The following is a 279,541-nucleotide window of genomic DNA, read 5'->3' on the forward strand; positions in this document are numbered from 1 at the left end:
TAAGAGGTGAAATCTTTGAAACAGAACCGTCCGTCTTTATGAGAAGGTGCGAACGGATACTGTGGGCCTTTTTACACATGTTCTAATGCTTACTTATAACATTTATAGTTCTTATTATACTTAATAACAATGTTTATTAATAAAATATTACTTCTTAAAAATCTATATAAAATAAAAATAAAAATGATACTTATATGTCATAAATTACATATAAGTATCATTTTTATTTTTATTTTATATAGATTTTTAAGAAGTAATATTTTAGTAAGTAAGTAAGTCATTTATTCGCATTACAGACAGATATGCACATAACAATAAAGCCCCAGTGACAGTAGCAGGCTGCTATTAATAAACATATAATTATTAATAAACATTGTTATTAAGTAGTATTTATTTATTTATTTAAACTTTATTACAATTGTACAATAGGCGGGCTTAATGCTATAAGCATTCTCTACCAGCCAACCCTAGGGAGTGCAGAGATACTCGAAGGTGGATTAGTAAATTAAATAAAAATGTATTAAATAGATATACATATTATAAATAATGAAATATAACATACATACACATAATATATTATAAACAAACTACACATATATAAGATGATAATGAGCCTTATTACAGTACTGTGAGATATGATTTAAAAGATATTCATTAACTCTTTTTTTTAATATATTTAGAAGGAAGTGTGCGGATGTTTTCTGGCAGTGAGTTCCAGAGACGTGAGGCTTGTAAAAGAAAAGAGTCGGTCATGAAACTCCTTTTATGGAGTGGCGTAGTCAGAACGAGGGAATTTTTAGAGCGCAGGTTACGGTCATGGGCATCCCTTAGATACTGAAATTTACATTTCAAGTATTCAGTATATATATTTAGTGTTGTTATTTTTAAATATATAAATTGTATACAATGCTCTGGAGATGGGCGCTAATAGCATAATAACAGCAACACAGTATTTTATAAACTAATATAGTTGTTTACGTTTAACATGTTATTGTTATAACTTTGTATTGGTTTCAATAAATTATTTAATTCTTTAAAAAAAATTATGGTAGCTGGTAAACGGTTACCGTAGCCTATGGACTGGAACTGGACCGTTATGTAACGAAATAATGTGGGGAAGGACCCCCAGGTAGCAACAGTCGAGTGGTGTGTTCCCTGCAGGCATCTACCTGGACGTGGCGGAGATCGTGCCGCGGGTGCGGGCGGGGTGCGTGTGGGCGGAGCCCGGGGGGCGCAGCGCCCGGCCGCCGGCGGCGTCCTACGAGGCGCGCGCGCTGCTCGAGGGGCAGGCGCTCGCGAGGCGCCTCCACGCGGAGGACATGGGCGTCATACTCGGTCAGTTAAGTCTCTTACATTTACTTCCAACACCCATTATCTTGTCGAGGATTTTTCTTATACTACTGTGTTGGCAAACAAGCATACAGCTAGTCTGATGGTAAATGGTTACTGTAGCCTATGGACGCCTGAAACACTACGGGTGTCACGTGCGCGTTGCCGACCCTTAAGAAACCTAATGTAACCTTCTTAAAAAACCCCATGCTGTAGTCTCGTGAGAAAACCTCGGCAGGTTCATTCAACAATCTAAGTGTACGCGGTAGGAAGCTGCTCTGAAATCGCACGGATGATAATATAACGGTAATAATAATACGTATAATAAGTAAAAATCACGGGATCTTACCACGTTTTATATTTATTTGCTGAGTTCCCGATATTTCGGTAATGTTTCAACCACCATGATCACGGGTAAAATGAAGAGCAGCGGGTAGATGGAAAATGAAATCTTTTTATGGGCAGACACCACCACTTTCCACCTTCACACGTCTTCATTTGTTGCTACTACTGGAACTCGCTCGATATTGTAACTGTACTCACATACTGTGAGTACAGATTGCCGAGATGAATATCTATTATATTATATTAATTTTTACTAATTATACGTATAAATAATGACCGCGTCAAGTTTAAAACAGTATGTAATAATAATAATCTGAAAACATGAAAAAGTTTATATAATACCGATAGTCGTCTCATCCACAGGTAACATACCTAATCGCCTACATTATAGTCTGAAACAAATAATTTTACGAAAAACATTCTACAGCACCCTTCTAAACCCGTTTTAAATATAAATGTGATAGACTGTAGTTATAAGTAAGTGATGTACTTATATACATTTTTGATTGTATGTACGTAACATAATATACATAGAAAACACCCTGAGCGATATAAACAATTATACCGACGGTGTCGGTGGTCTAGCGGTTAAGCTTCACTTCTGATGGGCACTGCTTCAATTCCACGCACGGTGCAAACACGGTTAAATACCTACAAAAAAAATCTATTTATGTCAGTTGTCTAGTACCCATATCACAAGCTCTGCTTACCGTGGTACTAGATGGCACTGTGTTAATTGTCCAGAGTTATTATTTATTTATTTATACTCATGAATTTATAATTTTTTTATCCACTAGATTCGTCTTCGCGCTTGGTAGCGACCGGCGGCGCTTCGGTCAACAAGGAGCTACTGCAAATATTTGCTGATGTCTTCAATACGCCGGTATATGTGCAGGTGACGTGGTTTTATCAAAATCTCTACCGTACTTATATGTGGGATGTGGGATGGATGAAAGTATGAAGTATTGAAAGATAACTCAGCGTAACTCCTAGTCTCCTACTCAACATGGCCCATGCCGCGGCAAGTTCTGGGGACGGCAAATTGGAACTTAGCAAACGAATCCACCTTTAACAACTTGATCTGAGGGCTGAAGTAAATTATTTTTCGCAGAGTGCAACTATTGTGTATAAATAACAAATTATATGTATGAGTAATAAAAACAATATACTAATTTAATTAATTATTTAATACTAATTCGACATATTTCAATCAGTGTTTTGTTCTCTGAACAATGTTCCACGCTGAGCTTCGACCTGTTTGTATTGCTACAGATCACACATAATAACACAATTTTATAAATCTTATGTCGTATTATGTATTGTCTATTCTTATGAACATGTTGTGTGTGATTAGTAACAAACAAATATACGACATATTCTATGTTAATATGTATAAATGTGTAGTAGCATACTTTCTACAAGTGCTATTTAGTCCTTGCAACTTCGCGACAACAACGCGACCCTCACGCCATTGCTACCGGTAGCAGCGCGTGTACGCGACACGTGTAACTTTGTATATAAGGCACACATCTCAGTAAAAACACTTATTCTGTCTCTCGTCTCTATCTTTTGAAGCTCCCAGGTTGTCTACGAAGTAGGTCCTAGACCTGAACCCTAAAGGGACGTGTATTCACCCCCTGAAAACAATATTTGTAAAAATGTTGGCCGGAGGGAGAGGTAGTGTTAGAGGGGCGGATTTAGTCCGCCTCGAAAAAAATTAAGATCCGGTCCTGCTCCTACTTCAAGTTCTTTTATTATTTATTTATTACCTATAGTTTCTTTCGTTTTTTTTTTTTTATTTTATTTCCAAACATTAGCACATTCACACTCGAGGACATAGCTTAAAATCAGTGTTTTGCTCCTTGAGTGATTCTCGCGCATTTCCACGTTTTTCAATCGTGCTAACTTTAGCGGATTTTTAATATTATTTTTTTTAATTTATGTATATTTGCATGTATTATTTATACCTATATTAGTTGTGATATAAGAAGAAGAGTAGGTGGTGGAAAGGTCATTTACACCACCTATAAGAGATTGTGGTGGCCTGTAAGAGATTGCTTAGCGATAAGGCCACTTTTTGTACTCATCATTGTGTATACTTATTTTTATATTAATTAATGTAACTGGGGCAAAAAAGTGTATAAATAAAAATTAATACTCCAAAATGGCGGACTTTTGGATACAAAACATAATAGAGCTATTGTTATATATTTAAATATATTTTGTGTATTTTCAGAATGAGCATGCGAACGCAGCTTTGCTAGGAGCAGCGATACGCGCCGCCGATGTTTGGAGTGCGGAGGCTGGTGTCAAGTTATCAGGTAAAGATAAAGACTGAAACTACTACAAAAGCAATTTAGGCTGAAAAAATTTTACTTGTATTATATTTATGTAGTAGTATTAACCCAGAATAATAAACACAGCGCCATATTGTCCTAAACTAAGGTGAGCGTATACTATGTTTACTAACCGACTAATAGAAGTATTTAAATTGGTGCCTTTTTTTATTTTAAGTTAAAATTTAGAAAATTAAAGAATTTTTCTAAAATAAAAGTAGCCTAAGTTACTCCTTATTACATCAACTACCTGCCAATAAAAGTCCCGTCAAAATCGGTCCAGCCATTTCAGAGATTAGCCGGAACAAACAGACCGACAGACAGACAGACAAAAATTGTAAAAAAAAATATTTTGTTGTATGTACCATATTTATATTCACATGCATGTAGTAAATAACCGTTACTTTAATATTAATATCAAAAAGACACTCTAATTTTATTTATATGTATAGATTAAATCCTAGAATAACATACTTGAATATAAATTGTATCCAGTGAGAACTGAACCCGCAACCAATAGAAGTAAAGCGGTGTACTGAATGGTTATACTATATGAAAAAATGTACAGTTTCGGGTAGAACAAAAGTTGTCTGTTACCAACTTTTATATAACTTTTACTTACTGTTTAATATACCGTTCCGTCCCAACCCTGTATAAATTAATTACAAATAATGTGATGTATTATTTTGCACGTTGTGTTTATTGTGAAAGTTTAGGTATAAGAATGGCGAAACAAAACTATATATAGAAAATTATTTATTTTTATCTTAGAACAATTACAACGGATGGTATAGTAAGGTACATAAGCAAAACAATATGCAACTAGATAAAATTCATTTTTAAACACATGTGAAATAAATATAAAAAAAGTAATTTATTCTAACAACTCTAAAGAGTTCTGTAACAGTTATTTTACATTTACATGAGTTACAGCTGAAAGCTAACTCACGTCTGAAGGATACGACTTTATTCTGATCGCACCGCTAGGGGTTCTAACCTCGGCTCAGGCCGTCATCATATCAATCCCTGTTTGAATTGGACGGGGGATCGATCGGAAGGGTAGTCCACTGGTGCTGTGTAAATTATTATTCTGTTCTATTAATATTGTGATTCTAATAACGTTTGTAGGTGCGGATCCCTCAGTATCACCGGTGGCAACGCCGTACCCTGACCATGACCAGATATACAAGCCGATGATGCCTCGCTACAGGCAGATGATTGCCACCTTCTCCAAACTGGAATGATACCTAAATCAGGGTCTTTATTATGTAACCTCCTTTAATAATTCTTATTTGAAACAGGTTTCGATTATGTAACACATTTGCATAGAAATTCATTTGAAACAGATGACAATCTACAAGGCTTTACTTTTTTATGTAATGGAACGGGAAACAAGCTGATTGGCCACCTGATGGTAAACATTAACCGTCGCCTATATACATGAATAGCACTGCAGACATCACGTTATCATGTGAAACTATCTGTGATAACACTAACACGTTATCATTCCATAAGACTGTCAAGCCTCTTATTATATTTGTCTGTATTATATAATGTTATTAACAATTCTCATTTGTAATGATGCTAAGTCGTACGGTTAGAAATTGCAACTGTTAAATGGTAAAGATTAGAGTACCGAATGCAGCCATGGCGCTTGTGCGCATTTTAACTAAAATTATTAAATTTTAAGTTAAATTTATAATATCTGTATTTTAAATACATATATTATTGATTTAATATGCGTGAAGCAAAAACGTTACATAACTGTGGTCCATTTTTAAATAGTTAATACACATTTACTGTTTCAAATTAGAATTGATAGCAACTGTGTTACGTAATCAAGTAGAAGTTTCTATCGCTAGTTCGCTTTAAAGCATTTCTGCGTTGCATTTTAATGCTTCTTTGATATAGATAGCAATATTTAATTCTTAAATGTATATCTTGTACACGTTACCAATATTTAGTGCATATTTGTTATAGAATAACGCAAATATGTTCCAAGACACTAATATACGCATTATGCAGGTCAAAATAACACTGGACAATTCACACAGCGCCATCTAGTCCCAAGATAAGCGTTGTGATACGGGTATTAGACAACTGATATAAATATTTAAAAACTTTTTTGTAAATACATACATAATATAGACAAACAAACAGACTTATGAATACAAATGTTTGCACCGTGCGAGGATTCGAACCCGCGACCATCGGAACTAAATCGGTATTTATTACTATCTCCACCATCCAGTCCGTTAGCTACCTTCAACTTCAAACTAAGCCCTAATGGTATATTTTTATAATCCGTTTTTTATCATATATTTGAATATTTCCACTTTCGCTTTATATAAAGTGAATATTAAAACAGTGGAAAGATTCAAGATGCAGGCTAGCATATTAGGATTTTTTAATAATAGTAGAATGGTGCACTCGTCTGCGTACGTCTGTATAAAGGTATACACTGGCGGGGCACTAGTGGAGGATGATAAGATAAGCATGAGGTCAGGTCAGTGCACATCGCGGCTAATCAGCAGGAATTTATCACGATGGTGTCCAATAGAAACCTGACATGGTACATCAATGGGGTTATTATCATTATTAGATTGATTTTTCTGATGGAGGAGTTAGGAGTCTCCGAAACTGGCGTGTATGAGACGAGCTATGAATGAAGCAAGAGTTGAATGAAAGGAAAAAAGTCAATGGCACTCGGTACTGTCTACCTACCTCGCAAGGGGTATAGCGTGAAGAAATAACAAAGGAAGGAAGTCAATGACACTAACGGTTCTGTCTACCCCACAAGCGATTTAGCATGAAGCTATTAGATCTTCCAATACTATTTAATTATGCAAGCAAAGGCTTATAAAGACTTATGTAATTTATAACTTAATTGATTCATTTCATTAAGAATTTATTATTATTCTACTTCACAAATTGTGATCAGGTTTAAATTCAAATTCAAATTCCAAAATCAAAGTCAATAATAATTTATTCGCATGCGCGTTGCTGGCCTTTGAGAAACCATAATATACCCTTCTTGAAAAACTATACATGCTGTAGTCTCGCAAGAAAATTATAACTGATCTCTGAAAAAAATGTAAGTCACATGTATCAGCCAAAAAATATGAACATTTTAATACTTGATTTTTTCTCTATGAACGAAGTTTAGATATTAAATATTTTTTATGTGATTGTAGATTCCATTATTTTGTGATTAACACGATTATTGTCTATATTATTCCATTACTCTGTGATTAGTAATTTTAGATGGCAACAAGAGGTAGGTAAAATATACCATTATGAATGTACCCGCGGTTTTACCAACTTGTAATATGTAAACTATACATATGTTGTTCCTATGTATAAGCTATATTACTGTAAAGTTTCATCAATATCCATTCAGTAGTTTTTGCGTGAAAGAGTAACATCCATCCATCCATCCATCCATACTCACAAACTTTTATGTTTATAATTTAGTAAGATTGTTAAAACCTTGAATGTTGATATTTATTATTGTTAATCTTTTTTAAGAGTTAAGTACAGGTACAATCCGTCCGCTTTTTGTGAGAGATAGATGTAGACTATACCTATCAATACATACAGGGTTATTGTAAAGGATATATGAAGCCAATAAATATTGTAAAAAAAATAATATAAAAATTGAAAATATTTTTAAATATCTTTAACGTTTATTTGTGTGTCATACAGACTCCGCAGTATGTAATCTTCCACAAATCCTTATTTCTCGGCATATAAGCTTACTCTTCTTTTTGCGTATATAAACAAAATCCGGTCAGTAGTTTCTGCATCAAAGAGTGACAAACATCCATCCATACTCACAAACTTCCCGATTTATAATATTACAAACAAACCGCACGTTTATTTGACGCATTTAGTATAAAAACTTCTAATTTTAATTTCATATGGAAATATGAAATTAAAAGTGGTTCATTATTTTGAGTATTTATTAATATTTTACCTTATCGTTAGTAAACCTTGTATATAAACTTTTTACATCACTCGAGTATTCATTCATCACTTGATAAAATTAGGGGAATTTCATTTTTAGCTCGCATAATCATAATCTATCAAAATGTATGGTCAGGTGATAATGTATGTATAATTTTATCTCTAAGTTGTTTCGTGAGCTTCGTTAATTGTATGACATCAGTCAATGTAAACAAATCTATAATTAAAAAATCTGTTTTTATACTTTACATATTAAGTGGACAGATTTCTTTTATAAAATAAAAGTCATGAAAAAACTTAACTAAACATGTCTTCATACTATAATAATATTATTAAGAGAAAATAATCGTTTGTTTGCTTGCATTAGACTTAAAAACTATTGGACCGATTTGAAAAATTCTTTACGCTACTCGTATTTATAGTTTTTTATAATATATGCATAGTAAATATTACAACTATAAATTACAGTAGCTCAATTAAGTGTTACTAACAACTTCCATTTGAAACAAATTAAATCTACAATTTCAATATTATGATAATAAAATAAAATAACAATATAACGGACAATTTGCAACTTTCAAATGGTTCATAGAAAATCGCAAACTCGCTGTAATTGAGTATGAGATGAATTAATTATAGATTTGTCATTTAATATATAAATATAAACTTGATATGAAATTGAGGTAGAAATATTACTAATTTAGATAAGCAAACTGAGATTATTAATGTTTACTTGTTGTTGAGCTAAAAACTTATATCCATATAATTATGGAAAAACGTCGAACGTTATATGTACCTTTATTTTTACAATAAGAAAACTATCGCTTCGCGAAAAAGAAATATAATGAAAAACAATTAAATTTTATAAAATGTCTTTACAAATTGACAAATAATAACATATAATACTAAATAAGTTTCTCTAAAAGACATTCTACTTAATTATAATCAGGATATTGATTGAATTCTATACTTATAATTTCTTTTGCCCTGACTGACTATCAACACGCTGCAAAAATAGCTTAGAAATCTGAAAGTTGGAACATATATATTATTTAACGTTAGCTCATGAAGGATTTTAAAAATGTCTATTTGGCAATATTACTGTGCTTATTGAAAAAAGATAAACCTGGTTTAGCACAGGCAATAAAACATTGACCAAAGTATATCTCATTACAAAACGAAGTTTATCTTTGAACTGTTATTTGTATATGGTCTAATGATAGACTTGTGTGCGTAGTCGTATATATAACGACAGATCGTTGGAGACACTATTGAGATTGTAATTAGTCAATAAGGAAATATAAAATAATATTTATTGCTATATTTTTCAATTTAATAACATTGTATCGTACCATTACTGACTCAAGCCCAAAAAGGATCTGACTTATGCTATTTCATATGCGGCAAATACTAAGACGCATAACTAAAGCAATCTTTTATCTCACTTTAAATAATTTTTCACAAGTTTAGAAAGTGACGAAATGTTTTTAGTTAATTCTTATCCATGTTTATGTTGCTTTAGTTATTGTCGGACATTTTGTATATTATTTTTAATATACGCATAATTTATAATTCTTAAAAATTATAAACCTCGCTCAATTTTATTTTAATTATATATTTTTTTATATACATACGCAATGTATGCCGTGCAGTTAATTTATTATTGTGCAATATTTTGTATGCTACTTTACATTCCAACATAGAGGCCTTATATTTTTACATTTAATGATAACTAATTAGAGCTTTTTTATTTACATTTTACACGTTTTTAATAAATGTTAATCGAAAATATTTTGTTTTACTTACAAACTACCTATCCTAAACATTGTTGGTGTTGCCGACGGAATATAAGAAGTAACCAGTTAGACTATGGTTTTATTTTCTAATCTAAAGCTCAGGACAAAATTGACATCGGATATGACTCTATTACTTTGTCTAAAAAACTTCATATTAGCTCAGGGAGAGTGGAATAAGGGTATTTTATTAGACCGATATGAATAATTATATTTTGATATTGATTACATTTGTGTAGAATAGATTTTGTGAATTTACAGCATTTTAAAGCATCTTTACATAATATAAAATGATTCTGCTGTCTGATCGCGTAGATCTTTTAAAATATGCTACGAATTTTAATGCAGTTTTTAGTAATATGTAGAGATTCAAGAGGAAGGTTTATATTATACATGTATACTCGTGCGAAGCTGGGGCGGGTACCTAGTTTATTATTATTTATAGAAGGCATAGCTACCTTAGTGCTATGAATAAACAATGAAAAACGAATTAATAGTTCTACATTTATTCTGTCAAAATCATGTAAAAACATGTATGTAGTGATTATCTTGTGATTTACTTCTTGCGTCCACCGCGCTCCTTCACTTGCAGTTGTATGACGGCGCCGGGCGGCACGTTGTAATACGCCAGCGTGTTTGTGTCTTTGAAGAACAGGCCCTGAGAAAGCATTATTTTAGTTATCCCTATTAGATTTTCTTACTAAAACATATGTTTGTCCTTTTTATTAAATAACTACCTTACTAGGCTTGCTGAATGTACCTAAAGGTTAGCAGGGAAATAATACCGTACGGTATTAAACTAGACTATAATAGAAGAGTTATTGTTCAATAAAGAATAAAACTACATCAATTTCAATCCCTAACATTCGTTTAATAGTGAAAAGAAAACGGACATACTCACTTTTTTTATGAGTTTTAAATGTAGTACATAGAAGAATATTTGTTATTCATTCACCCAAAAACTTATTGAATAGATTTTAATGAAATTTTACAATGATGTAGCTTATATATCAACCGTGCACGCACCGCGCATGCGTGTTTGTGTGTGTGTGTGTAACAGTTTTTATATAAGTATTATTCTTTGTGCACGCTATGTGTGCGTGGGCGCGTGTGGGTACCTCGTAGTGCAGCTTTTGCTTGGCGATGGGCATGTTGGTGGAGCGCTGCAGCATGCTCTTGAGGTCGGCGACGGCGGTGGCCAGCGACACGGTCAGCGGCAGCAGGCGCCCGTCCAGCCGCCACTCCGCGCGCTCCGGGGCCGACGGCAGCGACACCTGCAGCCATCAGTACACAGGTTCAGTGACACGACAATACAATACAATGATTTGCTTTCAGGTTCCGGTGGTCAAGCGGTTTAGCACACAGCTTTACTTCCGATGGTCCCGAGTTGTCATGAGTATGATTGATTTGTATCGGTTTGGGTGTTTGTAGTATGAACTTCAAAGAAAATTAAGTTTTCAAAAATATTTGTATCAGTTGTCTTGTACCCCATAATACAAGCTCTACTTGTCCTGTTATTCCGTGTAACGCAAGAAATATGTCTATATTATGTACGTATATCAGTTGTCTAGTACCCATAACACTAGCTCTCCTTGACTTGAGACTAGATAGCGCTGTGTGAATTATTCTCTAATTATTGTATAGGTGACAGTTGCCACTTTCCGTCAGGTGGGTCATCTACTTGTTTGCTATTCTAGATATATAATAAATATAACGTATAAAGAAGTTTGCGGTAGAGCACAGCTGGGCACGGACCTGTATGTGTGCGGGCGCGGGGTGCCTCGCGAGCCAGGACCCCTCGGGCTCCAGCGCGTCCTCTGTGCGCAGCCGCTTGGTGGGCGGAGCCTCCTCCTCCTCCGCCGGCGGTGCAGGAGGGAACCCGTATGCCCTGCATTAAAAAATACATAAATTAGTAATTTATAATACATATTTGAGTCGTCCGGTGAAGCTGTAAACGCCAGCTGCGGGCTAGAGTAGTTCTAAAAAAAAAACCATATTGGACGGCCTCGGTGGTCTAGCGGTCTAGCACATCGCTTTACGGCCGATATCGCGGGTTCGAGTCCTCGTACGGTACAAACATTTGTAATAATGAGTGTGATTGTTTGTATCAGTCTGGGTTTCTTTTAAGTATATATATTATGTATGTATTTACAAAAAGAAACATCTATCTATTCTTCTATTTCTATTCTATTCTACGGTATATACAGCAAATATACCGTATCAGCTAGGACTAATATATATAAAGCATTATTATTAGTAGTCTGATCTGAGTCTGATCTGAGAGTAGTCTGATTAGGAGTCTGACCCCACAAACATTGTTTTACAAATTAAATTAAAATCTATTAAAAAATAGGGGTGGTTATAGAAGGGAGAAAAGTATGGGGGTTAAAAAATTACATTGTTGCTTTAAAAAAATATATAATTTTTTTTTAAATGTTAAATTATGTATGAAATATTCTCAAGTAGTTTTTTTTCGTGACCGAAAAAACCTAGTAGGCCTCGTGTATATACGCTTACTATGTTTTATTTAACAAAAAGTGGCGTGTTTACGTACGCGGGCGTGGGGATGAGCGGCGGGCGGGGCGCCATCGGCGGCAGCACCATCAGCGGCGGCAGCGGCTGCAGCAGCACGGGCGCGGGCGGCGCGGGGTGCGCGGGGTGTGCGGGGTGCGCGGGGTGGGCGGGGTGCGCGGGCGGGGCGGGGGGCGCGGGCGGGGCGGGCGGCGCCAGGCCCGGGGGCGCGGGCGGCGCGGGCGGCCGGCCCCGGGCCGGGCCGGACACGGGCTTCGGACCGATCTTTTCTTTCTCCTCGTCCGGCAGCAGACCTTTCACCTGCAAACGTCAATAAAATTGCATATATTTATTTGAATATCGAATATATTTCTCAAGACAAAGATAGAGTTATTATATAGACTTTATATTAGACTCGCGACTGAAATGTAGTCGACTGAGATCCTCCCAGATGTTGGTGTCAAGGAAAGTACCTCACTATCGTAATTGTCGATTATTCATCATATGAGGAACATAACCTTGAAGAACATAGACGATGGAATATTATCAAAAACATTAGATATTCGTATGAAAGTTGCAACTTTCATTTCTTCATGTTCATCAGGGTTATGTTCCTCGTATGATGAATAAGCCTGGCCTTATATTTAGACAGAACACATCTTACCGGATTTAAATCTAAAATGAGTACCTTCTGTATCTGTTTCTATTTTATCCTTGAGCGTGATTTGTTGCCTCATATGAAAATTTCTTCATATGATGATTAAGACAGGCTATATCTTTAGACAGAAAACATTTTACCAGATTTCACTCTAAGATTAATGGTTGTACTTGGGTATTTAATCTTTGAGCGTGCTGCCTTATATCATTAAACCTCGCTTTACTTTTAGACAAAATACATTTCATCGGATTATACTCTAGAAAAACTTGTGTATTTGTTATATTTGATCCTTGAGCGTGATCTGCTGCCTCGTGAGCTTGATGTGCGGCTTCATTTAAAAATTAGCCAGATTTTATCTTTAGATAGAACACATATTACTGGAATTAACTCAAGATTAATACCTTGTGTATCTGTTGTATTTGATCCTCGAGCGTGATGTGCGCGCGCGCCGCCCTGGTGGCCGCCTCCACGCTGGACGTGTGTCCGTCCCACGTGACGCGGTCATCGCGCCGTTTCTCCTCCTCGCCGATCTTCTTACCGATCGTCGTTTCCTCGTCGCCCACACCGAAGATATCGGTACGGCGCTCCGCAAGCTGTAGTATGAATAAATAATATGTATATGTACAAACATTACCGTTTCTTCAGTCAAAAACATTAATAAATTTATTTAATTTACACTCTTTATTGCACAAAAATTAGAAAATAATGAAAATATTAAATATACAAAAGGCGTTTTATCGCTTTTTCTTTCAGACTACCTTTGGGTGAATAAAGAAAGTAAAGATAAGAAAATATGTGCATTTTTATCACTTGTCCATTTATTAATTTTGTATTTTATTTAATGATGATAATAAAAGAACATGTCGGTTTCGAAGGACCAGTATTCTGTGTATCGTCCAATGTAACTGAGATATAAAAAGTATTCTTAAATTACTTATACTTTATTACATCCAAAAAATGTAATTATACTATCATTATATTTATTTAATAATTAGTGGTGATAATATTTTAAAATAAGTAAATAAATAAATTTAAATATATTTTAAAATATGTTACCTGTTTAAGAGAGGCTTCAATGGCGGCACCAGGTGCTAGAGCTTCATCCCTGTCGGTGCGCTCGGCGGCAGCTCTGTCGCGCTGTTCTAACCAGCGAGGATCCAGTAAACCGATACGGACGTGATCTGCCACTTTGTTCGCGGGAATTTTCTCTCCAGTGATGGGCGATACGAGCCATTCTTCGCTTGCGGGCGTCGGTTGAGGCCTAGCACGTTTCGGATCGTACTTCTTAACAACGACGCGGTCAGGACGAGGCGGCAACGGCGCTTCTTCGCCAACTTGCTTCGCAGGCGGCTCTGGAAGACCTTCATCCTCTGAAGATGAGCTGTCCTCTTCCATGTCTTGGACGCGGTTATCGTCCGGCCGCTGTTGTTGTTGTGTTCGATCCTCCATTTCGGCCAACTCATCATCTGACTCCGATTCGGATTCAGATTCCAGCTGCATCTCGGTGTCATCATCATCCTGACCGTGGCTGATATCCTCCCCGCGTTCCTGAGCCAGCACCCGAGCGCCGACTTCGAGTGGAGTGGTCGGTGGAGGGAAATCACCAGGTTCACCCGCTGGGTAATCAACTGTTTCGACAACCACAAAATCGTGCCAATCAATGGAAGCATAAGCGAGACGCTCTTTCTCAATTCTCGCTTCGTCCGCGACCTTACGTCGTGCTTGGTACGAGTGCCACGCGGCGCGACTGCGTGCCTGTTCCAACACACCACTTCTGACCTCGGCAGACAACTTGAATACGAGTTCTTTTGGCGGCAGTAAAACCTTCGTGTATTGCTCTAAAAGCCGCGTGAAATACTGGAAGAGGGAGTGCTGTGGGCGAAGAAAATCAAACTGATGGTTTCTTTCCTCCTTCTTCATCAAGTCTGTGAGGAACTGTCTGCCATTTCTCGCTACGAATTGCGCCGTCAACTTAACAATATCCAATTCAAGTGCAGAAATAGACGGGGGGTCGGCAATGAACTCGAAATCTGGCGGTGGATCGCGAGGTGGTGGAGGTTCAGCTGGAACAGCTGCCTTAAGGAGTTCCTGCTGGCGAGCAGCGGTGGCTGGCGCGAGACCAGGCCGTTGCAGAACAGGGACAATCGAAACTGCTGACACATCATTTCCTGTACGATAAAAAAAAAAAATGAAGTCATGCAGATCAATAAATGATTTAGGATGAAAGACAAAGGATATTTATTCAAATTTACATATCCTATAGACACAGACAATTGTGAAAAGTCAAATATTGACTGTCTGTTCAGAATGTAGCTTAAGCTGAGAAGAACTGACAATAAACTGCTCTCTTCAAGTGGGGTTTGTAAAGATATTGCCTAAATTTAGAGCTAATACATTTACCAGCATATTGAAATCAAAACAATCAGCAGTCATAATCCGAACAGACTAGTCTAAGCAGCACCATTCACAAATGTATTTTTTTATGGATGATATGGGTGACAAGATTCAAGTGTTTATGGTCAAATTGTAATTAAGATCAATAAAGAAATATATTAGATAAAGTACAATAAAAAATTAACCATACCTTTTCCTTCCCGGATCTCTTTGACTTTATGTTGATAATAAGCATGGTACGGATCACCCGAGTTCAGAAAGTTGAATTTAGGATTGCCGAGTTCATTCTGCCTAATACGTGCTTCAAATTCGGGACCGTTGCGAGCCACAAAACTTGCAGTTTTGTCAACAATGTCTGAGGAATGTAGTTAAAGAAACTATGTCATTTCACATTGTGTTCATAATTCTATGTAGTCATTTTTATATTAATTGAGGAACACAAAAATTAAAATCAAGAATACAATAATAAAATAAGAATTTATAAACTAATACAAAACAATGGGAATATTATGAGATTAACCTATATGTTAAATATATCAAATTGCCATGAGGCACTCTATACTGCGGCATATAATATAGTCAATAAATAAACATAGGAAAATCAAATTAATGAACAATTGTGCAAATAATAAAAATAAAAGTATTGTATAATAATAATACGAAAAATCAACATTTATAAAACACAAATTATTGAAAAGTGCAGAATAAAGGCTTCTTTATCTTTACAATATATTCATATTATATTATTCAGCTGAAACATACCTATTGTACACACTATGAGAAATATTTATTAAATTTAAGAGGTTATAGACACTAAATCCTACGATTAATGTATCAGTGTTAATAGACTGACGGTGTTCATATTTAAAATAAAACATTCAAATTATTCTGAAACTAATGCTACAAATGTTTGAATGCTTTTCGATTAAATACTTTTCATAGATGTATGCAAAATAGCTATAATAACAGAAACTTAAAAACAAAGGTATAAAAACAAGCATACCACAGAATATATATCAAATTAGTGTAAATTAATCAATATTAATACCGGTTAAAGGTATATTTTACGTGAAAAGGATACTCCTGACTTCTGGGGGTGGGTAAATAATGCCAATAACAGGTGGTGGAGGCGCTTGAGGTTCTTCAGGTGGACCTTCTTGTGGTTGCCCCGGAGGGCCCATTACATCTATCGAAGGCATTTTGGCCCTTTACTATATGTTTCAGGAAATTAGAAAGGCATTGACGATACAGAAAAGTATATACTATTTAAAATTACAATTACACGATGAAATTAAAATATCAATTCAATTCACTAAATCACAAATAAAATAGGCATAGGCCTACATTACACAGATAATACAAATCACAGATAAGACAGACATTTTCTCTATTATGGGTTCAACTTTTTTTTGTTGCCAAATATTCTCTGTAGAATCTGTATACAGATTGTAAATCGGGATGTCAAATTCTAAAAAATATTTTCTCTTCAAATTTCAATGTAATGCATAGAATTTGAACATAAATAACATCCAAAGCCGTGAAACAAAAAAAGATATCTTTGAGTAAATAATCACTACGTTGACAAAATAGATACGTTTTACTTAATAAAACAAAAAAATTAAAGGGCTTAAGCTAAACGTTAATTTTTATTTTCGATACAATGTTTCAATATGTATAAACAAACTTGGCACTATCTCCTTCATACATGAGCGGAGTATTGTTAGACCAATACAGCAAACTAGTCAGTGTTACAACTGACCGCATTCCGTAGTCGTAATACATGGTAATTATGATTGTTATCAAGTAAGTTATAAACCATAGAAGTAACGCCAAGACCATTAGCCAAACTGTAGTTTTCACGCGACCAGCATCTGGCGTCTCTCGCCGAAGTAGTCCCAATTCTTCAGAATGATTTGATCCAGTCTTAAATGCCATGCAATTAAAGGAATATTAAAGAATTATATAAATTGAAATAGAAAATTAAAATTGGCTTTAAGTTATCAAAAAATTATCAAAGTATTATTTATGTACAGGGCAAGGAGCATTTGTAGCAGCAAGAGCCCCACTGCGGGGTTACCTAACCTTCAGGCGAGTACCGCTGAAAACAATCACGGTTAATTCCTATTGTTTTTATATAATCAGAACACCAGGATGAGAATGAATAATAATAGTAATAATAACTACCGACGAAAATATACACAACGCCATCTAGTCCCAAGCAGAGTTAGTGTTATGGCTACTAAACAATTGACTACTTTTAATATTTTTTAATACATATATAATGTACATAAAAAAAACATCCAGCCCGATACTAATAATCATACTAATATATACAAATGTTTGCATAGTGCAAGGTATCGAACCCGCGACCATTGGAAGCAAGGCAGACTGCTAAACCGTTTGACAATCGAACCGAATCGGCTTTAGCTGTCACTTCACCAAACACTTCATATTTTACACGACACATTCATTGATCGAGTGCGCGCGATTTAGCGCGGGAAATTGGTATGTATATCTAAAAAATATATAAGTACCTATTATATCAGTAACATTTGTTCTGCTTACCTTTGGACTAAATGGCGCTGTGAATCGTTCAAATTATAATTATTAATAGCATCAATAATCGAGACCTAATCTAGAAAATATTGTGAAAATTGTAGACTTACATAAAACCCTTGTGCTGTTTCCTTCAGAACCGCAGCGTCTGTCATTATTAATTTATTAAATAATACTTATTATGAGAAGCGAATTAATATATTTATTTTTGACCGATTGAAACATTAATACTCATTTGTTGAAAGATTAACACTTTAAAATTTCTTAAAATAGTCGCAATTGAGTATCCATTACCGAAACATTTATGTTAATTGTAATGTCACAGTTACAGATTACTAAAAATAATGTAGAGATAAAAGAAAGATTCTAAGCTTTTTGAACCTGATTAGTTTATGGTCGAACCTCGCGGTTTTTAGAAGAATATTTATTATAGCTCAGGACAATTCACACAACGCCATCTAGTCCTAAGATAAACAGAACTTGTGTTATGGTTACTAGACAACTGACGTAAATACATAAAAGTTTATTTTTGTAAATACATACATGACATACAATGACAAAGAAAACACCCAGACCGATACAATTATAATCATGAATATAAATATTTGTACCGTGAGAGGAATCGAAACTGCCGTCCAATTATAACGGGGATCGAAATTACGACGGCCTGAGCCGAGGTTAGAACTCCTATGCTGTGGTACTCTCAGACTAAAGTCGTATCCGTCAAGCGGGAGATGGCCTTCAGCCGCTCCATAAATCCTTCCGCGGGATTGGAGCGTCATCTACACTCACCGCTCGATAGGGGGTGCGGAGAAGCCTCAGCTGGCCTTTATAGCTTAAAGGCCAGCTGAGGCAAACACTATTAGAGTAGTCCGAAACTAAAATCAGTGCAAATATTGGAACAATAAGGTGGAAGTAAAAACGCCTCGGCAAGAAGCGATTCAGGTATCTCCCCACCACTGCTCTAATATTTCGCTAGATTTTAGCGTAAATTTAGTCGTTTACCCCTTTCTCTGGTATTAATTTAGTTTATTATCGGCAGGTATATATTGTTGACCAAATTGTGACCACATTAAAGAATTAATTATATATTGTAATTATTGTTCATAGAGTACAACATATATAGCTATTATTTTGATCAGGTATAGGTAAATATCAATAAAACCCTTAAGGTATGGTCTAAATTTTATTATTTAAATAATTATACTTAATAAAAAAATGAGTAACAAAGATTATTATATTTAGACATAATTTTTGTTTAACGATGTCTACATAGACAAAACATTTTAAATAATTTAATAATATAAAATTGTTATGATAATTAGGTTAGGTTAAATATTTTAAACGGACTTAAAATATAACCCTTTTTATAAAATAATAATTAATTACTCTAGCAATATTAATAACAAAAATTAAACAACAGAAACTTAAACTTAGATAGGTACGTATTTAAAACTAAATACAAAATTTAGCATAGACAACTTTGTATTCAATTTATATTTTTTTATATAAAACTTTATATTCTGATTATTATTATTATACAATTTTTTTATATTCATCTCTAACATTTTAGAGATTGATTAAAAAATAATACATTATAATAATAATCAGTATGATATTTTTTTAATCTGAAAGAGAGCAAAACAAATTTTCTTTGAGGTTACTCAAAGCTGACCACCCGCTTACTAAAGCAGGTGAAGTATTCCGTCTAGTTTCTACTTAATTTAGTTAATCAGATATATTTTATTTATCTATAAAGATTTTGGCTATATAATATGCCAATACCCTAAAATTAAAAAAAAAGTTATAATAATAAAATCGAAATTAAAATAAACATAGAACCAGCCTATTGTACTTTGTTTAATTTATTATAGTTTTGGCATGCATTATGAACATATATAATTTATGAAGTTTATTTTTAAAATATTTTTATTAGGTACAAGTTACAACAATTTAAATAGGTCATTTCATGAAATTATTAGTCCAAGAGCTCGTAAACCCTATGAGTGACAGACATTTTAAGAGTAGCAGTGGTGGGGACCAGTATCGCTCCTAGATTTCTGTGTGTAGTGAAATTAGGGTGATTACACATGAACCGGCTCAGCTGATTTTACCTATCCTACAATTGCCCTAATTTTAGTGTCGTGTGGAAGCCAGTTCCACAGGCTATAGATTATAGTTATATGCATCACAGATATCGTTACCCACAGGTTTACGCGCTCTCAGTTTATGTACACCTAAGAATATATCCTACATAGTTTGTAACAGTATCGCACGCTTTATACTAAAATTACAACTCAAAAATTTTGGAAATGGACTCTAATTATATTATCTTAAAGTCGTTTTTCAAAAATTTGTTTTTTACATTGAATGCCATTTAGTTTTGAGTGAATGAAATTTATTCTTAAATATTATATAAACAATTAACTGAACAATTATAAAATTTGGAAATTAGACTTTAATAGTTTTAAATTAAAGTTGATTTTCATCACCTGCATTTAATACAGTTTAGTATTGAGCGTGCGATATTTATTCATTGTTCTTATATAAATATAGCAACATTTAGGTTTTGTGTGAAGAAACAGTTAGGAGGCGTTCAGTTGACTCCGTTGATGGCGAGGTCTTCCCGCTGGTCGTACGCGGACCGCGGTGGGATTTTTTCCCGCTCCTCGTTTCCCGCCAAAAATATGGCCAGGTGTTCCTAAAAAAACATTTTAAAACAAATTAAATCAAAACTCAATTATTCATTAAAAATACGGTTATTCACCATTTTAAATAGAATAAAATCAAAACTCATTTATTCCTTAAAAATATGGTTATAAACATTGGAAATCAAATCATTGATTCATTAAAAATAGGGTTATCGAACATTTTAAATGAAATCAAATTAAAGTTCATTTATTTCATTAAATTTGTGGGACATTTTAATCGTTTATGAACATTACAATCATTTTTTTATTTATAATATCCATTTTATTTGGATTTATAAATTCTTAGGCTGTTAGGACTGTTTTATATTGTTATAGTATGTTTATAACTTTGAATTCATTTTCAACCAAAATATGGTTTCAAGGTATGTTGTAGAAATTTTGTTTTCTGTTTTGTTAAAAATTTACGATGGAAAAAACATCTATTAAAAAAAACCTGGCCGCGATAGGTGTACGTACCAGGTAAGTCTTGGAGGTGGCCTGCAGGTGTTGGAGGAGCGCCCGCAGCCTGGTGCGCCAGCCGCGGACCTCCGCCAGCGCGGTCTCCACCGGCACACTCTGTTTGTACCACAAATGTTTATTTATTTCATAACTAGCTGTGCCCGCGTCAAACTTATAGCCCATATGTTATTCTGATATATAAGCTATATTACTGTAAAGTTTCATCGAAATCCGTTCAGTAGTATTTGCGTGAAAGTGTTAACATCCAACCATACTCAGAAACTTTCGCGTTTATAATATTGTAATAAGATAAGATATGTAGGTACATTTTAAAATAGCAAATAACTTGCCCGATTAATATTTACTAATATTATAAATACGAAAGTAATTTTGTCTGTCTGTCTGTCTGTCTGTCTGTCTGTCGCGCTTTGTTAGTATCACACACAGCATACCCTCATCAGTTGTTTGATGACCACAATGTGTATTTGATACATAATTTTGTTTGATATATGATAGCGTAGCGGCTTTTGTATTGATTGCCGCATGCATCCTTATGTAAAGTGCGAATACTGTAACTACCATATAGTAATTTTTGTAGCTGTGACGTGGTCGTGTGGAATGAGTAGTCATGCTCACTAAAATGTCCAGACATGTGGCGGCGTGGTGGGCCAGGTCAATGGGCTCCTTAAAATATGGTCGAGCGCAGTGATGGCTGGCTCATCCGTCATACTCGTGAAAAGAGTGCTGATTGTTTTGACTTGTATGCTCTTATCACTACGACTTATTTAATCTTATTGCATATTTATATTTGACCCAAAAAATTAGTGCTTGTTGGTAGTTTGTATTCACACGTTTCGACTTGTAAATGTAAACTTACAAGGATTATTTATTTAAAAGAGCAACACACAAGTTTCTTGTGATGAGACAGCTTTCCGAACGAGTGGTAGATAAAAAACAAATTGTTATGAATATTCAAAAGTGCTTAAATTAAGTTTATTTGAATAAATGATTTTCTATTCTATTCTATTCTAATTTGTAGGTACATTTAAAAATAGCAAATGACTTGCCTGGCTAATCGTTACTGATATAATAAACCGAAACTAACTTTGTCTCGCTTTCACGCCAAAACCACTGAGGGTTCGGCGAAGATGTAAAGGCCAGCTGCGGCCTGCATTAGAGTAGTCCGAAAAAAAACTTATATTATTTCGCAATATTAACATTTCAATTTATATTTAATATTTCACTAAAAATCAGTTCGCATTTAGTCATCAAGAACGCCACGCGTATTCATTTATCATTAATCAGTTTTAATAATAATAATAATAATCTCAGGACAATTCACACAGCGCCGTCTAGACCCAAGTTAAGCTATGGGTACTAGATAACTGATAGAAATACATAGATTTTTTTTTTGTATATACATACATATTATACATAGAAAACAACCAGACCGATACAAACAATCATACTCATGAATACAAATGTTTGTGCTGTGCGAGGAATCGAACCCGCGACCATCGGATGTAAAGCGGTGTGCTAGACCGCTATACCACCGAGGTCGTCTTAATAATTAATAGTATCATTTTTATTAATCTGAATCTTTTATAGTATCGGTACAGTAGTAACAGTACAGGTTGTCAATTCAATTCAAAATATTTTTAGTCACGTAGGTCTATTACAGACTTATAATATGTCAAATCTACCGTCAGTTCGGAATGATTTTGATATGAGAAGAACTGACAAGAAACTCTGCTCGTATTCTTTGTCCGATTATTTTAATATTCACAGCTATCTGGTCAGCCATTTTTCTTTTTAATATATGAACTGTGGTTACCTTGAGTAGAGCGTCGGCTGTTGCGGACAAGTGTTTGGTGATGACCGACAGTCCCTGACGTACGTTTCTGTTACAACAACACAAATACAAGTTAGATTGAGTGGTAGAATAAAAAATATGACTATTCAAAATTGTTTGTATTCAGTTTATTTGAATAAAGAACCTGCCGTGATCAGTCTGAATATAAAATCGATTCCATTTGTAGTACTGGTATTCAGTTTGTTTGAATAAAGAATATTTCTATTTCTAATTAATTTGATGTTCAAAATAACCTGTCGTGATAGTTCTGAATATAAAATCGATTTCATTTGTAGTACTGGTATTCAGTTTATTTGAATAAAGAATATTTCCATTTCTAATTAGTTCGTTATTCAAAATAACCTGTCGTGATAAGTCTGAATATAAAATAGTCTCTTTTGTCCAGTACTACAAATTCAGTTTATTTGAGTAAAGAGTATTTCTATTTCCATTTCTAATTGATTCGATGTTGAAAGTAACCTGTTGTGATCAGTCTGAATATAAAATAGTATCTTTTGTAGTACTGGTATTCAGTTTATTTGAGTAAAGAATATTCCTACTTCTAATTGGTTCGATGTTCAAAAGTTATGTTCGAAAGGTTATGTCGAGATCAGTCCGAATAAAAAATCGATTCCATCTGTAGTACTGGTGGCAATCGATTTTTACATGTTCTTTTGAAATTGTAATATATTATTACGAACCTGGGCAAATCAGTGTGAGTATAGTTGACGAGGTGAACCATTTTCCTAGCGGTTTCGCGCGCGAGCAGCACCATCAGCTCCTCGACAGTGGCTGGCCGCGCCTGGTTCTCCGGCTCCGGTTGGCTCAACGATGCGTACAGTTCTTTAGCCTTCTTCCACGCCAGTGCTGGATCCGTTGCAATCTTAAAATAAAAATATGAAATATTTAGTTCTTAAATATATATATTTCTTAGTATTTTAATTACCCTTAGTGGTACTTATTCCACAAATTAAGTGTTCACAAGAGGAAATTCCTGTGAGAAACAATAGAATCTATCTATCCACACTTACAAACTGCCGCGTACATTTTACGCTGTACCTGCGATTTCACCCGCGTAATATTTATAACCTATAAGTTGTTTTAATGTATAAGCTATATTACTGTAAAGTTTCATCAAAATCCGTTGAGCATACTCACAAACTTTCGCGTCTATAATATTAATAATAAGATAGTAAGGTACTTTAAGAAATAACTCACCAATTCAGCAACGTACACAAGCACGTGGATCTGCTCCTTGATGGCTTTGGCTTCGGCCAGCGCCTGCCTGGTGAGGCGGCGCTGCAGCTTCCTCCGTAGGCGGGCGCCGTGCTGCACGGCCTGCGCGGCCCTCGCGCGCCCCGACTCCCCCTCCGGGCCCTCCCCGTCCACCGAGGGGGCGCTCACTACGATCACCACTACAGTAAGACCGCAACACTAGCTAAGTGTGTCACTTGGATTATCATTACATAGTATAAAAAAAGTCGCTGTCGCTGTCTGTTCCTATGTATGTTTATATCTCTAAAACAACGCAACGGATTTAGAATTTTTTTAATAGATAGGGTTATTCTAGAGGAAGATTTATATATATATAATATATGTACACCCGGGCGCAGCTGGGGCGAGTAGCTAGTCATAAATAAATAAATCTATAATACAATAACATAAATCTATACATTTATGTAAGTGTATATATATACAGATTTAAATTAAATTAAGTACACAGATAGTCTAGACCCTGAAAAAGGAGAGCTACTTTTTAATGCGAAAAAGGGTGGTAAGGGGTTGAAAGGTTGCATGGAAATATTGTCATTTTTATTGTTAGAAGTTTGAAACGTATTGTTTAAGCTGTTGATTAAATATAAATAAATTCATTAAGGCGGACGATGTCGCGGGGACATCTAAACTTTATATATAAAAATTACGGGAAACGTTTGTTCACGATGGACTACTAAACTGATTGCCAATTTTATTTGCATATTGTGTACAATTTGATCCAAGTCGAAAGATAGGATAGCTTACATCTCAATTTATAGTCGCAATATTATTCTATTCAAAAACCTTAGGCGAATCAACGCGTGGCTGTGTCTGCTAGTTTTAATAAAAGTCTGTCTTATATTTCTGGAATTAAATACCTATAAAACATTTATAAATATGAGCAAATTCATTATCGGTGTTCCAAAATGTTTTCGCCGTTTTATCGAGTGACCAAGGTTCTTTGATCTTTTATATTTCCTGTTAGTGCAACTTAAAATAGACTGGTGATACAAATGAGTCATTTATATTGTGGAAAATAATTTGCTTCCTAATGTAGGTACCAGTATAAAGTCCGTAAGAGCTCGGTGGTCGAGCTGCATCGTGATAATACACCTAATTTGTCGTGTCTGGTCGTGATAAGCAGTTTAGAATCCTCTGTTATCGTGAACCCTATTAGAATGATTGACAAATGTGCATCCGCTTGCAATTAAATATGAACTTTATGTTCTCCTCCCAACGCATAATTTACTCTGACTTTATGGCTGCTCCGATAAAATTTATTAGACGTCTAAGCGGGCGCTAGAAATAGGTTCATGTTTCGAGATAAAGTCTTGTAACCTAACTTAAACTAGTTTCGTGTCTCGGCTTCACGCGTTGTCTTCATTTAAGACAACGCATCGCAAATATTGACGCTAGAAATCTCTCTCTAGAAATTATTAGGCAATTACAAATCATTTGGGGCTGATATTTAGGTATTAAATTTTTCATATCTTTCACATCATATACATTGTTCTCGTTACACCATTGATTAACTTTTGTCACAGATACTGACAGTAGATTTGACACATCATAAGAGTCTGTAATAGACCTATGTACATGAATAAAGATATTTTGAATTTTGAATTTTAGAGAAAATATCTCAAAATAGCCGAAACAATAAATCGCACGAATAGATCCGGCTCGAAGGACCAAAATATAACGAATCGATGTCTAAATGATGAAAACACGTAGATTTGGATAGCATAATTACGACGAAAAGTATTCGTATTTAGATGGGGACATAGGGCGATCGATGTGAACATCGCCCGCCCCGGTACTGCCTCGTCTTTCCTTAGTATTCACGGGGACTATATAATTTTTATTCGTCATTACTTCACGTCATAAATATTAATGCATAATATTACAAATGGGTAAGTATATATGTCTATTCGTTTTCAATACACCACTGAACAGATCTTTTTTAACTTAAATATATACTGTATTAGAAGCATATAGGTACCTAGTCAATATATCTAAAAAGAATCTGATGAATTCGCGGATAAAAACTGGGCTATAAATGATAAAAAGAATTGTTCAATTCCGGCAGAATAAAAAAACTAAGACATATTTTTATTATATATATATATATATATTTAGACCTATATATATATACATTGTCACGCAAATTTTTTATATATATAAATTATATATGTCAAATCAAATCAAATCCTCAATTAGTCGCTTATGAACGTAACTTTTTTTGTTAGTATTTTTTGCCTACAATTCAATTCAATTGAGAAGAACTGGCAATAAACTCAACTGAATTTCTTTTTTTTCTAAAGCCACTTTATTTATACATATACCTACGAGTAATAGGATATAGGTATCGCAAGTACATAGGTGGCTACCTATACATTTTGTTTGTGCGCTTCAAGTCACAGGTCAAGATGTCGGGGTGTCAAATCCTGTATCATTATCAAATTGAGTCATTGACTGTGATAAGCGAGACACGACGCTCCAATTACAAATCAAAACATGGATTTCCTACAACGGGAGTGCTTAACGCCCAGTGGTCTAGCGGTTTAACACACAGCTTTACTTCCGATGGTCGCGGGTTCAAACATTTGTATTGATGAGTTTGGAATCTTGAGCACTATTTTTAACGCAGTCGTCTTCCCGTCTCTGGCCATATGCCATACCATAATAATAAAAATAAGATGCAGTATTAATAATAATCTCAGGACAATTTACACAGCGCCATCTAGACCCAAGTTACGTTAGCTAAAGCTTGTGTTATGGGTACCAGATAACGGATACAAATACATAGATTTTTTTAGTAAATACATACATATTATACATAGAAAACACCCAGACCGGTACAAACAATAATAATCATGAATACAAATGTTTGCACCGTGCGAGGAATTGAACAGCGACCATGGGAAGTAAAACGGTGAGTTAAACCTCTAAGTTGAACTGTCCAGGTTATTATTTACGAGGCATTAGAATTTATTTTGGTATGTTTTGCTATGTAATTCTAGAAGTTATGTTGAGAATTATCGATCGATAACAGTGATTTGAATATTTCAATTATAAGTTAGATAAGATACAATGTACATTATCACTGTATTTAGATATTTAAAAATAGAGATTGCTACTGTTAATGTGAATAAGTATTAATACATGGCGTTTTTTATCGCATCCGTCAGACAGGAGTTGGTCTTCAGCCGCTCCATAAGTCCTTCCACAGGTTTGGAGTGCCATCTGCACTCGCCCCCTATCGTCCGGTGAAGCTGTAACGGCCAGCTGCGGCCAACAGCTTTAGAGTAGTCCTAAAGCCTCTTGAGCAGCGCGTTTCTTAGAATGATATCGGTAACTCCAGTATGTTTTTCTCATGATTTTGAGAAAAACATATTACGCCGAACCCAAATAAATGGGATAAGCGAGCAGATGATAATGAATGTGTACTGGTAAGTAGTCTATTGTAGTTTGGATGATAATAGAGAACAGTTCTCAAGCATTTAGCTAACTGCCGCTCACTGCTGGTACTAATTCGCAGATTAAATATATCTACTGTAAATACTTTTACAAAGTTTTATCCTTATATATTTTTCTTCTATATATCACACATACTTATAATTCATCAATTTAACTGATTCTTCATTTTAGATATTTAAATTCATTACCAATGCTATTTCTTTGTTTCTTTTTTTCAAGCTCCACTGAAAATCAGCGCTGTATTTACACGCTGCGGCACCAACTGAGTGGAAGCCTTTTCAGCATAGCGAAATATTAATTTTTAAGTTTTCTTTTTTGCTGTATAACTCTTTTTTATGCTGAATATTTATTATTATTATTATTATTACTGAGAAGCTGCACTAATATTAGATATGCGAATTTGTCTGTCTATCTGTCTAGTATCTTGTTCAAGAATAGATAATTATATACATATTTTGATACAACCTCCCTATATTCATGAATATATAGTCTATTAATTTTCTGTTCATGCGTTTTAAATAAACACTCACATTATTTCTGAGTAACCTATAAATATGGGTAATTAATGTTAATTTCCGACAGTGCTATAACCCTATTTAAAATTTGTAAATAGCTGGCAACGTATGTAATGTACAGTTTTTAAAAATTTAGCACTATCGGTATGACCATAGTTTGAGATAAATCCAGTAAAAAGTACTTACCATCAGACGCATCCTGATTGTCGGGTGGTAGATATTTGTCGACGTACTTGTCCGCGGTGGTAAGTGCGCGGTCGAGGGCGGTCGCCGTCACAGCAGTAACCCTGGAGTCCAGCACAGCTGTGCCTAGCTGCTTCACGGAGTCTGCGCGACGGAGCACGAAACGCCGGGTCTCGGAATATATCTAGCCAGGAAGACAAAACGTTATTGTAATGACAAACAACTACTCTAATGCTGTTGGCCGCAGCTGGCTTTTACAGCTTCACCGAACGATGTAGCAGACTTTACAGCGTGTGCAGATGAATAGAATAGAATAGAATAGAAAATCATTTATTTAAATAAACTTACACTGAAGCACTTTTGAATAGTCATTACATTTTTTTTTAATCTACCGCTCGTTCGGAAAGCTGTCTCATCACAAGAAGAACTAGCAAGGAAGACAAAACGTTAGTGTGTGTACAAACCACCAATTAGCACTAATTCAATTAAATACTCAAAAAGAAAAAATATTGACTACATAACCAACTGGTTAAACAATTAATAAGAGGAAATCAGTCATAATGATTGTTGGACCGCAGCGTTGTATGACGGATGAGCCAGCCATCACTGCGCTCGACCATATTTTAGGGAGCCCAATCACGCCGCGCCGACAAGTCTGGACATTTTGTAGCATGACTTAGACCACGTCAAAGCTACTCACAATTGCCATCTGATAGTTATAGTATTCACGCATAAGAATGCATGCGGATGGCGCTCATTTCTAAAATCAATCAATTAAATCAAGAAAGCAATGAGAAAATAAAATTATAACGTTGTATGCTAATAAACTAATTATTTACTTGATATATGGAGCGGCTGACTTATGGAAGGCCAACTCCCGTATGACGGATACGAATTTAGTCTGAGGGCTCCGCTAGGGGTTCGAACCTCGGCTCAGGCCATCGTAATTTCGATCCCGTTTGAATTGGACGGGGGATCGATCGGAGTTGAGGATAATAAAATGAGCATGAAGTCATGTCTGGTAGCCCATCTTGGCAAATGGCAATTTACCGCTAGGTTTCCAGGTGGAACCGCGTAGATATCAACTTCATATGGTACTCTGCTAGTAATCATTAATAATCGTTTTCCACCCGGACTAAGATGTTATGCCACCATGCTTAAAAAAATCACGCATCCCTCGTGAATGACTGGACCGACTCCGCTAATTCTTTTTTTGTTGGATTTATTACTGTCGGGAGAAGATTCATTTGGAAGAAAAAATTAAGATAGTTGCGCGGAACATTTATATCTAAATATATATAATTCAAAGGACTGACTGACAAGTGATCTATCAATGCACAGCCTAAACCGCTGAACGGATCGGGCTGAAATTTGGCATGCAGGTAGATGTTATGACGTAGGCTTCCGCTAAGAAATGATTTTGATTAATTCTACCCCCAAGGGGATAAAATAGGCGATGAATGTTTGTATGAAACTTTGTCAATTTTAAACCGATCGGGCTGAGACTTTGCATGCATAAAGCTACTATAAATAACGCGATAATATAAATTAACGTGAGCGAAGCCGCGGGCAAAAGCTAGTTTGTATATATATACATATATAAAATGTTTGTCCAATTTAAACAGCGTAGCACGTACATTTGTATTCAATAGTATGATTGTTTGTATCGGTCTAGGCGATTTATATGTATATTAAGTATGTAGAAAATAAATGTTTTTATATCAGATATCTAGTACTTAACACAAGCTCTGCTTAACTTGGACCTAGATGGTGGTGTGTGAATTGTAAAAAATTATGAAGATGTAGTTTAATTTCCTTTTTTTGCCGAGTTGATTATTTTTATATTATCTTGTTAGAAGTCTTAGACTACGTTATTTATTGCGTTGATATCTGATTATTGTTGATCTACATTGAACTAGTACAGAGCTATTCTAGAACAATCATGTAGTTGAGACTAAAGATTATCAGAACACGAAAATATGATTGACCTGTGAACTTACGATAGCTAATAACATGTAATAATTAGCCGCAACCACATATTAACGAAGTGTAGAGTCGAGATTAGTTTTTTAAAGCTCAGATGCGACCCCTTTATCGTTTTTTCAACCGACATTAAAAAAGTGGAGCTAAATCGACAGTATTTGTATATGTGTAAATCTTTTTTATGCATGAAGCGAATATGATAATTTATTTTTATATACATTTTGTTATAAAAACTGGACTTTTATTACGATGAAATGTTTGAGATTCTCATATTTAGACTCCGATAGTTTTAATTAGTAGTTTGTGTACTAACTAAAACTAATTTATTGGAGTTTAAATATGAGATACACAACAAATTGAGTAACTAAATAAGACTAAATCAGCCGTAGATAATAGAGCAGACCAATTCATACAAGCAGCACTTGTATAAATGAATAGAGTACATCAGCCATAGAGAATAGAGCAAGTCCCTCCAAGCAGCCGTTGTATGAGTAAAAGTACGCTTAATAAATACCTTACCTAATTAGGAACTATCTACCTATCTAATTATTAATATCTACCTACCTATTTATTAATTAGATTATATAAGAGACCATTTGCTCAAACTACCTATTAGTTACCTAAAATAATATAGTTTGTTAATACCAATTATAATTAATAGTAGATATCTAATATTATAGTGATACTTGTAGATACGGAAAGTTTTATTGTGCAATTATTCATTATTATTTTAGAATAGGTCATTATCATGAAATATATATATATAGGAATATCAGTCTAAATTATAATAATAATAGATGTTATTATTGTAAACGCAATGAATTTCCAATTACAACATTTTTTAAGAAATATAGTTTACACTTTAGTATAATTATATTATCTGTGGTATAACTAACTAATTTAGCTCATATCGTAAATATCAGAAAAACAGAAGAAGGGAAGAGAAAATGACAGAAATAATACTTACTAGTCCAGTAAAATTTTAAATTAAACATGTTGTGACCAGTTTTTTTTATAAAAATAAGTCCGTCATGTATTTGCGGATATTTTGATAATATTCAGAAATAAATTTTGATTTAAGTTGACGGGATGGGGGTGGTTTCTTACCGTTATCGAGTTATTTTGAAAGAATCGCGTTTTTCCACCGTTTTTTAATTTTTTCATCCCTTTCTCGTTAGCATAAATCAAAATTTCTTTCTAAATATTATTATTCACGTATTTGTGGACTTATTTCTGTATATTGCGCCAAAACTGGTCACATTATGTTTAATTAAAATTTTACTGGGCTATACGGTTAGGCCATTTATACATTGCGTCACACGTTTGTCACCTGTGTGACAAAGTGTGACATTGCAGCTGTACAATGCAACAGCAATGGGCGGGAGATTGGTACTGTTATGTAATATTACCTTATCTGTGGTACTTTTAAGTAATTGTACATACTGTCAACAAGAGTTTGTTAAAAAAATATTTCCTTTTGTAATAAATATATTGTAGTGTTTTTATTTTTAGTATTCGTCATACTTGAGAACGGTTGCTGCTTGTACTGGTCTGCTCCGATAACTATGACTGATTTATTTTGTCACTCAAGTAACTATTCATTATGAAATTGATTAAATAAAATATGAAACCAAATTCTTAATAATATAATTTATCATTCATCATCATTTATTTAAGAGGCCTTTCACATTTTTTGGCCTAAAAGCAGTGTCTTTGGGGTTCTGGTTCTAAGAAATTAAGAGTCGGATATACATTTTGATTCCTGAATTATATAGATAGATATCTAATCTTAAAAACAACATCTTTGAAATGTTAATTTTCTCTTTGTTAGTCTTCCTAATTTCTAAAATAGTTTATTCAAAAACGCTAAATGACAGAAGTTTGGGGTCGTCGTTCATTAATAAACAAACATAAATTGATATGATATCTTTACTAAAACTTGATAATTACTTTATAAATTGAGACAGCATCGTCCTTTTTTTCATTTTCAACTTAAATATCTAAAAAATTGATCATAATTAAACCCGAAATTTCAACAAAACTTTGCCATAATCATTTCTAATTTTCTCATAAATACAACGAAATTTTTGCATAAAAAAAACATAATAATAAAGTTAATATACTTGTAAATTAGAAATATGAAAAAAAAATATAAGTTTCTAAAAAAAAAATAAACAATAATAATAATTTAAAGTTGTATAAATTCCGTTGCGCCAAAAGTAAATTCTCAGTGGCGCGCTAGCGCTCGTCGAGGTAGGACCTATGCCATTTTTTACAACACCGCTAAGATAAGACATTCGTCAGTGAACATTAGTATAGAGCGACTAAACCATTTTGATAATTTAAGTAATATTTAATTAATTTTGCTAATATATACTTATTTCTACGAATATTAATTTAAAGTTGTTGTTAAATATATATATATAATATTTATTTTAGCATGCCAAGACAAAAGTACAGTTATGCTACAAATAAAACCTACCTACCCTGCTGGACTATGAAAAGCACAAGAGCATGGTATTTCGTCACACTAATGGCAATTAATTGTTAAAATTAAAAAAGAGAACATTTTAGTATTTTTAAAAATAACGCTTATCTGAGAGAAAAATGTAAGAAAATGTAAACCAATTTTACTCTATGTTTATTTTGTAGTTTTTTTCTAAATTAAAATAGGGTTATTGTTTCAAATTCAAAAATTCAAAATTCTTTATTTAGATAACACCATTTTAAAATTACATTATACAGTTGTTGAAGACTCCTTTTAAGCATAAAGATGCCTGTGCCAGGAGGCTCCGCTCTTCCATACCTTATATCACCACTTTTGTAAAATGTTTCTTGTTTATTATACTATAAATAATTAGTTATATAATTCAATTTTAAAGTACATACATTATAGGAAACATTGTATTCAATCTATCTTAAAAATTCTCTCTAATAAATAGGAATATATATACATATGTGTGTGTGTGTGTGTGTGTGTGTGCGTGTGTGTGTGTGTGTGTGTGTGTGTGTGTGTGTGTGTGTGTGTGTGTGTGTGTGTATGTGGGTGTGTGCGTGTGTTTGTGTGTGAATGTAATCTTGCACAACAGTTTTAGCATTGATAACAATGATGCAGCAGTAATTCAGTTTTATTATAATTTAATGTTTTTATCCAATCTATTAGTATATTTTTACATTCACGATAATTTTTAGGGTATATAGCTATCTTTTCATTTATTGTATTATACAAGAGTGCAGTTTGCTTTTCACATTGTATACTCGCGAATTTGGTTTTCGTTTTTGGCACTGATACAACTTTAAGTTTCCTTCTTTTATTTTCTAAAGCTGGGTCGTATGTAATTTGTTTATGCTTTTTTAAAACTGTTTTTAATATGTACAGTTTTCTCACAGACAAAAGATCCGTGATCCGGTATAAGTCATCAGTAGGAAATCGTCGGTTTTTCAAGTACATTACCTTGAGCAGAGCTCTTTGAGCTCTTTCTATTTCTAGGAAACGTGACTTGAACGCACCGCCCCATACAGGAATACAATATATAATTATGGATTGTACCAATGCCATATATATTTTATTTAAAAGATTGGGTGAGCTGTGTGGGGATGTCTGATTACTTGGTACAATATGCCTCAATGTTTTGAACATCCAAATAAACTTCCTAATCCTTGTGGAGACTTGTTCTATTTGGGGATACCAAGATAAACGCTGGTCAACTATAACACCTAAGTATTTTATATTACTCACTTTGTTTATAGTAGGGCAACTACACTTTATTCGCGGCGACTTAGATGCAGTGTTGGAAATAGCAGAACCATCTAATATCATAGAGTAAGAATTACAATTATGGATTTTAATATTGAAATCTTGTTCTGGCTGCGAGTTATTATAAATACCAAAACAAACGTAATTTGTTTTGCTAGTATTTAGGGTAAGAAGATTGTACTTTAACCACTTAGCAACTTTAGCCATACCAAGCTCAGTGTTCCTTTTTACAATACTCCAGGTAGGACCAGTGAAGACAATGACAGTATCATCGGCATAAGATAAAATTTTGGCATTATTTAAATTCATGTTGCAGAGATCATTAATATAAATAAGAAATAAAGTAGGTCCTAAGACACTTCCTTGCGGGACTCCACATGATACGTTTACATCTCCGCTGTTATGTTGCTCCAGTTTTACCCTTTGTTTTCTGTTATATAGGTAATCTTTGAATATAGAGAGTTGTAAACCTCTAACACCAATCCTTTCCAGTTTCTTCACAAGGACTGGTAGAGAGACAGTGTCAAAGGCTTTTTTCAAGTCCATGAAAACAGAGAGACATTTTCTCCCTTTATCAAGGTTATCTGTCACTAATGAACATAAAGACCCCACAGCATCCTCGGTCGATATTCCCTGCCTAAAACCAAACTGGAAAGTGGATATTATATTGTACTTTTCTAAATAATTTTGAAGTCTAGAGTTTAAAAGTTTTTCTAATATTTTTGCTAACACTGATATAACCGAAATAGGCCTATAGTTACTAATTTCGTCTCTCCGCCCTCCCTTATATATAGGAGTAACTATAGATTGTTTTAATGCAGATGGGAAGATACCTGTTCTAAAACAGAGGTTTGCTAAATGCGATATGATTGGAGTGATTTCCTTATTAATAAATTTTAAATAACTAGTTGAGATATTGTCCCATCCCGGAGCACTGTCTGACTTAAGATTAACAATGATACGATTTACTTCTTCAGGATCTGTGTCAATAATAACAAAGGATTGAGATTGGGTTGGTAGCTCGTTGAGAAATTTATCCAAATCGTTTTTTGTTATATCAGCCAGAACGTTCTCAGCCAGTTCTTTACCAATGTTAGCAAAATAGTTGTTTATGTAATTAGCAGATTCGTTTTTTGTTGACTTTATCTGCATTAGTTCATGATTAATTCTATTTGTTTTAGATGTGTAGGTTAATGATTTTATGTTTTTCCATAGCAGTTTATTATTTTTAACAGACTCCGATATTAAATTTCTTTCATATTTTCTTTTCAGTTTTTTAATGAGGTTATTACAATAATTTCTGTAACGCGTATATGTAATTTTTTTAATTAAATTATATGGGTCTTCTTTGGATTGTTTTTGTAGCCTATTACGGTTTCTAATGCATCTTAGTATGCCTGTGGTGATCCACGGCTTTATATTTCTTTTACTTTTAGGAATTTTTATAATGCTAGAATTTTCTTTAATTGATTCCATTAGTATTTTAATTAAATGGTTTGTTATATCATTAGGGTTATCTTTAAAAAGCAAGTCAGATAGATTTTTCTCTTGAATATATTTAAGAGCATTTTCAAAATTAACTTTGGTTCGGGTTTTGGATGTACATTGATGTGTTTTTACTTTGGATAGTGATAGAAAAGTTGTAAAGTGGTCAGTGGTGGTGGTTTGAAGAATAGCAATAAAAGCAGAAAACTTTTTATTTTTAATTTTTAACATAGTGTGATCTAGACAGTTCTGTCCACGTGTGGGTAAGGTATGTCCAGGTAAAATACCATAAGCAGATAACATATTTAAATAGTACGTCCTATTTTTGTATTCGTATGTGTTTTCTGTGTCTTTATATTTGATATTAATATTTATGTCACCAGTAATTATAATATTGTCCTGTGATTTCAGGGTGTCTAGGTGAGTACATAGCGAGTTAATAAAGTTTTCCGCATTATTCGTAGATGGGGACCGATACATGCATATAAGGGTATTATTTAGTACGTCCACCTGAATGCCCGTTGCCTCCGTTAATTTAACCTCCACTACATTACATTTTAAATTTTCTTTTATATAAACAACGACACCGTCACTCTGATTTAATTGATATGAGGTCGTGTAAGAGTTGTAGTTGTTTAGTTTCGGGATAGGTTTGTTATTATTAAGGTGACATTCGGTTAAAACTATAACATCAGGTTCAAAATTAAGGGTTGATAAGTTTATCAAAAAATCATTGAAATTACAGTATATGCTTCTAATATTTTGAGAAATTACTGTAAAGTCTGTTTTGTTCGTTTCATAAAGTTTGGAGAGGTCTGTACAGTCACATGTAATAGCTTTGGCAATATCCAAACTATCTATATGGTTTTGAGATTCTAATAAATTAGACATTAATTTGTAATACTAGTATAGAATACACAGTATGTCATATGATAGGTGGGGTTGTATTTATTATAATATGTATATATTTGGCCTAGTACAGCATTAATATGGCGTGTATACACTACAATATGTATGTTTATGTAAAAATTCATTATAGTGAAACGTTGTAAAAATTTGTTATTTAATTTAGATTTTGTCTTGTATACAATTATTGTTGTATAATTATTTATTTTTAATACATATGTGTAAATAAGTTTATAGTTATTTTGTACAATATGAGTATTTTCGTGATTATCAATTGTTGTGATCAATTGTAGAAACTTATGAAATAGTTGTGATATTAATTTTTGGTTTTGTGTACAAATTGTTTTGTATGTTATTGTATATGTATAATGTATAATTGTAAGTGTGTATGTGTAAATAAGTTTATTTTTATATTGTTTATAAAAATACCATTATTATTTTTACGTACATTTGTCTTGTGTTATATAGTGTATATCATCTAGTATGCAATGTGGATTGTAAATAAATTACCAAATTATATATAAATTATATTCCTTAATGTTTAGAGATATTTTATCCAATTTTATTTTATTTTACACAATACAGATATTTCTAAATTGCAGCTATTCTGTTATTATACTCGTTGGACTTTCATTACTGTACAGTTATGTCAAATAATTATACGTGTTTGGGTGAAAAGTCAACAACATTATAAATGTTTTTATTTAGAGACTAGCTTTTAGCTCGCGGCTTCGCCCGCGTGAATATGGGATATATAGGTTATCGCGCGTTTAAAGATCCATGTACAGTATTGGGACGTTATATATAAACCTTCCTCTTGAGTCTATCTATTCTGTCTATTAAATAACAACGAATCAAAATCTGCGTAGTTTTTTAAGATCAAAACATACATAGATCTATTACATGTGTAGATGATATTTTAACCGGAAATTGAAGCCGTTAAAATGGTATTGGCAGATCAGTTGGAATCATCGGTATTCTTGGTATATAAGCTGGTTGCCCAGCTAACGTACCGGTTATAATGGTCTACAATTAAATTGTCTTTCAATTCTTTAGTAAGCAATATATCCAATGGGACGCCATTGCATATGTTCGGCGGGCTTAAATTTCATGACTGGATCATGCTTTTGAGAAATTCCTTCCTCAAGTTTGAGCATTTAGTGTGGGAAATCACTATCTGTGCTTCCATAAAAATGAGCTCTCAAATTTGTCAGTAGTTTTAAACTTTCAATTAAAGTCCATAAGGGAGACGATGTTAATGACACAGAGAGTCTTTCAGAAATCTCCAGCAAAAGTATAAAAGTAATCCCGCCAATGAGAGCAGAGGTGTTTCTAAGGTCTTTTAAGGTTCTGTCCAAAATCTCTATAGCTCATGGTGATTTCATTACATATAATCAATGAGGCGTCTTATAATAATTTATAAAAAGGTTTGACATTAACAATTAATTATTTATCAAGAATCAAGAATCGGCCAACCAAGAACGAGAAGCTGCAATATCAGCCAATATCATGCGGCGACGTCAATGATGCAGGAACAGCAATGATAGCAGTTGAAGCTTTTGTTTTACAACTTAGAATGGCAAACAAGCTGACGGCTCTCCTGATGGAAAGGGGTAACCGTCGCCTATATACATGAGCAGTACCTGCCATGTTCATATCAGCACATTGTTTCCCTCATGCGTTGCCATTCCTGAAAACTCGGGTGTTATTTCCATGTACCTTGTAAATTCACTACCATATATATACACAGGTAGTCTATATAGATAGATATACATATACACAGATAGTATACCCTGAGAAAGGTCATAGACTACTTTATAGTGCGAAAAAAAGTATTGTAAGGGATTAAGCGGAGATGAAAGGTTGTATAAAAGTATCGTCATTGTTTAATTTAAACGAAGAAACTTTTTTAGGTTATAATCTGAATATATTTCCTTTATTTGGTCAATTTCATTATACCACGCTGACGAAGTCGCGGACACACCTAATATACATAATATACATATAAGGATGGGACCTTTAAATCAAAACAAAGCCTTGAAAACACAACTATTATATATAAATAAAATAATTATTTGCTAAGTATAATATTTAGAACAAGTGAATATGGCAATAATGTATCCGACTCTTACAATAAATTATATTGTATCTGTTGTGGGTAGTATACTTATTACTATGTCGACGGTAGTACAATAGTTATACCATTAAAGCAGTTGCCATCTTGACCTCTCGTTTACTTTACACAACATGGTGACAGCGGTGTATTAATTTAATAATAAATAGTATATTACCGGTTAGATTCGCTGTGTATAGTGAATTTTGAAAGTTATTTATAAAGCAAGTATAGTAAACATAAAAAAATGGAGCATGCGAGGCCTCCGTCAGAATTGTGTCTGGATGGCAGCCCCGTCAGCAGGGCTGACGCGTGGCAACGATGGAAAACGCAGTTTAAGTTGTTTTTAAAAGCATCGGGGGTGCATAAGGAGGAGCCGGGTGTGCAAGCTAGTCTGCTCATCAATTTAATCGGTGCTGATGGTTTCGACATTTATGAAACGTTCACTTTCGAGAGCGACGAAGAACGAGATGACATCAACATAGTGCTAAAAAAAGTTTGATATATATTTCGGAGTAAAAATTAATATAACGTTGGCGAGATATAACTTTTTTAGTCGTAACCAAGAACAGGGCGAGACTATTAGTCAATACGTAGTGGCGTTAAGACTACTGAGTAAAAACTGTGCTTTCGCATCGTTGGAGGAGGAATTGATTCGCGATCGCATAGTATGTGGAATTAGAAGCGGGGTTGTGCGGGACCGCCTATTAAGAGCGGAAGACCTGACCCTAGACAAAGCGATCAAGATCTGTGAAGCGGACGAGGTATCCGCCGACAGCAGTCGGTGCCTGGAGGCGCGCGGCGCCTGCGTGGCCGCGGTGGCGGTGCGCGGGGCCGGCGGCGCGGGCGGCGGGGCCGGCCGGCGGCCGCGCGGCGGTGGCTACGGTCGCGGGCGCTCGCGGGGCCGAGTGGCGCCCGCGCATATGCAAGTGCAGTGTCGCGGATGTGGTCGGAAATGCACGCCCGGGGCGTGCCCGGCGCAAAGTGTACAGTGTTTCATGTGTCATAACTACGGTCATTTCGCGAGAATGTGTGAGTCAGTAAGTGTAAAAAAAATGTATGACATCGACATGTGTGATGAAGCCGCGAACGGTGAGGAGCAGGATGACTGTGAGTTGTTTTTTATTTCTATGCTAACCGATGTGTCGGTGGCTAAGAACACGACGACTACGGCATCTCGTGACGAATGGTACGAACTTTTAAAATGTGACGGTGGTACCGAGAAATTCAAACTAGATTCGGGAGCCGATATAAATGTGTTATCATATGAACGATTTAAATCCTTAGGGTTTGTTGATTCGATCTTGGAAAATAGAAATAACATAAAATTACAATCTTATAGTGGAAATATTATACCTATAAGAGGAGTATGTAAATTAAGATGGTATCATAAAAGTTACAAATATGACTTGTTTTTTGCTATTGCTAACATACTTTGTGAAAGTGTGCTGGGCCGTCAGACGTGTATAAATCTGGGATTAATTAAGCGTTGTGATAGTGTTCGCATAAGCGATTATAATGATTTATTTGAAGGTTTGGGCTGTTTACCGGGTGAATACCATATCGTAGTGAATAGTTGTGTCCAGCCAGTGGTGAGCGCGCCGCGTAAGGTACCTCTAGCGTTGCAGGATAAATTAAGGACTGAATTAGACAGAATGACAGGACTGGGGGTTATAAGAAAGGTCAGTCACCCCACACCTTGGGTAAATTCAGTAGTGATAGTGGCGAAAAAAAATGGCGATTTGAGAATTTGTTTAGATCCGCGGCCTTTAAATTGTGCTATTCAGAGGGCTCACTTTCAGTTACCAACGGTTACGGAAATAGCTACGAAATTACAAGGTGCAATTTACTTCTCAGTTCTTGATGCCAATTCTGGTTTTTGGGCGATAAAACTAGATGAACCGAGCGCTGATTTATGTACTTTTAGTTCGCCTTTCGGACGTTATCAATATACTAGATTACCGTATGGTTTAAACTGTGCGCCAGAGGTGTTCCATGCAACGGTAAAACAGCTGTTAGAAGGCTTAGACGGTGTGGATTCTTTTGTCGATGACATTATCTGTTGGGGGCGGACAAAACAAGAGCATGATGATAGGTTACAAGCATTATTAGAGAGAGCACGTAAAATAAATTTAAAATTTAATAAAAATAAGTGTAAAATATGTGTACAGGAAGTCACATACTTAGGACATATTTTTAATAAAGACGGAATGAAACCGGACTGCTCCAAGGTCACAGCGATCAAAGAGATGCCCGTCCCTACTGACAAAAAATCGTTAGAAAGATTTTTAGGAGCAGTAAACTATTTGTCCAAATTTATACCAAATTATTCGGATAGAACATTTCCATTGACCGGTCTGCTGAAGAAAGATATTGAATGGATGTGGGGGAGTAGCCATCAGCGCGCGGTTGATGAATTGAAACATTTAATTAGCGTCGCGCCCGTGCTGGCGCTGTACGACGTGCGCGCACCCGTCGTGGTGTCGGTGGACGCGAGCGCGGTGGCGCTGGGCGCCGTGTTGTTACAGGCGGGCCGCCCCGTCGAGTATGCCTCGCGCACACTTACAGACACCCAGTCCCGGTATGCGCAGATCGAAAAAGAATCGCTAGCAATCGTGTTCGCTTGTGAGAAGTACCACCAGTATATTTATGGTAAGAAAAATGTAATTATCGAAACTGACCACAAACCATTAGAAAATATATTTAAAAAACCATTGCAATCGGTCCCAGCACGCTTGCAACGTATGTTGCTACGACTTCAGGGTTACGATTTGAATGTTACTTATAAGCCGGGTAAATATATGTATCTTGCTGACACACTGTCGCGCGCGCCTCTGTCGATTCCTTATGATGATTCAGTTAGTAGAGGTAATTCATATCAAATTAACCTATTAATGAGTCAAGTCAAAATGTCACAAAATAAATTGCAACTCGTGAGGGACGAGACTGAAAAGTGTGAAGTTTTAAGTCAGCTAATGAAATACATAAATGCGGGATGGCCGTCTAATAAATATGACGTAATAGAAAATTTAAAATTCTACTGGTCTATTAAAGAAGATCTATTTATAGTTGATGGTGTAATTTTTAAAAGTAACTTAGTGATAATTCCGGATTCATTAAAAACAGAAATGTTAAAAATAATTCATGACGGCCATCTTGGAATTGATCGATGTAAGAGGCGAGCACGAGAGGTATTGTTTTGGCCGGGAATAACAAAAGATATTGAACTTTATGTGAAGAGATGTGCAGTGTGCCAGGAATATTCAAACGCGCCGGCCCGGGAACCAATGTTGCCCGTTGAGATTCCTGTATTACCTTGGAATAAAGTAGGTGCAGATCTTTTCGAATTGTCAAAAAAATATTACATAATAGTTGTAGATTATTATTACATGGTGACAGCGGTGTATTAATTTAATAATAAATAGTATATTACCGGTTAGATTCGCTGTGTATAGTGAATTTTGAAAGTTATTTATAAAGCAAGTATAGTAAACATAAAAAAATGGAGCATGCGAGGCCTCCGTCAGAATTGTGTCTGGATGGCAGCCCCGTCAGCAGGGCTGACGCGTGGCAACGATGGAAAACGCAGTTTAAGTTGTTTTTAAAAGCATCGGGGGTGCATAAGGAGGAGCCGGGTGTGCAAGCTAGTCTGCTCATCAATTTAATCGGTGCTGATGGTTTCGACATTTATGAAACGTTCACTTTCGAGAGCGACGAAGAACGAGATGACATCAACATAGTGCTAAAAAAAGTTTGATATATATTTCGGAGTAAAAATTAATATAACGTTGGCGAGATATAACTTTTTTAGTCGTAACCAAGAACAGGGCGAGACTATTAGTCAATACGTAGTGGCGTTAAGACTACTGAGTAAAAACTGTGCTTTCGCATCGTTGGAGGAGGAATTGATTCGCGATCGCATAGTATGTGGAATTAGAAGCGGGGTCGTGCGGGACCGCCTATTAAGAGCGGAAGACCTGACCCTAGACAAAGCGATCAAGATCTGTGAAGCGGACGAGGTATCCGCCGACAGCAGTCGGTGCCTGGAGGCGCGCGGCGCCTGCGTGGCCGCGGTGGCGGTGCGCGGGGCCGGCGGCGCGGGCGGCGGGGCCGGCCGGCGGCCGCGCGGCGGTGGCTACGGTCGCGGGCGCTCGCGGGGCCGAGTGGCGCCCGCGCATATGCAAGTGCAGTGTCGCGGATGTGGTCGGAAATGCACGCCCGGGGCGTGCCCGGCGCAAAGTGTACAGTGTTTTATGTGTCATAACTACGGTCATTTCGCGAGAATGTGTGAGTCAGTAAGTGTAAAAAAAATGTATGACATCGACATGTGTGATGAAGCCGCGAACGGTGAGGAGCAGGATGACTGTGAGTTGTTTTTTATTTCTATGCTAACCGATGTGTCGGTGGCTAAGAACACGACGACTACGGCATCTCGTGACGAATGGTACGAACTTTTAAAATGTGACGGTGGTACCGAGAAATTCAAACTAGATTCGGGAGCCGATATAAATGTGTTATCATATGAACGATTTAAATCCTTAGGGTTTGTTGATTCGATCTTGGAAAATAGAAATAACATAAAATTACAATCTTATAGTGGAAATATTATACCTATAAGAGGAGTATGTAAATTAAGATGGTATCATAAAAGTTACAAATATGACTTGTTTTACAGGTATTATTTAAATAGTTTGTGTTATTATAAGTATTACATTTAAGCAAATGCCTACGATTACGGCGATATATTCCCATTCTATTTTTTATTAAATAGGAACGCGGAGTATATGATTCAGATAATATTTGACCACGCATTCTACGGTTTTTATCAATTATTATTACATTATCTCCTGACTTTAATTTAGGCAATATTTTACTGTGAGTGTCATAATATTGTTTACTTTTTATTTGTTTTTCTATCAAAACATCATGTTGTACTGGACTTATTACTTTTGGCTTTAATACATCAGGATGCACAGGCAACCTACATTTAAGTCTACGTCCCATCAGCATTTGTGCAGGAGAACTCAAACTGTCACGCGGCGTATTACGGTAACTTAACAAATTTAGATAAAAATCTGATCCACTAGTAATCGATTTCTTTAAAATATGCTTTACTGTTTGTACAGCGCGTTCGCTTTTACCATTTGCTTGTGCATAATTTGGCGAAGTCGTGATTTGGTCAAATCCCCATTCTGAGGCAAATTTTTTAAATTCTCTACTAGTGAACTGTGTACCATTGTCACTAACTAACACTTCTGGTATGCCATGTCTAGCAAAAATCTCTTTCATAGCCTGTATAACGGACAAAGATGAAATATTATTTAATTTTGAGACTTCAATAAAATTGGAATAATAATCTACAACTATTATGTAATATTTTTTGACAATTCGAAAAGATCTGCACCTACTTTATTCCAAGGTAATACAGGAATCTCAACAGGCAACATTGGTTCCCGGGCCGGCGCGTTTGAATATTCCTGGCACACTGCACATCTCTTCACATAAAGTTCAATATCTTTTGTTATTCCCGGCCAAAACAATACCTCTCGTGCTCGCCTCTTACATCGATCAATTCCAAGATGGCCGTCATGAATTATTTTTAACATTTCTGTTTTTAATGAATCCGGAATTATCACTAAGTTACTTTTAAAAATTACACCATCAACTATAAATAGATCTTCTTTAATAGACCAGTAGAATTTTAAATTTTCTATTACGTCATATTTATTAGACGGCCATCCCGCATTTATGTATTTCATTAGCTGACTTAAAACTTCACACTTTTCAGTCTCGTCCCTCACGAGTTGCAATTTATTTTGTGACATTTTGACTTGACTCATTAATAGGTTAATTTGATATGAATTACCTCTACTAACTGAATCATCATAAGGAATCGACAGAGGCGCGCGCGACAGTGTGTCAGCGAGGTACATATATTTACCCGGCTTATAAGTAACATTCAAATCGTAACCCTGAAGTCGTAGCAACATACGTTGCAAGCGTGCTGGGACCGATTGCAATGGTTTTTTAAATATATTTTCTAATGGTTTGTGGTCAGTTTCGAGAATTACATTTTTCTTACCATAAATATACTGGTGGTACTTCTCACAAGCGAACACAATTGCGAGCAATTCTTTTTCGATCTGCGCATACCGAGACTGGGTGTCTGTAAGTGTGCGCGAGGCATACTCGACGGGGCGGCCCGCCTGTAACAACACGGCGCCCAGCGCCACCGCGCTCGCGTCCACCGACACCACGACGGGTGCGCGCACGTCGTACAGCGCCAGCACGGGCGCGACGCTAATTAAATGTTTCAATTCATCAACCGCGCGCTGATGGCTACTCCCCCACATCCATTCAATATCTTTCTTCAGCAGACCGGTCAATGGAAATGTTCTATCCGAATAATTTGGTATAAATTTGGACAAATAGTTTACTGCTCCTAAAAATCTTTCTAACGATTTTTTGTCAGTAGGGACGGGCATCTCTTTGATCGCTGTGACCTTGGAGCAGTCCGGTTTCATTCCGTCTTTATTAAAAATATGTCCTAAGTATGTGACTTCCTGTACACATATTTTACACTTATTTTTATTAAATTTTAAATTTATTTTACGTGCTCTCTCTAATAATGCTTGTAACCTATCATCATGCTCTTGTTTTGTCCGCCCCCAACAGATAATGTCATCGACAAAAGAATCCACACCGTCTAAGCCTTCTAACAGCTGTTTTACCGTTGCATGGAACACCTCTGGCGCACAGTTTAAACCATACGGTAATCTAGTATATTGATAACGTCCGAAAGGCGAACTAAAAGTACATAAATCAGCGCTCGGTTCATCTAGTTTTATCGCCCAAAAACCAGAATTGGCATCAAGAACTGAGAAGTAAATTGCACCTTGTAATTTCGTAGCTATTTCCGTAACCGTTGGTAACTGAAAGTGAGCCCTCTGAATAGCACAATTTAAAGGCCGCGGATCTAAACAAATTCTCAAATCGCCATTTTTTTCGCCACTATCACTACTGAATTTACCCAAGGTGTGGGGTGACTGACCTTTCTTATAACCCCCAGTCCTGTCATTCTGTCTAATTCAGTCCTTAATTTATCCTGCAACGCTAGAGGTACCTTACGCGGCGCGCTCACCACTGGCTGGACACAACTATTCACTACGATATGGTATTCACCCGGTAAACAGCCCAAACCTTCAAATAAATCATTATAATCGCTTATGCGAACACTATCACAACGCTTAATTAATCCCAGATTTATACACGTCTGACGGCCCAGCACACTTTCACAAAGTATGTTAGCAATAGCAAAAAACAAGTCATATTTGTAACTTTTATGATACCATCTTAATTTACATACTCCTCTTATAGGTATAATATTTCCACTATAAGATTGTAATTTTATGTTATTTCTATTTTCCAAGATCGAATCAACAAACCTAAGGATTTAAATCGTTCATATGATAACACATTTATATCGGCTCCCGAATCTAGTTTGAATTTCTCGGTACCACCGTCACATTTTAAAAGTTCGTACCATTCGTCACGAGATGCCGTAGTCGTCGTGTTCTTAGCCACCGACACATCGGTTAGCATAGAAATAAAAAACAACTCACAGTCATCCTGCTCCTCACCGTTCGCGGCTTCATCACACATGTCGATGTCATACATTTTTTACACTTACTGACTCACACATTCTCGCGAAATGACCGTAGTTATGACACATGAAACACTGTACACTTTGCGCCGGGCACGCCCCGGGCGTGCATTTCCGACCACATCCGCGACACTGCACTTGCATATGCGCGGGCGCCACTCGGCCCGCGAGCGCCCGCGACCGTAGCCACCGCCGCGCGGCCGCCGGCCGGCCCCGCCGCCCGCGCCGCCGGCCCCGCGCACCGCCACCGCGGCCACGCAGGCGCCGCGCGCCTCCAGGCACCGACTGCTGTCGGCGGATACCTCGTCCGCTTCACAGATCTTGATCGCTTTGTCTAGGGTCAGGTCTTCCGCTCTTAATAGGCGGTCCCGCACGACCCCGCTTCTAATTCCACATACTATGCGATCGCGAATCAATTCCTCCTCCAACGATGCGAAAGCACAGTTTTTACTCAGTAGTCTTAACGCCACTACGTATTGACTAATAGTCTCGCCCTGTTCTTGGTTACGACTAAAAAAGTTATATCTCGCCAACGTTATATTAATTTTTACTCCGAAATATATATCAAACTTTTTTAGCACTATGTTGATGTCATCTCGTTCTTCGTCGCTCTCGAAAGTGAACGTTTCATAAATGTCGAAACCATCAGCACCGATTAAATTGATGAGCAGACTAGCTTGCACACCCGGCTCCTCCTTATGCACCCCCGATGCTTTTAAAAACAACTTAAACTGCGTTTTCCATCGTTGCCACGCGTCAGCCCTGCTGACGGGGCTGCCATCCAGACACAATTCTGACGGAGGCCTCGCATGCTCCATTTTTTTATGTTTACTATACTTGCTTTATAAATAACTTTCAAAATTCACTATACACAGCGAATCTAACCGGTAATATACTATTTATTATTAAATTAATACACCGCTGTCACCATGTTGTTATGTTGTGGGTAGTATACTTATTACTATGTCGACGGTAGTACAATAGTTATACAATTAAAGCAGTTGCCATCTTGACCTCTCGTTTACTTTACACAACATGGTGACAGCGGTGTGTTAATTTAATAATAAATAGTATATTACCGTTTATATTCGCTGTGTATAGTGAATTTTGAAAGTTATTTATAAAGCAAGTATAGTAAACATAAAAAAATGGAGCATGCGAGGCCTCCGTCAGAATTGTGTCTGGATGGCAGCCCCGTCAGCAGGGCTGACGCGTGGCAACGATGGAAAACGCAGTTTAAGTTGTTTTTAAAAGCATCGGGGGTGCATAAGGAGGAGCCGGGTGTGCAAGCTAGTCTGCTCATCAATTTAATCGGTGCTGATGGTTTCGACATTTATGAAACGTTCACTTTCGAGAGCGACGAAGAACGAGATGACATCAACATAGTGCTAAAAAAGTTTGATATATATTTCGGAGTAAAAATTAATATAACGTTGGCGAGATATAACTTTTTTAGTCGTAACCAAGAACAGGGCGAGACTATTAGTCAATATGTAGTGGCGTTAAGGCTACTGAGTAAAAACTGTGCTTTCGCATCGTTGGAGGAGGAATTGATTCGCGATCGCATAGTATGTGGAATTCGAAGCGGGGTCGTGCGGGATCGCCTATTGAGAGCGGAAGACCTGACCCTAGACAAAGCGATCAAGATCTGTGAAGCGGACGAGGTATCCGCCGACAGCAGTCGGTGCCTGGAGGCGCGCGACGCCTGCGTGGCCGCGGTGGCGGTGCGCGGGGCCGGCGGCGCGGGCGGCGGGGCCGGCCGGCGGCCGCGCGGCGGTGGCTACGGTCGCGGGCGCTCGCGGGGCCGAGTGGCGCCCGCGCATATGCAAGTGCAGTGTCGCGGATGTGGTCGGAAATGCATGCCCGGGGCGTGCCCGGCGCAAAGTGTACAGTGTTTTATGTGTCATAACTACGGTCATTTCGCGAGAATGTGTGAGTCAGTAAGTGTAAAAAATGTATGACATTGACATGTATGATGAAGCCGCGAACGGTGAGGAGCAGGATGACTGTGAGTTGTTTTTATTTCTATGCTAACCGATGTGTCCGTGGCTAAGAACACGACGACTACGGCATCTCGTGACGAATGGTACGAACTTTTAAATGTGACGGTGGTACCGAGAAATTCAAACTAGATTCGGGAGCCGATATAAATGTGTTATCATATGAGCGATTTAAATCCTTAGGGTTTGTTGATTCGATCTTGGAAAATAGAAATAACATAAAATTACAATCTTATAGTGGAAATATTATACCTATAAGAGGAGTATGTAAATTAAGATGGTATCATAAAAGTTACAAATATGACTTGTTTTTTTGCTATTGCTAACATACTTTGTGAAAGTGTGCTGGGCCGTCAGACGTGCATAAATCTGGGATTAATTATGCGTTGTGATAGTGTTCGCATAAACGATTATAATGATTTATTTGAAGGTTTGGGCTGTTTACCGGGTGAATACCATATCGTAGTAAATAGTTGTGTCCAGCCGGTGGTGAGCGCGCCGCGTAAGGTACCTCTAGCGTTGCGGGATAAATTAAGGACTGAATTAGACAGAATGACAGGACTGGGGGTTATAAGAAAGGTCAGTCACCCCACACCTTGGGTAAATTCAGTAGTGATAGTGGCGAAAAAAATGGCGATTTGAGAATTTGTTTAGATCCGCGGCCTTTAAATTGTGCTATTCAGAGGGCTCACTTTCAGTTACCAACGGTTACGGAAATAGCTACGAAATTACAAGGTGCAATTTACTTCTCAGTTCTTGATGCCAATTCTGGTTTTTGGGCGATAAAACTAGATGAACCAAGCGCTGATTTATGTACTTTTAGTTCGCCTTTCGGGCGTTATCAATATACTAGATTACCGTATGGTTTAAACTGCGCGCCAGAGGTGTTCCATGCAACGGTAAAACAGCTGTTAGAAGGCTTAGACGGTGTGGATTCTTTTGTCGATGACATTATCTGTTGGGGGCGGACAGAACAAGAGCATGATGATAGGTTACAAGCATTATTAGAGAGAGCACGTAAAATAAATTTAAAATTTAATAAAAATAAGTGTAAAATATGTGTACAGGAAGTCACATACTTAGGACATATTTTTAATAAAGACGGAATGAAACCGGACTGCTCCAAGGTCACAGCGATCAAAGAGATGCCCGTCCCTACTGACAAAAAATCGTTAGAAAGATTTTTAGGGGCAGTAAACTATTTGTCCAAATTTATACCAAATTATTCGGATAGAACATTTCCATTGACCGGTCTGCTGAAGAAAGATATTGAATGGATGTGGGGAGTAGCCATCAGCGCGCGGTTGATGAATTGAAACATTTAATTAGCGTCGCGCCCGTGCTGGCGCTGTACGACGTGCGCGCACCCGTCGTGGTGTCGGTGGACGCGAGCGCGGTGGCGCTGGGCGCCGTGTTGTTACAGGCGGGCCGCCCCGTCAGTATGCCTCGCGCACACTTACAGACACCCAGTCCCGGTATGCGCAGATCGAAAAAGAATTGCTAGCAATCGTGTTCGCTTGTGAGAAGTACCACCAGTATATTTATGGTAAGAAAAAATGTAATTATCGAAACTGACCACAAACCATTAGAAAATATATTTAAAAAACCATTGCAATCGGTCCCAGCACGCTTGCAACGTATGTTGCTACGACTTCAGGGTTACGATTTGAATGTTACTTATAAGCCGGGTAAATATATGTATCTTGCTGACACACTGTCGCGCGCGCCTCTGTCGATTCCTTATGATGATGCAGTTAGTAGAGGTAATTCATACCAAATTAACCTATTAATGAGTCAAGTCAAAATGTCACAAAATAAATTGCAACTCGTGAGGGACGAGACTGAAAAGTGTGAAGTTTTAAGTCAGCTAATGAAATACATAAATGCGGGATGGCCGTCTAATAAATATGACGTAATAGAAAATTTAAAATTCTACTGGTCTATTAAAGAAGATCTATTTATAGTTGATGGTGTAATTTTTAAAAGTAACTTAGTGATAATTCCGGATTCATTAAAAACAGAAATGTTAAAAATAATTCATGACGGCCATCTTGGAATTGATCGATGTAAGAGGCGAGCACGAGAGGTATTGTTTTGGCCGGGAATAACAAAAGATATTGAACTTTATGTGAAGAGATGTGCAGTGTGCCAGGAATATTCAAACGCGCCGGCCCGGGAACCAATGTTGCCCGTTGAGATTCCTGTATTACCTTGGAATAAAGTAGGTGCAGATCTTTTCGAATTGTCAAAAAAATATTACATAATAGTTGTAGATTATTATTCCAATTTTATTGAAGTCTCAAAATTAAATAATATTTCATCTTTGTCCGTTATACAGGCTATGAAAGAGATTTTTGCTAGACATGGCATACCAGAAGTGTTAGTTAGTGACAATGGTACACAGTTCACTAGTAGAGAATTTAAAAAATTTGCCTCAGAATGGGGATTTGACCAAATCACGACTTCGCCAAATTATGCACAAGCAAATGGCAAAAGCGAACGCGCTGTACAAACAGTAAAGCATATTTTAAAGAAATCGATTACTAGTGGATCAGATTTTTATCTAAATTTGTTAAGTTACCGTAATACGCCGCGTGACAGTTTGAGTTCTCCTGCACAAATGCTGATGGGACGTAGACTTAAATGTAGGTTGCCTGTGCATCCTGATGTATTAAAGCCAAAAGTGATAAGTCCTGTACAACATGATGTTTTGATAGAAAAACAAATAAAAAGTAAACAATATTATGATACTCACAGTAAAATATTGCCTAAATTAAAGTCAGGAGATAATGTAATAATAATTGATAAAAACCGTAGAATGCGTGGTCAAATATTATCTGAATCATATACTCCGCGTTCCTATTTAATAAAAAATAGAATGGGAATATATCGCCGTAATCGTAGGCATTTGCTTAAATGTAATACTTATAATGACACAAACTATTTAAATAATACCTGTAAAAAGAATAAGCGACACAAAATAGGACTCTCAGATCAAAGTCTAGATACTGCTGACCATTTGATGGATATATATAAATCTCCTTGTAGTATAAAGAATAATAGCAGTGAGTCTACTCCTACTGAAAGTCCTGTTGTCGAATCCCACTCACCGATGATAACTACTAGAAATAAAAATATTTTCTCAAAAATTTTTGATTTTCAGTGAGATTAAATTAGTTTGTGTTTATTTTATAATAAGTTGGTTTGTTTTTTTTTACTGTATTAAAATCTAGTTTTATAAATATTTGTTGCATTAATTAGTTTAAGTTATGTTACACTTTTTAAGTTATGTAATGTTAAAAAAAACTGTTTTTTTTTATTTTTAATTTATTTTGTATTATGGGGGAAGATGTTGTGGGTAGTATACTTATTACTATGTCGACGGTAGTACAATAGTTATACCATTAAAGCAGTTGCCATCTTGACCTCTCGTTTACTTTACACAACAGTATCTATTACTAAATAAACTGAATTAATATGTAAGAAGAATTAATTAGTAAATTTATGTTATAGTAATTTCATCTTCCTGTCCTTATCCCAATTATTTGTTACTCATATTACTTAAGGTTTTGGCTTTTAGTTGTACAATCGGCCAGCATCCTGACATCAACCCTCTAGGAATAATATAATAAAAAAATATGGTCATTATTAGCACTTTGATAATTAAGATAAATAACGTTATTTAAAAAAATCCAATAAGTAGTCTCAGTTAAGTAGAAACATATCACATTATTAATTAAAATATTACAAGGATCAAAATGGTTCATACTAAATCCACACCGATTGAGCTACACGGTTATTTGCGTCTGTGTGCGTGTATTACTGTATGTGTGCGTAAATCCATGCGATTAAACCTAAAGTTGAGCGGCATCATTTTGTAAAAGGCCTCTTAAAAGAACAACACGTAAGTTACTTGCATGTTCTTCTTGTGATGTTTGTTCATGACGAATTAGTGATGTAATAAAAGAAAAATTAAAAGTGCTACAATATAAGTAAATAAGATAAAAATGTACAATTTATGTATTATAGAATATAAATAATCTTTATTCAAATATTAAGTTTATTTCAATAAAGATTATTTCTATTCTATCTTAATAATATTATAAACGCGAAAGTTTGTAAGTATGTATGTTTGTTACTCTTTCAAAAACTACTGAAACAATTTTGATGAAACTTTACAGTAATATAGCTTATGTATCAGAATAACATATAGGCTATATTTTTTATTGAAATTTAATGCGCGTGAAACAGCTTGTAATACATAAATTGTAACAGTTATAGCTAAAACAACCGTTACCACTTCAAAGCACTCACCGTTTCTGGTGGCAGGTATATAGATGGTACCCTTTTCTCAACCACATCCAAGGATTTGCAGAGGAACCTGTCGAACTGGTGGATAGGCCCCTCGAACAGCATCACCGCCGGTAGAGCCAACTGCGCACCGGTTGCCAGTGACTTCTCGCCCAGGTTAAGATACCAGCGGAAAAGGCGATTCGATTCCTGTGCAGACATTTTCACTTTCAAATTTTAATGTTTCATGCAAATATATAGTAAAAACTCTAAAGTATGGAAATTTAATCTATATTAAAAGTTTATAAATGTATTTGTTGTTTATGCGACGGCCGTGGTGTAGCGATTTAGCACACCGCTTTATTTCCGAAGGTCGCGGATTTGATTCCTCGCACGGTACAAATATATGTATTCATGAGTATAATTGTTTGTAGTCTATAGATCTGATTATTTTCTATATATAATGTTTTCTATATTTCAGGAATAGATACAATGATTTATAAGGATGGTTTTATAAGTATAACATTCAGAAAAGCCTAAAAATTCAATATTAGTATATACATTGCATCCGTGCAAAGCTGGGGCATGTCGCTAGCAGCTTATAAAGCAAGCCGCTTGATTTTTTTCGGACTACTCTAATGCTGTTGGCCGCAGCTGGCCTTCAGATTCACCGGACGATAGGAGGCAAGTGCAGATGGCACTGCAAACTCGCGGGAGGCCTTATGGAGCGGCTGTAGGCCAACTCCCCCTAACGGATACGAGTTCAGATGATGACCGTGTGACCGTGTTACCCTCATGTATATCTGATGGCATTGCTAGAGGTTTGAACCTCGGCTCAGGCCGTTGTAATTTCTCCGTTTGAATTGGACTGGTGATCGACCGAAAGCGTAGTCGCTTGGTGGCTGAAATAGATGATGTCATTATGCAAGCAGACTCATTGTTCACCGAACATCATAAGTGTGCATGAAAATACTGATAAGCTGATAGGAAATCCTGTTGTATCTCTGCAATATACCACGATAACACTTTTACTATTTAGGGCTCCGTATCAAAACCATTTATGGTAACATTGTTCGTCCATTTTTTTTTCTTATCGTCCATTTAACACACTGTTACATTTCAAAAGCTAATGATAGTATCGATTTGATATCTATATATATAAATAAAATTGGAGTGTCTGTTTCTAATATTGAAATACCCGTTTTACTACATGCATATGAACATAAATACGGTACATACACCACAATAACATTTTTTACAATTTTTGTCTGTCTGTTTGTTCCGGCTAATCTCTGAAATGGCAGGACCTATTTTGACGGGACTTAATAAGGAGTAACTTAGGCTACTTTTATTTTAGAAAATAAAGTTAAATTCCACGCGGACAAAGTTGCGGGTTCAACTAGTTATAAATAGAATTAAAAAAGGTCGAAGTTCAAAATTCTTTAATAGTGGGTACAGTTGGCTAAAATAGGATTTTATGAGAAAGGAGTTTGTTTTTAAATAAAAATCTATATATCTCTATACCTACATGGAGGTCTATAACAGACTCTTATATTATGTAAGGTTCGATTCCTCACACGGTACAAACATTCATGAGTATGATTGTTTGTATCGGTCTTGGTGTTTTCTATGTATAATATGTATGTATCAACGAAAAAAAAATACATGTATTTGTATCGGTTATCTAGAATCCATAACACAAGCTTTAGCTACCTTAACTTGGGTCTAGACGGCGCTGTGTGAATTGTCCTGAGATTATTACTTTTCTTCTCGACTTTCACCGGTATTTTTGCTATATACAGCCAAATACATAACAATGTTATATTTTTACGTGTATATACTATGAAAATCGACCTGATCTGATTGAAGAAATTTTCTGATTATGCAGCATATTAGAATTACAGTCTTCTGTAGTTGACAGTATATACTAGGTGGTAGGTTCAGAATATTTATTAATTGATCTTTTTTGATAAGACACCTGTAGTTGTGAGGATGATTAGGACTATTGTTACTTTTTGTAAGTGCCAGAGTCGATTATCATTCTTTTTTTTAAATTTCACAAAACCCATATACATCCTGACAATAGAAAACACTACAAAAAAGAATTAGCTGAAATCCATTCAGTCGTTCACGAGTCTTGTCGTGACCAATAGAAACAAGAACTCGTTTTTATATATATAGATAAGCAGCTATAATCTACCTATAGTAATTATCTTGATAAGCCATTCTAGATTACCGCTGTATCGTTTATTTTATCTATAATTATATGAAGAATGACTATATATATGTTTGCAACTTGAACCATGTCCTTGTATGTTATCTTCATTTGATTCATGTACGGGGTTAGTTGTATGGACATTTTAATCATTGATTATGTGATATGTATTAAAATTGATTAACCTTCACCGAGGTAGATAATCAGAATACTAAAATCGACACGGAGCAAAGAATGTTTAAGTAGATGCCGTAGTTCCGGAGTAAAAATAATTCACACAGCGCTGTCTAGGCTCAAGCTTAGCGTGAGGTTGTATTTGTTGTAGAAGGAGTAATGTTGTGACAGTTTGTGCAATTATGCTTAGATTGGTAAGTTAGAGAATAAAGGAAGACGTTCTGAAGTTGGCTGTTTAATTTAGAATCCTATATAATCTTAAAATGTAACACATCATCTTACAGTATTATTCTAGAGTCTAGTATGATACAAACTTTGCTTAGCTTAATATTGTATTTAATTATATCTATCAAAAGTCTAACAGCTAGACTTTTCGTAAATACATCCATAATATACATAGAAACCACCCATACTCAAGAATATTTTTTTTGTATCGTACGGGGAAAAGAACCTGCTATCGAATCATCGAAAGTAAAGCGGAGTGCTAAACTGTTAGCAGACCATCGACGTCCTCAAGTTCCGGACCATAGAATTTTCTTTAGCATCATCAAAAACTTTAATTTTCTTTAATTCCGCCACTATTGCCATAAATATACAGTGAGGATACCTGACCACCGGAAGCATTAAACCTCCTCTATTGGTGATCAAATTCCGGCTGTTAGTGATCTATTGTAACACGTGTTGACTTGACCGAGACATCATCAGGCAATAAAGCGAGAGTATAAATTGAAAGCCTAGTGTTGATTCTTCAGACACCAACCAAAAATCGTAAATTCTAGCCTAATAGCCAGGGCTGGCTAACCCACCTGACTATCGTCATCTTATCAACCTGCATTAAAACATTATTATCAGATGGGTCGTCACCTTGTTTGTATACTCAAATAGGCCAAGTGAACCGTCAATTTGTTTTCTATAGTTACACTAGCTGACTCGGGAGGGAAGGGGGTTGTCAGTAATGTGGATTGATAACTCAATTGCTAGCAATGTACCATGTCAGGTCAACCTCCACGCGGTTCCCCCTGGAAACCATCGTGTTAAATTCCTGGTGAATTTGTCACGATGGGCCAACTGACCTGACCTCATGCACTTCTTATCATCCTCCACTGGTGCCCAGCCAGTGTAACCGTTAGCGCAGGCGGGTGGACCATGTCATTATCATATAGAAAAAGAAACTAGCTGATTCGGCAAACGTTGTTTTGCCATATAACTTAATATCGCAATTAAAAATAGGGGTTGGTGGTTGAAGGTTGAAAATTTAAGGCTGTGTGTATATGTTAATGCCATATAATAAAATTTTAAAAATATAAAAATTTGCCGAAAAAATGATTAACACTTAGGGGTATAAAAATTAGTTATAAACCTATTCTCAGACCTACTGAATATACATATAAAATTTAATCAAAATGGGTCAAGCCGTTTCCGAGGAGTGTTTATACTCCTGTAAGAAACCTGTGACACGGGAATTTTATATATTAGATAAAAAAAACTATTCTTCGACGATATTTACTTACCTTTATCTTGTGGTACAGCCTCTCGGTGACTACGATGCTGGAGCCGACTATGGGAATTGCGGCCACCCTCGACACCGCCTCCAGTTTTAGCGATCTCTGTTTGGTCACTGTTGAACAAACAAACACAAATAGTTGATTATTTTGCAATAACTGCAGCTGTTTTTTTCTCAGATTAGTCTTCTACTTTCGATTCTATGGCAATTGTACTTTTCTCAGAGTATAATTGAGATTGAGTATAATTGTAGCACTCCCTATGGTTGATTGGTAGAAAATACCGCATGGTGTTAAGTCCGTCAAATATACTGTTACTTTTTGTATTGTGTGCATTAAATATATATATTTTTTTTTTTATCGTATCAGATCTTATATTGCAGAAGTCCATTGGATTAACTAAGTCCCCTCCGATTGATCCCCCGCCCAATTCAAACGGGGATCGATATTACGACGGCCTGAGCCGAGGTTCGAACCCCTAATGGTGCCCTTAGCCTAAAGTCGTTTCCGTCAGGCAGGAGCTGACCTTCAGCCGCTCCATAAGTCCTTCCGCAGGTTTGGAGTGCCATCTGCACTCGCCCCTAACGTTCGGTGAAGCTGTAAAGGCCAGCTGCGGCCAACAGCATTAGAGTAGTCCAAAAAAAAAACTTATTTAACGAGATTATATGGTTTATAATATTTTGTTTACATTTTAGCGGAATTAAACAAAATATAAAAAATATAAATATTTAAATAGAAACATATCCTTCAAATTTAATTTCTATGATTAAAAAAAGGGATTACTTAGTGTATCGCTTGTTGAGAAGTAAATCTCATATTGGTATTTCTAGATAGGATATAAAACTGGTTGGTGGTTCTCTAAAAATAAATTAATTTTGTTTATAAATTCAATAATATTATGATGATAAAAGAAGAATGCGCTTTGTTAATACTAGTAGTAATTTTAATAGTAGTAGTAGTAGAAAATTAGAACAGTCAACAGCATTAGAAGTTATTCTAATTAGATATATAATATCCACGATGCCTCTACGTTTCTCAAGAGGTATAAAGTGGTGGTTTTTAAGGATTTTTTTAGGATCACTATAATGCTGTTGGCCGCAGCTGGCCTTTACAGCTTCACCGGACGATAGGGGGCGAGTGCAGTGGTACTCCAAACCAAGGAAGGACTTATGGAGCGGCTGAAGGCCAACTCCCGCCTGACGGATACAAGTTCAGATGACGACCGCATACTTCATGTATATTTGTATATAGACGATATTTGTCAGTTAGGTACCACATAAGGTGTGTCGTCAGTTTGTCTGTCATTCCATTTTCATAAAAAGAAACAAAGAGTTAATTCATTTGAACAAAAAAATGGACCATCAAAAATAATTTATCTATAAAATAATTATACTTTTTGGTCTGTTAATAATTCATCTTGATTGGAACATCCCATTCATAATAACGAAATATTCTTCTATCAACCTTCTATTACTATTGCATAATTGTAAGCAATTATTTTATATTATATACTATGAAATTTATAGCCTATATCTTATTCTTATGTATAAGCTATATTACTGTAAAGTTCCATCAAAATCCGTTCCGTAGTTTTTACGTGTGAGAGTAACAAACATCCTTCCATCCATCTATACTCACAAACTTTCGCGATTATAATATTAATAATTAATTAATGAGATAAGATTTTGAAATTTACAAATATATATTATACATTGGACCCCGGAACTAGGCGAAACAGTGTCGCGGGAGTCCACAAAAGAATTGCCAGATGTAATTAACTATTACCCCGAAAATATCGAAATAAAAAAACCATTACAGATAAGTAAGTAATAGTAGATTTGACATATCATAAGAGTCTGATTGTATATAAATTTTGAAGATTTCATCCATATAAACAAACCCATTAGTTTTAGAACAAAATTATTTTTGCATGATACTCCAAGAACTCTGTTTGAGGTGAATTGATTTATATTATATTTGTTATGGTACATAAATTATATATGTACAAAATGCCTTTTCTTAAGATATTTTATTAATAGTAACGAAAGCCAATCGGCGACGAACAATCTTTTTTTATTAAAAAGACTGTTCGCTTTATTAGCGGCCAGTCATATTTTTTGACAGCATTAGTGCATTTCTCGATCCGAAAATGAAGCCAATAGCTGATTATATGTCTATGTAGCCTATCAGTCGAGTAAACTATAAGTATATTGAAGGTAAATTAAAATCTACTAACACAACGACCAGGTGTCAACCCTTGAAACGTAGTATTAATTTATTCAGTGTTATTAATCTTGTAGTATTCTTTTTCAACTACCTACATATCTATTAATGAAGAAAGTAGTAGTAGTACATATTCATATAAAGTTAAATAATTGTTTTTGATGTCACATGTAAATTGTATTCGAAATTCAAATTGTACATCCGAAATGGACAAAAAAGTTTTTATATTTTCTAGACTATATAACATAATTGTTATATTTATTTTTAAAACATCCAGAAATTATAAATTTTATAGACTTCTATATATAGAATCTAGAAACTCACCCTTTTGCGGTGGGCCCTGGCTTTGACTAACAGCTTGTAAATAGGCTTCAGCTTTCTTCGCAATAGAACCTTGTGCTCTTTTGTTAACTCCAAATGTACCATTAAAAGATTTTTTGACAACATCACCATTTCCCGCCATATTACCCGTCACAGTTATTTTGGCGCGATATTCAAACGTCATTCAAGTTTTTTAAAAAATAATTTATGATTTTTTTTATTGTGCAATAATTGCGTTTGAATAAGATGTTTACTCTAAATTTCCACGGGAACGACTGATTGTCGCTCGCGTTTTACTTTATTTATTGGTAAAGGTTATCTGCTGGTTTTAAACAGTAAGACGATTTACTCATATCTCAGTAATGAGACAATATTCAAGTACAAATTGGAGAATTAGGTCATCGATCAATTTAGACATGAGACATATTTAGGTACCTATATAGGTAGATATTTACATACATTAAACAATCGCAGCTCGATTGGCGAATACTAACGCATTATAATGGCAACACTGTTATCAATATATGTACCAAAAGCCAAGATCTGCGTCCAAATAAAAAAGTTATAGTTCAAATCATTGAGCAAATAATCACTACGTTTCACTCATCATCTGCTTCTTCCTTATCTCATTTATTTGGAGTGGGCGTAATATGTTTTTCTCTTAATTTGATCCCTGTTCGCAGTCACCTCGTTATTTACTTCCTTTCTTACTACATCATCTTTCTTGCAGTCCATCCATCTCTTCAAAATAATCACTATGTTTAACTAATTATACAATTTGAAACTGTCCCCATTTAAAATATAATTATATATTATGGAAATAATAAACGGTATTTTTTTTATTTATGTATATTGTGAAATTGAATAACAAAACTAAATTTTCAACATACCTACCTAGTACACAAATAAAATCAAATAAACTCATTCAAATTAAGAACTCAGTAAAGACCGTTAACAAGTCCTTACCGGACTAAAAAGAAGATAAAGAGAGAGATAAAACCATCGCTTCTAATTATCATTCTATTCTTGTCCCTGGCGGGTCTAGGTAGCGATCTTTTAAAAGCGGCGAGCACAATAGATCTATGCAGGTCGCAGTGCTATAGATTTCAGCACCTGACAATCTAAATATATATAACTCAAAGGTGACTGGCTGACATAGTGATCTATCAATGCACAGCCCAAACCACTGGACGGATCGGGCTGAAATTTTGGCATGCAGGTAGATGTTATGACGTAGGCACCCGCTAAGAAAGGATTTTGATTAATTCTACCTCAAGGGGATAAAATACGGGATGAAACTTTGTCAATTTTAAACAGATCGGGCTGAGACTTTGCATGCATAAAGCTACTATGACGTAGGCATCCCCTAACAAAGGATTTTGATAAATTCCACCCCTAAGGGGATAAATTAACGCGAGCGAAGCCGAGGGCAAAACCTAGTAGAATAATAAGACGTAGAATGAAATGAGGTTCTACTAATAATATGATTTTACATTTTTGCCTTCAATAATTACGGCTAGATTATATTATTTTACTAAGGAGTTTTGGCGCGATATCTGCCTCTCAGTTTCATCATCATCATCATTCGTTATTTGATGATAAAGCTGAGGCTATTGGGACTATTCTAGTGACTAAGTATAACGTGATCCAACTGTCACATCTTTTAATACTGGCAGATAATAAATTTATAGTTTTTATTTTTTGTTTCTTTATTTGATTTTGTAATTATGATTGCAAATTGTCGATCACAAGAGGTGTTAAAATAATGTTTTTAGGATTAATTTTTACATTCAAATAAAGTTTTATTTATGCAGTCCACTTTTAATTCCTTATACAGACTAAATATCGTTGAACAGGACCGTCTTTCACCTATTAGAGACCCTGGGCTCATTAGGATAATGACGCTCCTATGACCATAGTAATAAAGCACTATTTCGTTAGAATAGACAAAGTCATTTTACCCTACATTCAGAACAATACAGGTAAAAATAATTAAAAAAAAATGGTCATGTGATGAGAGGTTCGAGTTCTTGCTAGACATTTATAAAAAGATTAACAAAAACAAACAAATTGACCATAGTCCGTAAGCATATGTTAAGACTGATTTTCAGGCGAGAGTAAAGTAGCTATCGGTTACCGTTTGGTAATGGAGTAGAGACTAGACTAGATTAGGGGGCCCCAATCCATCGCGGGGCTCTAAGCACGTGTCCAGTGGGAAAGAAGGGCCTTTCATTGAAAGGCATAATTTGATTTTAAAAAGTTGCAATTCAAGTAAAAAAAAGAAGGTTATAGGTTTTAAAATACGCATTTCATGAAATATCCATCTCCAAATCAACAAAGGTTTATTTTTTTTATAAGGATATATATAAAAGAAATAAACCCTAATTTAAAAATGACGGCTATAGTATTAAGTGTTAAAAAGAAGCAATTAGATCTGCTACTTTCATTTGAAATCGATTAAAACATGTCGTTCTGACCTCAATTGATTTGTAACTCAGATGGGTGTTATGTACGAGAGTATTATTGTAATTATTATACAATAGATATGTCTACAGCTACATCCGGTAACCTACAGAGCGAAGAGCGTAACACGTAATCTATCTGTTTTCTTAACAAATGATACCGCGTCCATAGAGTAATTTTTAATGGATGATAATGAATTTGTGCACCCGTGCGCTTACGGTTTACGCTAACAGGGTACCAGTGGAAGAATATGAGTATGGGTTCAGCTCAGTTAGCCTATCGTGACAAATTCACCAGGAACTTATCGTGGTAGTGTGCAGATGACCGCGTGGAGGTCAATATGACATGGTTAATAATAGTAGCCTTATTTATGGCTAGCAATATACCATGTCAGGTCGATCTCCCTGGAAACCATCGTGGGCAATTTCTAGTAAATTCACCATGATGCGATGGGCAAACTGGCATGAATTTATGCTCATTCTCGTCCTTCACTGGTGCCCCGCCAAAGTATACCGTTGCGCAGGCGTGTATACTATTCCATTCCAACAAAAAGAATATTCCAATAATCCCTACGGAGGAAGGGTATCATATTTCTATCTAGATGCCTATTTCTATCTAAATTCTATTTCTATCTAGATCCTAATTATATCTAGATTCTATTTCTATCTAGATCCTATTTATATCTAATTTCTATCTAGATGCATATTTCTATATGGATGCCTATTTCTATCTAAATTCTATTTCTATCTAGATCCTATTTATATCTAATTTCTATTTCTATCTAGATGCATATTTCTATCTGGATGCCTATTTCTATCTAAATCCTATTTCGACCTGACGCCAAGGTCGCCTAATGGATATATGGAATGTACCATAATGCATAAAAATTATAAATTTGATCATTATGAAGGTTCTATTGTCATAGACTATACTTGTGGGTGTGTCAAATACATGGTAGTGGTTAAACCGTAAACCATTAGAGCAGGCAGGTGCACCATTCCGTTATCATCCATAAGAGATATTATTTCTTCTTGTTGAAAAAATAAACCCGCCACGTGATATTAGAACGTAAGCCAATTAAAATACATAAAAAAAATAGTGGCATATTTGAATTTGGAACTCCTCAAAGGGGTCGTATACTAATATAATAGCCAGTATGTTATTTAAAATCCATATGGATCGGAACCACGCTCTGCTATCAAACTTGTTATGGCTAATGGCAACACAAACCAATAAGAAAAAAAATACATAAAAAAATGGTAGCATATTTGAACTTGGAACTCCTGAAAGGGGTCGTATTCTAATATATATAATAGATACGTGGATATTACAACAATAATGTCGCGCGAACATTTTTTTACACTTGTTTTATCTACATTGCTTATCAGTAAAGAGAACCCTTGAACTTACCATTCATTCGACGAGTAAACATTCAATGATATTATAAATCTACAATCTTCATGATTTTGTTTAGTTACTTTTAAATATGAGGGCGGCCTGGCCTAGTGGTTTACTATCTTGACTTAGAGCCCAAAGGTCGTGAGATCGAAACTGGCCGGCACGAAAAAATCGATTGTCAATATATATTTTTAACTAAGAGATTTGTCGTATTTCAAATTAAGCCGTTTTCCAGAGAAAACGGCTTAACCGATTTGGATGCGATTTTCACTAATATATTGTGGTAAGCTTGACTTTCAATACTTTGGTATTTAAAAAATCAATTATGCACTATACTTCTTAATTAAATTTGTTTGTTATTATAAATATTTTCACTAATAAACGATTTTCGACTTGTTTAAACCAGGTTACAGTCAATAGGAACAAAATATTTTTTTTATGAACTGTGATACCATTTCCTACAAAATAATCCCAAAAAGATTACCTTAAAAATAGAATCAGATATATTCTTCATTCAAATAAACTTTTGTAAGCATTTTTTAATAGTTATATTTTGTTTATTCTACCACTCAGACTGCAACTGCAACAATGACGTTTTATTGTATGTACTTTACGCTAAATTACACTTTATTATTATGCAGGTAAATGTAATTATGGAAAGACGGTTGTTAAGAAGAAATAATAAAATAATAAATAATGTGTTAATATGTATAAAAAAAACGTATAAAAAACAATGACAATCGAATACGATATTTTTACATATAAACTAGCCGACCCGTCAACTTACAGTAAGGACGTCTGTATGCTACTTGATATTTATCAATGTATTTCGCCTAATTTAGATAATACCTTTTTAAAATATAGTCTATATGTATAAGTTTTAAAAATGCGTCGTGTACACGTGTGTTTAATTTAAGTATTAATACGTATATTCTGTCGTTGTATATTGCAAATGAAGTCTAGAATGTACTTAAATTTTATCTATCTCTTCTTTTTGGAACCCTTACAGATTGTTACACAGATTCAATTTTTATCTCTTATGAAAAGTGTTAATTGCTCTGTGCACTTTACGGTTAATAGTTTCCAAATTTCGAAAAAATTGTATTCGAAATTTAAAAACTCTATTCGTATTGAGGAAGAAAACCTCTCAAAGTATATTTGAATGTTTAATTTACAAAAAAATCGATTATTTAAGTAACACGCAAGTTTCTTATTCATTGTTCTTATTATGAGACAAATTTCTGAATGAGCGGTAGATTAAAAGAAGGATAACTATGAATATTTTATCTAAATTCTTTTTTGAATAAAGGATTTTCTATTCTATCTCTATTCAAAACGACAAATTAATCAAATATTTTTATTTAATTAAATTTGAATAAATATATATATTCTAAATATATTTAGCTTAGGTATAGTGCGATATATAATGTTTATCATAATAGAAAAAAATCTTAAATGCCTTTAATTAATTACGTCTTTACTTAATTATAAATACTCGTAACTTTATTATTCTACGTTTATCAAGAAAGTCATTAACCTTGTATTAGCAGCTAACTTACGAGTTAACTCATGGCAAGTGAACCTTACAACCGACTTGAAAGAAGAAGGTTCTCGATTCCATTGTATTCTTTCCTGTTTTTTTATATAGTTTTTGATTACTCTTTTTGCAATCAACAAAGTAATTTCTATTCTACTTCTTTTTTATACTATAATGGTGGCAAACAAGCGTACGGCACGTATGATGGGGTCGCTATTATTTTGTTTTTTTTATTAAGTATTTTTACAGCCCTGGAAATTTCCTTTCAGCCTAGCTATTATTTTGTATCGAGTCTGATGTCTATGAGATCTGATACAGACAGCACAAGAAAAATAGATATGTATGTACATTGCATCTATGACTTCACTTCACGAGTTGTGTTGAAAACTATTCTATCTATATTTTTTGTAGTTTTTTTTTAGTCATAGATTGGGTTAAATGTGTCATAATGGTGTATAGCTTTAAGATTGTCTCTCACATTTAGTTCTCACTGACATGCCACACCTATTTACAATTATAACAATCTAAATAACTATTATGTATATGCATTCCTAATCTAAATTTATTATAAAACACCGCACAAAAAAATGGATTGCAATTAGATTTAACCTTGCAAATTACCAAATTAGGTAGTAATAGTTTTGTTTTATACATATATCACACAAGTCTGATATAAATACATACATATTGTTTTGTAAATACATACATAGAATACACTTTCATTAAAAAATGTATCTATCGTGTAAGAAGAGCATTTATTTATTAAATATTTTTTACGCTTTGTTTTGTTTTTAATAATAATATTATTGTTTTGTATTAAAAGTAATTATTGTTGTTTAATACAGTATTGTTTTACATAATATTGTTGTTTTGTGTTAAATATAATTATTGTTGTTGAATATAGTATTGGTTTAAACATTCACTTTTACTTTAATCTTATCAATGCACCGCCTTATAATAATATGTACTAAATATTATCACACCAATTGTTTATTTCGTAGCTCGAAGATAATAACAATCAAGCAACAGTTATCTCTTTCTCATTTATTTGCCTCTGTCTTGTGTTAGGGGGCTTGTGGTCTAGCGGTTTACTATCGCTATTCAGAACCCAATGGTAGTGGGTTCAAATCTGGTCGATATAAAAATACGTTTTATGTTCATTTATACTTTTGACTAACTCGGTAATGGTGGGGGGAAGAAGATTATTAGGAATGAGAACTGATTACTCCATGATAGCAATGTACTACGACAGGTTGACCTCCACACGGTTCCCCCTGGGAATCATCACGATAAATTCCTGGTGAATTTGTCATTATGAAATATCTGACCTGACCATTGAACCTCCACTGGTGTCCCGTCAGGGTAAACCGTTAGCGCACGCGGACGCACCGTTCCATTATCATCCATTAAAAAAAACCACGGTGATGGTAACACTCAAACCAAAATGAACCGTAAATCAGCTTAATAAAAAAAATGTTGAACGTTCTCGCAAGCAACATATTTAAAAGAACTGTATAAGAAAAACTAAATCATCAGAAGGTAAAATGGACAGTGTTTTATTTAAAAAATTGAGATATCTGCAATAATTGCGAACATATGCAATCAAGAGGGGTCTATAGTTTATTAGTTAGTGACTTAGTCTATTACTTAGTTATTAGTTATATACTTTATGGCTTAAAGAAAAAACGTAATACAAGACAACCCTCATTTTTAAAGCCAAATAGAATCGAAATTAGGCAGACTGAGTATCAAATTTATCAAGATGCAATCTAGGGACAATAAATAAATTTATGTACCCATTGTAGGCATACTTTAAGGATTATATTTAATTCAGGGTAAAGGTGAAATATTATCCAAACATATTAGATAAATATCTATGCCATAGACCTCCGGAATAGTGGTGCTTGAGAATAGACAGTAAATAAATGGAGTGGTTTTTTCCGGGATGATTATGCATATATAATGGTGCACTCGTGTGCGCTAAAAGTATATTGACGGGGAATAAGTGAAGGATGATAGGATTAAGTCATGTCAGTTAAGCAATCCTAATTTACCAGAAATTGGCTGATGGTTTCCAGAGGCCGACCTGATATAGTATATTGCTGGCAATGAGGCTACTATCCTCATATTAACAATCCCCTACCACCCTACGCAATGAGTGGTAACGCGAGCATCATGTGGTGTCATGTATATAACCTACGGTTACCACCTACCATCAGGTGGACCATCCCCTTGTTTGCCATTACATAAAAAAGCCAATTCAAATTGTGCGAATTAAAACATGAGTTTAAGTTGTAAAGCATTTTAACTACCTACCTTCACTATATGTATTAAACGCTTCTAAAATCGTATTCAACGAACAGGAAACTTCTCAGTTATTTGGTCATGCCACGTCTACTTATCATTAATATTAATAAAAACCCATTAAATTATTAATTTTCATATTAATTACAATTGTAATTACATAAAATACACTGACCATATTTCGCCATTTGAATACAGAACGAAAACAAAATGGATGTTACTTTGAAAAACACAATTGTCGTTGCACGGGTATTAATTTACTTTAAATAATTAATTAATTAAAATTATTATATTATAAGAAATGTACTTACTAGTTAATCTCTTGCACGTCTCACGGTTGATAACTCTACGCCGCGCTCAAAGTAACTGAGGCCGGAACACGCGCAGTCGTCGATGTACAGCGTGTAACGAACGTTCAAAACGTACCACGATGTCAATACCCCCTAGTAAATAATAAACAAAATTAATAGCTTGTCTTCAAGTTATGCGAGTACTAGTTAACAATATTAGGTACCTACGAGCATATATGGATGAATGTATGTTCTATAAATGTAGAAATATTTAATACTTATTTTAATCAGGGTTAATTATTACGATGACATTACATTATCTGGAGTTTTCGATTGGACGTATTTATTAATTTCGTTAACAACTCATTAACAATTTAATAAAGGGGGCGGTTCTTAATTTATCTATGTTTAAATTTAATTATTTAGAAAAACAAGTAATTGATAGGTTTTTATTATATAAAGCCATAATTTATACTTATATTAATATTAACCACAGCACCATCTCCCAAGCTAAGCCTAAATACCCTGTGTTATAAGTACTAGACAACTGTTATAAATACTAACCGATATAAACAATCATACTCATGAATACAAATGCACCGTGCCAGTCGAACCCAGAACCATCGGAAGTAAAGGTGTGTGCAAACCACTGGACCACCAAGGCCGTCACTTATGTACACAAAAGATTCCACTGTGGGATAATGAAATAAGGTAAATAAATAATTGAGTAGTAAATAAAGATAGATATAGTAAATAATTGAAATAAGGTAATGCAACGCTTGAGTTCAAGTTAAAAGGAATCACGGAGGTTACATAATAATAATAATCTCAGGACAGTTCACACAGGCTCATCTAGGCCCAAGTTAAGCTGGACACTTGAGTAAAATCAGGTGTGCATCGACTCCAAAATTGACCCTAGGGTGGAGGATTGTTAGGGCAATCCGAAGCTCGCCGGGGAGGTTTTAGGGTCTGGAGGTGGCGTGCAGAGACTGGTCCCTGCACGCCTAGATGGAGGTCCCTTCGATGGGAACCATGCCGGTGGTCTTGGTGAATGCTTTGCGTATCCCATGGCCACGGCGATTATGTCGAGGAGGAACAGTCGTCAGGTTTTTAGCAGGTAGGAGTCCGGCAGTATCCATTCTTCCCTAAGGGAATGGTTCTCCATGATGGATTTTCCTGACGTGAAAAAAAAAAAAAAAAAAAAAAAAAAAAAAAAAAAAAAAAAAAAAAAAAGGATAAGCTAGATGCTTGCGTTATGGATACTAGATAACTGATACAAATACATATTTATAGATATATATTTTTTCGTAAACACATATATATTATACATAGAAAATACCCAGACTGATACAAACTATTTGTGCCGTGCGAGGATTGAACCCGCGACCATCGTAAGTAAGGCGGTGTGTTTAACCGCTAGACCACCGAGGACGTCAAACATTTATGTCGTAAAAGGTAAACTTCCTTGTCTTTACTCACAAAAAAACTCTATACTAACGAAATTCTATACAAAACAAACTAAATGAATGAATGAAACTCTTATTGTTCCTCTATATATACATACAATTATGTATAAATAGATAAAAAAAAACAATAAACAAGACAAAGAGGTAACAATGGGCGGCCCTATCGCTAAAAACCGATCTCTTCCAGGCAACCTTAGGATGGAGAGAAGTGATTAGATTTGCGTCTGGTAGAGGTGTAACGATGGTAACAATATTGGAAGAATAAAGTGAATTCTATACAAATATGTACATAAAATTTATGTGTTTGTAATTTCAAATTAACAGTTGTGGGAAGGGGATTGTTAGTAATATGAACTAATGACCCCATTACTAGCAATGCACCATGTCAGGTTGACCTCCACGCGGTTCCCCCTGGAAACCATCGTGAAAAATTCCTTTTTCTGTTTGTCTGATCTCTGACAACTTGACAGATTTTGACGTGACATTTACTCGCAGATAGCTAATGTTATAAGGAGTAAGTTGGTTTACTTTTATTTTAGAAATTAATTTTATTTTAATATAAATATTACACGCGGATGAAGTCGTGGGTAAGAACTAGTGTGAAAATAAATTATGGACTTTACTTACGTACAAAATCGATCACGTGACCGCGCAGTCGGTAATGCAGTCTGTAGGCTTTAATAAAATATTTTTAGCCTACCCTCACTTCTGGGCGAAGTTTCTTCAGTTTCATGAACTGGCTTATACCTTGGTTTAACTTGTAATTTGTCAGTTAAATATTTTATCTGTGTTAATTATAAACGCGAAAGTTTGTAAGTATGAATGTTTGTCACTTTTTTACGGAAAAACTGCTGAACAGATTTTGATGAAAATTTACAGTAATATGGTTTATACATCAGAATAGTATATAGGCTATAAATTTCACGAGGGTGAAATCGCGGGCAGAGCTAATAGATAATATTTAACTGACAAGTGAAAAGCTGCAAAAAACTGATTATTCGACAGTTTTCTTTATTTATTTATGGTACAACTAGCTAACCAGTGAAATTTCGTATGCTTCTCACTTAAATGACATTTATCATTGTATTTCGCCCAATAGATTTATATGATAATTTTTAAATCTTAGCCTACGTGTTATATTAATGTATACGCTATTGTAAAGTTTCATCAAAATTCGTTCAGTAGTTTTAGTGTCAAATAGTAACAAACATCTAAATGGATAGATATCTATTCTCGCAAATTTTCGCTTTTTTTATATTAATAAGATATATATATTAATAAGTTATCATAATTACATAGTATAAAACACTCGCTGTCGCTGTCTGTCCCTATGTATGCTTAAATCTTTAAAACAACGCAACGGATTTTGAAGCGGTTTTTTTAATAGATAGAATGATTCAAGAGGAAGGTTTATATATATAATACATGTACACTCGTGCGAAGCCGGGGCGAGTAGTTAGTCATTACATAGCACAAACATTTATATTTATGAGTATGATTGTTTGTATTGATCTGGTTGTTTTCTATGTATAATATGTATGTGTTTACGAAAAATATATCTATGTATTTGTATCAGTTATCTATGTAGTACCCATTACACAAGCTTATCTAGCTTAACTTGTGTCTAGGTGGCGCTGTATGAATTGTCCTCATATTATTATTATTATTGCATTAGGGTTTTTTGCTTATATAAATTACATTTACTGAAAAGTCTACTTGTGAAAAGTATATCTTTATCCTGGCAAGTGACAAACAGCTGTAAGAAAAATTTTTACATATAGATATATTCTGCGAATGTTGACTCATGAATTACGCATCTCAAAATAATGAGACGCAATTATTTGTAACAGTGGTGTATTTGTTATCTATTTAAAGTAGATTTTGAATGCATATCATTAATAATCACAATACTTTATTGATAGTAAAATACCGCCAACTTATCTATCTGGTAGACATTAGCAGATACATAAATATCTGCTTCAAAGTGTTTGTGACCCGAATCCGGACAATAATTTATTTATTTCAGGCTATTAGGCCCATATTATAAATACTTTACTGACTAACATACATATGAATTAATATTATATCTTACGGACTAACATGTATATATATATATGTTAGTCCGTAAGTAAGTAATAAAACTTTATGGCAGCAGAAATATATACATATATATTTCTGCTGCCAAGAAGTTTTATTTATAAAATTTGAACAATGTTTTATTTTTTCAGATACTAATTCCTATACCAATATAAAATTAAACTACGAAACTCTCTTTATAGAATCTACTAGCTTTCTACAAATCACACTAGATCATCAAACTCAATGGGGTGCTCACATTGAGAGCCTTCCAGCGAAATTAAGTTCAACAGATTAAGACTCATCACAAGAAGAACGAGCTCTTTTAAATAAACATAGTTCAGTATTACATATTTAAGATTTTGTGTGAATACAATGGTTGTAATGGATCGGTGCACTGTATGAATATTTAAATGATGAAAACACGTAGTTTATAACAATATAATATATGAATGTGTAGTTGCGAACTATCAAAAGGACAATGATTGAATAATACAATCTATTGTATTATTCAATTAATGTCCTTTTGATAGTATATATTATATTATAGTACCATATTTAATATACTTTATTCTAGTAAAGTATATTAAATAACATGACATATATAAAAGAACTTTTCAAAATAATAAATTTAAAATTAATATAAATATCGAAAGAGTTTGTGGCGGTCGGTGGCCAACAATGGTACCTATATCATTTATCGCCCCATCGTCCACACTTTCCATGCTTTATTACTAAGCAACCACTTGTAATCCGAGCGGCTACAGATCTAGCAACATCTAACGCCTACTGTGAAATAAAATAGCCCGAGTTAGGAAGGAACCATTTTCATTTATTTATTTAAGCTTTGTATTCCATAATTTTACAGTATAATTCAAAATAGATCAATTATGGACATTGTTGGTCACAACAAGCGGAGGAGATGAAGAACCAGTTCAATTTTATACAATGTGTGTGTGAGTCAGTGAGGAGCTAGTAATTGTATAAAAGTCCCGGCATGGCCCGGGTGTACATATATTATACATATAAACCTTCCTCTTAAATTACTCTATCTATTTAAAAAAACCGCTTCAAAATCCGTTGCGTACTTTTAAAGATTTAAGCATACATAGGGACGAACAGACAGCGACAGCGACTTTGTTTTATACTAGGTAATGATAAAATTGTAGATATATATAAAATATAATGTATAATAATAATAATAAGCAAACACTAAATATTCACCCTAGTAAAACATATCTCTTACAAAAAGTGACAATACTGAATACCTATCGCATAATTAGGAAATTCCTGACTTCCTCAATAATATCTTCACACAGCGCAACCTCTCCCATTCTACCCACAGTTGGCTACGGCCAGTGAGTATTACCTTCATTTAAACTGATAAAAAAAGAGACAAGAAAAGATAAAAATAATAATAGCATCTAATTCACGTAATCATTAATAAATTTAAACTATACATTATTGCATGTGCAATTTTGTACATCTGTGGCCCACTATATTTTCGCGGGAAAATAAAAAGACTACAAAAATGACTTCTTCAGCAGACAGATTCATTTTCTTGTGCTGCTAATTTCTAATTGTTTTATACTATTGATTATACCTTTATATGTCTGTAATTTACTTCTAATATAATAAACTACCTATCCTTACCAGTGTTATAAATGTGAAATTAGGGATGTTTGTTACACTTTTACGCAAAAACTACTAAACCGATCGTCATGAAATTTTGTACACATATTCTTGGAGGTATTAGAATGAACATAGGATTTTTATTTAAAATCAAACATTCTTTTATAAAAAACAAATAAATTAAATATCAACATTTTGTCACTTCAGCCCCATCTAGCCAGTAATTAAGTTATTTAATGGATTCAATGCGAGCGAAGTCGCGGGTAAAAGCTAATATACATAAAACTGTATATAGATACAAGTACAAATGCCTAATATTTGGTATACAATTATTTATTTATTCCATGCAACAGTACAGAGCAATAAATAGTTTTATATACGAGCATGTCCGTGACTTTTTCCTTTTAAATCATTAGCTACGTATACGATATGTAATCAATAATTAATATTATTAGTCTTATCGATAATACTAAAATAATAATCAACATACCACTGCCAATAAATATATATATACATATAATCTATCTAGATATATATATCTTTATAATCTTATCTGCTTTGATGTGGAAGTAATGAAAAAAAACCAGTCAGTACTGTAATGGAGTATTTACGTCTAGTACTAGTGGAAGCTAAAAAAGTTTATTCAACGTATTAGTATTATTATACAATTGTGATATATAGTGGTTTTGTGTTATTGTAGTAATTTGTGTGTGTGAATAATATTTAATTGCAATTACAAGGTAAACAATTCACTCAAGGTAAACAATCAAACCAAATCTAAAATCATTTTTTCATGTAGGACTTTTTGCCACTTAAGAACGTCATATTTCTTCCCTACACTACTTACCTTACCTTCCAATTCAGTACAAAGATTCAAGAAACTCAACTGAATTTCTTTTTTTTTTTCAAAAACGATTTATTTACATTTTTGTGGGGTGTTAGGGTGTCTATGTCTACATAGATTCAGATCATATCATACTAAATAGTATGATACGATATGATGAGTAAATAGGCTTTGCTCAGTAGATAAATATGATTTAACAGATGTTTTAAATTTATTTAAAGGTAATTCCAGTATGTCCTTTGGTATCTTCTTGTAAATTTTTATACCCATTCCTATAAAAGATCCATTGCCTTTTTCTAAACGATACTTAGGAACAGCAAGTTTGTCTGTAAGTCTAGTATTAATGTGATGAATATGGCTGTTTTTTAAAAATAAGTAAGATTTTTGCATGCATATAGTACTAGCTGTGCCCATGACTCCGTCCGCGTATAATACTGACCCTAGATAGCAAAAATAATTTAATCATATGACCCAAAAATCTGAAGAAATTTTTTTTTATCGTTCTATCTTCAAAAATGACTATATTACTTTTATTTTTCCTTCTTAAGGGTAATTTTTTTACATACTTTAAATGTCATATTTATTTATATTTTATTAACAACCTTAAAAATAAGTTTCAAACCTCTAGCTTTAAAAAATACAACATTTGATTTCTCTTTTTAACCCCTTACAACCTTTTTTCTATCTGAGTAGCAAATTTCATTTAAATCGGTTCAGCAGTCTTGGCGAGAAAGCGCTACAAACAGACGGACAGACAGAGTTACTTTCACATTTGTAATATTAAGGATTTGAGTATATTGAAATATTGAAAAGCAACGGTGAGAATAACAAATACCGAAATGTGTGCATATAACCATAATATTGATCGATAAAACCAAAACAAACAACCACAAGGCACAAAAGGTTCGTTAGAGATACTGGTGTAGGGACATTTTTATTTGGCTGAAAGGAAATTTCCAGGGCCGTAAAAATACTTAACACATTTACTGCTTACCGCTCGGATCCGAGTGGTGCAGGGCCATAGTGCCGGTGCCTCCCACTCGGATCCGATTGAGCGACAGATGTTTTTTTTTTTTATTAAAATTATAATAATAACCATATACATTCATTCATATTTTTAAATATTCGTATATACTTAATCTAAATTCGCCTCAAAATAAATTGGTTCCCTGGTATGATTTTCCATTATTTTGTCGGCAGCGAATGTGTTAATAAAAAATAGACCCTTTTATCGTTATACTAGCTTTTGCCCGCGGCTTCGCTCGCGTTAATTTGTCCCTTTAGGGGTGGAATTTATCAAAATCCTTTCTTAGCGGATAGCCTACGTCATAGCATCTACCTGCATGCCAAATTCAGCCCGATCCGTCCAGTGGTTTGGGCTGTGCGTTGATAGATCACTATGTCAGTTACCTTTGAGTTATATATATTTAGATTATTAATATATTTAATATAAAAACATGTATATAAACATTGTCTAATTATATATCACAAGCTGTGATTACTCTAGGACTACACACTATTATTACATTACTACTGAAAATTAGCGCTACGCGTGACAAGTTACGGCAAACAACAATCTATTTGTATTTGTTTCAATATATGAAATTTAAAAACTCCATGCACTGTCCTTTCCCTCCGATCGATTCCTTGTCCAATTCAAAAGAGGACCGAAATTACGACTAGAACCGAGGTCCGAACCCTAGCGGTTCTCTCAGAATAAAACCGTATCCGTCAGGCGGAAGTTGGCCTTCAGCAGCTCCATAAGTCCTGCGGGTTTGGAATGCCATCTGCACTCGGCCCCTATCGACTGGTAAAACTGTAAAGGCCAGCTACGAACAACAGAATTAGAATAATCCGAAAAAAAAAATTCGTACACTCTGACACATGATTAAACTTATTAAATCTAATTTAATGCACTGTATTAAAATTGTTATCAAAATATTTATAATATCATGATTAAAAACATTAATAATCTATTTATTATTATTAGACTTTTTTCAATACATAAGTTATTTAGTAGCAGATATTGTAAAAGTATACGGAAAATAATATAATAGTTCATAGAAGAATGATGACAAATTATGCTTAATATTTCATTTATAGTTACACTAGCTGTTCCCGCAGCGAAATGTATACAAGCTTTTACCCGCGGCTTCGCTCGCATAACTTCATTACTGGCTGCTAGATAGCGCTGAAGTAGTGTAGATTTTTTTATAAAAAATATTTGTTTTTTTAAATAAAATTAAGTTTTTAAAAAAAAAGTAGTGTAGTTTTTTTTTATAAAAAATATTTCTTTTTTGATATTCTTCAATATTTCTTCTATATCTATTTGATATATATGAATTAATATAGATATATAACCTTAGTTAAGTCCCTTTTATATTTGTTTTTTTTTTTGCACAATAAAGTTATTATTATTATTATTATTATTATTCTTTCTATCTCTATTTGACATTCTTCCATATTTCTTCTATTCAGAGATCTTGCGTCTTCCCTCATCCAAATACGATAGCAATATTTTCAATATACAATTTTGCCGTAAATATTTATGTTCCGGTCTACTCGGCTTACTCTGTTATTACAGTATACCTAGATATAGTTGTTTGCGATACTCAGAAAACTCATTATTTTCCAATGTTTTCCACATTTATTCGAATTCTTATACAGTCTTGGATTGTTTATCCCAATGAACTAAAGATGGGTCCATTCCATCGGTGGTCTAGCGGTCTAGCACACCGCTTTACGACCGATGGTCGCGGGTTCGATTCCTCGCACGGCACAAACATTTGTATTCATGAGTATGATTGTTTGTACCGATACAAACAATCATACTCATGGGTATTTTCTATGTATAATATGTATGTATTTACAAAAAAAAAATATCTATGTATATATGTATCAGTTATCTAGAACCCATAACACAAGTTTTAGCTAGCTTAACTTGGGTCTAGATGGCGCTGTGTGAATTGTCCTGAGATTATTATTATTATTATTATTCCTATAATGAAAATCAAGTTTTTTAGTTATTGTAGAACATTTTCTCTAATAATTAAACTCGGTGACATACAGCCTTGTAATTTCATGTCATTATGGTAAAGCCTGTAATTCTCGTTCCAGAGGACTAAGATATCGTACTTCACATGTCTCACCATGCAAACCTAACACTGCGAAACAGCTTACTTTGTAAGCTGTATGTTTTGCCAATAAAATAAGTGAGAGAAAGATACCCAAACAAACGACTGTATACCGAACCTTTAGACCATCATCATCTGCTTCTTCCTTATTCCATTTATTTGTGGTCGGCGTAATATGTTTTTCTCTTCCATTCATCCCTGTTCGCAGTCATCGCGTTATTTACTTCCTTTCTTACCATATCATCTTTCACACAGTCCATCCTTCTCTTTTTCGGCCTTCCTTAAGGGCAGACCTTATACCGTTATATCGAATAATCAAAATGCTTACAGATCATGCAAGATGGAGACACATATTCGACTTGCAGCAACAATGCTGTTCCTGTTGGTAGCAGAAACTATATATGCAGAATCTGAGTGTGAGTACTATCACAAACATGTTCAACTTTTGAATTAGGGTTGCTAGCCTTAAAAATTTTTGCTTTGTACAAAGAAGTAAAAAATCTGGTTAATTGACAATATTGCTCATCAGCCTTGACGTCGTCATATTTTCATGCGCAAGGCGGACAGGAGGAGAGGATTTTGAATGAACACATGGGTAATTGTGTATTATTATATTTATATTACGACTAGTAGACGCCGCAAATGTTGCCATATGAATTAAAGTCGCTAATAAAAAATAGGGATTTATTGTAGAAGGATGATAACTAATAAATCACTCATAATTACGTGCGCTGACTTTCCGCACGCTGCTGATCGCGTGTGAAAGAACGTTTCGTGTAAAGACAGATATTGACTAGAATATTTGTATATACAATTATCGAAATAGACTTTTTACAAAGTTATCTGCAGGTGTCGGATGATACAATTTTGGTATGATACTATAAGCGGTGGTACGGCAAGGCAAGCGGTTGTAGGTTGAGTAAAACTGTAGGGCACGAAGGCTTAACAGCTATTTCCTTAAAAATGGTATCACGTTAGACATTGATTCCATTTCATTGCCATTTTGAAGTTCATGGTACGTCAAAATTTTTGCGGTCGTAGTGGGGGGAAGGCAATTGTTAGCAATGTGAACTATTGACGATTGCTAGCAAAACACCGCTGGTATCAGGAGGTCAACTCTATTTAGGTTGAGCTCCTGGAAACCTACGTGATAAAATCCTAGCGAATTCACCACTATGTGCTAACTTAGCATCCTCCACTGGTGCTCCGCCAGCGTAGACAGTTAACACAGGTATACCATTTCATTATCATCTATTAAAAAAAATATATGCCCGTAGTGCAGGTCATACATTCTGTTGGGTGCGTGTAAGCGATAGACGGCTACCACTATCTGGTAGATCACTAACTTTGCATTTACAGTTATATCAAAAATACATAATTTCTGTATAAACTATATGCCATTTTTTGTTTCAGTTCGATGTTCTTTCATGACAGAGATACCTAGACCAGATAGACCTTACCTGCCTGATGAAGATTTTACTGGTTTGTATACATTAGCCATTAGATCGTTGAGCTCGATGGTCTAGCGGTTTAACACGATGCCTCCAATTGTATCGGTCGTTGAGTGTTTTCTATGTACATTATGTATTTATTTACAAAAAAAAACTAAGTATTTATATCAGTTGTCTAATACTCATAACACAAGCTCTGCTTATCGTGGGACTAGTGGCGCTGTGTTAATTGTCCAGGATTATTTATTTCAACCTGATTATACTGAATACGAGCACGTTCAACAAATAATACGGTAATGTGACTGTTGAAACACAGCAAAAGATAGCAGTAGACCGAACGCCCTGTCTCACTTGCACCATTTACTTGCATATGATCTCCACTAGCGCAATACGTTTCCAATGCGTCGGGTAGGATTATAGAAAGCACAAAACTGTATGGCGACTAAAGAAACAGAGTATAATAATTCTCTGAATAATATATATAAAATTCAGCTGTATTAAAATAACGTAAGTTTATTCATAAAATAATATAGTTTAGGGGGGTCCGGCAGGGGGTTGTAACGATACTAAGTGTCTGGCAATGAGCAGCGCAAGTTATAATACTGGTACGAACAATATATGAAAAAATGGAGTTTCTTAAAATAACGAATTTGATATGAAAATTTTTACACCTTTGTTACCTGCCAAAGGAACCACGATCCAGGTTTCATGTTTGGGGATCGTTCTTACCTGTGTCGGGGACATATATACAAGAACTTTTACTTTTATCTACTAATAAGACATATGTCTGGCCGTCGTGGGCTCTTGCTCTATTACTGGCATTGACAATAAAAATACAATTACAAAGTCGTAGTTGCCTATAATTAAGATTGCGCTTTGTATATTAAATACATTGTAGTGTGTAATATATAATGTTATTGTGTTGTTGTAAATCTTGTTAGTGACCAAATAAATAAAAAAATAGTCCCAAGCTAAGCAGAGCTTGTATTATATGTAGGTACTATACACATAATATTATTTAGATACTTTTTTTGTAAATACAAACATAATATACATACATAGAAAACACCTCTTTTTATACTACTATGCTGGCAAACAAGCATACGGCCCATCTGATGGTAAATGGTTACCGTAGCCTATGGTCGCCTGAAACAACAGGCGTGTCACGTGCGCGTTGCCGAACTTAAGAAACCTTAATATACATATAAAACCCCATGCTGTAGGTTCGTGAGAAGTTCATTCCACAATCTAAGTGTACGCGGGTGGAAGCTCCTCTGAAACCGCACTGTCCGAGACTCCGCACTGTCCGAGACTGAGACACTTAGGTTCCAGCGTGTGGGAATAAATTCCCTGTCGATGGCGAGCTGTGCGATGGTAAAAGGTGGCCGTAGGCATCATGTCGAACAATTCCTCAGAACATACTCCGTTGTATAATCGGTAGAACACACAAAAGTGAAGCAAAGTCTCGCCTCAAACTATGTAAGTGGCTCGATACCACTAGGAATAGGGGTTATCGACAATTCTCATAGCACGTCTCTGAACCGAGCTGGTATCCAGCTGCTCCTGCCCAAAGATAAGAGCAGTACTCCATGTGCGGCCGAACTTGACACTTATATAATAGGAGTCTTTGGATCGCAGTGAAGTACCGCTTCACTCTATTGAGAATACCGAGCTTTTTGGACGCCAGCTTGACCTTTTCTTCGAGGTGACTACGGAACTCAACTGTGCTAGAGATACCGAGAATCCCAATACTCTTAGAGATGATAATGGACGTGTTCTGCAATTGCGGAGCCACAGCAAAAGGGATTTTCTTCCTAAATACATTTGTATTTAGGAAGAATCGATTTCTCGTAACATTCATGAGCATAATTATTTAATTATGCTCATGAATGTTACGAGAAATCGATGACTACCATACGAGGAATCAAATCCGTGACCACCGGAAGTAAAGTGATGTACTAAACCACTAGATCACCGAACCGTTATTACATATTATAAAATTAAATGTATCAATAGGTATACCATGGAGCGAACGACCAATATTGCCAGCTCGACCTGAACGCGAAGATGTATGCGCTGAAAACTACCCAGACCCACTATCATTACACTCACTACAGATAATATACATGGACGAGGAAATTGAAGAGGATGTTGTTATAGCCAGACTCAATTACTTCGGTAAGTGGTTAGTTTATTATTTATAATGGATGGATCCAGTTTTTCATTTCGGACTACTCTAATACTGTTGGCCGCAGCTAGTCTTTACAGCTTCACCGGATCATATGGCAAGCCAAACCCGCGAATGACTTATAGAGCGGCTGAAGGCTAACTTCCGCCTGACGGATACGACTTTAGTTAGAGGGCGCCGTTAGGGGGTTAAATAAAAAAGGATCACGAGATAGGCTCTAAAGAACCACAACAGATAATGTAAATAATTAAGCTGTTTCATTTGAATTGTACATTTTTTTACTAATAATTGAACTACAGTAGATTTGGTATATTCGGTGGTTGGGACAGACCACGCGACACCGGGTGAACAATGGAAATCTATTCTCCTAATAACGCCAATTCTTAAAAATAAAACTCTATTTTTAAAGCCAATTCTAAAACAGTGTATGTATTTAAAAATCGTCCTATGACTCCATTATATTAGGTAAACAATTCAATCATATGTTTTTAGGAAGTACTCAACCAGAATTCGAAGTACCATTCATGCTTGGATCTTTTAATTTGCTTCAACCCGTATTTAGACGAGGAGATAACAATGAATGGTTAATTGTTATTACGCAAAGGTATGTACCCACTTTTGTTATATTTTAAAACTAGACTATAATAAGATAATTTTATAAAAAAATACCAAACCGGACAAATATTGTCACTCGAGGGTTTTTTTACTTTTGCCATATAAATTAATGGCGTTATTAAAAAATAGGGTGGAAGAAGAAGAAGGATGAAAATTTAGGATTACACGTATTTTTTAGTGGAGAGTTATAAAATTTTTTTTTTTGTGGGGGCCACCGTCTGAACGTCTGAACAATCGATTGCTTTTACTTACCAGAAGTAAACTTTAAAATGTTGTGATGGTCGTTACCACAGTCTCGTTTATTTCCGTGAGTCCTACTAAGGCGGAACACGATCAATCTGATGTTCTTTACTTAGTTATTACATGATATAAAATGAAATCGTTTCCACTGTCCATTCGATTAGATCTTTTAAACTACGCAACGGATTTTAATGCACTTTTTAGCAATAGATAGAGTGATCCGGGTCGGGTAGTTAGTAACTTATAAGAGACCTTTTAAACGACTAGTAGTAATCTGACGGCTTCGGTGGTTCAGCGTTTTGCATACCGCTTTACTTCCGATATCATGACATACGCCAGTCCCGTATTCGCCCACATACCCAACTATTTAATTAACAGACTACAGATTATACAATAGAATAGGTTTCTGCGTCGAGCCACTGGTGCGCCGTGGTTCGTTCGTAACGTAGATCTCCACCGCGACCTTAATCTGTCCTCCATCAAGCAGTTTATTAAGGAAGCGTCTCGACGCTACTTCGACTCTGCCCAATCCCATCCTAACCTGCTTATAGTCAGTGCGGTCGACTACGCACCGAGGAGTAATATCCGACATACTCGACTACGTCGCCCGAGGCACGTTCTCATTGACCCCGACGACCCCATAACGGCAGGAAACCTCCCCACGGGCCCACTCGTTCTACCCCGACTACACTTTTACACACACACACGACACCGTCCTCGCCGGCGAAGACGACGACCTCAAACACACAATATCGCGCATTCAACCGGGCGCTCCACACCGACGCCCCCGGGCGCCGCTCCGATCGATCCCCCGTCTAATTCAAACGGGGATCGATATTACGACGGCCTGACCCGAGGTTCGGACCCCTAGTGGTGCCCTCAGACTAAAGACGTATCCGTCAGGCAGGAGTTGGCCTTCAGCCGCTCCATAAGTCCTTCCGCGGGTTTGAAGTGCCATCTGCACTCGCCCCCTAACGTCCGGTGAAGCTGTAAAGGCCAGCTGAGACCAACAGCATTTAAGTTCGTATAAAAAAAAAGTCGCAGGTATGAAATTTGTATTTATGATTACAATTGTTTGTAGTGCTCTGGGTGTTTTCTATGCATATTATGTATTTATTTAAAAAATGTATTTATATCAATTAGCTAGTACCCACAACACAAGTTCCATTTAGCTTGGGACTGGCTGGCGCTGTGTGAATTGTCCTGGGTTATTATTATTAATTATTATAGACAGGATTATGAAAGTCCTGGGATGCAGAGCTACATGTTCAACATTAGAGTACCAGAGGAGACCCCGCTCAATGCCCAAGTCCTACTGCAAATAGTGAATATAGATGACAATGATCCAATGATAAGTTTGTTGGGCGCTTGCCAAGTAGAGGTAAGCAGACTTTTCTTACTATGGAGTTTATTATTATTTGGTAGTATTCTATCAAATATGCGTTTTATGCGAAATAGAAATAGGAATAATTTTCATTCAAATAAACTTAATATAAGCACTTCCGAAGAGACATATTTTTATTTTATTCTATAATACCACTCATTCGAAACGCAGACTCGTCACAAGAAGAATGAGCAAGAAACTTGTGTGTTGCTCTTTTAAATAAATGATGTTTTAAGTAGATCTATTATTTTAACAATAACAACAAATTAGGCATGCGACAATCAACATAGAAATCACTGAGTTTCTTAACAGTTCTTCTTAGCTGGAAAGCAATCTAAACTGACGGTAGATTTGATATATCATAAGAGTATGTAATAGATCTACATGAATGAAGATATTTTGATTTGATGGAGTAATTAGTTCACTTTACTAAACCCCTTTCCCCTTCATATTTCCCTTTCATTTTTATACTACAGGTTATCCCATAAGTCTTTCAAAATATCTTTATTTATTCATGTAGGTCTATTACAGACTCTTATGATATGTCAAATCTACCGTCAGTTCGGAATGATTTCGAGATAGATGAGAAGAACTGACAAGAAACTCAACTCGTATTTTTTTTAATGTTGTACATATTTACAATAACACTGGTTCATTTAAATTCAAATTTGGGAGAATAGAGTGACCACCAGCATATGCTATATAAAGAAAATTAAAAAAAATCAAAAAATCTAATCAGTATTCGCAACCTGAACAGACCAGTCCCCACAAGCAGCACCCGTTCACGAGTATGACAGATGAGCCAGCCATCATTGTACTCAACCATATTAGAGGAAGCACATCGACCCGGCCCACCACGCCGCCACAAGTTTGAACTTTATAGCGAGCATGACTGTTTCAAGTTACTCCATATACGTCATTTATATTATTTACAACATAAACTGTACCAATCACAGTTTTCACCCATTACAATATTTAAATTAACATCTTTCGACCAGAGACCTATGAAGTCTTTTGAACTTAAATTTCAAAGTACTTATGGGACAACCTGTATATTATATCTGTTTATCATGTGTCAATCGAAATATTTGTACGCAGGAATTGGGAGACCCTGACCGTCTAACTGATTGTACATACGAGGTGTGGGATGCAGATGGATATATCAGTACAAGTGCCATGCAGTTCAGAATCGACAGCAACCGGGACGATGACGAAATATTTCGCATCGAATCAGTTATACGACAAAATGTATTCTATATGGACATGACCCTTGGACTTCAGAGATCGCTCGATTTCCTGCAGAACGCTTTGCATATCTTCAGCATTACAGCTTCGGTGAGTATTTTTTTTATAATGTGCTTCTACTTGACGTACCCTGTGGTCTAGCGGGTTCGATTCCTCGCACGGTGTAAACATGAGTAAGATTTTGGTCGGTCGGTCTGGCTGTCTCCTATATATATTATGTATTTGTTATATTTACAAAAATGTGTAAGTATTTATATCAATTGTCTAGTACCCACAATCTCAAGCTTTCTAAGCTTCAGATTAGGCGGCGCTGTGTGAATTGTCCTGAGATATTATTATTTGATTGATTTTATATACTTTCGTAATTATACCTATTTAGAGTATTATTATGTTGTTCAGGACTCGCGCCCCAACAATCATACGGTGACAATAATGGTACAAGTGATTAATGTGGAACACCGGGTCCCGAGATGGACGGAGATCTTCACGGTGCAGCAGTTCGACGAGAAGAGCCATCAGAACTTTACTGTGCAAGCGGTCGACGGAGATCCTGGCATTGATAAACCTATTTGCTACGCGTTGAGAACTCAGCCCGGCGAAGGTTATACCCGCAATATTTTTATTTCTTTTTACTTTAGATATAACTAGACAATCGCCCCGGCTTTGCACGGGCCCAAATAAATAGGACAATTTCGTTATACATGTTTCGATAACTTTAACCGTTCACGCAGAGCACGCAGCTGGTTCCGCTCTATCCTTGTATCTTTCATTTCCTCTTTCAATCCCTTACAACCCTTTTTTCTTTATTTATATTTTAACAGCAACTTAAAAAATAAGTTTCAGGCTTCTTCCTTTTAAAGCGTACCTACTTCGGTACAATCTTTCAATTCCCCTTTCAACGCCTAATGACTCTTTTTCGCATTAAAAAGTAGCATATGTCCTTTCTTAGTCTCTAGACTATGTGTACAAAATTTAAATCGGTTCAAGAGTTTTGGCGTTAAAGCGAGATAGACAAACAGACAGTGTTACTTTCGCATTTATAATATAGGTAATTTATGAATTTAAATTTCAGGCAGAGTACCAATTATTATGAAATTTTGCCTTTTACAGATGAGTACTTTGAAATTAAAACTATTGAAGGCGGCGAGGACGGCGGCATTTTGTTTGTACATCCCATCGACAGAGATGAACTACAGAGAGAGATTTTTAATTTGACAATAATAGCATATAAATGTGACAATGAGTCTTTAGCTACAGAGCAAGCGGTTACGATAATAATAAATGATATAAATGATCAACGGCCTGAACCGACGCCAAAGGTATATCGTATTGAAATACCGGAAGAGACGCCATTAACGCTGGCATTTGATGAACCAATAACATTTCATGACAGGGATTTGGTAAGTAAGATGCTTGTACTCTAACTATATGTGCTTGATTACTTCATACACATGTAATAATAATAACCATAACGCAATCTAGTCCAAATTCTGTGGAAATCAATGCACTGCTAGCTTGTGTTACGGGTAAAAGATCTGTGTTAGAAATACTTAAATATTTTTTTATTGTAAACACAACAATAGAAAATACCCAGAATGATGCTATGTTTACATCGTGCGAGGTATCGAATCCAGATCCATCGGAAGTAAGGCGGTGTGCTAAACCCCTAGACTTCCGAGTATACTTATACAAAAATTATACTTATTCAATATGATAAAATTTACAATATGATACCAAAGGATATACTGGAATTACCCTTAAAGAAATTCAAAACATCTGTTAAATCATATTTACTGAGCAAAGCCTATTACCACATATAACATAATATTACATATACTACTAACTAAACGATGACTTGAATGACAAGCGTGCATGGCAATAGTCGTTCAGGCACGGTATTTTCAATTAATGTTAGACATGCCATAGACACCTATATAAGTAAACATTGTCAGTGCCAGTTCTTCTCAATTGAATCCGTATACTGAACTGGATGGTAGGGAAAAAAATATTGTACAAAATAATTGACGTTCATAAGCGGCTAAAATATCCTACATGAATAAATGATTTTTTAAATTGAATTTGAATTTGTTAGGAGTTTACATTTTTATGAGTTATGTTTGCAGGGTGATAATGCACGGTACAGCGTAGAATTAGTAGACGGTTGGCCATCAAGGGCTGCATCAGCTTTTTACATAGCTCCCCAAGAAGGTTATCAGCTCCAGACGTTTATAATGGGCACCGTGAACCACAGCATGTTGGACTATGAAGAAGATGATTTTCAAAATATAGTGTTGTATGTAAGTTTCCAACAGAACTAATCTGATTGCTATATTATTAGCTATACTTTAAGGTTTTTACCATCATGTTGTCGTTGCTCGTGGAGCACTAAATTTCACTGCCATATCTTCCTTCATCCTACGCGCAGGTTACAAAGCTTGATCAATGCAATAAAATCTAGATTGCTGAATCAAATCCGGCTCGAAGGACCATTGAACAACTTGTTACTGTGAGGGCAAAAACTGCTATTGAGGGTTTCAATTGAAACTTTTTCAATAGGGATGATTGGGTTTGTTTATTTAAAATTCTACATCCAGGTCATTATAACCGAAAACATCTTAACAGCGCTATTTACATTTTCTTATAGCGCTATCTAGTTTATACGAATGAAACTAAAATTACTTGTAGAAATATCTTTAACAAATGTCAAAATAAGGTGAGACAGAGCTCCCACGAGGAGAGGAGAGATAATGTCACATGTTACAGCTTTTGATATAACTAATTTCAGGTGATAGCAACAGATTTGGGCAACGGCGAAACAGGCAATGCTACTGTATATATTGATTTGATCAATTGGAACGATGAACTGCCTATATTTAATGAAACCATTGAAGAAGTTACTTTTGACGAGACGGAAGGAGAAGGTTTCTACGTGGGCACTGTGAGGGCTTTTGACAGAGACATCGATGACCGGGTCGTGTATGTTGAAATTTAAATACAAATCACCGTCATCTTCCCATCCACATCTGGGACACATCTCACACTTTAATATGAATAAAGATTCTAAATACAACCTGCATTTATTTTGACGACCTCGGTGGTCTAGCTGCTTAACACAACGCTTTACTTCCGATGGGCGCGAGTTCGATTCCTCGCCGACAAACATTTATATTCACGAGTATGATTGTTTGTATCCGTCTGGGTGTTTTCTATGTATAATATGTATGTATTTTTAAGATAAAAAATATGGGAACATTTTCTTCTCATGCGTGGCGTTAAGATATGAGTACCTTTCAGAATTATAGCTTTAACAATAGACCATTTTCTGTGTGCTCTATTCCATTTTATTCTATTCTATTCAATCTCTGTTACAGTCATAGTCTAATGGGAAATGCAGTAAACTTTTTAAAAATAGATGAATTTACTGGGGAAATTCACGTCTCAGTCAACGACTCCTTTAATTACCACACGCAGAACGAGCTGTTTATTCAAGTAAGCAACACAAAAACATAGCAAATGTATTTGATCTCATTTTACCAAGTTAGATACTTAAAAGTAATCAGAATTTGAATCCACATACACAATGATTTTGGTGCTATCCAAATTTTATTACGAAGTTTCTCTTTATATAGGAAATTAAAAAAATATACTTATAGTTAATGAGTATATTTTTTTTTAGGCGTAACTTCGAAAGTACGAGTATGTTATTAAAACTATTTAAAACTCTCTATTTAATAGTTTATTTGTAGTATTTGTGATTATTGGTCTTTGGTCGAGTTTTTAGTCGATGATTATAATGTACTCTGTGCAATGTACAAAATAATAGTAGGTATTGTGAAATAGCGTTAACGACCAACATTTTCTGGTGCGAATTCGCTTTTCTTTTTTTTTATACCACGGTAATGGCAGCGAGCATACGGCCCATGTGATGGTAAATGGTTACCGTAGCTTACGGACACCTGAAATACCAGTTGTGTAGCCGACCCTTAAGTAAGCCTAATACATCCTTCTTGAAAACCCCCATGCAGTATTTAGTCTCTAGAAGAAACTTGCGCAGGTAGTCATTCCACAAACTAAGTGTACGAGGGAAGGAATTCCTCGAAAACGACACTGTCCGAGACCACTTAGGTTCCAGCGTGTGGGAATGAATTGCCTGTCGATGGCGAGCGATGGGATGGTAAAACGTAGCCGTGGGCAAGTTATGCAAGTCTCACCTTAACCTAAGTGGTTGGATATCGTCTGAGAGTATAAATTGAAGTTTAACACCCTCAGCGCCATACCCTAAGTGACGGTTCTTAAAAAAAACTATATATTTTTTTGTTCGAAGTGTTTAAAACTACATTATAGTTGTATATTGTTATTCACCCCTCCCCGTTTCGCTCCTTTTTCTTAGATTTTTATGGGCTTTCATTTTTGTGAAACAAATGTATAGAAAGTGTGTTCCTTAAAGGATACACGACGCGTTTACTAAGTAGAAAGATGTATATACTTTTGAATACACAGTGTTCCGGACACTGTGTGACAAAAAGACACATATGGCGCTGAGGGTGTTAATTATATTAATGAAAGACACGTAGTTGTGTAAAGCCCTTTTGATCGTCCTCATGCATTACTATTCCTGAACACTATGGTGCGTACGTACTATGTAATTTTACCACCATATCATTCAGCTTACAAAACCTGCTTGCCGGTAAAAATAGGTGAAAAAACAGCGGCACCCCTATCCACTGTCAATATAGATTTCTATAACATCAGACTACACGCATACATCAATGAGGTCCACCATCATCTCGACACCGCCAAGCCGACCATTTTCTTTCTTATGGGGACACAGATGTCCGGCTAATACTTCATACCGACTATATGCCGGGTATACGCTTGAGCACCTTATGCGTCATGCCGTATGGCTATATTTTTGTGAGGGATGATAATACACTGGTTCCTTCGCCTGCGCTAACGGTATACGCTGGCGGAGCACCAGTGGAGGACGATAAGGTGAACATGAGATCAGGTCAGTAAGCCCATCGTGGCAAATTCAAAGGTTTTAAGGGGAACCGCGTGGAGGTCAACCTGACATGGTATATTGCTAGCAATGGGGTTATTAATCCATAATACTAACAATTCCTTTCCCCCGTATGGGTATATTTGTATGTCTAGGAGGATATCCTAGGTCTAGATCAAAAAGACCCGTCAGTCTTACAGAATGCGAAGCTTTATAAAGAGTGTACGTGTAAATTGTAATATTTTTAGGTACGTGCAGATGATACTCTTGGTGAACCATACAATATGGCTACTTCGCAGTTTGTAATACAGCTAATAGACATCAACAACACCCCACCCACTCTACGCCTGGTGAGATTTATTTTATTTTATAAACACACATAATAATCTTAATCTTAATAATGTTATAAACGCGAAAGTTTGTAAGTAAGGATATTTGTTACAGTTTCACGCAAATTTACTGAACGGATGTTGAAGAAACTACAGGAATATAGCTAATGAATCAGAATAACAGATAGGCTATATTTTTAATTGAAATTTATATACTGAATTTTAACGCGAGTGAAACCGCGAGCACAGCTAGTTTTATATACTAACTTATTCGCGTAATTACATCTGCATCATGCTTACTTGAAATTGACTTTGTTTTATACTAAAGAATGTGTTATATAAAGTATGTGTAAGCTATTTTACTGTAAAGTTTAGGTAAAGTTAGAGTATCCCTAATTTTATACCAGTGTAGATGAAGTTGTACCAATTTCTTTTTAAAACAATACAGTTCCGAGTTATCATTCATATCCAGTTAAGTCAGAAGACTAGGGTGGTGGTTACCATTGCATTTAAAAAAATGGCAGAGGATACCCTTTTTTAGATATTCAAATTCAAATTCTAAAAACATTTATTCATGAAGGACATTTTAGCCGCTTATGAACGTCAGATATTTTTATGTCACAATGACATGCAATCTAAGATGGTAAACGGTAACTGTCGCTTATGTACATGAACAGCACTACTGACATCATATTATCATTTGACACCAGTGATACGCTGATACTTGGCCATTTCAGATGTCTCAGACATCATCCCTCTTATCCAGTAATTTCATTGTCTAATCGTACCTTACAACCGAAACAGAACCGTGGGACACAATAATACAATAGAAAATCCTATATTCAAATAAACTTAATTTAAGCACTTATGAATAGTCATCACAATTTTTTTAATCTACCGCTCATTCGGAAAGCTGTCTCGTCATAAGAAGAATGAGCAAGAAACTTGTGTCTTGCTCTTTTAAATAATCATTGTAACTTGAAATTTTAAGTCGAAACGTGTGAATACAAATCAAATAATCATAGTATACTAGTATACATCTGTTAATAATCGTAAACAGTCAATGAATGTCATGCGAGGTTAACACTAAATCTTAAGTTAGGTTTAGTTTTTGTAAATTCTTCTATCCCTTGTATATATATTCTTTAGTCCTATTTTTGTTAAGAATTACTGAGATTGCTAATCCAGTCCCTTCGGAAAGTTACCGGTGCAAAGGTGTCCCGAGGCACTCTTCCAGGGGCATGCGGATGGACCGGTTCAGTCATTCGTATTTCGCGACTTAAATACTGACAAGAAGACTTTGTTTTATTTTTATATATAATTTTCACAATGTACTGTTCGTATTCCAGCCTCGTTTTAGCCCACAAGTAGAAGAAAATGTGCCAGAATGCTACGAAATCACCCGTGAACTCCACGCTTCGGATCCTGATACAACTGCTGAGGTCGTTTTTGAAATAGACTGGGATACCTCTTATGCCACCAAACAGGGAAGGACAACCGATCCTATTCACTATCTTAAGTATGTACAACGTTTTTTATGAGATTACTTTCCTTCATTAAATTGTAATTGCAAACTTAATGGCCTACCTAATGAAATGTGTATCGCTTATGTAGATGAACAGTATTACGAACGTCACAGAATACGTTCTGACACCTGTCGTTAATCTCCTCCGATCGATCCCCTGTCCAATTCAAACGGGGATCTAAATTACAACTGCTGAGCTGACGTTCAAACCTCTAGCGGCGCCCTCAGATCTCAGACAGACTAGATCGTATCCGTCAACCGGAAGTTGGCCTTCACCCGCTCCATAAGTCCTTCTGGGGGTTGGAGTGCCATCTGCACTCGCCCCCTATCGTCCAGTGAAGATTGTACAAGTAATGACCAAAATTAACATTATTCGATGAAAAGCACACGGACTTTTGCTGAATCATTTCTGGGCATTATAAAGAACTGCATCGCTGATGTGTAGAATTTGGGAAAGCGCAAACAGCCTCTTAAACATTATAACAAATGTCGGATTGTCACTCCGGATCACTCCAGAGGCACTGGACATCATTGTTCTGCTGCAGGCCCCGTGCGTCTGGATGTTGACATAGATATACGAATTGAGAGATAAAGATATCTGTTGTATATATATATACACAGTTTATAAATTGTTTACTGATATAACAAGGATAGATATCCGATATAAAGTGAATAAATATTATAGATTACATTCAATAAGGTGAAAGAAATCAGTGTAAACAAAATTACATGTAATACATACTGTAATATTGTCAGTAATCTTACTTTTTCCCGCGATTTTTAATTTGTATTACGAAATTATAACGAATTCTACATTCTACATTATGTTTTTCACGAACTTCAATTTATACATTGGGACAAAAGCGCGATAAGCAGCGTAGTTCTTCTAATGCTTTGCTGAGATCTATTATAATATTATATTACTGAGACTACGTTTATATGCCTCCGAATTAAGCTACGGCAAACACAGGCAATTTTACCACTAACGACAAAATTACTTGAGATAGGTAACAGATTTTAAAAAATTATCAGCTTTACCATTCTTGAGAATTCATTTATTTATTCATAATTTACTAGCTACCCGCCCCGGCCTTGCACGTGTGTACATGTATACGTATACACATAAATCCGTTGCGGAGTTTAAAAGATCTAAGCGAAAAGTTATTAGAAGCGACTTTATTTTATACTATGTTATGAAGAGTCACGCTCTTATCGTCGGAACTCTTGCTTCTTCCCACAATCTTTTATCATTCTCTTTAATTGTTGATGCTGCGCTTCTCCAATTTTGTCCCTAATTTGCTTTATGTCACTATACCTTGGTCTTCCCCTCCCTTCCTTCTATTTTCCCCCTCAATAATAACATTAATAAATTCATCGTGCCGTATCAAGTGTCCAAACATTGTCCCTGTCTGTTCTCAATGTTATTCTAGAGTTTAAAAACCAATATGTTTTATTCCAGTTGTATATACATTGAAACAATATATCCTGACCCAGATGACCTCCGCAATGCAATCGGACTCGTGCTTGTGAAGGAAATACGTGATAATGTCACTATCGACTATGAAGAATTTGATATGTTGTATCTAACTGTCAGAGCTAGAGATTTAAATACCGTACTTGGAGATCCGTATGATGAATGTAAGTCCGAGTCCAAGTAATTTTTTTAAACTGACATTTAACAGCTGGATATGCCACCTCACGAGATATTCGTTTCCGGTAAACAGAATGAACTGTTTTCATAAAAGTCACAAAAAAACAGCAGAAAATAATTACAGTCTAATTCGTCTAATATATTGAATTGTATACATGTATCGTGAGGTATGGTTATACTTTATCTTATTGTTTATACTTTATCTCTTAAATAATTTTGTTTATAGCATGGAAATGACTAACTAGTTCACGGCCTGCTTGTTGTAAGTGGTAACCGTTACCTATATGTCTTCTTATCATATCTTCTTAAATGAATTCTCTGTTAAACTTACACTATGATAACCTTGATGAAAGAGGACTACTGGCCGAAAGGGGATGGTGTATCGGAGCTACCGTGGCAGATTGCCGTCCTCAGTGCCGTGATCACACAGACAACGTGAATTTATATTTTACTTTCTGTTTCCGCGACTTCGTCCGCGTAAAATAATGATCTTGACCAAATAATGAAAAATATTTAGTAATCTAACCAAATAAAAAAGTTTCATCATCGACAAAATTGTTAATATTATATGTAGTTTTATTCTTAAAAAATATGATTCTTACGTTTTTGTCCAAGGGCGGGGTCACCAGTTATAGGCTGTACCATGATTATATTTAAGTATTTATTAAATAAAATTGCAGAGCAAAAGTTTATATCTTTTAATTTTGAAGGAGACAACAGATTGACAATAATTAATTGCGCATTAGTTTGTATTTATATAGGCAGCGCACTGCCTATACAAATGACATATACGACGCATTTATATGATTCAACCGCATAAGATATCTTTGTATCTCCACTTTCAACCTCTTACAACCCTTATTTCGCATTAAAAACTAGCCTATGTCCTTCCTCGGAGGCTAGAGTATCTACGTACCAAATTTCATTTAAATTGGTTCAGTAGTTTTAGCGTGAATGCGAGACAAACAGACAGACAGTGTTCCTTTCGCATTTATAATATTAATAAGGATTATTTTTTCTTACGTATGTTAGTCTATAAGGTATCTGTAATATTTCCATGTATAACTTCGTCTCAAAACGGGATATCAGTTTATTTAGGTTAATTAACAGATAGTCAATGAAAAAACTCTTTTCATTTTCTCTTTTCTCTTCTTTTCACAAAAAGTTAGCTTTAAAGTTACTAATTAAAAAATATAACCGATAAATTTGTTTAATCATATATATATTTATCTGATAAAAATAAAATGTTCAATTATATTTGCCGGAGGAAGAAATTTGCTTTTTTGAGAAGAATTTAAGTTAGAATGACACTCTTGGCAAGTTTTTTTATACTCACTTAATTACCAACAACCAACAACCGGCTCGTCTACTTAAAATTTCGCACGATTATCGTAAACGGGTAAATTTTGCATTCCAGAGTTCATTTCGGGCACACATTCGTATTTATAAACACGGGCTGTCCCATTCAAAACGGGACGTGACCAGATGTCATTAGCCATGTAGCCTGAATTAAATAAATAAATAAAATATCCTATTTCAGCAACTTTCAGCATAATAATAATTGATATGAATGACAACCCGCCGCTATGGGTAAACGGGACCCTAGATCAGGTGTTCAGAGTGACAGAAATGGCCGCCAGCGGTACTGTTATTGGCTCTGTGCTAGCCACAGATATAGATGGACCATTGTATAACCAAGTCCGCTATACTATTCGGTAAGATTTTTTAAAATTAAGTATTACAAAAAGTCATTTAAGTATATTTAATCGAATTAGGTGTTATTTTGCGAAAGTCTTCACTACTCGATGGATTTATATACAGTAGACCCGCGGTAATCCGGCCCCTGTCTTATCCGGCCCCCCTTGTAATCTGACATGGTCTATTATTTAATATTGAATCTTTTTTTGACAATCGTCGCTAATGCATGATTGAACAAGTTTAAACTAGTCTTGTACGTGTCACCACTGTTATACTCGACGCGTAGGGTATTGTTTTGATTATGATTGCTTAGTTGAATTTGACTACTTCCATATGAAGAAGATAGTGGTGTTCATTGTTTACTGCCTTTTTTCATTGTGTATTACCTATCAGTTCAGAAGCGAAAGCACAAAACACGGACAATTCAAGAAAAATGTGATATTTTAGACCACCTAATTCATAACGAATCCTTGTAATGATTATAAATAATTTAAAAAAAATGGCACTCGGGGACTGCCGCCATGAAGCTATTGCATAGAATTTTTTTTCAACTTACGCAATTATAATTAATTTTTTATTTTATTTAGGCAGTATTTTTTTTTCCTTGTTATTAATTCAAGTTACACTTTTTGAGCGTGGTGACCGATAAGAAAACAATTTATTATACAGTAATAAAATAATATACTTTCTCACAAACAGCTGCTTACGTACTCGTCCGATTTCGGAGCAGCTCGTCTCGTGCGAGCTTCGTGTACTATGCGTCGCTTTCCAATTTGTTGCTTGTTGAGTTTACCGTTGGTCGTGTGATCCTCTGTGAGATTCCGGTTCGCCGTCGAGTCTCCAGAGTGAGCCCCGCAACTGGTGCCCACTTGCGCAAATTGTTGAGAGCGATACAGTGCGTAATCCAGCTACACAAAGTGTACTTTGTCTAGCGAGAGAACGCGCTAAGATTGCAGACCGAATTTGTTGGTGCAAATTCGTCGCTGCAATCCAACTGCGATTGTCACCAAAGTGACTGCTGCCCTTCAGGGCCACAACCCACCTTCTTAGAAGGTTCGCAGTGGGGTTCCAACCCCCACACCACCCTCTCCAATCCCGCAGGTGCCGCCTCACGGGGAGGACAAGTGCACCTGCGTTAGATTGGTTAGGGCGCGGCCTGGATTTTTCAGGTCGTGTCGTGTCCCCAACGCAGGAGTAGACCCAAGAGCATGTCCCAACGGGGAAAAGCTCCTAGGAAACCCCCCGATAGGGGTAACCCACGCACAGTAGTGCGTCGGGACCTCACGGACCCGACCAAGCTCGTCCCCACCACCGAGTTGGGGACATTCCACGCTCGCCCGGGAACCAAAGGTACCCCCCCTGCCCTCGCGGGAAGCGGCAATGATGCCGCCGACCGGGAACAAGGCGGGGGGGTAACGGGAGCACAACCTGGCCCCTCGAAAAGGCGCACGCCGCCGTCGCCGTCGTCGTCGGCTCGAGGTGACAAGAGGAGGGACATGGAGGAGTCCCCCCCGTCCGACATCGACCTAGAGAGGTCGCCTCCGAGGCCCCAGTTCCGTCTGCTGGACAGGAGCAACCAGCCCCTCCCCCAGACAGGTGCAATGCGACGATCGCCGCTGCTGCCCCCGCGCTCATCTTCTCCCTCATCTGGAAGCGGGGAAGAAGAGACAGACGGGTGCTACTACGGCGACGCCTACTCGTCACCGCAGTCCCCTGTCCCCACACCCCGTGCCTCGCCCCGCGCCTCACCCCGCTCGTTCACCTTGAACCGGGGTGACTTTGACGTAACGTCATACGCGGGCATTGCTAGTGACCCGACAATGGAGTCAGTCCCGCCGCCCGTCCCCTCACCAAGGACGAGGACACCTCCGTCGTTTGCGGCGATAGCAGCAGGACCGTCGTCCTCAACCGCCACTCCGGCGGCAGCACCGGTCGTGCCAGCCCCCCCCCAACCCTCGGGAAGCGAAGGGCCAGCCACTGCGGCGGCTAAATATCCGCCTATAGTGGCTGAGAGGTTGCCGAACTGGACCCGCCACTTTGCGAATCTGGCGAGAGTCCTGGGCGAGGCACCCAACGCCCGCCCCTTCAGCACGGGATTCCGATTTCTCCCTAAGTCGGATGCGGAATTCCGTGCTATACAAAAGTACCTGGTGGAGGCTAGCGAGAGGGATCCCACCATAAGCTGGTACTACTACAGCCTGGCCTCGGAGCTACCGACCAAGGTAGCCATAAGGGGCCTCCCAGCGGACACCCCAATCGACAGCATAGTGGAGGCCCTGAAGCACAGGGGGTTCGGCGTGCGTTTGGTGCGCGGCATTCCGGCGCGCCGCGGCCGCCCCGGATGCATATTCCACGCACAGCTGGACCCCATGGCGAAAGAGGAGCTCGCTCGGCTATATGCCGTCACAGAGCTCCTCTGCATGCGAGGTGTGGTCATCGAGGCGTGGAAGCCGGCATCGGTGCTCGCGCAATGCCACCGATGCCAGGCGTTCGGGCACGCCTCGACAAATTGCCACCGTCCACTCAAATGCGTCCGCTGCGCGGGTGACCACCTGGCAGCGGACTGCGACCGCCCGCGGGACCACAAACCGACCTGCGCCAACTGTGCCAAGCCGCACACTGCCAATGACCGCAAGTGTGCGGTCTACAAAAGAGAGGCCAGGCAGAGGGGTATCAAACCCCGCCCCCCGCTCCCCCAGACGAATACAATTGTGCCTAGGGCGCAACAGCGGCGCGGCAAGCCCTCCGCGAAACCGCGCACATTTGTCGCCCAGGCCCCCCCTCCCGTTATTACGGTCGAGGAAGCCACAGACGCCAACCTAATGGCGCCGGCAAATGAACCGACACAACGCGGCGTCGGAGCCGGCACCAAGAAGCGTCGCCGCCGTAGGCGTGGTAAGAAGAGGACCGGGGATGCGCCAGTATTGGCATCGACGCCGGTCCCTTCCCACCGCATCCCGGAGGCGGACAAAGCGCCTTCCGCCCCACCCACATCCACGGTACAAACAAGGGGCCCGCGAGCTGCGCCGCGCCGCCGCCAGGCGGCGCTACCGGCACAAACAGTGCCGACAGCAGCCGCCGTTTCGCAAGCGGTGGACGCGCGAAATGCGCCCCCTGCACCCTCTGTGACGCGACCGGCACGTAGAGTGCTTGCGCCCGCGCCCAACACACAAGCGCCCGTCAACAGTGCATTAGATATGCTTATTAGCCTGTTGACGGAGCTGCTGCTCGCGCTCGCAGCCGGCGTGGACATAAAGTCGGCGGCGACAAAAGGATTGGCCAAAATAAACCAATACACGAATGGCCAGTAGCGAGCTACGCATCGTGTATTGGAACCCCGGGGGAGTGAGAGACAAGATCCAGGACCTCCGTCTCCTAGCTCACACCCAGGACGTACACATTATACTCCTGGGTGAAACGAAGCTGACAGAAAAGGAGACGTTGAGGGTGCCTAATTATCACGTGTACAGACGCGACGAAAGGTTACCGGCGGGCAAAGGGTACCGCGGCACAGCGGTACTAGTCCGCCGCGACGTAGTACACGTGGAATTAGAGCGCCCCGAGTTCCGCGTCATGCGCACCATAGGCGTGCGCATCAATGTCGACGGCGCGGAACTGAAGGTCCTGGCAGCGTATCGCCCCCCGGTGCCTGAATTTTGCCCCTCCGATATCCGGAACGTACTGGATGGGAGGAGCCCTACCCTGCTAATGGGCGACCTCAACGCGAAACACACGGCTTGGGGTTCCCGTCTTGTTTCGCGGGTAGGTCGAAGGCTCCTCCAGGATTCCCAAATCCACGGGTACGAGGTGTTGGGCCCTGCACACCCCACCCACGTACCCACGAACCCGAGACACAACCCAGACGTTCTGGATATAGCCCTGGTACAGGCTGTGCCCTGCCCGGTGACATTGGAGGTGCTGTACGACCTCGATACGCAGCACCTCCCTGTCCTAGCCACGCTTGACCTCTCCACCACCACCACATCGACGAGACCGTCGAGGCGGCGGATGGATTGGCGCGTTTTTCGCGCAGAACTGGAGCACTTGCACCTCGACGGCGACCTATCAACGCCCGAGGACATAGAGGCCGCCTCCGTCTTCATGACGGAGCGAATTCGCTCCGCCACTGAGGCGGCCACTACCACCGTAAACGTGGCTTCTCGCCGTCGAGAGGAGCTGCCATACCATCTGCGCGAAAAACTGGCGCGAAAGAGAGATCTCCGCCGCCTATGGGCTCGCACCCGCTGCCCGCGGGTCAAGCGTGAGCTCAACTGCCTGGCTGCGGAGCTGTCGGAAGGGATGCGGGACTGGCGTGGCTCCTCCTGGGAGGCCGTCATCTCCCGGGCGGACGAACACGCCACCACCCTGCACGCACTCAACCGACAGCTCACCAACGCACGACCCCCCGTCTGCCCGTTGCTAGACGAGACGGGCAGACGTTGTTACGCAGCTCAGGACCGGGCAGAAATCCTGGCACAGCACCTGGAGGGGCAATTTACGGCCAATCCCGTCGCCGCCGACGCACCACGCACTGTCGTCGAGCACCACGAGCGAGTCGTACGTCGCGTATGCGAGTTCCGTACCGCTCCGTCGCCGGACGTAAACGAGGTGAGCTTCGTTTCTTCTTCGGCGGAGACTGCAGGTCCAACAGAACGCCGCCCTCCGTCTGTGCACAAATGCCGTACGGTACGTCCGTAATGACGTGATCGCCCGCGACCTCAAGGTCCCATCGGTGGAGCAGTTCGTCGTCCGGTTGACGCGCGCGATGTTCTCGCGCGCGGACAGCGGGCGCGAAGCGCACCTGCGCGACCTCGCCCCTCTCCACGCGCGCCCACCGGACGCCACTCGCGCGCTCCCGCGCGACCATCGAGTGATCACGTCATTTACGTGACGTGGCGGCGTTAAGCCGGCTCGGCGAGCGACTTAAACAGTCCTCCCACACGACTCCCTCAGCCGGCTGCTGGCAAGCAGCCGGCTTCCGGCCGGCCGGCAGGCCGGCCGGTAAACGAACGACGCTGGGGTGGCACACCCCAGCAGTACGCCCGGGCAAAGAGCTTATGCTCGAGGCCCGCACCCGGCGGTCCGTAAGGACCAGCGGACGACCTCGACTGACTGTGTACTATGCTCGTCGCACTCACACAAACACCGTGCCGAAGTCTGCCGAACTGAAACGACGTTAGACGATGCACGACTTTCAACGCCGCACCGCTGTATCGGTCGGAGTGTTAGGTTTTTTTTCGTTACGGAATTCGGTCGCCGTGCTCAAAGCCCGGGATAAAAGCTATGCAAAACTTAAAAACTACCCAGTAGTGTAATGGAGTGTTTATGTCTAGTACTAGTGTAAGGTAAAAACGTTTATTCAACGTAAGAAAATGTTAAAAATGGTCATTTGTGTGTGTGGATAATATTTAATTGCAATTACAAGGTACCTACATTAAACAAGACTAAGGCCATTGTAATTTTGGCTCATGTTTGAATTTGTCGAGGGATTGTTCAAAAGGGAAAGCTTGCATTTACGACAAAAACGACAGTTAACAATCCCTCAAACTTCCAGGCTTCTTAACATTTGGGATAACAGTGGTATCACAGCAACCAACCGTTTTTGTTATTTGCAGTCCTCGAGGCGACACCCCTGAGGATTTGGTGAAGATTCACTTTTACACAGGACAAATCGAGGTGGACGCAAATGAAGAGATCGACGCTGATATCCCGCCTCGGTTTGAGCTCCACTACACAGTTACTGCCAGTGATGGATGCTATGCGGAGGACGAAGCCGATTGTCCCTCTGATAAGACCGAATGGAATACAGATGGAGACGTGAGTATCGCACAGCATTCCAGAGATAAACTTTGTAAATAGTCACCTGTTTATGTATTTCACGGGCATTTGGATATTAATATCATTGTGTCTCTAATATTATTTGTCTATGGTGTTACTGAATGTTGAATTAATTAAGATTTTGGGCGCCAGATATGGGCGTGGTCAGGATGGTGGGCAGGATCTCAGGGTTTGTATGGTGTGACTTAAAGGCCCTCTTATGGAAAGCCGTTTTATTTTGTAAAATACACAAAACTTTATGCCTATATGTAATGCAAGGAATTTACTACTTATCCTATTGATACAGTTGACATATTTATAAAATAGACAGCGGGCGGGAGGCTGCGAGTGCCCCGGATTGGTCGGTCTGTTCCTACAGTGGTGGCATTGTTTGTAGTGATTGCCACAAGATCCAATTTCTACTGGCGGCCTATTAGTTATGATTATATTATGTTCTGTTTAGATCACGATTCAAATCACGGACACAAACAACAAGTGGCCGTACGCTGAAGAAGAGAAGTTTAACACAACGTTTTACGTATACGAAAACGAGACAACCGGCTATGAAATCGGCAAGATAGTCTCTAACGACCTTGACAGAGATGGTATGATACCATAAACATGTTACTAATATTATAAACGCGTAAGTTTGTGAGTGTGGATGGATGGAATTACATCTTAGGAGTAGACTTTTACCTATATTGTTTTGATAGCTTGCTTGTTTATTTATTAAATGTAGGTTATTTAAGCATTAGTAAGTTAAAATAAGCTATATTGTTTGTTTTGTTAAGTGGGGGTGTTAGATTTAAGTTTCTAATGTAACAAAACGCAATGTAAGCGCATAAGTAAACGATGTAACAAAACGTAATATGCCATCTTTGTATGAAAGGTTGTAATTAAAAAAAAAGTCTGAAATTCAACGTGTTTAAATATGTTCGTTATTCTGGCACGCAAAAACTAATGAATGGATTTTAATGGAACTTTACAATACTATAGCTTACTAGCTGACCCGCACAACTTCGTGTGCATTACATTTACTTGATATTTACCATTGTATTTCGCTCAAGTTACACAATATCTTTAAATAATAATAATCTATCCATTATAGCCTATATGTTATTCTAATGTATAAGCTATGTTACTGTAAAGTTTTACCGAAGTCCGTTTTTGCGTAAAAGCGCCTTCATATGCGAGATAGGTGAGTCCGCGCGCCGCCTCACATTATTATACTACACCAGCGGCTCCCAAGATTGACGCATTCAAACGATCAAACGAACTATTCCACTTTATAATACTATAATAGTAACAAACATCCATCCACCCACACTCACAAACTTTTGCATTTATAATAGTTATGTGATTCATCAGAATAACACATAGGCTATAATTTACACGCAATTAATAATATGTTAATGTAGGTACTTGTATATTCCTCAGAGATATATCACACTGTGGCCTATCAAATCAACTACCAAGTTAACCCTCGGCTGCGTGATTTCTTCGCTGTCAACCTGGAAACAGGGATGGTGTACGTAGAACTTGCCCAGGGTCATGTCCTCGACAGAGATGGCGATGAGCCCACACACAACATATTCCTAACGCTCACCGATAACTTCTATTCCGGCGGAGGTAAGTCTTCAGGGCCCATCCATAAAATTTGAAACCTTCAAGACAACGGCTTAATAATATACTTGCAATTCCACTGGTGTTGCGGGTGCTGAATGACATCAGGTGAGCCGCAAGTTTGGCCTTTATAATATAAAAGACGGAAAGGAAAAATTTATAATATAAAAAATTGTACGTTCATTAGCGGCTAAAATGTCCTACATGAATAAACGTTTTTTGAATATGAATTTGAAAAAAATCAAGTAACTTCCGTGATACCACTTCAAAGAACAAAAAACCATACTTCTAATTACTAAAATTCCACCTGCACCTTCCACTACCTTATGTTCACCCTTCACAGTCTGTCTCACCCTTTAACTGAATCACAGTTTACACAGCAAGCTGCTTGGCGGTAAAAGGAGGTGAAACTGCGGTACTCTTACAGAATACTTTATTCAATACACCAGCCAAAGTCATAAGTCATCTTATTTGCAGATGGTAGGAGGAATTCGAATGACACCGAAATATTGATAATCCTTAAAGACATCAATGATAATGCACCAGAATTGCCGGACGATCTTTACTGGAGTGTTTCAGAGGATCTTAAAGAGGTACGATAATTTCGCACTAGGCATTGCTAGAACTTAGTATCACCTATAATAATGATACTAATAACCCTGAATTTACACATTGCCATCTAGTTATAAGCTCAGCAGAGATTTGTTGTGGGTACTGACTTATAGAAATACTACGTAGAATATTTCATTGACAGATAAATCACAGATAATATACTATATATTAGGCTATATTATAGATAAACAAAAAGGCCTATCAAAAGATTACATATCCCTTTTTCTTTATCTATAACGTAGCCGAATGTATTACCTATATATACTTATATTTTTGAAAATACAAATATTATAATATACATACAAAACACCCAGATATAAGATACAAACAATCATAGCTATAAATACAAACGTTTGTATCGTGCGAAGAATTAAACCCGCGACCACTGGAAGCAACGCGAGTCAAATGTACCTATTTTATTAAAGTCTAACGACGAGGCTCGGCTTTACACATGTATAGAAATAAATTTAAACATAATCTTAACGGAAGCGCAAATTCGGAAACAAAATTAATATATCCATTAAAAAAAAACTATCACTTATGTTGCACACTACTGCAGTAGTAATGTCTGAGGAAGATTTGGGTGATGATGAGAGAAGATTTTTTTTTTACAAGAATTGTACATGCTCATCTCCTCTTTGGTATTTTATGAACACTGTAAAACTTCACTTTCAGTCAAATTTGGCTTGAGAATTTTAAAATCTATTCAAATTAAAACCCCATTCCCTACCTTCCAAATCTTTTCGTCGATCTTCCCCCTTCACTCTATACCGTACAACCTCATTTATCTGTTATAACTTGTTGTTAGGATAAAAAATTTGTTTATCCATAAAAATCATTCTCAACTCAAAAGCAAAAGGCTGTTTTTTAGCACACACGTATTAGCATTTCATTGGGTCCTATCTGCCCATTGGGTGGCGAACCTGTCGCTGTAGCTTCGTATGATTTTCTAGTTCGATATAGGTGTTTTTTTTATCTATGAGAATGGAATGGAGAGCCGTTAGCGCAGGCGGGTGCGCTAACGGTTTACGCTGGCGGGGCACCAGTAGAGGATGATAAGATGAGCATGAGGTCAGGTCAGTTAGCCCATCGTGATAAACACACCAAGAATTTATCACGATGGTTTCCAGGGGGAACCACGGGGAGGTCGACCTGACATGGTACATTGCTAGCAATGTGAGTTACCAGTTCCCATTGCTAATAATCCCCTTTCCCCCCCGATATAGGTGTTACCTTCACTGAAGTTTTAGTTTGAAACATAAATATACAGTTTTTTGGTGTCGTAACTCACGACGTCTTGGATGAAAATCAGGATTATAAACCACTAGGTCAAGACGTTAAAAATTAAGCATAGCCACATAACGATCCCACAATACATGTTTCGTCAGCTGTATAATTATTACCACTATATTTATGCCAAGTGCGCTTTCAAATCTCAGAGTGTATTTTATTTTATGCCACTTAATAATGTAACAGCCTCTGTGGTCTAGTGGTTAAACACACCGCTTTAGTTCCGAAGGTCGCGGGTTCGATTCCTCGCACGGCACAAACTTTTGTTTTCATGAGAATGATAGTTTGTATCGGCCTGGTTAGATATGTATAATATGTACATATGTATTTATGAAAAAAAATATTTCTATGTATTTGTATCAGTTATCTAGTACTATATCACAAGGTTTAGCTTGCTTAATTTGATCTAGATGGCGCTGTGTGAATTGTCCTGAGATTGTTATTATTACAGTAGACCAGACCATTAAAGTTTCCGCACAGAATATTTGTGGCCTCACATTTGTGTGCTAATGATATCAGTATTGAACAAAATAATATAAATTCATTAAGTAATCAAATATATTAATTTAATTCTCAAAATGAGACCGAGTCATCATCATCTGCTTCTTCCTTATCCCATTTATTTGTGGTCGGCGTAATATGTTTTTCACTTCCATTTATCCCTGCTTGCAATCATCTCGTTATTTACTTCCTTTCTTACCATATCATCTTTCACACAGTCCATCCATCTCTTTTTAGGCCTTACTCTGCCTGTATAACCATCCACATTCATAAGTAACACCTTCCTTAAAATATCCTCATTCCTACGCATTACATGTCCATACCATAATAGAGACCTAGTATCCTAGTAGAGACCTAGTCATCTACATAGCTAATTTATTTTGAAAATTCAGGGCGAAGAACTCGAGAAAATCATTACAGCTCCAGATAAAGATGAGCCGGATACAGATAACTCCCGTGTTAGATATTATATCCATAACATGACAGTCACCAATCGACCAGGCTTTGAACACCCAACATCACTCTTCGACATGAAACAATTATACAACGTGAGCGGACAACTCGTTACAGCTATGGATTTAAAAGGCTATTGGGGAACATATGATGCATTTATAGAGGTAAGTTCCTTCTGCTAGTGGCCGGTATTCTTTTTATTTACCCGTATTTTTTTATTTACTTGTAATTTAAATCTTATGGAAGGCAGTTTTTCTCGTTTAAAATAGAAACTATTAGCTATTACTACACACCTGAAAAATTTGAGACTTAGATCAGTCCGTTTTATTTCTCTTCTCTAATCTCTTTCTGTTGTGTGCTCTAATCTCTCAATATGTGAACATATATTTCTTTATTTAAATTACGTGTTAGCGTTTTGGCGCCAATAGTGTTTTACTTTTTTAATATGGACTTTACAGGCAACGGAACATTCTACAACAGCTTTATTGACATTATTAAAAACTTAAAACAGTCTTGCCAACGACATAACAACACCTATAGGCATAATTATCAGTTAGGTAATACACTGCTAAATAGGGTAAAGTCTATAAGAGACCTGGGGGTTTTGATGAGCGATGATCTTACTTTCCGAAGTCATATTAGTGCACTATGCACTCAGGCGTTCAGGACCCTTGGATTTGTATTGCGACAGGCACACCAGTTAGACAACATACTTAGTATTAAAATACTATATAATGTCTTCGTACGCAGTAAACTAGAAAGTAACGCAATTATCTGGAACCCACATGAGTCAAAATATATACTCATGGTGGAGAAACTCCAAAAAAAGTTTATACGATATGTATATCAAAGGCAGTATGGTTATAGAGTCACATACCCTAATATATATCCTACTATGTTTTTGTTGGGGATGGTGGGATATGACACACTCGAAGTAAGACGGAAGATTGCATTAATGGAATATGTAGTCAAAGTCATGAGAGGTGAAAAATGTAACCAAGCGGTATTAACATCGGTGTCCATAAGAGCGCCCAATAACTACGTACAAGCAAGAAGACGAAACTTGTTTCATGTTCCATGGAGAAGAACAGAGCTGGCCAAACAGGCTCCTATTTCTCTGGCATTGAGTCTACTCAACGGTGTAGTTAGTCGCTTTCCAGATCTAGACATATTTACTTGTAATTTGCTGGAGTTTCGTAGGATGGCAGTGGATTATTTAGGTAGTATGTTAAATGGAGATTAGGTATTATTATTATTATTGTTTTTTTTTTTTTTCTCTTTTGTTTTTCTTGTGTAATTACTGTTTATAATTGTATGTATTTGTATATTATCTTCCTAAGTGGGCATATTGGGAGACTGTTAAGCTCACTTAGTACGATGTAAATAAATAAATAAATAAATAAATAAATAAATAAATAATTATTTGTAAATTAATAGTGAGATATATAACAATTACATTGACAAAGTAATGAAATAGTCAATATAGGGTGAGTGGGGGGAAGTTTGAACGGTTTATTGATGAGATGAGCAGTGTTGTGTTTGACGTCTTGTAGAACAGTACATATTAACTTAATCTAAAATTATGTCTATATTGAATAAAGTACAAAGACCATATTTTTATGTTATATCGATGTTTTTGTCGAAAGAAAGTAGTAGTAGTAGAATCAAAGTAGTTTCTAAAATCGTTTAAATTAATGTTAGACGATATTGACTATTAGTAGGCTATAATTTTAATTGTCCTGACACTTGAGAACTGTCTATAATATCAAAATACCTTCAAATAACAGAGATAACACTAATTATTTGTTTTTTATATTTCAATCTTGCCCTTGCTTTGCCTTGAGGTTCTCAAACTTTATTAGATTATATCTTTATAAGATTATACAGAAAATGAAAGTTAAGAATCATATAAAATCTTTTATTGTTAATAACAGGATAATTTTAAACACAATTACGTATATATACCTTTTACCATTTTCGTCAACAAAATATGCAACATAAAACGTAAAAAATTAAACATTTAAAATTAAACAGCTTACCATTTAATAAGATCTTAGAAAAATGCCATAACTAAAAACATAGAAAAACTTCTAAAAAATGTTATATATCTTCAATTATTCAAATTAAAAAAATGTGAGTGTCTGTTTCTAATATTAAATAACCGATTTTTACTAAATGCGTATGGATACACGGTACATTTACCAAAATATATATTTTTTACAATTAATGTCTTTTATATTTTTCTCTATAATTAAATAAAAGTAGTTTGGTAGTAGATACACGTCTAAAGTTCAGTGTAACAAAAATGAGCAGAGTCAACCGGTGCTATAGACCCTCTCACAGAAAATCAGCGTGCCTACTTCGTAAATGAAGTTACACGACACGGGGTAATATTAAAACACTAAACTTGCTCGCATCATTATCATCATCATCGCAAATTCATCGTCGTAGATATTCCCTTATAACACACAAACTATCCCTCATAACAATAAGTGCCGACTATGGCCCAGACCATAATGAAATGGCGATCTTGTGAATGTTGTTGGCATTGGATAAATTGCATAAAATCTGTCTTTATTGGATGCCTTTTTGTCTTACCCCGTTTTTCATCTTCCCCCCACTCACCCTATAATGTTTATAGGCGTGCGACCACGGTGACCCTGAGTTATGCGACGATGCTATATACCCCATAGAGATCCGCCCGTACAACTATCACGAACCAGTGTTCGTGTTTCCGTTGCATGGCACCACAGTTCGTCTGGCGAGAGTAAGTTTTTTTTTATATCACGAAGGTGACAATATCGTTTTATTATAAGTATTAATAGTCCAAGATTCCAGGGCTGCCAAACGTCAATTATTTAATTGTTTTCTTATGTAGCAATTATTAGTTTTTTATTTTAAATTGAAGGGTTAATTTATTTTATTAATTTATTTAATTCAGGCTTCTAATAGCCCATACTATAAATAATTTACAGACTAACATACATATGAAAGATATTAAATTTAATAGTAAAAGTAAATATAAATTTTCTGTATGGTTACGACATTGATGACGGCAATTTTACCAATATAATGTCTTGTTTAAATGAAACTGAGTCACGTTTTCTAAGGCTGCTGGATTAACATTTTCTTGCGTAAATAATAATAGTCTTTTATATACTGTTTACTGTCAATGTCGTTACCAGGAGTTGGCCACTACCAACGGTCCTTTGATGTTGGTGAACAGTGTCTTTCTGGACTCCGTGTCGGCAACAGACGAGGACGGGCTCCACGCCGGAATGGTTACCTTCGATGTGGTTGGCAATGGTATGTACCACAATAATTTGTACATTGAATGGCTGTGGGGGGTTATTATTAATGAGAAATTGAAACTGTTATCATCATTGCTGGCAGTGTACCATGTCAGGTTGCTCCCCATGTTGTTTCTCCTGGAACTGGAAGCCAGTTCCAGGAGAAACAACATGGAGAGCAACAGCCTACGCCCTGACGGTCAACAAAATGGACAACAGATCGGTTAAAACGTCCTCGTTCTATCATACATTTCTCTACAGATAATAATTTCTCCAGGGAAAATGGGATTGTTAGTAATATGGACTAAAAACCCCATTGCTAAGAATGTACCATGTCAGGTTGACCTCCACGCGGTTTCTCTTGCAAACCATCAAGTTAAATTCCTGGTGAATTTGCCACGATGGGCTAACTGACCTGACCTCATATTCATCTTATCTTCCTCCACTGATGCCCCGTCAGCGTATTATTATCATCCCTCAAAAAAAATTTGCTTAATTATTATTAATTAAATTAGGTCCGTAGCGCAACGTATACACTATTACATAGTATTAACTTACAAAATAAGCTACTTAGGAGCTGAAATAGGAAAGACTACCAGTACCCCCATAAATACTTTGAAATATTAGACTGAAATAGGAAAGACTACTAGTACCCCCACAAACTACTTTGAAATATTAGACTGAAATAGAAAAGACTACTAGTACCCCCACAAACTACTTTGAAATATTAGACTGAAATAGGAAAGACTACTAGTACCCCCACAAACTACTTTGAAATATTAGACTGAAATAGGAAAGACTACCAGTACCCCCACAAACTACTTTGAAATATTAGACTGAAATAGGAAAGACTACCAGTACCCCCACAAACTACTTTGAAATATTAGACTGAAATAGGAAAGACTACCAGTACCCCCACAAACTACTTTGAAATATTAGACTGAAATAGGAAAGACTACTAGTACCCCCACAAACTACTTTGAAATATTAGACTGAAATAGGAAAGACTACCAGTACCCCCACAAACTACTTTGAAATATTAGACTGAAATAGGAAAGACTACTAGTACCCCCACAAACTACTTTGAAATATTAGACTGAAATAGGAAAGACTACCAGTACCCCCACAAACTACTTTGAAATATTAGACTGAAATAGGAAAGACTACCAGTACCCCCACAAACTACTTTGAAATATTAGACTGAAATAGGAAAGACTACCAGTACCCCCACAAACTACTTTGAAATATTAGACTGAAATAGGAAAGACTACCAGTACCTCCACAAACTACTTTGAAATATTAGACTGAAATAGGAAAGACTACCAGTACCCCCACAAACTACTTTGAAATATTAGACTGAAATAGGAAAGACTACCAGTACCCCCACAAACTACTTTGAAATATTAGACTGAAATAGGAAAGACTACCAGTACCTCCACAAACTACTTTGAAATATTAGACTGAAATAGGAAAGACTACTAGTACCCCCACAAACTACTTTGAAATATTAGACTGAAATAGGAAAGACTACTAGTACCCCCACAAACTACTTTGAAATATTAGACTGATATAGGAAAGACTACTAGTACCCCCACAAACTACTTTGAAATATTAGACTGAAATAGGAAAGACTACTAGTACCCACACAAACTACTGTACGTTGAAATATTATATTTATTAGGTTGTACTTTTCCTTCCAGATTCTCCCCTCTACCGTAAAAGCCTAATTAATATAGAATAAAAAGCTGATCCCGCAAATGTTGTTTTGCCACAGAAAATAAAATCGCTATTAAAAAAATAGGGGTTGGTAATAGAAGGGGGAAATTTAGGGTTGTATGTATTTTTTAATGCCACATATTAAAAAATAAAAATAAATAATGTTGACGAAAAAATGAAAACGAAATTCTTGGGGTGAGTCACCCTTAACACTTAAGGGTATAAAAATTAGTTATAAACCTACTGAATATACACATAAAATTTCATCAAAATCGGTCAAGCCTTTTCGGAGGAGTATAAACACGAAACCTATGACACGAGAATTGTATAAATGTACTAGCTACCCACCCCGGCTTTGCATGGGTGTACATGTATTATACATATAAACCTTCCTCTTGAATCACTCTATCTATTAAAACAACCGCATCAAAATCCGTTGCCTACGCAAGATCTTTTAAAGATTTAAGCATACATAGGGACGGACAAACAGCGACAGCGACTTTGTTTTATACTATGTAATGAATGATTAGATATAGGTATTACGTCAACCCTTTCGTCTAATCATTAATAGGACGAAGAAATTATCGTTATATTACGTTACATTATATAGTTTATATTAACGAAACAATTTTCCTTTTAACAGCTGAAGCCAATGAGTTCTTCGAAGTTACGAACGACGGCGAAAACCAAGGCACTCTGAGGCTTAAAGAGCTCTTTGCTGAGGAAATTAGAGAGTTCACGGTATGCGATCTTGTTTGGTTCTTTATTTTTATTATTTACCAAACAGAGCCGACGACGCCGTGCTTTTGAAGCATTTCCAAAGAGGGCTGGGCGCTGGCTTCGTGCGGGTGTACATGTATTATACATATAAACCTTCCTCTTGAATCACTCTGTCTAATATAAAAAACCGCTCCAAAATCCGTTGCGTAGTTTTCAAGATTTAAGCAGATTTTAATTCCTTTAGCCGTTTTTTGAAACTTTATTACACAGACAGAACGTTTTAATGTGTCAATTTTTCGATTTTATTATATAGGTGACAATTAGTGCTACCGATGGAGGCACCGAGCCGGGCCCACTGTCCTCCAACTCCACTCTCAACTTAATCTTCGTGCCCATATATGGAGAACCAATATTCGTTACCAATACTGCCAGCGTTGCTTTCTTCGGTAAATATAACTGCATAGAAATTCATTTATATTTTTTAATTACTAAAAGTAATTAGAAGCAGTTGTTCCAAAAGATGCTTCTAATACAAGGTAATCAATTTTCATGTGGACTTTTAAATTTTTGTGACTTCTTTTTCATTTAACGTTTTATGACTGTTCTATGAAAAAGAAGTTACAAAAAGTTAAAAGTCCAGATGAATAATAAAAAAACAATTACAAAATCTAGACATTTTGTAATTTATATGTATTTTTATTATTAAAGTAGTTGTAGCGTAAGATATTTTTATAAACATGTTTAAAACAAAAGAGAAACATTATTTTTTTAATAAATACTTCAAAACAAGGGAGAAATAAATATTTTTAAACAATATTTATTTCTCCCTTGTTTTTAAGTACCCTTGTGTTATTTATCGTTTATTTATTTAGACGTCCAAAGATAACAGGCTAAGATCACTATATATCTATATATACATGAGATATTACCCGACGCTAATACATTTCTGGTTGTTTGTTACAGAAAAGGAACAAGGGTTGCTTGAGAGGTTCCAATTGCCGCTCGCCGAAGATTCCAAAAACTACAAATGCGATAATGACTGCTACGATATATTCTATACGATTACAGGTAATCACAACTATCTCCAGTATACGAATGGGGGAAGTGGTTTGTTAGATCAAATCAAAGGGTAATCCCTTTGCTAGCAATGTACCATGTCGGGTAATAAGATGGGCTAACTGACCTGAACTCATGCTCATCTTATCTTCCTCCACTGGTGCCCTGCCAGCGTAAACCGTTAGCGCAGGTGGGAGCACCATTCACCATTCAATCATAAAAAAATAACATGGGCTAACTGACCTGAACTCATGCTCATCTCAGCTCAGCTCTCATCCGGCTCCGACTGACTTTTTCTACCTGGCCTCAGGCCGATAGATCATGTGACCTTTCAAATTTTCCATTCTATATTCTTTAAGATACATTTTACAGAAATAGATTTTGGAAAAAATCGTTTGCGTGGGTACCTCATCTATTTGAAGCCACCGAGCAGCTTTGTAAGCTGTGCTTCAGTTACGGGTTAGGGAGTTAGGCCAGTAATATTATAGGATACAAGACATAACATCTTAGTCCTCCAGAATGGCGTGATAACATAGTGTCCGTAGTGTTGTCCATGTATACAGACAACGGTTACCACTTACCATCTGGTGGGCCGTCAGCTTATTTCCCATTATTATTCTCACCTGATGTCAACTGTTGATAACTAAGCTATTACACGCAAGCTGAAATAGAGTCTATCCACTCAAGACTTGAAAGACCCAATGTTGTAAGAAACAGGAAACATAGACGATGGGAGAGAGTTTCACTCCTCAGCTACTCGCATAAGGAAAGATGATGCAAATAGCTTGATACGAGCAGCAGGGATAGTAACTATATAGGTGGAGACCACTCTACATCTTGGTGCTAGATTTTTTTAATGATAATTGAACGATGCACCCACCTGCGCTGACGTATTACGCTGGCAGGGCACCAGTGGAGGATGGTAAAATGCATGCATGAAGTCAGATCAGTTAGCCCATCTAACAAATGGAATTTACCAGGATCCGCGTGACATGGTACATTGTTAGCAATGGGGTTATTAGTCTAAATTTGTAATAATCTTCCTCCCAGTCTAAATATTTAAATATTCTCTGCGTCTTGTTGTACGCGCAACAATACAGTACAATTTATCAATTGGCTATGCTTCTAAAGGTATAGTTGTAGGTATGTCTACTACACTCGTTCTTTTCTCTCTTTTAGATGGCAATAACGAAGGTTTCTTCGGTGTCGACCCGGTTGAGAACAGTATATACTTAGAAAGGGAACTGGATCGAAACGAGAGCACAACACACATCCTGGTGATAGTAGCCAGCAACTCTATAACGCCAGGCCCTACCCTCGGCAGCTCTATGCTTACAGTCACTGTTACCGTGAGTTATTACTTATAATAGGTGACGCAGGCCCCAGCTGGCAGTACCTCGCGGCAGGACAGTGCTAACCTCGTGCTTATCTTATCATACTCCACTGGTGCCCGGACAGCGTAAACCATTAGCGCAGGCATCATTCGATTATCATCCATAAGAGCCTCGCGGCAGGACTGATTTTATAAAGGAAGCATCACTGATGCTCTGACCACTACCTCCTCCGATCGATCATAAAAAAAAAAATATTTTATTCATGTAGGTCCGTAACAGACACTTATGACAAGTCTAATTATAATCAATATATATTGTATATACGAGATAGTGTAACAATAACACTACTACTTAGAGAACATATTAATATAATAACTTATAGATCCAGGAACAAATCTTAGCCTAGTCTTACATCACAAAGACAATAAACAAAACAAATAAAATAAACAATAAATTAAATTGTGGCAGGCTGTGCTTCATTGCATCCTGTTAGACATTAGAATCCAATATAATAATAATTAGTAATAAACATAATAAAATAAGCTTTTTAATCTTTTTACCCCATGACTATAATTAAATTATTCATATCTAGGGTATACATAATGAAACACAACTTTTGTCCAATAAACAGATAATTAATATTTACAAGTCATTTATAACTATCAATTTCAATAAATTGTAATTATTATATTTTTGCTAAATCCCCCGTCTAATTCAAATAGGAATCAAAATAACGAGGGCCTGAGTCGAGTTCGAACCCCTAGCAGTACCATCAGACTAAAGTCGTATCCGTCCAGCGAGAGTTGGCCTTCAGCCGCTCCATAAGTCCTTCCGCGAGTTTGGAGTGCCATCTGCACTCGCCGGTCCGTCGTCCGGTAAAGACCAGCTGCGGCCAACAGCATTAGAGTAGTCCGAAAAATATGTGTATGTAGTCTGTGGGAATTCACAAAGACCACATTGTATTTTATTGTTACTCTTTCACGCAAAAACTGCTACACAAATCCATTCATTTTGATGAAAATTTACACTAACTTATACATCAGAATAATATAGGCTATAAACGCGCATAGATATTTCACGCAGGTGAAACCGCGGGCGCAGTAAGTATATACAGGGAGCATATATAAATGGAAAAAAATACATATTCCGCTGACCCGAAACGAATGGGACAACATTCGTCCAGAATTACAAACTCTGGTTATTATATTTATTTGTATTTAATCAACAGCTTAAAAAATAAGTTTCAAGTTTCTAGCTTTAAAAATGACAAAAGCTTACTTTATAAAATGACAACCTCGGTGGTCTAGTGGTTTTGCACGCCGTCTTACTTACGATAGTCGCAGGTTCGATTCCTCGCACGGCACAAATATTTGTATACGTGAATATGATTGTTTATATCGATCTGGGTGTTTTCTATGCATAAAAACATTCATCTCTCTTTTCAACCCCTTACGGGTTGTTTTATCGCATTAAAAAATAGCCTATGTAACGTTCCCAGTGTCTAAAGTATCCGTGTACTAAATTTCATTTAAATCGATTCAGTAGTTTTGTCGTGAAAGCGAGACAGACAGATAGATATTTTACTTCGATTACTTTCGCATTTATAATATTAGTACGTAATATTATGTTTTCTGTCATATTAGTGAGGAGAGTAAAAATATACGTACTAAAATAATTAAAAAAAAAATTACTAACGAATAAATTTTATAATAAATATATTTATTATTCTTAATATCAATTTCCAGGTAAGAGAAGCAGACCCTCGTCCAAATTTCGTAAGGGAAGTTTATTCAGCTGGAATATCTGTACTAGACACAATCAACAAGGAAATACTTACTGTGGAGGTAACTAAAATATACACCAGTAATATAAACTAGACGTTACCTGTGACTTCCTCTGCATTTTATAAGATACTAGCTAGCTGTCCCTGCTTTGAACGGATGTATTAAAATATTTCTCTGCTTATTTTATACTATAATTCGGCTTGTATTATACATATAAGCATTCCTTTTGAAGCACCTTATCTATTGTTAAAAACTGCATTAAAATCCGTTGCTTAATTTAAATGATGTAATTTGACGGCCTCGGTTGTCTAGCGGTTTAGCACACCACCTTACATCCCGGTGGTCGCGGGTTCAATTCGGCACAAACATTTGTATTCATGAGGTAATTCAATAGGTATTACCGGATATTATTTAATCTTATTGTATTTTTATATTTGATAGTTTGTATTCACACGTTTTGACTAGAAAAATGTAAACTTACAATGAACATTTACAAAAGCAACATATAAGTGTCTAGGTCGTTCTTCTTGTGATGAGACAGCTTTCCGAATGAGCGGTAGTAGATATAAAAAAATGTGACTATTCAAAAGTATTTAAATTAAGTTTATTTGAATAAAGGATTTTCTATTCTTTTCCTTTCAGGCGACCCACACGGAACCTGACGCAGTGGTTACGTACGCTATAGACTATGAGTCTATGGTTGTAGATCCCACTTTGGAGAACGTGCGTGATAGAGCGTTTACTCTAGATCCCAACAGTGGGGTCCTTACACTCATCATGCAACCAACGGCTGCTATGCACGGCATGTTCGAGTTCAATATCATCGCTACAGACGATGGTATTTATTTTATTTACACTCTTTATATCAATTACATAACAAAAAAGGCATAGAGCTGATTTCTTTGTGTGTAGTCTGTGTGAATTCACAAGGACCGCATTGTATTTTATGTGTATAATCTACACCAATGGCAAAATCCGTTGCGTAGTTTTAAAGATTTACGTATACATAGGGACGGACAGACAGCGACAGCGATTTTATTTTATACTATGTTATAATGACTAGAAGACCCGGCCACGCGTTGCAGTGGCTAACAGTTTCTTTATATATAAAAATAATTTGTAATAAAATAATATTGCGACTATAAATTGAGATGTAAGCTATTCTATCTTTCAAGTTGGATCAAATTGCACACTATGTGCAAATCAAATTTGCAATCAGTTCAATAGTTTAGGAGTCCACCGCGGACAAACAACATGACACTTAATTTTCATATATAATGATTTTGGGTTGACAAAATTCGTTAATTAGAGGTATTTATACTTTTCTTGTTAGTTAAAAATTCGTTATAAAGAGGTTGTTCGCAAAAAATGGTTGCAATGTAAAGGTATATTTTATTAAACTCACCATGCAACTTGTGTTCAATGGCATCGCTACTCTTTATTTCGGACTATAATACTATTGGCCGCAGCTGGCCCTTACAGCTTCACCGGACGATAGGGGCGAGTGCAGATGGCACTCCAAACCCGCGGAACGACTTATGGAGCGGCTTAAGGCCAACTCCCGCCTGACGGATACGACTTTAGTCTGAGGGCACCGCTAGGATTTCGAACCTCAGTTCAGGCCGTCGTAATATCGATACCCGTTTGAAATGGGCGAGGGTTGATCGAAGAAATTGCTTATCGAATTTCCAGGTGGCGGACAGGATAAAGCTCGGGTGAACATATACTTGATAACGTCACTGAACCGCATATTTTTCATATTCTGGAACACTTTGGAAACAACTGAAACTCACAGGGACTTTGTAAGTGAACATGTATTTTATACGTAGGTATAGTCTATTTTTTAATCTCGGAGACAAATTTGACATTTCCTATGTAGCTAGGTTTATGCATTTTTTAAATAGGGTTGTGGAACTATCGGAAATTAATATTCATTACCCATTTTATAGGTTATTAAGAAATAATATATGGTAAACACTCACTTTAAAACGCATTAATAAAATATAGGTAATAAACACAAGGTTGTTGTATGAAAATAGTTTTTTTTTTATTTTTACTAAAATAAAAACTAGGTAAAGGTAGCTGCTATTTTTATAATACAAATGACCTTTTTATAGTGCCATATATCATAAAACAAACGCCTATTTAAATATTTGGCTGTTTGCAAGAATAAAATGTTGGTTTGTTGCTTAGTACTGTAAAAATTACTGCTTGTACGGAAACGACAAAAAATATTTTTTATGCCGTGTAATACGATTTTTACATTCGATTGTGGAAACGTTATTAAAGCTTTAAAATTAATATGTACAATTGATGCAGTCTGGTACACTTTTACATTATCATCGCTAAAAAAGTCTATTAATATTTTAGTTTTTTTAATAGTGGGGTATATGCTATGTGCATTTCGTATGGGCATCGTTATAGTCGATAGGTCGCCGATCGACCTGTTGGCCATCCCTGCTATAGTACAATTGTGGCGTGGCAATGACCACACAGAAGAAGTGACCTCTTCTGTGGTGGTGTGGTGTAATCTGTAGTAAAATCGTTGGGTAGCAGTATCCACACAGAAACAGTAAGCTCTTCTGTGGTGGTGTGGTGTAATCTGTAGTAAAATCGTTGGGTAGCAGTATCCACACAGAAACAGTAAGCTCTTCTGTGGTGGTGTGGTGTAATCTGTAGTAAAATCGTTGGGCAGCAGTATCCACACAGAAACAGTAAGCTCTTCTGTGGTGGTGTGGTGTAATCTGTAGTAAAATCGTTGGGTAGCAGTATCCACACAGAAACAGTAAGCTCTTCTGTGGTGGTGTGGTGTAATCTGTAGTAAAATCGTTGGGCAGCAGTATCCACACAGAAACAGTAAGCTGTTTTGTGTTGGTGTGTTGGTAATATAATGGTGACAGTAAGTTGTTCCGCAGATCGCGCAGACATTCTCCGCCGGGTTTGAGATGACCTGCAATATCGACCAGATAGTGCCCGCGAGCGCCACCAGTGGCGTCGCTCAGGATGACATCACGGAGGTGCGCGTACACTTCATACGTGACTACCAACCTGTGCCGGCGGCCGAGATTGAGGAGTGAGTATTTTTTATGTATGATAATGGAATGGTGCACCCTCCTGCGCTAAGGGTTTACGCTGGCGGGGCACCAGTGGAGGATGATAAGGTGAACATGAGGTCAAGTCAGTTAGCCCATCGTGACAAATTCACCAAGAATTTATAATAATAATAATAATAAACTCTTTATTGTGCACATAGAATACAATAAGAAAATAAAAAAAAATAATTACAAAAGGCGGTCTTATTGCTATAAGCAATTTCTTACAGACAACCTGCTAACAAGCAATAGGACTAACGTACATAGAAGAGGTAGATGGCACACATAAGACAATATAATTATTAAACGAATAAATAAACATACATATATAAATATATATAAATAAACTTACACATATACATACATATATACAACATATTAGAAGATTTCAGAAATAAATAGGAAAAAATGAGCAATAGAGACAGATAATGAGACCTTAGACGATTTTTGAATATTGTATGAGATTGAGCGGATCGAATGGAGAGTGGTAGAGAGTTCCAAAGGCGAATGGCTTGGACAGTGAAAGAGTTGGAATAATACGTGGAGGAGTGAGCAGGGATCGTCAGACAAAGGCTTCTGGTACTGCGCAAAGCAGCACCAGGGGATTTTGTGTGAAATAAAAAATTCGTCTTTAGATATTCTGGAGTAGAGGGATGGAAAAGAATGGTTAGTAAGTAATGTAAAGAAGGGATAGTATATGAAAATTCCTGCGAAGACGAGAAGTAGCGAGAAAATTGGAAATATGGTCATACTTACGGAGACCAAATATGAGTCGTATAGACATGTTTTGGAGTCGCTCAAGTATTTAATTGTTCTTCAGTGATATTTACATACCAGGAATCCGCATTTGCCAAAGATTTATCACTATGGTTTCCAGGGGGAACCGCGTGGAGGTTAACCTGACATGGTAGATTACTAGCAGTAAGATCATCAGTCTAATGAGTATTTATGTCACAAAGTTTGAGCGCGAAAAGGTTATTACCTTAGTATGAAAACTATAACCACGGCCTACTGAAAAAAATATAGTAGGCAGATAAACATCTCTAGTTTACGGATATACATGTCGCACTAATGCAGATGATGGGATTCAAACCAAAATATGAACAAGATAAATTATACATTAAGGTTCATTATAATAAGTTTTCCGACATTTTTATAGGTTTTTATTAGTACCAAGCATTTAAAAAATAAAGTAAAGGTAAATAAATAACTACAGCAGTTTTTACGTTCTCTTCGATATAATCAAAGTACGAATATATGTTGCAAGGTTGCATTAATTATTTTAAAAATGCTCACTGAATACCGATTTATCATTAAATTTTTATTCCCAAGGTTTAAAAAAAACTATATAAAATTAATGTTGCTTAAGAATTTCACTCAATTTGACTTTGTAGGTAAGCTTTTGTTAACTGGGTCAGATTTTGCCCAATGACCTTTGAAGGTGACTGCAATCTCACCTTACATCTATATATATATAAATGAATTTATTTGTATTATTATGTAATAAATGTTATTCTATTCTATTCTATTCTATTCTAATTGTTGTTCGTTAGTCTCGCTAAAACTCGAAAACGGCTGCCGATTACGAAACCGATTTGCCTAATTTTAATATTGAAATATTCGTGGAAGTCCAGGGAAGATTTAAACGGTGAGAAATTATGAGGGAATTGAATACAAAATAGTAAAACTAACAATTTTATTTTCTCATATAAACTGCTGATACTTGTCAAATAGGGTGCATTCAGAAATTTAACTAAACTTAAAAAAAAAATTGGTTGACACACTATTTATTGCTGAGGCGGAACGCAGTCAGCTAGTTAAGTAATAATTTTGATGGCGATCAAAATCCGTCCAAATGTTATGTGATGATGAGTTGACGAGACGAGACACGCAAGCTCAAATAAAGCCTATTCCCTCTTGACTTAAGAGAGCCAATTTTGTAAGAGGCAGTAACACTGACGCTGGCAGACAGTTACTCCATCAAAATCTGTTCAGTAGTTTTAGTATACACCTGTACTCACAAACTTTCACGTTTATAATATTAATAAAATAATATCACGCTACGACTAATGAAAATAAAGAAACTGTTGCAAAAGCGGAGAAAATGTAAAGCAAATGAAATTGCGAGGTTCAGCTAGTCTATATAGCTACTATATTATAAACGTAAAATTTATAATATATGTAGTATTGATAGATGGATGTTTATTACTCTTTCACAAACTACTGATTGGATTTTTATAAAACTTTACCGTAATGTAGCTTATACATCGGAATAATACATAGGCTATAATTTAAAAGGATATCATGTCAATTAGGCAATTAGGAATTATAATGATATGTGTCAAGTAAGTGTGATGCAGGCGACTTTGAGCGGGTCAGACTTTAACAATAAAAAATCTTTTACAGACTACGCAGTGACACGATGCTGCTGCGGTCTATCCAGACGACTCTCAGCACCGAGTTGCTGGTACTGCAGGACTTTGTGACTGAAGACAGCCCTAGGCCCGGCACTGATAGCAACCTGACCATCATATATGTGCTGGCCGCGTTGTCCGGACTCCTCGTATTCATGTTCGTGGTGCTGCTTCTCACATACATAATTAGGACGAAAGCGTAAGTCATTATTGTTATATAATCGAGTTTGAAGGCGTATGTGTCCCCGTTTCCACTAACATGCTGCTCACTTTCATAAAAGAGGACGACTGGCCGAAGGGTGTGGTCTATCAGCGCTACCGTGGCAGATTACCATCATCAATGCCGTGATCACACAGACAATTTATATTTTATTTTCTATTAATTATATTATTCATATGTATGTTAGTCTGTAAGGTATTTATAATATGAGCCATTAGGAGCCTGAATTAAATAAATAAATAAAAAATAGCATAAGGAGTAAACGGGATTCATGCAATTTAAGCAAGAGATATACGTTCAGCAGTGGACTAATAATAGACGCTGAAGAAGTGGCAGGAGGCGACCACACCGCCATCTCTTGTATTATTTTTTAGATTTGATTTCTATATGTAAGATATACCAACCAACGATACCGAGTAATAATGAAACTACCTTCTTTTAATATAAAATATCAGATTTTTCGAAAATATCCATGTGAGCCCTAACATATATTTACCTTAAGCGTTAAAAGTTTTTGTCGTCTCCAGCATAGAACTCTCGGTCTCTTACGTGTAATGCGACGTGGTTAACCAGTACATCACGACGCTCTTAAGCTATAATAAAATTAATAATTATGAATGTAAAAAAACCCTTCTGTTTTTTTTTTTAGTTTGAACCGTCGACTACATGCGTTGTCCATGACGAAGTATGGTTCCTTGGATTCGGGGCTTAACCGGGCCGCCATGGCGCCCGGCACCAACAAACACGCAGTCGAGGGCTCCAACCCCATCTGGAACGAGACCATTAAAGCACCACACTTTGATTCCCTGAGGTAAAATGTTCACTATTTCAGCCGCCAAGCAGCTTGCTTTAGATCATAAACAAGATAAAATGATGTGAGCTAAATTTATCGAAATAATACAGCTGCTCAATATCAAACGGAAAAGATTTTCAATTCGTAACAATAATAATATAATATTAGTAAGAATAATAATATCCTTGGACAATTTATATAATAGTATCCCGCCGTTTCATCCGCGTTAAAATTCAATATAAAATATAGCCTGTGTTATTCTAATGCACAAGCTATATTACTGCAAAGTATTATCAAAATCCGTTCAGTAGTTTTTGTGTGAAAGAGTAATAAACATCCGTACTTACAAACTTTGCATTTATAATATTAATAAGATATTGGATAACAGAGGTAGATTATAAAATGTAGACTGGATACCTCGGTATCACATATTTCAGTCGCTAAACAACTTCCTTTACTTTTAAGTGTTTCGATTGTGGGTGCAGATCAGGTAGTGAAATTATAGGATAACTTTCAATGTTTATATAGCATTAACGAATTTTATGACATGTAAGATAATTATCTGATGACATATTTTAATATACAAACAATTTAATTTAATTATTAGAAATGTTTAAAAAATTAAATTCTTAAAAATAATGTATTCAAAATTTTTTAACGCTTGTATGCAAGCTGAATACCTTAGACGAATATTCATATTGTAGGGCCTAGTTGTAACACTGTATTCTGCAAACAAACAAATAAATAAATATAAATAGTTATAATTATTTTCTTGTGAACAGCGATGCGTCGGATTCATCAGATCTGATCGGCATTGAAGATATGATGGAGTTTAACTACGAACCCCCGCCAACCGCGGCATCACCTGTCGAGCCTGTGGAACCGGTAATTTTTTTTTAACATAACATTAGCCTGTAAATAAGTTTTCAGCACCGCTGACACGGCTCCAGTGGAGACTAATAAGAAGAAAATGAAGTCAGGTCATTGTTGTGATTGTGTCAAATTCATCGGGAATTTACTACGATCGTTTCCAGGTGAAACCGCGTGGAAGTCCTAACATGGTCACATCTCGCTATATACCATGTCAGATTTACTTACACACTAATCTCCCTGGAAACGAATGCAGTCATTAGTCTATATTACTAACAATCCCTTCCCCCTGATGCAAAGTGGTTGGTACGAGCAGCAGGTATGTCTACAGTATATGGATTCTAGAGTGTCTCTGCGCCTTGTAGTAGGTGATAGAAAGGAGGTGGGAATTCCAAAACTATATTTGTTCTAGCTTCTACTACAACTTAGCTCTCATTTACTTAAGAAACTGGATATAGAAATAGCTCTCTGTACTATGCGTCAAATTTCATTCAAATTAATTGAACTGCTATTTCCGTGATTGTGAGTAACGTTCTTTTTATTTATAAACTCTTTATTGTACCAAAAATTTTACACAAAAATTATATTGATTAAAGATATTACATATATGTACAAAAGTCGGTCTTATCGCAAGCAAGCAATGTCTTATATATATCAATCAATATCAGATAACCGTATATAATAATAACTAGCTACTCGCCCCGGCTTCGCCCGGATATACATGTATTATACATATTCCTCTTGAATCACTCTATCTATTGAAAAAACCGCGTCAAAATCCGCGCAGTTTTAAAGAGTTTGGCATACATAGGTACGGACAGACAGCGACAGCGACTTTATTTTATACTATGTAGTGATAATAATATACGTTAAGACACTCTAGTTACATCCAAGACTAATCCGATGAACCCTGATCAGCCGTTTTAAAATCAATTAGGGTTAGGATCTGTTGTTGCGTTTTAGGAAGAGAAATCTGGAGCCTGCATTACTATGCGGGAAGTAATATTGCAATGAAATTAATCTATAAATACAAAGGCAAGCAAGGAAAGTGATAACACTGTTCATCAGGTAAACTGTAAATCTAGTAGTATATAAAAAGGAAAATATCTGCCATTACGGCGTAAAGGCTAATACAATATTTCTATTCCGGACGCTGCCCCAGAAGAGTCATATTATGTAAATAAAATTTTAATATTTATTTCTTTCAGTCAAGAGATACCGTGGCCAACCACAGTAATAACTTCGGGTTTAATACTAGCCCATTCAGCACGCAATTCACTGACAACTTTGGACAATAAGTATAGAGAATAACTACCTGTACAATTTCGAATTCACTCACAACTTACACAGTGAGTTTGGATTTATCAACAATCTGTACAGCGACGAGTTTGTTACAACTATGGACTGTAAGTCCGGATGTCATGCCAGCTTGTACAGCAGCGATTTCGCTTACAACTTCGGATATATCATCCTGTTCAACTCCGAGTTCACTGACAACAGTAGATTTGTAACGTACTGTCAGTCAATGGGACTTACTCACTGACTGACATTACGTTACAAGACATTCTCGGATTCAGCATTATAGGAACTAATTGTAGACACTACTCATATTTTATATTAGTGAATTTTATTACATGTTATTTTTATTGTATTATACACTTGTTAGTCTAATAAATACTGCCGGCTGGTCCCGTCTGCACTTAGTTTAATATTTGATGCTTAATTTTTTACAGATACAGACACACAGTTAAATTATTAAAGTTTTAGTAGGGATTCCTAATTTTTTTCTAGTAATAAATGCCTAGGGATATTGCCTATTTCTACTGGTGAAACAATTTTTGAACGACGAAGTTTTTGAGTTTATTCGTTACAAGCTAACAAAAGTACAAATCGCTATATTATTAAAATTACAATAATCAATGTTTATGTAATAGTCATCTGTTAAGAACTCTGCCTATTGCGGAGTAATAATTTATTTTTTAATTATTAAAATAGTTATTATTTTATGAATTTTAATTTGCTCTTAAATTGTACTATTGTCATTATTTTTACATGTTTTATACATGTTGTATATTGATTGTTTAGATAATTCGTTAAAATAAACATAAGAACATTTTAAACTGCACTCTTTGCCCATGTACAAATACATATATCAAAATTTAATCAAAATTGGATGACTGTTTTCGCTTTGTGAATTCCGAAAAATAAAAACAATTAGGTAGTTTTACAATAAATATTTACATAAGTCTGCTAATGTAATACTGTTAACAATATATTTGTAAGTACATAGTTATGTATGTATATGTAAATAGTGTATATATTTTATTTTAAGAAAAAGTTTTATAATATATAATAATAAATATTAATAATTGTTTTATTTGTAAAGATGTTTGTTGCGTTCAGTAATTTACCACAACAAGAGGCTTCACAACAATCAGTATAGTAACAAAAGACTTGGTAGACAGGTTTTCTTTCCGAGGGGCACGCGATTTCTCGAACCCTACGTTCAGAAACCGCGCACATAAAGTTCCTACCTAATATTTGCAACACTAACAAGCAAGCGTGAGCATTTAAAAGCCATTTTAGCGAATTAAAAAAGATCTTCAGTCTTCTGACTTTAGACTTGACAACTAAGTATATATGAATGAATACATTATTGAAGAAAAACCATAGCTAATTTCATTAATGAAGAGGATATAAACTACCGCATCAATGCCATCAACGAAGCACAAATGCACTTTGGACCTCGGTAAAATCTTCCTACATATAAATTAAGACAGTTTTAGATTTAATAGTTTAGCTCTCTATACAACAAGATATTTTTATATAAAACTAGCTGAAGCGCGCAACTTCGTCTGCATTACACTTACTTGACATTTATCATTATACTTCGCCCAATTTACATAATATCCTTTTAAATTATAGCCTATATGTTATTTTGCTGTATAAGCTATATTTATTTATTTATTAGAAAACCAACAGCTTACAATCTAATACATTAATCAAAAGTACATATCTAGAGAAAGCCAATAACAGGTTTTCAGTGAATTAGCAAAAGAAAATAAAACAGAATAAGGATTAATTTAAAAGTACAAATCAAATATTATAAATTTCACAATATATAAAACTAATAGAACAATTTTATATAATACTAATATTACTGTACAGTTTCGTTAAAATCCGGTCAATAGTTTTTGCGTGAAAGAGTAACAAACAACCATCCATATTCACAAACTTTCGCGTTTATAATATTAGTAAGAGAATGGACTTTGAGATATACTGTTTTCAATTTGACGCCCTCATAATTTATGCGTACAATTAGAAAAAAACAGGGCATCTTACCACTATTTATTTATTTTTATTAAGTTACGATATTTCGGCAGTGTTTCAACCGCCATGATCACGGGTCAACTGAAGAGCAGCGGGTAGATGGTGAATAAAATATTTTATGGGCAGACGTATTCGTCCACTATTGTTTTTCATTACTAATAATAATAATAAAGACATTTATTCAGCATTACAATATTCTTATTTACTACGTTACTTAAAAGCTAAAACATACTAGTAACGCTGAATGTGACTCCCACTCAGTATTTACACTGTAGTATAATTATACCGACGGTACACGCGCAGCCACCGGTGCCGCCGACGGCCGCGTCCGTGTCGCTCAACTGGACGGCCTGAAGGTCCTCAACGAGTTCCATGAACATACAGACACTGTGTGGTGTCTCCAATTCAACGCTAGTGGTGATAAATTAGTTTCAGTGTCCAAAGATAAGTGTATAAACATTTATGAATGTCCGCTACCACCACAGCGCTGATTTTTAGTGGGGCCAAAACACAAGAGAGTAAAAATAACAAAAGAAAATAAAACGTTACGATTAAGACCATTTTATAAGTAGGTATAAAAATGTATGTAAATATAAATGCAATTTTCGTGAATGTATGTAGCGATAAAAATAAATATAACGTGGTAAGAAAGTACTTTAATGACAGTTTTTGGCAGGGATGTTATAGATATGAAATTTCGGATACGGATATGTTTGGATATAGGAACGATTATTATACCGGATACGGTTACGGATGCGGATATGAAATTATTTCGGATTATCCGTTAGTTCCGGATAATTTCGGTTATGAATATCAATTTTTTAAGGAATGTCAAAAGTAAAATACAAATAGCTAATAAAATGGTTACATAATGTGTCTTAATTAGGCTCCGCTCCTATCCTATATTATCCGACACTTTTATTTCGGATTCGGTTACGGTTATGGATATTTTTTCATATCGGATATCCGACAGTTTCGGTTACGGTTACGGAGCTCCGTAACATCACTAGTTTTTGGCTATAACAAAGCTAAGCTAATAATAATAACAATAATCTCAGGACAATTCACCGGCGCCATTTAGACCTATGTAAGTTAAGCTAGCTAAAGCTTGTGTTATGTGTACTAAATAACTGATACAAATACATATATATATTTTTTAAAGACATACATATTATACATTGATTTATTTTTAAAAGGCCGTCCAAGGCACTTGCTATTCCCCTGGTGTTGCCCGCGATTACCGCCGCCCATGAGCACCCCATGGACGGCAGTAATCACTAACCATCAGGTGAGACGCATGCTATAAAAAACGTCTTTCAACCGGAACCGATCTTACAAAACAAGCTGATTGGTTTTGAGGTGGAAACTTTGTAAGAGGTATTTTGGTTGAAGACCCATTTAGACTGAAATAGGTGTGACAGAGGTACCCACGCAAATGACTATATATAAATACTTATTTTAATAACATAACACGCAGGTCCCGATAGTATGTTGCCCAAGAAGGCGAAATGGCTGATATTATGCCGAAACGTCAGGAAACTGTTGCTTGTGTCTGATCGTCACCCCGAAGTGTATGAGCATTTTCGTAGCTACCCATCCGTGGTGGCCAATCGTCAGAGGCAGCTATATGAAGAAGGAACATGCTTGATACATCCATTCAGTCTCTTTTGGTTTGTTTTATATATCACTAATATTATATACGTGAAAATTTGTGAGTGTGGATGGATGAGTATATGTTACTCTTCCACGCAAGAACTACTGAACGGATTTTAATGAAACTTTACAGTAATACCTACAGCTTATTGCTACATCAGTATAACACATTGGCTACAAATTTTATGCAGGTGAAACCGCGGTTCCAGTTAGTAAGTAATATGTTAATGTAGGTACTTGTATATTCCTCAGAGTGTGGCCTATCAAATCAAATACTAAGAGAACCCTCGGCTGCGCAATTTCTTGATTAGCGGCAGCTTCTTTTGATTATGTGAATAAACAAATAAATAATAATGAATACAAAGGTTTGGATTGTGCAAATTCGGTTTTGGTAAACGCGATCACGTGTTGTAAGGAAATTTCTTTTTATTAATAAAAGTACATGTATTGGGAAGGAACTGGCTTCTGTCATACTAATGGCTAATGCTAGTTCAGAAGCCAGGACTACACATAAATACTGAAAGGATTGATATTGTCTGGAATGTGTACCTATTGTATAAATAATATTGTAACAATCCTTCTGAATTTAATAAAGATTATTATTATTAGTATTATTATTACAATACGGCATGTGTTAAGAATGACGGCTTTTTGTAAGAGTTATTATTATGAACTGGAACTCTTTTCAGCTTGATATGGAACAGCTGTATGATTTTTATAAATTTGACTCACATAATTTTATCCAGTCTACGATTGTGTTATATCCTGGAACCGCTGCCTTGTCAATCTAAAATACAAACAGCTGACAAAGTCCTTCTGTGCTTTCATACAGCGTGCCTGTTTGATATAATCGCTAAACTACAAACCGGATATCATGAGGAACCTGGATGTGATGTACAAATGTCCAGGAGCAATGTTGCTTGGTATGAATTTTCAATCGTAGCTTTGTGATTATTATCCTAAAAGGTAAAAACATAAAGTTCAAAACAGTTGAGACTGAAAGAAATTTATATATCTGAGCTATGTAGGTATTTTTAGTGTGTACACATGTATAAAGAATGAAAGTTTTAGCCACGGTGACTAGGGTGGATAGGAATCGTCCTAGAGGGCGTAGCCCCACAATATGGTTTGACCAAATTCGCTCATCGCTGGACACCATGTTTCATAATGCCCTCCATTTTTTTATACTACAACGTTAACAAACAGGTATATGGCCCATCTGATGGTAAACCAGTACCGTAACCTATGAACGTCTGAAACACTAGTGGTGACGTGCGTAACCTTAATACAACCCTTCTTAAACCCCTTGCTGTAGTCTCACGATAAAACCTCGGCAGTTAATTAACTTTAATGACTTTATCATTATCATTACATAGTATTAATCAATATCGCTGTCGCTGTCGCTATTAGCCTCACATTCGGGCCGTTGTGCCTTTACACGCACAACGGCCCGAATGTGAGGCTAATTGCGGAGAATGGAGTCTAACATACATCGCTGTCGCTGTCTGTCTCTATGTATGCTTAAATCTTTAAAACTACGCAACGGATTTTGAAGCAGTTTTTTTAATAGATACAGTGATTCAAGAGGAAGGTTTATATATATAACTAGCTAGTCGCCCCGGTTTCGCCCAGCTGTACATGTATTATATGTATAAACTTTCCTCTAGAATCACTCTATCTATTAAAGAAAACCGCTTCAAAATCCGTTGCGTAATCACATAGGGACAGACAACGACAGCGGCTTTGTTTTATACTATGTAATGATACATGTACATCCGTGTGAAGCCGTAGCGAGTAGCTAGTCTTACTATAAACTTAAAAACAGTTAATGAAATCAATTTCAGGCGATATATACGTCGCTGGTGTGTAGTGGATTTGATGTCAAGCTTGCCTATTGCTTACATTTTACTGCACCAACAAATACGCAACTGTAGGTATATACTGATGGCTCATTGCATGCCCCTTCTTAAAATCCTCCGAATTTGGACCATTTTAGATGACCTACGGACTTGTGTCAAAGTAAGTACATTATTCTATTATAGATCCAGGTATATCAATAACTATTGCGGGTTCTATTTTGATTTTATTTATTTGTATTCATGAGTTTGCATGTTCTCTATGTATATTATGTATGTATAAAAAAAAAGTATTTATATCAGTTGTCTAGTACCCATAATGCAAGCTCTGCTTACGTTGGGACTAGATGGCGCTGTGTTAGTTTTTCAGTGTTATTATTGTATTTATACCTAGAAACAAAAAGGACTGCACATGTTGTTCTTTCATCAGGTATTTACGAGTTCCTACATCTGGCAAGGATCACTACGTCACATGGTGATATTCTTACTATCAGCACACTTGTGTAGCTGTCTCCTTTATATCTGTCCGGTCGTCTGTTATTACTGTTAGTATATTTTTTTAACATAGACAAAATATTTATCCTTCTTAAAAGGCCAACAACGCACTTGCTTGTGTTGAGGGCGATGGTAAACACTTACCATCAGGTGAGCCGACAGCTCGTTTACCATTCCAATTACAGAAAAAATACTATTATAAATTCAAAAAGAGAAAGCGTGTCTCTATACTATTTTATTATGGAATAAAAAGAAAAAGGTAAAAAGAAAAAGAGAGTAAATACTTTATTTTTATATGCAGGGCATGGTGTACTACCGCAAGGCTATCTCACATTTCTAAAAATGAACAATGCTAACCTGACCGATATCCCACTTAGTGTACGATATCAAAAAGGCATTTTTATATATTTTTCGGCATTTTTTGGTGAGTTTTTTTTTTGTGCGAAAAAATTAAACTATCTATTTACTTAATTTTAATTTATATGCATGGTTTCGAACTTGAATCCCTTTTATATCGATCGAAGCCTGATATTATTTTCAATTACGCTATGTAGTTATTACATTTTATCATTATTATTTAAAGTTATGTGGCTTATTTATGAACTAATAATAATCATCTGCTTCTTCCTTATCCCATTTATTTGGGGTCGGCGTAATATGTTTTTCTCTTCCATTCATCCTTGTTCGCAGTCATCGCGTTATTTACTTCCTTTCTTACCATATCATCTTTCACACAGTCCATCCATCTCTTTTTCGGCCTTCCTCTGCTCTTATGACCATCCAAATTCATATGTAACACCTTTCTTAAAATATTATCCTCATTCCTACGCATTACATGTCCATACCATGGTAGAACTAATAATATACTATAAAAATCTATAAAATATTGTGTCAAAATACATATGTGTATATATAGGATTGTATTTATGTTGTGTATGTATATGTTATATTATTAAAGTGTATTCTATTCTATAATAGTTTAGTTTCAGTTTATATATTCAATGTTAAGCCACAATCGAGTATATTTGCACTTCCCGAAGGATGACTAGTAGAGAATGCCTATAGCATCAAATCCGGCTATTGTACCATAATTTATTGGTGAATAAAGTTTTAAATAAATAAATATTGTCATAACAGGGACGGCTTTCTCCATGTACCGCGTCTACGAAGCTGACGAGGTGATTGTAAACTCTTTGATAATCCTTTATGCTGCTTTGTATACAGTATATGCTGGAGGTAATTTAGTTTTATATATTCATCTATACATATTCTAATATATAAAATTCTCATATCACATTGTTAGAATAGAATAGAATAGAAAAGAATTTATTCAAATAAACTTACATTGAAGCACTTTGAATAGTCATTACCTACATTTTTTTAATCTACCGCTCATTCGGAAAGCTGTGTCATCACAAGAAGAACGAGCAAGAAACTTGCGTGTTGCTCTTTTAAATAATTTTATTATTTCTTTACATTTTTTAAGTGTGTGAATACAAACCACCAATTAGCACTAATTCATTTAGATACTCTTAGTTGCCATACTTCTCCAAAACCGATTTTGATGAATCTTTTACGTATACTTGGTAGCTCTTAAACTTGGTAATTAACTAAATAATTTTTAAAAAACCCCTAAGTGTAGTCCACCCGAAAACCATTTTCTTTTGGTTAATTTTTTTTCATGATTTGGCATTAAAAATATATCCTACCCTAAATTTTCACCCTTCTAGCATAAACCCCTATTTTTAATAAAGATATTAATTTATACGGCAAAATAACCTTTGCCGGGTCAGTATTTAAATTAATGCCTATATTATGTAATCTTATCTGTGCCTACATATAGGAATAAATAGAATATATTAAAGAAAATAAGGCTATAGAATATAGCAAGGAAGTGAGTGGAGTTTACTCAAAGATCAACCAACCAACCAACCAAAGCAGCAACCTTTCACGAGTATGACGGATGAACCAGCCATCATTGCCATATTAGAGGGTGCACATTACACCCGGCACTTCAAACCGAGACACAACTTGTAATGCAATCACCTAACAACAGAGTTAAGTGAGTCAAATCCTTTTTTTTTCGGATTACTCTAATGCTGTTGGCCTTTACAGCTTCACCGGACGATAGGGGTCGGTGCAAATGGCTCTCCAAACCCGCGCAAGGACTTATGGACCAGTTAAAGGCCAACTCCCTAAAGGAAAGGAGTCAAATCCATACATTCTACTTTATACAACTTCTTTCTAATGTTTCTTAGTAATTTTTTTTCAGTGTTTCTTATTAAAGTCTACTTTACCAAATTCAACTCAACAATACGCTATCACGAACTAATGAATCAAGTAGAAGTAAGTAATGTTTTTATAAAAATCCTTATCACCAAGATAGAGCAAGTACAAACCAAGTTTTTTACACAAGAAATTCGCAATTCGATTATAGGTACGTTTATGTTTATTTACAGTGAAGTTATTTGGTAATGTATATTCATACATTTTTTTACTTGAAGAGATAGTTTTAATATTTATTTATAATTTATTTATAAAGGTAGCAAGCAAATTCTACCTTTTTATTCTTGAACAGGGATTGCTATCCAAATGAAAGATTGGTGTTAAAGAGCCTAGGTCTCGCTGTTTGCCTTGTCCGGCTCGGCAGCGACCCAGTGTAACAGGCCCAGAGGTGTCTGTGTGCCCACACGAAGTACCGGTGTACACCGTGTAATAATAATAATGTTACCCTAGGGGGGAAGAGGATTGTTAGTAATGTGGACTCATGACCCCATTGCCAGCCATGTACCATGACAGGTTGACCTCCACGCGGTTCCCCTTGGAAACCATCGTGATAAATTCTTGGTGAATTTGTCACGATGGGCTAACTGACGTGACCTCTTGTTCATCTTATCATCCTCCACTGGTGCCCCGCCAGCGTAAACAGCAGGCGGGGGCAACATTCCGTTATCATCCATAAAAAAATAATGTTAAGGGGATAAAATAAAATAAGGGATGAAAGTTTGTATGGAAATTCGGCAATTTTTAAGCTTTCTTTACCTTTTAATTAGTGTAGTTAGATAGTTGTATATTTTTCTTTATTTGGTCAAGATCACTACAGTGATACACACGAACAAAGTCGCGGGCTTGGCCAGTATATATATATATATATATATATATATATATATATATATATTTGTATAATTCCTCTAGTTTAATAGTAAAATACTAATTCAACTTTAAATATATTTATAAAAAAAAAAACTTTAAATATATATTTTTTTAGGAGTATATGAGACACAAACAGTTTCCACCGTCACTGAAAAAACGAGTAATCACATTCTATAACTACAACTTTCAAGAGAAATATTTCAAAGAAGACGCAGCTCTTGACTATCTGTCAGGCAAGTACTCATCGACGGCCTCGATGGTATCGCGGGTTCGATTCCTCGTTCGGTACAAACATTTGTATTTATGATTATCGGTCTGGGCGTTTCCTATATTCATTATGTATGTATTGAAAAATAATATATCTATTTATTTATTTCAGTTATTATGTATATGTCGTGTATAGAAGTATCGTGATTTTTAAAACTAGAAGCTTGTAGCTTATTTTTTAGGTTCATGATTATATAGAAATAAATATGATATTCATAGTTTCTAAAAATGTTACCCTTAAGGGGGTAAATAAAATAGGAGCTGAAAATTGTATGGAAAACCGTTATTTATCAAGCTAGAACGATGTAATTAATTTCTTTTTGGGTTAGATTACTGAATAATACTGAATATTTTTTCTTTATTTGGTCAAGGTCAGTATAACACGCGAACGAAGTCACGGGCACAGCTTGTAATTTATACAAAGACTGTGAATGCAAATAGAAATCCTGCAAAACTTTTAGTCTAGTAAAATTTTAAATTATTCATGATCTGACCACTGTTAGCGCAATATAATTAGAAATAAGTCCGCAAATACGTAAATAATAATATTCAGAAACAAATTTTGATTCAAGTTAACGGGAAAGGGATGAAAAAAATAAAAAAAGGGTTAAAAACGCCTTTTTTTAAATAACTCGATAACAGTAAGAAATGTGAAAAAATATTTTAAATAAAAGTTGTAGAAAAAAAAATACTGCACAAAACAAGTCCTCTTCATTTTTTCAGTATCTCCTGTTATTTAGCCACAAAAAATATAAAAATAATTAACTAAAACTAACAGCTGAACGATTTGTAAAAGGAGAAATATGTGTAATATTATTTGTGCTTATCTGTGTGATGCGCGTTCTGTATTATACAGGGCTTTTACTTACTTTTTACTAATTTTTCAGTTGACAACGAGCCAAATTAGTTTTAATTTTTGTGGCCAAACGACAGCAGATAATGAAAAAATGAAGAGGTCCTGTTTTGTGCAGTATTTTTTTCTCTACAAGTTTTATTTAAACTATTTTTTCATATTTCTTACCGTTATTGAGTTATTTTGAAAAAAGCGTTTTTCAACCCCTTTTTTTAATTTTTTCTTTCCGTTCCCGTCAACTTAAATCAAAATTTCTTTTTGAATATTGTTATTCACGTATTTGCGGACTTATTTCTATATATATTGCTTTGTGTATTTTTGGTGCAATATATATTGCGTCAAAACTGTCCACATCATGTTTAATTTAAAATTTTACTGGACTATTTACCTTTACTGCAGAACAACTTCGCAACGAGGTTACCATGAACACTTGTTACAAGCTGGTGAACAAGGCGGCGTTGTTTGACGGACTCTCTGCTACCGTGGTAGGGACAGTGCTGGGCTGTCTTCGGCCTGAGGTGTACCTACCAGACGACCTGGTGGTACGCGCTGGTGACATCGGAGACTGCATGTACTTCATAGCGAACGGCACCGTTGCTGTCTACTCGTTGAAGGGCGTCGAGGTCATTACTCAATATTTATTGCATTCCATGATATTTACAGTCAAATGTTCACAATTGGTATTTAGATCAATATAAACCCTGTTAGGGCACGCAAACATAATAAAATTATTACTATTATAACATGTAATTTAATATTATCCATTCATATACCTAGTATATTATGTGCGTTCTAGCACCTGTTCACGTTCTGGTCTGTTCTGTTCTGTTCACGTATTTTTCAGTCGTAGTCCAAGAGATCTCACAAACGACTTCTATAGGTGGACACCTATAGCATCCGTTTTCGTACGGACGGCAATATTTTTAATCTCGCCAGACTAAAAGACCTTACCAAAGTGTCATATGCCGTGATCACTGAGTTGATGTACGCCGATGGCCTGTGCTTCGTAGCATAGAATCTGCAGGGGGGCTGCAACAGCTAATGTCCGATTTGTACGAGTCTTGCCACGTGTTTGACTTTTATCCTCTGAAATCGAGTGACCGTCCTCCCTCTTAAATCTGCCGCCCCTAGGCCGCCGCGTATATGGCCTATTTATAAATTCAGGACTGCGGTGGAACATGAAGCGATGAATATGATGTCAGGTCAATTTGTCCATCATGACAAATTCACCAGAAATTTATAAAGATGGTATCCAGGGGGAACCGCGGCGGAACCGATAGAGGTCAACCTGGCAGGGTACATTGCTAGCACTTTTTCGTATTTAGATATGTCATTTGGAAGACGGAGCGCACTTCGGCGAGGTGGCACTTCTGATGAAGGACAGCAAGAGGGTTGCGTCAGTGGTGGCCATCGAGATCACGCAGGTGTACAGACTAGACGCAGCCGACTTTCGGTATATCCTTATTATAATAACCTTTTGTTATTACAAACTACGCACAAGCCACGCTAGTAATTGTCCCACAGTTCGAGCATTGCATCTATTAAACATATTTTTGGGTAAGGTCCAAGATGCTGACGTGAACACAGAAGCCTTGCCTTCTATAATAAATAAAATAAAAACGTACTTGTCTATATATAGTTAAGTATAATAGTTTTAAAATATAAACGTGTTGGGAATTAGCTGTAAGTTACATTGTATTAATTGAATAAATAAATAAACTAGCTAACCCACGCAACTTCGTCTGTATCACACTTACTTGACATTTATATATATTTCTCACAAGGGACAATAGTTTATATTTATAAATTATAGCCTATATGTTATTCTAATGCATAAGCTAAAATTGTAAAGTTTCATTCAAATCCGTTCAATAGTTTTTGCGTGACAGTAAAAAACATCCATCCATACTCACAAACTTTCGCATTTATAATATTAATAAGATGAGGCCAGTGTATTGTCAACTACCAACGTTGTAATGAAGTTGAACATAAGATTTCATATGGTCATAGCTCAGTATAGTCGGCGAATTATTTAACGAAATGCTGGAATTCAACGTGGCAAGTGATGAGCCTAATCAGGTTATTTTTAGTTTGATCATCACCTTGGAGTACTATGGGAGTACTATGAACAGATAGAAACTTACAAAAACAGAATAGAGAAGTTGAAGCCGTCAAGAATTGAGGTCAGGAATTGTACAAATACAAATATCTTTATTTTGCCTATCAAATATCTCTATTTTTGCCTATCAAATACTTTAATTTTGCCTATAAAATATCTTTATTTTCGTATTCATTAATGGCTCAGATCCTCCGATGCTCTTACTAGTGCGCGGAGTTTCTTTCGTTAATTGTGATTATATATTCAGGGTTTTCTATTTATTAATACGTGAAGCAAAAACGTTGTACCCCTATTTACAAAAATTGCGGAAACATGAATTTTGGCACATTTATTGTACTAGCTGTATACGCGACTTCATCCGCGTGGAATTTAACTTTATTTTTCTAAAATAAAAGATCTTTTTAAAATACAAATAGCCTAAGTTACTCCTTTTTACATTAGCTACCTGGCAAAAAAATCCCGTCAAAATCGGTCCAGCCATTTCAGACATTAGCCGGAACAAACAGACAGACAAACAGAAATTGTAAAAAATGTTATTTTGGCGTATTTATGTTCATATGCATGTAGTAAAAAACGGTTATTTAAATATTACAAACAGACCGTCCACTTTTATTTATATGTAGGTATGTAGGTATAGATAGATAGTTGAGAATGCATTTTTTTTAATTATGCATTAAAATACATTATACACACTAAATGTATGTTTTTGACGGTCTCGGTGGTCTAGCACACCGCCTTAATTCCGATGGTCGCGGGTTCGATCTTCGCACTCCACAAACATTTGTATTCATGAGTATGATTGTTTGTATCGGTCTGGGTTTTTATTATGTATAATATGTATGTATTTATCGAAAAAAATATACATCTATGTACTTGTATCAGTTTTCTAATACCCATAACAAAATTCAAAAATCATTTATTCATGTAGCACATTTTAGCCGCTTATGAACGTCAAGTTTTTACATTATATATTTTTTCCCTACCGTCACAAGCTATAGCTAGCTTAACTTGGGTATAGATGGTGCTGTGTTGTCCTGAGATTATTAGATATTATAGATTATTTGACATACACACGCATATAAACTATTTTGTAGAGTCTGTGGTCAAATTGAGTAATTTGTCTTTAATATTATCTTGCTTGAGTCGTTACATAAATTATGGTCGAATTTACGACTTATAGGAATTACATTACAATTACGAATATAATTACAATTACTTTGCAGACATTATGTCATGACGAACCAAGAGTTACACGAACGTATTGAAGTGTTAGCGTCCCAACGTATGCATGAGACGGTGCTACTCGATGAATCATTCAAAAGCAAGACCAAACCGAAGCAAGATAGTCCCCTAAATGCAACTACACAATAAATTAAATACATAATTTGTTATAGTAAAATACATAATTAGTTAGAATAATGAATAAGTATTTTCTGATTTTAGAATAAATTTGTTTTAATAAAAACTGATTCTACAAAATAGATCTTGAGTAAGTAATGTAAATGTAAAGTAATAGTAATGTAAGTTCCATTTTCCACAATCAATCTCTCATCTGGCCTACTGTACATGTAGAGCCGAGACTACTAAAGTAGCCAAGCTCTCCAATAGCGCAGAAGTCTCTTAGAGTCTTCACAGAATAATCTCACCGTTCCGAGGATTTGTATTGTACATTTCTTCAGTAATAAAGCCTGAATTCTAGTATATATTCAAATTCAAATTCAAAGCCTTTATTAATTGACACAAAATAATACAATCTATCATAATATTTGATTACAAGTTTAAAATATAGAAGAAATATTAGTTACTTATATATACATTTTATGTTACTTCTAATTCTGCACATCAGTCTCTGAGTCAACGTGTCCTTTAGACACAAAGGCCTCCTCCAGCGTTTTCCATGTGTTCCTATCTTTTGCCAATCGGAGCCACAGTGGGCCGGCAATCTTTCTAAGGTCATCAGACCATCTCTTGTACTGTCTTCCTCTTTTTCGTTTCGTTTTATGACGGGGAATCCACTCAGTTACAGTTTTCGTCCATCTCATATCTCCCCTTAGTGTGTGACCTGTCCATTTCCACTTCAACCTTTTTATTTTAGTTGTAACTTCATCCCAACCTGTGAGAACTCTTATGTCCATCGCTCTCTTTCTATCTCTCCTGTTATAACCCAACATGCTTCTCTCCATACTCCTTTGGCATGTTACCAGTTTTTGCATATTTTTCCTGGTCATTGCCCATGTTTGGCATCCGTATGTTAGTATTGGTAAGATACAGGTATTAAAAACTTTCTTTTTTAAGTTAATGGGGTATTGTTTGCTTTTCATTATAGTTTTCAATGACCAGTATCTTTTCCATGCACTTGTAACTCTTCTTTCTATTTCCTGTTCCATTTGGTCTTTTATTGAGATGAGTTGTCCAAGGTAAATATATGATGTTACATAATCTATATGTTCGTTTTCTAATTTGATTGGTACTTCATTTTTGTTGGTCATTATTTTAGTTTTTGTCTTATTTATTGTTAACCCGACTTCTTTACTCACTTTTATAAGTTCTTCAAGCATCATTTGTAGAGTTTCTGGGCTATCTGTCATGAGTACCAAATCATCAGCGAATCGTAAATGATTGAGTTTTTTTCCATCTATTTCAATACCTGCATTGTCCCAATCAAACGTTCTGAAGACCTCTTCAAGAACGCATGTGAATATCTTGGGAGATAAAGGATCACCCTGTCTAACGCCCCTGCTAATTGGAAAGACTTCCCCTAGTGATTCAAGTTTGACGCGTGCTGTGCTGTTCTTATATACGTTCCTTATGAGTCGTATGTATTTATTCTCTATTCCTTGGTTCTTGAGGGCTTGCCATATAGCATTATGTTCGAGAGAGTCAAACGCCCTACTATAGTCTACGAAAGCAAGGTACAAAGGAAGTCCGTATTCTTTGTATTTTTCAATTATTTGTTTTAATGTGTGCATATGATCTACAGTGGAGAAACCTGACCTGAATCCTGCTTGTTCGATTGGTTGATGTTCATCGAGTTGTTTCGTAATACGATTCAATATGATTTTGGCAAAGACTTTATAGATATTGGACATAAGGCTAATTGGACGATAGTTAGCTATGTCTTCTTTATCTCCCTTTTTGTGGATAAGTATTATGTTGCTTGTCATCCTTTGTGAAGGAATATACTCTGTCGCCAAAATGATGTTGAAGAGGCTCGTTAGTTTTGGTAAAGTTTCAGACAATGTCATTTTTATAGCTTCATTTCTTATGTTGTCAGGTCCCGCTGCTTTTTGATTTTTAAGCGTATTAATAGCGTATTCTACTTCACTTTCTAAAATAGGCAAGATGTTTACTTCATTTTCTACATCTAGACAGATTTTTTTATTGTAGGCTTGACTTGAGTAGAGGTTTCTGTAGAAGTTTGTTGCTATATTTAAAATACAGGTTCTGTTTGTTGTTTGGTTCTTATTTTTATTATTTTTAATTTTCGAGATCCATGTTTTTGATAACTGTAATTCTTTCAGTGCTTTTCTAATTCCTCCTGTCTTAGCAATATGATATTTAATACAGTCTATTTTTCTTATTTGTTTATCCTTTTTTATACTACTACTGATTTCTTTGCTTATTTTTGTGATGTCTTTTAAAGTATTATGATTCTTCTTGTTTTGGATTAATATTTTTCTTGTTGCTATGAGTTCTTTTGTTTTATTACTTATGACGTTTTTCTTTTCTCTTTTCGGTTTTGATTCTACAGTGTTATACATACAGTTTATCTCTTGGTCGTAGATTTCTTGTATTTTATTTGTATTCTTAGTATTGCCCTGTTCTAATGTCGGTGAAAGGAAATGGTGTTGGCTATAATGTTTTCTATTTTTTTTCTTTTCTTCGGGGTATAAAGTTGCTCTCACCATTCTGTGATTAGTGTAAAAATTGAATTGGTTAATAACTGTGACATCTTTAAAAGCCCTATATTGATTGCTAGTTATGTGATCTATTTCGTTACAATAAAGGCCATTTGGTGATTTCCAAGTCCATTTTTTTGACGGTTTTCTTTTGAAATAGCTATTTAGGAGAACCAGATTATTTTCTTGAGCCATGTTTAGGACTCTTTGACCATTTTCGTTTCTTTCTCCTATTCCATACTTTCCAATAATCAGTTCCTCTCCTGGTCTTTGTTTTCCTATTTTGCTGTTAAAATCGCCCATGACTATGGTGTTTCTCGGCCTACTGTACATGTAGAGCCGAGACTACTAAAGTAGCCAAGCTCTGCAATAGCGCAGAAGTCTCTTAGTGTCTTCACAGAATAATCTCACCGTTCCGAGGATTTGTATTGTACATTTCTTCAGTAATAAAGCCTGAATTCTAGTATATACAGACAATGCAAGTACAACAGCCTTCATGTTAATCTCATTTCTGGGTTATGACTATGTCTGCCTTGCTGAATAACTTTACCTTTAATATATTTATAACTATCTTTTAATGATGGAATGTAGACATATAGAAAGTTTATTAAGGAGGAAAGGAATGTTAGTAATGCACCATATACATAAATTATGGTAGTGCCAATGTACCATGTCAGGTCAGCCTTCATAAAATTCAGTCCTAAAAGCCATTGTAGCCACTGTGATGGGCTAACTGACCTGACATCATGCTTCACATGTGTCCCGCAAGATTATATGCCCATTCAAAATTATCAAAAAAGCTATGTAGGGTACACTACTGCAGTTTTACAGATCTTAATGGTTGGAGACAGACTTATACCTAATTGACCAAAATAATATTGAGATTCGATTATCACATTCTGTCTGAACAAGTTGTTGCAATAGTTAGAATTCAGGAACAGGCCTTTCCAATACTGATGCACTATAAGTAAACTTAATACGCGGATTTTATGTGCCCATATTATAATGTATTGACAAGTAAATAAAATATCTACATAAATATTAAATAAAGAATTTATTTCTTAAATATACAAAACTCATTTGGTCACTCAGAAGCAACCACACCACCAGGAATGCCAAGACAGCTTATAAAATTAACTATATTCGTCAAACATAAATGCCTACCCATAATAATAAGAATAAAATACCGAATCCCGAGAATAACGCAGCCACCAACGATAAGAGGAGTTCTTTGAATAGATCTCGGGACAACTTGGTGCTCGTTACTTCGTAGACGAAGAACCACGCTGTGAAGAATATGCCGATGCCGAGTAGCAGCAAAGTTAGATGAGGAAACACCGCCGGGTTAATAGGCGATGCATACCGTACCATTGACTCGATTTCCAACTGTAAAAGTATTGAAATATAATTAATGCTTACGGGTCACTACTACAACTACATAAATATCAATAATAATATCGTACTTACACTCATTTTTCAGTAAATTTATTGAATAAAATTAGAAATAAAAAATATGATGACAACTCTTTGCCGCAAGTAAACTGAGAGACTGACCAAACTGACATCAAAATAAGTCATTCAGATCAGTCTGTAATCAGTTGGACACGTCATATCGTAAGTGAGTATCATCAGTCATCAGTTACGTCAAAACAACTTTCAATCAGATGTCAATGTCAAACAATTTTTCTGGTTGTAAATTCTGTTCTATGTGTACACTACAGCTGTTTTCATTAAATGCATGAAAATTGTATTTGTTACATATTAATTTGTTATAAAATATGCAATGTTTAAGTAATACTTGAAATGTTTTCGCCATACGTTATAATGAAAATGGACAAGACTACGACTCATAATCTGAATGGAGTTAATGATGCAAAACCGGTGATACATAAAGAAAAAGTAATGTCGTATGAAGAGAAATCGGTAGGGTCAACAGCATTCTTCAAATGTGAGGCTTGCCCATACATGGCGCTTGCTGAAGATGACATAAAATTCCATTTGTTTACTGTCCACCCAGACCTTGCTAAGAGCAACGGCCTTGCAGACAACATACAGATTCCATGCCCAGGTTGTAACAGTATTTTTGACGCCGAAGAGACGCTAAGAACCCATTTACGCAATCACCACAAGATGGGCATCAAAGATGTGAAGAAAATGGTTAAAAGTTTAGTGCAAATTGCTTTAAAAAATTCAAAGTTAAAAAGGGACCATGATGATGTCAGTACCACATCGACAGCACCTAGCACACAAGAAATGAGTGATGTAAAAATACCACAGGTGATTGAAATAGTTCCCGATGTTGTAACTACCAATAATGACTTGCCAAAAGGTGTTGCATTTATCTCAGTAGATGAGTTGAATAAGATGAGTACACCCAACTTTGAGAAAATAGATCCGAAAGAAATCATTCAAGAAGCCAGCATTAATATTGTGTACACGAATGAAGTGTCCACGCAGTATGTTAATGTAACAGATGAAGCAACCACAAGCACAAGCTGTAACCTTATACAGATGTCAAGTGTTACACCTGATTTAATTTCATCCGTTCTCCCTCGAGTTGGAAACGAAGGGAACAAATTGACATCACCGTCGAAAGACAATATAGAGTTAACGAAGATGTCAGTTCAAAATTTAAATAACACGATTTGTGAGGACACAAAGAGAAAGGACATTGAGAAAAGATTAGGCAAGTTGTGTTCAGTAATTGGCTGCCACACACGTTTGAAGGCTGATGATAAGCTAACATATCACACAAAATGTCACCAGAATGGAAAATTGGTTTGTCTGGAATGTGACAAAGTGCTGCTTACTGTGGAAGCCCTGCACACACATTTGTGGAAGGAACACAAGGTGGATCTTGAATTGCCCACATGTGAGATCTGTGGTTTCAAAACCTACAAGAGGTATAGGCTTCTCAACTTGCATATGAAATGCCATGGTGTCGTTAATAATTACACATGTAAGTATTTGATCTTAACAATGTTACAAATGAGTAAGTTTATAATAATATCAATGTTTCAAATTTATATTAAACATAACTCCTGAACATTCATAATTTCTTATTATAAAGTTTTGCGTATAGTACACATTGTAAGTTAGACTCCATTTTCCGCAATCAGCCTCACATCTGGGCCGTTGTATGTTTTAATACTCATTATTAATATAGTTAAATGGTTTTTAACACAAATAATTTTATGTCAAATAAAGGTTCTCAATCTACTCTTGATGTTTCGACTAGGTTGCACTAGGCAACCTGGTGGAAAGATTAGGCTAACAACCTAGTTGAAATAAATAACCTTTAACTATATTAATAATCCAGAATTTCCTTAGCTGAGTATGGCAAATAATAGACTGAGGAATGCAAAATCTGTTGATAACAGATTTCTAGATGATAACAGTGTTGAAGAAATAAGGTATATCAAATGATTTCAAATATAATTTGCACTCAAAACATTTAAACTTGCCATACTGAAACATATTGGACATAATAATTGTAATAATAAATGTGACACTTATTTAGAAAATTTTTCCTTTTTTTTTTTCTTTTCTCTTTCCATCTGCCATCAGCCTTATGGCTATAATCAGATATATAATTTAAATTTCTAAAAGAAAATGTTTCTAGCAAATAAATTTGATTTCACTTCATATATGTACTATATCTGTAGGCAATAGTTCAATTTCCTGTCATTCTATATTTGATATCACTTCTATCATTTCTACTAAAATTGTTTATCCTAGAATTTCTACTATATCCCTCACATCACATTGACGGGGCTGCACTAAGAATCAATTTAGCTATTTATGAGAAACTTAATATATATTATGTCTTATTATATTTTGAAATTACATTTTTTTTATCACCAGGTTCAATATGTTTAAAGGTATTTAAAAATGCAAACCAACTCTCAAAACATAAGTTGTTTCACAAGGAACAAAATGAGCCTGTGCAGTGCTCAATCTGTCAGAAGGAATTCAACGATCCCAGGAAACTCAAGGTCCATGTGACTGCTGTACATGAGAAACTGAAACCATTTAAATGCATCTACTGTAACTACACTTCAGCTAGGAAGAACGAGATGAGACTGCACTCACGATCACATACGGGTATGTAATGTAAATTGGACTTTATTCTCTGCAAACAGGGTCTCGTCTGGACCGTTGCATGTACAGAGCCGAGACTATTAAAGTAGCAAACTCCTCCCAAAAGCGCGGAAATCTGGTGTCTTCACAGGCTTCACGAAGCGACCTTACCGTTACGAAGATTTGTGTTCATTGGCCATTATGCAACACACTCCAGGATTACGTGAATGGCTTGAAAGCAGCCCTGACAAGGGGACTGTCTGTAGCACCTATTGTGTACAAGTGTTTGTTTAAGGGACAGTGGCCCGTACGTGTATGATCTTATGATATAAGTATCATATCACCATACCATTTGACAGCCTCAGTGGTCTAGTGGTTTAGCACACCGCTTTACTATCCGATGGTCGCGGGTTCGATTCCTCGCACGGTACAAACATTTGTATTCATGAGTATGATTGTTTGTATCGGTCTGGGTGTTTTCTATGTATAATATGTATTAATTTACGAAAAAAAATGTATCCATGTATTTATATCAGTTGTCTAGTAGCCATAACACAAGCTCTGCTTAGCTTGGGACTAGATGGCGCCGTGTGAATTGTGGTGAGATATTATTATTATTATTATTATTTTTTTTTTTTCCTGTCTTCATTAGGACCTCTGTGTATATTTTTCGACCTAACAGTTTCCTCAACTAAACTTACAAAAGTTGTATCCTGATTTAAAGAATAGTGATATGACAAAAGTATGTAAATACATATGTCATGTTTATATAACATATTTATGACACATGTGAGCGAAAGTTACCATTTTGTGTTAGGCGGTAAAGTATGTTTTTTTTTATTTAATTAATTAGAATTACTTCAAATATAATATGTATTTATTTTTTATCTAAAACATCGTACTTATTTATAGGTGACAAACCGTATGCGTGCAGCCAGTGTAGCTACAGATCTGCAGATCACAATGCCTTGCGGCGACACAAGAAGCAACATACCAAGGAGGGTGTATACAAGTGCAAATACTGCCCATACACGGCCATACAGTCGACCTTGTTCGCTTCACACATGATCTCGAAACATCCTAACGTTAATTCCGATGACATCCACCAATGTCCCTATTGCAAATTTAAAACTGTCAACAAGGAAAAGTATGTACTCCATCTAACTACACACAGAGATAAAGAAGGCATACAACTACTAGTTGACATGATGAAGGTCAAAACAAACAAACCAAGTTGGAATATACCCAGTGGCACAGCAGAGATTCCTGTCAATGATGTTCCAATTGAGAATGAGCAAAACAAAGAGATTAGTCCTAAAACAGTGAACACTATACCTATAGAAATATACGATTGTGATAGTTTTTCAGAAAGTATACCGCAGGATTACTCGAAATCATTCTGTGCGTCGTCAACAAGTGAAGTGCAGCCAAACGATTTTAATAATCAAGTAATTGTCACAGATTTGAGCAAAGATGACAATAATTCAGACTGTCTCATCTCTGAGAGCTCCAACGATACTTTGATGGACAGACATCAGTTCACACAACAACACCCTCTGGAGATTACTTATGATAACTCTCAATCTAATATACATGGTTTTCTCAACACATCTGTATCGATGGAACAGACCTTATTGCAAAATAACAATGTAAACTCTTTAGCTTCTAGTCATTCTCCTATTAGTAACAGTATAGGGAACAATATCATGGGTAATTTTCCTATCAGGCTGCCACCTGTCCCACAAATATCAGTACGAAACAACATAATGCTCAAACCTGTAGATAAATTATCGTTTCCCACTAAAGTTACTGGTCCCATTATAAAACCAACTCAAATACTACCAGTGCCGTCTTCAAGTAATTCGCCCGTTAATATTTCTAACGAACCTGAGGGAGTGCCAAGGAAAAAACCTAAAATATCAGTAAAAAGTAATTTAATCTTGAAAGGGCCAGACGAAGAGAACATGTTTCATTCACAACAAAAAATGGCATTCAAGAGATTAGAAGACAACGAACGGTATGGATTAGGCAACCCAGTGACATTCAACAATTTAATTACTAAGCAGTTCATGCAGTTGCCACCAGAACCAGTTCTTAGTGAGTCACCGAATGACATACTACCTTATGCGCAGGAGACAATGTTGGACGATCCCTCGACAACCCCTGTCGACAGCGGCATGAACGACGACTCACAGATATTCACTTTCAATCAACAAATGAATGTGAACCCTATAATATTGCTGCCTCCACCGCAAAAGATACAGAATAACGACCCAAGTTATATTAAATTAGAATCGACAATAAAACAGAATACACAATCCCCGAGTTTGGAACGCATGTGCAATGCGAATATACTGACCAATCAAGCTATAAGTAGGGAATACAAGGCCTCTCCCCCTCTTGAGGATATTCATAAAAATATGAATGAAATAAAAAACGAAGTGAAATCGGATGCTTTCTACAACTTACCAATGAGCAACACGTCAGCTAATCCACTTACAATCGACCTGTATTTAACAGACAACCTCGTTGGAGAGCAGTATCCGGGACACTTGGATCTGTCTGCGGTGGTGCTTCCGGAAGTATCTGATGATCAACAGAACGATGTTATAGAAATAGACGACAACTCTGACGACAATAAACTATTGCCGAGGTACGACATGAATTTCCCTCTAGAATCTCTTTACTTAATGCCTGATTTCCACTTTTTAGAAAACGATTCACCATCCACTAGTATACCTACCAATGTAGCTGTGAATGAAATGAATAGACTGATAACTGAGGTACCAATTGTAAATCAGAAAGAAACCGTCGACGCGGCAACGCTAGATAGTTCCGGCAACGATTTCCTAAGCTTCATACAAGGAAAGAAAGATCCCATGATGAACACATCAGTTAGGGTTTGCACTAACAAAATTAATGTAAAAAATATAGAGTTAATGAAAAATTAAATATGTATTTAATTAGAATATTTTATAGGCACAATGAAAAGACTGTTTATTTATAAATATACTGTTATACATATAACTTGTTTTCTTACATCACATTAGCATTTTGAGTCTATCGTTTTATAGTATACGGCTATATAATCTTTGCTATTTCTGACCTCCTCCCACTTATGTAATATCCAGTCGCGGCTAACGTCACCAAAGGGCTTAGGGTCCGTATGGACACCTTTACCGTCCCCTGGCCCAATAATAACCAACACCCTTCCGGAGTAATATTTCAAATATTCATTAAAAGCTAATCTATTATTGAAGTAACAGAACAATAAGGCTGTCGTGCTTCCTTCTAACAGTAGGTTCATTACATCCTTGTCTAATTTAGGAGAAGTGAGAAGGAGAGGTATAAAAGTAGGCGGCGCATATTTACATTGCCACCAAGCGCCATCTACTTCCACCCCTGATACTCGGAAACCTGTGAAATATAAAAAAAAGTCGTCACGGAAGGCCTGGCTGATATGAAATATCGAAATTATTTTACATGCATTGAATATAAATATTTTTAGTGGATGATAATGGAATGGTGGACCCGCCAGCCCTAATGGTCTACGTAGGCGGGGCACCAGAGGAGAATGATAGGATGAGCCGAGGTCATGTCAGGTCAGCCCACCCTGACAAATTCACCAGGAATTTATCAGGATGGTTTCCAGGGGGAACTGCGAGGAGGACAACCTGACAGGATACATTGCTTTTAGATAGATAAATATTAGAAAATTTAATAGTACATCGCATCTTAAATAACCATATGCTGTATATTACTAATTTATTTTGGATATTCTATTAGGTAGAATGGTGGTCATTTATTTAGTTCGTTAATGACCAACGAACAGCTGTAAACTTTATGAGTATAACAACATGTATTATTTTACATTACACTCGCAACCACAGACAAAATTGTCTACTATCGTGACACCTGACCTTTTTCCATATATGTAGGTACATACTATACATCTTCAGTTACATAAATCAAAATAAAAAAAATTTGGTATTTCACACTAGTCCCTAGACTTTATGTTATATTTATTATGAATACTAAAAAACTGATACAAATGTTTGTAATATAAATAGGTATATAAAGAGTATAGGGGTTTTTTTTTTTTGGATGACAATGGAATGGTGCACCTACCTGCGCTAACGATTTACGCTGGCGGGGCACCAGTGGAAGATGATAAGATGAGCGTGAGGTCAGGTCAGTTAGCCCATCGTAACAAGCTCACCAGGAATTTGTTACGATCGTTTCCAGGGGGAACCGCGTGGAGGTCGACCTGACATTGTACATTGCTAGCAATGGGGTTATCAACCCACATTACTAACAATCCCCTTTCCCCCTAGAGTATAGGGGTTACAATGTACCATATCAGGTTGACCTCCACGCAATTGCTCCTGGAAACCATTACGAAAGAATGATGAATTTGTCACGATGGGCTAACTGACCTGACCTCAAGCTCATCTTATCGTCCTCCACTGGTGCCCTGCCAATGTAAACCGTTAGCGCAGGCGAGAGCACCATACCATTAACATCTATTATATAAAAAGAGCTCCACTCTTGTCGATGGTGTTCTTTGCATTTACCACGATCTTATTAGATACTCATGAAAAATATTTATGAAGGCAAATTTCTGGATTTCTTCTGTATCTGTGACAACAAACCAGCGATCAATGAAAATTAGGCAGTGTGCTAATCCGTGGCTACAAATGTTAATGAAACCAACCCGTTGCCTCAATGAGGATCCATTCCAGCAGACCGCTACCACATCCGATGCTGAGCACCCTGTCACATTTCAAGTCCGCTAAACATTCACTCATAAAATTCAAATTTGCCTCCGATGGGAACACCCACAGTAACTTATTCCTCTCAGGGTGATCATGGCACCTGTCTACTATTTCCCGCCATTTTTTTTCTTTATACAAGTCCAGCACGGAGACTACTAAATTGTCTTCTGTGTCCATGTTGGATCAGAGCTCACTCGGCAATGGTCGACGTTATTATACTATAGTTATTTTTATAAGAATCAAAATTACGTATGATCATTGAGACTTGTATACGTCAAGCTGCCGGTAGTAGTATTGGTGATTTGCGTAGAAATAGCAGGATCGTACTCAGGTCCATTTGAATGATAATAAATAACAAAAGGTTGCCGGATCAGCTAGTTATATAATTTAGGCTATGCTGTCGTCATTATATTTATTTTACTAGCTGTGCCTGGGGTTTGACCCACGTGAAATTAATAGACTATGTTATTCTGATACATAGGCTATATTTATTTATTCTTCATTGAACGAAAATGCCGTATGGCATTCTCTCCCAGCTATATCACTGTAAATTGTCAACAAAATCCGTTCAGTAGTTTGCGTGAAAGAGTAACAAACATCCATACTCACAAACTTTCGTATTTATAATATTAATAAGATTATAAACTTATGCATTAAGATGCTAATTCGGAAAGGGGGCGGTTAGTAATGTGGATTCTTAACCCTATTGTTAGTATAATACCATGGCAGGTAGACCTCGTTGTCCCTGGAAATCATCTTGTTAATTGCAACGATAGGCTAACTGTTCTTACTTCATACTCATCTTATCACCCTCCACTGGTGGCCCGTCATCGTATACCATTAGCGCAAGCGGATGCACCATTCCATTATAAAAAAGTCTCTCACTCTTGTTGGTGGAGCTCTTGCCTCTTACCACGATCTCCGTGAATTTATTACTCATGAAATATAATAATGAAAATATTTTTTCTTCTGTGTCTGTGACAACAGCAAATGACAAAAAAATCCTTAATTAAAAAAAAATTGTATACCTATAGAGACAGGTGTTCATTAGAGATCTAAATACGTCCCAGTATTTTTACCATTGGTGTTTTAATAATAATTGGCTTATGCCCAAGATTAATGCTTCAGTTAACAGCCAAATGTTATATGATATTATATCATCTCACCTAGACAATACATAATTCTTTAGTGCAATGGTTCCCAAATAATTTTTGCTGCGTACCACTTCAAAAAAGACTTCAAACCTTGAGTACCCCTTATTGTAGCAATCACACTAATATTATAAAAGCAAAATTTTGTGAGTGTGTATGTATGTTTGATACTTCTTCACGCTCAAACGCCTGCGTCAAAATAATGACGAGATGCGGCAGGCGCGGGATACCGCACGGTGGGTTATAGTGCTCGGGGCTCCGTGCTTTTACAATGATCCTTATAAAATACTGTTTTGGAAATGGTTCTTGTTTCTACTGTTCCCGCACGTACCCCTTGATGCAGTTGCATCAAGGGGTACGTGCGGGACACCCCCAAGGGTACGTGAAGTTTCACGTACCCTTGGGGGTGCGCGTACCACTAATTAGGAAACACCGCTATAGTGGCAAAAAATGGCTACCTTATGGTAATTCTACATGTGTTCTTTAATATAACACCAGAGTCTCTCTCTGAAAAAAGATACAAATACATTATATATGTTATTAACCGGGTTTTAGCAGGAATAATTTTATGGTAAATAAAGATATTTACCTCACTCGACGTTCCGACTAGGTTGCACTAGCCCTGCACTGGTCATGAGCTGACTGAGAGGTAAATACTTTTATTTGCCGTAAAATTAGTAATGTTAAGACCCGGTTAATAATATAAATAATATATATTAAACACGAAAGTTTAAAAATAACTAAAGATTCAAATGTTATACGACATTTGAATCTTTAGCTATTTTTTTACACTTTCGTTTTAAAAAGGTACTAAAATAAAATTTGTATTTTGTAAATGACAATAATGTTTTTGTAGAAATAACTTAAAATTCATATCCCTGACAATATTATTTGATGTCACAAGGAATGATTGCTTTACAACTTCACAGGACGGTAGAGGGCGAGTGCAGATAGCACTCCAAACCCGAGGAAGAACTTATGGCTGAAGGCCAACTCCTGCCTTATACGATATTATACGGATACGACTTTAGTCTGAGGACAGCGCTAGGGGTTCTAACCTCGGCTCAGTCGTAATTTCGATCCCCATTTCAATTGGACGGGGGATCTGACAAACATCGCTTATATACGTGAACAGCACCAGGGCCATAACGTCAGCAACGGTCATCACATGACATGTGATGATTTTTGCTATTCTGGAGGATTTTAAGGATTTTAATTAAGGTGTGATATCTCATCTCACTGCTCTTCATCTGAAACACATTTTTCATACCAAGCCCCTTAGCGGATGAAGTAAGACTGATTTACCTAAGTCTTTTAAATTTGTGGAAACACCAACGACTTTGTACATATATCTCGGTATCTGATATACTAACTGACCCATGCAATTTCATTTGCATCACACTTACTTGACATTTATCATTATAATTAGCCCAATTTACATAATATCTTTTAAATTAAACCCGTGTTATTCTGATGTATAAGCTGTATTACTGTAAAGTTTCATCAAATAATAAACATCCATACCTCCATCATAAACTGTCGCGTGTATAATATTAGTAAGATAAAAAAAATAAAAGAAAATAAGCTTAAAATTCATTTTATTCGTATCAAATTGTCCCGCAATTTCACAAACAATTATTATTATAAAATTTTATTAAAATACACAAATCTATAACAAAAAAATATATATGCAGAATATGATATATTGATAAAATGATTATGAAAAGATTGCATGTATTTGACAATGGGTTACTAAACGCCGACGTGGCGTCGATTCCTGCATGCTATTGCTTCAGTAAACTCGACTTTAGAGCTCTGTGCACAAAGTTTGTTTTTAAATTAAATTCAGTAAGTTCAACCATAGACAAGAGAATATTCTATAGTAAAATAAATGGATATATACCTAGGGATACTTATTTATAATTACAATTAAATCTAAAGGATGCTCTATTGCACAATAATTTAAAAATAAACAATACAAGGGGACAAATATGGAAGATAACAAAAGACTCAACCATATACCTAGGCTATATATCAGCACTACAAAATGTCATATATATTTTTATGTACATGTCACATTTTAGCAAATTAAAATAATTTCATTAATTTTACATAAATAAATAAATAAAAATGGACATTTAACGCAGCGCCATCTAGCCAGTAGCCGGTAAACAGTTATGTGTACTAGACACTTGATATATTTTTAAAAATACATACATATTATACATAGAAAACACCCAGACCGATACAAACAATCATACTCACGAATACAAATGTTTGCACCGTGTGAGGAATCGAACCCGCGACCATTGAAAGTAAAGGTTAAACCGCCAGACCACCGAGGCTGTCAAACACAAATTAATTAGTACACGACATTCGCTATATAGTCGAGCTTACTGAAACTAGCAAAAAAGCGATAATGTTACCTCACTAAAATTAATATTTTGAGATCAATATATGGTAGAGATCATGATCTTCAGTCGATATTACAAACTACTAATATAAGAGCCGCCGCCCACTCTAGATTATAATTCCGATTATACAGAGTTATTCGTAAAGAGTATAGTACCATATATATATATATTATAGGCACAATATAAATGATACTGAATGTTTTTCACTAAGAAATATTTTTGTGGCTAAACAACAGTAGATAAGGACTTGTTTTCTGCAGAATTTTTTTCTCTTCAACTTTTATTTAATTTTTTATTCATATTTCTTACCGTTATCGTGTTATTTTGAAAAAAAGGTGTTTTTCAACTCTTTTTTTAATTTTTTCATCCCTTTTCTGTCAACTTAAATCAAAATTTTATTGAAAATTTTACTGGACTAAAAGTGAACATCTGAAAACACGTTCTGAACTGAAACATAAAACTGAACAACTTCTTGCAAGAGATTTACCATATAAATTAATATAGCTATTAAAAAATATATAAAAACCTATTCTATGACCTATTGAGTATACATATAAAATTTCAATAAAATCGGTTAAGCTGTGAAGTATGGCAATTACCACTGTGACGCGAGAATCTATAAGATTTTATAGAGGGGTTTGAGCTTTAATGGATGGTAATGGAATGGTGCACCCGCCTACGCTAACGGTTTACACTGGCGGGGCACCAGTGGTGGATGATAGGATAAGCATGAGGTCACGTCAGTTGTCCCATCGTGATAAATTCATCAGCAATTTTCCAGGGGAAACACCACCATGGTTTCCACCGCGTGGAGTGAAACCTGACATGGTATTGCTAGCAATAAATTAGTAATTTATACAAAGATTGATATGCAAATAGAAATACTGCAAAACTTCACTTTTACTGCAGAACAACTTTGCAACAAGGTAACCCACACACTTGCACACTTGTCACAAGCTAATGAACAAAACGGCGTTGTTCGAGGGCCTCTCTGCCGCCGTGGTAGGGACTGTGCTGGGCTGGCTGTCTCTGGCCTGAGGTGTTCACGATGGTCTCCAGGACGAACCGCGTGGACGTGTACATTGCTAGTAATGGGATTTTTAGTCCACATTACTAACAATTCCATTCTCCCCATTAAAGAGAGAAAATTACAAGGTATTCTAGACCTGTAGTACTGCGACCTGCGGAGATGAATTGTGCTCGCCCTTTTTTCCAGAATTGTAATGATTGTAAATGACAATAATATTTTTGTAGAAATAACTTAAAATTAATAACGCTGACAATATTATTTGATTGCAACAAGGAACGAGTGCTTTACAGCTTCATCGAACGATAGGGGGCCAGTGCAGATGACACTTCAAACCCGCGGAAGGACTTACATTATTACCAATTGGATGGGGGATCGATCGAGATTCCAAGTGGTATAACATTTAATATGCTTTTCATATGAAATTGATCACGCGACCGCTTAGCAGCTATGTATGTAGGTTTTCTTTTATTTAATGTTCTACTAATACGGCTTGGGAAAAGTTGTTCAGTTTTATGAATCTACTATTATACAACTTGACTTTTGACTTAGTACCTATACTCTTTTCTATTAACACTGTAGAAACATTTCCACACAAACTGGAAATTGTTCAAAATATTTTTATCACATAGGTACGTTTTTGGCAGACTCAGCTAGGCGAGTTTAATAGTTCGAAAACGCATTTACATGTGCGTAATCTTGAACATGAACATATACAAAAGTGATGTTTAATATCACAAATGAGCAAGAATCAATTAACTGTTATAGTAACATTAAGCGTTATCTGGCTTGTAAACGCCTGACAAAATTGTGCTGCATTTTCTTGTATTTATTTATGAAATTTGAATGGCAAATAATTTAATGGACCACATGACGGTAAGTGGTAACCATCTATAATATACATGAATACCACCGAAGGAAGCATGTCATTGAGTGACCGTGATGCTCGCGGTTGGCATTTCTGAGCACTAAGATGTCATGACTCCTTTAATATATATGTTAGTTTGAAGACCAATTACCGTTTTACCATTTTACCGCAATAACAATTCAAGTATATTTAAAGAATTGGCATTTTTGGCATTTTTTAATGTATCTGAATATGTAATATGACACTATAACAGTTACAGTATCTATCCAAATAAGTCATCCATAAATTAAATAATACAAAAAGTCTTTTCGTGTATATAGTGCTTGTCACACTACGTCAACTCCTCCGAGTTGACGAAGTGTGACAAGCACTATATGACAAAAGTTGGGACAAGTCATCAATTTTATAACATCACATGAATTTATTAATAAATATTTTGGATGCAATTTAAAATTAATTATGATGTAATTTAGAACTAGCTATCCGTTTTTATTTAAGCATTCCTAGAAATCATCTAGATCAGTGTTCCCCTCGCTGGAGCCCACGCTCCACATGGGGCCAAATTCATTTTTAAAAGTGGCAATCCGAAAATGGTCTTGACATGAATAATAAAACATAAACCCTTTGGCCAGGCCCTTTAAAATATAAAATTAAATTTAAATTATAAAAAAACATCATAAGAATTTACTTTTTTTATCACTAAATTAAAATATGAAATGAATATAGAAAAATCTTAATAAAAATTTTTTGGAAAAATTTTATTAATATTAATTTGAATTTCAGTTATTCATTATATTTTATGAAAATTTACTTGCGGTGTTTCGTTAACACTTTCCTGATCACTTCTTCCTAAAACATGTCATTTAAGTTTCTAAAGTGAACAATTCATTTTAAATATTATGTATGTTACATGGAGAAGGGGGGCATTGAGATTGATTAAAGGGCATTGAAAAGAATACTAGCTGAGTTTCTTGTCAGTTCATCTCATTTCGAAATGACAGTAGATTTGACATATCTGTAATAGACATACATGAATAAAGATATTTTGAATTATGAATAAGAATTTTTAAAAAGCTAAAGGGGCATGGCACTAAAACGGTTGGGAAACACTGACCTATATGTAAAATTGTAAAATGTCTCACCAGTATGATGACAAGTGTGACCAGCTTTGCCAAGGAGAAGGCGGAGTCGAAAATCATCATGTAGCATATTATAATTTATGAATGGCTCCAATAATAGTACGTAAATGGTACAATTATTGAAATACCGTCTCTATGTAGTTTCTCAGAAAAACTAATTTTGCTCGCTGTATTTAAAAAACATATTTAATAGCTGTATTGGTATATACGGGGGTCAGGCTTCATGAACACATCGGCACTGTGCGAATTGATGTAATGGGGTGCTCTTCTAGTGATCTTAAACCAGTAAATTTATTTTTCCAGTGAAACAAAAAATCTTTTAAAGACGGTTAAAACAAGAAATGATCTGACTAAACTATGCTATTGATAAATGTATGCATCGTTTTGTCAGTATATTGAGCTACTGCCGCACAATAACTGTTATCTCTACAATTGGCGATTAATAATTAATACTTAATAAAAATTAATAATATCGGTTGATATCGATGATGTAAAATAGAACAATACTTTCTGATATCTAAGACAAAAATATACTGAATAATCTAAAATTAATTACATTCACAATTGATAAGTAAATCAGAAATAAGTAAATATGACATAAATTAATAGTCACTGTGACTTTCCCTTAAGACAACAATGACGTTAGAAAAATAAGGCCTTATTACAAGTCCATCGAACTTGGTGAATACATTCAATCAATGAAAGCGTAGATTCAGAAACATCATTAAGTTATCATTATAAAATTTTACAATTCGCTTTACCTTTCGAAGCGTTTAAATTTTTAAATAATCGTCTCTCATTATTTTCACACAATGTTTCGTAAGCGTATCCATGAGATCAATATTTGCAAATAAAATTAAATTTTGGTCCTTCGAGCCGGATACCGGATAAATATACCATAGTGTAAAAAACAATACGAATATTACACATAACAACGTTTCTAAATCTCATAAAGATATAAACTATTTATAAATTGAATTAAAAAGAAAAACATCTAATGTAAACTACACGTCTTGGACGCACTTAAAAATTACTTGTTAAAACTTATTGACTCGAATAACTTAAACCATATAAAATTAGAGTTAATTCTAAATTGACGATATAGATACGATGAAGACAGATGATGCGGTCAAGTTATGTACACGAAACCTAAGTATACATAACATTACGCTCAATGTGTTTTAATGAATTAATTCTGTCATGCACGAAGCAAATAAAATATTAAAAACCTACTTTTGGTGGATAGGGAGCCATCCGTAAAGTACGTTACGTTAAGGGAGGTTGACAAAGTGTAACACACGGTGTCACGCTGTGTAAGGGATGGGAGCGGTCCTAACTTCGTGACGTCACATTTTAAATTCAAATATAACTGCTATGCTGGTGGTCACTCTATTCTACCAAATTTGAATTTAAAAATGAATCTGTATTATTGTAAACAATATTTGAAGAGAATACGAGCTGAGTTTCTTGTCAGTTCTCATCTCGAACGCATTCCGAACTAACGGTAGATTGACATATTATAAGAGTCTGTAATAGAACTAAATGAATAAAGATATTTTGATTTGACTTCATTCAGATACGCAATAAACAAAATATTAACTATTAAGGAAAAACTTAAGATTCTAAGTAATTAATAAATTTGTAAAATATGTGACATCATACGAGGAAGTGGGGATCTCACATTATTCACAAGGACGAGGGGAGGGGTAAAAAATAATGAATTCATGTGACAATCTTAGATGGCTCCCAAACATCGTAGACATTAGCTGCCTTTACACGTACGTGAAAGAGTCACGCGGGAAAGAATGTGCATGTAAATGTAGACAAAGAACGAGAAAGACCGCGCGCGACGCCAGAGGGCGCATTCCCGTTTACTTAAATCGTGAGCGCTTTAGCGCCTTTTTGTAATAATTTATCAATACAAAATGGTGGACATCTGAATATAGAGCGAAGACATGGTTATAGAGTTTTTGATAATTTATAAATATTAAACATTTTTGAAAGGGTTAATTTCGATAATAATTTTCATATTATTGAGAATAGGCCGGGAAAAATGTTGGGGTACTTGATACAACACGACGAACTTATTAATAATATTATCGAAGGAAAAACAGATGGCAAGAGAGGAAGGGGTTAATTTAACCTATAAATCTTACGGCAAAGTAGTTGTATATATATGTTTAATGTTTATATTTATTAATGTTATTTTATTATATTTTCTTTCTTTCTATGTATCTATCTATCTATATTTAATTGGTTTGTATTCATTAGTTGTAATTTTGTTTTAATTATTATCATTAATATTTTAAATAGTGCCCTCTCTCTCCCTCCTTTATATATATATTTTTGGTGCCACTGAAAACCAGCTGTATTTGTTCACCTAGGACATACATTAAAGCTGAGTGGAGCCATTTCAGTGCATTTTTGGATGTAAAAAATGATCATTTTATGTTTATTTTTAATTATCTACATGGTAAATTAAGTTTAATTATATGTACATTTTATTTGCTCTTATTTTTCGTTTGCTGTTTATATTGTATTTTTTACATTGCACTGAATAAAATATTTTTCTTTCAAAAACCTGTGGAATAAAAAATAGAATTTAAAAAAAAAGTTAAATATTGCGTATGTTAACTGAACTGTTAACATACGCGTTATCGCGCGCGTAAAGGTTGTATACAAAAAATAGTAAAATGCAATCGCTCACGATTGCGCGCGCTGTCTTTCCCGCGCTAAATCGCGCACGCTCTTGATCGCATGCGAAAGAATGGGTTGTGTAAAGGCATCTTATAGCCAACATTTGAAGGCAGCTAATGTCACTTAGTAAAATGCAAACACGATTGCGTGCGCTGTGTTTCCCGCGCGCTCCTGATCGCATGCGAAAGAATGGGTTGTGTAAAGGCATCTTATAGCCAACATTTGAAGACAGCTAATTTCAGTTAGTAAAATGCAAACATTGAATTTTGATTGCGTGCGCTGTCTTTCCCGCGCGCTCCAGATCGCGTGCGAAAGAATGGGTTGTGTACAGGCATCTTATAGCCAACATTTGAAGACAATAAAATGCAATCACGATTGCGCAGCCTGTCTTTCCCGCTCTAAATCGCGCGCGTGAAAGAACATGTCGTATAAAGGCATTAGAAACATTTGAATACGACAATTTCAGTCGAGTAGTAGGCTCGGCGTGACGTATACATAATTTATGTTATATTTTTAAATATACATATATGTAATACAATCACCAGGGCCCATTTAAGTTACATGTATGAGCAATTTACTTTCACCTCTTACTAGGTCGCTTGCTATCAAACAATATTAATAGCAAAATTTTAATTAAAAAATCATTAATTTATGCGTAGGAATACAAAATGTAATCATTAGTAATAATAATGAATATAAACATTCTTTAACCTTAATATAGTGATATTAATTGTATAGCATAATAGCCAATGTGTTCCAAGTTAATATATGAAAGAAAAAGACACTTATGTAGTGAAGTGTATATGACGTGGCCAAATTGCAGAATTGAACACACATATTATAATATAATATATATATATATACATATATATATATATAGATGTATTTGTAACTGTTGATGTAAATAAAGTATATATACCTATGATTGTTAGACTTCTTATTCGTTTGATTGTGCGCGCGAATCTTAGAAACGGATTAAACGATTTGAGTGAGTTTTCATTAGTGTATTGCGATCGGCTTAAAAATTTTCTGCTTTATTCCAATCGGTTTACAAACAAAACGTTTTACACAACTACCTATTGTTATTTCGAATAACACTCATGTGCTAAGCTAGTGGTAAACAACCACTATATACTTTACATTATAATATTTATATCGTATAATGCAGGGATGTTAGGGAGCTCCGTAACCGTAACCGAAACTATCGGATATCCGATATAAAATCCGAAATAAAAGTTTCGGATAATATCGGATAGGGGTGGAGCCTAAATGAGATACGTTATGTAAACATTTTATTAGCTATTTGTATTTTACATTTTAAATTCCTTAAAAATATATTATCCGTAAACGAAATTATCCGAAACTAACGGATAATCCGAAATAATTGCATATCCGCATCCGTAACCGTATCCGGTATAATAATCATTCCTTTATCCGAAGCCTATCCGTATCCGAAATTTCATATCCATAACATCCCTGATACAACCATTATACAAAATGCATATAGACATGATCAAATCTACGTTCTGGTCACGACATTTACATAAGTAATATTGCGTATATATGTACGTGTATTGCTTAATATTAAAGATAAGATATAAGAAAGTTTTTCAGTCAATAACTTCATTGTAACTCACAACACATTCAATAGACGGTACAGTGTATATCCAAACAGAATAGAATAGAATAGAAAATGATTTATTCAAATAAACTTAATTTAAGAACTTTTGAATAGTCATAACAATTTGTTTTGAGAATGCGCTTCCTAAGTCAAGAATAAAAAAAATCTCACCGAAGAGAACCAACATATATTTCATTCATTCATTCATTTTTAGATAGATTGATTCAAGAGGAAGGTTTATATATATAATGTACACCCGTGCGAAACCGGAGCGAGCTAGTATATACACAAAATAGTTGTGCTGGCAACATTGATATACGTGTAATAAAAGTTAAAACTGTACCACTCTATTAAATGTCAGTTAATATTCTATTGATTGTTTACTAAAAAAATATTTACCAATGTGTATATAGTTGTAAAATATCCATATAAAAGTCGATATACTACAAATACCTGTCTCAAATACATAGCCACCCATCTCAGCCTTCAATTTAATATCTGGAACAAAATTTACAATTTAATGTTACATATACAATTTATTATACCATAATTGTTTATCTACACATATAAGTTAAATTGAAGTGTCTGTTTGTAATATTGAAATAACCGTTTTTTACTAGATGCATTAACTGAGCAGAAGTAAATAAAACTATTGATAGTAGTGATTCCGAAGAAAGAAATATTGCCTCTTTTTCCGCTGTAACTTATTGGAGCGTATCCCCCGCGTTAAGCTTGGTCTTACTGTACATGGTTTATATAGTCATAAAGAGTATTATAAGCCTCAAGGATATAAGAGTACCCTGCTGTACCAGCTGTATTTTTTTTTCTAAAATAAAGGTACCCTAAATTACTCCTTATTACATCAGCTACCTGCCAATAAAAGTCCCGTCAAAATAGGTCCAGCCATTTCAGAGATTAACCGGAACAAACAGACAGACAAAAATTGTAAAAAAAAATGTTATTTTGGCGTATGTACCATATTTATATTCATATGCATGTAGTAGAAAACGGTTATTTCAATATTACAAACCGACACTTCAATTTTATTTATGTATATGTATAGATGTGAATATTACTTACCAATTATCAACAGCAATATTATTAAGCTTCATTTTTCTCCTCCAGTGCATCTCCGGGCTTGCACTCCTCTGTGCCTTCGTATCCTCCTCTATGGTATCACAGCCGTCGATCTCTGGTTTCTCATACAATATCTTCTTGTACAGCTCTTTCCTATCCCGTGGCGGAGCGCCCAGTCCCAAATTGTTAGAATTCGTCTTCCACTCTAGTTCTAAAATCTTGTTTCTATTTATCGGAGGCAGCAAACAATTGTTTTGACTCACCATAGAGTTAGCTTTATGCATTTTATGTATATACTCACTTTCATGATATACACTGGCCACCTTGCTTTCTATTGGACATTTGCCTACTATGACGCTTTGTCGAGCGAAATTCGCTTCCAAAATGACGCTGAGCGACTTATTAGCTATAATTTTACCCTCTGGTTCACCTTCCTGATTGTTCTGGCTGACGTTTTCATTAATTTCCATGATATGCTTCTGCATAATTTCCTTCGGCAGAGGAGGCAACGGGTTGAGACTCTCCAACCTCGTTTTCTCGTTATTCTGGTAGGCCTCATCTGACAAGTTTCTTTGTCCATTCGTCTGTTTGTTCACTATTGTGATCTGCTTCAGTGCACTCTCGTCACACTCGACCACGCTCGAAGTCACAAAATTGGGATGCGTATTACGGATGTGACGCTCCAAGTTGTCTTTTCGCCTGAATGACCGATTGCACACTTTGCAGCGAAATGGTTTCGAGTCTGGAAATAAATATATATATTGGTAGTTAATATTAAAAAATATGATTCATTATCCGACTTAAAAAAGTAGTAGGTTGAGAGCCTACTTATTTTTTATTTTTATTATATTTTTCACCGACGTCTCAATACGAATGTATCTATTTTTGTATATAATATACATTTAAAAACACAGTCAAAAGTCAAAACTTTCTTTCTAAGTGAACAAATTTCCACGATACGATACTTTTTAATTTTATTTTCGCATATTCCTTTCGTTTACGATTTACAAGTTATCAATAACTCAAAGTAAGTCAGTTCAAAGTTACATCGCCCTATCGATCCCGACCTGGCCGAAACGCAAACTCTGAGCGGCCGGACTGTAATGATTACCCGCTCTTGCCAAAAGAAGAGAAAAAAATGATTACCCGTGTGTACGGCGGTGTGCCGGCGCATGTCCTTGTTGGAGTGGAAGGCGAGCGGACACCGCGGACACTGGAATGCACGCCGCGCCGCCGCCACGCGCCCCGCCCCCATACCTACGTACAATAAATATTTTCAACTATACTTAAATATATTTTTTTGTAAATCTATATATATATATTATTTTATTTATTTATTAAATCTTTTATGCACAAATACACAATATAGATGCATATGCGAACTTAACACCATGAGGTATCTTCTCCCAGTCAACCATTGGGCAAACAGAGATCTATGTGGGCAGTGCATTAAAATAAATAATAATAACAAAGATTATAAACTATATATAACTCAAAGATGACTGACATAGTGATCTATCAACGCAGAGCCCAAACCACGGGACGGATCGGGCTGAAATTTGACATGCAGGTAGATGTTATGACGTAGGCATCCGCTAAGAAAGGATTTTGATTAATTCTACCCCCAAGGGGATAAAATAGGGAATGAAAGTTTGTATGAAACTTTGTCAATTTTAAACCGATCGGGCTGAGACTTTGCATGCATAAATCTACTATGACATAGGCATCCCCTAAGAAAGAATTTTGATAAATTCCACCCCTAAGGGGATAAATTAACGAGATTGAAGCCGCGGGCAAAAGCTAGTACATATATAATATACATAAGGAACACTCAGACCATTACCAATATTCACACGCATGAATACAAATGTTTGCATCGTGCAAGGGATCGAACCGTTTACCTTACCAGTTACATAAAAAAATATAATAATGCAGGTATTATGGTTTACTTACCGTCATGCTTAGCGACATGTTTCCTGTAGTTAGAGCCGTCACGGAAGCGTCGGTTGCAGATCTTGCACGAGAACGGCCGCTCCTCGGTATGCGTGAGACCGTGCTTCCGCAGTGACGTCACGTTGTTGAATGCTTTATCGCACTGAGGACACACGTAGTTCTTCTCTCCTAAAAGTTAACGTAATTTATAGCATACTAGCTGTGCCCGCAGCTTCACCTGCGTGAAATTTACAGCCCATGTGTTGTTTTGACGTATAAGCTATATTAATGTTAATTTTTGCGTGAAAAAATATAATAGAATAGGATGGAATAGGATAGAATAGGATAGAAATAGATAGAATAGGATAGAATAGGATAGAATAGAATTTATTCAAATAAACTTAATTTAAGCACTTTTTAATAAATAACAAACATCCATCCATCCACACTCACAAACTTACGCGTTTATAATATTAATGAAATTCAAGGTAATGTGAAAGTAGTACACTTATAGTAGTAGTACTTTTAATAAACAACCTAATATAGTGGCAACACTATAACATCAGTCTTACGATTGATAAATAAGCACCTCATCTGCCGTTCTACATTAAATTCCGTCGTCTCTTGACCATGTCAAAAGACTCCCAGAGCTGTGTTGCCAATGGATTAGATATTCAAGGAAACGAGAAACTTGAAATAAACAAACTTTTCTTTGTCCATCTCGCAATCATTAGAAGACTATGAGCAGATGTGGTAAAAGTTACGTCGCACGTAGAATGCGATTCCAGTTAGTCCTGGTTAGTCATCAGGTTCCAGCCGCGGTACGCCTTTTAAGGCAACGTATGTTGTCGGGGACTGTCACTTAGTCAGGTCACATTGGGATGACTTACTAGCCGTGAAGGACATGACGGACAACTAATGTCATACATACACACCTATTTTAGTATACAATACAAAAAAACTGGCTTTAAAAAAATCTGTTTATTTTTGACAGTTCTCAATTGCATCTGTACCTTTACTTTAGAATACAATACAAATAAACTGAACAATACTACAATACAAATAAAAAAACGAAATTCAGTTGAGCTTCTGTCAGTTCTCTATTTAATCTGCATACTCAATTGGACGGTATGAAAAAAATATTAATACAAACACTTGCCATTCATAAACATGTAATATATCCTACGTGAATAAATTATTAATAATTTGATTTGATTTGAAATTAAAAAAAAACTTACTAGTGTGCTTCAGCTTGTGCCGCTGCAGCTTGGACATTTGAAAGAAGCTGTCACCGCAGACGTCGCACGCATACGTGCGCTCATTCCGGTGTACACGCATATGATACTTGAAGTGTGAGTGTGTAGCAAAACTCTGCAATATTTCAACGCTTGTATAACGACTAACTGCAACTCTAATGTGGAGACTTTACCCAGATATTTAGTATTAGGGTTACAGATACTTAATTATTTCCTTTTGACATAAATGCAATAGAATTATATTACATGTCACTACATTCCCCATAGTTGAATTTAAAATTGATACTGTATTGTTGTGTAATTGTATTGTAATATAAGCTCCTTTAATTAATTAAAGGTTTGAGTGATTTAATTAAAGACTTTAATTAATTAAAGTTGACTGAGTTTCTAGTCAGTTCTTCTTGGTTTGAAAGCCTCTGAATTAGTAGTAGATATGATATATCATAAAAGTCTGTAATAGACCTATATGAATATATTTTGATTTAGATTTTTTTATTTCAGTATAAATCAGACATTAATAAATTTCATCAATTTTATTATTTTTGACCCCCCATCTTCCTGCTTGATACCATTTATGTCCAAAGAGGAGGTGAGTGTCACAGTTAGTCACACTTGTGAGATCCATAGTGTGACGTCTCATACTTCAGGATTGTACATCTAGAAATAACTAAATTAACAAAGAGCAGTTTCAAAACTATTAATCTTTATTCTTAATCCTTTAATTTATTTAAATGCATTATTAAATGTGATTCCCAAAAATTATGACTCCACCGACCCTTTGTCACACTGCGTCACACTTCATCAACATTAATATGGGGATCACCTTACGCTAATTTCACTAATTGAGTTTTAAACATTGAAGGAGGTAATTTCTTACAATGTTTTCAGGGTGTTTTTTTTAGTTTAAATCTTCAGAGTAAATACAATAGTACTAATTATATTGTGTGTATATTTAGTATATTGTTACTAAGTGAAGTACATAGTTCATATGTGATTAATACCCTAATTTTCTAGGGACAACAAAAAAAAGCAATCTGGTATAGTAATTGTAGGATAGTGAGTTAGTTATAAATAACCAGTGATTAGAGTAGGTAGAGCTATTTTAGTAAAAAAAACTTTTTATAATATTAAACTGAAAACAGATTTTTATAGCAAATGTGTATTATTCCCACAACATATTCACTTTATTCCCTACAATTTGCAGTTAAAAAAGCACACAACCTTATTACATTCAGGGCATTGGTAAGGCTTGAGTTGCCCGTTGCAGTATGCATGGTAGGCCACCTGACTGCGAGCATGGAACCTCTTCTTGCATTCTGTACAGTAATAACATCTCCCATTTGCATCTAAAACAACAATATAATTTGATGGACACAGAAATTAAAAAATTATAACCCAGCATTTTTTTACAATAAATATTTTTTTCTAAATCCCAATTCTGGATCAACGTAATTGCAAGAGTATAGCTACTCTGATTTAGTGTTTTAGTGTTACGGACCCCACACAATAGAGAAGCCTCACATAAGCAACTGTTTGAACATAACATAACAAGTTTTAAGTATTTTTTAACATAGAATAATATCAGACCATGGAAGAAATATATTAGATGTTGGTGCCATACAAACTATTTTAGCCGATCCTTCAGACAGTGCGGCTATGGCAATTTGTTCAGTGGTGAAGTAATGGAGTAATTAATTTTAGGGTACAATGGGACTGGCATGTACTTAGATTGTAGAAAGTTCCTAAATTAAAATAAAAGTATTTTTAGTTTGTACAAAGGTTCTGTTTACAAAGGAAAACATATACAATAAGCAAAAAATATTAAATTTAAATATCAATCAATCTGATAGCAGAAAGAAAGAAAAACAAAGGAAATGATGTGTCATTTAATTCAAGTATTGTTTTTTTAACCCCACCTTAAGAAAGTAAACCAAACCATGAGTATTGAAAGGACTTCTTATAAGCCCAGTGCTGGGTTAACTAGTATCATAACTGGTTGTTCAGTATTGCTACTAGCAGATTACTGTGACCACAGAGAATTTCTATTTATATTTTATTATTATTTCATATGTATATTAGTCTATAAGGTATCTATAATATAGGACTATTAGTACTAATTTAAAAAAATAAACATTATATATTTTATCTGGGCATAAATACCTGTTTCCACTTTAATATGTGATGTTTCTGGTTTCTTTTTCTTCAATAATCCTTCACAAGGTGTCAAATGGTCGGCATTAGAATTCTTCAATGTTACAGGGTCGTCTATTTGATCAGCGTTAACATCATCCTCTCTATCTTCCTCTATGTTTTTTTCAAGAAGTTCACTTTTAGACTTAATCAACTTGGCACAAGCTTTACATCCAGATTTCTCATATAGAAGACAATCCATACATTTGACATGACCACAACTTTCAGTCACCAGCCGGTTATTAGTTAAATTAACAGGCTTATTATTGTGGCAATTCACACAAATATTTTTATTCATATTGGCATAATAAAATTTTAAGGTTATCAATGATATTTCGAGACCATTGGATAGTTCAATAATAAGAATACTTAGAGAGAATTCTATAATTAAGACAGTATTTATATGGTAGATTAAATTATGGCAAAAATACAAAAATAAATCTAGTAAAAACTAATATATACAAATTTTAAGACAAAGACGAAAAATTTAAACAAAAGATACTCTGTGGACTGATGACTAGATTGACTGACACTGACAATTAAACTAATTACTGAGGTACTCTATGTTTCGTACTAAGAACAAGAACAAATTTATCTTCTATTCCGCTTTATACTCTACCATTCTGTATTTTGTGTACACATAATCTGTTTTCTGAACAGTCAAATTGTCAATTCTGTACAGTCAGTCTGTGATTGTCAAATTGTCAATTCAATATTTAATTCGTTTCTTACGCCTCTAAGCGCTTTTTTACATTTAATAGAATAATTTTTATTTTAAAGTCATTATGGTAAGTAATATATTGTTTACGGTAGTTTTATAATCGCAATTGTTATACAAATTAACTATAATCGTTGACGTATGTCTGTCCACTAGTAACCTCAAATCTGGAATTTGTTTTCAGGATGTCTTTCTAATGATTAGGCGAAAAAAATTAACCATTTTCACAGACGCCAAGGATACGACGACCGTGTTAGAATTAAAGAAAATGATCGAAGGTTAGTGCAAATAACTTGTTAGATGTGAAATCTATTTATAGTAACGATACAATGTCGGGACGTTAGCGTAGGTTTTGTTGTCAAGCGTGCTGTTTTGTTCGTATGTCGTATACACATTTACTTGATATTTTTATTTATTTGTATACGGTAATTACTTTGAAGACTTTTATTAAATTCACACCAAAATATTTACTCAGCCAATAGAATTTATTACATTACAGTACATTCTTATAATTTGAATACTTATTATCTTTGTTTGCTATAGTTATTTATATTCAATAATAGGGTAATTGGAAAACAGTAGTCTATAATCTATGAAATATAAAGCAATATACACTTTATACTAACCCATTTATGATTTAACAATATTTGAAAATATCAAATACATGTGGAAGTATATTTGAAATGTTTTTTTATTGTTCGGATGTTTAAGCAAGTGCATGTCTTTATTATATTTAATACAAAATAAACTGTAATGTTAATTTTTATGTAAATAAATAGAACACAACTGATATTTTTTTCTCTATGCTTTCACAAATATTAAACCAATTTTCTGTATTCTAATTCTATTTATTATTAGTTTTATAAATATATTAAATATGTATCTATGTTCTTTTATACAACAATATTAAACATAAACTATTCCGTTTTGTTATTGATATTAAAACAATAGCAATTACAGTAACACCTCACAATTAACATTGGTCCCCCGATTGCCAATTTTCTTAGCAGTTTGTAAGTAGATGATAATTGTGAGATGTTTAAATTTTTTTTTTTTATGGGGTTCTATTTCCAGTTACTCTTATTTATATTTCCTAACATAATGTATAATTGCACAAGTCACATGATTTCTTCCTTAAAGATAAAGTTTAAAATAATTACTAATTCTAAATACACTATTTCACATTGTAATAGAATCAAAATTATTTAATTAAAAAAAAATTGTGGAAATTAAACTTAGTATTTTAGAATATGTCACCTTTATAGATTGCTAACTGTTACATAAAACTTTGCTAATAATATCTTGTTGTATTATGAAGAGATTCTATTTTCCCTCCAATAATTAATAAAGAATGACATATTTAAATATTAGAGTTCCATTTTCTTTTTTTTTTTAAGTAATAAAATGCAATGTAGCAAAGTGGTTGCATACCTACAGATTATCATTTAAAATAAAAAGAACTGTATGTATATATATAATAGAATTATGAAGACAAACATACACCATCTTTTATATCTATAATCAATCTTATAGATATAAAAGATGGTGTATGTATATATATATATATATATATATATATATATTTATTGCTAGGTTTTATAAGACCTGTTGGGCTGTTTAATTATAAAGTGGCAACAAAGATATAAATCCAGATACTTTTGCATTTATATCTTGTTTGTGGCATACAAACTTAAATCCTTTTATTTATGATGTAGATAATGTTTAGTTATTGACAATAAATAAAATTATTGCACTTTGTTCAGATAATACTAGCTTATTTGATTAACTAATCTATGCTGTAATAAATACTGTGACTAATTGATGGTGTAATATATACTTTTTTTTGTATAGTTATTACTAAACTGCATTAACTCCAACTTAATTATATAATTTTGTGAAATGGACTTTAAAATATTTAGTTTTAAGGTATAGTTTCCAAAATTTGTAATTTTAAGTTAATGTTATTTAGTATTAAGCATGCCATTTCAGTCCACAAATTAACCTTACAATGTTACGTTTATCTATATTTAAACCATTGTAGGCATGCATATTAACATTATAAAAGGTGTCAGCTTGTTGGTCACCTTTTAATGACTAAACTAATTGTCTTTGTGAAGAATTTTCGACATGTTAAGAGAAAGGGTTGAGTCATTTCCGAGAATAGGGTACACAATCAGTTTTTTTTTAAATCATAGCTTTTGGGTTCTGTTATGTTCATTATTTATGTTTCTAATAAATAAATAAGTTGTGTTGATATAGACCCCAATAATACATTATCTCATTTACAATGATAGATAGATAGATAAATTCTTTATTTTTTGTTCAGTGGTGTGGTTTCTGTTTATTTACAGCTTATTCGAAAAAAGATTCAAATGTTGTATAATACATTTTCTTGGTAAAAAATCTTAAGTATTATAAAATTTAAGAGTTTGTATATGATGACAATGTTTTTGAAAAAAATACTTAAAATTCATAGTATTATCTGATTGCACAAAGAATGAATGTGTCCAAACATTTATGTTGATTATTGCATGCCTCTTAGATATTACTGTGTATTTATTTATTTAAAATAACAGTTATTCAAAAGAGCAATACACAAGTTTCTTGCTCCTACTTCTTCTGATGAGTCTGTGTTCCGAATGAGTGGTAGAATAAAAAAATATGACTATTCAAAAATTATTGTATTGAGTTTATTTGAATAAAAAATATTTCTATTATTATATACTTTATAATATACACAGGTATCCTAAAAGTACCACCAGCAAGTCAGATGCTGTTCAACAAAGACAGTCAGCTGATGGAAGATGATACGACCCTGGCGGAGTATGGCCTCACATCAGCCACAGCTAAAGCTCAATGCCCTGCACCAATTGGACTGGCCTTGAGGTATTTTTTTTATAATAATAACTATATAGCATATTTTAAGAGACATAAAATACCAGATTTCAACAAGCTGGAATATCCGAGGCTGGATTTTCAATGGAGAATCACTTGTCACATGATTTTACAAAATTAACAAATTTATTTATAGTCTGGGACTGATTGCATGATGTAATAATAATAATAATGTATACATATAAATAAAATTGGAGTGTCTGTTTGTAATATTGAAATAACCGTTTTTTACTACATGCATATGAATATAAATACGGTACATACACCAAAATAACATTTTTTACAATTTTTGTCTGTCTGTTTGTTTGTTCCGGCTAATCTCTGGAATGGCTGGACCGATTTTGACGGGACTTTTTTAGTATGTAGCTGATGTATTAAGGAGTAACTTATGCTATTTTTATTTTAGAAAAATAGTGTTAAATTCCACGCGAACTACTCTGTCCCCTATTTCAACTTGTGTTCATATCTTTGTGAGTTTTGATAAATTAATATAATAATAATAATAACTTACAGCAACATATTGACTAGGTCCAGTGCTAATAATGAACTATATCAGATAGACCTCCTTGCGGTTACCGCTTTACGCGCAGTTTAACTGACTTAAACACATGCACAACTTATCATCCTCCACTGGTGCATGGAGGATGATAAGTTGTACCCCACCAGCGTATACCATTAGCGCAGCCGGGTGAATCATTCCAATGTCATCTATAAAAAAACTATCTACATTGCCTTTTTTGTGATCAACAATATCCCGGTACATCATAGTGATGCATATGGTCATGTTAATTTTCAATAAGATCCTTTCAGCCGTTTAGTAGAAAATTCGTAACAAATACACTGACAGACACTACAATATTGAGTATGAATAATATAGTATCTCTTTTGCAAACTCTGCGCAAATTTATATATGTATTATTGGACCGACCGATCGTCGTGGAGATCTTTGGGGGAGTCCTTTGTCCAGCAATGGACGTCTTCCAGGTGATGATTATTGGACCAATTTAGAATGTGTTTCTTTTATAGTGTTTAATATTGTCATGTTTTTTATTGTCACTTTTGAATTCTTACTAACTATATTATACGTATTTGCCATTTTTCTCCATTGTTTGTTTAATATCACACATACAATCCACTCATTCTAGCGCCTACAATCTCTTATATTTGTATGTAATACATTATTTATCTGAACAGGAAGGAAAATGGAGAATTTGAAGCTCTGGATTTGACTCCGTACTCATCACCACCCGACCTCCCAGATGTCATGAAGTCTCAGGAAACCAATGGACAGGAACAGGTAATTATGTTTTTCATCATTAATAATAATAATTTCAGGACACAGCGCCATCTAGAACCAAGTTAAGCTACAGCTTTTGTTATGGGTACTAGATAACTGATACAAATGTATGATATATATTTTTTTCGTAAATACATTCATATTATATATTATAATAAGAAACAGAGCTATACAAACAATCATACTCATGATTACAAATGTTTGTGCCGTGCGAGGAATCGAACCCGCGACCATCGGAAGTAAAAAGGTGTGCTACACTGCTAGACCACCGAGGCAGCTTTTAGACCTCTCACATCATGATCTCTCATAGATTTTTAACAAATAAGCTATCTTTTTTATGGACGATAATATAATAATCCCGAGATGTCTTAATTTTACTACTTTCTCTAGTATATTTATTATTATATAGTAGGTGTTACCTGTTGCAAAATACCTCCCGGGTATTCTGCAAGGTGTTTTTTTTGTTAAGGATATTAAATTTCGGATACGGTTAGGTTTCGGATATAGGAATGATTATTATAACGGATGGGTATATGAAATTATTTCGGATCATACGTTAGTTTCTGATAATTTCGGTTGCGGATATATTTTTCAATAAATGTCAAAAGTAAAATAATAATAGATAATAAAATAACATACATACGTGTCTTAATTAAGCTCCGCCCTCATCCGATATTATCCGAAACTTTTATTTCGGATTCGGTTACGGTTACGGAGCTCCCTAACATCCCTGCGAAATACATAACTATGTTTTAATATGTGAGTATGTCATACCATCCAGAAGGCCAGAACCAAGCAGTCCTGAACAATATACTTGTGGTCTGGACTGGTCAGTACGGAGTTCGAACACTGATTAGACTATTTTAATTTAAAAATGGATCTGTATTATTGTAAACATGTACATTTATTTGAAAAGAATACGAGGTGAGTTTCATGTTAGTTCTTCTCATCTCGATATCATTCCGAACTGACGGTAGATTTGACATATCATAAGTCTGTAATAGATGAATAAAGATATTTTGAATTTGAATATAATAAAAATAATAATATTACAATGATTTCTTTCAGATGGATCAGCATTAAACGGCACGGTGGCATTTCAAACGGAACAGTTGCAAGTAAAACCCCACATCATCGGTTTCATAAATACCCGGTTCGACGTGAACTGGACGGACGGAATCTATTTTATTTTTGCATACGGACATATTTTGTTTACGTTTTATCAATTTGTGTTCAATTTTAACATATTCTGTTATGTCTACTCAATTGTTTGTAGTATTTTTCTAATGCTTTGTAAGGGAATAGCGCTTTTCGCAATATATGATCTAAAATAAAATAATTTCAACTCCTATGGTTCATGTATGACACGCTCAATAATATCGTAATAATAATTAAAAATACGCGTCTCCAAGACCAAGTAAAGACTGAATTCGGTCGTTAACAACTTGTACATCGTGATAATATACAAGTAATCATTCGCAAACGCAAAACCGTGAACAACTTTGATTCCTTGAATATTTTATGATCTCCCTCAATTCGGGAATATATCGTTGCAAATACAAAAGCTAGAATTTTGCAAGTAGGTCCATATATGAAAAGGTTGTCAATGAATGTAGTAATTGAAAATCCTCCTTTTTGAAGTTGGTTAAATATTATGAACTTTAGAAAATCAACTTTAACTTTTTATTTTTAAAGTGAATTTCACAAATTTGTTTATTTTATTTTCAGTTGCAATGCATGCATGCAGATGCAATTTATTATTGAGCGTGTGATATAGTTAATACTGTTTCGTTGCTATTAAATTATAAATATTGTGACACGCAAGAGGTTATAAGAAAGCCAATCAGTACAGTCGAGAAATGGACTCATGATTAAAGTGACCATCCGACACTGTTTAGGCGAGAAAGTCCTGCTTCTGCAGACTTCCGAAGTGTCAAGATCAACACTAATGTGTTGTTCTGATGTTCTTTGAGCGATTTAATGTCCCACTTTGACCGGATAAATAAATGGTTACATTACTCATGATCCACTTTAAAACTGTTATAGTGTCAACATAGTTTATTATTGATTCAACATGGTATTTACTAAATAATTACATTACTGTCAGAGTATAGGAGCTCTGTGTCTCCTTTTTATCGGTCTTAGTGTACAATATTTTAATAGCGTTCATATAGATAGGTGTGCTCTCTCCATTATAGCTTAGAGGCAATGGACACTTATATAATTTACGGGCCGAAAAAATTTGCCCATAGACAAATGTCTACCATCATGCTTGATTTCTCAGGGAATATTGTTACAAAGTACATTTTTTTGGCATCGCACAGTTGCATAAATGGTATCTGTCTATAGTATAATCGGTCTTGCTTACCCAAAGCAGGATTATAGAAGTGCCCATTGTCTTAATTTTAAGTCAAATCGGGCCGATTCTCACTGCTTAGTTGAGCTCAAGCAATGAGCGGGCAGTATCAACGAAATTCTTAAATGTACATACATTTAACTGTGGTTTAGTATAGTGTGGTTGTGCATTATATAATTTTAAAAAATGCCAATGTCTAAAAAAAGTCTTGCCTCCTTATTTATTAAAACGACAAATGAGAGTATTTTAGCTATTGAATTGTTTTCTCCCTTTCTTCAAGATATATTATTAATTTGAAAGAAGGACAAGACATTTTAATAGTTAAAATATGCTTACAGGTTTTAATTTTTATGAGTTAGACTGTAACGTCACAATTTCGCAATGACCACCGAAACACGGAGGAAGCCCTCTAGACAAGTACAAGTTCTGTTAGGAATATCGCCAGTAGAAAACTTTAACATACATTTTAAACATGATCATTATATGCTATTGAAAATAACTTCAACCACATAAGTGATATCAATAACTTAATTTTTTTTTTCTACTTTGAACCATTAAATTTCGCTTGATATAAAAAAAGCCCACTTTCCGCCAATTACATTGACCATTAAGTTTCATTTACATTTTTGTCAGTATTTGCATTTAAAATTTTTAAATAGTTATGTTATGTTTGAAATATCCATGTATATTATTACCTGATAACACAACTCCATAAATAAAACTCCGTATAAAATATCACTACGGCACAGAATTGGCCTGTTATACAATGCCAAGAAAACTTAGGATACAATTATATTGTTATTACCGAATACTTTTCCCTCCAGTTACTTAATGTCCCATGCCTATTTACTACACACTTCTAATGAAAAAAATTAATAATTTGCGGCAGCCCTTACAACCAAATAATCGACTTTTCTACTAGCGATATAGTAAGTATAAGTATATTTGTCTAGACGGTGGACTATTTGCCTATATAAATAAATATACTTAATATAGGAAACACGAATTTTGATTGCAAGATCTCTGGTGTCATTCTTTAAATTGGTTGCAATACAGCTAAAAATTTCAAATTAGCAATAATGTAGAAACTATTTGACAGGTGCAGTTGCGAAATGGTAAATCACAAGCCGTTGCAACGGCGAGGCATAATCGAGAATCCTGTCTATGTAATCCGTATTTTAAATTCACTGTGTACTCATAAGAATGGCCCGCATTCATATGAAACATTAAATTGTCAATTTATTGTTTTCATCTCGTATACCTAACGGTGACTAAACCGTGTTCATGCTAATATTAACGCATATTACTAACGCCGCGAGACATTTATGGCTTGATGCTTAACTTTCAAAGTCCTCACATGAACTTATCGTTAACGTACGCATAGGCTCAGCATTCCATATGTAGTCTGTTTATTATGTTTTAACAGAATAATTTGTCGATTTCAGTGCATTTATGGCACTTAGAAGCTTTATTTATAGTTTTTTTTATTATAAATTTTATATGACAGTTACGTTTTTACTTCACAATGTATTTCATAGACAATGGGCACTTGTATAATTTTCAGTACGATGTTATTGAGGACATTCATCCTATCCTATCCTAGTCTATAATCTATGGAAAATTGAAAACGTCTTCATACTACATGTATACATTTTATTTACTTAATTATGTACAAACATCAAAATAGTACAGTATTGTGTTGTTTAAATTAGTTGTAGTAAATTATAAAAGTGCCCATTTCTCAAAGTTTCAATAAACAGACTACATGGAGCATCTTTTAACATAAATTATATATTTCACATATACATATGATAGAAAGCGACAGTTGCATGAAAGCACTGGCGTAGCTACCGCGGGTCTGTCCACTGAAGACCCAAGTTGAAGGGTACCTCGGAGCCAGACCAGCAAACTTCAAATTAACAAAATGTTAAGAATACCTTCGAAATGTAAATAAAATAATTTGCAATCTGCCTTCAAATATGCCAGCTCATTTAAACAGTTCTGAGCTGCTCAGCACTACCTTCCATGGCCGTAAAACAACTTAAAAGAAAGTTACTAGTATAGTGCTGCCAACTTGTTTCTATTAGGCATTTATTTGAAAAAACGTAAACAGCAGGTTTACTCTATATTCCAGACTAAACCAAATACATTTATGACAATGTAAGTCTTTTAATTATATCATTATAATTCAGGGGTATAAAAAAGTGCTATACAGCACAATCAAATGTCAATAAATTGTAATTACTGTACAGTGTTAAATCCACAGTTTATTACAGTTTTTTTTTTATTTAAGGCTCAACTTATTACACATTGGCCTTTGTTTACGTAGCTACGCCTCTGCATGCTAACTCGATTACTATATATGATGCGATACGTCATTTATATTGCATGTGAGTGTACACAATATAATATGATTTTATTAAAATTAATACGATATTTAACTGATAATAGACTAGAATGAATATAGTTAGTAGCTAATTTAATAGGGGGTAAAGTAGGGGCTTTTATATTCGTAAATTCTAATAACTGAATAGTGACATTCTTCATTGTGATTTAAATTTAATGTATCTTCGTCTAAAATCGGTCATCTTCTATAGTTCCTCGTCATGAAGGTTGCTAATTGTTTTTTTAATATTAATTTTATGTAATATTTTCTATCGCACCTTTTTTAAATAAAGATATTCTGTATATTTTGCATCACCGTATAATCCTTTGGTAAATTCAGTATAGTTCGGTGCAATGTTACGACTATAGTGGATAATAACCTAATGATATTATAATGAAAAAGATATATGTAAATTACGTGCACCTAAAACTTTCTGTCTGGCACCCAACTAAGATTAACTAAATTGAGCTGTCACTGATACAGGCTGATACAACATTATCTGCACTCCCTTCTACAGTACAGTTACGTATATGTTGTGATAAAAAAAGTAGTTTTGTTGGTCTAAAGTCATTAATGTTTTCATACAAAAAAATGTCCTTATTGCAAATATTCTGTTTTGTGTAAATTAGCCTATTAAAACATCTTCAGTCACAGTATGCTTTGGTAGGTACTATAAGCGTCTGTAAACTGCCATCGTACTTAAATTGAGATATATTACAGGCAGTGAAGAAGTTTTAGTATAAAATTAATTGCTTTTTTAATTATACCAAGACATGAAATGGCTTTTTTCACCGAAAATATAATGTAGAAGGAAAGGCAGATAATTTGGTAGCATCCTATATGTGTTTTTTGTTTCTTATAGTTTCCATTTATATGTTGTTTACTGCACGCTCAATTTAAATCTACACCTGCGCCCATATAACTTCATCGTTCCAAGGTACAGACATAATTTTACAGCGTTATGTTTTGGATAATCTTCATTATAATATCATATGTATAACTGATGTCAGCAGATCTGAATAATTTTGAGTCTACATACTCTAAATATGGTGCATGATTATTTATTATTCTGAATAAACTACCAAACTCCTCTTCCTTTACAAATTAAATTCGAAATAGTATAATTTGGGTACTAAACGGTATTGCACTTTATGCACTATGAAATAGAATAGTATATTGATGTATAAGTACCTTTGTGTCATGGTAAAGTGACACTAACATGTTCTACAGCCCGCTACCATGAATTCGTTATGTGGCGACGCAAAATCGATTTTTTTGTATCATATGCTTTATTTTTTATTCCTTCGACTTATTTGGTCGAGTTCATGGTAGCGGTATATGGTCCCGGATTAGTCAAGTGTAAGGGATTATAGCTGAAAATGAACGTTTGTACTCAACGTTGTTTTACTGTACTCATATGTACTGTTGTATTGTGATTGTATACAAAAATACATTCAGTATGTGTTCTATTGGTTGTTACGTTAAATAATCCAATCTAAGCTCTCCCGCTGAGAAGGTTTTACGTACCATTTTTAGAACAATTCGAACAAAACCTCGTCACTCTAACGCGTGAGACTTAGACAATGATAGTGTAGTATTTCATGTGCAAGTATGGAAATCCACAAGGAACCAGCAGAAAATAAAGCTGTTTTGATTTGTTTTGCCGTGTTTTATTATTACTTTATTCCACACGGTTGTTACTACACTGGTGCCCTCTGGAAACAATCTCGTGCGATTATTTATAATTTTCTACATTGTACTCAATGCTGGCCGTAATTCCGCCTGATTTGTGGTATAAAACATTTTTAAAAAGTTTTAAGGATTTCCAAGGCCGGTTACGAAAATTGCTGCTCTTTAGCTTTTTCTCAATCCGTCTCGACCATCAGATCTTATGTGTGGCATATCCTCAATGGTACACACTGCGAACAGGACCCATTAGGGCCGACGGGTCTTGCATAGAAATAAAAGAATCATATTATATCCTATATAGTGGTTTTTGGAGTACATAAACTGTTTTTTTATATCATCGGTGATGGTAAGTGATTAGCGCCACACATGCAGCACCAGCACAGTACACTTAAACAAGTACAAAAACTTTGCCGGCTTTTAAAAAAGGAAGCAATTGTATTTTTGTCAGGTTGACTTTTACGCGGTTTACCTTGGAAACCACATATTAAATTCCTGGTGAATTAGTCACGATGGGCTCTCTGACCTGACCTCATATTCATCTTATCATCCTCCATTTTATTCATTCCATGGTCCTCGTGGAAACGATGTTGTTTTGTTAAATGTGTATTGATCGCGATTGGCTAATTTAGTTGATATAATTCTTCTTTTAAGGTATTTTGCTTCAAAATTCATCCTATATTTATTGATTGAAAAAGTAGGTACAATTAATTAATATGTGTGGATCTGCTTCTATGTTCAATTGCCTTTTCTTTGACCCAAAATTGTCTTCGGCGAATGCACGTTATGCCAAGACATTAATATAAAAAAAATAGACTGACGGAGCTGTCATTGTCAATCGTAAGTCATTTTGACTTATTCCACAAAGTTTTCATAACCATGCTTTTTAACCTCGAAATTGATCAAAATATTTTATGTTATTATTAAACTAGGCTTTTAAAAATAATAAGAGTTAAATTATATAAGTTATACTTTAGTGTTTAGTATAATTGGTTATTTTTGTATATTATTTTACTTTTGAGTCATTGAAAAATGGGTAAACGAAAAGGAAAGTGTGCTAAAAAGAATCCTGCAAGTAAACAGGCTTTGGAGCCTGAGCACTTGGTGAAGGCCCCACATTCCTTTGTAATTCACCGCGGACAGTGCAGCAAGGACCTTATGGACTTAACGAAGGACTTTAGAAAGCTCATGGAACCGTTTACAGCGGCACAACTTAAGGTACAGTTTGATTTGTTTTAATCTGCTGCGTTTCAGAAATCTTAAAATTACCTAGTTTGAAACTATTAATTATATGCATAACTACTAATAAGAGATAACTATATAGTTTAGGGACTAGGGAATAACATGTAATATGCAAGAAATTGACAAAATAAAAAGTTCTGTAAATTATTAATATCATTAGCAATGATCAAATTGATATATAGTGGAAAAGACTTTAACAAATAAATTGAGAACAAAAAAGGGGTCAAAATTATTCTCTACTTTTCAATGTGTGATACTCAGTCAAGCAGAAACAACAAGATCTGAACCATCTCATTATATATCATAGATTTATTTATAATTATGCATATAAAATAGATGCATAGCAGTAGCCACATAAAGAATAAAAAATCCAGAGCTTGGCTAGCTTCTTTAGCAGTCTCGACTCTACATGCACAATGGTTAGATGATATTCTAAATGTAGAGAATAGAGTCCATATTACATTACATGACTATTCAGAAATGCTTATTTTTATTAATTTTAATAAAACTCATTTATTTGTATGTATTGTTTTTAGGAAAGAAAAAAGAACACAATCAAGGACTTTCTATCAATATCAGGGTACCTTCATGTCTCTCACATGATTATGTTCACAGAAACAGAGCTTGGCACATATATGAGACTAGCACGGCTCCCAAGAGGACCTACTCTCACATTCCGTGTACATAATGTAAGTTTCTATGAACTGTTTTAGGTATACTAAATATGTGGTTAACCATCAATTGTCGTGTATCAAAGGGCAATAGAGAGATGGGGATCAGATTAAGTGATAAAATCACAAACTGGAAGTTAAGAAGAAGATGTACTATCTCGAATAGACTATTTAAAATGAAGTTGGACAGGCATATCCACGGTGGAACATTCATTGCATCAACTCATAGTCTAATGACTGAAGTCGCGAACTTACGCCAAAATAACGTAAGATATGGTAGTTAGCGGGTAATGATAATGCTCGAGTTTATGCTAAATTTACATTCAGCCGCTTCCCCTGCTAGTCGCGTTGCGAGAAATATTGCTTTGGGCGACAACTGAGCGAGAGGGCTGAATGTAAAAAGACGCTGCCACTCGCACTGCCACTCCTTTGACTCGTGCACGAAAAACTGACAATCGAGGGAGCGCCGGGCAGCGCCAATTGCATGGGAAGTGTTTCCACTCGCGCTGCTCACATCCATGGTCACTTGGAGTGTAAATTGGGCATTAGGTTTAAGTTAAAAAAATCTTATATTATGATATGTATATTTTTCCTTCAAAAAACTAAGGATATTAATTAAACTATGACCTTTTTTACAGTACAGCTTAGCGCGCGATGTGATATCTTCATTGAAGAAACAGTACGTTATGATGAAAGCATTTCAAAATGCTCCCCTGATTGTGCTCAATAGTTTCTCCGGTGAAGGCATGCACATGAAACTCATGGCAACCATGTTCCAAAACATGTTTCCTACAATTAATATTACAACAGTAAGTATCACTGAGATAAATTCTGCAAATGTATAAAAATTTTTAAATAAGATGCTCCTTCCCAAATTCCATCACATATTCTTAGGTTGTAATGGAATTGTATTAACCTGACCATCATTTAGTCTATACTACTAATAAATTGCAAATTACAGGTGAAATTGAAGAATATTCGACGTTGTGTGTTAATGAATTATAATCCAAGCACTAAACTAATAGATCTACGACATTATGCAATCAGAGCTACGCCTGTTGGTCTCAACAAGGGTACGAAAAAGGTAATTATATTTATACTATACTAGCTGTACTCGCCACTTCGTCCGCGTGGAATTTACCATAAAAGAATTAGAGAATTTTTCTAAAATAAAGGTAGCTTAAGTTACTCCTTATTACATCAGCTACCTACCAATAAAAGTCCCGTTAAAATCGTTCCAGCCATTTCACAGATTAGCTGGAACAAACAGACATGGAAAGACAAACAGACAAAAATTGTAAAAAAAATATTTTGGTGTATGTACCATATTTATATTCATATGCATGTGGTAAAAAACGGTTATTTGAATATTACAAATAGACACTCCAATTTTATTTATACATATAGGTATTGATCTGTATAAACATTTTTCAAAAAATAAAAATAAAAAATAATAGTCTCAGGACAATTCACACAGCGCCACCTAGACCCAAGTTAAACTAGCTAAAGCTTGTGTTATGGCTATTAGACAACTGATACAAATACATAGACAATTTTTTTCGTAAATACATACTTATTATACATAGAAAATACCCAGACCGATACAAAAAATCATACTCAGCTCAGCACTTCTTTACATAGTATAAAATAAAGTCACTGCCACTCTTTAATCTTTTAAATTACGCAACGGAACGCAATTATTTTCTTTTAGTTTCCAGCAATAGATAGAGCGATAGAAGTGGAAGGTTATGTGTATAATACATGCGTGTTATGGTATAGAATAGGAGAAATTTAAAAAATTGTGATGGATGCGTCACAATTTTTAAATAAAAATAAATTTAATTACATTTAAATAAAAATAATCACATCAATATTGAGAAATCACAACACACAAATTTCTTGCTCATTCTTCTCGTGATGAGTCTGCATTCCGAATGAGCGGTAGAATAAAAAAACTTGACTATTTATAACTGCTTATATTAAGTTTATTTGAATAAAGATTATTTCTATTTCTAATATTTCAGATGGTGCAAGGTAAAATACCAAATCTAAATCGGTGTCGAGACATGTCTGAATTCTTCGATAAGTAAGTACCGCGTACTAAGGTTAGGGGCATGTAAGCCTCGTTTTTAAACATTACCCGCTTGTCATGGCTGGAAATTTGTCTTTTGTTTAGCAATGGTTCACAATACTAACAGTAAATTATACATTGCACTGATTTATAACAATATTTGTATAGTTGAAAATAATGAACATATTCAAACAAGGAAGAGACCTTCTCGTGAAGAAATTTTGTAGTAGCGCCATCTAGTGGCATAGAAGACTAAATTATATATATTTATGTCAAATCTACAGAGTAAGGAGTTTGCATACTTCTTGATTATTCTCTCTCCTACACACCGTTTTCACAAATTAATCTTTGTAGAGCGGCGTTGATGTCAGAAAGCGAGTTCGAAGACGATCCAAATTCCCAGGTGGTGTTGCCGCAAACTTTGTCCTCCCGGGGCGCCGCAGCGGACTCTAAATCAGCCATTAGATTATTCGAATTAGGCCCTAGGATATCTTTTCAACTTATCAAAGTGAGTATTTTTTACCTTTTTCACTATTTAAGTGTAAATGCCTTACCATTCCAAATTCATTAATAAACTTATTAATGCTATCATGAAAAATATCAACATCTAGCCGTTACAAAACTAATCCATTCAGCATGAGATGAAGTTGCCCATCTAGTAATCTTTGCCTTCATATCCTGTAGTTTTACTGCCTTAATCCCTCTTATAAACAAAATATATCCTTTGGTGTGTACTTTACACTCTATCCTGAGGAGATAAAAACCATTACTCCTAAGAATTTCTTCCAATTCTTGTCCCGTCTGGGACAATTGGAACGAATCGCCTACGCAGCGAACTCTAAAAAAAGAGCGAGTATAATAGATCTATGTAAATCGCAGTGCTACAGTTCTCTAGCACCTAATAACAACTATGTAACGTTACTTGCCTGCACTTTTTAAGTTTCCATTTTTTGCTTATGCTTGTCTTAGACAAGAGTATTCTAAATTAACAGTAAATCTTAGGTGCTTTTTTTTCTTTTATGGAGAATAAAAGAAAAAAAAGCACAGACATATAGTCCGTGCTCTTGTTAGTTAGTTTGTATATATTATTATTTTAAGTGTTTACAATTCAAATTAACTTATTATTTAAATTTCGGGTAAATATATTTTGGCCAGACCTTGTATAACCATTTTATAGATAGTAATATATAAATTTTTGTGCTGGCTTCCTTGAATGTTATTGGTAGACAAAAGTAAAGTAGCATAGAAGAAAGATCCTTATGGAGGTAAAGTGTCGCTGTTGTAATTGTATGACGGATATCCCATAATGACATGATGTCCGTTGTGCTGTTTTACCACTTACCGTCAGGAGGCCAACTTGTTTACCATTTCAATTACATTGAAAAAACTATTTCTGATGACAATATATCCTTTTAAACTTTTAGGGCATGATTTGTAGATACACGTGAGAATTCTTTTATGAAAATAATTCATTTACAATTCTATTTTACTTATGATTTATGTTCCAATTTTTAGGTAGAAGATGGACTAATGGATGGCGAGGTACTATTCCATGAGTTAGTAGAAAAAACAGATGAAGAAAAAGCGCTGATAAAGAAGAAACGAGAAGAAAAGAAGTAAGTGTGGTAACAATTACAATGTATACTCGTATATACCATATTATACTCGTATTTAAGAGGCCGAGAGAGAACTCTACTTTTGGACATTTCAACAAGAGAAATATTCATTACAATTTTCTTAGTCCATGTAGCATTTTAGTAGTATCACTTTACTTTCCATGATCGCGGGTTCAATTCTAGCTATTACAATCTTATAATTTCACCATTTTATTTATGAACTATTTGACAGTTGCAGTTACCGTACTGTAATATTCTTGACTAAGGCCACGCCAGCGTGTATAGCTAGACCAGCGGGTATATAATTCAATATGTATAAAAAAATCGAATTATACAAAACTATTTACAGACGGCAGAAAGAGAAACGGAAAGCTCAGCAAGAAGAAAATGTGAAGAGAAAACAAGAGCACAAGGAGGAGCTCAAACAGAAGGCTCTAGATGGAATAAAGAGAAAGAAAGAGGTCACGGAAAGTCAGAGGTAAGTAAGATGTTTATATTAACACTGGCGCAGTAATTGAAAATTTATCATGACACAAAGTAGCATTTCCACGCCGCATATTTATTCAATTATTTTGGAATTTAGTATATATAATTTGAAATGGAGAAGACCGTAGGACATAGGGACATAGAGGTCCCTTTGCAACAACAACTCCCTCTATGGCAGATCCATACCTGATTGACATGCTCAATCTATCATTCTCCGCTTGTGTCCGGTTACCGTCTTCCGTTAGAGCAGTTTGGTGCACTATTCTATATCAGCTTATAAATATGATAAAGTGGACCGAAAAGTCCGGACAATACTTAATGAAGAAAAATAACTTACTAGTAGGTCAATCGCTAGAAGAGATCTCTATTCAGCGATAAGGCCGCCCATTGTTGCCTCTCTCCTTTGCCAATATTATATGTTTATACATATTTATATATTAATAATGTATATAAATGTTTGTTTGTATTCTAAGAGAGAACAATAAACAAAAATCATTTCATTCATTTTCAATTATTACACCTGCATATGCACTAACTAGATAGTACAGCAAACAAAGTAAACAGCGACACCACATCTCATCATATATACCTTATCGCCGATCACAAAAGTAAACTTTTAAACCTTGGTCCAGGTTAATGGAGCTGGCTGCAGCGGAATCTCAGAACACGGCGGATATGGAGCAAGATGAGGACGATGATGACGCGGATTATTATAGGAAAGAAGTTGGCGCAGAGCCCGAACAAGGTACCTGTTATATTACTCCTCGAACACCACACCCTCTCTCATGCATATACACACACGCACACACAAACTGTCATATGAACCACAGTTCAAGCTAAAAAAAATTATAAATTTACCTCACAAACATAGTGAAAAGCCAGGAGCGCTATAGTTCTCACAAAATCAGTTGCCTTGTAGCGCTCCACAGGGAAAATATTAGAATTGGACAATTTTTTTAATATTTTTTTTTGCAGGAAAGGACATTGTGTAGGACATCAAAATTTTTCTTGGCATTTCTAGGCATACATGAGTTTTGTACTCATGTATGCCTCATGGCACTCAAACGGATAATAGTTTTTAAGATATTATATAGTACTGCAATCCCCGGAGAAAGCCTAGAGATCTGTAGGTTTTAACCTACTTCAGACTCTGGACTGAAAGTTTAAACATAATGTATGTTAATAAAGATTATTATTATTTTCTAAATAACAATGCATATAACAAACTGTGACTATATGGATTGTCCGGGTTATTATTATTAGTGTAGCTCTTTTAAACATAGAAGTTTTACATTACAGATCTTTTCACCGAAAAACGTAAACGAAAAGTAGATGACGATTCTAACAGAGGTTTCAAGAAGATGAGATTAGATAAAAAGTTGAAGAAAAAATTCCAAAAACATCAGGATGTTGGCAAAAACGTTCAACAAGATGGCGGCAAGAAAAAGTTCCAGAATCAAGAACACGGCAAAAGGAAGTTCCAGAGAGATCAAGATGGTGGTAAAAGGAGATTTACCAAGAAACCTGAGGATGGTAAAAATAAACATAAAGGACAAAAACCTTTTAATAAACAAAGAAAGGTATTTGGTGGTAAAGTCAATAAATTGAATAGAGGCAAAGGTCGGGAAGGAAAAGCTAAGGGTAAAGGAAAAAATAGAAAATAGTAATAAATGTTATTTATCCTATTTATTTTTTTTTTTAATTTATTCATCCTTTACGCATACTACTATTAATTTGAATTCACAGAAAAAAAATGGTTTATTCATAATTGTGTATAATAATAACGCAGGACAAAATTACACAGCGCCATCTAGTTCTAAACTAAGCAGAATTTGTGTTATGGGTACTAGACGTGGAATACCAGCCCAGGACTCAGGTGGACCACTAATTGAACATAATGATTTTATATATATTAGATATATATATTTTGTCACCGTACTATTTTAATATGTACTTTTAAGTACAGTACTTAGGTACATTAATAAAATACGTAATTTTTACTTGTATCTATTTTTTTTTAATTGTTCTTTATTTAAGTATAATAAAATCAATACAAATAGGTATACATCTAAGAGTACACAAAACATATTTTTTTAGCGTTACACAGACAATAAGTCTTTTTAAACATATAACAGTACGAAAATGATATATACAAAAAAAAAAAACAAAAGGTGACAGTCACTAATTAACTCTTTAAAAATATTTATGTATCTATTGTTATCAATATTAAATTATAAGTTCATGACTTGACCACGACTATGTGACCCCCTCCTAGCGCCTAAGCTGGATTCGCCCTTGCATAGAAAGCACTCAGACCACTACAATCATACTTATGAATACAAATGTTTGTACCGTGCGACGAATGGAACTCGCCATCGGTAGCGCAGTAACTTTATGCACTTTTGGTATAGAAGATAAGCATGTATTTATCTATAGAAAATGTCGTGATGGAATCGGGTTCCATAAACTATAGAGAAGTAATATTTTGGAGAGACCGAGGTAAATTGAATTAGGATATATTATTTTTGTTCCTGGCAATACATACAGATTTACTACTACATCTTATATATAAAATTCTCGTGTCACAGTTTTCGTTCCCATACTCCTCCGAAATGGCTTGACCGATTCTCATGAAATTTTGTGAGCGTATTGAGTAGGTCTGAGAATCGGCCAACATCTATTTTTCATCCCCCTAAATTTTATTTTTTTATTTTAAGGCAAAACAACGTTTGCAAGGACAGCTAGTTAAGTATAAAAATTATATATTGTTAAATACTATATACGCATTTAACAATATATAATTTTACATAATACAATGACGTCTATACTTATAAATACAATTGGAGTGTATTACATTTTTTACTATATGCACATGAATATTAATACGGACATACACCAAAATAATATTTTTTATAATTTTTGTCTGTCTGTTTCTTCCGGCTAATCTCTGAAATGGCTGGACCAATTTTGACGAGATTTTTTAGCAGGTAGCTGATGTGTTAAGGAGTAACTTAGGCTACTTTCATTTTAGACAAATAAAGTGAAATTCCACGCGGACGAAGTTGCAGGTACAGCTAGTAAGAAATAAAAGTAATAAATTAAACTTAAATCATTTATTGATCACATGATCTGATACAAAAGTAATTACAATTAAACTTAAACGACTCCTTATTTAATAATCTTGTAACTACAGCTTACACAGGTACCACACCTATTTATTATTCGGGATGCGGTCACTATTCATTAGAGGAAGGGGATTGTTAGTAATGTGGACTAATAACTCAATTACTAGCAATGCTATGTGAGATTGACCTCCATGTGGTTCCCCCTAGAAACTGGATATTCCTATGTATCATTACAATCAAGTCAAGGTTTTCTGTGTTTTAACATTTTGTACTTTCCATTTCAGGCGGAATTATTATTTATTATCACTAACTTTTTTACGAGATTTATGATTAGATCTTAATTTACGATCATAATGCTTATAATAATCGAATTTTGAACACGAAGTTCAACTTAAAAATAATGTGTTATTTTTTTTCCCAATCATCCTAATTATTTTGTTTACAAATCATTAGCTTCATCTCTACATACTATAAAATGAAACTCATGGTTTCATAACACCGACTTAACTTAACATATAACCAGTGATTATAGTCTGTTTTTAATCTCGGAGACAAATTTGACATTAGCAAAGTTACCAGGTTTTTGCAATTTTTAAATAGGGTTGGGGCACTATTTGAAATTAATTTTAATTACCCATTTTTATAGGTTACTTAGAAATCATGTGTGGGTGTTTATTTAAAACGCATAATCAGAAAATTCATAAAGTATAGGTATTAATAAATATACTACAACCCAATATTTATTAATTAAACTTTATATAAATAAAAAATAGTTTTTTTTAATTTTTCACTGTAAAAAGATTAACTGCCTTTTTTATAAAACAAATGTCCTAGCTGTCAAGATTGTGACCGGACTTGCAGCTTTTGGACGGTGGCGCTGCAAAACTATAAAAGGTTTATAGTTAGCTAAAATAACATGACTATTAAAAAAGGTGCTGACATATTAATTATATGACTTAACATATAACGGATGAGTAGAAGGCTTAAATTAAAAATACGATATCGTCTGCCATCATGACCTGGTTGTCTACAGTCATGCGCTCCAGCGCCGCTTGTATCTCATCAGAGTCGAACGTCTCGTGCGAGTATTTCTCGTTCATGTAAGTCGTGATACGCTCGAGGGGCAGCATGTTGACGCGTTCATCCCGGAACAGTTGCTGGAGAGCGCTCTTGAACTGACCCAGTCTGGAGACAATCAAATATAATAAGTGCAATCTTAATGCAACATACCTCAATATAACGACCTCCTAGATTTAACAAATTCTTAGTAATAATCCATAAGAGTCAATGTAAAATATACTTTCACATTGCGAACAACCTTTATAACGAATTTTCAACTGTCAAGAAGAAGTACAAATACCTCGAGTTAACGAATTTTGTCAACCTAAAACCTTTATAAAAAGTTGTATGTATAACTCTTAATCTCATAGTATGTGATTCTGTGGATGTTTTTGTTCATTGATCATTGTTGTTTGATGGAAAGTAATGTAAAAACACTGCTGCTCGTCACATGTAGGCTAAGAAATGTTTTTTCCTCTTTATAACGATTTTTAGACCAACATAACCTCAACATAACAAATCTCAGTTCAACGAATTACTTGATATACCGAATATTTACTTGTCCCCATTCGATTTGTTATGCCGAGGTTGCATTATACTTTGCAGTAAGACGTAGAATAATGGAATGTTTAGATATGTCATTTTATCTAACGTCATGTAATTCACATAGCGTTTAGTGTATGTAGACATAGGAAATCAAAATATTCATGTAGGTCTATTACAAACTAAGGTGTGTTAAACCTACCATCAGATTATTCAGGATTTATTTATTATAGACTATATTTTATCTTATAAAAAGCTAAAAATATTCGTGTTAAAACTAGTTTAATTATATTTGGATATAATGATTTTTATTTTTATTTCAGACTAGCTGTTTCTTCCGACTTCGGAACAAAACCCTGTTTTGTTAGATAAAAGATTAGTCTATGGTCATCATTGTGTTACAATCTATCTCTTATCTTCTACTGGTGCTCCGTTAACGTAAACCGTTCGCACATTTGTTTGCATAGTTCCATTGCCCATTAAAAAACGGGCCGTTCTATTATTTCTTTGCTTTGCTTATTTTGGATGACATGGGTGTGGGGGAGTCTAGATGATGATTACGTCATCGTCAGTTATTTACTTTTCTACGCAACCCTCACATTGTCTTTGTTAAAAAAACAATACATTAATTGGAAAATGTTTACGTAAGCATGGGGGTTAGTAATTATAATCAATCTGTTTACGTAATACTTGAACGGCCACAAACTGCGTAGTTGGTACGCATGAATGTAGTACCTGTTAGCGTCTATAGTCTTCTGTGAGGATCTGGTCGTTCGCTGTGAGGGTTCAGGCTGCGAGGAGTGTGCCGCCCGTAGCATCGGCTCTGCTTCTTCGTCAGACGAGAACTGGTAAGGATCTTCGCTCTCACCATCCTGTAAATATGTAATAATACAATATCCCTGGACAATTTACACAGCGCCATAGTCCCAAACTAAGCCAGCTTGTGTTATGGGCACTAGACAACTGATATAATGAATCTACAACACGGTATTCGAAATCCGTGCACTCAAATGCCATGAAATTGAATATACTTAATTGTTAATTGTTCATAGTTCATTAAATTAAATTATGATCTTTTTCGTTGTTTTCTCGCATATCTTCAGTTAATTTTTAAGCTATTGCATAGCTTTTATAGTGGGCTTTGAGCGCGGTGACCGAATCAAGAAATTCCGTAACGAAAATAAACCTAACACCACCCACTCCGACCGGCACAGCGGTGCGGCGTTGAAAGTCGTGCATCGTCTAACGTCGTTTCAGTTCGGCAGACTTCGGCACGGTGTGTGTGCGTGCGACTAGCATAGTACACGAAGCTCGCACGAGACGAGCTGCTCCGAAATCGGACGAGTACGTAAGCAGCTGTTTGTGAGAAAGTAAATTATTTTATTACTGTATAATAAATTGTTTTCTTATCGGTCACCACGCTCAAAAAGTGTGACTTGAATTAATATAAAAAAAAAGCACTGCATAAATAAAAAAACATAATTGCATAAGCTGATAAAAAAATGCTATGCAATAGCTTTACCGCGGCAGTCCCCGAGTGCCACTTAATTTGTTTATTATATCTACAGATATAGATGAGATTAGATACCGCTCTGCGGGTTCTCTTGGCGCGTGGGGTGGCGTTCCTGGCAGCCTCGTCCTCGCCGTCTGAGGACGCGCGACGCTTACGACGTTTCTCCTTTGTTAGTACCTGAAACATACATCATAAAAATATAATCATAATTCTTGTGAATTCTTTCATTTTAATGTTTAGTTAAAAACACTACAAAATTTATTGCCATCTGTGTTTTTACAGTAATTATTTAGTATTATTGTGCCATTTATATAATATTATATCTTTTTATATTACGACGGCGGTAAAGCATACATCCCATCTGATGGTAAACGGTTACCGTAGCCTATAGACGTCTGAAACATCAGGGATATTCCTTTTTTTCGTCTGGCCATGGGGTATTTTTTTATGGTTATTACAAACCACCAACTAACACTAATTTATTAGAATCAAAATATTAAATAAACATTAAATTAGCCGTAGTGATTAGAGCAGACCAGTCCCTATAAGCAGCACTGTTACCCACTGTTACTGCACGCAGTGTTACCCACCGTGTGCAGTTCATTATGTATTGAACATTTACTTAGTCTCAACAATTTCCTAGTGATTTCTTCCTAAAACCTAATATTGAAATTTTAGAAAGGCTAAGGCATGGCACTAAAAAGGTTGGGAAACACTGAACGGTTCAAGATTACGACGGATGAGTCAGCCATCGCTGCGCTCGACAATATTTTCGGGAGCCCAATGAATGGCCACGAATATAAGAATGCCAACTAGTCACGAGAGACTGTCACTTCAATATACCGACCTTCTTGAAGTATGCATACTGGACGAGCTCAATGGCCGCGAGAGCGTCGTCTTGTGTGACTTGGAAGCTCAGGCGGCACTTGGCGTGCGCGGTCGCCACCCGAATCAACGTCTCCAGCGTACGCGCCGTCACGGGCTGCGTCTGTGTCACCAGATTGTTACCATTGTAGAAGCCATCACAATACGGTGCTTAAATGCGTAGCGTAGCGATTTTTGGCTATCGCTGACAACCGCAGTAGCTTAGCGGTTTATCACACCGCTTTACTTCCGATGGTCGCGGGTTCGATTTCTCACGATACAAACATTTGTATTAAAGAGTATGATTGTTTCAATCGGTCTGGATGTTTTCTATGTTATATTATATATATGTTTTTACATAAAAACGTATCTATATATTTCTATCAGTTGTCTAGTACTTATAATACAAGCTTTGGTTGGCTTGGGACTACATGGAGCTGTGTGAATTGTACGGAGATATAGAAAGCAGTGAGACCTATTTACTTAAGCGCACACACATTTAGAAAGAGTGAAGAAAAGAGAATAATAAGGACAATAAGAAATTAAAGGGAAATAAAATGTGATTAGACAGCTAGCAAGGAATTGAATGCTCGTAATACCAAAGGGGACAACTCTATAAAATATAAATCTATTCCTCCTACAGAAATGGTTGACTATTACCTCCATTTTTTTTTTTTCTAAAAACATCCACAACTTCATGTAATTAGGAGCAGTATTTATTTAATTGGTGGTTCTTTCTTCCTGTATTTATAACTAGCTGTGCGCCTGGTATCACCCGCGTTAATTTTCAATATAAAATATAGCCCATGTATTATTCTGATGCATAAGCTATATTACTGTAAAGTATCATCAAAATCCGTGATTGCGTGAAAGAAAAACATCCATACTTACAAACTTTCGCGTTTATAATATTATCCAGATATCTGTTGATTTCATTTAGATTCTCCTATGGAGTATTTCACTAAAGTATTATTTACGTCCTCACCCTGGCCACATCGCTGTCCATCATATCCTGGTTCCTCAGTCTGGCGTACTCATCAGCGATGACGTCGGACGCCTCCTGCGTGAGTTTCGGCTTCATTAGACGTGCAATGTGGATGTACTTGCGCATAAACTTCGTGCTCAGGATCTGGTCCTTCTTCCTGCGAGTATTACCGTGCAGCAGGGGGTCATACTTCTCATAAATGGACTCATTTGAATCCTAAAACACATTGGAGTAATTAGCAAACACAAAAAATAAAATAACAAATGACATCATCAATAATAACATACTCAAATACCACACACCTTTTATGGCAAATAAAACAAGAGAAAAAAAGGTCTTCAAATAATTTTAATAATACAGAATTATTTCGAGGACGGAATCGAATCACCACCAGACGCAAAGCGGAGTACTAAACAACTACACCACTGAGACCGTCAATTAGAATATGGATTGAATTATAGTAAATACGGATTTACTATAATTCAATCCATTTTCTAATTAACGACTTTCAACAGTCATGGCGTACACGGGTGCGCCATGACTGTTGAAAGTCGTTCAACAAATTATTAGAGAAAGCTTTCATTCTTTATATAAAATAATACAAAATTATTACAATAACATGTAAAATGTAAACAACTACATAAAAACTGTGTTGCAGTTAGTTGCGTCCTCCTCTCTCTCTCCACAATTAATAAAAATATGGCCATGTTAACTTTAACCTTGTGATTAATGAATTAAAGTGTATTTTATTACCTCCACTTCATCAGTATCGGGATTTTCGGTTGAGAGCATTTCAACAGTTGAGCCCATGGGTAAAACTTCCCCATCCTGCTCTTTTGGATTTCTAGAACAAAAACATTATATTGTTATTTATTTTATGTATGTATGAAAATAATTACATAAGATTATTTTATTAAGGTCGCTGAACAGTCAACACATCCGGCTCGAAGGACCACAAAAATGTATGAGTCTGCTGTGTCTCACTCGATCTGGATGCTATGAGGTATAAATTATAAGTCCCGGACTGCTTTCTAACTTGATTTATTGAGTATACGATGAGTGTGGACTGATGTTTGCTTGTATTTGGTGTACTGAAGGGAAAAAGGTATGTGTGGTCGTTATATGGATGTGGAGCGGTATAAAATGCTGACGGCTGTTATAGTGACGTACCATACAAAACTTCTAAACTATATCCAAACTCTATCCATTGCCTATTGTGGTGTAGTGATCAGGTAGACACACTGAATATTTGTGTTTTGTGTATAAATAATTATTATTATTAACAGGGCATGTAAGAAGGTTCCGTGTTATTTGCCAGTTTTATTTTAAAGTTAATCTTGTCTTGGTTATTTACAATGGTTAGCTGGTAGAGAATGCCATATGGCAGTAAGCTCGCCAATTGTACGTTTATTTTAGATAGTGCAATAATATATTATATATATATATATATACATATATATTATTATGACATACCTGTATCTGTGCATTCTCAGTACATGTTCAGATATCATATTGTCGTGATCCGCATCAGCGATGTCCAGCATCACGAACAGAAGGTCGAAACGCGACAGCAACGAGTCCTGGAGCCCGATATTCTCCATCGGCGTCTTGTATTGATCGTACTGTATGTTACAATTGTATTAAACTTTTTAAAAATAATTCTATTTTTATTAGAGACTAGATGTACTCGCGACTTCGTCCGGTCGGACTTCGTCCGCGTGGAATAGTGACGTTGACCAAATAAAGAAAAATATTTAATAATCTAAACCAAAAATTCAAAGAAATAAAATTTCTTTGGAAAGACCTAATTGGCGGCGACCAGTACGGAGCACCGTGCGTTGAGTTCGGCATTAATATATGAAATAATATAAATATCAATAATCTGTGGTTGACACTGACGACGCTAATCTGCGACTGCAACGGTATACCACTCCTTTCGGCCAGTAGCCCTTCATGAAGGTGAACAGCATGTTGCAGAAGGTGGGGTCCCGGGCCAACTCCCGCCTGACGGATACGACTTTAGTCTGAGGGCACCGCTTCGAATTTCGATCGTGTTTGGATTGGACGGGATCGATCAGAGTGAAAGTACAAAGAAGGTACGTACCCTGCCGTAGACGGGGTTGGCTGCAGCTAGTACTGAGCAGCGCGCGTTGAGGGCGGCGTGCACGCCCGCCTTGGCGATGGTGACGCGGCCCTGCTCCATGACCTCGTGGATGGCGGTGCGGTCCACGTCCGACATCTTGTCGAACTCGTCGATGCACACCACGCCGCGGTCCGCCAGCACCATCGCGCCGGCCTCCAGTCTACGACCACCGTCTTATGATGAACTTTACTCTTTTTAAAATACATAATTTTTTTATTATGATGTTGCTATAAAAATAACATACACTCCTACAACGTGATAGATGATATGAATAAAAGAAGAGTATGTTTAGATATGACGACCGATAGAGTGCAGTGGAAGAGAATGACATACTGCGCCGACTAATGGGATAAAGGCAAGGCAATGATAATGACACTCCTACAACGTAATTCTACCGACGACCGTTATTTTTTTATTAAGATATTAGTACCCTCGTTTAACATATATGTAAGAGTAGTAGCCCTTCGAGCTAAACCCATCGAACAGGGGTGTCCCCACTGTTTAAAGGGGACCCCTCCGATTGATCCCCCGTCCAATTCAAACGGGGATGGAAATTACGACGGACTAAGCCGTGGTTCGAACCCCTAGTGGTGGCCTCAGACTAAAGTTGTATCCGTCAGGTTGGAGTTGGTCTTCATCCGCTTCATAAGTCCTGCTGGTTTGGTTTGCCATCTGCACTCGCTCCCTATCGTCCAGTGAAGCTGTAAAGGCCAGCTGAGGCCAACAGTATTAGAGTAGTCCGAAAATAAATAAATAAAGGTTTAGGTCGAAGGGCTTTGAAGGGGGAAATTCCTACCGTCTGTCTCCTGTGTCGGGGTCGGTGGTGACTGCTGCGGTGAGGCCCACGCCGGAGGACCCTCGGCCGGTGGTGGTGATAGCACGAGGCGCCGTCATCAGCACGTAACGGAGTAACTGTGATTTCGCCACTGACGGGTCGCCGATTAACAGTATGTTGATGTCACTGAATTAACATAATAGTTTACGTATCAAAATTACACATACAGGTGAAACTAAGTCTAGATTCAGTTAGATTTCAAATAAGCATTGTCCAGATTAAAGTCTTTATTTATAAATCATGCATGATTAGATACGAATTTGTCCCACATGTGTAGCTTTGATAACATAGAAAATAATTAAATTTAATGTTAAATATAATTCTTGAACAATAATAAAAAACAATGATGTCGTAATTATATAAAAGTAACAAAATAATACATATTATGTATCACAGATAAGATAATATTTTATGTATAAAATAAAATTAATAATAGTAAGTTTTACGTCTGAAGGTAGCGGATTCGATTCCTCAAACGTTTAAACATTTGTATTCGTAAGTGTAATTGTTTTTATTGGTCTGAGTGTTTTCTATGTATATTATCTATGCATTTAAAAAAAACATATCTGTATTTGTTCTGTTGTTTAGTACCCCATAAGACTTACCTACTTAGCTTAGGACTAGATTGCGCAGTGGGAAATTTTCCTCAGATTTTATTATTCACCCAGCCTTATATAGGGAATTTAAAAAACTTACCCCCTAAGTCTAGTGCCATTGGGCAATATCTTCTCCATCCCACCGAGCAACAAGCAAAGAATGGCTCTCTTTATAAAATCGTGGCCGTGTATAGAAGGCGCCAGTGACTTGCTCAGCATCTCAAACATGTCCACATTGGTACGCTTCGCCAGCCGCTTGCACAGTTTGATGTCTTCCAATGTAATGTTCGGATTCATATCCTTGTTTATTTGTGTTATGTTGTTGGCTATTAGTATTGTTCTAGAATGTTCATTGATGTATTGTTAGTGAATGTAACATCATATTATTTTGCATAATATATTGTAACATACTTATCCACTGTGACTATTATATAATTTTTATTAAAGGGTTATGAAATGATCTACACATCTGCACTAAAAGTATATATATGTATATGTATATAGTAACTAATTAGCAAACATTGTTTTGCCATATAAATTAAAGTTATAAAAAAAACAGGGGTCAATGGAGAAAGGTTGAAAATTTGAAGTAGTATGTATTTGTCAATGCTAAAATTGTTAAAAAAAATAGGGGTGAAAATATTATTAACATGATAAAAACATAAGCGAATATATTTAGTGACTTCATTGATCTAGGGATGTAGTGCAGTGATTTACTTTAAATAGTCAAGAGTTAGATTCCCGCATAGTTCCAACATTTGTATAAAAGCACCAGTAAATTTGTCTGGATTGTAATAATTATATAATGTAATTGTAGTATACCTGAATGTACCCGCTGTAAAACTGCCCTGTTTTGATGGCAAACATCTGTAGTTGCCAACAACCTGTACCCTGTCCCCAGGCTTGCATTTATCCACCAGATCATCATCACAGATTATATCAACACTCCTCGGCAGCTGGCCGGCTGGTGCCTTCTCCGGCATCTCCTGCACTGTTATAGTCTGGTGGTCCTTGTACCGGGAGAGACCATATTCAGTCTCTAGGGGATTACCATCATCATCCTATAATTAAAATTAAAATAATGATTAATTAATGAAATAAAAAATAGTTCAGATAAAATGACAGCCTTTGTGGACATCTCTACTAATAATTGTTTATTGTCCCTCAGGTATTGTGCTATCCTTAACTCTAATATAATGAATCTGAATGAAATTGTCAAACCTTACAGAGCAAACTAAAATAAGCCACAGGCACAAAATAACACTGTGTTTCTCAAATCCTGACATTGGCAAAATCACCGATCAAATTAGTGGCAGCCATTCAAAATAAAGACTTCTTCTTTATGATCTAGCTGTTTAGCACTTTACTTTACTTCCAATCAACCCCGCTAAGGTTGATTCCTCACATGATATATAGATATACTTAGAAAAAAAATGTATCTAAGTATTTATAACAGTTATATGGTACCCATAACACAAGTTCTATTTAGCTTGGCACTACATGGTGTGTGTGAATTGTCCAGGGGTTAAAAAACCAAAACCAAAACTAAAACAATACTTATTATAACTAAGTAATATATTGTAAATAAATTAAAAAAGTACACATACCTTGGTGGGGTACACAGCAGAGGTCGGGAATGCCTCAAATGAGGTGAGGTCAGTGTATTTACGTTCCATTACCTTCTTTGTGGTCGGGCAGTAGTGTACACTTCTAACTACTTTTGGCCTAACCAAGGACACCCTCGTCACAATACCTTCCACACATATCAAGTTCCCTAAGAACCTGAAATATTATTTACTGAATTGATACTCCAACTACTGATAAGTAGCGTGGCGAGTAGAAGATAGGGAATGTCTGTGTGCACTTTAATATCAAATTATTAATTTAAAACTTTTGTCCAATTAACATTATTTTTTAATTTGGTTTTAAATCATATTTTATTTTAAAAATAAAATATATTCTTCTATTTTTTGATTTGATTACTCTGACTACTCTCACATCTAGTGGCTACGAAGCAATATTCAGTTATTCCTTTAAGTAAAGAGATTTTTAAATTTCTTTAAATTTAAATTAGAAACAATATTACAATCTGAGTATCTTTGTAGGTTTATATTCTCAAGATACGTAATAAAATTCTATTCCTTTATTAGATAAAAAAAATCATAAGCTTACCTGGACGTTAAACTCCTAGGAGTAACATGTTTGTTTCCAAAACTACCCGAGAAGGCTACAAAGAACTCCTCCTTTATTTTGGCATATGTAGGGTCGATAGATGATACATATTCTTTCAAGGCTTTCTGAAACGCTATTTGCTCCTCAAAAGCGTTCTCCAGTAAGTTCTTAGCACGCTCTGGGTTCTTCCTCCTGAGATCATTTACGTTAACAACAAGACGCTGCGATTTGTCTCCTATCATTTGTTTTACAGCTTCCATATAGATCGCTTGGTCCTCCTATTAATAGAAAAACAAGTATTTTATAACTTACTTTTAACAAATTTACGTATATATTTGTCAAAACAAAGGACGTCCATAATTTGAGGTTAGTATATTTAAAGTTACCTACCTCATCATCCAAAAACTCCAAGTATTCTCTTTGTAAATCCCTAAGACGTTGATCAATATCGCCATCTTCCATTGTATAAATTTAATTTTAACACTGTAAATATTAAAATATTATATTTTGATTCTTAAATTCAAGTACCGTTGATAACTTTCCACTGACAGCTTGTAATTTTGGCGCCAAAATTTTTTTTTATTAATATATATTTACGCAAATGGAAGAGGATTATTATGGACCTCATAAATCCAATTATCACTGTGACGCTATCAAAAATGTATAACAGATTGCTCTGTGCATTGCAGAGAGCATAGCTGTGCTCTGACGTAGTTTTTTTGATCTGTGATGTTGTTTTGAATTGTTAGAAGTTGTCTTTTTATCTAAACAAAATTGAGAGAAATCTTATTAATATTACTGCAATTGTGAAAATTATATATAATTCAAAATATATATTTAAGTGTAATGGCCTAGGTATAGTTAAAGGAAATAAAAATATCATGTCTATATCTGAACAAAATTCGAATTCTAACCTATCGTCGCAGGAAAGCACTACGGAAACAGATAGACCGAAATTAAAAATCCTAGCGTTTCATGGATACCGACAGAATGGTGCAGTATTCAGAGCCAAAATTGGGTCATTTCGTAAAGCTGTGTCTAAATACGCCCAACTTACATTTATAACAGCGCCGCATAAAATTGTGAATGAAGACGGCGGGGAAGATGGTAGATTTCATATTTATCTTTCCTTTTCATTTTGTCTGTAATATGGTCTTTAAATTGTATTCAGTGTAAAAACAAAATATTATATACTGACCAACTTTATCAAATTTCTTTAGTTAAAAATCAATATTTCAGATGCTCGTGCATGGTGGTTCAATGCTGAAGACAATACATTCAGCGGAAAATGTTTAGGTGGACCCGCCATAGGGTTTGAGGACACTATACGGCTGATTGAGAAGACAGTGGCAGAACATGGACCTTATGATGGGTTTATGGGGTTCTCCCAGGGAGCATGCCTTGTTGGCTTACTAGCTGCTATGCAGCACAAAGGATGTATGTATTGTTTATGGTATTTTCAGTACATATTTAGTCTACTGATGGTATGTTCATTAAGATATACCTTACTAAAATAATCAATAAAATTTTATATTATGCTACATTTACTTTAATATAAGATACAATCTATTCTTAAAAGTAGCTTATTGGTTTCTTGCTGTAGCATTTTTTTTTTCTTTTAGATTTGCCCTTCACATTCAAGTTTGCAATATTTGCATCTGGATTTCGTTCGGGTAGCTTAGTTCATAAAGGATTCTATGATGAAGACATAAATTTGCCATCACTACATGTTTATGGGGAGAGTGATTCAATTATACCAAAAGGTAACATTATATTATTATTAATGTACTTATACAATTTTTTTTTTTTGTACATTTTAGAATCTTTTTTTACGCAACAGGGTTCTTTTCTATATTGAACTAATGGTTTCATACATCTGTGTTTAATATCATACATATAATGTACTTATTACTCTCATGTAGTTAAAATGATATTTAGTACATTATCAAATTAATGAGCCATTAAATAAATTAATCTCTAATATTTTGTTTTAGAAATGAGTGAGTCTTTAATTAGTCTATTTTTACAACCTGTGGTAGCTGAACACTCTGGTGGTCACTATGTGGCCTGCTCTGGTTCCATCAAGGATGCTTACTTGGATTTCCTACATGATAGATATGAAGATTTAAGGGAACCTAATGAAACTGAAAACAATTCTTAGTAATAAATGACAATAAGTATGTAAATAAGAAAATGTTTTTTATTTTGATAATTCAGTATGCCATCACTTCTAATACCAATTCAACTTAAGTCGTATTATGAGTTTAATATAAATCGAACATTTATTTTCAGTAATATCTGTTTATTATTATTATTTAAAAAGAATCCACTGACCAAACAATCACTACAGAAACTACGAAATGAGTAAAAAAATAATACCAAAATGTGTGTGACAATGAAAATATGCAATTTTTATAGTACTTTATAAAATAAAAGGACTGTCGGGTTTAAATTTTACACGATTCAAAAGCTTATTGACTATAACCAGTTTTTTTAACTGTAAATTATTAAGAACCCAAGTCTATAAAATTATTAAAAAAAAAAATTTTTAGGTTATCTCATCTTTAAGTTGTCTTAATATATATTTCTATTTGAATTGAAAATATTGACATTGATTTACAATAATTAATAAAGTTTTATGATGTGGCGTCGATATTTAATGTGGTTTGCTCAAGAACATGTCGACTTTCGTCATGCAGTGAGTTTCAGCGTTTTTATTAATTTTTTAATATGAAAATATTAGGGTTCTTTTAAACGTTTCTCTTTAAATTTGTTTACAGGAAATGCAAAGTATACTTACGCTCTACAATATTCCTATTAAATACGTAGAGAAACCATGTATTAAAAAACCATACTGGATTGTTGAGGTGCCTTCGGAGGAATTCATTAAAAAAATCGCTTCTAGGTCTGTTTTGATTAAAAATTGCATTGAATTATGGGGTAGAGCCAAAACAGAGTCTCAATTACACGAAAACTTGAGGAGTGCTATGAAAAATGATACGGGACAGTGGATAGTGAATGAAAGGCACAATACAGAAATAAGTGATGAGTATATTTGCCCAAGTGAACTGATACAATCCTGTTGTTCTGCTGATAAGTCTTTTAAAGTGGAAATTGAGACATTCTGCAAACATTTCTCTATGCAAGAAAAAGTTAACAAAATTGAGGTAATAAAGCTTTCTTATGTTAGTCAATTGTTGACAAAATTGAGGTAATAAAGATTTCTTATGTTAGTCAATTATTAACAAAATTGAGGTAATAAAGCTTTCTTATGTTAGTCAATTGTTAACAAAATTGAGGTAATCAAGATTTCTTATATTAGTCAATTGTTAACAAAATTGAGGTAATAAAGCTTTCTTATGTTAGTCAATTGTTAACAAAATTGAGGTACCTAATCAAGCTTTCTTATGTTAGTCAATTGTTAACAAAATTGAGGTAATCAAGCTTTCCTATGTTAGTAAAATTAGTATGAAAGAAGCTTTATAAGACAATTATTGACTTCTTCAGAATTCTAGCAGTTTGGTTCACCATCTCACTTTTAGATGGTCACACATTCAATTTCTCACAAATATTAGTATTAGTGAGTATGATTGTATGACTTGGTCTGGGTGTTTTCAGTATATATTATGTATGCATAAAAAAAATGAATCTAAGTATTTATATCAGTTGTCTAGTACACATAACACAAGGTCTGCTTAGCTTGGGACTAGTTGATTTCACTGTCAATTGTCCCCTGTACAAAATAAAAAAATCACAATTATAGATATTTCATGATGTTTCTATAAGATATTCTCATAGACAATTTGTAATGTATGCATGCAAAGGCAAGACGGGTTGTTAATCTAAAATATAACTCAAAGGTGACTGACTGATATATTGATCTATCAGCGCACAGCCCAAACCACCCATGCAGATAGATGTTATATAATTATTAAGAAAGGATTTTGATAAATTCCACCCCTAAGGGGATAAATTAAGCCACGGGCAAAAGCTAGTACTTTATAAACCACTTATAGAGAGACAATAATCATTAAATATTTTCAGACATTCAGTTATTTACCATTAGAGGGCACAGTAAAACTAAAAAACCCGGATGTGACACTGGCCTATTTGGAGTTTTATGGTGTAGATCCAAATAATGTGCCTGACAAACCATATGACTTGTTTTTTGGAAAATGGGTAAGTGTACAAAACTACTATAAAGTATACAAGTTTGATAGTTTATTATTGACAATACAAATAAATGTAAATAATTTATTTATCACTACATAGTATAAAACAAAGTCGCTGTCACTTACTGTCCAACCCTATGTATGCTTAAATCTTTAAAACGATGCAACAGTTTTTAAATCATTTTGTTTAATTGTTTAATAGATAGAGTGATTCTAGAGGAAGGTTTATATATATAATACATGTACACCGGGGCGAATCCGGAGCGAGTAGCTAGTTAAATATATATGTAAATTAATTTATTATTAAGTTATAATAATCCAAAATATGGAAATAAGTATGTATGAAATGTAACAATTAAAAGAAATATAATAAAGATATATGTATATGAAAATCAGTTTTTGAGTAATCTATATAGATAGAAATTAATAACTCTTATAAGTCATTATGAGTAAAGTAACTAAAGCATTAGAAATAGAAATAATCATTATTTAAATAACCTTAATATAAGCAAGTCATATTTTTTATTCATTCACTTATTTTGAACTCAGACTCATTACAAGAAGAAATAGCAAGACACTTGCTTGTTGCTCTTTTAAATAATCCTTGTTTTAAATTAATACATATTAACCAGGAGGCATAGGTAAAGAGACATAGAAATGAGAGAGAGAGAGACATTCTTTATGCAACCGTATAATATTGTAGCACTAAGAATTTCAAGATAGATATATTTTTACTAACATTATTAACCTTAGAGGTACTTACCATGCCAAAACAAGCGCTGATTACATGTTCTCATATACAGGTACACATTATGATACTGAGCTTGTAGAACAGAATACAACTTTATTATTTTGGCATAGAAATCAAATAAAAAATAATTTATTCATACAGGACATTTTAGTTGCTTATGAATGTCAAGTTTTTTTTTATTAATCATATATTTTCTATAGATTCTATGGTAGGGAAAACATATTAATACAAAAAAAAATTGTAACGTAACTTAACTGAATTTCTTTATTTTTAAAAACCAGTTTATTTATGTTGTGTAATTATGTGTTTATGACTAATATAAAATGAAAATCCCGTGTATGACCAACTATTGCTATGCACATTTGTCATTTAGTGTCATGCAGGCAACAAATCATGAATTTGATACTACAGTGGTGTACTTTATAGTTGAAAATAACTTTCTTATATATTTTAAAGGTAGCTGATGGTCAAAGAGATCTTATCCATGTTCTATCATTAAAAAAACGGCAATTTATTGGAAACACCAGCATGGATGCACAGCTGTCAATAATAATGGCCAACCAGGCAAAGGTGAAGACGGGTGATCTCTTGCTGGACCCCTTTGTAGGGTCTGGTTCCTTACTTGTAGCTGCCGCGCATTTTGGAGGTAAAATATACGACTAGGCACTTCTTTACATAGTAAAAAATACAGTTACATCCATTATCTGATTGCTTAGATCTTTTAAACTATGCAACGGATTTTATGCAGTTTTTGGGAATAGATGGAGTGATTCAAGTGGAAGGTTTATATGTGTATTACATGTACACCCGTGTGAAGCCGGATCAGGTATATACTATAATGCTAACAAATTATCATAGTGTTACTTATATGTAAATTATATATATTATATAAATATATTACAATAATAATTAATATATTAATACCTGAAGCAAAAACTTTGTACCCCTTATTATGAAAATTGGAGAAGGAGTATGAAATTTCGCACAACTATGTTTTATATAGAGAAGTTGTGTAGAATGCTAATATTGTTTAAAAATTATGCATGATACGTACATTAAATTAATAAAATTTATTTCACACACTCACTTTAATAATGTTCAAACTTATAATTAAATTAATTGTGGTCGTATTTCGACCACTGATCCACCACTCTTTATATAATTTCTAAGTATAATTTTTTCAGCATACGTGTTGGGGTCCGACATAGATTTCATGATGTTACACGCACGGACGCGACCAACACGCGTCGGACAAAAGGTAACAATGTATGTATTACAACGGTAAAGGTACATGTTGTAAATGTGTATGTTGTTAACATAGCTGTTTAACCATATGTAAATATGTTTGGCATATACACTTTCTGAACGATTTATTATAAAAATCTTATTAATTTCGAACCTCTCTAATGCTGTTGGCCGCAGCTGGCCTTTACTTTTCACCGGACTTTAACTTAACTAGGTATAATTATGCAATATTACGTAGGAAAATAATCTCTATAGAAGAACAATTAAAAAGGGGAAATCATGTGTGTGGGCTGTGTTTGTGTGTTTTGTTGCGTCTGTATTTATAATATTAGTATGGATTTTAACTTGGTCTCTCGATGACAGTGGTACAGTTTTATGAGTTTTCTTACTGACTTTCCACCTGCTATATCCTTTACAATTGACCTCGTCTTACTAATATTATAAACGTGAAAGTTTGAGAGTATGGCTGCCTGTATGTTTATTACTCTTTCACTCAAAAACTACTGAATGGGTTTTTATGAAACTTTACAGTAATAGTCAGCTTATAAGATATAATTTTAGAAGCTATTGCAATTCAATTAATTATTGCATAAAATGTTATGTGAATTTGGGTGTGGTACTTTAAATCATTAATATTTGTTCGCACATTTATTTGAAATGTATCATTATCATTGCATATCATTAAAATTCATGATATTATTCTGATTTATTCATCAAATTCAAAAATTATTTATTCATGTAGGACATTTTTGCCGCTTATGAACATCAAGTTTATTACATTATAATTTTAATTTTTTCCTACCGTCCAGTTCGGTATATAGATCCAATTGAGAAGAACTGGCAAGAAACTCAATTGAATTACTTTTTTTTAAAAGCCAGTTTATTTACAATGTATATTTATATCATTAAATGAAAATCAAGTACATGAACAACTATTGCCATGCACGCTCGTCATTCAAGTAATCGTTTAGTGAGTAATAGGCTTTGCTCACCCTCAAATATGACTTAACAGATGTTTTGAATTTATTTAAGGGTAATTCCAATATATCCTTTGGTATCTTATTATACATTTTTATACCTATTCCCATAAAAGACCTATAGACTTTTTCTAAACTATACTTGGGGACAGCAATTTTATCTTTAAATCTAGTATTAATACTATGAATATTGCTGTTTTTTTATGTATTCATATATCATTATTCTGATGCATAAGCTATATTAGGAAAATTGAAATTAAAAAAAAAAATAATTAGAATTAAATAAAAATTAAAAATAAATTAAAAAATAGGCAAAATTACGTAAAATTTCATCACAATCCTATCAGTAGTTTTTGCGTGAAAAAGTTATATTAATTAATAGTGTTGTATAAATTGGGAGAAATATATAATGATAAAAGTCAAATCAGTGTGCAGACGAAATTGCGCGGGTCAGCTAGAAAATTGTTCGGTAGTAAATAAGTATACAATTAATTATAGGAACGCCACAAAGATGAAAGTATACGCGCCAACATGAAACAGTACGGCACAGAATCTCGGTACTTGGATGTGGTCGTGAGCGACTTCTCACTGCCCAACTGGCACGAGCGGCTCACGCTTGACGCCATCATCACTGACCGTAAGTCTTTATTTATACCTATTTGGATTCCCTTTTTAGTATGTTTTATTTATTCTACACAATAAAATAAGCTGAATAGTTTGTTTGTTTGTTTGTTTGTTTGTTTGTTTGTTTGTTTGAACGCGCTAATCTCAGGAACTACTGGTTCGAATTGAAAAATTCTTATTGCGTTGGATAGTTCATTTGCCGAGGAAGACTTTAACATTACGCTACGAGTAGGAGCTGAGCTGCAATGAAAAATATTGCAATAGTTGGGGAAATGAAACGCAGACGAAGTTGCGCTGGTCAGCTAGTGTACAATATAACTTGTACAAAAAGGCGAGCTTAATGCCGTATGGCATTCTCCACCAGCCAACCTTTAAGCATATAGAAAAATATGTGGGGCAGTCATGACGAAAAACGATCAAGAAGTTAAGTTAAATAATAAAAAAATGCAATTATATAGATATATATGTTTTGCCATATAAATTAAAATCGCTATAAAAAATAGGGGTTGATCGAAGAAGCGTGAAAATTTAGGTGTATATAACCCTTATAGCTTAGGGGTTTAGAAAAGTAGATAGTAGCCGATTCTCAGACCTACTGAATATGCATATAAAATTTCTCGTTTATGAGGAGTATGGTAACTAACATTGTGACAACAATTTCACATATAAGATATAAATATAAGTCAATTATCTAATATTAGGTCTCTCGTCAAATTAAATGCGTTGCTCTGTAAAACAAAGTAATTTTATTTAAACAATTTTTGATATAAACAAATTACAAATTATAAACGCGTTATTGTAATGCAACAAACATTACCTGTAAAACAAAGAAACGACATTTAATGTTTATTTGTCGATCTTTTTCCACTAAAACACTTTTATTTTCAAACACTCACAGTCTAGACACGCGGTAGCGTGTCAAAGCCGAGTTTAAATAAGAGAACTGGCGAGCAGCACCGTGTGTACACGTACCATTTGGAGCCATTTTTGACCCCCTCATAACTCAAAAACTCTTTCACATAAACCTGTCAAATTTGGTTCATATATTGAGACTTGCGAGATAAATATGTGTTTCAAATTTCATAAACATATCTCAAACGGTTATTTAGATATTAACGTCCAAATATCGTAATTTTTATCACTGATCAAATCTCACCTCTTTTGTCGTAGAAGTCAACAATCAAGGCATATATCGTAATATTGAACTCGGCTATCATTTCACATTTATGTTTTTGATGGGATCTCAGTTTCACAATCCACCATATTTTTGTTAATCTTTCACAATTAGCGCCATCTATTGGTCAATGAGAGAGTAATTGACGTTTAATAACGCGCCTAAAAGCAAAGCGTAAAGGGATGCTAAGTATTCCTTTATATACATATCATATGTATGTATATCTTATATATAAAATTATTGTGATTTAATTTATTTGGATTGGGATTTAAGTTACCCATTTACTTACACACAGCGATACTTGTGTCCTTTGATATACGTTTATGCCTCTTCTTTACTGTATGTTCCAAATAAAGTATATTCTATCTATCTATCTAATCTATACATATGAATAAAATTGGAGTGTCTTTTTGTTAATATTGAAATAAATGTTTTTTTACTACATGCATATGAATATTCATTATAACGATTCATACACCAAAGTAAATTATTTACAATTTTTGTCTGTCTGTTTGTTCCGACTAATCTCTGAAATGGCTGGACCGATTTTGACGGGATTTTTTGACAGGTAGCCGATTTAATAAGGAGTAACTTAGGCTACTTTTATTTAAAAAAAAATAAAGTTAATTTCCACGCGGACGAAGTCGCTGGTACAGCTAGTTATATAATACAATTATTTCCAGCCCCGTACGGTGTTCGAGAGCCAACAGAAAAAATTGGTATAGAACGGGACAACTATAGTTTGTCAGAAGAGCATCTGGTGAACCATGTTCCGTCTAAAGTGGGATATGAACTAGCTCACATCTATAGTGACTTGTTGAACTTCGCGGCGAGGCATTTGGAGATGGGCAGACGTCTGGTGTGCTGGTATCCTTTTGTAAGGTACAAGAACAAATAATCTTAATTTTTACTAATATTATAAACGTAAAAGTAGGGTATGTGCTTGTTACGCATTCACGCAAAAACTACTGAACCCATTATCAAGACATTTTGTACACATGTTCTTGGAGCTATTAGAATGAACATAGGATACTTTTTATTAAAAAAAAATTTACGTATTCAATGCGAGCGAAGCTGCGGGTAAAAACTAGTAATATTATAAATATAAAGTTGGTAAGTATGGATGTTTATTACTCTTTCATGCAAAAACTACTGAACGGATTTTGATGAAACTTTACAGTAATATAGCTTATGCATCAGAATAACACAGGCTATATTTTATATTGAAACTTAACGCGGTTGAAATTGCGGGCACTGCTGATATTAATAATAATCTCAGAGACAATCCACACAGCATCATCTAGACTAACTAAATGTTATGTCATGGGTACTAGGTAACTCATAGAAATACATAGATATTTTTTTCTTTCATAAATACATACATATTATACATAGTAAACACCTAGACTAATACAAACAATCATACTCATGAATACAAATGTTTGCGGTGCGGGAATCGAACCCGCGACCATCGGAAGTAAGTCAAGTTATATTAAGTTGTGTGTGAAGTTATATTAATACTAACCAAGCGTCTTCATGCGCACACTTCATGCAGTTTCTTGGTTATTCTTCTTGTGATGAGTCTGCATTCCGAATGAGTGCTAGAATAAAAAAATGTGACTATTCAGAAGTGCTTATATTAAGTTAAGTTGAATAAAGATTATTTCTGTTCTATTCTATTAACACATTTACAGGGAGGAGTACCAAGAAGATCAGCTGCCGTCGCATCCATGTCTGCAACTTGTTGCCAACTCCGAACAGGTCCTGTCTAAATTGACTGCCAGAAGACTTCTAACGTACGAAAAGATTCATGACGAAGTTCCCAACATGCCGCTCGATCCCAACGGTGGAGTTCACAATTTTAGGTAAATAAATACATCTATTACTCATCAATAGCTGCCTTTACACGTATGACCTTTAACGCGCAAATCGGCTTTCACGCAGGAAAGTATGTAAATGTAGACAAAAAGAATGAACGACCGGACGCGCCGCCAGTGAGGGCGTTAACGCATCCTTCAATTGTTCGTGCTTTAGCGCCTTTTTGTAATAATTAAATTGCAAAATTTATTTATTTATTTATTTATTCTTTTGCACACAAAAATGTATACAAGGCGGACTTAATGCCTTATGGCATTCTCTACCAGTCAACCGTCGCGTTGATCAGAGATAATAAAAATGTAGGATATCTGACTATGGAGCAAAGACAATTAAAGAGTTCTTGATAATTTCAGTGGAATGAAATATAAAATATTAGAAGAGTGTAAAATGACGTGAATGAGTCAATACAAAAAATAGTTGAATGCAATCACTAACGCGCTGGCTTACCGGCTGGCTTAATCGTGCGCTCTCCTAATCGCGCGTTAAAGAACTTGTCGTGTAAAAGCAGCTAATGGCTACTTTATTAGTAACAAATTTTCTATTTTAATTTAAAATTAGGATATAAATTATATAGCACCTATGTCTAGATATGACATATCTAAAATGCATATTATATACATACAGATACCACAGGTATCATAAGCGACAGCTTTATAAAAAATATCTTTAACGGAGGTTGGTATAAATATATAATATTTAATTTTTAGGGAAAAGTATTTCTGCGGGGGCGAGCAAACGCGACGAGAAAGGAAGGAAAGGCGTGCCGAAGAGTTAGCTATAAATGCCGCGAACAGAGCTCTTAAACTCAAACTTACATGACATAACATTATATAAAGTATAGTTGTTACACAATGAACTGGTTTTCTTAATGATTCCCCTTCCTTTCTTACTTAAATATTATAAATGCGAAATTGTCTGTCGCGTTAAATTTGATAATTAATTGATATAATATAATCGAGTACTTTAGACCCCCCGAAGGGGTTGAAAAAGGTTGTATGTAAGTATCGTCATTTAATTATCATTTAAAGCATGAAATTTATTTTTCGGCTGTTGATTATGTATTTAAACGTGTATGTAATATAAATAAATATACATATAAATTTTTTTATTTATAATTCTTTATTGCACCAATATTAAAAGTAGATACATAAAAAGAATATAATATATAACAATACATTAAAGAAAGAAGGTACAGAAGGCGGCCTTATCGCTAACGCAATATCTTTCAGACAACCTTAGGAAAGAGAGTATAAATAACAATAAAGTAGGCGGCAGATGAGCGTGGAAATAAGGTAATAAAATATAATATATAGATACACACTTACGTAAATAAATATGATATTCAAAGATTGTAAAATTTTAGTCTTAAGCAAAAAATGAAATAGTGGGATGAAAGTTTGTATGGAAATTCGTCATTCGTCGTCTATTCCACGGAAACGAAGTCGCGGGCACAGCTACTACTACTACAATACTATATAGAATTCTGTGGCAGAACCAGGAGGGTATAATAATAAAAACACATTTCTATTTGATAATAAATAATTTTAATAACTTGAATATGCATTGTGGTAACATAATAAACAAAGTCCTACATATACTTAATTTTAATTTTTCCCATCGTCTGTGTATTATGGATATATTTATTAACTACCATATGAATAATCTGTCTTTCATGATTAAAAAATAATAGTGACATATTTTATAACATTCTTGAGTCCATATATAACAAACAAGCTTACTAAGGCTCGTCAATTCAGATTTTTTTTTATAATAGACCCTATACACTATTGTTTTATAGGGAGACCTACTCGAATCTTGAACTTTATAAGATAATTTTCAAATAAATTTAGAGAATGACATTAAAAATATAATTTTATTTCATTACACGACATTATTATTCATGTTTGTTATATTTTTAAAATCTGATATATGGATATAACTTCCAATATACACATCAAGAAGATATTCTTTAGAAACCATAAAAACTTGTAAACTATACTTGTCATAGACAATGTAGATTACACAATCCCTACATTGTTCATCTTTCAGCTTTCTTAAAAGAAATGCAGAAAGAGTTTCGCTGTCAAATGTTTATATTAAGGGTATATACGTTTCTTAAGGGTCGGCGCGCACGTGACACCTCTGGTGTCTCAGGCGTCCATAGGCTACGGTAACAGTTTACCATCAAATGCACTGTATCCTTGAATGGCACCATTGTAGTATAAAAAAACCTTAGTGCGTCTCTAGACCGTACATATAATAATCAAATTGTTTGCTTATATCTAGTGTCCCATTAAGAATACAATGTAATATTGTAAAAAAAGGGGTAAGACTGCGTTTTCGTTCCACGGGTGAGTTATGGTAATAAATGACAGTTCCGATCCTCGTGCCTGCTGTAATCACTACGACTGATTTACTCTTATTTAGATACTCAACCAGTTAGTTGTGTATTTAATATTTTGAATCTATTGAACTAGGTGTATATAAATCTAATGTAAAGTTCAAACAAAATTATTAAAAGAGCAACACGTAAGTTTCTTGCTCTTACTTGTGATGAGCTTTCCGAATGAGCGGCATGTTAAAAATAAATGATGACTATTCAAAAGTGCTTTAATTTAAGTTTATATCAATAAATGATTTTATATACTATTCTATTGATAATCACCTATACCCGCACTATGTACATCACGTCACGTGAGACGCCCGCGATAACCCTAATGTGTTGCCATTCCGGAGCATTCATATGTCATGCCTTCATACCTTGTCTCACTCTCCAAACGAAACACATCTTACAAACCAATTTAAAAAATTACCAGTTAATTAAATTCCTAACCCGGATTAACCGTGAAATGTGCATTCATAATGGAACACATGTATAGTAAAGACCCGATTATCCGGCTCCCATAGGATTAGTGATTGTCCGGATTGTAATTTGTTCTAAATAAACACCTAGCATCATATATTAACAATTACCTGCCGAAGTTTTCTCGAGATTATAGAATGGGTTTTTTTTAAAGAAACCCTTGATATTTGAATGTTTCTTAAAGACCACAACGCGTAAACACCTCTAGTGTTTCAGGCCTCCATCATCTACGATAACCGTCTACCATTAGATGGGCCGTATGACTGTTTTCCACCGGGGTGAAGAGGATTGTTAGTATTGTACATTAATAACACAATTGCTAGCAATGTATAATGTCAGATTGACTTCCAAGTTCCCCCTGGAAACCATTGTGATATATTCATGGTGAATTTACCACAGGCTAACTGACCTGACCTCATGCTCCTCTTATCGTCCTCCACTGGTGCCCCGTCAGTAAACAGTTAGCGCAGGCGGGTTCACCAGTCCATTATCATCCATAAGACTGTTTTCCGTCATTGTGATATAAATAAAAAAAAAAAATAACCCAGTAAAATAACTATATAACGAACAATAATGTAGTAAAATACAAGAATGGTTGTTACATTTCTAAACTTATTAATATATAGTATGTATGTACAAAAACGACTTTTGATACACTCCATTATCCGAATGTGACATACAATCATGCCGGTTAATCTAGTTTTTACTCTACATGGTAATAAATTAGGTTCATTCTGTAATGGCGAGCGCCACCATCATTTGTGAGAGCCCCGGCGCTGTTGGTGCAGTGGCTGCGGCGCGAGCTTCCTGCTGCCTCTTGGTGGCTTGCGACTGCGCCCATTGGCACAACTTCCACACTTCCTTACGTTTGGAACTGTTACCTGATGACTTGTAGTGGTTCAGCAGGTTGTTTGTCGCCTAAAATAAATATATTTTAATCTTAATAATATTTTAAACGCTAAAGTTTGTAAGTATGGATGTTTGTTACTCTTTCACGCAAAAACTATTGAACGGATTTTGATGAAACCTTATAGTAATATAGTTTATTTATTTATTTAATTAAGCATACAAAACAGATTACAATCAATATAATAAGATAATTAGGAGCGTGTAGTTCGGTACAAAACTGGATTGTAATCCAACACAACATGCCTAAAAGCTAAATTATATAGACGCATTCAATATACGCTAGATAGCTAGATAAGGATATATAATGAAAAGTAAACTAAACAGAAAATAATGTATAACTACGTAATGCAATGAATTATCATGTTAACAGAATTTTATGCATCACATAGGCTATATTTTATATTGAAATATAGAGCGAGTGAAACCGCGGGTAGTATTGTATAAAAGTTAACATAATAGTTTTGCAAAATCACTTACCAGGAACAGGCCAAGCATAGCTCTCATATTGTCAGGATTGAGTTTCAATGCTTGACAGTAGTAAGATTTCGCCAATTCCATGTTTTCGATGCCTCCCTGAAACAACAGATGAAGTAAGACCAAGCGCAATCTCATTATTAATAAAAAAATAAAAAAAAGCAACAAATTTTATATAAATTGTCTGTCTTGTTAATCTTCACCCTAGATCCCTTTCTTTGTGGCTGAAAGATCCAATTGCCACTATAATGAAATGTGCCACACTATGCTTACATCATACACTGACTTAGTTCACTTTCATAACTTGATTTTACAGAACCAGTGGTCTTTTCTTGTATGTAGAAATAGAAATAATCTTAATTCAAATAAACTTAATATAAGTTTGAATAGTCATGTTCTTTAAGAAATTATCAATAATTATAATTATCTCTGATTGAAATGACCCTTCCTTTACTCTCGGTATCGTTTATTAATTTTATTACAATGATGTTGTGTTTATTTGAATTGTGTAGAGTATTGAAATGAAGCCGTTTGTTGCCAACATCACGCCGTTAGTTTTATTTGCGCCCAGTCGTCAATAGATGGCGCGAACAATCTCTTTCTTTCATAGTCAGATGTCCACCGCTCTTAATTTTATAATTAACAAGCAGACCCACGCGTTGCTGTTCTAAGATTCTTGAATAAAATAATATTGCGACTATAAATTGAGATGTAAGCTATCCTATCTTTCAAGTTGGATCAAATTGCACACAATGTGCAAATCAAATTTGCAATCGGTTCAGTAGTTTAGGTGTTGATTGCGGATAAACAACGTGATACGTAATTTTTATATATAAAGATGATTAAAAAAAGCGCTAAAGCACGCACTATTGAAGAACGCGAGAATTCACGAGTTAGCGGCGAGCGCGGTATTTCTCGTTCTACTTGTTTACATTTACATGTTCATTTTTTCCCGCGTAAAAGAGTGTAAAGGCAGCAATTTTATTTCTATGTACAATTGTAAACCGTTATAAAAGCACGTACCATGGTGTACCGTATATCTGCGAGACGCTGCTGCATAAGATGATTGTGGGGCTGGTGGAGGATCAACTCCTCAGCACAGTATACAGCGCGCGAATAGTCTTGCATTTGTAGATACAACTCGCACAGCTCCTGCCACGCCTCCACGTCTGATATGAATCTGACAACAACAATTATAATATAATAATAATCTCAGAACAAATCACACAGCGCCATCGAGACCTAAATAGAGAGAGAGATAGAGTAGAGTAGATAACTGATACAAATACATAGATTTTTTTTCATAAAGTCATACATATTATATATTAGATCCAAACTGATACAAACAATCATTCTGATGAATACCAATATTTGTGCCGTGCGAGGAATGAAACCCGTAACTATCGGAAGTAATGGGATGTCCTAAACCGCTACACCACCGAGACCAAATACTATTTTAGAAAGAGCTACTATAAAAGATACTAATTAAAATGAGCTCATGTTTCTATAGTCAAGTTTTTTTTTATATTAGTAAGTTCACTAACCAAAACAAAACCAAACAGACAGATGCAGTCAGAACAAGCAAAAAACTGGAATGGAAGTGGACAAGACATGCAATAAGAAGTAAGAAAGAGACATGGACTTAGGATGTCTTAGATTGGTATCTAAGAAAGGAAGGCGACAGAAAAAGAGGTGAGAGAATGATATAAGAGCAGTGACGAGACCCACAAGGAGAAGGAAAGCATTGGACAAAGGAACATGGAGTCAATTGGAGAAGGACTATCTTAAGACAAGCTGACGGACCGAGGCAGTGACATAGTAATAAACAAAAACAATGTTAACTATAACTGGACTATCAAATCTGGCCAAATCATCCTAACGTGCTGGCCTAGCAACTGATAGTCCTCGACAACATACGTCGCCTACTGGCGTATAAGGCGTAGGTTACTGGAATCCGATGACCAATTAGGACGTCCTAAAGAGACGATGATTCTGCTGGAAATCACACTCTACACGCGACGTAATTTTTACCACATATGTTTATAGTCGACTAACTGCAGGACACAGAAAAAAAATCAGTACCAAGGCGCGCTACAGAGTCTCCTTTGTCGGGGCTGCTTTAGAGCCAAAGAAACGGCCGCTTACATAATCCTGGAGTGCACAGCAGTGGCCACACAACGAACACATCTCGAAACGGTGAGATCGCTCCGCGAAGCCTGTAAGGACACTAGGAGGCTTCTGCGTTTCTGGGAGAAGCTTGGCTGGCTACTTTAGTAGTCTCGGCTCTACATGCACAACGGTTATTAATAACCAAATTAGAGGTTATTTGCGGAGAAGAGTCCACATTACATTACATTAACAATTCAAAGGCTGTAAATAAATAAATTACTTACTTCTTTAAATAGTCAACTAAATCTTCAATGGCCTCTTTAATCTGCCCTCGAGCTTTGCGTATGGCTATCATCCTTTTATATACGGCCGAGTTTGTTTCATCTGCTCTAACAATTTTGTCCAAGACCTCGACAGCTTCAGCATATCTAAACATTAAAAAAATATATAATAAAGAAAATTAGTGTTGTGGTATAACTTGGTTATTGGTATAAATGTAGAGTGGGAGTCATATTAAGCAGTATCAGTATAGATTTCAGGTTATATAGTAAATGTTAATGTAAATATTACTGATGTAATGCTGAGTATATGTTTTTAACCCATCAAAAACATAAATGTGAAATAAGAGCCAAGTTCAATATGATATAAGCCTTGGGGATGTTGACTTCAACGACAAAAGAAGTGAGATCTAAATGGGTGCCAAGTTCAGTGGTCCATCCTGAAATTTATTTATAACAACATAAAATATAATTTCTTCTGATAACTGAGGATAATATATTGTAGCCTAAGGTCTGACTTGGCCAGTTGTCATGTTATGTTAACACCTTGAAGTTATTTCTATTTCAAATTTTGCTCAAGTATTCTTATGTAATTAAACCTTTTCATACAAATATTGTCAGGAATATCAATGAAATACATTAAATACACAAATTAACAGTAAGGGGCCGTTCCAGTATTAGGCAAGCAGATTTACTACAATTATTTACCACCCCCCCCCATCACCCTTGTCATCAAAATTAAGCAAAGCTTACCCCCTCCCCCCATAATTATGTAAACATTTTTAAATTTTGTAATTTATTAGCAAAATAAAGTGAGGGTTGCCAATTGTGTAAAAAAGTAAATAACTACTGATGACGTAATCCTTAGACTCTCCTACCCCCATGTCATCCGAAATAAGCAAAGTAATGACCCCCGACCCCCAAAGGCCCCTAAATATAAAACAGGTACCAACTTCTCTTCGGCTTCAAGTCGTGCAGCCTGGTACCTCTTGACTCTCAAACTTCCAGGGAACTCGTTTGAGAGAATATCAATACAGTAGTTTGCTACACTGTAACAGTGACAGTCCAAAGCAGCATATATCACCTGCTCCAGCAGTACATGCTCTGGAAAACATTAATAAATCCTTACTAATCTATACATATAAATAAAATTGGAGTGTCTGTTTGTAATATTGAAATAACCGTTTTTTACTACATACATATGAATATAAATACTGTATTTACACCAAAAAAAAAACACATTTTTAATTTTTTGTCTGTCTGTCTGTCGATCTGTTTGTTCCGGCTAATCTCTGAAATAGCTGGACCGATTTTGACGGGACTTTTATTGGTAGGTAGCTGATGTAATAAGGAGTAACTTAGGCTTTAGACGAAGTCGCGAGTGCAGCTAGTATATATAATATAGATGCGAAAGTAACTCTATTGGTCTGTCGCGCGCGACACCAAAACTACTGAACCGATTTAAAGGAAATTTGATACACAGTTAGTACCTTAAGAGAGGACATATGCTACTTTTTAATGAAAAGGGTTGTTAGGGTTGTAAGTAAAGAGGGTTGAAAGGGGAGATGAAAGGTTGTATGAAGTATCATCATTGTTTAAAGCCAGAAGCTTGAAACATACTTTTTAGGATATTAATTATTGATTTAATATAAATAGATATAAATAACATTTGTAGATTGTAAAAATTGGATCCTTAAGATGGTAAAATAAAATATGGGATGAAAGTTTATATGGAATTTCATCAAATTTTAAAGCTAGAATGATAAATCTTGTTTCTTTGGCTATTGTGGGTTAGATATTTAATGAATAGAATAGAATAGAATAATATTTATTACTATCACATATCACAACACAACAATGACGATGCTCACAGCAGCATATAAATTATTATAACATATAAATAGAAATAATAAATACAATACAAATCATTAGGATAAAAAAAAATGCTATCCAAAGTTATTTCATTGCAACGAGTTTGCAATCACAGCTAGTCTTATATATAAAATTCTTGTGTCACAGTTTTCGTTCCCATACTCCTCCGAAATGCCTTGACCGATTCTCATGAAATTTTGTGAGCGTATTGAGTAGGTCTGAGAATCGGCCAACATCTATTTTTCATCCCCCTAAACGTTAGGTGTAGTACACCCCTAAATTTTTTTTTTATTTTAATAATAATAATAATAATAATAATATATTTATTATATTTTATGCACATAGTTGAGCCTTCTTGATATGTTAACACAATGACAGGAATAATTTAAATAAAACTATGTGCACTCAGTGCACTGCAGACTTACATAGTCATTTACCAATCCGATTTTAGTACAAACAAAAAAATTGTTGATCTTGTCTTATCGTCCTCCACTGGTACCAGCTTATACCATTAGTGTTAAGCACCATACTATTATAATCCATTTAAATTAATATTTTATACAAACTTTTATGTAAAGAGATGTAAAGGGAGGGGACGCCCTAGGAAAAGATGGATGGATTGTGTGAAAGATGATATGAATAAAAGAAGAGTATGTTCAGATATGACGACCGATAGAGAGCAGTGGAAGAGAATGACATACTGCGCCGACCCCAAATAATGGGATAAAGGTGAGGCAATGATTTTATACTAACTTTCATTGCCCACTTTGTCCAGATTTTCACTGAGCACCGTGAGCCACAGCTCCATTATTTCTTCACTTCGTCTCTCATTGCTCTCACGCCATTGTCTCAATAAGTCTCGTGCTTCTGAATAATAATTAAATACATATTAGTATCCTATGTGAGTATCCTTTCATTTATTGCTATTGTAACTATACCTGCACTGAATTGTATAAACCAGTGTTTCCCAATTTTTTCAGTATGATGCCCCACCTCAGTTTTTCTTCTTATGCCCCTCTCCCCCCCCCTCTCCCATATTCAAATAGAGGGGAGGGGCATAAGATTTTTAAGTATACTTATTACTTCATACTACATATTTTATAACATTATAAAATTTCATTGTTAACTTAAGAAACTTAAGAAATAATAGGAAAACTTAAATAGAAGAAATCACTAGGAAATTGTTAATCAAACAGTAAGTAAATTTTCGAAATATAGATAAAAATTGAAATTCACTTTTTCGAATCGCCGCCTTAATCAAATTGCTACCAGAACCTCCCCCCCGTGTGGCGTGGGCCCCACGTCGGAAAACACTGGTTCACATTCACAAGCTTCCAAGCAATAATAATTGCCTGATGATGCCGATTCAGTGGCGAAATAGGTACGTGTCGCAATATGGGTGTAGGTATAATAATGGTCGGAAATGTTTCACTAATAATTAAGGTCCTAACGATGCCTGTATCAAACTTACTAATGGTAGCGGCAATAAACAAAATAATTTAGATACATTTATAGTTAAATAACGCCTATAAGTAATTGAAATAAAACTAAATAGATAAAAAAATACGTAAATTTGATTAATGGTGAATAATCATAGTAATGGCAATAAAACATTTGAAGGAAACTTATTATAATAGGATATTTTACTTTACAATTACAAAGGCATGATTTCGGTACAGTAATATGAAATATTGTTTTTACAAATTACAAACCATCAAAACTGAGTTCTTCGTAGTTGTAGGACATTGTCACTTTTTTTCAGATACAAATAAATAATTATATGCAAATATGAACATATATTGGGGTAAAAATTTTATAATTTATTTAGAAATTTTAGATAAAATTATTATATTAGTGGTAAACGTTGACAGTTGTGATATGCCTGTGTTTGACCTTGACATATATAATTCTTGACAGTATTCTGTATTCCACAGATGAGGACACACATTTCGGTATTCTTGATTTTAATGAACCATAGACACATAGAGCAAATGGTCACTATGCTTTTCACAGAATTTTTTATTATTTTTGTGATAAGTATTTTGTCATTAAGCAAACACTGGTGCTTATAAATACATACTTCTAAAAATAATGATACTTATATAATACAGGTATATCTATCCATTTGAAGAAATTCACAATCATTATCTATGCTAAAATTAATTCAATAAGAATGTTTTTTTTTATTACATATGCCATAGACTCAGATTAAATTAAGCATAGAGCACAGGTTCATGTTTCAATATATTCCAATGTACGCATATAATGATTTCACTTAAATATGGAGAAAAATGGTTACTAGTAATTATATAGGCGTTTTGAGACCGTGCCACGAATACACGTGCTAGAGTGCGTGTATAGGAATAGAAAGTGTTGTGTGTTGTGTACTTGTAGTGAACGAGACGTCTGCAATATGTCTGACTATTTGGAAATATTTTTAGATTTAGCTTAGCCCTTAACATTAAAGACATATTTTAGAATTACTGATGCCATGGATTACACATGACAAATAATAAAAAGGGGTAAGATTTCATTTCCCTTTGTAGTAAAACAGTAGAATAATTTGTTCCTTGTAATAAAGAACGCTAAATTTTTTATGTCTCAATGGCCTTTATCTCGAGTTTTTGTTTTCTTTTGTCCTCTGTTCGCATGTTGTACAAATTGGTGTCATGCGATGTCTTGTATTTTACCTTGTATATTTATGTAGTGTTATTTTGTCTGACAGATCGATAAGGAGACGACTTTCAACGAAGATATGTGTTGTGAGTTATAGCTGAGCCTTTCGTGTGAACAGTGGATATGCGCGTCACGGACATTGTTCGAAGTGTTAGCTCGGAGTGAGTGCGCGTGCTGTGACGACACGTTATTGATATTCCCGGCGGCCGTGATACCTGCAGCGCCGCCGGCTACCTTTACGTCATTCATTGATTCGTGAATTACTAAAATGGATCAACTCGTGCAGTGCCCCGTCTGCACCCTTTACCTTCATAATGGGATGACGCTGGAGTCCCATTTAGACACGCATCCTAAAGATCAAGTCATAAAAGCATTGTGTAGTTTGACATCAAAGGGTAGCAGTTATGGAAGCAGAACATCTACACCTTTGCATTCTGAACGGTCATTTAGAAGCAGATCTCGGACACCGGCTACAGAGGACAGGTGGAGTGGTTCACACCGTGGTGCAGATCAGGACAGGTACTGGCGCAGAACACCTAGCAGAACTCCAAAGACCTCATCAATAGCAAGTGCATCCAGAAATGGCACACCTGACATTAGAATTGGAGAAATAAATTTTGATAACAACTCTTTGACTCATAATAATGCAAACCATTATGGCAACACTCCATTTGTGATGAAATCAGATAAAATGCAACAAACTTATCAAAGCCCGGCATTGCCTGAATTTGATCAACAATATATGTACTACCCAGATCAACAGGATGAAAGAGAGGTGAAATACTCTAGGAGTGCGGAGTATAGTGCATTAGATAATACTAGTGGTGTTTTTACATATAATATGCCATCTATAGGATCTGGTGTAAAGTTACAAACAACATTGCTACCTCCAGTGCATAGAAGAGGAAATGATGGTCTTGTCAAAATATTACCAAAATCAAATAATGTATTTGTCAAGGCCAACATGGGTGGGGTGCAGTATTTATCTCCTGGTGTCAAGCCAATGCACGTCATGGTGCCTACTACACCTACATTTGTACAGAAGAATATTCAAAACAATATGGTTATGACTAGTGGCCTACCCACTACTCAGGTTCTTGAGACTAAAACTGTAGCTCCTCCTATGGGCAGTAATCAATTCAACCAAATAACACCTAATACCTTTACACCAAGCACTACAGTAGTTACTCAAAACTCACAGATAATTTATCGAGAAATGCTTCACAATATTGATGGAAAACCATTCATATCAAGTGTGCCTGCTGTTTTAAGCCATGAAAATGTTACTAATGTAGCTCAGGCTGGTTCTCTGTACCAAAATGTAATGGTTGTTGATCAGTTTGGTAACACCTCATGTATGTATACTGCTCCACAGCAAATTATCCCGAAAGCTTGTAATACTTCAATTTATAATGAAACATCACACTTACCTACAGCTCTTAACAAACCTGTCTCTAGTCATGATTCCAATAAGACATTAATTATAGAGGTAGGACCAATAGTCCCTCCCACAACAGTGGATGATAGTGATTCCAGTTCAATACAACCTATTCAATCTGAGGTAAGCAGACCTCAGAGCAGTAAGTCTGAACAACCCGAAAGGACAGAATCCAGAACGGAAACTCCAGGGTCAAGTAAAGGTCTTAAAATATTGAGCAACATTAAAGTGGAAGTACCGGTGCAGCATCACAAGAATATGGTAAACACTGTAATGGACTTGACTGGAAGTAATGACTTGGAGCCAGAATATATAGACCCACCTGGTACACCCGAAAAGATTGTACCTGATCTAGAAGATACTCCTACAACTTTGGTTGAATGTACACAACCTGCCGTATCAAGTGGAGAAAGTTTGATCTCTTCACACACATTTTCTGTGATAAAAAATGTTGGTAATCCTCCCTCATACAAGGATGCAATAAGCAAATCTTCTGTAGTTGATAGTAAGATGGAGACAGAATTTTCAGATTCCTGTCCAGTTCCAGATTTAATATGCAATGAAAAGCCTTCAGTGTCACCTTGTAGTGAACTGTCTGAGCAAGGTGAGAACTCCACTGACCGGACCTCAATATCGCCTAAGCCTCACAACAGTAAAAGTTGTACAAATACTGTAGAAAGTAGTACAATTAATAAGTCCCTAATACTGCCACAAAAGCCTGTTAGAAACAACACATTAAGACTGAACAATATTTATGTGAAAAAGCATAAGAAGATTCTACAGATTAAGAATGCTAAATCATTTCCTGTAAATAGTACTTCATACCAAATAGATCTGGAGCCTGTGGCATCGGCTTCTACTAGTAAATCACCTGAGCATTATACAATGAACAAAATTCATCACACTGACAATACTGATATAAAAGAAAATAATAACACATTAGAAACTATATCTGTAGAACAGATTATTGACCACAATCGAAATGAAAATGACTTTGATGCTGATACAGAGGAACGGTCTAGGGACATTGAGCCTGTGGCGCCATCAAGTATGACCAACTCTGATCAGTTTACAACAACTGTAGAAGTGAAAGAAGAAATTAACACTAGCAATGAAGAAGCATTTAGCAGTGAAAATAATACGTCAAATCGGGTGTTGACGCCACTTGAGACTCTACGGCCCATTAATGTAATAACTTACGGTAATATGCCGCCAAGTGACTTTGATGATGAATCAAATCATAGAGAATTGTTGGAGCTAGAAGCATCTTCTAAAAATAAGCAATTTGTGAACATGATGACTGATAACTATTTCGGTGATAATATTTATGCAGATTACTTCACAGCGGACCGTGTAGGGTCATTTGATGCTGAAAGAGGGGAGACATCTTTCGTTAAAGATATCCCAAAAGATGGAATTTATATCTGGGGGGAACCATCTCAGAAGGAGAGTGAATTTGTTTTGCCAAATTTTATACATGAAAGCTATAAGATAGCTGAGAGCAATGGTATTGATTATTCCGACATGGATAGAGAGGGACACTTAGATGGCGACGGTGATGCTTGTGATCGAGATAGCAAAGCTGATGTTCTGAGTGAGAGTCACAGTATAGGTGAACCACCATTGAATATTCATGCGGATGAACGAATGCCGCCGCGGGGGGAGATCAGCGGCCAGGAGAGCAATGGGGATATGGAATCACCGTGGAGTGGCGTAAGTATAAAGAGACTACAGTAGAATCTTCCCATATTGTGTTCAAATATTCATAACAAAGTATGGTATTTTTTTAATGATGGAATGGTGCAATCGCCTGCACTAACGTTTTGCGTTGGCAGGGCACTAGTGGAGGATCATAAGATGACATGAGGTCAGGTCAGCTACCCCATTGTGACAAATTCACCAAGAATTTGTCGCAATGGTTTCCAGGGGGAACCGCATGGAGGTCAACCTGTCATGGTACATTACTAGAAATCCCCTTCTCCTCCAAAGTATGGTATTTCAAATGGTGTTTACCATGATAATGGCAAAAGACAAAGTATTGGCAACAATTGGCAATCGACTCTGACTACTGCTTCTGGGATAACCATTCTAACAGTATTTATATATTATATTTAATATATTAATGTGTATATACAATAAAAATATTATTTTCATCTTAATGCGAATTGAAAATGATGTTTTTCGGTATCTTTTTTCTTCTTAAGATGTAGTGTATTTGGAAAGTCCAAAGGAGATATTTCATTTATGCATAAGTGGGCTACAACCACATAGAATATGTTATTATGTAGTGGCATCCTCTTCTGCTTGGCAAAATTTGCAGATTGTTGTTATGCTGAGGCCTTATTTTGCCATGTGTTTATTCAATTCAATATTGCGGTTTCCAGTGAGGGCTCTAGGCATGATGCTTATATTGTTTTGACTCAATAGCAATAGTCTATTGGACTATTGTTTCAAATAGCCCGTTATTAGGGCTTTTGAATGCACTAATCATGTATTACAGGAATTACAGGACCCTACTATATGTGAAAGAATTTTAAAAACTATTTATATAGATGTTTTTTTAAAGTAGTATTTTTTATTAATTACTGAAAAAATGGAAAGAGTTCTTGTTTATGATATAAGCTCATGTGAGCCCTTTTTTTTTTAAATTTATTATATATTTTTGGCAGATCTGCGATTTATCTGCAATTTTTTTTGTGAATTGTGTTTGTAGCGTGTTGACGTGAATTACAGATGTATTCGGACGTGGCGGCTGCGCAACCGTGCGATTTAATTGCACGAGAGAGCTGGGTCTCCGATGGCTCTGAAGTGGACGCCAATGAGAAGCGTGACACACTGTTAGTATCTTTAGCAGCATTTAATAGTAATAAAGCCTTTTGTTTCATAGTTAGGGTACATTCTGTAGTTTACAGAATACTATAGAATATAGAACAACACACAAGTTTCTTGCTCATTCTTCTTGTGATAAGTCTGCGTTCTGAATGAGTGGTAGAATACATAAAAATGTGACTATTTAAATTGTGCTCACATTAAGTTTATTTGAATAAAGATTATTTCTATCCTGCAACTCGGTGTGCCTTCGGCATAGGATTCCTCCAGCACTCTCCATTGAGGAAAATTTACTTCTGTCTATTTCCCGATGGTCTAACGGTTTACCACACTGCTGCTTTCCGATGGTCGCGGGTTCGATCCCTCGTACATACATACATTTGTGTGATTGTTTGTTTGTTTCGGTTTGGGTGTTTCAAAGTATTCTGTGGATAATGGAATGATGCAGCCGCTTGGGATAATATTATGTTTACGCTGGCGGGGTACCAGTGGAGGATGATAAAATGAGCATGAAGTCAGTCGTTTGGCCCATCTTGGCAAATGGTAATTTACCACGATGGTTTTCAAACGGTACTGCGTGAAGGTCTACTTTACATGGTACTTTGCTAGCAATGGGGTTAGGTACCAGTCTACATTACTTACAGTCATCTCCCCCCTTCCTATATATATTTTTTATATATGATAATGGAATGATACACCCGTCTGCACTAACGGTTTACGCTGGCTGGAGAGTGGAGGGTGATAAGATGAACATGAGGTCAGGTCAGTTCGCTGATCATGACAAATTCATCAAGAATTTATCATGGTGGTTTCCAGGGGGAACCGCGTGGAGATCAACCTGACATGGTACATTGCTAGAAATGAAATTATTAGCTCACATTACTAACAATCTTCTTTCCACCCTTTCAAGTATAATGGATTTAAAAAGAAACTCTAAGTATTTGTATCAGCTCTCTAGTACCCATAACACAAGCTCTGCTTACCTTGGGTCTAGATGGCACTATGTATTGTCTACGGTTATAATTGTTATGTATTCTAATTACAGGGAGGATGAACTGCAGTACTCCAAGAAAATGTACTCGTGCAACAATTGCAGTGTAAAGTTTGCGACGCCGAAGGAGCTCCGCGCACACAAGGCTCTGATGCACGCGCTGCCGACCTGCTCCGTCGCCAAGACCACGTACAGCCGCATGGTGACTGCAAGGACCATCAAGAAAGAGGAGAAACCTGATGACAGTATTACCAGTAAGTATTTTTTTTTTATTTTTACCAGTAAGTTATTTTTTTTCAGTTTTACCAGTAAGATAATTTCTTTTTCGTTAACAGTATTAAAAAAATTACACAAGTGAATCTGCATTCCGAATGTTATAGGAATATAATCACGAAAAAGTAACTGTCAGTGAAATAATTACTAACTGTTTCTATACTATTAACTTAATAATAAACCGTAAATTCTGGTTTTTTCATTACATTTCTTCTCACATCTACTGAATTTGCACATACATTTTCATAAAAATCGGTCAAGCCATAGGTCAAGTTATAGGTTGACTTTACCAACATTATAGATGTTAAATATATCTGCCATGCACAGACGGCAATAAGATAAAATAATGTACTATATTACATAATCATATAAACTCTTTCAGCCAACCTTCTATCGCTGACCACAAAGGAATCAATAACATCCACGATATTGCAAGTGTATGATGTGATGAACGAAGCCAAACCAAAACTTGAAGGTCTGATCAAACAGGAGACAAAACGGAGACGCAAGGATTTCATATGCCCTACTTGTAAGATAGACCAGCTCTCAGATATAGCATTCCATGCTCACCTCAAGATACACCCGCTGGAGTGTCTCACTTGTGGGAAGTGTTTCTTCAAAAGAGCCAACCTAGCACTGCATATCAAAACGCATTTAGGAATTAAAAATTACAAGTAAGTTATATTACGTCTTACTAATCTTACCTTTTAACCTGTCTCGCTTTCACGCCAAAACTACTAAACCGATTTAAATGATGTTTGGAACACAGATAGTCTAGATACTGAGTGAACTTTTTTATTTATAAGTAAATTGTATTATTTTGTAAATATCTTATCCTCGTGGCTTCATCTGCATCACACTTACTTGACATCATTATCTGCCAATTTACACAATATCTTTAAATTGCATGTATTATTCTGATGTATAACCCTTTGAAAACTGGCGTGCACAATTAGACATAAGATATAATTTAAAACGATTTTATAAATTCCGATTGAAAACTATTGTATTAATTTGTTCACTTAATAACTACTCAATTTTGAAAAGTTTAAGGCAATTAATTATTTTTTAAGTCGTTAATTAGACTTATTATTTTTTATAGTCTCCTTATTATACTTTAGTCACATGGAATTTACCAAATCCATCGGATGAAAAAAGTAATTCAGGTCTGAAAGGGTTAAGCTATATTCATAAAAATCCATTCAGTAGTTTTTGCTAGGAAGAGTAACAAACATTCATTCATTTTAATGTGGTTTTGAGAAATAGACAGTGTGATTCATGAGGAAGGTTTATATGTATAATACATGCGTGTTATAATATAGAACAAGCCGAGTTTTTTTTATTGGGGGGTTGGGCTATTATCAGGCGCTGCACTGTAACACTGCGACCTGTACAGATCTATTGTGCCTGCCCTTATTCAAAATACGCTTCGTAGACCCGTGATGGAGAAGAATTGGAGAATATACTGAGGAGCGATGGTTTTTACCTCCTCAGGATAACTTTCTGACTAATTCTCCTATGATTGATAACACCGATGACAGAGACATGTTTGTAATCAGTGAAATTACAGAATACGCAGTTATGGAATGATCCTCCAGTGATGGTATGAAGTGGTATATAAAGAGTATATAAATTCTTACATTATTGACGTCATATCCCGAGCTTCCAAGGGCAACGTCATTTATCTATACATCTATACATATAAATAAACTTTGAGTGTATTGTTGTAATATTGAAATAACCGTTTTTTACATGCATATGAATATAAGAACGGTACATACACCAAAATAACATTTTTACAATTTTTGCCTGTCTGTCTGTTAGTTCCGGCTAATCTCTGAAATGCCTGGATCGATTTTGACGGGACTTTTTTTGGCAGGTAGCTGATATAATAAGCGGTAACTTAGGCTACTTTTATTTTAGAAAAATAAAGTTAAATTCCACGCGGACGTAGTTGCGAGTACAGCTAGTTGTTATATATGTATACTTTCCAAAGGAAATATTTCGTTTATGCATAGTACTCATGAATACAAATGTTGCACGTGTGTCAGGTGCGAGGTGTGCGAGAAACGTTTCCTGACGCGGCAGAAGCTGTCGGAGCACCACAACACGCACACGGGCCGCGCGCCCGTCAAGTGCACCATATGCGACGACACCTTCCGACGGTACTCCAACATGGTGCAGCATCGGTACGTACCGACAAATATTTCTTTTATTATATAATATACTTTCATAAATACATATAATATATTTTTAATATTTGCCGCTTTTCGCAATATTATTGCATAAGACAATAGAGTATGAAAATAACTAAAATAGACTAATCTAGCAGTATACTGTCTATCTTTACACACGGTATAAGCTGCTAAACTCAGTTTTGCTGCAAGGCTCTGAATTTGAGCGCCCCATTTAGTTTTATTATCTAGTGTGATTCCTAAAAAGACAGTAGATTCTATAAATTCGAGAGGTTCGTCGTTTGATTTTATGTTGGAATTAGAATTGAAACATTTAGAGAGAAAAAATTAACACATTTTGTTTTCTTAGCGTTTAACATAATATAAGTTGTAACCCAGTGCAAAAGACGTCGCAAGGCACAATTTACAAGTTATTATAATTGTAGCCGACGTGCCTCGCGACTGCGAACCGGACCTGTAAAATAAAACTAAAATATTAATAAAAATAAAAACACATAAAACATATAGAAATAACCATAATGTATATATAAATCCATACTTACCTTTTACTATATATATGTATAAATTGATGCTCCACTGGTAAAATATATTGTTCGTTTGTAGGGTGTATCTGTAAAATTTAATGTTACATACCTGTATACCTACTTATTTGATAATTAAATTGATCCCACCGCTTGTGCGTAAATAGCGACACCTATAGCAGTTATCACTTCCCTCGCACCGCACTCGAACGCGTCCACTATCCTCACGCTATATATGCGCAAGCGACACGGACAGCTGTAAACTTCTATCGATTTTCATTACTGAATATTTCACCACTCCACGCTTAACTGTATCGGCTACAATAATTATAAGCCATTCTATTAATCTTAAAAATCAATGAAGTATCATCTGCAAATAATACTATTCCGCATCTATCTTGCATGGCAAACGGGACGACAATAATGTAAACTAGGAATGAAAATGGACCGAGAATAGACCCTTGAGGTACACCTTGCACAAGTGACTCGTAACCCGTTTACCATGTAAATAATAAAGTAAAGTAAAATAATAATATGTACAGACATTGTCTAAAGATCTCATTCCGAACTGACGGTAGATTTGACATATCATAAGAGTCTGTAATATACCTACATGAATGAAGATATTTAGAATTTTGTATTGTGCCTGTGCAGCGACCGCCATCACCTGCAGAAGAAGGCGAAGGTGCGCGATTACGTGTGTCAGTGCGGCGCGGTGTTCCACTCGCGTGCCAAGCTGCACTGGCACAAGGAGACACACGAGGAGAGGCCCAAGGCCTGCCTCTACTGCAGCGACAAGTTCGTGCACGCAGCTTCGCTCACGCGCCACGTGCGCCGCTCGCACAACGAGTACTACCTCTCGGAGCGGCTGCGCGGGAAGGTCGATAATGTGCCTTGTCCCGTCTGCAAACAGGTCAGTATATTATCACCAAAAAAATATATGTACAAGACAGATAAGATTGTAGTAGTTTGATATAGATCTATAGGTAATAATCGGGTATTAATCTTTAATAATATGATATTACATAGATAAACAAAGTCGCTGTTGCTGCATGTCCGTCTCTATGTATGCTTAAATCTTTAAAAATACGCAACGCATTTTGAAACGGTTTTTTCATAGATAGAGTGATTCAAGAGGAAGGTTTATATATGTAATACATGTGCACCTGTGCAAAGCCAGGGCGAGTAGCTAGTAATATTATAAATGTGAAAGTAGGGATGTTTGTTATGCTTTCACGCAAAAACTACTGAACCCAACATCATGAAATTTTGTACACATGTTCTTGGAAGTATTAGAATGAACATAGAGTACTTTTATTAAAAAACAAACAAGTATTTTTTATTCAATGCGAGCGAAGCCGCGAGTAAAAGCTAGTAATATTGTAAACGCGAAAGTTTGTAAGTATGTTTGTTACTCTTTCACGCAAAAATTACTTAACGGATTTTGATGACACTATATAGAAATATAGCTTATGCATTCAGAATAAGACATCTTTATTGAAATTTAACGCGGGTGTAAGCGCGGGCACCGATTGTAAAAGAACTATCATCATCGTATTTGTTGACTCTTATTTGAATAATTGATAATTTACTTTCTTAGTTTTATTTAGGTTTATATCTAAATTATTATCTATCAATTGAGCTTTAAAAAATAATTTCATTGTAACAAATGTTGATAATCACTAATCTTTTAGATTATTAGAAACCTGCACGACTATTTCCTTTTGCGGACTGCTCGTAAAATGCTATTTTTGTCCGAGGCACTGCTCATAAGCCGCCATCTTGTCCTCTACTATCAGTCATTAAATACACGTGCAAATTTACAGGTGTACCTGCGAACGAATCTACGAGCGCACCTCCAGACACACAGTGGTAAACGGCCATACCTGTGCATCATATGCAACAAGGCATTCACCACCAAATGGAACTTGAAGCTACACCGCTGGACTCACATGAGTCGCTCGGCCAAGCCGTTCAAATGCACGCTCTGTAAAGGGGCCTTCATTCGACACACCGAGTATATATCCCACATGAACGCGCACAAATCCGTCAAGCCCTACACATGTAACTACTGCGGCTGTCAGTTCATTAGGAAATACAATTGCCAGCGGCACGTCCGGGAACATGAAATGGCAAAGAAGTACGTGTGCAAAGTGCCCGAGTGCGGTAAGTCGTTCCATCGGAGCTATTACTTGTCTGAACACATGAAAGTTCATAGTGGCGCGCGGCCGTTCTCATGCAACATCTGTGGTAAAACATCCAGCAATAAGTCCAACCATAATAAACATGTGAAGATACATCACGCGCGGGAACCGGTCGCCACAGAAGCATAGACAATCGTGTTTTGTGCAGTGTTGTGTGCAATCTGTGGTCGTTGTGCGCCACTGTCTTGTTAGATTTAGTTGTTTATTATTGGGTTATTCCAAATAATTACTGTCAAAGTTATTCTAGAAAGGACTCACTCTCTGTTTTCCAGTGATCTACATATCGTATGAGGAGAGAGAAACCTTTGGTAGTAATTAATGGAACATAGAGAGATCCACGTTTTGCTATTAAAGTTTCTAGTTGTAAAATAATACTGTTTAAGTAGTCGTGACCTGATACTGATACTGATATGCTGGATTTACATGCTTGCCTCATTTTTTATTTGTAAATAACTTTGTTGGGATAAATGAACATGACTGTTATATATGATATTCTCGTGTCACAATGTTAGTTACCATACTCCACCGAAATGGCTTAAGCGATTTTTATGAAATTTTATATGCATAAAGGTCTGACAATCAGCTACTATCTATTTTTCATACCCCTGAGTGATAAGGGTTGTCCATCCCTTACAATTTTTTTTGGACAAAATTTTTATTGTTTATTTATTAATATAAATATGCATAGATTTTTTTTCGTAAATAGATATATGTTATACATATAAAACACCCAAACCGACATATACATAGAATACAAATGTGCGAGGAAATGAACCTGCCATCGGAAGTAAAGCGGGGTGGTAAAAGTTATACTATAAATTTGCTTGTTTGTGGCAAGATTGTAAAACCAGCATTCCATACCAAGCTGTGATCCAATTATGTAACAATCAAGCAATAATTTTGTTGAAGTGCCATTATTGATTGCAAAATGTGGTGTATTTATATAGGTTTTATTTATTTTCGTAACGGACAGTGGCCCACAATGGTCACAAGGAGCAATCTTGTAAATAGCTAGTTAAATGATTTGTGTAAATACAGGACCAAGTGCAGGACATTGAGGAGTATAAAAGCATTTTACAGTTATATAAATTGATAGATGTCGCGCTCAGGAGTTGTTTAACAATAGTTATGTTTAATATTTTATGTTTAGTACACGTTTATTGTGGTCTGTCGGGGTTTGACACGGATATTATTAGAATAAACTTTCTACAAACTCGTCTGCACATCTGTGTCTTACTTATTTCTAACGGCATACAGATGGTTTTGGTTAAAAACTTTTTCTTTTCTAAAATTCTTATAAGTACATAATTTACAAAAATTGAATGGTTCACTTAAGAAACTTAAATGATAGATTTTAGTAAGTAAATTTTCAAAATATAATAAAAATTGAAGTTCACGTCCCATGTAATTAAGTGTATTTAAGTAATAAAATGTATTTAAGTTTTTATATCAGTCATCTAGTACCCATAATATAAGCTCTGCTTACCTTGGGACTAGATGTCGCTGTGTGAATTGTCCTGTGTTATTAATATTAAATACGTATATAAAAAACAATAGTAAATAGACAGGCAAGCTCTAATATTGTGTAACTCCAAACTGACTAGTGTATCCTATTCGAAACAAAGTAAATACTTAATTTTTAACATTAATTTGTTCGTGTTAAGACCCAACAGAGTATAATAATATTTTGTTACCGCCCTACATCAATATTCTTATTGAGCTTAATATACGTGATGTAAATATGATGTAGAATAATTATACAAATCATATTCTACTAATAGACTTAATTATACTATCATAAAAGACTGCTTAAGCCTATAGATGCCAATAAAAATATATTTGCTTAATCTTCGAAGGTTGTTTCGGGTCTCAATTGGGGCTGAAGTCTAGATTCTTTTGTTCCCTTATTTATGGTAGTCTGTTTATGTTGGTCGATTGTCTATTATTACCATAACACAGTCATTCCAATATTACTTGAGCTCCATGGCGCGACATTTTGTTATAAGTATATTAGTCAAATTATAGGGCATTTCGGTATAGGTACCCCGCTATAGATCTTTATATATATTTTTTTTTTATCGGTTAGATCCTATAAAGTATGCATATTTCAATTTGAACAATACAGTCAACATTAATAGTAATTATAAATGAAATGGACTCTAATGCATAATAATGAACACTGTAAAACAATATGAAGACTCATCGAAAGAAGTCTAAACATTTCAATAGTAATATAAAGAAATTTTACTTTATTAGGCTGCTTATATACAGTCGGTTAGTTGCTGACAACGTACCGAGTATATATCAGCAGCCTAATAAATAGTTTTTAATGCTCATTTGATTTATATATAAGCAGTCTTAAATGTTTAGCGTTTTTATGAATCCCTTATAAAAATGCCGAATAACTTGTAGCTATTGACTTTTGATATCCTTTTCTTTCTGATGTGACAAAACACTGTAATAGGTAATGTGGGCTTGAGTTTTATAAAAATGTTATTTTAACTACAGATTTTTTAAATCTTACTTCAAGCTACTTGCGTAATTCAAAAGAATGTGACTGCAGTAGGTGTTGTCACACCTATGTGAGGTTTTCATTTTGTATGACTTACCATCTTCTAAGTTAGGGACATTTTTTGGTGATTATCAACTTGTACAACATAATGTATGTTTATGAATCTTAAGAAAATTTAAGATTTTTTTATTGGTTGACTGTTTTTTTAATTGGTTGTTTTATTTATTTCAGTATTGAGTTTTTTACTACTCTTATTCTAGAAACATAGTGTCTAGTGTCATAACAAAATTATACGTATAATACAATAGTATGAAAGTCTGTTATTGAAACAAATATTTATACATATAATACAGTGTACTCATATTATTGAGAGTAAAAAAAATATTTTAACACGTTGAAGACCGCATTAAAAATCTTATTTCTCACATAGTCCCTACTAGTAGTAGTCACGGTCCCTACCGGCATTTTTTTTATTATTATTAATTACTTACATTATCTTTTAAATATGTTTTAGTGTACAATAATTTGAGGTAGACGTTATTTAACCTTTAGATTTATTTCAATGTCTGTCAAAGTGCCTAACACACGGTCCCAACGTTATACATTTACTTTCGTTGCGGATTGACCCACCGGTGGGCATGCGGTTATTAACGTGTTAAATAAATGTACATCTGTAAAAACGCTAAACTAAATCGAATGCGGTTTCCACAGATGACATATTATTGGAATTTTCCTACAACGTTTACAATTCGTTTCATTCCAATCAATTCAAAATCAAAACAGTTAAATTAACATGTTATTCCGAATACCATTTTAGTCTTCGTTTCGTTCAAATAAGTTAATTAGCTATTGTTATATTTAGGCTTTATAACTCTTTGCCCAATAGTTTAACGATAATACTTAATTGGAAGCTTTTTAGGGGCAGGTTGCGTTGTTTTCTGTTGGAGCAATCTTTTTACAGTGTTGATGAATTTCTTAGCAGTAAAAATTGTATATTTTCCAATGCAATATAAATTGTAACTGAATAAGTAAATATCAAAAATGAGTCGTACAAAGTCGCAGGCGCAACTAGTATAATAAACGAGCCGTTCGCCGAGACGGATCTATTTATAATGAGGTCATCACTATCTTATTAATTAACAAACGGACGCAGAATCGAACAATGATATTGCATCACGTTACAGGTTCACAGGTTCTATCTGCGCCACATCATGTCATGTGGCCTGACGCGTGTCGTACGATTGGTGGATAATTTTAATTAAAAAATAAAATTCTAATTAAATTTATCTACCAGTCGTATGACACGTGTCATACAATAACACCTGATGACATGCTGTGGCGCAGATATATATTTTAGAGAGACTTATATTCGGATCTAGTCAACGTGAATAATAGCTACTTCGACTTAGATCTCAGAGTACTGTGTTCGGATATAGTCAAACTAAAAAAAAATCGAAATAATTTAAGAGATAGCGGTAAATTGAGCAACCAATTTGATAGTAATTATTTGCTAGAACAATGTCGCAATTCTAGATATTAAAATTCATTACCTACCACATTGAAATCAAATAAAAATATCATTATTCATGTAGGTCTATTACAGACTTATGATGTGTCAAATCTACCGGCAAAAAAAAAATACCGGCCAATATTTAAACGTCATACCTACCTTCTATTGAAGTAGAATCAATTTTATGCTACTTGTTTCTGTTATTTGATATAACTTAAAAGATGGAATAGTATTTATTGACCTCAATGTTAGAACTACTAAGCCACTTTCTGTAACTTATAATATATAGGATGCTACCAAATTATCTGAATTCTCTCTGACAAGGCATAGTTGTCGCAAAAGTCATTATATTTTTATACAAAAATTTAATAAAGGCATGTTTTGGTGTAAATTGGCCTTTAAAAATAGATGTTGCTGCTTTGTTCATAGTATGCTTTGGTAGGCATTAAGAGATATCAACGAAATAGATGACAAAGCTTTTTTTTACCAATTTAATGTGACCAAGAAATTATATCCCTTTAATATTTTATCTAACATTATAATCTGAAATAAATTAGTGCTGGTTGGTAATTTGTATTCACACATTTTGATAAAAATGTAAAGTTACAACGATTATTTCAAAGAGCAACACCCAAGTTTCTCGTTCTTCTTTTGATGAGACAGCATTCCGAATGAGCTGTAGATTAAAATAAATAACTATTTAAAAGTGCTTAAATTATGTTTATTTGTATTTTCTATTCTACTCTGTTCTGTGACAGAAATACAGATAATTTAACAGCACCATATATATACTCCAATAATTATAATGTTGACTGGCATATGTTGTAAAATTGTAAATTTGACGTGTAACAATATGAACTCCACCGAGGCTTGGTTATGAATGAAAACTGTTTCTATCTCGAACTGCTCAGGTAAATGTAATTGCCTTAATTATTAGTTAAGTAGTTAAATTTTTATTTATTACTATATGTTTATATTGTCACACTTACTTTAATTATTTACATAAGTAGTTATAATTAATACAGTTTAGTTCATAAGGTGTCATCAATAAATTATGTCACAAGAAATATTTTAGACGCTCTCCTTATGGTCACAGTTGCTCACATTTGTGATAATTATAGCCCCTAATGTGACATTATATATTTTAAAATTTTACCAACCAATAATTATTCAATTTACTACCAAACAACCACATTGTGCGATCACCAGCAACGGTATTTACCACAAAAAATAATTTTAGACGAGGGGGTCTCATGGTCACAGCAGGGGGTCACAAATGTGACCAACATTTGTGACAATCATAGCCCCTAGTGTGACACATATTTTATAATTTTACCAACCAATAATTATTAAATTAACTATCAATCAACCACAATCTGGGATCACCTTCCAGCAATGGTATTTACAAACCTATACAATATTTAAACCATCAAGAAAAGAGCTAATTCCTTCTTAAAAGGCCGGTAACGCACTTGCAATTCCTTTCGAGTTGCAGGTGCTCATCACTTACCAACAGGTGAGCCTAGCTCATCTGTACCCCGTGCTATAATAATAGTTTTAAGTTAGTTTTATTTCCATTTAAAATATTTATTAATGTAGTTTTTGTGTGACACGAAATATATTACCTCTAAAACTGGTTTGTCACACTGTGTCACATTGTCCTTTCCCTAAAATATGACATAATTATGGATGACTCCTTATATGTCTGTACTAGAAGAAGTAACAGAGGTTTTCTTTAAACCATGATTGAAGATGTTATTTTTATACTTTTATGTATCTACTAAAATGATTTTTGTCCGCATTTGCAAGCAATTTACTAGTGTATTGGTAATTCTTATTCAGTTAACATTATTAAATACAAGAAAAATTCGACAGTAATTATTTACTGTTTTTTTGTCAGTTAAATGTGTTTTTGAAGGGTTAATTGAACTGCGATATACTTGTCCCTTATTGTTAAATAGCTGATATACTTTTATATTTGTTTGACTATTTTATATATATAAATATATCTTTAAAATGTATAATATTCTGAACAAAGGTTTCATTATGTTAGTACTTTAAAAATATCTAAAATTTTTGTGGTATATAAATATAGAATCTGATTGTAAATTCAAGACAATATGTGCAATGACATATTTGTTAAATAAATATTTGTTATTATTTTTATTGTAATAAAAGTAGTTATATTGATTTCATACCCATGCTTAATTATGTAACGCAGTTGCTAACAGATCAACAGTTTGCATGTTGCGTTTGCAACCGCAACTCTGATATTGTACATACATAATCGAAAAGCTATAAATTTGATTAGTAACTGTTAATTTGGCCTTTTTTTCGTAAGGAATAAGATAGTTAACGGGCCTACCTATTCACCTATTTGACCGATGTGTTAATGGTTCCTAGAACCTCGAAACACATCGATGAAAACCACATACATTTATGCAGTAGTTTGTGCGTCATTTGTGTATATACAAAAAGACTGACAGAGGAAGAAATTTAAAACAGAAGTTTTGATTTCTTTTACTGTAATAAAGATACCCATACGTTTTTTTAATACATATACTGTACAGACATCGGCTTGTAACAGTTACAATATATATGTGTATAGTTACATTATAAAAATGTTCTATTAATAATCTATAAAATTCAGTTTTAATATTCTGCACCATTTCAGAGTTGTAGTCACAGGCTGTATTAAGTAATGCAATTGCATCTGTGTAGATAGATAAATGGTAGATGTGCAATTGAGAATTGTTAGCAATTGAGTTTCATAATAAAGCAACTGATTTTTGTTGGAGATTGAAATTGTTATTCTAGTTTTGTGACGTTTGGGTCTAATTTTTTTTTATTGTAATTTATATTGTTTTATACAAAGAGACTATTTGCAATGTGAATGCGACAAGGTATCATATATTTATCACAGAGGAACATGGCTAACTACACTGCCGTACATTTGACTAGTTCTGTACTAATATTTTTTATACATAAAGAAAAATAAAAAGTAAAAAAAATATATTATAACCTTTAAAAAATAAAAATACTTAAATATTGTTTAAATTATCTTAGTGTTGTTTTATGAAATATAATAAATGTATGAAGTTTTTTATATTTTATAAAATAAGTTTAATAAAAAAAACAAAATAATAGGTTTTTTTAGATATAATCTTTATTAAAAACTTATATTATATAGCCATGTCCCTTATACGACATGTAACAGATTTAACACAATTCTTATACGCATCAATTGGAAAATTTTGTTTCAGGCTATGCGTTCTTAATTTTAGAATAAACAATTGTGATTTTTATTATTGCATAAATAAAAATAAAATAATTATGTTTGTTTATTCTAAAATTATAGGTGTGGCATCCTCAACTTAGAAAAAGGAAATTAATCGAAAACGAAAACATATATTTCAAAATGTTACTTATATTTCAATATATAATAATTTTCTAACGTTTTTGATAATTGTCTATGTTACAATACAGATTAAAAATGTGAAGAAACCACATGATATATTACAAAACTTACCTACCCCCGGGAAATCTCTCTGGAAGTAAATCTGACCCCTGCTATTCTAGGAGCTTGGTATGGGTGCTTTTTATAATTTCTCTCATAATTATTACTATTTGTAGAAATTGCGTTAATTCTGTTATTTGTTGTAAATTTTAACATTTATCATCAATATGACAAAAAAACTGAATGAATACTGATATAATATGAATGACACCAGCTGTGTTCACGGTATGTAACTTTCATTTATTTTTCTACACATAAAACGAAATGATCTCGTATATTTAAAACTAAAAAAACTTTATAAAGTTGTGTTGTACAACCGTACAACAGTAGATGTAGACCTCTCGGTTATTAGATGGATTTTGGTTATTTATTTTTGTTGTAAGTTTCTTTTTAGTTTCTGTGTAAATATAATTAGTAACACGTGGGAGGTACACCAAAATTCAGTTCGGCGGGGTTACTGGACTGAACAGTTTGTGTCTGCAATAAATTATAACTAAGGATATAATATAGTTGTTTGTTTTTTTTATAAAGCTATCCCTTTACACAGTTACCTTAGTTTTTTAAAAATTCACAATAACTACGCGAACGATTTCTACGCAAAATCACTAGGGTGGAATCCTCAACCATACGTATCGAATAGCGTTGGAATCAACTAAATCGCATCACATTCTTGTCACGAAGGACGAAGAGCCTCGAAAAGACCTGCCGCCCGGAGCCTCCCAATGGATAAGGTCGCCGTTGCCTTTATATCAGTCGATATATGTGTGCTATCAAACCCCCCAATAAAATAATAATATGGCGTCTTTTTATATACTATATAGAAATGTAATATAAGCATTTTGAATAGTCATATTTTTATATTCAACTACACATTCAGAACGCAGACTCATTACTCAATGCAAGAAGAAATGAACAAGAAACTTGCGAAGGTAATTCATACAGCGCCATCTCGCTGTGATATGTCCTGAATTATTATTATTATCTCCCTCGCCATCGACAGGGAATTCATCCTCACACGCTGGAACCAAAGTAGTCTCGAACACTGCGTTTTCAGAGGTGTTTCCTCCCGAATACACTTATATTGTGGATTAACTGCCTGCCGAGGTTTCTCGAGAGACTACACCGGAGAGACTTCTTCAGAGATTTTCTAGAAGGGTATATTTAGGTTTCTTAAGGGTCGGCAACGCGTATTTGACACCCCTGGTGTTTCAGGCGTTCACAGGCTACGGTAACCGTCAGATGGGCCGTATGCTTGTTTGCCACTACCGTAGTATAAAAAAAAAATAGGTACATACATAATAAGCTAATTCAGATTAATATGATGTTTGTATTTATTGCCTGTACTTTTAAAGGTCATTACTGATTATCAAATATTCTATACATTGTATAAACAATGTTGCATTGATAAACAATAACTTTTATTATTAGGTACGTGTATTGTTTTATTTTTAGCTGCCTATGCAATAACTAGGGTTACTTTCGTAAGATCAGGCGACAGTTTAAAATGGTTTACATTGTTGCTTTATGTTTAATTAATGAATTGGTTATGATTGGCACTCCGCGGGTGCTCTTTGTTCTAATGCAGTGGTTCCCAAATAGTTTTTGCTGCGTATCACTTCAAAAAAGACCTCAAACCTTGCGTACCCCTTATTGTAGCAATCACACTAATATTTTTTTTTTGTATATGATAATGAAATGGTGCACCCGCCTGCGCTTTACGCTGGCAGGGCACCAGTGGAGGATGATAAGACGAGCATGAGGTCAGGTCAGTTAGCCCATCGTAACAAATTCACTAAGAATTTATCACGATGGTTTCCAGGGGGGACCGCGTGGAGATAAATGAGAAAGTTTGTGAGTGTGTGTTTGTTTTACTGATAGCCGCACGTACCCCTTAATATAACTTCACGTACCCCTGGGGTACGCGTATCACCAATTGGGAAACACCGTTCTAATCCATCATCACGTAGAGTTAGCATTGCCAGATTTAAAGTCCCGCGAGGCACAGGCAGAAAAATTAGGTTTGTTAACGGTGTGTTGTTTGACACATCAGGTCACATGTTGAGCGGAGCGCGTTTAATCTTTTTCGCCACGCTAAGATTATGGCAAACTTTATAACTGACCATTTCTAAAGGACATGACATATAGACAATGGCCTATCGTTTACCGCTCAAAAAAATTGCTCGTTTACCGTTCAAAAAGATCGACATTCGATAAATTATGAGGAGTATCGTTACAAGGAGTACAAATCTGATCTCTAAGATTGCTCCGCGGTTCGCGCTCCGTGCATTAATATTGATTTAATTTAATACCTACTCTTATAACATCTTATAACAACAACTGTTATGGGAGTGTGGCAGCATGCAAGTATAATTTTTCTTCCAAGAACCCTTATCATATACGTAAACCTTAAAGTACCTACAGTACATACACATCCTTAAAGTAGAATATTTTGAAGAAAGATTTAACTTTTTTTCTGAAGGTGGTAGAATAGGGCACAGGCAGAGTTTAGACCCTGCGGGTGCCCTATTCTACCACGGGGCACCAATGGTATTTGGTAATATGGGGATGAGATTAATTTGCCATAGTAGATTCACAGTATTGGTATTATCAGATTCTATCTCGTATCCATGAATCTACCTATTTGTATTTCCGCCACTCTATTCTACAATTATACAATTACCAATATTTTCTATAAATACAATAAAGGGGATGGGGAAATGATTGTATAGGTTATTTATCTATTGCCAGCAATGTGCCATGTCAGGTTGACTACCACGCGGTTCAAACTGGAAACTATGGTGATAAATTCTTGGTGAATTTGTCAGAATGGTCTAACTGATCTGATCTGACTTCATTCTCATCCTATAATCGTCCAATAGGGCACCAGATTATACCGTTAGCGCAGTCGGGTGCACCATCCCTTTATCGTATACTGGAGACTCGTCGGCATTAAAAAGTTTTAATTTTTCGACTTGTTTTGTACTATAACACGCATGTGTTATACATATAAACCTTCCTCTTAAATCACTTCTATTGCTGAAAACTGTTTAATTAACCTCAGCTGCGTAATTTAAAAGATATAACTGAACAGACAGCGGCGGCGACTCTATTTTATACTATGTAAAGATTAAGAAGTATAATATATATATGATAATAATATAACCACAGTACCTATATATAAGAAAAACTATTCGTGGGGTTCTTTCGTAAAAGATCTCAAAACAATTATTGTTCGAACTGTTGCCTGTTTGTCTGTATGATTGTGCGTGCTAATCTCAATGGTACAAGAGAGCTAGAAAGTGCTGGCGGTCGATCGCCAACACGTAAAATTGCTGGAGTGTATGAGGTGTGCCCGATTTTGAAATAATAGTTTATCACGATGTCGCCTTAACCCATTCGCGTGCACGTATCAGTAACATATTGTAGTAAGATGCATTTAAAATTTTGTGTTTGTTTCATTCCAATAGATTTACTATCAAAAACATTACACAAAAATAAAGTCTCGCCCTCAACTAATGGAATGTTGCACCTTCCTGCACTAAAGGTTTACGCTGGCGGGGCACAAGTAGAGGATGATAAGATGAACATGAGGTCAGGTCAGTTAGCCCATCGTGACAAATCATCATCATCAGGAATTTATCACGAAGGTGTCCTGGGAGAACCGCGTGGAGGTCAACCTGACATGGTATATTGCTAGCAATGAGATCTTATGTCCACATTACTAACAATACCCTTTGCTCCTAACTGGTGTAGTTTAAAGATTTCATAATTGGACAGATCGTAGTACCTACATTAAATCGTTAGCCATAACGAATCGTTATCATTGTCTCGGGTGGGTGACTGACCAATAAACAATATCTTTACGGACAAATGTTCTAAGAGTATACTTAGCTACTTAGGTATGTATGGTATAACTAATTTAGTCTCGTGTGCGTCGCATTGTCCCAATAAAGATAACCTTTTAAAAGCGATTTTGCGTTGTATCTTGTACCTATCTACAAAAATGTTCTTAGGGTTGCGTAATTTGATCAACTAGTGATCAAACAAACTAGTGGTCCAGTGTCAAAATTCGAAAATAAAAAAAAAAATACAAAAAAATCCATGAACTAGCAATAAGAATGAAAGTAGTAATGGTAGAGTGTGTAATTTTTTTATTCATTACACATATTGTATCATATTTTTATGCAAAGATAAAAAGATAATCATTTAACATATTTATGTGCATACTTTAAAAAGAATATTAGCATTTTGCACTCCTCTGTATAAACAATACCTTAATAGTTAGTTTAGGTACGTTATTACGTTCATATATTAATAGTTTGCTTAAATTTTATAGATCTCCGTCCGTACAATTTGCGTAAAAAGGGGTATTAAGGTTTTGTTTCAAGTAGGTATTAATATTAAATAGTAGTAATAATATCTCTTATTTCGTACTGGTGGCACTGAAGACCAGAGATATGTTCGCATAGAACGTGCCATAAAGCTATTTGGAGTCGTTTCAGTGCTATATATTTTAAAACAGTAAAATAGTTAAAAAAATAATTAAATATGTGTATATACTTTATTTTATCCTTTTTATTGATTAAGCTTGTTTCGGAAAAGCATTGAATAAATAATAAAAAGAAAAATTCATAATTTTATTTATTTATTACATTAAAATAAATTTGTAGCTAATTGCCAACGCTTTTATATTTTAAAACTATTATATAAATATAGGTATATTTTAATTTTATTTATTATAGAAGAAAATGCATAAGATTGCCTTGGACCTTACGCAAAAATGAGTTTAAAAGATGCAATGCTCGAACAGTGGGACAATAACTAGCGTGATATGTTATTGGTTATTGATTTGACATTTGACAATCTTACACTGATTGTACCTAATATTATTTTTCTTCTTCTCTTCTTCTGCAGCATCTATTATTCTACTGCTGGACGTATATCTCTTGCATATGTTTTCACTTTATTCGGTCTACGACGCATCTAGGCCAGGTCTGGCCTGCCGTCTTTTTGAACTCATCCACTATCTAGCAATTGGTCTGCCTACGCTTCTGCTTCCCATCCTAGGTCGCCACATTAGAGATCTGTATGTACATCTGTCACCTCTGGCAATAATATTACTTGGAATATTATATGATATAAAATTTGCCACTAAAAAAGTTATATAAAATAGAAATAAAAATAATAACAAATAGAAATATTATATAGAATAAAATATAAATAAATAAAAATACAATAAAACTATAGAAATATTCGTAGAGCCGACAATATACGTCAGCAAAACCATTACATGATGGTTCTTAAAACTTTTCATCAAATTGGTGACGCTGATGTGTTACCAATAGAAAAGAGGTTTTTATATACTACGATAGTGGCAAATAAGCACACGGCCCATCTAGTGGCCTACGCCTGAGTCACCAGGGGTGATACGTGTTGCCGAACCTCAAGAAACCTTAATATATCTTTCCTGAAAAACCCTATGCTGTAGTCATGTGAGAAAACCTCGGCAGGTTTATTATGGACGTCTCTGTATGTACTTAAAGGTTCAGGTGATGATTTATCATCGTATCCCGTGAAATGAGTTGTTGAAGATGATAATAATAATAATTCCAGGACAATTTAGAGACCGACATCTAGTCCCAAGCTAAGCAGAACTTTTTGGGTACTAGACAACTGATAAACATATAATCTCAACTAATATTCCGAATAATATATGAAAAAAAAATTGCGCAAGTAAGGAACCCCCTTTCTTATATTACAGCTGTGTAGTATAATAACCTTGAATGATTTGATACTTACAGCCTATTTATTTGTGTTACACTATATGTCTAATTATATTAAATATAGAAATGTTTCCACAGCAGTGGACATATATTTTTTGCATTGGATTTATATAAAAAAACAAAGGTACCTATATAAAGTTATATATTGGTCATGTTGTTTATTGTTCACTAGCTGTTCCCGCGACTTCGTCTGCGTGGAAATTAACTTTATTTTTCTAAAATAAAAGTAACCTCAGTTACTCTTTATTACATCAGCTACCTGCCAAAAAAGGCCCGTCAAAATCGGTACAGTTATTTCAGAGATTACCCGGAACAAATAGACAGACAGACAGACAGTCAAGAATTGTAAAAAATGTTATTTTGGTGTATATATCATATATTTATATTCATATGCATGTAGTAAAAAACGGTTATTTCAATATTACAAACAGACACTCCATTTAATTTATATGTATAGATAGATATGTTTCCACAGCAGTGGATATATATTTTTTTTGCATTGGATTTTGCATTTATATATATATAAAACCACGATAAAGCAAAATGAAAGAGAAGCAGTTGAAAGAAGAATCGTTTATCTGCTTTTCTTGCATATTATTCGATGCATATAAATATACTATTTCTTCCTAAAAATCATCATTTCCATAATTATATGCATCAACATAATAATAACACAGTTCCTTCACTCACAGCAACGAAGGAAAGAACTTAAAATAAATTTCTTGTCTTTTGAATTTGTTTGGCCTGTATTGTAAGATTTTTACTCAATAAAACTCCACTATATAACCAACGAACCAACCATACAACGCAAAAGCCACTCCGCCAGACCCCTGGTCCATTTCCACGAGAATAGAAAATACAACGGCCTGAGCAAAGGTTCGAATCCTATAATGGTATTCTTGGAATAAAATTGTATCCGTCAGGCAGAAATGGCCTTCAGCTGCTCAATAAATTCTTTTGCGGGCTGGACGAAATAGAAATGTAAATTATAATTATTCAAATAAACTTATTATAAAAGAATTTTTTAACAGTCATTTTTTTTCTATCATTCGGAACGCAGAGTTAATCAAAAGAAGAATGAGCGAGATTTTGAATTTTTTAGTGAGTAGTGGTGTCACAGTACCTGCTTGTCTGCTCCAGGGCGGGCGGTTCTCCATGACGATTTTGTCCAAATAAAAAAAAGGTAATAACAAGGGGACCTTGTATAAAAAATCTATCTCAACAAAAACAGAATATATAGGAGAATAATAATTGAAAACACAACTTCAATGAGTACCTATGAATAATTAGTCTTATTAATTTTATCATTATAATTGTTAAATATAACCCCGAGATATTTTTGTCACAAGTACAGATATATTTAAGACGTCGGTATTGATATTTTTGTTTTGTGTCGTAAAATGGAAAATTTTACTCGGATATCATATTACAGCTACCTAACCTTTATACCTATATCTGTAAAAATTAACAAGTGACAGCCAGTTTTTTAGGTAGGCCCTAAAAAACTGGCTGTCACTTGTTAACTTTTACAGAGTCCAAGAATATTTGAGTAAAACGAATACTGAAGCGGAAGTATCAAATGTGTCTGATGAGTGAGAGGTGCTGAGGGTTTTAATGAGGAAAATACGGAGATTAAATAAAATGCGACTAGTATGACAGCGATATATAATAGAAAAGTAACAATAAAGAATATGTCAAAGAATATTATTATAAAATATAAAAATGGTATAAAAACCTATCAAGGTGTTCGCTACAAATACATTCACATAATTTGCATGCCTATATGGTAAATAAATAATCCTGATCAATAATATTTCGTGTACTTAACATTACCTATATATACTGTACCAATACTTCGCAAATAAATTATTTCATTTCATTTCATAATGGGTTGAAGTTAGGTAGTTAGTAATCAATGCCGACTTCACCATAGATAAGGGCACACGGGGCCCGTGCCCAGGGCCTGCATTCTCTGGGGCCCCCGAAGGACTGACAATTTTTCTCACACATTTGTCATTTTTCATACACTTTTTTCACAAATCAGTAATGTCATCAGAAGGTATTTACTAGGCTACTACGCCATTATACCGATTACTTCGCCATTTCTATTTTTTGTTTACTTTCCAAAAGGGCCCCAAATTCTTGTTAGCCCAAGGGTCCCAACCTAGTTTAAGACGGCGGTGTTAGTAATGGCACAGATAACATAATCTAGTAATGGAAACTATATTTTCAGTTATTAGCATTATATATAATGTTTAAGCCTGTGATTGTGATCGGATATCGATTCCTTGGTGTTCAGTTGGTAGTTTAAATTTAATTATACATCGTTTACATTTTTTTAAATGTCTTTATTTATTTATTAATGGCACAATATAAATATTCCATTAATCTGTGCTTTAAATAGTCTGTATTGTATACTAAGTGTTTGTAATTGAGCATACGTGTGTACTAAGATACACATAAAAATTGTTAACTATCTACCTAGCTCATCATTACATAGTCGCTGTCGCTGTCTATCCGTCCCTATGTATGCTTAAATCTTTAAAACTACGCAATGGATTTAGAAGCGGGTTTTTAAATAGATAGCGTGATTCAAGAGGAAGGTTTATATGTATAATATATGTACACCCGTGCGAAGCCGGGGTGAGTAGCTAGTTAATTTATACAGTGAAACCTTGTTCCCTAAATAAAAATAAATCACGAAATTTAGGATAAGCAGTGTTTATTCCCTACAACAATAGATTGATACGAAATATTATATTTACTGTTGCACAGTATAAAATGTACACTATTAAAGATTTTACTATTTGTAGTATATACTGTAGAAAAAAAAATGTTAGATACTTCTTCAACTTCTACCTTTTCCGAGTAGAAGACCCTTTGGGGCGGAGTTGTCGTATTTTGTACACTTACCAATAATCCCTGGTGAACTCGGCACGGCGTCTGAAGACATCATTATCATCCAATTCTTACTATAATGTCTGGAGAGTACCTATATACAGCGCAAATGTAACTTCTCAATTCTGTACACAATTCTTCTGTAAAAAGACCAGTACGAATAAGTCAATATTATTTTGGATATTACTGCTTACGGACTGGTATAACTTACGCTATTACAATACTGAAAGCTTCGAGAAAAGGGCTTATTTTTAAAAGGCTGGCAACGCACTTGCAATTACCTCTCTGTTGCGGGTGCTCATGGACGGCGATAATCAGTTACCATCAGGTGAGCCACAATATGAAGCCCGTGCTTTAAAAAAATCTTTAAAATATTGGGCAAGTTGTATGAATTAAAATTAAGAAATTTACTAGTTGTTACTAGCTGTAAAAATGCGGATTCGGGCTGTAACAGTTGGTTTTTATCTAGTAATGTATGACTAACAGCTGAGTCACAGTATTATCTCTTAGAAAGTACAAATCAACAAGTTAGCAACGAGTTCGCTCGATAAGTAGAGGGATGGCTTGCATAATTTCAAGAAAGGTCATCGACACATAAAAATAATCATAAACAGTTGATAATATTAAAAATGACTGGCACTTATGGCTGAGTAGTGAATAGGGAATGCCCGGCCTCTTGCCACGTGCTACATGACCTGCTGTCTTGGTGATTCAATTCTAAAAACAACTAGAAAGTTTGCACTTTGCGCTCTTATCATCGTAAATTTTGTGAACACTTGCTTTATCGCAATTTTGATACTATGTAACGGGATGGCTCCGTTTAAAGACGTAATTATGAAAAAAAATTACGAGAATTATGCGTAAATATGAAGAATCCATTAGACAATTAAAAATAATATTACTAATATTATAAACGCGCAAGTGTATGAGGATAGGTGAATGGATTACTAGATACATAGTTTCTTTTGCACACAAAAACTACTGAATGGATTTTAATAAAACTTTACAGCATTATATATTAGAATAACGCATAGGCTATAATTTTCATATGGGTGAAACCACAGCTAGTATATAATATTGTAATGATTTCTTTTGTAGTTGAGATTGACCAACTATAAAAGAAATCATTACATTTGACCATCCATTTGGCCTTTGAAAATATTGAGCACTATTTCAGTTATATTTTGCACAATATGGCAATTGGAATAGATTGTACTCTTCAACTAATTGAAATCACTTTTGAATTATAGTTTTTTTAATTCACATGTACCTTTTCTAGATATTTTCTATAACGCAAACCTAAATACGTTTCTAAATCCATTAATAAGTTACTTTGCGGATTATTCACGTCATTAAATATACTATTTTTCGCCCAGTGGTCGAAATTCGACCATAATTAATTTAAATTATAAGTTTGAACCTTTTTAAGGGTCTATTGTCAAAGACGATACTTCTATACGTGTGTGTGACGTACATAGTGTACATTATTTATTTTTATTGATTTAATGTTTTTTTAATGTATAATTTAAAAATATATTAGCTGTAGTCTGTATAAACTGCGAAATTTCATACACCTTCGTCCGCACAATTTTCGTAAAAAGGGGTACAAAGATTTTATATAGTACCTACTAAGTTTTTGTATTGTATGTATAATGAATAGTTATATGTAACAATAGGTACTAGGCATGCACAATAAGTAGGTAAGTTGCGTCTGAATTATTTACAAGTACTGATAATTAATACATTTTAATAGATGTTTCACGTCTGGAGTGCGACCAATTAAAATTAAATGATAATGTTCCATTGTATGAAATGTGTAGGTATCACGTGCCATACGAAAGATTAAACGTTATTATAATTAATTTTAAATAATCTAATTATAAATAAGTCTGCCATCATTGGATTTTGGAATATTATTACATGCAGCTCTCTGCGCAATCCGTTACATATCGAGTTTTGATCTTTACATACTATAAAATGAAGTCGCTTCCGGTGTCTGTTCGTTTAGATCTTTTTTAGCAATAGATAAAGTGTTTCAAGAGGAAGGTTTATATTTATAATACGTGTACACTCATATGAAGCCGGGGTGGTTAGGTAGTTATGTATATATGATAAGGTTTAAATGTAGCTTTTTCCTGTATAATGAAATAAATTATACCTAAGGAAGAAAAATAATAAAATATATTTCTATTGCACCTTTTTTGAAATTAGCTAATTTCTTTACCGAAATAAAAGAGAAACGGGAAGCTGGGTTTGCGAATAATGGGAAATAAAGATCTCTTTGCTAATAGTATACCAAGTCAGTGCGGCTTCCTGGGCTAGGTTCAGGTGTTAGGCCGTCCTGGAAACCAATGTGGATAATTCCTGCTGCAAAAGCTGTCTGACCTGACCACTGTTCATTGTTCTCAAGTAATTATGGAAATATCTATATAAAAATATGCTCAGCGAAATGTGGATATGTAAAGAATCGAGAGTAAAGAGACGTCGCTAGTTGGTAATGTTCTTACATCTTACTCCATCTGGTATAAAGAGCGTGAAGATAATTGGATTATGTTATATTATTCTACTTGAGGCCTCGTTGTCTAGCGGTTTAGCACACGTCTTTACTTCCGATGGTCGCGGTGTCGATTCCTCCCACAGTACAAAACATTTGTATTCATGAGTATGATTGTTTGTATCGGTATATATATTATGTATCTATTTACAAAAAAAATCTGTGAATTTACTAGTATATCAGTTGTCTAGTACCCATAACACAAGCTCTGTTTACTGTATGACTAGATGGTGTTGTGTGAATTGTCCAGGAGTATTATCAAAGTAAAACTTCTATATAGACGGGCTGTATTAGGATTTTTCGGTCATGAAAAAGCGATACCGTCGCGTGGAGGGTATAGACAAAATGTTTCATTAAAGTTTTACGGAAAGGTAGTCAATTGGACAAGTAAATTAACAATCTGCCCATAAAACTTTAACGTTAAAGGTTCTCTTTAATTGTTCCTTGAAGGTTTAACTGTATCCCATCACATCACATTTCTTTATTATTATTATATTTTGTTTTCTCAAGTTTTTTTGCAGAATTTTTACGCTTTGTAAGTAAGTGCAGTGTGTATGTGTGTGTGTGCGTGTGAGTGCATGTGTGTATGTATATATTGTGAACCTTTTAATCGGAAATTATTATTATTATACTAGCTATATATCTTAGAATACAATTGCTAAAAGTTGCAAAGTTTATACAAGTTTCGTCAGATATCGCCATGTTTATATACGTCGGTACTTTATACTACGTGAACCGAATCAGACAGCCAATTACTGGTATACTACAAGTGTTATTATCTATGTCACATAATTATTTTTATCGCGTGCCGTGTGATTAATGAATGATTGATGCTTACTTTTTCTCTCATATTTAGTTACTCAACCAGTTTGTATATTTAATATTTTCTCTATTTGAGTATTTAATTGTACCTATAATTAGTAATATCTTAACAAGTTTTATATTTATTGAGTTCCCAATATTTCGGCAGTGTTTCAACCGCCATGATTACGGGTAAACTGAAGAGCAGCGAGTAGATGGTAAAGAAAATCCTTTTTATGGGCAGACATATACATCTAGCTCCACACGTCTTCGTTTGTTGCTACTATTGGAACTCGCTCGTTATTAAAACTATACTTACAGCATCTTCACGTATATTTATTACACTTTTATGTAATAAAATATTGGGAACTCAATAAATATAAAACGTGGTAAATTCCGTGATTTTTACTAATTATAGGTAAAAATAATGATTGTGTCAAATTTAATTGTACCTATTAGTTCTGCTTGTAATACACTTCAACTTAAAAATGTAAAGTAACAACAAAATTATTTAAAAGAGCAACATGCAAGTGTCTTGCTCATTATTCTTGTGATGACACAGCTTTAGGAGTGAGCGCTAGATTGAAAAAAAATGTGATGACTACTCAAAAGTGCTTCAATGTGAGTTTATTTGAATAAATGATTTTCTATTCTGTCTAAACGGAGTCCGTAAACATAAAGTGATAATGGTCAACAATAATGCCAATACTACTTACTATAAAAGTCATTCATACTGAATACGACTAGTAGCAGCCGGTTCGCAGGCGGGTCAATTTATAACAATACACATTTCATTAAGATCCGATATCTAAACGTCTTGTTGTTTCCTTATATGATTGGTGAACAATTAGACATTAAGGACTTCTTAAGTTTTTAATATTTTTCCGGCAGCAATCTCACCGGACGATAGAGAGGGAGTACAGATCGCACTCCAAACTCGCGGAACGACTTATGGGGCGGTTGAAGGCCAACTCCTGCTAGACGGATACGACTTTAGTCTGAGGGCACCGCTAGGAATTCGAATCTTTTTTTTATAATGTCCCTGACCATTATATAGCGAGGATCATGACCCCCTACTACGTTTCTTATCTGTGAGGCCAGTTGGCATTACTAATGTTAAAAATACAAAATAACATGGATATATTTATACGTATCTTACGTTAAATTTGTTTTCATTATATTAAAATAGAGTAAAAATAAAACAGAAAATTCTTTATTTAAGTAAATATAGGTATTTTTAGTAGTGCTTCTATTGAATAATATTATTACTATTCAAAAGTTCTTAAATTTAAATTACTTAATCTTAAGCGGATTAGACTAGTATCCCACCCTGATTATGCATATATTAAAATATATATATATATATATATATGCAAATCTGGGTGTATACATATCAAACAGTGAAAGAATTTTCTAAATTAGAGAAATGGTTCCAAAGTTCCTTTAGAGAAAAAAAGATAGATTAATATATCAATTTGGCGCATACATATAATTATAAACGCGAAAGTTTCTATGTATGGATATTTAGATGGATGGATGTTTGTTACTCTTTCACAGAAAAATGAGCTTATATATAAAAAAAAAACACATAGGCTATAAATTTCCTGCGGGGATAGCTAGTCTAAAATATAACAAGATTTTCATTTAATAAATGTAGTTTTATAATTAATTATTAACAGATCTTTGTGTCTAGAAGTCTGGAACCAGTTGGAGATGGCGTTATGAAATAAATAAATAATATTTTATATTAAATATATAACGTAGGATGCCTATTGTTTTGTAGTTTTTATATATCTCGATAAATATATTTAGACTTTGCACTGTATATGACCTTTGAACATACCTAATGCTGTGATTTGTTTAAATCAAGTCAAATATTATATATATTACGATTCTATATATTCTAGACAAGATACGTCAATATAATATTTTGTTATGTAATAGTTAATTAGAAATAATACCTAACCGACGATCTGGTCAAGATCGCTGGAAGGCATTGGATGTGAGCAGCGCAGGTCCGGTCGTCGTGGAGACCAACTATGTCCAGCAGTGGACGTCTTCCGGGCTGCGATGATGATGATGACGAATACCTAACATTATTTTTGTGTTGACTTTATATGTAGTGATGTGGAATTTAACACAATTACTCAGTGTGTTTTTATATTGGTTCAACATGTGTATAGTTATCCTTGGTTTTTCTTTAATAAATAAATTCAAATTCAAATTCAAAAGTCATTTATTCATGTAGGACATTGTAGCCGCTTATGAACGTCAAATTTTTTACATTATATTTTTTTCCCTACCGTCCTAAATAATATTTTATTATGAGTATACTAGTCTTTTTTTGTAGATAATATAATATATCAGGAAAAATTCACACATCACTATCTTGTCCCAATCTAAGCAGACCTTACGTTATGGCTTCTCGACTACTGATATACGAGTAAATGCGTAGATTTTTTTTTAAATAGATACATATTATACATTGAGAACACCCAGACCGATACAAACAATTATACTCATGAATACAAATGTCTGTCGTGCGAGGAATCGAACCCTCGAGCATCAAGCAAGGCGGTGTGCTAAAACGAGGACCACAGGGGCCGACAAATATTTTTTAACAATTATGCAATTGTACAATTATACAATTTAATAATAATTATTATTTAGATACTTACAGTATATATACGAAGCAATATTATGCAATATAGAAGCAATAGCACATACGATTTTTTGTTATTAAAAAACATAGGTAATGTAAATACAATACAATATTTTATTATTTAAATAAATAATAAAAAATTGTATGTTTTTATATCAGATGTCTAGTACCCATAACACAAGCTCTACTTATCTTGAGACTAGATGGCCTTAATTTTTCAGGATTATTATTATTATTATTATATGAGTTATAGATATTATTAAAAGTACAGATAAAAAAAGTAAAAATTCTATGATCAAATAATTTACCTCAAACAGAGAGTTTCCTTTAATTTGGAATGCATTATACTTTATTTTATTACACAAAATTGGCAATCTGTCCACATATTACATTCCACCATTTATAAATTTACCGTCTAGGTATGTTTTTGTGAATATCCAGTATTTTATTCAATACCAATAAATGTTGCATCATCTACAAGAACCACTTCAAAACTCTACGCCAACATTACATTATGGATTAAATCAAATTCGACATTAAGTAGATATAGTTTATAACTTCTTAGAAATGACAGGATTTTATATTCAATCGATAAGGCCTCTCCATAACAACTATTTAGAAGTATATAAAAATTACAAGAAAATTTACATTTAATAACTGCCTCGGTTGCCTATGTTTAACATTAAATTAAATCCAGTGCATGAATAACTGCCATTGCCATTGCTATGCTGTATAAGAACACAAAGTGACAATATAAGATATAATACAAAAATATCAAAATGACACACAAAATTGATAGAAAATTAAATATATAAATGTTAGTAAAGAATTTTTGATAAACAAAAAAAATATGAAATCAACTTTAACTCAGTGTAACACACAGCTATATTTCTAATAGTCGCGGGTTCGATTCCTCGCACGGCACAAACATTTTCACGAGTATGATTGTTTGTATCGATCTGTGGGTTCTCTGTATTTACGAAAAATAAATATCTATATATTTGTATAGTTATTTAGTACCCATAACATAAGCTAGCTTAACTTGGGTCTGGATGGCGCTGTGTGAATTGTCCTGAGATTATTATTATTATAATAAAATTGAATAATAAAGGGGGCAATTGATGGTGATTACCGGTGATTACCGGTGGACCAACAGGTGGTGATTACCACCGACAATGGACAATAACCACCAATTGTGAATCACTGGCCTTATATGGAAATTTTTTTATGTATTTTCAATACATTTCAGGTCTTTACATTTAACAATAAATAATTAAATTAATTTTAACATTTACCGAGATCAAAATCAAGTTAACCAAGATTAAGTAGGAACTCAATAATATATTAAACATTTTTGTTACTGGTCTGTAAAACATTATTTAGATTAAAACAATTTAAAATTTAAAATTTTATCATTAATAAGCAAGATCTTTGTTAGGTACGTAAAACAAAATTTAGATTAAAACAATTTAAAATTGTTCTCAATAATAGGCGTGCACGTGTACTTAAATAAAATAAGTTTTGTATGAATCTGTGTATTTTTTTTTCAGTAGTACACATGCATATATTTTTTACATTTTGAAGGTATGTGGAAGTCCGTCTCAATTAAAACAAAAAATATAATTATATTTTTCCTTTTTAGATGCATTATATGTTGTAAAATACGCATCGATCCTTTTGGTTTATTTCTCATAAAGTGTGCCAGCACTTATAAAGCTTATATATATTATAACAGTTCCTTTTTAACGCGGAACTCTAAATAAGTGAATTGCGCAAGAAACATTGAGATGTATCGGATAAAACGATAAAATTTCAAAGCAGGAAGGAAAACATGATATTTACGTGAATGTTATCGTAATTGGGAAATTGAAAATGAGATATATGATGTTAAATGCATGTTTTCCTTAAATAAAGCTACTATTGGATATTGGATAAATATTATGGATGTTTGGACTTAATATGGAACATTAATAAAACAACGTAGGTATAAAAACTGGTAACCTATATGGAATACCATAAACAATATCAAAAAAGAACCTTAACTTTTAAGAGACTTATAATAATAGTATAAATCTGGGGGCTAACGCAATTATTATGTACCCAGAGCCCACATATGAGGCACTTAATCCATGTTTCCCTTGAGAATCATTCAAAAACAGCGTATTACAAAAAATATACTTCGATTCTGCAGAATCTGGAGCTGTATATCATATCAAGGAATTGGGTTCACTGTCTGTATCAAACAGCTTCACCTCCTCATCATCTGAATCTGACGTTGGCTTACTATTCTCTTTTGATTTCTTCTCATTCTATTTTTTAATTTTTGTTTTTTTTTAAATTTTTTTTTATAAACAATGAAAAATATATAATTAATAAAATTATCAAGTCAGGTGATACTTCAGAGAACCATTTATGGAATAGTCCATAGTTGGATACTGTAATCTGTCCATATTTGGATTTTCCAATGATTTCCAACTGACATACATATTTTTATATTTATGTAAGTAATACAATATATAAAAACAGTATATAAAATCTATAAAACCATACTGTGTGGACTTTCTGTACGTAAAACATTTATTTTTTACATAGCTTAGAAACTGATGTGGTAGCGATAAAACAAAACACTGTCACAACGACGAAAAGGCTTCCTCAATTGACATGCTATAATTTGTATACGTAAATGGGAGTAGAAAGAGGTAGAAAATCACTGTCTATTTAAAAGTGTGAATTCGCAGTTTAGAGAAATGGACGAATTCCATATTAGGATACTATTCCATACTTGGTCACTTTCCGCTACGCCGATTATCTAGTACTTCCGATGGTCGCGGATTCGATTCCTCGCACGGCACAAACATTTGTATTCATTAGTATAATTGTTTGTATAGACCGATACAAACAATCATACTAATGAATACAAGTGTTTGTGCCGTATTTTCTATATATATTGAAAAAACGTATAAAGTATTTACATCAGTTGTCTAGTACCCCATAATACCAAGCTCTGCATACCTTGGGTCTAGTTGCCGTTGGTTGAATTCTCCAAGGATATTATTATTATTGTATTTTCGAATTTAATTGTAATTATCTAGATAATTACAAAAAAAATCGAAATCGAAGTCTGAATCAGAGATGCTCCGTAACCGCAACCAAAACTATCGGATATCTGATAAAAAAAAATATTCGTAACGGTAACCGAATCCGAAACAAAAGTTTCGGATAATATCGGATAGGGGCGGAGCCTAATTGAGACACGTTATGTAACCATTTTATTAGCTACTTGTATTTTACTTTTGAAATTCCTTAAAAAAATAATATCCGTAACTGAAATTATCCGAAAATACCGGATAATCCGAAATAATTTCATATCCGTATTCGTATCCGGTATAATAATAATTCCTGTATGCGACTTAACTTATCCGTATCCGAAATTTCATATCCATAACATCCCTGGTCTGAATTAAGTTTTTATTCACACACTTCAACTTAAAAATATAAAGTAACAACAAAATTGAGATGTGATGAGACAGCTTCAAAAATTCAATGTTAATTTATTTGAATAAATTATTTTTTATTCGATTCTATTCTAAATGCTATAATGGAACTTGCATCGAATTAATTCTTATTTGTACTAGCTGTGGCCGCGGTTTCACCCGCGTTCAATTTCAATAAAAAATATAACCTATGTGTTATTCTGATGCAAAAGCTATATTACTGTAAAGTTTCATCAAAATATGTTTATTTGGATTTTGCGTGAAAGAGTAACATATATCCATAGTTACAAACTTTCGCGTTTATAATATTATTAAGATAGTGATTGAACGAAATCTCTGGTCGATTTACAAAACAACATATCAGTTGTCAACCGGAAGGGAACCGAGTGGTGGTCCAATAACCCTGTCGTAGATTTATTATTGACTATCCATATCTATTGGGACACATGTTCACCGTTATTTAACCTAGATAGATAAATGTAGTACCTACAGTAGGGGTCTGGACTTGTTGTTTAGTAATACGATTCAAGGCTTCTCATTCTCATTGACCCAATTTCCTGGATTAATGAGGTGAGAATGTCGAATGGCAGTGAGGTCGTATACCGAGTAAGATATTTCTATTCCAGGAGCCATATTATTACGTTAACAAATAGCATAAACATAATCAAACATTATTAAATGTCATTAAATAAAAATATAGTATAATTATTATTTGTTTCTAACATTTTGTCATTTCTGACATGCAACAGACAAACAATTGTTAATTTTAGATATTACTTGCTTAATCGCGTAACTTCATCTGCATCACACTTTCATGACATTTATCATTATATTTCGCCCTAATATCTTTAAAAATATGGCCTTTGTGATATTCTGATGTATAAGCTATATTACTGTAAAGTTTCATCAAAATCCGTTCAGTAGTTTAGGCGTGAAAGAGTAACAAACATCCATCCATACTCACAAACTGCCTCGTTTATAATATTAATAAAAAAGTTAATAGTGCCTTCACGTCTGGTGAGGCGGGGTAATAATTGTAGAGTTGGAACGGGGAGTGCCCCGTCGTAGGGGACGCTCTGGCCTCTCGTTTTGACATTCTGATGACATCTAACCCACATACAATCTTGATCCAATTATGCCATAACCCACACTATTGAATAAGCATTTGTAAATTGTACTTCGTGATAGATATATCTGTACGTACTTTTGTTATGTGTAACTATTGTATTGGCATTGCAACATATTATTATTGTCATAATCATGATTAATACGAGAAGCAAAAACTTTGTACCCTTTTTGCAATAATTGCGCGGACGGACGAGTATGCAATTTCGCACACTTATAGTTTGTATACAGAACGAGTGCAGAATGATAATCTTTTTTCATTATGCATAAAATACATTAAATCAAGAAAAATCATTACACACACTATCATATAATTGACAATCTTGTACACATGCATATATACTCTATTGTTTATTGTCGGTTAGTCTGTGGTCAAATTGAGTCTTTAGTCTGAATGTTGAATTAAAAAATATATTAAATCAATAAAAAAATGTCAAATATATGGTACACTACCATATATTACATACACATGCATATCTACTCTTGTTTATTGTTAAAGTCAAATTGAGAATAGAGTCATTTTGTTTGTCTTTAATATTATTTGTAGTTTAATATATGCTGAATTTTAAATTAATTATGGTCTAATACTGGGCAACCACTAATAATAATATCCTTAGATAGTATATTTAGAGGCAATATTATATCATAGGCAAGTTTGTATATATGTATATATTTATGTGTCGTATGTAAATATGTATGTCTAATAATATGTATTATTGTAAAGTTACTACCTTAATGTTTGTAAACTATAATGCGCCGCTTACTAACTTCTCTGTTTGCCTTATGGTTGTCTGGTAGAGAACGCCCTTAGGTGTCAAGTTCGCCATATGTACATATATATATATATATTGTATCTGTGCATTAAAATTTAAATAAATACATAAATAAATTATTATATGTCATATCGTGGCAAATGAAACTACCCATTGTACCTATATGTTTCGCTGCATCGTTATTTAAATATACTAAAAATAAATTGCGAGGCAAGATGTCTTTAGAAGTATTTCTCTGACGTACTCTGATAACGTTTTGAATAAGTTTTAGTGTTTCAGATATTTTCAGGTGATTTTGAACGTGTGTTTTATATTTTACTTTGATTCTATTTTTTTTTTAGTATATTAGATTTAAAAACGTACCTCAACTTCATCTATTTTAGTCAAGTAATTTTCTTTGTAAGATGTGTTTCAATTACAATGAAAGAATTACAATGAACAAAACGGCCATCACGTGATAACTTCATCTCTGTAGAGGCGACAGGCGACTGTAGGCCACTGTTACCACTTACCATCAGGCTGACTCGTCAGTTAATTTGCCATTTTAATTACTTAAAGTGTTTGTAAATGTCAAATTGATAACCTAGTATTTTTAAGTAACTGTTACCGGAAGATTTGTTATGAAAAATATATAGGTAGGAAACGGTTTTAACCTTTTATCGCTACAGTAACGATAACAATAGGTAGATATGCTATGATTCAATTACAAATATATATTTCAAACGGGTAAAATTATATTTACATAAATAGATAGATAGCCTCTGCATATTTATATAAAAAATATATTTGATAAATAATTAAGTTATATTTGTAAATGATAATTATGTAATTATAGTTTTTGTGAGATGAATCTAAAATCTACTCGTACGAGACACGTGCTACGGTGCTACCGTGAACTACTCGTTTGTGATAAATTTACTACAATGAGATCGCTCCATTGACATTGAGCAGTCATCGAACCTAATGTTCTGCTATATCACATTTTGGCGGGTTATCTAATGCACGCGCCGGATAACCTCAGCCTCTATATAAACCAAGATATCTTGGTCAAGTCTTCAGTACCCTACCAATCGCTAAACTATAAACAAGCAAAGTTTGTCGTATCTTCCGTTGACGATTGCTGACAATTTTCTATTTACAAACAAACAACTTAAAAGAAGATAGTGAAAGGACTTGCACATTTGAGTGTCAAAAAAATATAAGACAAAATGCGTTGTTTCCGTTACCTGGTAACTATTTTACTGCTGACGGTGATTGCTGCGTCTACTCTGTGCGACGCCCGGCCTCGTCACAGCAAGAATCACATAGAGAAACGAGCGTCGTTCTGTCTCCTCAAAATTTGTAGTTTCGCGCCTTTTTTCCCAAAAGCGAAACGACTACAGAAGAACCGGTAGCAATTAATACGCGTTACTAGCGTGTTTTAACCAGTTTATTGTTAATGGAATAAAAGGAGAACAGTTTGGGAGAATCGCATACCATATCCGGTCCAGGATTTACAATTGGTGTTGCAGATCAAATATACGTTTTTTTTTATACTATGTTGAGGACTTACCGTATAGTTAGTCCTATTGATTTGATGTTGCCGCCTGTTAGAAGGAATGCTTTGTACTTAAATGTGAAAATGTAGTATTTTATTAGTTTTAAGATCGAGCTAAGAGTTCAAAACTCTTTCTTAACTACTAGAATATGTTAGTTAATTTGTATTATACAAATATATTTGTTTATATCAATATAAAATGAACTTTTGATTATACATAATGAATTTAGTATTGCTTTATGAAGTTATAAACTTATTTATTGTTTAATATTAGATATAAGATTTCGTTAAATACAATGTAATTTAATTACATGTTACATTAGAATGTTGTTATTTTACCATATGGTAACTTAATAAAATAATGAATTAAATGACGGAATTTCATTTTTGAAAAATATTATATAGCTATATCATATTAAATAGTATCTCTATTGTATGTGAATGCTAATGCTTCTATATTTTTCTCTACATTCAATATTTATACAATTAAGCAAGTTGCGTCACTGACGACTGCGCTAGATTTTTTTTAAAACACAAAGTTGTCAAACAGTTTTGTGACTAATTTAATGGTGCACGATTATACCTATAGTATACATCCCTAGCATTCCTGTTTAATCCCACTGGTCCTATTGTATGGTCGAATGAAAGGCTTACTGTGGTACTTATACCATTAGATAAACATATAGGTAGTTATGGGTAAAGTTATTAAAAGACAATCCTTAATCCAAATTTTTAAATTAGTTCTATGTTCTATGTTCTTTAGTTCAATGAAGAACGAGCATTTGGACCAAATGATATAATTGTACCTTCGTATCTTCATATTACTCTGTGGTAGCAGTATAGCTTCTTACAGGTATGTAATATTATCTTATCTGTGCTACAGGTGAAAAAAATCAACTTTATAGTAGTAAGTATTTCTCTTTGCCTGTCCAAATTGGACGAATTTTAAAACAACAACCAACAGTATTTCGAAATTTTCGAAAAATTCGAATTAATAATTTTATCCATTTAATCCTTTTTTCATCGTTATAATAATGGTTTAGATTTATTTCCTGTGATGATTATATTTATCTTATAATTTCCGGCATTAAGCCTACCGCACACGCAGTTGTCACTTCTACATATATTATAAAGCAGTGTTCACACCAACAAAATTGAATAAATAGGAACATTGGGTAGGTAATGAGAGAATGTACACAGCTATGTGAAATTATTTTCGTGGCTTCTGCGATAATTGGTTTCCCATATTTAAATTCAACATGACAGGGTGAGAATATTACCGTCTACCGAATAACTTTGTTTTTATTGGTGTTTCCATTATCGGAGAGTCAATCAGAATTATAAAATGACACAATATACTTTTTATCTGAATTAGATCTTTAAGTTAATAATTTATTGATGAGTATATCATTTCGTCATTTCATCAAAATCATACATACCGACATCTAAATTTAAAGAACTTAAAGACTGTACAAATAGAAACTTACGCAATAAAAATAAGCTAATTTTACCTAAATGCCGCCTGCACAAAGTCAGTAATTCATTCTATGGTAATTGCGTAAGATTTTATAATAAACTGCCAGAATCTCCACTAAATCTGACAGAGAGGCAATTCAAATCTTATATTAAATAATTTTTGTGTAAGAAAGCCTATTACAGGATAGACGAATTCATAGACGACAATATATCAAGTAAATAACTAGGTTATTAGCATAAACCGTTATAATTTTCTATACTAAAGAAAATGTAATTATTTTATATGATAATTAATCTTTTTCACGTCTTTGTCACGGCAGTCTGCCACGGTGGCGCCGATAAACACCTTCCTTCATGAAGGTAGACAGCAAGTTTGTGAGTATCGAGACCACAAACGCTTAGAAGCTCTCGTTTTTTTTTTGATGATAATGGTTTACGCTGGCAGGGCACAGTGGAAGATGATAAGATGAGCATGAAGTCAGTTGTTTAGCCCATCTTGGCAAATGGTAATTTACCACGATGGTTTTTAAATGGAACTGCGTGTTGCTTTACATGGTACTTTGCTAGCAATGGGGTTAGGTACTAGTCTACATTACTTACAGTCCTCTCCCCCCTCCCTATATATATATTTTTTATATGATAATGGAATAACGGTTTAGGCTGGCTAGAGAGTGGAGGATGATAAGATGAACATGAGGTCAGGTCTGTTAGCCCATCGTGACAAGCTCACCAGGAATTTGTCACGATGGTTTCCAGGGGGAACCGCGTGGAGGTAAACCTGACATTGTACATTGCAATGGGGTTATCAATCTACATTACTAACAATCCTTACCCCCTTTCTCGTTGTGACTCGACTCCAGCTGCGTCATCCTTAACTCTTAATGCGTGTCAATACAAGCTGACAATGTGTTGTTCCTTGGTGGGGTAACAATAGAAGATGGACTCAGTCAGTTAGATAGTCCATCGCAGCAAATTCATCAGTGACCACGTAATGCTTACAGATTTCTTATTGTCTTCTATTTACATATTAATGAGCTCATTATTAATAATAATAAACACGTTTTATAAAATTGAGATGAAACGACACATCATACACATGTCTGAACACGTCTTTAGACCATAATTTTTATCTAGTGATAACCGATATTATTTGGTTTGATGAGATGATGCAATCGTGAGCAATAACAACTCAGGACATTTGGCAAGTATAGCCTACGATTATTGCAAATCGTGTAAGTGATTAAAATGGAAAACTATAATAAATCTATTCAGCTAGTAGATAACTATGATGTTGCTTTCTTTTAAAAATAATAGATAGGTACCTATAGATGCAGAATGTCATATCGTCCCAAATCATCCATATTAAAAAAAAACTCCGACTATATTTTTTTTCCCATATCCTCCTCTCCCTCGCTCCCTCCCTCTCCCATCTCTCCTTTTCAGTGATAGAACAGGCAAATATCTTTAGACCTACCGACCATAAAATTAAAAAGATCTAAGAAATGACTAACCCTTCTAATTTTTTTACAATGAATAACTTCAGTTAGAATTTGGCGTTGGATGTGTAATAATGTGTAATAACCCAATAAAGTAAATAATCTGGGTAAGCGCGCTACATCCTAGGTCTTGCTATCATTTACCATCAGATGAGGTAAAACCAAGCGCAAAACCATTATTAATAATAAAAAAAATGGTTAACAAACAATATAGACGATGATCAACCGACAACAATAAATAAATAAAGCACTTATATAACGCCATCTTTTATTTAATTATTATATTAATTGTTAAAATTTTTTTTGGGAATTACGTATAAATAAAAAAAATAGTCATATTGGGTACATTTCTTCCAATTTTCTTTAACCTATATGTTGACCCATATGTAACAACATACTATGAGAAAATAACAATTAGGTACATCGTATGTAATTACGATGTAATTGTATTATTTAATTGGACAAGCTGGCTCTCCCGCAATAAACCGGTTACGTGCGAAAGAACGGTTCGTATTAAGGTTGTAACATACGTTCGTTCGGTTTTATTTATTTCTTCATTTACAGCGATTTGTAGAAATTTATATAGAGTGTATATATTCTTTTGATACAGCACTTTTTATTCTATAAAACTGTGTTTTTAGTTTTTTTGGATAATATAATTTTTCTTTGTTTTTATGTCTCCGAAATGAATTATCCAGTAGGCAAAAATCTGCATTTTCGACACCTGCTTTTCTTCGCTTATCATTGTGATCAAAAAGCAGCTGATATCGCTCGGGACATATGCAATGTGTATGGAGACGATGTCATAGGCGAGCGTGCAGAACAAAAATAAAAGTAAAGTTTAAAAAGAGCGACTTTCAGCTCGAGAACAGGCTTTGCAGCAGACGAAGTGCAAAATTCGAAAAAAACATTTGAAGGCACTTTTGAAGTAAAACAATGACCAAACAACGCATGAATTGGCCGAAAATAAACACCTGTGCTATTACGATCTCCCGCCACCTTCAGTCAACGGATTTTATCCAAAAACTCAGAGCTTAACTCCTTTACAAACTTAACGACTTCAACAAAGAAAATTGCCTTCAAATTGCTGTTCAACATATGGCCCGCCATCGTACAATATTCGGTCATAAACAGTGTTTTTTGTACCGGATCATCAAATAAATGGTGCTTGTACGTCAATATAAAGCAAAGAAAAGAGTGAGTGGCTCCAGGAGATCCACCGTATCCTAGAGTCAAGCTGAATCTCCACTCAAAAAAGACTTGGAGCGACTGGAAATGCATGGTATACTGGAAATTGCTTCAAAAAGAAATCTACGAGCAACAAGGAGCTCTATATTGCTCAACTGCACCGCGTGAATGAGGCTATTCATCTAAAAGACCCGATCGATAAGGCCTAATCATCCTGCTTCACGATAATGCCCAGCCCCATGTTGCGCAAGTCGTCAAAGCAGCCATCTAAGAGCTCGATTGGGAGGTTTTCAGAACCCGCCGTACTCTTCCGACCTTGCGCCAACCGATTGACATCTTTTACACTGCATCTCAAATCAAACGAGGGGTGTGACTTTCGACAATGATGAACACCTCAAAAATTGGCTCAACCACATCTTTGATACCAGATCGGGCGATTTTTGATGAAACGGAATCAACAATATAGTCGAGAGGTGGGACGAAGTTCGGAATAGTAACGGGCAAAGGTCATTGATTAAACTATTGTTTTTTGTCTAAATATACCTCTTCGAAAAAAACCGAACGAACTTATATTACAACCCAAATTACAATTGAAACACCTATATAGGTATAATACATTTTAACTATTATTTTTTTATCTTCCCTCATTTGTTATTTATACAAAATCATTCAAGTATAAGTGAAAAACAGAGAACAATTATAGAAGACCTATAGTAATGTACGGATTGTAATAAAAATATCTTACTAATTTTATAATCGCGAAAGTCTCTAAATACTGATGGATACCTAGATGAATGTTTGTTACTCTTTTATACAAAAACTACTGAACGATTTTGATGAAACTTTACAGTAATATAATTTATACATCAGAATAACATATAGGCTATAATTTAAAATAATATTAAGTAAATGGGGAGAAATATAATGATAAACGTCAAGTAGGTAAGTGTGATGTAGGCTAGGTTGCGTCAGCTATGTACATAATCAATATAAAAGTTCTATCAAATCAAATCAAATAATTATTGTTAATGCATTTAACAGTGGTGTCCAAAATGCTTTCTCCTTGTACAAATTTTTAGTACCTTACTTCTTTGAACTGTGTTTTAACTCCTTAGGATTTGACCCGACAACTCATGTGCGATTTATCTAACATGTAAACGTACTCATTTTAAAGTAACAGATGAGGCTACCCTCATAATAAGGTATGTATTATAAGGAATATCTACATATTCTTTATAATGTATACCCTATAACCAAGGTACAAAAGGTCTTATCTATCCAGCAGTCTCTTCCAGAGTAGAGGAAAAAAACAGGGTGTTGTGCTAGGTGGCGCAATAATAAAATAGTAATGTATAGGCATAAGTAATAATAGTAGCAGAATAATATTACAAATGAGTAATATGTAAAGAAGATAAAGATAATACTTACTTATTGAATAAGTAACATTGTATGATGTATATATTTGTTTATTTATCACAATTATGCAGTCATCCCATCCCATCTGACCAAGCACATGCTTGTCTACGCACATATAAACGATATTGGTAATGCATCGTAGTTAGGTACATCGACTGATTTTAATGCATAATTTATTATATTTATATGCATTAATCGTACAATGTTAATGTCATGAATGCAATAGGTCGGTAGGTCATATGACCTACCATACCTGAATATGAGAACGGGTATTCATTCTCACATTTTTTTCTTCTCTCAATTTCTCAATCTTATTTAATTACTTAACCAGTTTGTGTATTTAACATTTCGACTCTAATGAATTAGTGCTAGTTGCTAGTTTGTATTCACTCATTTCAACTTAACAATTTTTTTTTCTGCAACAATTAGATAATTATTAAGAATTGCTCGTTTTTTTGTAATGAGGCAGCTTTCTGAATGAGCGTTAGATTAAAAAATAAGTATTACCATTCCAAAGCGCTTACATTTAAGTTTCTTTTTAATAAAGATTTTCTGTTCTACTAAATTCTAATAAAATCGAAAGATGAATTGAACATTTTCGTTATTTTACAAAGTTACAGGTATGGTATCTCAGTATCACCTATTTCAGCTGTAGCTTCTTTTGTATGCATGTTTTGGTTATAGGTTGAGATTAGACAGTAGGTAGTAAAAGTATTATGACATCTTAGTCTTCTGAAATGACAATACATGAGTGGTATCACCGGCGTCACAAGATATGATGTTCGTACTTAGGCGTTACTTTGGGCAATCAGTTTGGTTTCAAAATGGCTTCCGGATTAGTAGGTATATTTACGTTTAACCCAGGCCAACAAGCTGACAGGCTAATTGATGGTAAGTGGTAACAGTCTATATACATGAACACCATTACGTATGAGTTATGTAATAACATTACGTTATCAAGTGACGCCCGTCATGCGTTGTCATTGCAGAGGACTAAAATATCATGCCGCTTATCCTGTAATTTCTTTACTAACCTTATGTATTTCTCATAAAGACGAGAAATTAGCTACAAATAAAACAAATCGGATACATTCTGCTGTATCATAATATTTGGCACATTTACATTACTTACTAAAAACGTTACCATATTTTGACAAACATTACAAAGTTGAACACAAAGCAATATCATATAACAACAGCCGAATTTCAGCGATGGTTAGTTTGAACTTTATTACATCACATTATTGAAAATATTGATTGCTATTTGGCCCGAGATAACAGATAACAGTGTCAATAAATAATAATAATATATAATAATATTTTTATACAATTTATATTATATACCTAAGAATTTTATATAGTTATCTAGACGCACCAGAAAAGCACTAAAACATTATAAATACCGTTCATTCATTAAACTATCAATATTATAAACATTTCATAAGTTTGACGTATCAAGAAGTCAATTATATTTTTTTAATTCCAAACTTGCATTAGTAAAGTGGAGTAACAGGTGTAAGTATTAAGGCCCAGAAATTATTAGGCACTACATGTTGGGTCTATTATGAACACACAATTGTAACAACTGCGGTATTACGGCCCAGGAATTACAAAGCACTACTTGTTGGGCCCATTGTCAACATATAGTTGTAACAGAAGCGGTATTATGGCCCAGGAATTACTAAGCACTACTTGTTGGGCTCCTTATAAATAGAGTTGTAACAAAGGCGGTATTACGGCCCAGGTATTATTAAGCACTACTTGTTGGGTCCATTGTCAATAGAGTTGTGATGGTTGCGGTATTAAGGCCCAGGTATTTTTAAGCACTACTTGTTGGGTCCACTATCAATAGAGTTGTAGTAGCTGCGGTGTTAATGCCTAGGAATTATTAAGCACTACTTGTTGGGTCCATTGTCAATAGAGTTGTGATAGCTGCGGTAAGGTCCAGGTAAGGCCCAGGTATTATTAAGCGCTACTTGTTGGGTCCATTGTTATCATAGAGTTGTAATAGATACAGGTATTACGGCCCAGGAATTATGAAGCACTACTTGTTGGGTCCATTGTCTGCATAGTTGTCAGCAGCGGAATCAACATCACCTGGCTTCTCTGTGCGGACCGCACAGTAGGAGCTGGTCGTACTTCTTCATTTGCCGGGTCGCAAGTTCCACGTCCACGTCGGTCACGTAATAAGCTTCAAAGTTATTCAGCGGGCGCAGCATGGAATACAGTCGCTCGGCGTATTTTCTGCAATATATCATTTTTACATTTTTGTCACTACACTTGACTACAAATTTTACATTTTTGAACTATCACAATGGTATTGGGCGGTAGAAAAAAATACTATACGGTACAAATATTAGTATTCATGACTATGATTATTCGTTTAGGTTTGGGTCTTTTCTATGTATGTACAAAAAATGTATCCAGGTTTATATCAGTTATCCAGTACTCATAACACAAGCTCCGCTTAGCTTGGGACTAGATGGCGCTGTGTGATTTACCCTGAGATATTTTATTACATATTATATTGTACGTAGTATCGTCAAATTAATGTAATCTTATACTCGATCTCGCTATAAAGTTTGAATACGCAAATTATATTATATATAGAGTATTATCGTGCAATTATTATCATTGTGTTATGTTCGTTTTAATTTCAAATCATATATATTGACGTATTATTTACGTTACAGGTCAACAGCTGAATATATCCAGCGAAATATTAACATGTAGCTGTAGCGTGCACCTCAAACACGATGTCGACAGTTGATAATACTTCTTTACACCTCATTTCGGATATTAATTGTGAGTGTAGTGAAATTGTGTAGCTGCTGAATTTCACCATTGCACTACCCGCCATAAACTAAAATACCATCCTGATCGTCTGGATGAATGGCGGTCCTCCACAGTGCACTTTTCCAGAAACTTTGTGCCACGCACAACCACATTGTGGAATCACCTTCCAGCAATGGTATTTCCGAAACAGTACGATATTGAAGACTTCAAGAAAATAACTTATTCTTTCTTAAAAGACCGGCAACAATTCCCCTTGCGTTACGGGTGATCATGAGCGGCGGTAATCACTTATTCTCATGTGAACCGTAAGGTCGTTTGTCCCCTATTCTATAAAAAAAGGTATATTTATATGCTTGCTATAGTTACCACTTGAAACGCAAAGTGATATATCTTCTAAATACTACAAATATTTAGATGTAGATAGTGTTAACTGTTGTCTATAGACATAAACAAAATGGCCAGTTGGTTTAATTATTAAAGGAGTTCTAGTAAGAGGAGTGTGTAAAGTGTTTCAAAAACGCAATAAAACAAATCATTATCAATACCTATCGAGATCTAAATGCGGAAGAATAGAGTCCAATTTCATTTACCTCGTATCTGTGTTCTTGTCGTCTAGCAAGGCGGCCATAGATCTGAGGGCGTGGCGACGAGCGACAGCGGCGCTCGCGGGCCGGGTCCTCAGCAGTTCCCTGCCGCCGTTGGCGAGCGCGCAACACACCACGAGCAATCGCGCTGCTGCACATCGTACTAGTGGACTCTTGTGACTATAGTCGGGAACATTCATCACCGGATAAGCGGCAAGGCAGTCGTTGCTAGCAGCTTGTTTACCATTTTTTTCATAAACTTTGTATTTTTGATATCTGTTTTTTATAGCTCACTTTTGACTGTTACTTCTTCGCTGTGAGCCCTTGTTGGGATATATACACATTTATTACTATCATTCTGATTTTTAATAAAATAGTCGTGTTCTCGCTCCAGTCACAGCAATAATAATATAAAGAGGGTAGACCACCAGACCAGAGATACTGTTAAGTCATCTGCTTGGGTACATCTGTGTCACCTATTTTAGCCTCCAAGTAAGGCTGCGCAAGCTATGTTTCGGTTTTATTAATACCTAAATATGATAATGGATTGATGCACCTACCTGCGCTGACAGTTTTCGATGGCGGCGCACTAGTAGAGGATGATAAAAGGAGGAGAGACATGATAAGAGGAGGTCAGGTCAGTTAGCTCATCGTGACAAATTCACCAGGAATTTATCACAATGGTTTCCAGGAGGAATCGCTTGGGAGTCAATCTGACTTGGTACATTGTTAGCAATGGGATTATTAGTCCATATTACTAACAAAATTCTGAATAGGCATCACTATTTTTTCAATCTACCGCTCATTCGGAAAGCTGTCACATCACAAGACGAATGAGCGAGAAAATTGCGTGTTGCTCTTTTAAATAGTAGTTGTAACCTTACATTTTTAAGTTGAAACGTGCGAATACGAACTATCAACTAGCACGTACCTAGTGCCATGGACACAGAGTGCAGTGACGGCGTGAGTGAGCTCGACCCCGCAAACAATATCATCGAGCGCCACGTTTGCCGCACGCCGCACCGGCCGACTGAAGTTGCCAGTTTTCGTTAGCAGAATTGTTACCGCTTCATGAAAATCCTGATCGAATATGAAATATTAGGCACATAGCCATTGTTTTGTTCCCACACTCGCTGTGGTAGCATGTAACCTCAATGGTTTCTAAAATTTTGACGTGGATCGTCGCTGTTCTTTTACAATTTTACTAATCTCTTGTTGTTTTATTTAATAATATTTTTCTTCAATACGGTAGCGGAGATTAAGATATAATGAATTTGAATTCAATATACGTTTGTGGTGATATTTGCGGAGAAATAAATTTGAAATTGTAGTTTGAAGAATAATGGCGAATTTGAATTCTGCGGTTACTCGGGCTGTAGAAAATCTAAATGGGCTTTCAAATTACACTCAAAGGAAGTTCATCATGCAAATGGTAGGACTATTCACATAAATCCATGAGGATTTGTGGGATTGCACAGAGCAGTGAAATTACAGGATAAGAGTAACATCTTAGTCTGCTGGAATGAAACACGTGATACCACTCATGTATTGCGCATGGTATCAAGCGTGTCAGATGATAACGTGATGTTTGTAACTACGAACAACATATACATGAACAACACTTTGTTCAAGTATATAGACGCCGGATACCACTAACCAGAAGGTGGACGTGGCAGGTGGAGGTGACCTTTAGCTTGTTTAACATTACAATTACATTAAAACAAGTAGCATGGGTTCCAAGTTATTGAACAAAACAATTTGGGATGCGTACAAAAATTGTAGGTAATGATAACTAGTCTTAAACTTAATAATATTATAAACGCGAAAGTTTGTAAGTATGGATGTTTGTTACTCTTTCACGCAAAAACTATTGAGCTGATATTGATGAAACTTTACAGTAATATATTTTAAACCGCGGGGACAGATATATAAAATAAAAAAAAATACCGGTTTCTTCGTGTAGTTGGTGTTTTTGATGATGGCAGCTAATGTGCTGCACGCCGAGCGAGCCACTTGTGTACGCGGCGATTCTATGTGAGCACTCACCTGCCAATAAAACTTTGTACTAAAATAAAAAAACAGAAAATCATTTATATATTGTAGGATATTTTAGCCGCTTATAAACGTCGAGAAAATCTCGATGTATTAATATTTTTCCCCTACAGTCAACTTTTAGAATATGAGTACAGATTCAATTGAGAGGAACTGGCAAGAAACTCAAGGCGGGTAGTTCTGTATGTATCATTCTTCCTCGAAAAAAAGGTCTACCTGAAGTAATTAATTGGTATCTCGGTTTAGCCCCACAGTTTGAAAAACACTGATTTAGAGCTTACAATATTACCTAAATAATATTTTTTTATTGCGCTTACATGATTACATAGTATAAAACAAAGTCGCTGTCGCTGTCGGTCCATCCCTATGTATGCTTAAATCTTTAAAACTACGCAACGGATTATGAAGCGGTTTTTTTAATAGATAGAGTGATTCAAGAGGTAGGATTATATGTATAATACATGTACACCCGGGCGAAGCCGAGGCGAGTAGCTAGTGTATAATAAAATACAACATAGTTATAAAGCGTGTCTAAGGATGGAATTATCTCTGAAAGAAATCTCTTCCAGCCAACCTAAGAAGTAATTAGCGGATAATGTCAATGCAACAGTTCTAAATAGGTACATAAATAAAATATCACAATGTCAGTCCATTATTATATTTATATATTAATATTGCATACTAGTAGACTCGGGCACTGTCGCTCTGGTTAATAGATAAATAATTTACAATAAAATAATATTGCGTCTATAAATTGAGATGTAAGCTATCCTATCTTTCAAGTTGGATCAAATTGCATACAATATGCAAATCAAATTTACAATCGGTTCAGTAGTTTAAGAGCCTAAGGTCTAACTTGGCTAGTTTTCATATACGAAATATACTGTAGCCTTCGCAAGTTCTAAACATGTTACTTGTCGGTTCCTATTTTAATATTAATAGTAACTAGCAATCGAAAGTAATAATTGGTATATGAGAACTGGCCAAGTTAGACCTTAGGCTACAGTATATTATCCTAAGTTATAAGAAGAAATGATATTTTATATTGTTATAAATACATTTCAGGACAGATCATTGAACTTGGCACCCATTTAGATCTCATCTCTTTTGTCGTAGAAGTCAACAATCAAGGTATATATCATAATATTAAACTCGGCTATCATTTCACATTTATGTTTTTGATGGGATTAAATTCTACTGATTTAATGTGATTCGTAATACACTTACATGTCTTATTAAGTCCGCAATTCGATTTTCTGTTATTACACCCCAGAACTTTTCCAATACTATAGACGCATCTTGAAGCGTATCAGTTACTTCCAACCTGTACATATAAAGATGTACGGTACCTACATTTTGTCCTAACAGGGCGATATGATGGATATTTATATTTATGTTCATATTTAGGTATAAGATAAGGATTTGACAGCCTCGGTGGTCCAGCAGTTTAGCACACCGGTTTTATTCAATGGTTGCGGGTTCGATCTCTCGCATGATGCATATAATAATATACATGAGTATATTCGTTTGTCCGGTACAAATCTTGATGATTTTCAAGTGAATTTGTCACGATAGGCTAACAGATCCAATCTCAGGCTCATTCTATCATCCTGCAATGGTGCTCCACGAGTGTATAGATTTTAATATAGAATTTTATTTTTAATTCTGCGTATAAAACAAATACCAAGAACTAGACCGCAGTCTTCTCAGTAATTCGACACAAAGCGCCTCGCATCCTCGCTCAGCAATATCTCCAAGCTTGCTTTCATCAGGTGAGTTGCTATTCGGTGAAACACTCCTGCTTGTTCTGCTCTCTGTAGACCTAGAAGGTGCCATAAAAAAGCTGTTGTAGTAATAAGAAAAAGACTAGGTAAACGGAGAAAATATATTAAAATAGACTACTGATAATTAGGAATAGAATTGAATTATTAAAAACAAGAATGTAATATAAAAGAACTATAAATTCAAAAACAAATTTAGAATATAAAATACATATCTGATTAGCCAGTTACAACAAAAACAAAGTACATTAGCTGGAAAAATAAATAGAAAATGAAGAAGTACTGTAAAGAGTTTCAGAAAAGACAAATCTACCTATACATATAAATAAAATTAGAGTGTCTGTTTGTAATATAGAAACAACCGTTTTTTACTACATGCTTATGAATATAAATACGTACCGTATTACTAATACACCAAAATATATATTTTTTACAATTTTTAACATTTTCACAAAACAAACAATAATAATGCAGACGTCGTTATCATGAGATGCCCCTAGCACACTTCATACGTTGCCATTCTATATATATATATATTATTTCATTGCCATACATAAGTTATTGTGGCAACATCAGTTTAAAGCGCTGACTATAATGTCTGTTCCACTACTATTATACTACTAACAATTTGTATTTATTGTGAGAATTAAGAAGAAAAAATATTGAGTACCAAATTTCAAAGTGTCTAGTGGTTTTTGGGAAATAGTAACAAATATGCATTCAATACCATTCGAAATTATAATATTGGTAGTATTTTAAGGTACATACGGGAAATATTTAGGATATGTCCACTGCTTTGTTTTCTTGGTTGTAGTTTTCAATTCTTTAATTCTATCATTTATGCTAATAGCATCGTGTACAGACTCTGTAGTTGGAGAAGAATATTTTCTAGCTTTTTCATTTAATGGAGCGTCAGGTTTAGTTTTATTATTATTCATTATATGACCTTCTAAATGAATAGGAGGTAACTGCACATATTGATCTCTGTCTTGTAAAATATCTGTGGCAAAAGTCTGTGATTAGAATATGTTCATTATTCACAAATGTTTTACACGAATAATTTTATAGTAAGTAAACGTTACATTTCAACTAGGTCGCCCTCATACTAACGGGGCGAAGGGATTACTATTAACCCCATTGCTAACAATTTACCATGCTATGTCGACCTCCACGCTGTAATACCCAGGAAACCATCGTTAATTCCGTCATTTTGGGCTAACTGGTCTAACTTCATGCTCATCCTATCATCCTTCACTGGTTATACCAGCGTATAGTGTTTGTGCAGGCGGTGAACCATTCCATTATCATCCATTTAAAAAACAGTACTTAAGAGTTGACCGGACTACAGCGATGCTAATATTGGTTTTTACTGTGTCTAGATTAGCTGCTCTTATTGACCGATGCTACCGTACTTTGTTTAACTTCTGAATTCTGGGCCGACGATAATTATAAGCTATCTTCCCGGTTAAAATTGGGATGTCTGCATTTCTATAGCCTCTCATACAATTCGGGTATTATTGTCTAAGGGTGGCGATCTGTAGAGAAGAGCATGCAATTCAATCTAGTGATTTTTTTCTAGTATTCAGCAGATGATCGGCAATCGGAGATATGTGGCTTTCAATTTTTTGACAGCTGCGATGTGCGCTTTAAGCCCTTCAGCTATCGATCGTCGAGAGAGGTAAGGATCTTTATTACCATTACCATAAAATTATTGGTGTTATGACTAGCTTAAGTATATTAATAACGTGTACTAAATACGAAAGCTTAACTTTTAATGTATACTTAATCCTTACCATTTCGTCTACTTATGAGTGTGCTTTCGCCCGATGCCAATTCTTTCGATCCAATTTCCCATCGATCTTTTTGTTCTTCAAACGGACAATCATTGCTTTTGTTATATAGTCTATATGGAGAGTTACTGGAAAATAAGTAAAAGTGTGGACTGTTAGGACATGATGGAACATTTGGAATAGCTGGTAATTTAAGGGATTCTTTTTTTGTATCATCTGGAAGGATCTTGATTTTGATTCCAGCGTTGTTTGTGAAAATTATATCCTTTTTACTATCATCACTTGTTATATTATTAACGTTTGGTGTTAAATCTAAAAAACTCCCATTTTTAGTAAGAGATTCTTCAGTCAAGGGTGTTAAAATTCCTATGTGACGGATTTCTGATTCACATGCTGTCTCAATTGGACGGAGTTCTAAATTATCCGCAATTTTTTTATACAAATCTTCGACGTCGTTGTCCAGAGAAGTTGGAACTTCACTAACATCACTGATACTGTCTTCATTGATGCTTACTATTTTACTTTCAATGTCAGCAAATGAATACTCTTCAACATCCATACTAGATTCTGAAGATATTTTAAAATTATCGCCGTTTCCATAATGCACTTCGTTTTGTTCTTCGCCTAGAACATTATCATCTGATTCGTCGTTTATAATTTTTATTATTTCACCTGTCGAACTATCATCATCGCTTCTGTTCTCTTCCGTTTTTTCTGACATTGGAAACTTTGAAGAACCATCGTCCAGAGAATTAGTAAATACTTGATCACACGTAATATCATGAAGGTTGTTTGTATTATATTCATTAATATCCATTTTATTTTTTATCAAATTTGTATGTGTCTCGGAAAGTTCTAACGTATATTGTACGGTTTTATTTTCAATTATAGATAATAAAGAGGTTTGTGTTTCTAATGATTTGTTTAAGACTGTTTTTTTTATAGATTCCGCTTCGGCTAGTTCCATTATAGTTTTACTTGTTTGAGTGAAATGTGTCTCTTGAGCTAGGATACAGCATTTATGAAGACTCGCAGTTGCTGATCTATTTAGCCTTTGCACATTTTCACATTGTACATCCGCATCGTGATTTACTTTAACACAATAGTTTTTTAAATCAATAATACTTTGATTGTTGTGCAGTTGAAATGTTTTATCACTATCTATATCGTCGCTGTCGTCGCATTCTATAACGTATGTATCTTTACCAGAAGAGTTATTTTTGTCTGAACTACTGTCGGTAAAGTCAAGAGAATACACGTTTGAAGTGGCTACACTTTTCTGCGAGTCTGTGTACTTAATATCCCCTACCATATCTTCAATTTCGTCATCCTGTAAGATAATGTAAATATTAGTAGTGAGAGCAATGATTAAATTGTTATAGAATTTCATGTAGTTTACTCAGACACTACAACCGGTGCTGAAGAATCATAATAATGTTTCTACTTACCATAATATAAGTAATTTAGAACAAAAATTAATACAAATTACAACGTGTGAGTGTAGTGTAACCACCGACGCGTATACCTACTATTTATGTATTTAAAAATATTTCAGTGCAATTCTGACAGGCCATGACAACTTTGAACTCCGAAATTGTCACACGAAATGTTAGTTTTTTATTTGGGTGATGTTGAGAGAGTTACCAAGCAGTTATAATTTGAAATTTATCTATAGTAAATTTTTTATTATACCCTTGACTGTGTGTTTGTCATGTACATAGCATGATATATTATTTAAGTATTATATTTGTCAACGAAACTGCTTAATTTGAGGTTTAGATATTTGCTAAACATTTTCACCCGCGATTCTGCATTCAAAGAGAAATGGTAGGTGCAAGGAATAAAAATAGTGATAGAGAAAAAGAAAGGGCTTCTTCTCAGGTCGTCTTCTTTCGGGTAGTCAGAGGATTTACGTGCAGAAAACATTATGTCTTAATACACATGAATGCGATTAGATTGCTATTACAATTAAAAAAATGTTAAATTATTAGTTTGGAAGAAGGCTGTTTCATTACATAAACAGTTAGAATTATTCTAAATTACTGATTGTATTCAGATTACGTATAGTTTTTTTTACTGCTGTTACCTGCTGCTCCGCCTGCATGAACATTTGTATTTCACTCATTTCTAGAATATTTTGATATAAAAGGTAGCCAATGTTCATTCTCGTAATACAATTTATTGAAATTTCATTAAGACCCATTCAGCCGTTTAGCTGTTAAAGAGTTACAAACAGACAGACAGATATACTAATACATTTATAATATTAGTGTGGATATGGCTAAAATCTTATAACCATACAGTATTCAACAGATCCGATAAGAGGTTTGTTATAAATGAAAAGTAACAATTTGTTTATTATTGGATGTCTCTTTTATTATTTACTACAACACTCATATCACCCAAGGTAATACACACATATATATGTAACAATTAAATCGTGCCTATCTACAATACATATATTGGTACGACATACATGATACTGTTTGATATAAGGGGCCATTCATAAATTACCTCACACTAACTCCCAGTCATGTACCCCTCCCCCGCGTCATGTCACAGCTAACATTTGGGTCGGCAACGCGCCCGTGACACCCCTGGTGTTTCAGACGTCCATAGGCTACGGTTATCATAAGATGGGCCGTATGCTTGTTTGCCATCTACGTATAATAAGAAAGATAATAATCCAGGACCCAGGACGATGGGAGTGGTCCTAGACTTCATGTATTACTAAAACGATTTTTATTATTTTACAATTAGCAAGTGTGAGACTACAAATATTCAGTGCGGTATCTTGACCAGTGTCAGTCATGGTCTAGTTGCCGAACAATCAATGCTAGGCAAACTATATCCAAACTCTATTCATCGTCTGATGATGCTTCGTTTACACGAAACACGTGTTGCAATATGAGTTCTAATGTTTTGGTGGCGGTGGTCAGGTTTCCACACTGGATATTTGTGGTCTCACACATGGTAATGGTTGCGCAATTAAACAAACAAATACAAAACCATTAAGTAATAAAATGGATATCCGCAAAATGTCACCTAATTCGATAAATATATTCATGATTTTTTTACATGAACTTTGTGACTGAGAATCCTTTGTAATATTATGTCACGCTTTGTCAATCCCCTTCCCTCTTGAAGTGTGATAATTTATGTATGGCCGCTAACATATTCCATACTACACACAATAAATACCCTTTAATTCCAACATGTCCAATAATATCTAAAACTTAACATTAAAGTACGAAAGTACCTACGCAGAACACCGAATAATTTTATATATTCAAGAATTTTATATTTATAAAAATGTAAAATAGTTAATAAATATTGTCCTCACTTATACAAATAAACCACACATTCAGTCAGGATGGTATATTTACTTTATTCTTTGGTCAGTAGTCACTAATATAGCTGCCTTTCTTTTTTTTAACGTTGTTTCACGCGCGATATAGCGCTGATGTATTTTAGCATTTTTGTGTTCACTATTGCATGTAAGATTCATGTCATTTTACTTTTATAATTTTATTTATTTCACTGAATTTATTTCCCAAAGACACAAGTTTGAGACTTATAAATTTTCAATAACTGTATAGATAGATGTCTTTGTCCCATAGTCAGATGTCCGCCATTTTGTAATATTTATTAAAAAAAAAAAAATTTATATTATTTTAGATAGCTTTTATAATTTTCAATTAGTCATTAACTTCTCAAACTGAATATATGAATTATTTTTATAAGTGGGAGAGTGTATATATACACAGAACATACACATTCCCATGTCAAACTCACAGCATGAAAAGTTTATTGAAATTATAATAAATCCCACTAAATAATATAACAAACAATAGTTATTGTATGTATTTGTCTTTTAAATACTGATTATTTTAATTATTTACTTTATTGTAAGAGATTATGAAAATCTATTAGTATATAGTAGCGAATTAATTCAAATTATGTACCTTACAGTTGTTTAGTTATAGAATCATAATTCAGTACAATTAAGCCTTATGAAAGTAGAGTTTGACATTTTATCAATACAAACATAAAACGCATTGTAATTTTTATATTACAGTGCGTGATATGTTATTATATTCTTACAGAAGATATCTCTGTGAATATTTGAATAAATATTACAATTACTATAATAAATTCTGAATACTACTAATTTGGCTTAAAAATTTGTTCAGTCCAATATGCAGTCGACAAAGGGAATTAAGATTATGATGTATTTATAATAATAAAGGGATTGTATATTAAATTATTATGTTTAACAATATTTACCTTTTAAACAAAACGTACAATTCGCATGATATGTAAAACATCAGATAAACATCTATATATAATATATAGTATAACGTAATTTTTTTCATTATAAATTCGAAATAAAATTAAATAAGTAACTATACAAATAAAAAAAATTTAACATTATAATAGAACTTCTATTACACTATCAGTCCAGACAATATTATATATACCGATACAAAGTTGTCTCCATGGATGTAATATATTTTTACTTTTTTATTTTATTTTTACTTTATTGTAATATTTTTCATTTTTACATTGTAATATATTTTTTGTTAGTCAGTGTTTCGCAATGTGGGAGTCATGCCCCACAGAGTGGCAATTCGAAAATGGACTCTTTATTAAAATTATATGGAATGTGAATTTCAATATTTCATGATATCATAATAAGTAAACATGTAAATGTTCCTATTAAATTACTCTATCTTTTGCTAAAACTGCATTAAAATCCGTTGCTTAGTTTAAAAGGTCTAAGTGAACAGATAGTGGAAGAGACTAGGAGTAAACTGACATTGATAGTAACGTAGGTGTAGTTGAGTTCAAGGCCCGAGTCCCCACCAAAATGCTGCCCACCTTCATGAAGGAGGACTACTGGTCGAAGGGGTGGTGTATCGGCGCTACTGTGGCAGATTGTCGTCATCAGTGCCGTGACCACAGAGATATAAATTTATTATTATTACAATGTATGTTAGTCTGTAAGATATTTATAATATGGGCGATTAGTAGCCTGAAATAAATAACTTCAAAATATTATGTAATAAAGATAAGTCAGGTTCATCGCACATGATACTTTTAAGAATCAGTGATAAATATATCAATAATATTTTTAATGTAGTAACTCAGTCATAACGACAGGCCAAAGTGCGACGAAACAAAAGATATTATATCCTCAGACACATAGATATAAACAATAAAAAAACTACAAGTGCAAGTGAACTAGTCATATTCTCTGTTGCACTTTGTTTCGGATATGAAGTATATCCATCCTTCAATCTATACATATAAATAAAATTTGGTTGTAATATTGAAATAACCGTTTTGTATTACATGTATGTATATGAATATAAATACGGTACATACACAAAAATAACATTTTCTACAATTTTTGCCTATCTGTCTTCAGAGAGAGATTGTGTCTGTCTTTAGAGAGATTAGCCGGAACAAACTTCCGGCTATTATCTGAAAAGGCTGGATCGATTTTGACGGGACTTTTTCGGCAGGTAGCTGATGTAATAAGGACTAACTTAGGCTACTCTTGTTTTAGAAAAATAAGGTTAAATTCCACGCGGACGAAATGATATTAATAAATCAGTATATCTTTACATAGTATAAAACAAAGTCACTGAACGCATATCTTTTAAATTAAGCAACGGATTTTATTATAGTTTTCAGCAATAGATAGAGTAATTCAAATATCGTATCAATATCAGAAATACATTACGGGAAAGTGATTCCACAATATGGTTGTGCGTGCAAAAAGATTTTGGAAGGGACGGGAGGACCACAATATGTCCAGATGTTCAGCCTATATACCTGTAGAATATACAGTTTTTGGTATAATCTATGTTTAAGATATAATTGTATAATATAAATATAGTCTATGATGTTTGTAACGTACTCTGTGCAGTTGATAGATTCTGTATTGTAAAATGGTGGGTACGACCGAATTGAATGTGAAACGCAAATTAGCTTTCCATTTAAATACAGTACAATACCAACACGGGACAATCATCGTATGACGTCACCTCTCATACATTGACATTCCAGAGAACTAAGCTATCATACTTATGCAGAGAACGACTTTTAATCAGTGCTATAAACAACTTCCATAGCAAATTGCTTGGCGACTGAAATCGGATACAGAGATACCCACCCAGACCACTTTCTACAAAGTCACTTCTGGTAAATTGAATAATTAACAGTGTAATAGAAGGTTTATATAACCGCGATCTTTATTATGTTAATTCGAGATGAATAAGACACAACACATGACGCCCTCGGTGGTCTATCGGTTTAGAAATCAAACCCTCGACCATCGGATGTAAAGTAGTGTACCTTACTTCCGATGGTAGCGAGTACAATAAATCGCACGATACAAACATTTGTATTCATTAGTTTGATTGTTTGTATCGGTTTGTGTGTTTTCTATGTATATTATATATGTACAAAAAAGTTGTTTAGTACCCATTGAATTACAATTTTAGTCAGCTTGTTATTATTATTATAATAATACAACATATGAGAATAAAATAACACAATAGTACAAAACTTGATATGCATCTTCTCTAAAATAGTGTCAGGTCTAAAAAAAATTCACTATTAACAATAATAAAAAACTTCAAATTGATCCTAGTTTCATTTTTCAGGCCTAGAATAAAATTGTAACAAAACAATTGTATTGTATTACACCAATAGCTGTAATTGAGCTAAAAATAATAATTCGGAATCTAATCTATACATACAATAAAAATGTAATTATTTGCCGTCTGTATATAGAAGATATATGAGAAAAACGATTATTAGAATTTAAAACTATTATTGATGGAATTTTTGTCTGTTGGTCTGTGCGTTCGTGGACGCAAATGTCACAAAGAGCTTGACTTATGTGGCTTTCAATAATGTATTTTGTAAGGTTCATTAAATATTTGTGTTTATTTTATTACAATAGCTGTACAAATAAATAAATAGTACAACAAAACAAGATTGTACTTTTTTTTAAATTGTGACACTATTTTAGCGAAGTTACAATAAGTACAGTCGACTTAATAAATTCTTAATTTAGAGATTAGTACATTCTGTTTAAATTATAAGGCTATAATTTAAATAAAAACACATTTAAACCGATAGTATGGTGAGATTCGGGCTAATACATATTAAAAGTGTAAAGATGATGGCAAAAATTTGTGAGTTTTCACTTCTC

The 279,541-nt window shown here is 34.8% G+C and overlaps 17 protein-coding genes across 18 annotated transcripts in view; 9 read left to right on the top strand and 8 right to left on the bottom strand.

Annotated features, from left to right (window-relative positions):
* The window catches only part of LOC131848660 (xylulose kinase), a 15,425-nt gene extending 8,522 nt beyond the window's left edge, over positions 1-6,903 (top strand). The window contains exons 8-11 of the mRNA XM_059198580.1: positions 1,162-1,335; positions 2,472-2,569; positions 3,911-3,995; positions 5,139-6,903. Coding sequence (XP_059054563.1) covers positions 1,162-1,335; positions 2,472-2,569; positions 3,911-3,995; positions 5,139-5,254 — 473 coding nt within the window. The 3' untranslated portion in view covers positions 5,255-6,903. The remainder of the gene's footprint in view (positions 1-1,161; positions 1,336-2,471; positions 2,570-3,910; positions 3,996-5,138) is intronic.
* A 3,345-nt stretch (positions 6,904-10,248) lies between these two features.
* Positions 10,249-16,696, bottom strand: LOC131848655 (splicing factor 3A subunit 1). Its single transcript, XM_059198576.1, has 8 exons — positions 16,414-16,696; positions 15,523-15,687; positions 13,995-15,106; positions 13,340-13,531; positions 12,324-12,601; positions 11,525-11,657; positions 10,888-11,043; positions 10,249-10,427 (listed from the first exon to the last, which is right to left on the bottom strand). Exons 1-8 carry the CDS (start codon positions 16,529-16,531, stop codon positions 10,326-10,328), a joined length of 2,256 nt encoding a protein of 751 aa, XP_059054559.1. The 5' UTR covers positions 16,532-16,696; the 3' UTR covers positions 10,249-10,325.
* Positions 16,697-20,413: 3,717 nt separating this feature from the next.
* Positions 20,414-67,063, bottom strand: LOC131848722 (lipid storage droplets surface-binding protein 1). Of its 2 annotated transcripts, none has more exons than XM_059198659.1 (9): positions 66,964-67,063; positions 56,416-56,522; positions 52,540-52,725; positions 28,322-28,502; positions 24,108-24,292; positions 23,591-23,772; positions 22,872-22,938; positions 21,056-21,154; positions 20,414-20,589 (listed from the first exon to the last, which is right to left on the bottom strand). In XM_059198659.1, coding segments are annotated over exons 1-9 (1,113 nt in total). In that variant the 5' UTR covers positions 66,965-67,063; the 3' UTR covers positions 20,414-20,484. The 2 variants fall into 2 exon arrangements, with proteins under 2 accessions (XP_059054642.1, XP_059054641.1); XM_059198658.1 differs by having other exon boundaries at positions 24,108-24,304.
* Positions 67,064-76,434: 9,371 nt separating this feature from the next.
* On the top strand, positions 76,435-122,624 carry LOC131848687 (cadherin-23-like). The gene is made up of 34 exons (XM_059198613.1): positions 76,435-76,510; positions 77,508-77,576; positions 79,562-79,723; positions 80,226-80,337; positions 81,819-81,969; positions 83,071-83,307; positions 83,617-83,818; positions 84,328-84,617; positions 85,341-85,514; positions 86,003-86,193; positions 86,589-86,706; positions 88,465-88,566; positions 89,895-90,064; positions 91,530-91,708; positions 93,262-93,436; positions 99,035-99,236; positions 99,700-99,841; positions 100,674-100,865; positions 101,337-101,452; positions 103,655-103,879; positions 106,357-106,482; positions 106,901-107,021; positions 109,365-109,462; positions 109,755-109,887; positions 110,405-110,509; positions 111,677-111,846; positions 113,577-113,675; positions 114,258-114,453; positions 115,308-115,417; positions 116,531-116,688; positions 119,114-119,320; positions 119,991-120,152; positions 120,917-121,019; positions 122,213-122,624. Exons 1-34 carry the CDS (start codon positions 76,435-76,437, stop codon positions 122,300-122,302), a joined length of 5,163 nt encoding a protein of 1,720 aa, XP_059054596.1. The 3' UTR covers positions 122,303-122,624.
* On the top strand, positions 122,404-136,101 carry LOC131848629 (potassium/sodium hyperpolarization-activated cyclic nucleotide-gated channel 3-like). The gene is made up of 13 exons (XM_059198551.1): positions 122,404-122,521; positions 124,638-124,784; positions 125,812-126,004; positions 126,677-126,910; positions 127,832-128,006; positions 128,274-128,388; positions 128,640-128,762; positions 129,476-129,574; positions 130,611-130,684; positions 131,607-131,724; positions 133,011-133,234; positions 133,937-134,064; positions 135,954-136,101. Exons 1-13 carry the CDS (start codon positions 122,404-122,406, stop codon positions 136,099-136,101), a joined length of 1,896 nt encoding a protein of 631 aa, XP_059054534.1.
* Positions 136,102-139,664: 3,563 nt separating this feature from the next.
* On the bottom strand, positions 139,665-140,167 carry LOC131848711 (transmembrane protein 258). Its single transcript, XM_059198647.1, has 2 exons — positions 140,097-140,167; positions 139,665-140,015 (listed from the first exon to the last, which is right to left on the bottom strand). Exons 1-2 carry the CDS (start codon positions 140,100-140,102, stop codon positions 139,776-139,778), a joined length of 246 nt encoding a protein of 81 aa, XP_059054630.1. The 5' UTR covers positions 140,103-140,167; the 3' UTR covers positions 139,665-139,775.
* A 167-nt stretch (positions 140,168-140,334) lies between these two features.
* Positions 140,335-145,702, top strand: LOC131848664 (RE1-silencing transcription factor-like). The gene is made up of 3 exons (XM_059198588.1): positions 140,335-141,588; positions 142,494-142,733; positions 143,622-145,702. The coding sequence occupies exons 1-3, from the start codon at positions 140,433-140,435 to the stop codon at positions 145,658-145,660; spliced, it is 3,435 nt and encodes a 1,144-aa protein (XP_059054571.1). The 5' UTR covers positions 140,335-140,432; the 3' UTR covers positions 145,661-145,702.
* Positions 145,703-145,755: 53 nt separating this feature from the next.
* LOC131848630 (uncharacterized) lies at positions 145,756-147,743 on the bottom strand. The gene is given in 3 exon segments (XM_059198552.1): positions 145,756-146,126; positions 147,424-147,686; positions 147,688-147,743. Coding segments are annotated over 3 exon segments (690 nt in total).
* Positions 147,744-158,835: 11,092 nt separating this feature from the next.
* On the bottom strand, positions 158,836-165,187 carry LOC131848716 (zinc finger protein 582-like). Its single transcript, XM_059198653.1, has 7 exons — positions 164,827-165,187; positions 163,888-164,012; positions 162,649-162,781; positions 161,432-161,599; positions 160,625-160,735; positions 159,482-160,220; positions 158,836-158,899 (listed from the first exon to the last, which is right to left on the bottom strand). Coding segments are annotated over exons 1-7 (1,605 nt in total). The 5' UTR covers positions 165,155-165,187; the 3' UTR covers positions 158,836-158,898.
* A 358-nt stretch (positions 165,188-165,545) lies between these two features.
* On the top strand, positions 165,546-172,878 carry LOC131848697 (elongin-B). Its single transcript, XM_059198627.1, has 5 exons — positions 165,546-165,644; positions 165,759-165,852; positions 168,316-168,460; positions 169,664-169,766; positions 170,835-172,878. Exons 1-5 carry the CDS (start codon positions 165,642-165,644, stop codon positions 170,847-170,849), a joined length of 360 nt encoding a protein of 119 aa, XP_059054610.1. The 5' UTR covers positions 165,546-165,641; the 3' UTR covers positions 170,850-172,878.
* A 4,194-nt stretch (positions 172,879-177,072) lies between these two features.
* On the top strand, positions 177,073-184,088 carry LOC131848688 (protein Peter pan). The gene is made up of 10 exons (XM_059198615.1): positions 177,073-177,412; positions 177,973-178,125; positions 178,746-178,916; positions 179,069-179,191; positions 180,132-180,193; positions 180,533-180,686; positions 181,694-181,794; positions 182,144-182,272; positions 182,913-183,025; positions 183,580-184,088. Exons 1-10 carry the CDS (start codon positions 177,227-177,229, stop codon positions 183,942-183,944), a joined length of 1,557 nt encoding a protein of 518 aa, XP_059054598.1. The 5' UTR covers positions 177,073-177,226; the 3' UTR covers positions 183,945-184,088.
* A 1,639-nt stretch (positions 184,089-185,727) lies between these two features.
* On the bottom strand, positions 185,728-196,675 carry LOC131848621 (DNA replication licensing factor Mcm3). Its single transcript, XM_059198543.1, has 14 exons — positions 196,506-196,675; positions 196,116-196,393; positions 195,551-195,725; positions 194,766-195,004; positions 194,044-194,283; positions 193,309-193,473; positions 192,474-192,672; positions 191,843-191,991; positions 191,123-191,213; positions 190,370-190,585; positions 189,368-189,508; positions 188,596-188,697; positions 187,743-187,879; positions 185,728-186,590 (listed from the first exon to the last, which is right to left on the bottom strand). The coding sequence occupies exons 1-14, from the start codon at positions 196,575-196,577 to the stop codon at positions 186,389-186,391; spliced, it is 2,406 nt and encodes an 801-aa protein (XP_059054526.1). The 5' UTR covers positions 196,578-196,675; the 3' UTR covers positions 185,728-186,388.
* A 159-nt stretch (positions 196,676-196,834) lies between these two features.
* LOC131848704 (esterase AGAP003155) lies at positions 196,835-198,304 on the top strand. The gene is made up of 4 exons (XM_059198641.1): positions 196,835-197,222; positions 197,355-197,552; positions 197,738-197,878; positions 198,110-198,304. The coding sequence occupies exons 1-4, from the start codon at positions 196,997-196,999 to the stop codon at positions 198,274-198,276; spliced, it is 732 nt and encodes a 243-aa protein (XP_059054624.1). The 5' UTR covers positions 196,835-196,996; the 3' UTR covers positions 198,277-198,304.
* A 364-nt stretch (positions 198,305-198,668) lies between these two features.
* LOC131848658 (tRNA (guanine(10)-N2)-methyltransferase homolog) lies at positions 198,669-207,903 on the top strand. Its single transcript, XM_059198579.1, has 9 exons — positions 198,669-198,813; positions 198,896-199,282; positions 200,160-200,294; positions 201,495-201,684; positions 202,223-202,296; positions 203,759-203,897; positions 205,742-205,940; positions 206,753-206,923; positions 207,644-207,903. The coding sequence occupies exons 1-9, from the start codon at positions 198,754-198,756 to the stop codon at positions 207,753-207,755; spliced, it is 1,467 nt and encodes a 488-aa protein (XP_059054562.1). The 5' UTR covers positions 198,669-198,753; the 3' UTR covers positions 207,756-207,903.
* A 1,512-nt stretch (positions 207,904-209,415) lies between these two features.
* LOC131848669 (ER membrane protein complex subunit 2-like) lies at positions 209,416-217,322 on the bottom strand. Its single transcript, XM_059198592.1, has 7 exons — positions 217,154-217,322; positions 216,195-216,308; positions 214,523-214,673; positions 213,576-213,719; positions 212,206-212,362; positions 211,186-211,281; positions 209,416-210,717 (listed from the first exon to the last, which is right to left on the bottom strand). The coding sequence occupies exons 1-7, from the start codon at positions 217,185-217,187 to the stop codon at positions 210,529-210,531; spliced, it is 885 nt and encodes a 294-aa protein (XP_059054575.1). The 5' UTR covers positions 217,188-217,322; the 3' UTR covers positions 209,416-210,528.
* A 1,063-nt stretch (positions 217,323-218,385) lies between these two features.
* Positions 218,386-228,697, top strand: LOC131848710 (uncharacterized). Its single transcript, XM_059198646.1, has 7 exons — positions 218,386-221,268; positions 222,289-222,392; positions 223,430-223,629; positions 224,031-224,322; positions 225,700-225,837; positions 227,019-227,277; positions 228,191-228,697. The coding sequence occupies exons 1-7, from the start codon at positions 218,386-218,388 to the stop codon at positions 228,695-228,697; spliced, it is 4,383 nt and encodes a 1,460-aa protein (XP_059054629.1).
* Positions 228,698-265,188: 36,491 nt separating this feature from the next.
* LOC131848671 (uncharacterized) lies at positions 265,189-273,894 on the bottom strand. The gene is made up of 9 exons (XM_059198594.1): positions 273,762-273,894; positions 272,317-273,643; positions 271,292-271,523; positions 270,427-270,564; positions 269,970-270,066; positions 268,638-268,736; positions 267,622-267,770; positions 266,697-266,870; positions 265,189-265,554 (listed from the first exon to the last, which is right to left on the bottom strand). Exons 1-9 carry the CDS (start codon positions 273,762-273,764, stop codon positions 265,404-265,406), a joined length of 2,370 nt encoding a protein of 789 aa, XP_059054577.1. The 5' UTR covers positions 273,765-273,894; the 3' UTR covers positions 265,189-265,403.
* Positions 273,895-279,541: the final 5,647 nt, after the last annotated feature.

This window comes from Achroia grisella, unplaced genomic scaffold (assembly GCF_030625045.1).
Source record: "Achroia grisella isolate CSIRO2021 unplaced genomic scaffold, CSIRO_AGI_Agris_v1 utg567, whole genome shotgun sequence".
NCBI classification, from domain to species: domain Eukaryota; kingdom Metazoa; phylum Arthropoda; class Insecta; order Lepidoptera; family Pyralidae; genus Achroia; species Achroia grisella.

What these genes read in the sequence shown, in the direction of transcription:
- LOC131848655 (XM_059198576.1), bottom strand. Translation starts at nt 16,531, where the DNA reads ATGCCTTCGATAGATGTAATGGGCCCTCCGGGGCAACCACAAGAAGGT. An exon ending in CCCACCCCCAGAAGTCAGGA is followed by an intron (nt 15,688 to 16,413) that starts GTATCCTTTTCA and finishes TACATTCCTCAG; the next exon opens with ACATTGTTGACAAAACTGCA. An exon ending in CCGCTCATCCCCACGCCCGC is followed by an intron (nt 11,658 to 12,323) that starts GTACGTAAACAC and finishes TTTTTAATGCAG; the next exon opens with GGCATACGGGTTCCCTCCTG.
- LOC131848722 (XM_059198658.1), bottom strand. An exon ending in GGCTGTACCACAAGATAAAG is followed by an intron (nt 52,726 to 56,415) that starts GTAAGTAAATAT and finishes ATGTCTGCACAG; the next exon opens with GAATCGAATCGCCTTTTCCG. An exon ending in ACTCACACTGATTTGCCCAG is followed by an intron (nt 22,939 to 23,590) that starts GTTCGTAATAAT and finishes TTGTTGTAACAG; the next exon opens with AAACGTACGTCAGGGACTGT.
- LOC131848687 (XM_059198613.1), top strand. Translation starts at nt 76,435, where the DNA reads ATGGAGACACATATTCGACTTGCAGCAACAATGCTGTTCCTGTTGGTA. An exon ending in TGGAGATCCGTATGATGAAT is followed by an intron (nt 91,709 to 93,261) that starts GTAAGTCCGAGT and finishes ATCCTATTTCAG; the next exon opens with CAACTTTCAGCATAATAATA. An exon ending in CTTCGATGTGGTTGGCAATG is followed by an intron (nt 107,022 to 109,364) that starts GTATGTACCACA and finishes TCCTTTTAACAG; the next exon opens with CTGAAGCCAATGAGTTCTTC.
- LOC131848629 (XM_059198551.1), top strand. Translation starts at nt 122,404, where the DNA reads ATGGACTGTAAGTCCGGATGTCATGCCAGCTTGTACAGCAGCGATTTC. An exon ending in TCCGGTCGTCTGTTATTACT is followed by an intron (nt 128,389 to 128,639) that starts GTTAGTATATTT and finishes TTTTATATGCAG; the next exon opens with GGCATGGTGTACTACCGCAA. An exon ending in GTATACAGTATATGCTGGAG is followed by an intron (nt 129,575 to 130,610) that starts GTAATTTAGTTT and finishes ATTTTTTTTCAG; the next exon opens with TGTTTCTTATTAAAGTCTAC.
- LOC131848664 (XM_059198588.1), top strand. Translation starts at nt 140,433, where the DNA reads ATGTTTTCGCCATACGTTATAATGAAAATGGACAAGACTACGACTCAT. An exon ending in TGTCGTTAATAATTACACAT is followed by an intron (nt 141,589 to 142,493) that starts GTAAGTATTTGA and finishes TTTTATCACCAG; the next exon opens with GTTCAATATGTTTAAAGGTA. An exon ending in GCACTCACGATCACATACGG is followed by an intron (nt 142,734 to 143,621) that starts GTATGTAATGTA and finishes ACTTATTTATAG; the next exon opens with GTGACAAACCGTATGCGTGC.
- LOC131848716 (XM_059198653.1), bottom strand. Translation starts at nt 165,154, where the DNA reads ATGAATAAAAATATTTGTGTGAATTGCCACAATAATAAGCCTGTTAAT. An exon ending in AATGCCCTGAATGTAATAAG is followed by an intron (nt 162,782 to 163,887) that starts GTTGTGTGCTTT and finishes GAAATATTGCAG; the next exon opens with AGTTTTGCTACACACTCACA. An exon ending in GCACACCGCCGTACACACGG is followed by an intron (nt 160,221 to 160,624) that starts GTAATCATTTTT and finishes ATTTATTTCCAG; the next exon opens with ACTCGAAACCATTTCGCTGC.
- LOC131848697 (XM_059198627.1), top strand. An exon ending in ATTAAAGAAAATGATCGAAG is followed by an intron (nt 165,853 to 168,315) that starts GTTAGTGCAAAT and finishes TAATATACACAG; the next exon opens with GTATCCTAAAAGTACCACCA. An exon ending in CCAATTGGACTGGCCTTGAG is followed by an intron (nt 168,461 to 169,663) that starts GTATTTTTTTTA and finishes TTATCTGAACAG; the next exon opens with GAAGGAAAATGGAGAATTTG.
- LOC131848688 (XM_059198615.1), top strand. Translation starts at nt 177,227, where the DNA reads ATGGGTAAACGAAAAGGAAAGTGTGCTAAAAAGAATCCTGCAAGTAAA. An exon ending in CTACAATTAATATTACAACA is followed by an intron (nt 178,917 to 179,068) that starts GTAAGTATCACT and finishes TGCAAATTACAG; the next exon opens with GTGAAATTGAAGAATATTCG. An exon ending in TGGCGCAGAGCCCGAACAAG is followed by an intron (nt 183,026 to 183,579) that starts GTACCTGTTATA and finishes TTTACATTACAG; the next exon opens with ATCTTTTCACCGAAAAACGT.
- LOC131848621 (XM_059198543.1), bottom strand. Translation starts at nt 196,577, where the DNA reads ATGGAAGATGGCGATATTGATCAACGTCTTAGGGATTTACAAAGAGAA. An exon ending in CCGATACTGATGAAGTGGAG is followed by an intron (nt 190,586 to 191,122) that starts GTAATAAAATAC and finishes AATGTGTTTTAG; the next exon opens with GATTCAAATGAGTCCATTTA. An exon ending in AGTATGCATACTTCAAGAAG is followed by an intron (nt 188,698 to 189,367) that starts GTCGGTATATTG and finishes TGTATGTTTCAG; the next exon opens with GTACTAACAAAGGAGAAACG.
- LOC131848704 (XM_059198641.1), top strand. Translation starts at nt 196,997, where the DNA reads ATGTCTATATCTGAACAAAATTCGAATTCTAACCTATCGTCGCAGGAA. An exon ending in TGCTATGCAGCACAAAGGAT is followed by an intron (nt 197,553 to 197,737) that starts GTATGTATTGTT and finishes TTTTTCTTTTAG; the next exon opens with ATTTGCCCTTCACATTCAAG. An exon ending in TGATTCAATTATACCAAAAG is followed by an intron (nt 197,879 to 198,109) that starts GTAACATTATAT and finishes ATTTTGTTTTAG; the next exon opens with AAATGAGTGAGTCTTTAATT.
- LOC131848658 (XM_059198579.1), top strand. Translation starts at nt 198,754, where the DNA reads ATGATGTGGCGTCGATATTTAATGTGGTTTGCTCAAGAACATGTCGAC. An exon ending in CAACACGCGTCGGACAAAAG is followed by an intron (nt 202,297 to 203,758) that starts GTAACAATGTAT and finishes AATTAATTATAG; the next exon opens with GAACGCCACAAAGATGAAAG. An exon ending in GGTGGAGTTCACAATTTTAG is followed by an intron (nt 206,924 to 207,643) that starts GTAAATAAATAC and finishes TTTAATTTTTAG; the next exon opens with GGAAAAGTATTTCTGCGGGG.
- LOC131848669 (XM_059198592.1), bottom strand. Translation starts at nt 217,187, where the DNA reads ATGTCCTACAACTACGAAGAACTCAGTTTTGATG. An exon ending in CGAAGAACTCAGTTTTGATG is followed by an intron (nt 216,309 to 217,153) that starts GTTTGTAATTTG and finishes ATTATTATTCAG; the next exon opens with AAGCACGAGACTTATTGAGA. An exon ending in CTATGCTTGGCCTGTTCCTG is followed by an intron (nt 210,718 to 211,185) that starts GTAAGTGATTTT and finishes TATTTATTTTAG; the next exon opens with GCGACAAACAACCTGCTGAA.
- LOC131848710 (XM_059198646.1), top strand. Translation starts at nt 218,386, where the DNA reads ATGGATCAACTCGTGCAGTGCCCCGTCTGCACCCTTTACCTTCATAAT. An exon ending in AATGAGAAGCGTGACACACT is followed by an intron (nt 222,393 to 223,429) that starts GTTAGTATCTTT and finishes TTCTAATTACAG; the next exon opens with GGAGGATGAACTGCAGTACT. An exon ending in TCCAACATGGTGCAGCATCG is followed by an intron (nt 225,838 to 227,018) that starts GTACGTACCGAC and finishes GTGCCTGTGCAG; the next exon opens with CGACCGCCATCACCTGCAGA.
- LOC131848671 (XM_059198594.1), bottom strand. An exon ending in ACTCATAAGTAGACGAAATG is followed by an intron (nt 271,524 to 272,316) that starts GTAAGGATTAAG and finishes CTTTTGCCACAG; the next exon opens with ATATTTTACAAGACAGAGAT. An exon ending in TTGCGGACTTAATAAGACAT is followed by an intron (nt 268,737 to 269,969) that starts GTAAGTGTATTA and finishes TTTTATTGGCAG; the next exon opens with GTGAGTGCTCACATAGAATC.